A 242,748-nucleotide genomic window follows, 5' to 3' on the forward strand; every position below is an offset into this window, starting at 1 on the left:
CTTTATCATTTGTTTATCCATATTGCATCTGTTTTTTATTTGTTGAACCTCAATTAAATTGTTAATCTTAACTTGGTTTGGACATTTTTTGTATTTTCTAGTTCGGGGAACAGACACAGTCTCTATAGTGAGATATCTAGGTGAAAGAGTCTCTATGTGCTGAGAATTAACTGACCTCTGTGACGGGAGGCAGCTAGCAGACGGTCGGTTTAGCCAGTCTGTCTGCTTCATGACCTGGGCCCCAGTTAGTCAAGTATAAACTCTAAGACTATTTGCCATATATCTAGAGAGAAGAGTGGCGCAACCCCAGGAGGGATGAAGACCATCTCTTTTCAACAGGTCAGGTCTGCCCCAAAAGCTCGTCCAATTGTCTATGAAACCTATGTTATTCTGTGGGCACCACTTAGACATCCAGCCATTGAGTGATGACAATCTGCTATGCATCTCATCACCACGGTAAGCAGGGAGGGGACCAGAGCATATTACAGTGTCTGACATCGTGCTTGCAAGTTCACACACCTCTTTAATGTTATTTTTAGTGATCTCCGACTGGCGAAGTCGAACATCATTAGCGCCGGCATGAATAACAATCTTACTGTATTTACGTTTAGCATTAGCCAGCACTTTTAAATTTGCCAAGATGTCAGGCGCTCTGGCTCCCAGTAAACATTTGACTATGGTGGCTGGTGTCTCTATAGTCACGTTCCGTACAATAGAATCACCAATAACTAGAGCACTTTCATCATGTTTCTCAGTGGGTGCATCACTGAGTGGGGAGAACCTGTTTAATGTTTTGATCAGAACAGAAGAGCGGCGTTTTGACCCACGACTACGCTGCCTCACCGTCACCCAGTTGCCCTGCTGCAGGGGCTCTGTTGCCGGAACCGAACAATGTACAGGAATCCCTGAGCTAGACGCATCCAAAGCCGTATCTAGAGCCCTAACATTATTACTGTCCTCAATTAAGGTTTGGATGCGTGTCTCTAATTCTGAAATCTTCTCTGTCAGCCTAACTATTTCCCTGCATTTATCACATGTGAATCCCTCATCTGCGACAGAGATAGATAAACTGTACATGTGGCAAGAGGTGCAAATAACAATAGCAGGAGAAGCCATTACTCACCGTGCTTGATGAAATATTCTTACTGCGGTTGTTTGATGAACTTGTGAAAAACTGGAGCGAGAGAGAGGAGAGGAGAAAAGAAAACAGTGATAGGTTCGAATGAAAATGCTAATCACGTTGGCTATTTCCCCTTCATGGTTGTCAATAAAAATCCACCCTTCGGGGAACTCACCTTGATCCTCGTTTCGTGTACTTCTTCACACGCGAACTCCACTACCTGACCCCCGAGCCCAGGCTACCCAGTTCATCCCCAAAATTATGGTGCATGATGACGTCGAGACATTCCTTCAGATGTTCGAGGTGATCGCTGCCCGGGAGGCGTGGCCCAGGGACGAGTGGGCGCGAATCGTGGAGCCGTTGCTGATGGGAGAAGCGCAATGGGCATACTTTATGCTTACCCTCGAGCGGAGTCGTTCATAGGAAAAGCTGAAGAAGGAAATCTTGGGGCGGGTTGGACTGTCGCCCATTAGTGCCACCCAACTGTTCCCTGACTGGTCCTACAACCCACGGCGGCCCGCCCGTGCGCAAGTGACTGACCTCTCACGCCTCGCCCAACACTGGCTACTGGCCGGGGGTCCCACCGCACAACGGGTAGCGGAGCGCGTAGTAGTTGACCGCCTCCTACGGGCCCTTCCCCACCCTCTCCGGCAGGCAGCCGGTATGCGGAACCCCACCAACGTTGACGAGCTGGTGGAGGCCATCGAGCTGGCGGAGGCCACCCAACATCGGGAGGGAAATGGTTGCGTGGGCATGTGCCAACTCCATCACCACTCCTGTCTTGGTCCGTGGGACTACCATCAAGGTTTTTTCCTCCCCCTTTCGCTGTGCGACACAGTACAGCAGGCCGTTTTTGATCACGAAGTGTGGTGTTGGGTGGGGTGCCGGTTGGAGGTCCTTCTCATCGGCGACCCTCACTTGGGCCCAGCAGTGTTTGAGGCGGTCATCCTCGTGCTCCTCCTGGGCGAAGGCCCCAGCCCCAGTCACCTCCTGGAAGAGGTCATAATAGATGTTAGGGTTATGATGGGAAGACTCACCCTCTCTGGGGCTGTCCAAGGCCAGCAGCACGGGGCGCCGTCGGGGCTTCGTGGTCGTCCAAATGCTGGGGACGGTTTCCTGGAGGGGCTGACAGGCTGGCTAGCGGAGGCGAACAGGCGGTCAAATCCCCGCCAATCCCTGCCAAGGAGGACCGGAACTGGCAGATCCTTGACGATCCTGACTTCTACCGGCCAGGCGCCAGGGGGCACGGTGACAGTGATGTGCCGCGGCGGCACCTTCCTGGTATCGCCATGGACACAGGTGATGGGGAGTCTGGCTTTGGGTTCAGGCTGTGGAGGAAGGACAGTCGGCCGGACAAGAGTGACCGCGCTGCCAGAATCAAGGAGGGCGAGGACCGGTCGGCCATTTATCTTCACTTATTTTCACAGCCTGCCAGCCAAGCATGTCCAGGGGATTGGGGAGCTTCGGTAGGCATGGGCTCATCCTGTGGCCCGGGAACCGCCGGCCTGCCGATTGGTCGCTGGGTGCCCTCTGGCGTGCGTCGCTCCTGAACCACCCTTCGGGGAAAGGCCTGGAGGGCAGAAGTCAAACGCTTCTGTCAGGCCTGTCCTACCTGTCAACGGACGTCTCCACGCACCCCACCCCCCAGCCCGCTGATTCCACAGGAGCCCAGGAGCTCTTCCTGCTGAGTAGTCGGGTCGGCCAGCCATCCCAGATACTGACTGACCAAGGCACCCCCTTCATGTCCCCGGTGATGACTTACCTCTGCAAGCTACTCCAAATAAAACCGCTCCACACCACCGTATAGCACCCGCAAACAGATGGCCTGATCGAGCGCTTCAACCAAACGCTCAAGCAGATGCTGCGGCGAGTGGCTGCTGAGGACAAGCGCGACTGGGACAAGATGCTGCCCTATGTCCTGTTCGGCATCCGGGATGTACCCCAGGCTTCCACCGGATTTACCCCCTTCGAGCTCCTCTTCGGCCAGCAGCCCTGTGGCCTGCTTGACGTCGCCAGAGAAGCTTGGGAACAACAGCCGGCCGTCCATCGCTCTACGATCGAGCATGTCCGGGAGATGTGGGAGAGGATCGACAGGGTCATGCCCATCGTCCGGGAGCACCTTGCCAAAGCCCAGCAGGCCCAAAAACGACATTACAACAGGGCGGCCCAGCCATGGGAGTTTCAGCCTGGAGATCACGTCATGGTCATAGTCCCCACCGCCACCTGTAAATTCTTGGCCAGCTGGCAAGGTCCTTACACCGTCACGGAAAGGATAGGCCCTGTCACCTACCGAGTCCGGCAGCCCGGAAGACGCAGAGAGGACCAACTATACCATGTGAATCTTCTGAAGCTCTGGGTCGGGACCAGGCCCCAGCTTGCAGCCCTCGCTCATCTACCTCCCGTGGCTGTTGACATGGACCCCCACCTCTTGGCCGCCCAAAAGTCGGAGCTGCAACACCTGGTAAGTCAGTTCACCAATGTGTTCTCTCCCCAGCCAGGGTGGACCCACGTACTCAAGCACGATATCCGCACAGCACCCAGAGTGATCGTCCAGCAGCGGCCCTATCGTGTTCCGGAGGCTCGGCGACATGCCATCGAGGAGGAGGAACAGGAGATGTTGAGGTTAGGGACCATGGAGCCATCACGCAGCCCCTGGTCCAGCCTCATCATCATGGTTCTGAAGCCCGACGGCACCTTCAGCTTTTGCAATGACTTCCGCCGCCTAAACAAAGTCTCAGAGTTTGACAGCTACCCGATGCCATGGATCAATGAACTGTTGGACCGCCTGGGAAGGGCCCGGTACATTTCGACCCTCGACCTCACCAAGGGCTACTGGCAGGTCCCCCTAACCGAGCAGGCCAAGCTGAAGATGGCGTTCTCGACCCCTAGTGGCCGCTGGGCCAGGCCTATGCGGCCGCCTACCTGGACGATGTGGTCATTCATTCCGAGACTTGGGAGGATCATCTGAAGCGGCTGCAGAAGGTGCTGTCGGAACTCTGCCGGGCTGGGCTGACCACCAACCCCCGTAAGTGTCACCTGGACCTCACCGAAGCCAAGTACCTCGGCTACCAAGTGGGCCAAGGCCTCATTCGACCCCAGGAGAAGAAGGTGGTGGCGATCCTCTACGCGCCGCGGCCCTCGGAGGGATATTACCGCTGTTTCATCCCTAAGTTCTCCTCCTTAGCCTCTCCCTTGACAGACCTGACCAGGAAGGGGCAACCAGAGAAGGTCCCGTGGAACCCGGAGACGGAGAGCGCGTTCCAGTAGGTGAAGGCCGCCCTCACATCTGAGCCCATGCTCAAGGCCCCCGACTTCAATAGCCCCTTCCTGTTGCAAACGGATGCGTCCGATACCAAGTTGGAAGCCATCCTCTCCCAGGTCCTCGACGGTGAGGAACACCCAGTGATCTATATCAGCTGAAAGCTGACCTCAGCGGACTGACGGTATGTGACCGTCGAGAAGGAGGCACTGGCCGTCAAGTGGGCAGTCCTGGAGCTCCGTTATTACCTCCTTGGCCACCAGTTCACCCTGATTACAGACCACACCCCTCTACAGTGGATGGCCCAGGTGAAGGACACCAACGCCAGGGTGACTCGGTGGTTCCTCGCGCTCCAGGACTTCCGTGCAACACCGTACAACACCGGGCGGGGACGGCCAACGCGAACGCCGATGGTCTCTCGAGGATATGGTCAGCTTTCGCAGGTCTGTCAGGCTCTACTCCCCGCCCTCCCCCAATCTCCCCACTTCTCCATAGGTACACGTCCTGAGCTCTCATCAGCATCGCCCTGGAAACAGAGCAGGCACACCTGCACCTGCTCATTACGGGCTGAGAGGTCACACCTGCAGCCCATCGAAGACGGGCTTTATAAGCTGTGCCGACGAACACAGAGGTGAGAGATGTCTCCAAAAGACTCGGCAATATTCCTTCTCTATGTTTCCTCCAGACAGCAGCGTGTGACCGCCAGCCCTCACCAGACATGGACTTCACGGACCCACACAGCACTGTGCACCGAGAAGGAGAGAGAAGGAGAGAAGAAGCCCAGTACTGAGCACCGGAAACCCCTCACGTTGGCTATTTCCCCTTCACGGTTGTCAATAAAAATCCACCCTTCGGGGAACTCACCTTGATCCTCGTGTCGTGTACTTCTTCACCCCGTCACAATATTGATAGAATTTTTTAAATTATAACCTTTAAAAAAAAACAACAACAACAAAAAAATAACATACATGGTCTTGGAGATATTTAGAACTTGGTCCTTGTTACACTATTTTCTATTTTGTGTTTTACTTCTTTAAGTCTTTATTTATGTTCAGTGTCAATTGTCATTTATTAATATATACTGCTAATAACTGTTGTTAAGAGCCCTTTTATTTTTTATATTTTCTGTATGTTGTTGTTTTATGTAAACCATTAATATAGGCTATAATATATCGTAAGACCAGGCAGATAGAGGGGTAAGAAAAACAATATTAATGTATACAAATAATATTAATAATACTAATATTAATTATATAAATATACTAATATATTAATATTAATGAAAATAAACTATTATTAAAACGTTATTTATGACACCATTAGGGTCCAGTATAGCATGGTTCTTTATGGAACCCTATAAAGGGATTCTGTTTTTGCATCAAAAAGAGTAAAAAACATTTTCTGGTACTTTTTTTTTTTTTTTAGAACCATTTGTCTTGAGTGTGTCTTTCAGAAGTTTGGGAATGGTAAAAATAAAAATTAAAAAAAATTATATATATATATATATATATATATATATATATATATATATATATATATATATATATATATAAAATACAGTAAAAAATTGCAATACATTCTACACTCTTCAGTATCACATGGTCCTTCATGAATCATTCTAATATGCTGGTTTGTTGCTCAAGAAACATTACATTTTACAATAATAACATTATACTGTCACCTTTGACTTAATTCTTCCCTGCTGAATACAAAAATGTGTATTTCTTAATAAAAAATCATATTGACCCCAAACTTTTAAACAGTAAATAAATAAAGTGCATAATCTATGATTGTCAGCAGCCAATGGCACAGTTATTCATATATAACATACACACACAGTATAAAGGATTAAGTCTTGCTGTATACTAGTCATAGTTTTTAAGATTTCCATAAACCACAACGGTTTCTTACATTAAGGGGGCTACACAACTTACATGGTAAGTATTTATATAGTTTTTTTAAATGTTCCATTTCTGAAGCACTATAATTCATAATCACCACATACACATATTCTAATGTAGTAATGCAGACAACTCACAATTACTTCTGTAGACATTTGCTTTTATTCATATTTACTTCTGTTAAAATGCCAAGAGCTCTTGATTTGCAGTACTCTACAGTCACATTTCTGACACAAAATTAAAACTCATTGAAAATCTCTCTGTAGAAAAAAAACATTATCTGGTTAAAGCACAATGACAAGCTACATTCACCACATTCACATCTTAAATAGAGAAATAATACATAAAAGCGCGCGCAACCACACACACACACACACACACACATACACACATACATTCAAAGATACACCCTCCTGGTGGATAATACTTTATATTCTCCTGGAGAGGGACCTTATTCACATTTCAAAAGCCTTAGTTTGGTATGCTTCCATAGCGGTGAATGGAAAATACAACAAATACATATTTTTTGCATGTTCCCATTTGCTCCCACAGCAAAGGAAATAATCTATGGTAGAATTTCTATGACTTTCCTAAAGAGGAAATAATATTGAGATTGATTATGTTGGTCAGAAAAGGAAAAGGTCATTATACTAGAAACATCCTCACAGCAGTGTTACCTAGTCTACCAAGGTAATATAACACAAAGTAAAAGAAATGACAAAACAAACTTTACTAGATGACGTTAAAAACTGGAAATGCACTATTCTGGTCTGTGTAAAGGGTCCATTGTTTTTCTTCTGGGTTTTACAACTCCTGGCCACCAGGAGGCAGACCTACAATTATCTCTGTAATGGTGAGGGATTTTTGAAGAGGCACAGTCATGCATTAGCATTAAACTAAGCCCTTCCCATGTGCATATTCTGTTTAAATTTAGCAAATCAAGCAAAGCAGAGACATATCTTGAAGGAATGTATCTGTTCGAAATAGTAAACAATCCACTGAACAATCCAAGCATCATTTACACAGTTGACCTACATGGTCCCTCAGCACCTCTTGTTTAAATTAGTAGTAATTAGCTTGAAATTAAGTAAAACATTGAACTCATGTTAATAAAATTAAATAAGGGATGGGGAATGGGGATTGTTTGAGTCGTGGTGACTGTCTGTAGAGCCGGATGGCTACAGTTACACAGTGCATAGAGTCCTACAGTATCAGTCTGGAGACTGACTCCGCACACACACGCACGCACGCACGCACGCACGCACACACACACACACACACACACACACACACACACACACACACACACACACACACACACACACACACACACACACACACACACACACACACACACACACACACACACACACACACAGGTAGTAGAGGTAGTAGTTCATGTTTCTCTGTCTGTCTCAGTCCATTACAGTTTGTTAAATCCTTCCCCACAGCAGCAGCTTCTCTCAAGGGGAGTGATGGATGGAGAAACCCTTACTGTGAAGCTCAATCCGGGCTTGGATTAAACTTTCATCCCAGGCTTCATTCCAATTCGTAGGCCAAGACCATAATTCAGTTCCGGTGTGTGTTTGGCCTGGGATAAAGTCCCATGGTCCTCCAAGCATGTAGACTCTGACCAAGATTTAGTTCAACAGCAGCAAAAGGGTTGATTTAATCCTAGGCTTGTTCATTTCATTCTTAAATCACATGCGTGAAGAGGCCACAGATTCATAGAACAGCACATATGCGTCGCTGCTGCGCACCTGGCTGGATGACATGGGACTCACCCTGAAATACAGACATATATCAGATGCAAGCTAAACAATGGCTCAACATCAGCTTCTACAAACAAGTACATTAACAAGTAAGGAAAAAGAGCAAAGACTACTAAACAATGTATGCTAAAATATTGTAAATATTTTTTTTAAAGAAATTAACATAATACACTTTTATTTTGCAAGGATGCATTAAATTGATTAGTGACAGTAAATACATTTATAATGCTACAAAATAATTATCTTTCAAATAAAATCAGTTCTTTTGGAACTTTCTAGAATTTTGACAAAAATGTATCATGGTTTCCACAAAAATATCAAGCTGCACATCTGTTTTCAACATGACAAAAATTTAGCTTTGCATCTCAAGAATAAGTTCAATTTTAAAATACATTAAAATTGAAAAAAAAAAAAAAGTTATTTTAATTTGTTATTCACTTGTCAATTCACTATAGTACTTTTACTATAATTGTGATCAAATATATATTAATAAAACATGTTAAACAAAAATAAAATATTACAATTATATATATATATATATATATATATATATATATATATATATATATATATATATACACACACACACACACATATATACATATATATATATTCACATTGAACCAAAAGGCTGAAGACCCTAATCTAAGACTTCTAAGATACCTTAAATATCCAACTACTATTTGGAGACTATACATACTAACTACATTATAGCCATTGATGTTATAAAGTAAGAGGTAAACTGTAGTGCAAACACTTATTAGTGTTTTAATATTCTTCCAATATTAATATTTAATAACTATTTTTTTAATACTAATTGCCTATGTCTATTTACCTGGAGTCGTTGTATGTGTACCATTCTCCTATGCAGGGATTGCGGCAATACGCTGTGTAATGGCCACCCAAAGATGTACCAGTGTGATTGGACACAGCATACAGATTATAGACTGCATTTACTATGAGGAGAGAACAGAAAAGAGAGAAGAGAAACAACAGCAATTAAACCCAATTATCCTGGAGCTACAGTAAAAACCGCATTGCTCAAACTGTACAGAATAGAGATGTAATGAATGACGCAGCAGAACATACCACTGTTATCAGAGGCAAATTCCCTGAGGTCCAGCTCTTTGAGGGGGAAGTTTACAAAGGTGGAGAGTTTGTTGGTTCGGACTCGACACTCAGAGAAACGCTTCAGATCTGAGATAGTTAGAGAGTCAAGGGCAATCAAATACAAAGAGCAGTTTTTCCCAAATCCATAACTTATTTATGTAACATATTTAACTGATCGATACACAATGGTAAAGACTTAATTTCAATAAAAATGCAATTCGTTGGATGACAGATTTAAAAAGGATACGAAGCACCAAGATTTTCGGAAATTTCTGAATGATGAATTTTTTTGTGCATTTCCTTCTGGTTTTACATCTGTGGCATGTCTGCATGAAAAAGATAGGTGGTTAGGATATATCTTAACATTATTATTCATAGATAGATAGATAAATAAAATTATATGAATTATACTTTTCAACTTACTGGTCTCTCATTCCCATCTAGTACATCTTCCTTGGTGAAAAGTCGGAGGCAATCCATCAAACTTACTTCTCCTGAAGTCTGATGGGGAAAAAATTAAACATGCACATTAACACAATCATGCTGTTATGTCTGTAAGCATGTATTTGAGCATGTCATGCTTCATATTAACCTTAGCGATAGGCAGGGACAGATCCCAGAATGGATCAAACACAGTTGAGCAGAACCCACACTCACTGCAAGTCAGAGAACTTTTCAGCTGACCAACAAACAGATCTGTGAAAAAAACAAAAAACATTTTATAACCTGAAAAGGACACACACACACACACACACACACACACAGAACGATACTGTAGTGTTAAAACTGCAGGTCAACTCACCAACTACTTTGCTGTCCTCACTCTCCAGGTACTTGTTCCACATTCTCTTGCCTTTTTCGTCGTCCCTGTTGATAAAGATCGCAACAGTTCAACCACACACTACAGGTGATTCATCTGTCACATCAATCAACACATCATATTTTGGGCACTGAATGAAATATGCACGGCTTTTCAAAAGTTTGGGGTTGGTAAGATTTTGGAATATTTTTGAAGTCGCTTGCATTTTTGATTAAAAATACAGTAAAAACAGTAATATTGTGAAATGTTATTACAATTCAAAATAGGAGTTTTCCATTTGAATATATTTTAAAATGTAACTTATGCCTGTGATGGGAAAGAAATCATTCTAATATGTTGATTTGGTGCTAGAGAAACATTTCTTATTATTATCAGGGATCAAAAAACAATTGTTCCGCTTAATATTTTTGTAAAACCATGATACTTTTTTTCAGGGTTCTTTGAAAGTTCAAAAGAACAGCATTTGTTTGTTTTTTTAAGTGAACCTTATAAATGTCTTTAAAGTCACTTTTAATTAGCTTAATGCATCCTTGCTGAATTAAAGTAATAATCTCTTTTTTAAACTCCACATTTTTGAACAGCTTTATAGGTTTTAAGAACAAACCGGTGCATTTACTTACGAGAGGTGATCAAAGTCCTCCATGGGCGATCTGGGTTTCACTGTCACTCTGTTTACTTCATTATGAAGCCCATCCAGCAGAAACCGCAAGAACTCCTGAGCATCCTGCTGACTACAGGACAGAACCCAGAAGACGATTTTTAAGTGGGAGTTTAAGCTGGTTAAATATGAGTAAATTATGAGTCTGCATGATTCAAAAGTTTTTACTGTAGCTGTGACTTACTTGTAACCAACAAATCGAGGGGCATATTTCTGAATCTGCATTTTGAAGTCAGAAGGGCTGATGGCCTCACTGCTAGCTGATGTCCAAAGACTCTGAGTGAGCTTGGCAAACTCTGAAAGCAGAAAAACACACATTTGGAGGCATATGACTAAGACACAGGACCCAAAGGCGGTTTGATATGCCTGATAAAATGAATGCTCTACTATATGAACTGATAAACGTGTCTCTTACCTTCCATCAGTGCAGCTTTGGCCCTGCAGTTGTTGTTGAGGTCAGTGCGATGTGTGTTACGCAGACAGTAGTCCCTCAGGTCATGAGTGTTGCTCAGACACTGCAGAATGGAGTTCATGAAACACTGCAGAGACACATTCGAAAAAGGGAGAATGAGATGATTACTCAGAAAACATAGTCTGGAGTCCTCTGAGACAGGAGTAGCAACAGATAGTTCCTTCTGTATTGAAATGTATATCCGACTGTAACCAAATTTTTATTTTGTGAAACATTTAAATTTAAACAGGAAAGAAAATTATTTTCCCCTTCGTGCCGACTTTAAAGAAAAAAGTTCTTCCTAAAATGACAATGCTTACACAATTTCTTCAAAACAGACTGACAGAATTAAGTCTTCTTTGAAAAAAGCATGCATCAACATAAGGGCTAGTAAATACTGACCGAATTTTCATTTTTGTATGAACTATAAATAGAGCCATAGATTCTTTGCTTAGAAATACTTACAGTATTTCCTAGATTCCTGAGGCCCACCAGACCCTGGGCATTCTTTGAGTTCTATGAGAGAAAAACAACAAGGAGGGGAAGAAATGGAGTGAAAGAGCTTTCTAAGGTGACCTTTGAATCCAATGACACTTGAGGGTTATACCAGATTTTTTTGTAATAAATTTGAATATGACTAAAGCACATGACTCACTTAGACCACATAATTTGTTTGGCACCGATACTGACAGTAAAGTGAAAATGCATGCTTAAGAAGGGAGTTACTAATTGCATGCATGACACAAAACAGTTATAACTAATTATATAAAATTACATAAAAGCATACTGTACATGTCTGCATTGTATAAATGAGTGTGTACATTATTATGTTTAGAGGACAATGTGTGTGAGCTGACCAAAGCATTCTCTCTGGGCTATTAAATGGCATGTTAGCAGATTTAGACAGATATCCTGCTGTTGAAAACTTGACACAAACAAATGATGCCCATCTGCCACACCACAACAAAAACAACTATAAGCTATTTATTCAGCTAGCGATGGACCATCAGTGTTAGGTTAGTTTTTCCTCATTAGAGATATATGAAAATCTCGCATTTTCATCTCAAATTCAGACAGCTGGGAATGATGATGATTTCACATGTTTGATATTCTCACCATAAATGCTCAGCCTGTTGACCATGACATAACACGGATCGTTCCAGAGAACATGGACAATGTGTCAGGGGTTTCTCAGTATGAATCTCCCAAATGAAACTGACACACTCAGAATCAGTGATATCAAAGCCTGGAAGAGCAGCGTTCATTTTCATCTGCGTCATTCACTGATTGCAGTGTTAACTATGTGATTTTACAATGGTGTCAAGTGATGCTTGAAAGAACTCAACAAAGTTGCAAACATCCCCTTGGAGAGGTGATTTTAATGTCTGAATGTTTGAGAAAGCATGTGTGAAACCTCAAAAACAAAAGCACATAAAATTACTAGAGAGTAAACAAATTATAAAAACGGATTTACTTAATATCATTAATAAATGATATAACAGTATATGAAATAACTAAAATACTAAGATCTCTGCTTGAAATATGTCAAAAGCTACGAATTTTGGTGTTGGTATTCACTCTATAGATGAGTCACAGGACAGCATGTGATATTAGTGGTACAGCATGTTGAGTGTGTCACAGTTTGTACTCTAATGACTCTATTTATGGTGGTTTCATATTTAAATGGTCAATAACAATCCATACACACATTCACATGCAGGAGAGTGTCGTACATCTGCCAAACAGATATATATTTTTATTTATTTTTATATAGAATAAGTCATCTTCTCAGACACCAGTTACACCACATGTTGAGCAATGTTGTTTTCATGTTTTTCTGGATATATATATATATATATATCATGGTTATACTAAGGTATTCTTGAAGTAGTATCTTGAAGTAAGATGTAAATGCTATGTATAAAATATTCATTCGGTACCATGGTATATATCAAAGTACTATGATAGACCATTACTGTCAGAGTATTTTTTGTAAGGGACCAATCAGAATACACTTCAATTAAGAGAATTAAGTGCACTAATAAAACACCTTCAATTGGCACCTCTGAGACTAGATGCATCAGGTTCAGTTATGCAAGTTATCCCGGGAGTTCATCTGATATTCATATATTCATCCAAACATCTGATTTTTCTTCCCCAAAGAAGATGAGAGAGAGGGGAACAGATGGTCCAAGGCCTCACTCCGTTGCTGATCCAGTCTCTGACTTTCACACCCAGCAATTAAACCAAACAGACTGGTACGGCAACAGCCAGCACCCAGCAGCAGCCATGGGTACGGCAAGCGAAGGAGTTCTGCCTCGAAAGCGATTGGATAACAAGAGGACAGCAGGATCTCACACTGGCTGTCTCTTCAAAGATCTTCAGAGAGCCGTGAGCTAACTGGCTGGCGCGAGTTGAAAGCGAGCGAGTAAGAACAATCTGTCCTGACCTTAGTTTCTGGAAGCCATGGCTATCACCATCATAAGAACTCTGTGTGCTGTGCTGCCAAAAGGTTGGTCACATGCATATACTGAGACACAAGCATTTTATTCAAGAAGACTCTTTTGAAACTCTTTTATTCCTTAATTTGTTTTTATGTATCTATTCACCGTCCTTGATTATTTTAGACACATTTGTACACAGTTTATAACAGCTGGAATTTGTCCCATATTTCAGTACATCTACTGTTCTAAAATAAAGGACACATTTGGGAGAAATTGGGACACCTGAAAGGAACTATCTGATCAGAAATGGGACATCTGGTTGGCGTAACTCTAACTCAACCATTGATGATGATGATAAGCCAAGACAGTTCATTAAACTGTTATCTTGACAATGATTGACAATCTAGATGGGCGGGATACAAAGAGTTTGTGCAAGGTCATAAGCATGTGAAGAACAGGACCTTTAGTGATTCTTGGAATGTAATCGGTGAGATATGCTGACACGATACATTCCTTCAGAAATGCACTGCTTACTTACCATTTGTTCCTGGATATTACACAATGTGTCACTCTGATTGTTTCTTTGTTGCATAACAAACACTGGTTACACTGGAAAATGCGGTTATCAACCACTCCAATAATTGATGTTATGCCCCTTGAGCTGTGTTGCTGTAAACTATTACAAATAGGGGCAGCGTTCCCAGCAAGATGGATTCTTACTCTTATGGATTATTCATGTTGTAGAAATCTAGCTGCCACTAACTGTTTCTTTTCCTTATTCTGTATTTTTGTATATAGTCATTCTTTCTAGACTGGTCAAAAATTGTGAGAGCCATCATTATTATATTTACAGCCATAGTTTTAACACTATGAAATAAATTGCAAATAATTGCTGTGTATATAGTTTCCTTCCAACATGTTTTACGAGTATGCACATTGAAAGGATGCTTTGGAACAGTATTCATTTTGAAAATCCACAAATAACAAATTTATAGTACTATTTTACATCGAACGTCACTCTAATATTGGCTAAATCTCAATAAAATGTAATTATATAAGAAATAATAAAATATTTTTTTTACTCATAAAATAGGCTAGGCTACATAACCAAAAAATGGGTTGATCAACATATTTGGGGCTCCTAGGCATTAAAACATTTTCAACATTTTTAAAACATCTGCGTATACTAATGTATGAAATCCAAAGGTCATTTGAGTCTGAATCTGTACTCTAGCACAGATCTGTCAGAAAAACAGACGTCATCTTAACAATTTTGCTTTTCTAAGCTAAATATGGTCTCAAGGTGTGATTTAGAAAGATCAACCAGCGAACACTGCACAGAGAGGTGGTGACATGCCTCTAATTATCATTATGTAGCATGAACTACATCATAGACGATTCAGTATCGTTCTAAATAAGACTTCTTAATGGTACCCTGGCTTCTCAATGAGTAATGCGCTGCCTACTCAGTGCGACGCAACAGCTTGCGCAGGTAGCCAGCCAGAGGCTTTAAACGACGTCCAGTGTCACGTCACTATACCCTCACTAAGAACTTTTACATATTTGTATATATTGCCAAACATAAAGCCCCCACTATGAAGCAGCAGTTCGAGTTTGGAAACACTGAAGTAAAAGCTGATGCGAGATAGAAGGGTCACTTGGCAAGGTCAGAGATAGCAGCATCTGTACACGTGCTTCTGTTTGGAGATCTAGACTCATATAGAGAACAGGTTTACATAATTGCCACTTCAAATGCTACTACAGTTCTCTAAAGTGAGTGAGATTTTATCCCTGAAAGGTAAACCTTAGAAACACACAGGGTGCATAAATACCAATAAAGTAGAAATTCAAAATATATGTCTAAAGCCATCCAAGGGACTGATTTCACGGCACGCACATAACTTTTATTTTCAGAAGAAAATACTCTTCCTTTATTCCAGATGCAACTGTTGTCTACTGCAGCTATGTTTGTATCCCTTACCTAACCATTTCCTAACATAAATCATATGAAAAAACAAATCAATATTGTTCAAAAAGACCCAGCAACAGGCTATTTATTTTGTTTGTGGGGTATTGTTTTTCATGGGACAGAAAAGCAGCAAATCAGAGCTGGACCTTATTCACAATGTTAATTTGCTTTCAAACTGTTGAGAAAACAGTTGACGGGTTAAGCAATAGTGTGCATGCATGACTAAAGCAATGAAGCGTGAGCAGTACTGCGGTATACTATACTCAAGAGTTCATATTTCCAAATATTTCCTCTGGTGGCAACGAGTTTCACCTCTATTTTAAACGCAGTATGCACATACAGCTGTGAGTTAGGCTTACCTTAGCCTGGTTAATGAGAAGCCCCACAAATGTGGACACCAGCATAGAGCGAGACATCGTGGGACTTTTTCTGCGCATATCCTGCTTGATAAAAGGGAAAGCAGACGCCGGCGGTTCCTCCGGGACAGTGACCGTGTACGACTGTCGTATACTCGGCATTATGGCTGATGAAAATTAATAAACGTCGCAATGTAACTCGATAACACCAAAGCCACGGTATCCCTGTGTATCAGTGAAGATCGTCTTTAAATGCAGCACCTTGGTGTATTCCTCAGGTGATATTCTTTTCATACACTATGTCCTTGGGCTCACGAGAGCTTAACATTCACGAATAATGCAGAAAAATCGCGCTGGTTGCATACAATAAATAATTTAATAGATAAAGAAAGATGCACAATTGGACTCGTGTTTAAATGCTCCGTACAGCAGTTCGTTCGGTATTCAGCCGGCTGAAGCCCGGATCCGCGAGCGCGGAGCGTCTGATATCAGCAAAGGAATAATGGACAAGTCCGTGTGCAGTTTGCATTTTCAATCGCGCGAGCGCACGCCCCCTCGGCACGAGAGAGACGTCACAAACGCCTCATGCTCTCCTGACGTCACACAGCAGAGGACAAGACCTTCTCATTCATCTGAACACACAAGCATGTCCATGCAACGACGATTTTGGCATTTATATTTATGTAACATTTTGCCTGAAACTTGTATAGCCTATATATCGTTGTCTATATTCACTAGGTTTTAAAAAAGTGTGATACAATTTGTGTTCAGTGGCTGTGGGGGAAATTGGTGACTTGTCAGGCTTCTAAAAAGGGCAAAGCCCATTTAGCAGGAGCATCTGAAATCTTAACAGCCTAATTGACTGGTATTTTTAGATCAACAGTCTTTTTACAGTTATGACTGCGTACATGGCAAGACGTCATCAGTGATGAAGAACAGTGGTTGAAAACCAAAAGTGAATGATAGAGCACGCCAAGAAGTATTGTGCCCAAACAACACAGAACTACTGAGTGACAGCAAACTTCAGTATTCACTTTCAAAGCCCCGTTTCCACAAAAACAGGCCATAGAGAATTTCACCAACATGCACAGAAGGTGCTACAACTTCTAAAACTTCCATCACTGACACAATGCTATAACATGCAAAAAAAAAAAAAAAGAGATTATGATTATCATAAAACCTGGACAGAGCACAAAGATGAACTTCAAAATCTTCCCTGGCCAGACAAATTACCTGACTTATTAATTTATTGTTGCACAAACAGTTCAGTGAACTGTCCAAATGAATCAAACTAAATTGTGAAGAATTTCCAAGCTTTTTGCAAACCATTTTGAATGATTCGATAAAAACTGTAATTAATTTGTGAAATCTGGTATCACTGGTTCTGATTTAAAACAACTGATAGAAAACATATGGTAATCTCCAATCACACGAGTTCTCAGTAATATTTCATTAGGGTACAACAGTATAAAAGGATCTATCAATGCCACTAAACACAACATTAAATTACAATATTAAAACCCTGATTTGAATATATACATATTGGCTCTTTTTTCTGAAATATATGTTCTGGTTTTGTGTCATTTCTCACATATATTTCTACCAGTTTGTCAGATACTTGCCTTGGTGCATACTTCTGAATTAAATGTACATTTCCTTACACAAATTTTTTTTTTTTTTCAAGGTATTTATTCTTGTTTCATTTTTGTTTGTTGTAGCATTATTTGCTTTTGTGGAAATATATTATATTATATTTACATTTAAATATTTTGTTATATAAATAAGAACGACCATGAAATGTATTTTTAAACAAATAAAAGGGTATTTTCTATTTAAAATGTAATAGTAAATTCATTTTTGTTTTGCTTTTGCAGAAAAATATCAGTCAATTATATTATATTATTTTTTTATATGTTGTATTTATCAGTCTTAGCATTTCAATATTTTCTCATATAGAAAAAAAAAACACAAAATGCATTTCTAAGGGAATTTTCTACTTAATATGATGTGATAGGAAATTTTGTGTGATGTGGTTGGTAGCATCATGACTCAATACTAATGTTACATTACTCTAAATCTATCCTCCAGTGACCCTATTACCTCACCCTAAATTGCTCCACTCTAAAGGCCCAGCAGATCAGTGACCCAGAAGCAGCGGGGCTATTTGTGTGGGAACAATGGCAAAAGTCCTAGTAGTGTTTCTATAAAGCTCTCCTGTGTCTTTTCACCAGCCTATTATGTAAGCACCATCTAAAGCATGGCAGAGCAGGCCTATTCTGTGCAAATAATGGCATTCATCTTATGAAACACACTCTGAATCAAGCTTACATAAGAGCTGTTTGAAGCTGTGTGCTGAGCCTTATATTCATGCCAGCCACAATCCACATCATCAGTGATGGACATGCCAAAGCATCGCCATCTCGCTGCCACAACTAACAGATGTGCTTATGTGAGAGAGACACACTCAAAACGAATTAGAGGGGCTGTCTGTTTGGAAGAGATCTGAATAACAGGCCTCTGTATAAACAAACCAGAGCGGCACCATGAGCACAAAAGGAGAGTGTGCCATCAGAGAGCACACATAATCACAACAGAGGGCATCTACAAATACAGTAACTCCCGCTGACTATTACAGATTCAGATTTAAAGCAAATGTAAAGGATTTAAAAGCAAAAAAGAAGGCATGCTTAAAAAATCCAATTGATAAAAATGTTTTTGCATTAGTTTGCAGCAAAATGTTGGCTATTGCAGTGGATTCTAAGCCAGTGATAGGCTTATGTTTAATGAAATGGAACCAAAAAAAACTATATGATATTATGACTACATACTTTATTATATACTTATTTTGTAATGCTTATCTATTTACCCATACTTTTAATAAAATCTGACACAATAATATAGGAAATGTCATTTCAAATGAATTTAAGTCCTAAAATTGTTGAATTTTTAGTTTTAATAAACTTTACAACACATTCTGGTCTACAGAAACTAAAAAAGTAATGCTTCCTTTGATTCCTTATTAAAACATTAATAGGGGAGCAGAAGAGCAAAAAGCGCATATCTGGGATGGAATTAAAAAGCTTGCACAAGTTTTTATACTACAAAAGCAGAACACATGCCATGAATGACTGGTGTTTACATAACTGAGCTAATCAGCATGCAGAGCTGTTGCACAATAGGCCTCCAGTTAGACTGGCACAGAGGTCATTGCTCATTGGGAACCAACCAATGGAGCCTGGCATGCTGGAGAATTTAAGCCCAAAAAGAGTGAGAATAATTGGGTGTGAGCCTTAGTTCAACAGTGGTTTATTCTTGGTAAATGGCCTCTAATTTAATTATTAACTGCCAGAAGTCCTGAAAACAGTTTAAGCAAGTTAGTAGACAAAGTGTCAAATCAGCACAGAAGAGTGCTAATGTTGGTGGAAAGATACCAGAGGACAGTGAAAGAGAGAGAGAGAAAAAAAAGATAGAATCATATCCTCACGTTTCTGCCACTGTTCACAAATATCTGTGCACACAGGTGGATGACAGAAGAAGAGAAAAATAGAAATGCTGCATGTGTTCGAGTCTATAATAAGCAGCAGTCTTCAACGCAGACAGAGTGATGTCACCTGAACCACTGCGGTGACTCATTCTGAACCCGCCACTCAAAAATACGGAAACATCACACTGACCTCTAAACGCTTCCAATACACACCCACAACACACACAGACACATCACAACATGAAAACATCACAGTGACCTCTGAATTATTCAAAGAGTGCACTCTTCAAAGAGTGCAACAGAACTTATCAATTAACAGGATTAATGAGAACAAAGGAAAATAACTTTTAAAAATATGGATTAAAACACACGTGACAAGTTCTTCATTTTATCCATATGGTTTTGAAACCCTTTTATATCATTTTCAGAAAAAGTAAAATGTTATAGCAGGAATCCGTACCTTGAATACACGAGTTTAATATTATATAATATTATAATATGTATATTATTATATATTATATTATAAGCTATATGCTGAGCAACAATACACATTTTTAATTGCAATTAATCGCATTGCTATGCTCAAAACTAATAATGCATTCAAAAGTAGTGTATTGTGCACTTTTTCATTTAAAAGTAATGCTATATGAACAAAAATGCAATAACATTTGGTTATTTTAACACTTTAAACAAATAAGGTGCTTTTTTACAGCAGTATTCCTTTTACATATAGCAGTTCAAATATTTCTTGAAAATCTTGAAAACATGAATGTAATCAAATTAAATTTAAAACAAGCTATTTTTCACTGCCAGGACATTAACGTTTTTATAGAAAATATTTTATCGTTTTTAATAGAAAAACAAGTTATGAGTCCAGAGTCTGGATCATAACATTATAACAGGCACCTTCCTATCAGAGTGCGGTGCGGGTCAACACTTGGTGTGCGGGTAGATACTCTTGTGTGCGGGATGAGGGAGAATAATTAGGGTGTGCTCACACTAGAGGCAATCTAGGCCCCAAAGCATGGTTCATTTGACTTGTGTGATCACTCCGTTTAGCAGTCCCTGGCTCGGTTGGAAGAGCGCGGTTCAGTTATATAGATCAGTGAGTGTGAGCGTTAACCGCACTGGAGTGCAGATCTTCTGATACGTGCTGCATGATTGGGTGAATATTTCTGAGTGGCAAAAGAATATTAAATATAAAAAGAAAATAGATGTGTGAAGCAATATATTTTGAGAGGGCCGTGTGTTACTGTGTCCCATAAGACTCAAAATAATAAACCACAAAGTTAACAAAACAATGCACTCCACTGTGCTGAGCAAGCACTTCTCTGCTGTCTTCATGTGCTAGCAGAAACTTCCTATTTCCCATTTATGAAGTCATGATTACGAACTTGTTGCATTCTTTCCCTTTAAAAAATAGCAGTGGACAGTGGTTTGTGAATGCTGATGCTTAGCCTAAATAATTTGATCGGGAGGAGCATCGCCTCCGGTGACCCATGATTTGTCTGTATGTGTATTCAGAGCCAGTGAGCAACAGACTTTTTATAATAATAAAAACACACAATAAAAAAACTATCAGTGTTAATCAATTAATATGTTAACGAGATAATAACGGGTTAGGTTGGCCGGCCCTAATATATATAAATATTAGGGATGCACAATAAATATCGGCCAATAATTAATTCGCAGCTAGTCAGTAAAGCTGGTCTCTAATCAGTAAATTCCATCAGGTGTGTGATTTTGCAAATCAACGCTGATAATGAACGTGGATTTGCGCAGCTTGTCAGTTAACAACTTTACTGCTCATCAATTATCGGCCGATATTTATTGTGCACCCCTAATATATAAACTAATATATACAATTTTTTATCTTAATTAAATTATTCTAAATAAATTAATATATCAGTGTCACATCATTGACCTCACAAAATTTAACAGACCTTTAGGGGTAGACTTTTCTAACTTAGTTTAAGTTAGTTTTTTTAAGTTAGTTCTCAACCACAAGCAATGCCCTGGTTACCACTCACAACTCCTTAACATTGCAGCTGTGGTTTCTGCACCTGCATACGCCACCTACATTATCTTGAGAACATTTACAATCTAATTTGCAATCACAGCATCACTATTTGCTGTTGGACGTCATGACCTACAAAACCGTACTTTAATGACTTCCTGATACTTAAGAATATTGCACAGTTTCTTATGTTTTATTGACTTCCTTTTATATTCTATATAGTGAACAGTTAAATAGTGCTCTAAACATCTTGTTTTAAAAAAACCTTAAAGCTATGAAATAATTTTCACCAAAAAACTTCTCACAGTGTCATTTAGGTGAGAAACATTGCTGTGACCTCTGTGCACCAAGGCACTCACACAGCTGTGTTCCCTAAGCATGTTGTGTGTCATGGATTTTAAAATGTGCAGTATGCAAAATATTCATGCTTGTGTGCATTAGATTCCAACGACTACAAATAGGCTGAGCACCGAAGGACCCTTGGTATGCATGCCGCTAGTATGACAGCAGGTCACATTAGATATCACTATCAAGTTTCTCTTTGGCAATGCACAAACTCACATTTAGAGACACACACACACACACACACACACACGTTTGTTTTTTTGAAAAGTGGGGACATCCCATAGGCGTAATGGTTTTTATACAGTAGAAACTGTATATTCTGTCGCCCTTAACCAACCCTACACCTAAACCTAACCCTCACAGGAAACTTTGTGCATTTTTACTTTCTCAAAAAAACTCATTCTGTATAATTTATAATAGGGATGGGCGTTTTCCACAAATATCACATTCGAATATTTGAGCTCACAAAAAAACGAATATTCGAATATTCGTTTATTTAAATTAAGTTTAATGAGTCAGACGTTATTTTTCAGCAACATTTGTTTTCGTCATTTTGAACAAGCTTACAATAAGCTTGAACATTACACATCGTGTTTTGTAGCTGAAAACCTTTAACAATGCGTGCAAACAAACAAAAGTACAGATTAAAAGCAAAAAAAAAAAAAAGTGAACAAAGAAAAAACGTAAAGCAGCCTGCAGCAATTAGGCTATTGTACAGAATGTAGCTTACACTTAACTTTTAAACTGTCAGCAAATCTTTTTTGCTTTTTTTCTATTGTTTCAAATGTTCTTGTTAAGAAATACGGGCATGTAAACATGATTGGGGAAAGTCGGCTCCTTAGTCTGTTAACAATAAGGCCAGCCGTGGAGAAAATGCGCTCTGACGCACAGACGTTGGCGGGACTCACAGATAACGGTGTGCTAAGCGAATCAGTTTTGTGAAGCGCTTCGTGTTTTCGTTTACCACTGAATGGGATCCTCATCTGGTGGAATACATGGCTCCAGCAAGAACTGTTCCCACTCGTCTCGGCTGGACTCTCTGTAATCATCGCTGGAGAACTGGCTCAGCCTTTTCCGACGAGTGGGCATTGCATCCGCTTCATCGTGGCGACTGCATCCGCACCACTCGCATCAAGGAAAATGTTCTGATAATGTTCAAAAAAGTTTTTTTTTCTTACTTCTCTCATGTTTTCATCGAGAAACCTGAGATGTTTGTGCCGAGGGTCTAGGGCAGGGGTTTTCAAACTGTGGGTCGCGACCCACTTGTGGGTCACAGAATGGAACAAGGTGGGTCGCACAAAGTCACTTGGCTGCAGCTAAATTTGCGTTTCAATGACACACACACACACAGTTCAGTCTAGGGCTGCACGAAAGTGACGAGTGGGAACGGTGCGAGGCCGGTGGAGTGATTGGAATTGAGCGACACCTGCTCGACTCACCAGTCTCGAGAACCACGGAGGAGATCGGAAGGATACAAAAGAGGAGCGTCCGTCTCCCCGGCAACTCACTCCAGCCCACCGCCTCGAGCATCCTCCTTCGCCCTACTCGATGGCACTGCGGATTCACCTCAGTGCCGAGGGATCTTCGGCAGCGCGTCCCTCCTTCCTCCCAGGCTTCGGCACCAGTCTAACACATTAAAAACTTCTCAATCACGGGAAGGAGGAGGCGGGAACCGGGAACCCACTCGTCACAATGATATAGCCCACCAACATTAATAAGGACTGCAATATCCTTAGTGTGATTTTCGAATTGCAATTAAGTCCGCGTGCTTTGCGTGTTTTGAAGCGCGGGCGCGCACGAGTTGTAATAACAGTGAAGGTCTCAGAGCAATGTCATTAAAAGGTTCAATCGGTCCGCATTATTAAAAGAGAAAAACTTGCTCACTTCAATACACTATATTCCGCATGAGATTGCATACACCAGAAAACAAATGTTACGAAAACGGTTTCAGGTAGGCCATGTTCATTCATTTCTATCGTCCGTTTGAGCTCTGTGCACTTTTTTCGTTCGGGAAACGGTTTGTAAAAAGCATTTCACATGTACAGGGTGAGCAGTGCACAAACGCAGGGTTAATTGTAACACTACAAGATTTAAACATTTCCACATAACAAAATGCACAAAAAAATAATGCAATACTCCTTGACGTATCATCTCTTTTTAGAGAAAAATTTGCCAAAGTTCAGAAATCTTTTGAAGATATTGCTGAACATTAATTTAACCATTGCTAAAATAAATTTCTGCCTGAACTTAATGTCATCCAGTTTTTTTTTTTTTTGTTTATTTAAAACGAGACACATGTTTATTATTATTTTTTACCTATTTCACAATTATTTTAATCTCCAAACAGTTTTAGATAGTTCTGCTTTGCTTCTTATGCTTTTTCTAAAAAAAGTGTTGGATTGTGCTCCGTTCTCACCGACACACACGGAAGGATCGTGAATGCATTTTCTGCAACAAAACACAGCAGCGCAGATTACAGTTCACTGGAGTGAGCCTGTTTAACGTTTTTATGGACACTACATATTCTAAAGTCTGTAAACAAAAATTAAAACTTAAATATTAATAGTGATTTTTTTCAGGTGTAGGCCTACTCTAAAATAAAAAGTTTTTTTTTCTTAAATACTTCATTTCTGTCATCAAACTTTTAAGTAAGATTAGGCTTAAAGTAATATCAACCTTTTTTTTCCTCAAATATTGTGGTGGGTCATGAAATAGATTACACTTGTCTAGGTGGGTCGTGGAATGGAAAAGTTTGGGAACCACTGGTCTAGGGCAGACGCGAGAAGAGGAGTTTTCACTGCATTCTCCAAGTTAGCAGTGTTTATTCGTTGCTTGAGAGATGCTGCAACAATGTTCTTGGATCACTTTCTGTGATTCTCCACGGCATATTTGAAGTACTGTAGAAGACCGCAGTTCTTTTAGGGGGCGTTCACATATCGCGTCTTTTGCATGCTCAAGTTCGTTATTTCCAATGTAGGCGCGCGGTATGCGCGCTCATAATGGAAGCGACGCGGTCGCGATGCGCACGCGGTGCGACGCGGTCCCGTTTTTTTCCAGGCGCGTCCGCACAGCATCGAGTTAAAAACATCTCAACTTTCAGAATGCCGCAAACGCACCGCAGGTCATGTGACAAGAACTAAACATTCAGCTTCATCCTTTCCTGTAACAACGTTGAAAGCTCAGCCAAGATGAAGGAAAAGCTGATCATAGCTGTATATGGATTGCCATTTTGAAATAAATTTAGTAGCAGAGCTACTGAAAGCGATTTTTTTGTGCTGCAAAACCATTTATCCTTTGCTGAAATTTCCGTCTTCATGGAGAGAACGCGTCGCTTTAGGAGCGCTTCTGCCCGAGCACTTTGGAAAGGAGGAGAAAGCGGCGCGCATAGCCTTTTCCACGCGTTATTAGGCGCGATATGTGAATAGCCCCTTAATCATTCATTAATTATTTTTTGCTTGCATACACCTTCAAATATGCCGTGGAGAATCACAGAAAGTGACCAAATTAGGTTTTATTGTGAACTTTTTTTTTTTTTTTTTTTTTTTTGCGAAATTCGAATATCATTTTTATTTATCGAATAATTAGAGCAGAACGAATATTCGAATGTTCGACTATCCGTGCACATCCCTAATTTATAAGCGTTTTGAAAAATGGGGACATGGGTTATGTCCTCATAAGTCACCCTCTCTTTGTAATACCTGTGTCATACCCATGTCATTATACAGAGTTGAGTCCTGATATGTCACAAAAACAAGAGCACACACACACACACACACACACACACGCACATTCTTAGCTTCTTCTTCATTAGAAATGGATCCAATTTATCATGGAAATCTGACTTCTCAGAACTTCTACATACATAACCACACAGTTAAACTACAATCACTGCGGCTTCTGTGTAATGAGCAACATGCGCATTGGTGCTGCTGGTTAATGAATTCATAGTACCATGTAACACATTTGTGGCATCCAGGAAAGCCAAACCAGAACTGACCCTTCTCCCGTTCTCAGAATGCATGTAACCCTTAAAGCGTTCTCATTTCAAATCTGCATATTTTGCAAATGGCTCCTGGCCGAGAGTATAAGATCATGGCCAGCCTGTTTCTACTGAAATCCTTATTTGATTACTTACTCATGCACAAATAGTGCACTGTAAAACATGATTTGTTATTAACTCAGACAGCTGATGGAAAACTATTGCATTAACACTTTATATCCCATTTTCTACTTCATATGCATGGTTTAGTTTACACATAGTGCTTTATATCAAATACACTCATCTAGAACAAATAAAACCGTCATGGTGGTTATTTTGAATTAATTTACAGTATATAAGCAAAACTATAATTATATTAATAGAAGATTATCAGCTTTAAAAAGGTCAACAGAGATCAAGTGAGCTAAGGTAAGGTGTGCTGTATTCCAAACATTTTTCTGTTAGTTCTGAGCGTCTGTGACCTGACTGCCTCTATTTACAATACTCATAGCATTTCAGAGTCTCTGAACATTGACAGCACAGGAAAGGAAGAGCAGACAGACAGGAAACTGCTAGATATTTTGAGTTTGTCTATGCTTTGCTAGTGTGTTGTGGATGCTTTATTGGCTGTTTTATAAGGGCTGCAATATGAAAGCCATTCGTCATATTGGAACGGTCAAAGCCAGTCTGAGAACACTCAAGAACAAGTTGACTGTGTCTCTGCCGCTGTAGTTACACACATTTACGAATATCTATATCTGCAATAGACTTCAGCAGATGATTTTTTTGCTAAACTAACTCTACATTAAAGAGTTCTCAGTTTAAAAACCTGTAATATTGAGTTACCAGATACAAATACACAAAACCAACACATTCTCACCTTTGAAAGTTCATCCCATTTATTCGGGAATGTAAGTCTTGGGGGGGGAGGGGTGCAATGTTGTGGCATCTTGGACATATCATTTTTACTGTGAGTGATATATAGGGAGGACCTGTGAGGACCTATACATAACTATGGTTTTTAGCTTGTCGTTCTGCTGTTTGAAGGGTGTACTGGGTGGTTGCTTGTGCACTGCTAGGTTGTTGCTAAAGTGTTTCTAAGTGTTTTTTCTCTCTGGTCTCTCTTGAGTCTGAAATGGCTTCAATGTAAGTCTGTGGGATTTTCACCAATTTTATCATATGCTAGGTGAAAGTGCATGTCTGAAAAGTACTGGTCCACCTCTCCACAACCAGCCACAAAATTTGAGGTGTCAATCAGGTGCACAGCACAAACGGTGAGAGACGAGGTACAAGCTGAAGTGCAATACTTAAGTGTTTGCTCAATTCAGCATTAGCACACACCACTAACAAAGTCATAAGAGTCTGTTTGAGTTCCGTGAAACAAAGCCTAAGCCACCTAGCAGAGCAACATTCTTTCAGTGGCATGAAAACAACAGTGGGTATGGCCATTAAACTGCTATGCTACAGCCAGCCAAAATACCTTTTAGACTGACAACATGTTATATTCTAAGAAAACATTTACAGACAGAACATATTTTTCAAAGATTTTCAAACTTCAACTTGTCACGGCACCTTTAAAATGATGGAAAGATGACCAAAAAGGCCTAAAATGCCCATCTGACTCATATGTGACAGCAAGTAAAAAATAGAACAGAAATTCTGTGTATAAAACCACTGCACACAGAAAATTATGACATTCAAAGCTGTTAGGCAGTGAAGAATCATACAGTCGGCTGTACTCCAAACAGCTGCTCAAATGCAGCTGGGTTTACAAAGGATATCCCAGTTTCAGCCTCAATTACATGATATTAAAATCTGTTACTGTCAGCCTAAGGCGAGCAATTTCAGGGACATATGCTGGGCAAATGAGTAACTGCTAACGTTAAAATTGAACCAAACCAATGAATAAATGCATGAAAAGAGAGTGTGTTTGACAGAAAGAGTTTACTTAGTGCTAATGAAATGTTCACAGTCATGAGTGGAAAAACCCCTCGAGGGGGGGCTTGATCCAAGTAGACCGCGTGGAAGTCTAAGAACAGCAATCAAATTTAATTACTGCTGACTTTAAGGTACAATCTTATATATATAAAGATTATATATATGTACCCCCACACACATAAATAAAAGCCACAGAATTCTATATTTTCAATATTCCAAATAAACTAACATAAGCAATTACCTAATGCAAATAGTGCTCAGCATGGGAGTTTTGACTCCAAACATTTCAAGTTTGACGTTAGTATGCTGCTAAGCAATCTGTGTGATACTGTAAGTATAAATATACATGGGACACACATATTAGGTAAAATTATCAAATTTTAATTACACTCAAGTATTTCTAAGTATACTTTTCAGCGTTGAATAAAATATGTTTCATTATTTATTTATATTAAATTCACTTGCCTCTGCATCTGCAGTCTGAAATTTGTTTTTCACAAGCTAGTTACAATGTATTATGGCACAGCTTCTTTGCAACCTATAAATTGGGTTAATGTGCTTACATAAAGCATTTATCATAAATTCAGAAAATCACCAATAAATTCCCATTAATATTATATTTTTTGCATTTAAACTGGTTCAGCGTGTTTTGAAAAAAAAAAAGGCTCTACTGTCTTGTAAAATATAAACAGTATCATGAATATCTTGAATCTGATCAAGAAGTGTGTAATAGTCAGTCAGAGAATTTACTAGAATAGTTTTCAGTTTTAATCCGAAACTTTATTGTTATGCCTTTTTTGTTATATTTAGCCACAAAGCCGAGTTTCCTTATGTAAAGAGGCCGGGACACACGCCTGAGCAGAATCTGTGGACTTTTCTGTGAGGCATTTTCTCTGTTGATTTTCAGGAATGTTCGGCAGAATTTTCCAGAATAGAATGAAATATGACAAATGGAACTGGAGTGATCTAAATGGACTATTTGTAATTATTAAAAAGCTGATTCAAACTGTTTTTGTTTAGGTCTGTAAATAAGAATTGTCTGTTTTCCCAGTATGACTTAAATCACTGCAACTGGCTGATTCATATTTTAAAGCTATATTTATATATATTTGTATATGTAGAAAAGCCATACTTCCCCTTTAACTGAGATATGACTGTGCAAATGACTTTTCACATTGTGTGCAAACATTGTTTTCATAAGGATCAAAGGTTTTTCAGTGACAGCTGGAGTTATAAGAGGGATTACAGAGAACGGTGAGTATGTGGGACAGTGGACACTAAGGCAGGCAGAGACATTTTGTACCCTTGTATTTGATATAAGAACACAAATAGACTTGAAGCCCAAAAACTTAAAAAGACTCAAAGGCTCACATGCAAAAGAAGCACATGTGTGCACAACTGTTCTTAGGTAACTCTGGCAACAGCTCTTGTTGCTGCTTTTCTGTCCCATGTCTCTGATGTTTCCTCTAGTTCCCTCTGGATATTATATCATCACACTGCTAACCACAGTGTGTGCTGAGAGTGTGTTACACCATAATGTAAAAACACAGTCTGTCCGTATCCCACCCTTGTAATAATTGTTAAATCATGATTTCTAATTAATTACTTTTCCCTGAATCTGCCATACAGCCATGAGCAAGTTCCCAGTGAGGATTGAAAACAGGGGCAAATTACTCACATGCTTAATCCAAAATGACAACAGAGACACAGCTGCGTGGGACGGAGAAAACAGGTAAGTAACAGGTCATGGTTTTTATGTTATCACAGCAATCAGAGATGGCTTAGTTGGCAAGTTTATTGCATAACCAAGTCTAAGGTTCCTAGAAAAACTAGGTTTATATTCATTACAAATCAAGGAGGCGATCAGAACTTTTCCAATTTAAAAGCCATCATGTGCTAAGGCAATCATTACAAATATATTTGAATACTTTGTATACATATCAGCTGGTTTGTCATAAAAAAAATACATACTGACATACAAAATACTCTGTCAATCCTTAAGCCACTTGTGTGCTGACTCAACGGAAGTGTGTACTCAAGGGGGCTAATTAATACTGCGCCATTAGGTGTTTGTTACCTCTGGGGAGATAGAGCCCAATGTAGTGGCAAACTAAAGCGCCTCACTGTGCACTAAGTGTGGCCTGAGGTGGATATTTGCATACCTATCTTTCATGATATCATCAGCTTAGAGTCATATGTCAGGGGAGTTTCTACCATAAAATTATATGATAGTCTAAAGATAAAAGGTGACTTAAGAGCAGATAATGTGTGTAGTGAACCACCAAACTTCACACAGAATCTACACACCTTTCTATTTCTGTAGACTAGACTGTGGAAGAAAAAGTGTAGAATTCTGTTGAACATATTTAAAAACGGCATTGTAAAATGTGTTGAATTTATATATATATATATATATATATATATATATACAGTATATATATATACAGTATATATATATACAGTATATATATATATTCCTTTTTACACATTTCACATTTTCATTACAGGTTCATATTTAAAATTATTGAATAGACATATTTTCATATGGTTTTGTGCACAATATTGTTATGACCTCAAACACTTTTACTATAGTGCATGATTTGTGAATCATACACAGTTTTGTCAGTTGCATCACAAGCTTCATATGTATGGGTTTTCTCACATAGTACTTGCTCGATAGCTCACCTGGTAGAATGATATAATGAGATTGGGTTGGGAGAGTTTATATTTTCTTGAAATATGCTTACTCATGTGAAGCTCATGGTCAAGATGCTGGAGTGTTCTGGGTGGTTGCTAGGTGGTTACTTAATCACCTGAAGTCTGGAATACAATACATGATGTCCTGGATCACATTGGAGGATTATGTTTGTTCTGAACATTTCACTGCAGTTTTATAATCATTTGCAAAGAAACTTTACTGAATCTAATAGCAGCCATATCTCAAATCATAAAAAAAGCTATTTCACAACGCTTGGTCTACCATTTGATATTAATAAATTATTATTTAAAAACACTAACTCTTGTGCGATAGAGGGGGACACTGATGCTTTAGGCAGTGATGTTAGCCAATCATAATATAACACTGCCGTTTGCTGAAAAGTCATGAAGGGGATGCAACACTAAAATGTTTCTGAAAGAGAATCAAAATGTCGATTGAAAATCATAATTTTTAAATTAATATTTTTTATTCATAAGTCCATACATTCATAAATACATACACTTCTTTAATATCAAATACCATCTGATCTACAGTATATCCAGTATAAAAAATACTTATATAAAAAAAAAAAAAAAAAAAAAAAAAAAAAAATATATATATATATATATATATATATATATATATATATATATATATGCTAATAACTTAGTCCCAATATTTGGTGTATTCCTAAATGTTGTCCAGTGATTTTTTAAGATTCTATAGAAATGACAGTGAGTATTCTAACATAAAACTTTGAATCATATAAAGGTGCAATTCTAATCATGTCTTTATATTTTCAAGTATGACTGGCCAACAAGTGGAGATAGGTTACTGCTCAACACGTGCAACCAGATGATCAAATCACCAAAAATGCAGCGCCGTATGCACACATGCTCTTAACTAACATCATCCATGGCATGTCAGGAATCTGGCCTGTATGTTCTATAGTACAAGCCAGAGAGTATAGAGAGTTATAGGAATGTATGGAATGTGAATGAGTATGAACTCCTCATCACAGGATCTCAGCATCGCCAGATTGTCGCTTCACATCCCTTCAGCTAAGCCAATCAAAATTTAGACAGGAAACTTAATCTTGCATTGCATTTGTGTCTTTATTATATTATCGGATAATGACATGAATCTGACAGCATCATAGCAGTTATCAGTTTACATTTTACACTGAATGTGAAGCCTGATTATATAACCATCAAGTCATGTGGCAAAGAATTGTCAAGCATGGAGACACACATGATCTTCAAATCTAATTATAGGCACTTACTGTTGCGTTTTGTAGAACTTTATAAGGGGCTTCATCTGTAGGAAGCCTACGTGCCTGAAGCCATGGCTTCCCTCAGCTTGTGTAGCTTATATGAAGTCATATTGTCTCTGGAATTTATCAGGGGTAGTCTCATACTGTCACTTCAAATGGCTCATACCCAGCCAAGTAGACAGCTGGCCACAGACCTGCGATCACTGTGGGCCAAAATAAGCCAAATGGCCTTGACACTAATTTAGATGAAAGTACAAAGTTGATCTGTCTGACAATAAAGCATCTTATCTGGGCCATGAGTAATAAGCATGATCGTTACTGCTTTACAGTCCTTCAAATTGTAAATGTGCAAAGTAATAGTCATTTATAACTAAAATCCTTCTCATAAAGCCTTTTACTTATATTATGACCCCTGCTCTACTAATAATGTAACCAACTAAATTATTTCTAAGCCAGAGCAATTTACGTAAATCAATCAAATTATGTTGTAATACGCTTCCAGTTGTCAACAATTTGGAAAATAAGACTTGTAAGTGTAGTAAAATGTAGAGGAAGTAATGGGTCATTGACTTTCATTGACTTTTGTTCAACATGAGTTCTGTGCAACAAGCTTTCTGTGAAATTCAATACATTTCCATTAAACATCAAAGACAGTAAAATAGTCTAGTCTAGAGCCCTTCATTAATAGCAGAAAAATACCCAAAGGAAAATTTAATAGCTTTCCACAGAGCACAGGAGACATACAGTAATGGAACTCTTAGTAATATTTTAAGTATTAAGTCTGTCTTAAATGTTTCTCCTAAAATGAAAAAATAAAAATAAAATAGACCCAAATGAAACAGTTGGTCACATACAGAGCTATGGCAAAAACAAAATAAAACAAACAACCAAAAACAACAACAAAAGAATTGTGTAAATGAAAATGTTTGAGGTCATATTGATAAGATTTTTAAAAATATCTATGAATTAAGTCTCTTATCCTCACCAAGGCTGTATTTGTACAAATGCAGTTTAAAGAGTAATTTTGTTTAATAATATTACAATTTAAACTGTTTTCTATTTTAATATTTTAAAATGTAGTTGAGTCCTGTGATGTTGAAGCTGATTTTTCAGCAGTCATCAATCCATTCTTCAGTGTCACACGATCCTTCAGAATTCATTCTAATACGCTATTCTAATATGCTGATTTGCTGCTCAAGAAACATTTCTTATTATCCATTATTATCCATTTTAAAAACAGTTGTGCTGTATAATATTTTTGTGGAAACCATTATACTTTTTCAGCATTTTTGATACATTATTATTAAAATAATGAAAAGCTATATTTTTTGAATGAATATAAAAGTATTTACCATCACTTTTGATCAATTGAATGCATTCTTGCTGAATTAAAATAAAAATGTATTCACTGACCCCTTACTTTTGAACAGTAGTGTGTGTATATAAGCCAGGCCTATATCGGACAATTAGTATTGTTTACATTGTGACATCATTCTTGTGACAATTAAACACTTAATGGTCATTGTGATGGAGAGAATTTGAAAATGTCTACCATCACGGGTTTCACTGTTAATGTTGGTGCAAATGTTTTGGTATATTCGTTCTCTTTTTAATTGTATTATTAATTGTGTTTATTTAAAATCTTGTTTCTAAATGTATATAATAAGAGTCAAAAGGCAATAGTTTTTTTATTTAAAAAAAAGTATGTTCTAATTTGGGAAGAGCGGGAAAAATGTGTATTTAAGATGGCAGCCACTAGAAGTTGGGGGTGGACAGATAGAGAGATTGGACAAGATTGTTGTGCTGTGTAGCAAGGGAAACTCCAGCCTTGATGTTGTAGAGGGGAGTTAGTATTGTTTTTAGTACATGCAGTTCTAGTTTTAGACTGTTTTTATTACAATCTTTGTTTTAAGCTCTTATACCCATTTATTTGCATATTTTGCACACCTGCTTAAATAAACAACCCTTTGGACCCCAGCTTCACTATTGATCCTCCTTGTGACTGCTCGGGTCATTATCACAGTCATAAATACTTTATGTCCTATTTCTTTCTTTTGATATTGCATTGAAACATTGTCACAGACCAGAAAGGCTCTCCAGCCAGACAACCACAGTGCTCACTCTTACCAAAATACTAACACACACCTCACATAAGATCAGTGTCCGGTCTCATTTATATACATTGTGGACTTCTTACCTGAATCCTGCAATATTCTCCAGCTATATACTCCAGCGTCTATCTCCAACATTATTCCTCAGGCAAGTTTCTCCAATATCTGTCTCCCTCATGTCTCCAAATCCTTCATGTGTGTGTGTTCCTTACTTACCATCCAGCAAGGTGTGTGCTTCCACCATCTGTCTGCTTCAGCCCTCCGCAATCTCCAACCACTTTAAGGAAAAGACATTTCATTATCATGCACATATAACCTTATCCGGATATGCGAGGGGGACGAATGGAAGTCCGTGTTTGTGACCCCTACTGGCCACTACGAGTACCTTGTTATGCCATACGCCCTGGTCAACACACACTCCGTATTCCAGGACTTCATGAGGTGCTCCGGGAGTTCATCCATCGATTTGTGCTAGTCTACATAGATGACGTTCTTTTTTACTCCTGGAACATGGCCAAATATCGCCACCACATTGCAGAGGTCCTGAAACACCTGAGAAAGTTACAATTCTTCCTAAAATTGGAAAAGTGCTCTTTCTATCAGTTCTTAGTGCAGTTCCTTGGTTATCACATCAATAATCAGGGCATCCAGATGGACGAGGGGAAGGTGGCAGCTGTCCAGAACTGGCCCAAACCTACCACCGTTAAGAAAGCTCCAGCATTACCTTGGCTTTGCGAACCTCTACCAATGATTCATCAAGAACTACAGTTCCATTACCACTCCATTAACCAACCTGTTGAAAGGCAAGCCCAAGTCTCTGTCCTGGATTCCAGCTACTCAAAGATGCATTCCCTAGTGCACCGCTACTTGTTCATCAAGACCACAGTCAATCTTTCCTGGTGGAAGTGGATGCTTCAACCATCGGGGTAGGAGTGGTGCTGTCTCAGCAGCAGGGGAACCAAGCCAGACTCCATCCATGTCCCTTCTTCTCCAAGAACCTCACCCAGGGGTAGAAAAACTATGACATCGGCAACAAAGAAATCCTAGCCATCAAGTTAGACCTCGAGGAGTGGAGGCATTTGTTGGAGGGTACTCAACATACCTTCACAGTCCTGACTGACTGCAAGAACTTAGAATAACCACAAGAAACTAAAAGTTGAACACTCGTCAAGCCAGATGGGCTCTGTTCATCACAAGATTCAATTTCTCCACTTCCTATCATCCTGGTACTAAGAATGTAAAGGCAGATGCACTCTTTGGTCTCCGCGCTCCAGAGGAAACTCACGAAGAACCTGAGCCCATTCTTCCCTCAAGTCTGTTGGTGAGTCCATGCAATGGTCCCACGATCAGCCAATCTCCTACAACGTCTCTGAAGTTACTTTGCTGGGTTGTCCACCTGAGCTTCAATATGTACCCAAAACTCACCGCACTCCACTAATCCACTCTGTGCACACTTCTCGAGCACTCAAGGCCAATGTCACCCTCTCGATGCAAAAAAGATCACTTTTGGTGGCAAAACATGGCCAGGGATATGAGAAGGTTTGTCCAAAGTTGCTCTGATTGCAACATCTCCAAGAGCCCATGCCTTTTACCAACTGGCAAGCTCTTTCCCCTGCCCCTTCCTAACTGTCTGTGGTCACACCTAGAAGTGGAATTCATCCCTGATCTGCCTTCTTCAGATGGTTTTACTAGTATTCTGGTGATCATTGATCGTTTCTCAAAATCATTCCATCCGTTACCTCTCAAGGGTCTACCCACAGCCACTGAAACTGTTGAACTCCAATTCAATCATGCATTCAGATATTTCAGAATCCCAGAAAACAGTCAGACCGAGGGCCTTAATTCAACTCCAGAGTGTGGAAGGCTTTCTTCACCCACTTAGGTGTGACTGTTAGTCTCTTATCAGTACATCATTCCCGTTGAATGGGCAGGTGGAGAAAAAAATCCAGGACATGGGATGCTACCTACAAACCTTCTGCCATGGCCACCAGAACCCTTGGAACCAGTTCCTGGGCTGAGCCAAGGATGTGCAGAACTCCCTCCGTCAGCCTGCCACTGGACTCACTCCCTTCCAGTGCGTACCAGCCACCCTTTTTTATTTGGTGTGGAGAGCCATCTGATGTTCCATCAGTTGACCACTGGTTCAGAGAGAGCGAGAGGGTCTGCGAACAACCAGGACAGAAGGTTTGGTTATCTACAAGGAACATCAGGATACGCCTGCCTTGCAAGAAGCTCAGTTCTAGATTCATTGGTCCCTTCACCATCACCTATCAGATCAACCCGGTTACCTATAAACTCAAACTCCCCTCACACTACAGAATTCATCCTTTATTTCACGTTTCCCTACTTAAACCTTACCACTTTCCTGTTTCTGTCTCCACAAAGTTTGGACCAGCACAGAATTTCCCCCTTCCGTTAAACCTGAAGGATGGTACGACCTAAAGGGTAAAGGATATCTTTGACTCCTGGTGCCGTAGTGGCATTCTGGAATATCTTGTCCACTGGGAAGGTTATGGTCTGGAGGAAGCCTCATGGGTTCCCAGAAATATCATTCTCAATCTCACACTGTTAACCGCCTTCCAAAAGTCTCGCCCAGTCCTCACTGCTCCCCATGGAAGAGGATGGCCATCACAATGTTGTGGTCCTCGGCCCTCAGGAGCGGGCCCTGGGGAGGGCGGTGGTACTGTCACGGACCACCCAGGCTCTCCACCCAGAAAATCACAGCACTCACTCTCACCAGAATCCTAATTACACACGCCATCTCCCTGATCACCAGAACTGCTACTTAAGCACACACCTTGCATCAGTTCAGTGTCCAGTCTCATTTATAGACATTGTAAACTTATTACCTGAATCCTGTGATATTCTTCAGCGATATACTCCAGTGTCAACGTTATTCCTCCCGCAAGTTTCTCTAACATCTGTCTCACTCGTGTCTCCACGTCCTTTGTGTGTGCTTCATACTTACCATCGAGCGTGGCCTAATGGTTAGAGAGTCGGACTCCCAATCGAAAGGTTGTGAGTTTGAGTCCCGGGCCGGCAGGAATTGTGGGTGGGGGGAGTGCATGTACAGTTCTCTCTCCACCTTCAATACCATGACTTAGGTGCCCTTGAGCAAGGCATCGAACCCCCAACTGCTCCCCGGGCGCCGCAGCATAAATGACTGCCCACTGCTCCGGGTGTGTGCTCACAGTGTGTGTGTGTGTTCACTGCTCTGTGTGTGTGCACTTTGGATGGGTTAAACGCAGAGCACAAATTCCGAGTATGGGTCACCATACTTGGCTGAATGTCACTTCAATTATCTGTCTGCTTCAGTTATCCACAATCTCCAACAACTGTAAGGATCTCAAAATCTAATGTAACTATCATAGCCCAGTCTACTCACCTGTTTCCTGCCATAGTGCTCTGTACTGCAAAATAAAAAACTGTTAATTTCACTGTTTCTGCATTCTATAACAATCATGACCCAGGTATGAAATGTTCTTGACATGTTTCCAACTAGAGATCAGCTAGATGATATTAGAAAGGACAAAGGTCAATATTCTTGTCACGCAAGAAGCTGCAAAATTTATTCACATACCAGCACCCCTGCAACTTAATATTTTCTGGTATACTATTAAGAGCCCTTTCATTGAGCTCACAAGAAGAGTTGAGTCATTCTGGTGACTTGTACAGACATGTTTGGTTGTCATGGTGAGAGATCAGCACAGATTTGGAATGCAGGACAGATATGTTCTCATGCAATTTCAATCACAAACCACAAGTGTAATGTTGAGTGTTTCATAGTTTGTATAGGAGTGTATCTTCTGTCTGTGTATGTGTGTGTACAAATACGCATATCCTGAACCTACCACATGCTTTGACTTGACGTGGAAGAGTGAAAGGTGTGGCATCAGTATGAGACTCTCCCAATAGTTGAACTATGATGTTCTACTTAAGCACTCATTCCCTTTATCTCTTGCTCTCCATCTTTGTTTCACAATTGGAAATAGATCAGTGAAATGACTTTAAAGCCATACAATACAAATAGCTAAATAGCTTTATGTGGTAACATCTACATTGTACTGTATCTTTTACAGAAAAAAAGGCTACCATAAAAACTATTTAAATGGTAAACTGTAAGTCATATATATTATACATGGTGATTTTTTAAAAATGGTTTTATATCACATTATATTAAGTTTTACTGTAAAATACAGTCAGATTTATGGTTTTAGAAAGTAAAAATCATGAATTACCAAATAGTTTATCATAAAAAAGTAAAAGGGCATTCCCAGAAGCCCCTGTGTAAAACATAAAAAAATTATTATAATAACAATAGAAATGGTTTTGTTCTTTTTTCTTATTTTTGTTACCAGTAATCTACATGGGATGTTTTGCGTTACATTTGATGTTATTCAGTTAAAGGTGTATGGTATTATTTTGGTGTTATGTGTGTTTTGTGTGTCTTTGTTTGTATGATCATGTGCACCACCTGTGTACAAGTACTGACTATGCTTGATTTATTATAATGATTAATTTTTTTATTTTTTATTGTACCACCTGTATTATCATGCATGTTATCAGGGGCCAGTTGCATAAAAGGTTAAGACCAGTCTTATAAGTTAATCAGTTAATTCTTTCTTTAAGACTGGTCATATATATATATATATATATATATATATATATATATATATATATATATATATTTTTTTTTTTTTTTTTTTTTTTTTTTTTTTTAGTTACATAAAAGCGTAGATTAGTCTAAATTGAATCCAAAAATAAGACTGATTAACTTTTGGCTAACTGCTGGTCCAACTTGTACTTAAGACACTGACTTAACATAGAAGCTACTTTAAGCAACTACTTTTACCTTTTAAGGTAAAAAAATAAAAATTTGAGATTTTGATTTCAAGCCGAGTAAGTTAACAAATCACTCAATGAAAGTTATAAGTTGCTAAATTTACAGGTACCACTATAGTTTTTTAACTTTCACTCAAGTAAATTTATTTAATGTGACTAAATCTGACTAGTGACTAACCCAAATAATGTTACATCAATGAAAGTAATATGGATCACATCAGTCAGAAATAGGTAACTAACCACTTAAGATAACACTTTTTTTTAATATACTGTGCTTCCATATTCCCAGTGAAATCGGCAATAAACTGAGTAAGAAATAGAGCATGCAGAACTACATCTGTGTTCTTAGAATAATTCATAAAGTAATTTACAATCAAATGGTGCAGAAACCTGTAAAAAATGATGAAATAGAGACTATTAAAAATAATGCAAAATTATCCAGATTTATAAGGGATTTATATGATAAGAAAGCACTGAACCATATCTCTCTGTACAAGCACTTCAGCACTCTGCTTATCCTCACAATAACTTTAAACCTGATTGTATAGACTTTAAGTTATATATAACTTAAACACACACCCCAGGCAACAAACCTTTAATGTCAACCTATGAGGATATAAGCAGACCATAAAGACACCACATAATCTCTTTCACGGCCTCTCCCAACACCACAAGACCATGGGAGTGGAATGAAAGAGAAGAGAAAGAAAAACAAAAACATACATTCCGGCATAGTGATCTCTAGCGATGTTTTCATAATGCATAAAAAATGGTGAGATTAAATTTCAAAGCATCTAGTTCTTTCACACTGTTAGGACAGGAGGAGAACAGGAACACAAATGATCTTAAGTCAGAGTTCTAAGCAGTACTGCACCTGGTACTGCACATTTTTATAACCCCCTGATTTGGCTGACCATACACTATAGGCCTGACAATGACAAAGTCCAAGCTAACAACATAAAATTGTGCTGATATACAGGGTTGCTACCGTGAACAATTATATTCAGCAAAGTACAGACCTCTGGCCCATGATTAGCAATCACAATGTCAGCTGATAAATGAATGATCTCAGCCGAAACCAATTGTAATCTGAAGATGTTTATGGCAGGCCAGACTTTGTGAGAACCAATCAACGATCAGTTATTGCATGGGCTTGTTGTATGGCCCGGACAAGTCCAGCATAATACTTCAATAGTGGCCTATATATATATATATATATATCCACTGGTCCTTTTAAATCAGTGTGCTATAATGCAGATGTATAGATTTTCTTTGTTTTCTTGAATAATATTTCTGTACCATATTTCTCATCTTAACCTATCATCAAAGATAGCTGTGCCCCTCTAAATAGAGCTTTAAATACAGCAGCTTTATTTTAAAGAGGAAAGCAGCGCACTCTAGTGAGTAAATATGAGTTTTACAGGGCTAAGAGTGGTTTCAGTAATCAGAGCTAAGTCTCACTTTGTCAGACCAAACGTCTTTATTCAAGTGTCTTTACATTACTATGAGTAATAATAAAATAATAATAAGAATATTAAAGAATATATCATAAAATATATTAAATATTACACAGCTAAAATAAAAGTTAAGACATTCAATACCAAGAATAAACACAACAATCTTACATACAGACCTGATCAAAAACATACAAATACAATCTGAATCATCATGGTGGTGAGAACATTAAATAAACATTTTTGCATTTTTGGAGCTGTGTGCCAACCTTTCTTTTTTTCTTAAAGTAGGGCAGTTACAATGGGATTGATTGGGGCCGATTCATAAATGTTAAAACACTCGCTAGTTTCAATAGTATGGCCGTAATAACCTTTGCTTAATAAACCTCTTCAAGTTCTACATAATTTCACTATTTTGTCACCAAGACAATGCAACTCCATAATCTCGAGTTTAGCTCAATAACTAAACAAAAATGTTTGAAGACCTAATCTAACCACAGTCTTTAGGATTATTTTAAAATACATGTAAAATGTGTTTGATTTGAGATGGCCGTCCAGGACTGTCATAAACCTCGAAATTAGTGTTAAATTTAAACAGCTCTACAGTTATTTCATTTTACTGAAGCTTAACATTTATCCTAAATCCTAAAAATATTTACATCCAATTTGAGCACCTCTCCATAATTTGATTTTTTTTTTTTTTTTGTTATAATTTTGACAATACTTCCAATTAATCTCATGGCCACAGACCCAGAAAAATATTTGGTTTATCTGATTGATTGATTGATTGATTGATTGATTGATTGATTGATAGATAGATAGATAGATAGATAGATAGATAGATAGATAGATAGATAGATAGATAGATAGATAGATAGATAGATAGATAGATAGATAGATAGATAACCAACAATCGAACTCACCTCTGATCTCCAGTAGAGAGGCCCTGAGTAATCTGTCCGTCCCCTGATCATGCTCTCTTTGACTGTGTACACTCCTCTCTCCACTGCTCCTTGGTCACAGATCTCCAGGGTGGCCAGCTCCCGCATCAGGTCTGACTGACTGACCGACCTGCACTGCCTCGATTGGGGAGACGTGCAGGTATATCCAGTCCTTGAAGGCGAACGGCCCCTTGCCCCATTAATTCTGGGAAACTGACCTTTAACCTGCATCCTACTGTAGCTCTCACTCCGGCGGCCGATGTGTGGCTCTGAATGGGGGGCAGCTCGCCCACGTTCAGGCTCCTGGGGAAAGAACAGGATGCCTCGGGCGAGGCAAGGGCTAGGGTTCAGGTAGCGGGAAGTGGAAGGAGCATACCTGGAAAGCTGAGGTTGACCTCTGACAATATATCCCAGGGTGGGATCGCAGGGGTCATAGGAACTGTATGGACTTAAGAGGGTCGAGCCGGTGGTGTATTTGGGGGGTGAGTAGACTGGAGACATGCTTGAGATTTGAAGAGATATCAACCCCAAGGTGGAGAGAGCCAAACTGTCACAAAGACAAATAGAGTCTGCTAGAAACAAAGGTAAAGAAGAGTAACCCTAATGAGACTAATGCTTATTATATCAGGGATTGTGTTCAAAATGTTCAGCCTCAGCAAATAATCTATATTAGGTTATAACTTGGAACTTTGCATCTTGCTGATGCAAACACAAAGACAACATAATAAACGTGGCTTGTCTCACCTTACAGTATCAGTTGTGTGCAAGTAGGACAACAGTCAACCAAAGTTACTAGCAGCAGATAATATAAACTGACACTACAAAGGTTAATGATGCGTGTTATATTGCTTATGAAGTATGAAATATAAGCCTCAACATACAATAAAATTATATAATCAAATGCAGACCTATTGTATATCAGTTATAGCTACTAGGGCTGCACAATTATTCGAATTCATTAAGGATGCCACAATTAGGCTACGTAATCATTCAAAGGGACAATTAATAATTCAAAGTCAACTAATTTAACTTTATCCTAAATGGATAAATGTAAATGTAATGTAAACGTATGTTATTCTGCACTCTTAAGATGCGTTTTTTTTCTTTCTGCATTTTATCTTAAGGGTTTTGTTTTAGTGTAGTTTTATTTTTGATAAATGTAGTTTTAGTGTAACATTATATGAACATTTTTTATTATTATTATTATTATAATTTAAAGAAGAAACCAATCCGATGTATAGTTGACAATCTTAGGCCTTCCATAACATTGAAAATTACTGTAGAGTTTTATAAATATAATAGGCTACTTTAAAAACTAGGAAAAACAAACAGAATGAGTCTATGATTTATGGACAAAAAAGAATCGTATCAGATTGTAATGATGATATCAGATTGATACTTTATTACTGGATAAATTCCATATTCAGTTAAAATATGAGGAAAAAAATAATAATTTCAAGATGTCCAAAAACATATTAGTAAATTAGGAAATTATGAAAAAAGAACATGATGCTAACTGATGAAAGAAGTTAATAATGACACTGAAGATGAGGGTAAAGATTAAGTATAATGTGATGATGATGATGGTGATAATGATGACGAAGAGAAAGTGTATAGTGATGTAGATTTCACGAGAGGACTGACTGAATCACGACGAATGGAGGAATGCGCTTTGGCAAAAATCTGAGTAATTAAGTAATGCACTGCTGCCTATTAATGCAGTGGACGCAAGCTGACCATAAGTCAAACAGACTGTTACTGTAGGATACAGCAGTTACTATAAACACTGCATTTACTGGCCACTCATTAACGCTGAATGTGGAAAACTGCTGGGGGTCTCATTAAATTGCATGAACGCTAAAATCGTAGACAGTGTTTGTATAGTAAGCTTAGCTTATGTGGGTAAGTTATGTCATGTTTAATCTTGCGCAAGAGCCTCCCCCATAACACTTAAGATGCTTAACTTACCAGCGGAATTCCAGTTCATCCTCCCGAGTGACCAGCTGAATATTCCTTTATTTCTCTAAACACCACGCGCTACTTCAGGATTGAGGAGCAAATCACACGACACTGGCTCAGCATTACGCACTCGATCGGTTGGCTGGAGTGACAGCATACCAGCACAGAGTCCTGCTCGGATATTTGCGCTTTTCTCAAGTCGGGATTTAAGGAACCGCCTCCCAAGCGGTCGCCGAAGCAACGCGGATCGTTCTCTCTCTCTCTCTCTCTCTCTCTCTCTCTCTCTCTCTCTCTCTCTCTCTCTCTCTCTCTCTCTCTCTGCGCGCGCGCGCTCTCTATCCTTGGCTTGCTGCAGAAGCCATGACTAATGCACTATGAATAGAAGCAGAATCCATGTGAATTGCGCACTTTATTCTCAAATAAATCATATCGGATTAAAAACAAAACAAAACAAACAAACAAACCCCTAGAATAAGAAAACATTGTTACAGTAAGTATGGACATCAAGGATTTGGTCACCAATCAGCTGACTACATAAATTCCCACGGTGTTATGGCAGTCCCAAACCTACAGTTGTGTGGTGTCATGAGCAAAGTGATTAGAAACAGTCCTTGAATCCTCCATTAATATCATCACCATCATCAGGTATGAGTGATACTGCCAACTAAATTCCAAATGGAGTTGATGACTCTAAAAATTCACTTAATGTCAGTGATTCATACAGTACATTGAGTATTTATAGTACAGGGCAAAAGAGTTCACATCCATCAACCATGGCCTAGTATATACAGCTTAAATAAGTGATGCTTGAAAAGTTGGCCGCTCAAGAACATTTGTGTGTACCGAGCACTATTCATTCATTTGCATCCACAGGAATACAAAGCAATGCAAATGTTAATTGGCATTTTTATCTCAGCAATACTTTAGTATGGCAAAAAAATGGGTTTAAATAAGAAACAAAATGGCATATTGAGAAATAGATCAGGACAGGGTATGCATTCCTTAAGATCAACTAAATAAAAAGCAACAATATAACTGGTGTTGAGAATTATCATCCATTCTTGCAACACATGCTCTCACGTTTCAGTGATTTAAAAAAAAAAATTTTTTTAGGGAAATTCATCATCTAATATGTAAATCTTGCTAATATGTCATTAGTGGTTGCAAAACATTTAATGTTTGTCTTTTTATCACTACGTTTCAAAGTGACAGTTTGCTTTTTCTTTTTTTCCCCTTTTAGTTTCTGGTGTTTAGATGTTGTGCCAAAGAAAAGATTTGGGATTTTTCAGGGTCTGAAGGGTGTCAGGTTATTATGTTGGATGGAGCCATGTTGTTTGTGTTTGAGCTGTCCAGCTGGTGAAGGATCACTTGGTTGCATTTGATCACAGTTTTCACTTCGATGAAGGGAACTGCTCAGAGGTGGTCCTCACTGCAGGACTGCTGATGCATCACATGCATATCCCCTCACTGGTTCCGTTCTGCTTTTCTTTTCTCCTCCCTTTCGTCTGTATACACCTCTCTCTCCCTTGAACTTGCTTGGTGAATGTTAAGAGAAGAAAACTGAGGTGTGTGTTTGCAGTAAGATGTTGACGCTTACAACAACAGCTGCCAGAAGAAGCAGGGGTTGAAGGTCAGTACTCATACTGGTGACTGTTAAGAAATAGAAAAAGAGGAGAGATTCATGAGAATGGTGGGTCGAGGAGTTTACAAATTGTGTTGTGAGTAACGGGACGCCACAGTAAAGTCATGAATGATGCACATGACTCATGATGTCCACACTGACATTTATAATAAATGGAAAATGTGAAAGTTGTATAAATGGACATACAGCAGTATAATGACAAACATTACATATTATCAAATACATTTAATTAAATTCAGTTTTTTTATGCATGAAATGCTTTTAAGGCAGAATTGCTTTCAAATATTATATTATATAGAATAAAAGCAAGGAAAGGAAAGTTTAAGAAGAACAACACTATTAGAAAAAAAATGTGGCTATATTTTTATATAGTGCACTATTTGAGGGAACAGCTATTTGTAGTGGTTTCATCGAATGCATTCACTAAATCCCACAATGCACTTCAATAATAACAGTACAGCTAATGTACAATAAATGGCTATCTGCTAGAGAAAAAACCATGTACTGTGAGCATCCAGCCAAATCAATTCCTGTGTCTCACCAGAAGATGGCATCTGCAGAATTTCTGGTGCATTCAGTGTCCAAATTTGCTCTCTCATTTTCATTAACCTTTTTAGTGGACTATATTAGTGGAGTAATGTAATTAACGGTATTTTGGATATAGACAGTGATATCATGGGGGAGGGGCTCTGATGAAATTCCATGGTTTTTTATAGTAGGCATAACTCATACTACTGCGGGCCACAGTCGGATACATTTGGTTAACAGAGTGTTGCAGGGAAGATGTATTTTTGAAGGCCAAGACCTGGAAATGAGTTAACATTTTAGCACTTATGGTTTTAACTTACCATGGTTTTAACTTTACTTTTTTGCTTCTATGACCTTTGGGTTGGCTTACAAAAATACATAGGCACTCCGCTGCTCCATTCTTCTGTGATCTGTTTGTAACTATTTTCTTTAGTGGAGAACAATTTTTAAAGTAACTGGCAATATTGTGTTTAAAATGTAGTTTTAATTTAAGTTAATGTGACGATCCAGTATGAAACGCCCCGTTGATTTCCTGAGGGGTTCCACCTGGATGCTCTAATCAGTCTGTCCTTTAAAAGAAGCCCGTGCTTGTGCATCGGGGCTCCATGTTTATTTTGGTTTTGTTGTTGTGACTTCTGGAGACATACATCACGTTGGCTTACATTGCATTACGTCCCATGCCATTTCATGCATACATTGTACTTTACACTACTGATCTGACTGATGCCATTTTACACTTGTTTGGTTTAGTTTCGGTTCTTTTGGTTGTTAATAAATTTCGTGTTAAAAGTAACCGCTCTGTGTGTCCCTTTCCTTTGTTACGGCCTTTTGGAGCCACAGGTCGTAACAAATGGGGGCTCGTCCATTTGGTATTTGTTCGTGCTAGCGTCTTTCGGAATTTGGCGTAATCAATGGTTAGCGTTTGGGAGAGGAAATCTCATTTGAACTTGTGACGTCATTTTCGCGGAACGGGACACACGTGTGGAGAATTGTTTGGTTGTTGCGTGGAAGCTCATCGACTGGTAAGTTGACAGTGCAATATGGTTCTTCTAGTTTGGAGTTTTCCCCGGTGAGGTATAGCAGCATGTTTCCTTTGAGACATGTTGGTTATTTTTTGTTTTGGTAGTGTTGCGGAGAAAGCGGGTAGTAGCAGTTGACTCGGGAGCACATCCAGGGTGTTGAAGGTGTCGCTGGTCTGACCGGTAGCATTTTTCACCCACTGGGTTGAAGTGCATAAATACCCCCCGCCTGTAACCGCATGAAGACCAGGGATAAGGATAGATAGGTTTTTTTTTCCTCTCCTCTCTCTCTCGCGCTGAGGAAAGTTAGTGGGGAATACTCCGAGTATTTGATTGCACTTCTGGCTTTTTATTGGTCTGTTTGTTTTTCTGATGGCGGATATTAATGCATTTTTAGAATCTCCTTCGTATACATTGCTAGGAAAATGTACGAAGGAACAGCTGTTAAGAATTGCTGACCATTATGAAATAGATGTCATTGATAAAAAACGCAAGGAAAGTATTAAAGCTGAGTTGAAGTTAAAATTGTGTGAAAGGGACATTCTGAGTTTGGATAAAGATTTAGTTATGTCGGTAAAAATGCAGTCCGATTCACCATCTGTATTGACGTTTGAGCAGCAAAAAGAATTGTTGCTGTTGCAAATGGAACATGAAAGATTGAAACAACATTCTGAACATGATAGGTTGGAGTTAGAGAAGGCGAAAATTGAGGTTGAAGTTATGAAGTTAAGACTTCTGAAGGAAGGTAGGGAAGATCGAGTTACATTTGCAGTGAATTCAAATTTGAAACTTGTTCCTAAATTCAACGAGGAGGATCCTGATATATTTTTCACTCTCTTTGAGCGTATTGCTGAGCTACAGGACTGGTCAGAGGAAAATCGAGTGTTATTGTTGCAGTGTGTGTTGACCGGAAAAGCACAGTTAGTTTTTTCCGCATTGAGTAAGGAAGATTGTCAGGATTATGATCAAATTAAATCAGCGGTCTTAAAGGCGTATGAATGTGTGCCTGAAGCATATCGTCAGCAGTTCAGGACATGTAAGAGGGAACAAAAGCAGTCTCATTTGGAGTTTGTGCAGGATTTGAGAAAATACTTTACTCGTTGGTATACTGCGCTTGATATTACATCTTTTGATGAGTTGGTTCAACTGATGATATTGGAACAATTTAAAGTGTCTGTCCCGGATATGATCGCCACTTATATTAATGAGCGTAAAGTTAGTTCACCGGAGGAAGCGGCAGCGTTGGCTGACGATTATGTACTCTCTCACAGAAGTAGCTTTGTTGACGGGCGCTCGCGGGGGTAGACGGTAATATGCTTCGTTCTAGTACATCTCTAAATAGTTTTTCTCCTAGGTCTAGTTACCTTCCTACATGGAAATTTGACCCGCTTAGGACATGTAATTATTGTCGTGAAAAAGGGCATTGGAAAGCTGATTGCCCTTTACTGGAGGAGAAGGCTAAACGTGACGTTAAGGTTCCTAAACCAGCTGCTTTTGTGGCTTTAGCTTCTAATACCGTTGAGACGTGTGTAAAGGAAAAAGTGGATGCGGACTGTTTATCTGTATTTTCTCCTTTCCTTACAGAGGGTTATGTGTCTCTTGTGGGCAGTAATGAGGAAGTTCCGGTCAAGATCTTGCGGGACACGGGAGCTATGGATTCATTCATTTTAGAGTCTATTTTGCCTTTTTCTTCGCGGTCTGACACGGGTGACAGCATGTTAGTCCGGGGGATGGGTATGAGTATACTAACCGTTCCTCTTCATAGGGTGAAACTGTCATCGAGTTTGGTGAATGGTGATATTGTTTTGGGAGTGCGTCCTGCTTTGCCGGTCGAGGGCGTTCATCTTATTTTGGGGAATGAGTTAGCAGGGGGGCGTGTATGGCCGGATGCTCCTGTGTCACCAATAGTTTCATCCAATGATGTGTTTCCGCAGATCCCTTCACATGTAGATCCGGTGGGTGTAACAACTCGTGCAATGACTCGAAGCACGACGAAGGAAGTAGTGGATAGTCCAAGAATGATGTTGAATCAACTGGGTAGTTCTCTGTCTATGCCTGATTTATCTGCTGTGTCCTTTCCTGTGTCTGCAGAGGAGATGGGAGAAGAGCAACGTTCGGATTTATCCTTGGCTGAGCTGTTTAACAGTGCTGTTCGAGACGATCATGTGTCTAACATCGCTCGAGGTTATTTCGTACAAGATGGTATGTTATTGCGGAAGTGGGTTCCTCATGGGGACGATTTTGTTGGGGACCCTATTATTCAAGTAGTGGTTCCCACAAAATTTCGAAGGGCATTGTTGGAAGTTGCGCATGATTTGTCTGGTCATTCTGGAGTACGAAAGACCTATGATCGTGTGTTGAAGTATTTTTTTTGGCCTCGAGCAAAAAGCGACATTTCATCTTATATAAAACAGTGTCACACTTGCCAGTTGATCGGTAAACCTAATCAGAAACTAAAACTGGCTCCATTACACCCTATTCCGGCAGTGGGTGACCCTTTTGAGCATCTTATTGTGGACTGTGTGGGCCCGTTGCCATCTTCCAAGTCAGGTAGTAAATACTTGTTGACTATAATGTGTTTGAATACTCGTTTTCCTGCTGCTTACCCACTGCGTACGATCACTTCCCGCTCAATCGTAAAGGCGTTATCTCAGTTTATGTCTATCTTTGGTGTTCCTAGGGTTATCCAGAGTGATCAGGGAACTAATCTTACTTCCCATTTGTTCCAGCAGGTTTTAAAACAGCTGCATGTAAAACATCACCTTGCGACTGCATACCATGCTCAAAGCCAAGGCGCACTGGAGAGGTTCCATCAGACTTTAAAGTCTCTTCTTCGGTCGTATTGTGTGCAGCTGGATCGAGACTGGGAAGAGGGATTGCCCTGGTTGATGCTGGCGTCACGAGAGGTTGTACAGGAGAGCACTGGCTTTAGTCCCAATGACCTTGTGTTTGGTCATAAGGTTCGTGGACTTTTGGCAGTGCTCCAAAATCCGGTTAAGATATCCGATTCTCCAAAAAATCTAGAGGCTTATGTTTACGGGTTTAAACAACGATTGGTTCAAGCGTGAGAGTTGGCTAAAGTGAAATTGGAAAAACAACAAAAAATTATGAAACGCTTATTTGATCGTACCGTTGAGCGTCGTGTTTTTGAGCCTGGAGATCAAGTTTTGGTTCTGCGTCCTTTGGTGTGCTCTCCGTTTGAAGCCAAATTCGATGGTCCGTACGTGGTGCAGCGGAAAGTGAGTGAAGAGAATTATGTGATCGGTACCCCAGGGCGGAGGAAATCCACTAAATTGTGTCATGTTAATCTGTTGAAACCTTTTTATGAAAATCAAATTGGCGAGACTCATGTAGTGGATGTAGATCCGGTTCATTCCATTCTTTCAGTGGGATCAATTTTTCGTGGTAGCTCTAACTTGGTGGGTGGGGGTGAGGAGAATATTGAGCCTGATGAGGGTAGGTTGCGCGGTCGGTTAAATAACTCTGAGTCCTGGAAGAGACTAAGCTCCGGTCTTGCTCATTTACCTCCGGTTCAACGTGCAGAGTTGGTTTCAATATTGCAGAATTTTCCTGATTTGTTTGGAGATACCCCCTCACGTACAGATTGGATAGAGCATGATATTGACGTTGGGGAGGCGACACCCATTAAGCAACGTTTTTATCGGGTGTCTCCAGATAAACGAGAGCTTATGGAGGCAGAAATAAACTACATGCAGGAAAATGATATTGCGGTACAGTCGTTTTCAGATTGGGCATCCCCTTGTCTCCTTGTTAGGAAAGTTGATGGGTCAGTGAGGTTTTGCACGGATTTCCGGAAAGTCAATAGTTTGACTAAACCCGATTGTTTTCCACTTCCTCGGGTTGAGGACTGTGTGGATCAGGTGGGCTCGGCCAGATTTGTGAGCAAGTTTGACTTGCTTAAGGGTTACTGGCAGGTGCCTTTAAGTAAGCGGGCTCAGGATATTTCCTCATTCGTTACTCCCACGGGTTGATACTCCTACAAGGTTATGAGTTTTGGTTTAAGAAATGCCCCTGCGACGTTTCAGCGTCTTATGAACCGGGTAATTTCAGGACTGGAGGGTTGTGCAGTCTATTTGGACGATCTCGTTGTTTTTAGTGATAGCTGGGACACTCATATTAAACGAGTTTGTGCGGTGTTGAGGCGGTTGTCGGAGGCTAAGATCACTGTTAACCTGGCAAAATGTGAGTTTGCTCGGGCTACCGTGATCTACCTTGGGAAAGTGGTAGGAAATGGGGAGGTTCGACCTGTACAAGCAAAAGTTCAGGCCATTCAAAAGTTTCCTGTACCTGTCACTAAAAAAGAATTGATGAGGTTTTTGGGTTTAATGGGCTACTATCGCTCTTTTTGTCGTAATTTTTCTACCGTGGTAGCTCCCCTTACCAACCTATTGAAAGGGCCGGTAAAGTTTGTCTGGTCTTCCCATTGTGCTGCGGCATTTGAAAATGTAAAAGCTTTGCTATGTTCTTCACCTGTGCTGGCTGCACCTGGCTTTGACAAGCCGTTTTCCCTGCAGGTGGATGCTAGTCAGGTGGGGGCGGGAGCTGTTTTACAGCAGTCTGACTCGGTAGGTGTGGTACACCCTGTTAGTTATTTCTCGCGGAAATTTACCACTTACCAACTCAACTACTCTGTGGTGGAGAAGGAGGCCCTGGCACTTGTTTGGGCTTTGATCCATTTTGCTGTCTATCTGAATTCAAGCAGACCAATTGTTGTCTATACGGATCATAACCCGTTGACCTTTCTGAACTCCCTCCAGTGCCCGAATCAAAGGCTTATTCGGTGGTCGTTGTTTCTGCAGTCGTACAGTCTTGACATCCGGCATATCCGAGGGGTAGAAAATGTGGTGGCGGATGCTTTGTCCCGTGCCCCTGTTGGTGATTAATCGTTTTGCTCTTTGTTTACAGGGATCTTGACAGAATCCCTGTCTTAAGGGGAGGGGTGTGACGATCCAGTATGAAACGCCCAGTTGATTTCCTGAGGGGTTCCACCTGGATGCTCTAAACAGTCTGTCCTTTAAAAGAAGCCCGTGCTTGTGCATCGGGGCTCCATGTTTATTTTGGTTTTGTTGTTGTGACTTCTGGAGACATACATCACGTTGGCTTACATTGCATTACGTCCAATGCCATTTCATGCATACATTGTACTTTACACTACTGATCTGACTGATGCCATTTTACACTTGTTTGGTTTAGTTTCGGTTCTTTTGGTTGTTAATAAATTTCGTGTTAAAAGTAACCGCTCTGTGTGTCCCTTTCCTTTGTTACGGCCTTTTGGAGCCACAGGTCGTAACAGTTAAAGTTTTTTTTTTTTATTGTTGCATAAAGCAATGCCACACGTGCAGTAGTACTATGTTCCAAGAGTGCTGATAATTAGTATTACAGCGCTGGGATATTTTACTTTTTGTAGCATGCCACTTTAGGCAATGTTCACCTATTAAAAATCTGAAAAAACGTGTGTATTCGCAGTTTACCTCGGCAGCTCTTCCCATCTCTTTGCAGCATTCCTGTCACACAGCTGCAAACAGCGCCTGTTACTTGACTTGTGCAGATCTGCTCACAGCCACCATTATCCTCTTCACACCAGTCTGATTCTAAAACACAAACACACACACTTTTTCATTTACATTTAGTCATTTACACTTTTATAACTATAATCACCTCGCTAATACAAACACCCAATTACACACTCACATCCTATTGCCTACACTATTATACAACACACACACACAAACACACAGGTCATGCATTCATGCACAAATCTAAAATATACTCCGTACCTCTTCTTCTGATTGGCCCCACTGATAGGATCTGTTCTTTATGCTGACTGTAATCTGTATAACTTCGTTTGTTGTGAGGGCAGTTCTAAAAAAAGCAAAAAGACACTCTGAATCCAAAAGAAGCACCTCTCCAAGATGATTGATGGAGACATGAATAAGATGTAAAAACTTTAGCAAATCCACACTAAATCAGGTTTGTATTAGTCACCATTGTTGTAAATGGCAAAATGGCTAAAAATAACATTAAAAGGTGTTTGCCGATGTGCGTGTTTGTGTGTTTACAAGCTCTCACCACTTTGCAGGCATTGGTCTCTGAGTCACAAAGAGAGACGTCACAATGCAAATGCACCTCATCATAATCACCAATGAACTTAAAGACAGTGACGTGGAAGCGGCAGGTGAGGGATACGCCATTCTCAGCCATGCCTATAGTGTTATCCTTGATGTTAGGACACCTAAGAAATTACATTTGTGTTAGAGCTGTAAACTCATTGGTATGTCTTTGAGTGTGAGGTCCTCTTCTGAACTCCGTGCAGTATTTGAATATGTTATTATGTTAAATATGCATTGAAATATGTGTATTGCTCTTTTCCTAAGTTATTTGCTTACCCTCTCTCTATGATAATGTAACGAAGGCGATCGCTGCTGTAACGAGATGGTGTAGCCCAGCACATGTTCACAATGAGAATAAGCTGTTTATGATCTGCTCCTTCCACAAACACCCCCACAAACAGAATGTCCCGGGTGCTCAGCACCACTTCTCCCTCACGGTATGGATTTCGGTATGAGGCGTTCTTATAAAGGGCCATTTTTGTGATGAAGTTGCCCTCTTGGGTCGGTAGTGTGAGGTTTATTACACTGTGGACAATAGAAAATGGGAGTTTTTATCTTTATCATTATGTTATCTATAATAAATGAGGTTGTTCCATGATAAACAGATGAAAATACCATGGTAATACAGAGGTATTTTTTTTTTTTGTGAGGGGTGAATGTCTGACCTGAGCATTGGCTTCAATACTGTCTCCAGGGAGATCTTGATGTCCAGTTCATAAGCACAAGAAAACTCCACATTGATGGTCTTATCACGTGTCACTACATTCCCTGTGTTGTTCACGCTCTCAATCCACACCGTGTTCTTGTACATAATGTGTGTTCCATTCGACTAGACTCACAAATACACACACATGAACACACACATAAAGTTACTGTGAATTGAATGACCTTTTCCACAGAAAATAACATATTCAGCCAAGCGGACAGCACATTAAGTATGTACACAACGTAAATTAGATTATGAAAAGCAAAAACATAATGAGAAAAGTATCTTGTGCTGTATATCTGAAAGTCATGAATAGATGTAAAAGATTTCTCTTGAAAACACATTTGGAAAGTAGTTTCAAAATGTATTGTGTACCACCCTGAGTAATTTAGATCTAAATCAGCAAACATTTGATAATCCTATACAGTGAACCAGACTATTTTGTACTCAAAATGTGTAATATTTATCAAAGCATAACCTAATAAATTATGGATGGTTTAATGATTAAAAAAACATATATTTTTTTGTATTTAACCCCAAAAAGTCTACTTAACCCCTTAACTGTCACTCACATTTTTGAACATAGACTTTATAGTGCACGATTAAAACTTAAATTTGTATAATTCATGAATGAAAACATTTTGTAACATGATATTGATGTACCATTTTCATGGTAATGCAATGTCTGATTTTAAAATGGGTTTTGAAGGATGAATTTTGAGAATTTAAGTTTTCAGTTGATATATAATTTCTGATGATTTCTAAAATGTGATAGAGAAAAAGGCAACGAAGAAGTCTTTTTTTTAAACAAAGGTCAAAACTCCTGTTATAATGTAGATTTTTGAGGGTGCACTCTTGTCATAAATTGATCTATTACTTTTCCTACATAATTTTTAACAAAAAATATTGGTAAAATATATATTTGGCAGTCTTTGACCTTTCCAACGATATATAGTTTGTCAAGATTAGATTAGATTTAATTGTAATATAGTGAAGTAAATGAAGGCGTCCCATATACGGGACAGGATGAGAGTTAAAGGTTTTTTGGGATGCACTTGATAGGCAATCGCATTCGCACGACAGCGCTCTCCACATGACCTGCACAAGAGATTTGTTTTAACATTATAACATTTTTAGCATTATTGTCTTCAATTCCGTCTGCCATATTGGTAGAAAGTTCTTTGTTGAACTCATCGCAAGACAACAAAAGAACTGCATGAAAATGCCTCAATTTTTGACAGAAAAGAGGTTTCTCATTAGGTAAATTTTTTTATGTGCATTAAGAATGTGTATATGATTTAAAAAAAAATTATAAAAAAAAGTTTTAGGATGGCAGCTGACTAGGTTTAGAGAAAATACTGAAACAAATACTTATTAAACCTGCTTAAAGGGACAGTTCACCCAAAAATGAAAATAATGTTATTCATTACTTGCCCTCATATCATTCCAAACCTGTAAGACCTTTGTTCATCTTAGGAACACAGTTTTTTTATTAAATCCGAGAGCTTTCTGACGCTGCATAGACAGCAAAGCCACTACCAACAAGAAACCCAGAAAGGTAGTGAGGACATCATTAAAATAATCTACTTACATTGTTACTTACATTGTTAAAATGTGACATCAGTGGTTCATCCATAATTTCATAAAGCTAAGAGAATACTTTTTGTGCGCAAAACAAAATTAACATTCATGAAAGTACCATGCGTGTGCATTCGTTTGTTTGTAAACAAGGTGCCCTGCATAGAACGCCGTCTCCTGTGTCCGCAGCACCACAGATGTTGCATGGACTTTTTTAACAATGTCCTCAGTACCTGTCTATGGCGGGTCAGAAAGCTCTCGGATTTCATCAAAAATATCTTTATTTGTGTTCTGAAGATGAACAAAGGTCTCACGGGTTTGGAATAGCATAAGGGTGAGTAATTAATGACAAAATTGTAATTTTTGGGTGAACTAACCCTTTAAGCTGGTCCAAGCTGGTCTAAGCTATTGCTCAAGTGTCTTTTCACAACACAAATGTGCACCAAACCTGAACTTCTTTGCTTGTATTCGCATATGTGTAAATGTGAATGGAACAGTACATTTTCTTCAACAGGACAGGTACTTTCCCCTCTCTCAAGAGGCAGAGCTCTTAGTGTCTAAGCTGAAGCTGTCTGATCCTGAACGATTGTTAATGAGGCAAAAGAGGGATTTGTTTACCTGTACAATAGAGCCACAATGTCCCTTGGTATTGTTTATATGGAAGGAGATGAAATCCTCTCCCTCGATACCAGCACAGTGCTGGTCGTTAATTCGAACGTCCTCCCTCTCAAAGCCCAACTGGAACAAACGGCACTTAGAGATAGAAACCTCCATCTTAGCGTGTTTACAGGTCACCTCTGCCTGGATGATGTCATCCTCACCTACACCACAAGAACAAATCAAGACCAATTCATAATGTGACCTTTTAATTTAGCAGTTAACCCGCTGCTATAACAAAAAAAGTAACTAGTGCAGGATAATGTGAGTGGGTTTACTACTTAGGGTAAGGGGTTTAAGTATGAGCAATATTGATAAAAACAACTTCAAAGAGACCCTAGAAAGGATTAATGTTTATTTGGATTTATATATTTGTTTTACTCACTAAAGTCAGTGCTGGGCAGCTCAGGGCAGCCACACAAATCTCCTCCATTCTCCTGCTCACATGTGTTGTTAGAGCAGATCTCTCCTGTACAGGGGTCATAGATCCATTCTGCTAAAGACAGGTCCAGTTACAAAGTTAGCACAGAAAGTTTCCAATAAAATATGTCCGTTTTGTCAAAATTGTGAAAGTGACTTGCGATAGTCCTGGAGGCATAGACAGATAATAATAAAATAAATAATACATATAAAATGTACTTCTAAAAACGACAATTGAACTGTGCTGCCTTTCACTTTCAACACTTTTCCATCTTATCCTGTAGGTGGCAGCGTCCTCTTACAGCAGTTCTCCTGGGCGATCCACTTGGTGGTGAGTGTGCCGAAAGAGCGGCAGGCCTCAGCGTAGGCTGCCATGGAGCCGCACACCTGGGCCTTACGGTGGTTGTAACAGCCGTCCATGTAGCAGGACTGGTAGAAAGGGTGAGGGTCCAGTAGGCCGTGACAGGGCTGGAAGAAACCTTTCAAATCTGTGAGCTTCAGACAGTTTTCTTCTCCCTGGAGCTCTGATACTGCTGTATTATCACAGGATTGAGCCAGGGCCACATACTGCATCTCGTCACAACTACAGGCAGGGGTCAGGCAATGGAGGATAGAAAATGAGTGGCAACGAAATAAGGACAGGGTGAAACGAATGAGATGAATGATAAGTATAATGGCACACTTATTCTTGCTAACCTGTTCTGCATGCCATTGGTTTTCCAACTCTGAGCGAGCTCCAGTGCACTGACGGCAGGTTTTCCACGAGAGGTGATATAATCATCAGTGGGGTCTCCATTGAAGTTCCCACACAGTCCACACACCTTGTTCTGCAGCCGTGGGCCCATTGTAATGCTGAGGATGTTGAATCTGTTATAACGCACCTGGATGTCCTGGGGCGTGTCGATCACCAGGAATCCCTCTGATGTGGATACACGTGTCATGAGACCTGTGACAAAAGGTACGGACACGGGCGTACCATTTACCTGAAGTAAAAGAGGCAAACACTTAGCATTTAGCTAGGAGACATTTACTGTCTTAATCATTATAAAGTAATTTCATAGTTTACATATAAAAAGCAATCTCAACTCTGGATCTAATCTCCATTTTCCTGTAAAGTGAGGCTCCAACCCTGATCAAACTCAACTGCTTATTACATTTTCGTAATGTTGTAGACCTTTTTTAGCTTGTTCAGGTGTGTTTGAATAGGGTTGGAGCTCAACTTTGCAGGACAGTTGACCTTGAGGGCTTGAGAAGTTGAGACACTCCGCTCTAAATGTTCATTTTGAAATACCAGTTCCTCCTTTAAATTCTCCTAGGAAATTCGAGGCCACGTCACCTGAGTGATGTCCTGTCCCACATGTAATTTGCAGTACAAAATTCGTTGTTCCTACCTTGACTGTGTTTCCGGAGATGAGAATGTTCTCCTCGTTGATGTAGAGGTAAGCATGGGAGATGGTGGTTAGGTTGGGTGTACTCCACTTGTCAAAATTGGCAATGAGTTGAAAAGATAACTCAGGCAGCTTGTGACAGATTGTTGAAAGAACAAACGAGCATGAGGCAGGTAAACGAAGAGAGGCACCATCAAAAGTACGGAAGACACCACCGCCTGATGCCACACAGTGCTGATAACGTCGGGCAAAGCATCCTCGCACACCATGACGTAGAACACATTCCTCCTCTGCTTTGCATCGCCTTGGGTCGCACTGAATCAGATTCCGTCCAATACACTGACAGCGTTTAGTGCAGTCACTGTTCCAGAACAACTGCTTAGGCTGAGAGACAGAGAAAATAGAGTGAAAACAACAGCAACAACAACAACACATTTGCGTTTCAAGAAAAGGCAGAAGAGGAATGCTAGCTCTCTAAATTTTCTGGAAAGCATGAGTTGGGGTTGTTCACACATAAGTGTGTTGCTATGTGGCTTTTAGAGGGTTCAGGGGGTTGGTAATTGTTTGTACTTAAGTCAATGTATTTTACTTTTATCACTCTTAACTTTTAGGGAGTAAAAATGATTAAAATGTAATTATATCTTATTTATTATAGATACTTATTGTATTTGATGTATTGTCTAGTTTTGTGTCTTACCTCATAGTATTTACCATCCGTGTAACATCCACAGTTCTGACTGAGGATACAACTCTTGCCGTTGAGCACAAAGCCTTGGTCACACTGGCACCCCTCAACACAGTACTGGTTACAGTCTCTCTGTCCACGTGCAGGGGCACATTGCGGCTGGCACACCATCATACAGCTGGAATAGTGGCTGTTCACAGGGCACGACAGGACTGGGCACACATAGAGTTCATTGGATGGGTGAGTTTCTCCAGAAGTAAAGAGGAGGATGTATTGCATTTCACTTTAAAGGGCTTATATAAATGTGTGGCATTCACGGGACTTTGATTGTGACAAAGTGTCTTGTGGTTTTAAGTTGGCTAAACAGAACATTTGTAAATTAAGACATGGTTTGTGGTTAGCCAGCGTAACACCAAGCAGTTAGCCCTAGAAGTGCAAACAATATTTGCATTTAAATGCATAAAAATTACAATACTTTTCATAGCAGCCTCATAGTATATGTTTCAAATCTTCAAATTTCAAATCTTTCATTTACTGAAGAAAATTGTTAAGTGGCTGTTTACTGTTCAAGGTCAAAAGAAGCCACCCTCAAGAGTCTATGATATTCTAGTTTCTAAAAATGGATCCAGCTCCTCCTTCATTGCAAGTCTATGTTTTGGTTTGTTTTGTCATCAGCCAGGTGAAAATCATATCTCCTTAATAAGCCACACGATTTACTGTAGAACAAACCCCTAACCTCAAGTATGAGGAATTAAAATTGTGATGCTTGCTTTAGAAAGCACCAATAATTTTTATGCATAACAAGATTACTTGTGACATGAGTAAATGAACAAAAATTAAAATATTTCTCACCACAGGGTGTGGAACTTCTCCAGCCCATGACAGACACACCTAGTGTCTGACAGGTATTGGCATAAATCTGTAGCCAATTACAGATGGTCTCTCTCGCACCTTGATCCAAACATGTATCCTGCAGACAGCTCTGGTAGAAGTATGCTGGGGCCACTTTGCTGTGACAGCGCGCAAACACACCTCCACGGTCTATTATAAGTCCACATAATCTCACTGCCTCAGGTTCAACATACACATACAACCCTTCAGCAAAGTGGAAACGGTTTCCTGGGTTACCCTCATCCATGTCAGTGTTACCAACAGCATCTGTTACTTGGGCGGGAACCTCAGCAGCTAGGCCCCTCTCAGCCAATCCACAGCGAGGGCAAGAGTCCCCACAACCAACTTGGCAGAAGGTGTCACGTTCTGCCCATGCCATGCCCCATTCTGTGACACTCAGAGTGGGACCAGTAATAGGCATTCCTTGGCAGAGCCCACAGGTGGCGTTAAAGAGACTGCGAGGAAGAGTCAGAAGCAGTAGAGTATTCCAGTCAAAAGCCACCTGTAGAGATATTAATTGTGTATTAGCTTGTGTATTAGTGGATAATGTTGTAATCTCATGAGTTTAGCTTTTTTGCCCTGTGTACAGTATGTTTTACAAGCAAAGGGTAATTTGCAATATGTATTTTGATCTGTACTCCACCTTCAGACCAAAGTCTGTCTCCACAAGTAACTGCAGACCAAGGGTGTAGATGTTAACTTTCCCTGGACCAAGTTTTATAGGCAGATACAGACGCTCTGTATTCACCTAAAAGAGATAAATTAATAAAAAATTGACATTTGTTTCAATAATAGCAATTAAATCTGTTTGGTACATGATACATATCTCCTGGCTTTGCTTCTTATATCAACTCATTTTATCAAGCCCTTTCTAATGGAGCATACTGCACAACTTCTTTTCCAGGCCCTTGTCACTTCTAGGCTGGACTACTGCAATGCTTATCTGGCTGGACTTCCATTAAGCACAATCAAACCTCTACAAATGATTCAGAATGCAGCGGCATGACTGGTCTTCAACAAACCTAAAAGAGCCCATGTTACACCTCTCTTTATCTCCTTGCACTGGCTACCGGTCGCATCAATTTCAAGACATTTGATGCTTGAACATAGAACAGCCATAGACTCCGCACCCCTCTACTTCGACACACTATTATGAATCTACGTCCCCTCCAGAAGACTGAGATCCGCTAGTGAGCGACGCCTCATGGTACCATCACAAAGATGCTCAAAATCACTTTCAAGAACGTTCTCGTTCACCATTCCTGGCTGGTGGAATGATCTTCCCACCCCTATCCGGAATGCTGAATCCTTGACAGTTTTACAGTGGCAGCTGAAAACTCATCTCTTTCGAAACTACTTGGCTTCATCGTAAAAAAACTAAAACAAAAAAACACTTTATCTTTATTTATTCCTTCTTTTTCTAGCTTATACTTATTTGAACAATGTCAAAAACTTGGTATTACAAGCACTTCCTGTGTCTGTTTGCCTCTTTAAGAATATTCACTTTATTTATCCCCCAATTGTAAATCACTTTGGATAAAAGCGTCTGCAAAATGACTAAGTGTAAGTGTTTTATTAGTCTTGTTGTTAATTTTCTATCTATAATCTCTATATTTCTATCTATACAAAAGCCAGTTTCATTAAGATTCATCCGGTCTCTCAATTTCTAACTTCGTTTTCTTCTCCCTAAAAATCTTTATTTAATCTAAAGTTCCTCAGATCTTCCAGTGGTGTTGTGAACTCTCTCCAGACGTCACTCAGTTACAAGTTTCCTTTGTATCTGCTCCAGTATGCTAACAGATGCTGGCTGAAATATTATACACCTCACCTGAAAAGATTTACTGCTTTGTTTAGCTCTTCTGTCTGGGCTGATTAAAATAACTTTGTGTCATAAAAATAAGGAGTATGACCTTCAAAAGGTGATGTTCTAGAATTACAGAGGAATTCTTGTGATTATAAAATATCTGCCACTCATGTAAATGGCCAAAAACTGTATCAGTATCTGTCTTGTTTCAGGTGCAGGTGTAGAATTTTGTACTGATCCAAATCAGCTTTGGCTGCTGGATCACATCTGTACATGCAAATATGAACAAGCTATTTGTGACACTCTAATTGATTTAAGTTGTATGCTAATTAAAATTCTTGAACATGGCCCTGTTTAAAACAAGCATAAGATTCACATTAGTCACAATCAACAAATACAACACATAGCTCAGTAAAATCGTACCATGACTGTGTGTTTGAAACTTCGTGACACATCAATTTCATATCCATAGACCTCCAGAACAAATCCCCGCACCCATATAGCCTGGCCTGTGTCTCGCTCTTCATTCCGAGCTGAAAACTGGAAACTGGGCAGTCCTCCCAGAATGGTCTCTGCACTGTCTAGTCCACCAAAGCCATCCTCGTCCCCCTCTCCACACTCAGTAGTGGCCAGACGGAGAGTACAGCTGCTTTGCAGGTCAAATGGTACACCTCCAAATGGCAAAAAGTGTCCATAACCAGCAACAACACACATGGCCTCTGTCCTTGGCTGACAGAAAAACAGGCCTTCATTTTCCTGGCAGTACTCCTCTGGGTGACAGGGTGAGAAGGTGCAGTAGACACTGTTGTCTGTGCCATTGCAGTAGCAGCGCTCCTGGCACTCCCAGTCTGTCCAGAATGTCTCATTGGTGGCTAGCTGCTGGCCCAGGTAGAAGCAGCCACAATCACTACGTGCCACACATATGCCATCACGGAGGGCAAATCCCTCTTCACACTGGCAGCCCTCTGAACAGGGTAGAGGGCATGGCTCCTCAGGATCATCCAGGTTAGAGCAAGTGAGAGGGCATGCAGATGTACACTCATCGAAATGACTATTTTCTGGACAGGGAAGAGCTAAAGAAACAAAGAAAAAGGAAATTATGTGAGAGGGATAGAAGGTGCTAAAAATTGTAAAAGAGAGAAACAACCAACACTCTTACGGCAGTTGGTAGCACTCCTCCAGGCTCCCAAGTTGATCTGAGCATCCTGGCAAGCTGAAGCATATGCCTGGAGGGAGTTACACAGGGCAGAACGGTTTCCTTCCCGCACACACATGTTGTAGAGGCAGTTCCTGAAGAAAGGAGAGGGATTAACAGCTGTGTGGCAAGCCAGGAATGAGCTGTTTCCTAGGTCATTGATGTTTCCACACAGCCATGGGCTCTGGTACAGCCTTAAATCTGTACACATACGATACAAGTCCTCACAGTCGCCATTGCATGTCAGATCATCCGCAATGGCTTTCCAGCCTTCAATAAACTGTTCGGGTGTATCGGCCTGCCTTCCGCTGGGTAGACGGAGGTCATCAATTGGATCTCCATTGAAGAAACCACAAAGACCACAGGTGGTGTTGTAAAAGAGTGTGGAGAGAGTGATGTTTAGCAGGCCCTGACGGGAGTATCGAGTGCGGACAAAACCACTCCACTCAATCACTGTGGAATTACCAGAGGACCGGTATATTATTAAAGGCTCCACTGGATGGACATAAGGAAGAATCGCTGGTTCACCATTGACCTAAGTGGGGAGGAGAATTACAAAATCATTAGCATGTCATACAATCAGCTGAACAATATTTGAGAATATATTGAGGAATAATCAAAGCTACTGTACAAGAAATGATATTGCTATAGTGAGGTGCCCCAGGTAGGTATCTTTTTAAAAGCATCTTTTAGTTTCACAGATTTAAGAACTGACAACTTTTTTGCCGATTAGAGGATATGAAAGTCACCACAAACCTTTATCAAGTCAAAATCTGAGCCACCTATCTGTGCTTCCAAATATGCGACCCTAACGATCACTGGCCGGATCCACGTAGGGCCCTTATTCACCAGCTTCCTGCCAATCTTCACCTCCAATGATGTAACATTTGCAGGCAAGCGTCCCAAAGTCTTCACCAGGTAGAATGAGCTTTCATCAGGGAACATCATTGTGGACCCATCAAACGTAGCCAGTATTTGAGTCTGAGACAGCAAACAGATTGCTTCGCGTCGAGGGTAACATCCCAACAACCCAACTTCTGCTACACACACCTCGCCTTCACGACAAGAATCATTGAAGCATGTTACTTCACCTGCCGGGCCACAAACACAGCGCTGGGAGCATTCTTCACCCACCTCACCCCCTTCCCCTGCCCAGAAGGTCTCATTTAGGGCATAGTACAGGCCATCACGCTCACATCCACACTCAGAGTGGCGGACGCAGCGGCTACCACTCAGGACATAGCCCTGGTCACACTGGCAGCCCTCAGTGCATGGATGGGTACAGTAGAGGTGAGATGTCAGGTCGGAGCAGGAGGCAGGACATGCACTCGTGCAGACTTGGTAGTGGCTGTTCTCAGGGCATGACAATGCTAAGAGTCAGTGGCAAATGGGAAAATGCAAGGTCAGTGGAAAAGAAAACATAATGATGATAGAAAGTTATAAAAGTATTTAATAATGTATACTTGATTTTACCTATAAAAGAACTCTCTACAATGTCTGGACTTTATTGACACGGAATTAACCTTAATGTCACACCTGATATCACTCACCACAGAACGAGCGTGATCTCCAGGTTCGTATAGTGACTCCCAAGGCCTGGCATGCAAGTGCATATGCCTGTATAGCCTGGCACAAGGTGGTGATGTTATCACGATTGCTGCACATATCATAAACACAGCTGTACACAAATGCTGTGGGGTCTACCACAGCTCTGCAGTCTCTGAAAGGCCCATCAGTCTTATTGATCAGCCCACAGTAGTCTGAGCGAAAGTAGAACACTTCGGCTGCAGGTTCACACAAGCTACAGTTCTGGGCACAGCCGTCTGTACAACGAAAATCTGTGTCCTCAGCTCGCCAGCTACCACCCAGTTCCACGACGCTCTCTGCCAAAGAACCATCTGGCAACACGGGATCATCGGCGGGGTCATCGTTGTAGTTACCACATAGACCACAAGTGTTGTTGAAATAAGAGCTGGGGAGGGAGATGGAGGCGTAGTGCAATCCGTCATAGGTCACCAAAAGACCAAAGTCTGTTTCTAAAGCGACAGCAACGCCAGACTGGTATACCTTGACTGCACCTAGTTGAAGTTGAACAGGGAGAGTCTTTATCAGGCCATCCACCTGTAACAACAGAAACACAAAGTGAAAGACATTGAGAAAGGTTATACTGCCTGTGTCCTACAAGAACAATTTAATCTACTAGGCTGCTATTCATACTGATTGCACAGTTGGTCAGTTTAGTAACAGCTTCAAATTTAAAGGACTGAAACATGAAGAAAGCTGACCTGCACAGTTCCCAGAGTCCCTTTGGGTAGTGTGACACGGTGGTTGTACACCTCTACTGTGACATCCCGTAGCCAGGACACAGTGGTCACACCACGGTTCTCATTCTTGGCCTCCACACTGAAGAAGGGCAAACCAGGCATTTCCCAGCATGGACGAGCCAACAGGTATGAGCAAGTACCCTGTATGGGAGATCAAGGAAATCACATAGTTTTAGCCTACAGTTCGAGCAAAAAATCCCAAAAGTAAAATCAGCATGATACTTGGCTTTGTGATAGGATTAATTCATACAACCTTTTGCTTCTAGCATAATCTCTGATAATGGATATCTTATAAACTGAACGTGTGAAATATGATCCTTATTTATTTTGTATATTTTTTTTCTTGGTTTGGAAGTTTCATACTTTACTATTTCCAGAGGCATCATGCATATACAGTGAGCCTAGTGCACTTTGAGTACAGTTTTCAGGGGAGATAAAGTGACCCGTTTATCCATTATTATTGGAGTAAGTCAGGATTTTTTTTTCATTTCATAGGGCATAGAGTGAGCCAGGGCTACCAAAAGTGTTCCCCTAAAAACTATTATGGACCAGTTTTATGGAAATTGAACTTTAACCCTATACTACACCTGGAAATGATATAGAAATCCATCAAAAGTGTGGTAGTGGGGGTCTCCAAACACCACACAGGTGCTTGTACGGGTAGGCTGGCAGTAGTAAGCCCCTTCCACCTGTTCACAGGTCTCTAACTGACCACACGGAGTTTCTTGACAGATGACCTCATTATTCAGATCAAGACACCTACATCGCTGAGTGCATTGATCTGATAACCAAAAAACCTCCCCACGACGGTAAAACCGTCCTGAAAAAAAAACATTGCCCACAGAAAAAGAAAAGAGAGAAAGATAAGGCATGAGGGGAACATGTTTAGTAAAAAGTGTACATGGCAATAAAACAAGGACCACACATTTAAGATATGAGTAAAATATTAATTTAATGTGTTAAAATAATTGTTTTATGTAATGGTAAATAATGGTTAAAAAATAAATGTTTTTTTTTTTACCATTGAAGCTGCAGCCATTTGCTGGGTCTATCTGTTCGGCATCAATGCGGAAGAACCACCGTCCAGGCACGTTTACATTAGTGGTCTGTTCAATGTTGACCACTTCGTTCGAGCGTGATCCAGGAAGGTTGAAGAAATGGCTGACATCTCCACCATTGAAACCTGCCTAGAGAGGGCAATCATAGAGGAGAGTGACAAAGAGATTATGTTGTGAATTTTCAGAGGATGAAAACTTTTTCCAGGTAACTATCTGATGCAAAGAACCAGAAGAATATGATGTAGTACATAATATACAGCAGCCTCTGTAACAACAGTTATATCACAGATGGGATTTCCTAGCTTACCTGTGCTGTGGTTCCTCCCAGGCCCGTAAGAGGGTCTCCTCCACTAGCCGTGCCTGTGCTCCAATTGATCTCTCCATAGTTAAACATAGCAAAATAAGCCTGGCCATCAGAGATCAAAACTGCCTGAAATGTATTTACCTGAAAAAAAGAAAGAAACAAAGAATGATTATTTTCTTTTGTGTTGGTGGTGGTGATTATTGTGGTGATCACACAGTACATGCTGCTCATTAGCACAATTTTTATATTGGTCATGCAAGTTAAACCCTTTTTGCCTCACCGGCGTTGTCTGGCTGCCTCCATAAAAGGTGACCTGATTCCAGGTAGTAATGAAGACCCAGGTGGCAGTGAAGGACACCATATTCTTTAAATACTTTTTGACATCCTGAGTGGCCCTCTCCAGGATCTCTGGGTCTGTTGTCTCACGGTAGTACACATCCCCACGGATACCATTATGCACGTCAGCCCATAAAGGGGCAATGAAGGAACGGCTGTCACTGAGGGGAAAAGCCTCCGGAGTGAATTGACTCACCTGTACGTTGAAGGAGATCACTCCATTGTTGTTGATCTATTGGGAAATATAGGATGATGTGCTGTTACACGATTCACTGCTGAATCTAACACTTAAGACGTTGCATGGAGATTTTGGGTGATTTTTATCACAGTTCTCATTGATATTTTGGATACTTACATAAAGGGATCTATAGGGAATATTGAAGAATATGAATGGAATTAGTAGTGAAAACTCTGGAGAACTGCCATCATCCATCTTAGGGGATTCTAAATCCCTGTGAGCAGGTCCAAAGGGGTAGAGGATGTCCTGAGAAAAAGCTAAGCAGAGGAAAAGGATATTTTGACAAAGAAATAGTTTCCAAAGCAAAAACGCACTGATCAGTTGGCCCTGTGAGGGTGTTTTGGACAGATCAGAGGCATAGACCAAAATCAGCAAAGCTGATGGTAAAATGTGCGATCTATTAAAATTCTATTAAGAAAATGCCACTTTAAATTGCTATGGAGAGAGTCGCACATTATCTAAAAAAGGCACATAAATTACAAAGACTGAAAAAAAAAGGAGAAAGCAATCTTGCACCAGCACTAACATATATTAAAATCTTTTTAAACTACTCATGACCACCTTTAGGCTTATTTATTGTGGTAAATTATGTCTAACGTGTAGAATTTATAATAGATAATCTATTCATCTATTGTTTTTCATAACAAATGCTATATATATGAATAAAAGAGGCATTATTTATCTGGTTAATAATGATTAATAGGCTAGCTTTATTATAACAAATTCTACAGTTCAGAACTATGGTACATTTTCATAAGAGCAAGTACAAGACAGAATCGAGAGCCACGTGTAAAATGGGTTCTAGTGTTGAGTGATGGAAAAACCTGGCCTTCACATATTCCAAGAGATGGCATACTATAGATTAAATCATTAATAGCCTGTTGAACTGTTAAGGAGTAAGTAAGAAACAATATCGATATAAGAAAATGTTAAGTTAGATTTTAACATTGTCAAACGATAGCTATAAGTGCCTAAATATTATAAAATTCATTGTATAGCCTATGTAAATAAGTAATTGTTAACTTAGCTATTATTATTACTGGGCTATTTTATGTTATCAATCAACTTGGTCACATTATGACACCGTAACTTATTAACTGACTCTTTATGCCTGGGCTCTTTTTGTCCATCAGTCACTGTTACATCTAATCTAATGCTCAGGAGGGGCTGTGAAAGCAGAAGAGGACAAGAGGACATCACTCACCTCCTCTGGGAGCAAGGGTACTGAAGAGCTGGAGAAGAGAGACTAAAGTGCCTGTTCTGACCATCCTAAACACCTGAGAAACATTGAAATATTCATCACCAAAAACAAACAAACAAACAAATAAAAGCAATGTTGTAGTGCCCCCACACTTCCAAATATCAGTTATTTTAAGATTTAAAAGAAAAAAAAAACATTATGATAATAAACCTATTTGAAGAAAATAAACAACTAGGTCAAGACACATTTGTCTCCAATCTTCCCTGGTTTAAAGATCAGTCTCCCAAGTACCCCATGGGGGCATTCTGCCCCTTTCTCCCTCTCCATGGTGGGCCTGTTCGCCCTGAGCTAAAAAGGTTCTATTATGTGATGGAGAACAATGTGTTGGGATCACATTCTCTAGCACTACCGTGTGAGTGGGCTATGGTGATGCAGTTCCAGGCCTTCACAGTGCCAACGAGCCCGCGGCTGGGAGAACATGCCTTGCTCCTCTCCATCGTCTGAAGGGTCCATTACCAAGTTTTTATGTGCTATGACTTGTTGGCATCAGAGAAAGGGCTGTGAACAGTGAGGCTAATGGGTTTAATTTAGCAGGCTTGAGTTGCTGGGGTCTTTACGGCAACCCTGAGGGGCTGAAGTTTGTGTTTCACTCCCTTTAGATTCGCCCAGCCTTAGTGTGCCAAAATTAATGGACAACCTCTCAAATATCAGGTGATGGAAATGATAAGGATATATTCTGATGGTGAAACTGTCAATAGGGAATGTTTTAGACACACCTATATTTTGATGAGGAGGACTAAATGTCTTTTAGAAAGTGCAGCGGCAAAACAGACAGTAAGCAATAGTAAGCAACACTGGTTTAAACTGAAACATTCAGTCTAATTTAGTCTTAAGCGTGATTCCACAGAAAACTTGTCTTAAAATAAACTAATAGTTAAATGCATATCCAAAAGGAAACACTGCCGAAGTTCTAGTATTTTATTAAATAATTAGTATTTGACTCATATGTCATGTGTATCGCATGAAAATATATAATGCTATATAATTTTTTGGTATTTAGGAAAAAACACAATCACGTTGTGTTGCCTATTGTGGATTATATAAGCTCTTCATAGTATGACAATTATGTTGTCAGAGTTGACTCAGCAAACCAAACCAAAGCTCACAATGTCATTATGACTCAATTAATCAAGACATGGTTTCAAATGAAATTCTAAATTTCTCATATTCACACAATGTTGGAATCTTAGAACAGGAATTGGATGATCTGTGCCTTGTGATCTGTAGCAAATCAAATTTATCATTGAGCTGTCACATAAAATTATCGTACAGTAAAGAAAGTGTAATAACATAAAAATCTAAATATGAAGTGCATCTAAAAATGCAAGAAATTAACAAGAAAAAAAAGTTCAACTAGAGTTTTTATTCTTTAGAAATAATAGGAAATGTGTAATAAAACACAAACAAACAAACAACAACAACAACAAAAAAAACTTTTCAGTGCAAACTGTATCAGGATGTCACTAATTAAAACATTCCAAAACTGGTATGGAAACAACTGTAAATTTTAATTCAAGCTGCTTGAATAATGAATGGATCATTTAGTCACAGTCTTGAGTGAATCATTTCTTCCTATTGCCAAATGAGAAAGAACATCCACCTTCCAACATTAATGAAATCCGGTAACCTGAAGAAAGCTTATGTGTTTGGACAATGTCCTGTATAACATCTTCCATCATTAAACCACAGCACAGACGAAACTGGCATTTGATGGGATTCCCAAGTGAACCATGAGATACTGCGTGAGATGCCAACAGGCAAATCCATTGCTCTCCACTTCACATTACTGGCAGAGTTCATTTGGCTAACCTCTCAGAAACCGATATCTGACGACTGGCATTAATAGCAATGATAGATGTTATCAAAATTACTTAGTTACCGTTTGGAGGTTAAAACCTATCATTTACATTTTCACGCACAAAGTGTGTTTCCAAAACAAAAAGAGAGAGAAGGGAGGTGTAAAAGAGGTAGAGAGCACTTGATCATCACTTGTCAGAAACTGACAAGGAGTGTAAGACAGCAAATTTGTCATAAGAAAGCAAAACAAAACAAGAACAAAACACAATAGCTCCAGTTCTGAGACCACAAGTAAGAATTCAGCACTCACCTGCCTTCATAGGACGGAAGTTCAGCACGTCACCTGTGCATGAGCCTCTAAGTCACATCCAAGTGGTTACCATCAATGCAGTCTCAAGAGCGGAGGGGCCCTGCTCTTGGATGCAGAAAAGGGAGGGGGAGACTGCCCAGAAAAAAACCCTTCCAAATCCTCCACTCACACAGAGCGCTGTGCTGGTCCAATTCCACCTGACAACCGCCAAGGACAAGAATGGCAAACACGTCCCAAAACTGTGCCTCAGGGTACGCTTGATTTCAAAGAGCAAAAGTCTGGAGAAAGTGATCCCAGATTGAGAGGACAGAGGAGGAGTGAGTGTGTGGGTTCCCTGTACGGCTCTACTGGAGGGAGACGCATCAGAGGCAGGTGCTACCATTTGCACCAGGGATAGTGTTAATGTTAATCTGAGATCAGTTTTTGGGGAAGGGGGAGGATAGGAGAGGGAAACAGAGTGGTCGCGATGGAGAGAGGGGTTGAGACTTTCGAAAGAGGGAAAGATGAAGAACAGGAGTAGAATGGTAATGAGAGAGTGGATAAGAGAAGGGGGGTAGACCTGTGGATCAGTGAAGGGTGGCGTTTGGTAAGTAACTGAAGGGAAATATTGAAACTAGAGCTGAAGGCACAAAGAGGATTTCTGAAGAAAATGTCAGGCCTTTGGACTGAACCCTGATTCCCTAGATAGCAGCCCTCTCCATAGCTAGTGCACAGTCCACTGGATCTCTTTAAGGGGCTCTTCGGCCCACCCTAGGGGCATTTATTTACAAAAGGAAACACAGCAGAAAAACATTGCTTTATTTGATGGAAAAAGGGAGAAGAGCTTGGGTTACTGCATTAACATGAATCAACTTGGACACTCTATGTGTGTGCGCATGTGAGTGAATCAGTGCTCCCTCTCCTGTCTTACTGGACTCCCTGTACCAATTAATGACAGACTCATTTGCAACAGCTCACTCAACCCTGAGTTGATCTCCAAATGGGACTCATTTCCATAGATGCGGTGGTAAGATAACGACAGAATGAGGGGAAATCATTGGTGCATCCACAGTGATAGGGTCTGGGAAGGAGATGGGAGCGAGATCTGAGTCAGACTCAGTATTGTTTCTAGGAGGACAGTGGATGTAACTAAATACTGGTGGGGGCAGGATGTGTGAAAGCTGACTGGATGGACGCAGACCCCAGATTCCCTGTGACCAATATGGGGGTCCCAGTGGAGGGTTCCTTTACACCTTGTTGCTTTGTTGTGCAAATCCAGTCCATACTCTTAACTAAACTAGTGCACAAGAACAGAGGATTTGACAAAGAGTGCAATGTGGTCCCAGGCTGACTGTTGGGACAGTTGAATCATCTTGTGTTGGAATGACCAGATATAGAAAAAAGAAACAGTAAGTAAGGACAAGGAAGGAGACATCAATCCCTATCTTCTCACCATCGTCTCCCTTTGCCATTGTAATGAGCTTACTAATAGGGTTTATCATTTTTTTTTCTTGTCTTTATATTTGTCCCTTATTCTTTTCATGTTGACCCACAAAACACAAATGTTTTGGTTGTGGAATAGGTCAACTAAGCTGAGCTAATCCTGCATCTTTACAACCAGTTTCAGTCCCACCAAGAACAAGAGATGTCTATGAGCTTGACGATAAGCATTAACTCCACTGTCTGGGCACTGGAGTCAAGTGTCTGATAAAATGTAATCGCAAACTGTCAGCCGCATCAACCACCTGCCAAACAAACCTGGCAGATCTGAATCAGGCTGACCGAATTACCATAATGTCAGTGGGTACAACAAAGACTTTGGAGTCATCGAACCATTTCCATGGGAAAGGACTGAGGCATAGTTGAATGCACTAACGCTAGTTGCTTGCTGGTAGGTCCACCAGGCCTGACCTTGGAAGCTGGAAAAGGTCATGGACAAGAACCTGGCTGGGTCATCCAGTATCTTAATTTTCATCCAAACCTCTTTGATGTACCCAACGCCAAACAGTTGCTTTGCCCTCATTTTCTTTCCTTTCCTAAACAATGTCAAACCCCCTTAAGGTAACTCAAACCTTTCCAGAAAACATCTTCCCCTCTTGGCCACACAATGAGCCTCCTTCAGCCTTCCTTGCTCCATGATGTACAGGGTAGATCAGGCTACCAGCTGCCCAGCCAATTCTTTTTGCTCTACCTACAGAGTGAGGCGATTAAAAAAATTATACTTTCTTAAATCCCCCACACATCCAAAATGCACCAAATCCCTCAGCAGCTCCTGGTGTGACCTTGTCTTTGTTGCCTACCCCTGCTTTCAAGACTTGGTAACCCCTGGTCCTTCTTCGCTCAGATTGGCTGAACTCTCAGTGTTGCCAATCCATCAGTGAACTCTGGATCATGCTGCACTCTGGGAGGTTATGCTGCCCAACAGTAAGGCCACTAAGGAGATAGAAGTTTTAAGCCTTGGTTGGACAGAGCTGTGCGTGAGTCTGCGAGTGTGACAGCATTGCCAGATTTGGCACATGCAGCTTTCACCAGTAGGCGTGACAGGGTTAGGCTAGCACTTCTTAACGTGGTAAAACCAATTAGGCATGATACGTTTTATCAGCCAAACTGTTGCAGTGATCCAGGTGGCAGTCTTACATGTGGCTGTCTGGCTGGATAGATTCCAGTTGGATGCTAGCATTTGCCTAGGTTCTTGGTGAGGTCTCCGCAGTGGATAGTCCCTAGTGTGAGTTGGGTAAAATACAGAACTATGGCAAATAAAGAAGAAGAATTACAAGAAAGCACAGCAAAAAACAGAAAAGGCAATAGGCGAAGGTTAGGTGAAATAAACAGTTTACGAGGTTCGTTTTATAAGACAGACCATATTGGTTGTTATGCTATACCACTCAAATTATGGAGGTTCAACAGTTGGGACAAAATAATACAGGTGTATAATGGACTTTGGATTAAAACTAAATGAGGATATAACATGGGGGACCTCTGCTGTTAACATCATTAACATTAACATACCTCTGCTCATGTCAGATGAACCATGTAGTGTTGCGTCCAATAACAATAAAACAAATGTCATTAAGAGAAATTTAATTACCTTGGCAACTCGGGTACATCAAGACTCAATGAATTTCATGCAAAGCTTTGGCTGTTATTTTTTTTTTTTTAAACACATTTTCAGTATGGCATTCAACAGAATTTCACATAATGGTAAAATACCTTTACTCGTAACACAAATCACACACTTTTACAAAAATTTTCTATTTCCGTGTTCATATAACCATTAACACTGAATAAGTATCCATGTCAAGAGCCAATGGCCCTTTTTACACTCCGAAAACACCATTATACAGACCCAGCAATAGGTAAATATGTCAGCACCTGCTCTGTTAACAACATTTTGCCATTAGAGGCCATGTCCTTTGGGAGCAGAACAGAGAGGATCAAGTGTCATCACCACAAGCAGAACACAATAAGAACAAAATATGAGCAATGAGAAACTTGTAGTGACACAGGCACTGCTGAAAAACGAGAGAAAGGGGATGCTGGAAGCGAACACACTATGGTTCGCAGATGAGAAAGAAAGCAAACATTGTAGGATATTAGTAAGCATTATGGGGACTTACAATTATCACTGAAAAGTAAAATTTAATGGGGAGTGAGTACATGAATGTGGCAACAATATGGTATAATCAAAGGATTTGGACAAAAATATGACAGTCAAGCTCAATTTCCAGTGATAGGACACAACTGAAACAGTGATGGGATTTTAAGCATTACAGATTCAAATTAGAGAGCAAACAGAAACTGGACTCTGTGATAAGACAATAACAGATCATCAGTGTAACATATATACAATATATACAAACACATATATACAAACAACTTTAGCTTATCTGAACCTCTAATGGTTTCTGAGCTCCCTGTTAACACCCTCCACTGGGATAGGGTTGCATAGGGACAGCTTGGTAACTAGAGAGGGAGTCTATACTATATTAGTCACTCCAACATTAGAGCCATTCTGCTGAAAAATTGTATGGGAATAAACAGGACAAGCCCTTGTAATCCAATTCCTGAAATGTATAGACTGGTATGTGCTGACTGTGGTTAAAAAAACAAGTCTAAATGTTAAAATTAGTCCATAGCTGTGCAACACATTATAGTTGTCATTTAGTTTGATATTAAGAAAGGGCATGGTTTAAGTTAATCAAACAATTATCTTTGGTAAGGGAATAGGTACTTAACTAATGCACTGACAAGTCATTTGAAAGCTTTAAAGTAGGCACAATGAGGTTATTTTTGTATGGCTTCCCTTTATGTTTTATGCTCAACAAATGACAACAGCAATATCTTCAACTTCCTTTAAACTTGTAATATGTCAAGATTTAAAAGAAGAAGAAGAAGAAGAAAAAAAAGTTAAAAAATAAAAGACAAAGTCAAAATTAAATTTATCAGTGTGCACATTTGCTCTTTTAAAATAATAAGCCCACAAAAAGCATATATACTCAATAAAAATAAAATATGGCTTAATTCTCTTTATTATTGGTCCGCTTAGGTTCTCCTTTTCTGTAACATGTGTATGAAAATAATCAATTGCAAGTTCATAACCCAACAGCACACGATCTGTTTTAAACATCAATGAGAGTTTGGCACCTATATTCCAAGGACTCTTTCCACTAGTGAGAGAGGAGACTAGGGGATTGCAGTCGGTCTGTGGCCATAATAGGGGGAGCTGCATTTTTGAATGTAAAGTGTTTAAACCTTAGAGAGCTTCAGGGTTGCACGTGACCCTGTTGTAATTCAAGAACCAAAGAAGTGGCAGAGATAAGACCTAAAGTGTGTCTCCCCGTCTCTAAGCATTCACAATCTGCATCTAAATTTTTGCATTTCTGCATTTTGCCATTTTTTCGCTACATTCATATAATTCCTCTTTGGTGATGTCTGTAAATAAGGAGAACAATTTTGGGCTATTACAGTGCATGTATGATTCTGATAGCTCGTAGCCTTATCTACTGAGGAACATTATAAATACAATGGATCATTCAAAAATTAAACGATATGAGGGATCATATAAGCAATCACTTTCAACTACAGTGGAAGACTATTACCTGCTCAAAAGACATTATTAATGAATATTTGTCTTCTAACTTCTTCTTTCTTTTAGGAGGGGGTGAGTTTTGACATTACTAATGACGTTTGCTCTTACGAAAGGACTGCCCATATCCATAGTTACACTGATATACCTTAAACTATCATATTCATCCATAAGGAAGAGCTAAACCGAAGCCCATATCACATAATTACCAGAATAATGTTCCTTCACAAGTAACTTGAAATTTTACTCCTTAGTTGCTAGGGGGCCAAATATTCCATACTGCACCTTTGACAATTGGTCAAATATTCTTTAGAAAAGAGGCATGCATGCAGTAATTCTTGAGAATCAGTCTCATAAACACACAACAAGAAACAAAAGGTTAAGTTTACATTTTTTTTTCTTGTATACATACATCCACAGAGCAGTGAAAGTTAAAAGCGGTTTTTAAAATTCTGATCCAACATCTGTTAATAAGGATCATTTTTAAATAGGACTGAAGATTCTGGAAAACCAGACTGGCAGTTTTTCTCTGTCCTCTACATAAAGCATACTGATCTTTGCACTGTTCACAGCATTCACATTGCCTGTATTGGAAGATTGTTAAGGTAAGGTATTCCAATAATTCTGGAAACAACTACTTTTTCCAAAGAGTGCTCAGTTTTTCTCTTTTCTGTCACTTTGTCTTGGGCACCACCAAGATTTCATCTCCATCTCGTATACTGTAGGAATGAAGTGCTCGTGCTCCATATTTCATTTCCTGAGGCTCTAGTGCGTAGCCAAGCTGCCGGTCGATATAGTACACACGTATCTTTTTGGGGGGTAGCTGGACCACGGCTCTCAAGTGCTTCTTTAGGTCTGCCACGGTCTGATCCAATCTGAGCTCTAGGGGCTCTGTCTGGTCCCCAAAACGCACCTCGACCTGGACATGACAGAGAGGGCGCAAGTCCACCTCTGCAAGCGGGGCTAGGCGGCCATAGCGTGCTACCAAAGTGTGGTACCTGAAAAAAGTGGACAGCAGTGAGAAAAGAAGAACCATGTGAATTTAGCCAATGTATATGCTTGTTCGCTACTACACCCAGTGACCCATTTATGTTGAAACAAAATGTTGGAGTGGATTTTAGTTAAGACAGAAAGACTGTAAAGAAACCAAGAATAGAGAGAATATACAAAATCTCTGATCCAAAATCTGCCTACCTAGAAAGCATTTAGCTATTATTCCACAAAGTAGGCAGCAATATTTTGTTTCCAAGATAACTTGAAACTGTAACTAAAACTGAAAAAAAAAAACAATTATACTGAATACAAATTTAAGAAATGAGAGTATTTAATAGAGTGCTCCATTGATAACATAATTCTGTAGGCCAACCCAGAAGTTAGCATCACCCTGGCTCTCTCGACAAAAAGCTCAACCAGGAGTTAAAAAATGCTAACTTATTCCTGGGTTTCAGGAGTTCTTTCTACAGCACCCTACAGTAAGCTTCACAATATGCTTATCCTTTTGGAATCAATTCTGGGTCATACTTTTACATCCTGCAATCTTTGTGCAGAGTTGCTACTTATGTGGATTGCTGCAGTTGTTCCAGGTCAGTCTTAAGGGAGGTTTCATGTCTTAGAAGTCAACTGCTTATTTAGGCGCTGAACTAACAAGTCATCTACGATTTAGAACAGAGCTATTGATCTACAAATGCACATATAATGAAGGTAATACTCAGAAAGGTATGGGAGTCTCTTGACATCCACAAATTATATACAACATCCCAGAAATGTAGATAGTGGGAGAGAAAGCCTGTTTCCACCTGGTATTAAGATTTTTGGTGCTAAGCCACGTGGTCGGGGTACTGTGCCATCTCCCAGAAATGATTTTTTGCATGGTGGGATGTCTGCATATGTCTGTTTTCATCAAAAATTTCCATCACTCTCAAACATTTAAAAAAAGACAACACCTCTAAACAATATTAATATCAGTGCACCATGGAAGTGACCAGAGTTGTGTGTGTTTGTGAGAAAATGCGGTTGTGTATTTGTGTACCTATTTGTGTGTTTGTGAAGCACACTGAGTTTTTAAACCGTGAGAAAGTTCTCACCACTACCCTGTTTACCCTCCCTTCTTTCCCATCTTGCTGAAGGATTGTGGGAAAGATAAGAGATCAGCAGGAACAATTAAATAAAATCTCCGCAAAAAAAGTCTTTTAGCTTTAGAGGGCTACAGTAACCGACACAGCCAATCAAAGTAATTTCCCTCGCCTGTCCAGAAAAGTCTCCCCACAAAGCAGAGCCTGAGCCTGGGTAGGTGCCTGTGGCTCCCTGCCTTCGCCATGGGAATACTGCCCCCTCTATACAAAGTGCCACTCTGTCTGAGAGAAAGAACAGTCTCACTCAAGGGTCTCATTTAGTGTGGCTAAGCTCCTTAATTGAAGGCGAATGGGTGTTCGCTTTGATAACATAGCTGCCTTGGATTCCTTGAACAGTGCTTAGATCAGTCTCAGAGATGGGACCGGACATTCGCCACCATGCAGTGCACCAAGTTGATAGTAGAGCCATACAGTGAGTCTACTGTAGATACTGCAGTTGTTGATGGCTTCAAAAACAACATGATCCGTTTTCAGGTAGATAACATGCACACAATCACCATTAGTTCAACATTTAGATATCTACAACATAACATGAGAAACATCCCCTTGAGACCCAGGTAAATTCACTTGTGATTTACCTTTCGGCAGTTTGACTTTTTATGCAAAGCAAGTTTAGTACAAATATTACAGTGGCAGTCACCCTGAATGAACTTGAGGGTGGGGAACCTGTCTATTTGAAAGTACAGTGGAGATACAGTTAAGCTTAGGCTTTGTTCACACTCCACACAGCTGCCGTTTGTGCTTTCCAAACTTTAGGACTCACAGTCATTTTGCATCAGTTGAAATCAGATCTGTTTCTTGACACAGTGTAGGTAATGACTAGTATATCTACATTGGTTGCTATAGTAATGATGTAGGTGGTTGCATGAGACCAAGAGCATCTTCTTTTCCAACAACTGAGTCAAGACAAAATAACAGTCACGATATTTCTGTATTTTACGTATATGTTAGTGTCCAAAATATTCACTATGGATGGGACCCAATGAGTTAGCTTTATTATTGAAGATATTAATGGATCCAAGACAATGTTGCCAGTGGTCCCCTCTGACAACAACTCCAATTTACTATTAAAAACAAATCATTAAAATGAATTCAGACATAGATGTAGACACTACCCCACATCCTGTATGATGTTATGTGTCCTGATTGACAATAAAAAGTACTAGGAATTTGATCTGATTGCTTAGACTGAAATAAATTTAAGTCTGATTTCATTTGTGTTTCAGTCCTGTTCATACTACAAAAAAAGAAATGTTTGAGTTAGATAAAGTTGCTGCATGTTTGAAGAAAATGTTATTAACAAGTTACTGCACCTTAAGCTATCATCACAACCTCAATGTAGTCGCCACTTTACCCTTAAATTGATTAAAACTGCAGTAAATGCTTTAATGGGGACTTGTCTACATGTTGTCTATGAATGCTTCTATCATGACATCTTTAGGATCAACATCCCCCATTGATGGATGCTAAAGAGCCTGGTTATGCAATCCACTTATCTTCTAAAATTTCTCATTGTCTGTAAAGAGTGATGCACTTTGATTTTCCCTATACATTTATCTTCTTACATTGTTGTTCTCCTCTATGCCCCTATGTTGTCTTTCACCATCAAAATGTCGACAAGGTCCCAGGCTATAGTTACTCAAAGACAGTAAGACTAATAGCCCCATTCATTTTCTTCATACTCTCCTCATGTCATCATTGTCTTTGCATCCCTCCCCTCTCACATTCCTGTGTTTCCCATTCCTCCCAGGGAGAATCAACGTACCCATGGCCACGACTCAGGTTTTAGTTACTCAAAGGCTGATGAATGTATAAGACTCCTTCACCTATTTAACTGTCTCCTTCCTACCCATATAAGCTACGTAACAAATGTACCTCACAACTGACCAGTGGATGGTGATTGGGACCAATTTGTTTGCAGCCTTGGTACAACTTAACTAAAGCTAAAATACTTATCACTTCTTAACTTTTTTTTTTTTTACAGGACAGTATGGAAGGATATTGCTGATTATTTTCAATGCTATTTTAGTAGTTTTAGAAGGATTTGTATAGGTATATGCTAAACAATGTATATAGGCCTGATCTGGGAAATCATTGTGAGCAATCAAGCAGTGAAAGTTTTGAATTACACTAGCCTTCACTCAAATCTCTACATCTTCTCAGCTTTATAAAGATAACAGTCCCATGCCTACTTATACCTAAAGTTTATGTGTAAGCAACCGTAAATGAGACTAAGGTTACTGTGGAATCACTGTGAAAGTCTCTCAAATGGTTCTATCCATTACTTTATGCAACTAAAGTTTGAGTGTCATAAATTAGGCTGAATGGGTCTCTTTACTAGTTATGTCTCATGCATTTAAACATGGCCCGGTCCAAAGGTGTGTTTGAGGTAAGGCAAGCATCATTTATTTCTGTCCATCTCTTTCTCTGTTTCTCAGATCTTTTCCCTCTTTCAGAGTTCTATCACAGAGTCGGTAACAGAGCTGCACCCAAAGGGTGGGGGAAAGAGCAGCCTGGGTTCAAAAAGGGGGCAACCTTAACCCATATCTAGAGTTTACCATCTACTTCTACACCTGCCCTGTCACCCTCAAGTGCCGACTCTCATCTCAAAGTCTTCCCTCTGGGAAATGGCTTTTCTTCCAGAAAGAGACAGAGAAAAAAAGAAATCAAGGTAGTAGATGGAGTGAGGAGGTCAGAAATGTGGTGCAGTGGACCCTGTTTTTGGTTTACATAGGTGTTGAAAAGAAAGACTGTAAAGAAGTGGTCCCAGTGGGCACAAGAAGAAATAAATGAAAAAGTGAGTTGTTAAAAAATGGTTCACCCAGTCATGAAAACTTTCTTATGTCTTTGAAACACATTTGATTTTCTTTCTTCTTTCAAACAATGAAAGTGAATGGTGACCACAGCTGTCAATCAAAATTTTAGTCAGATTTGCAATAAATAACTGCATAGATTTCAGTGTGTTCCTCACTTTTATGATGTTTGTACATTGATAGACAACCCCTGATCCTTATCCACTTTCGTATTATGGCAGAGAGGAGCTCAGTCTGCTAAACTTCTCCTTAAAAAACAAGGTAAGTAAATAATGACAGAATTTTAATTTTTAGGTAAACTATTCCATTTGTATGCAGCCCTGCACATAATATAAAAAATGATGGGGGAAAAAAATCCTGTGGTTTAAGGCCCAATCCCAATTCTATTTTATTCCCCTTCCCCTACCCTTCCGCCTACCCCTTCCCCTTGTCCCTTAAAACAGAGTGTCAAGGGGTAGGGGAGAAAATATTAATAAGGATTGGGACACCACTACCATGATGTCACACGTCATCATTCGTCGTCTAGCTCTTACAATACACACATATACTGGTGTGCTGGTGTGCATTAGAGCCTTTAATTATCGTTCTGTATTAATGAGCTGCTTACTGACACATACAGTATGACATGACACATAGATCAGAAATCGCGCAGCTCACACATCCAGGAGAAAATAAACTTGTCAACGCTGCCCCACGACTTTTATTAAATACAGTTTAAATACTGAATCGCTACATTATATTTTCCAGCGACGAGAGGATTCAATCGCTGTTTTTAAGTAAACTCACTCTAAAAAGATAAACGCACAGACGCGAATACACGCAACTTCCATTTCTCTCTCTCTCTCTCTCTCTCTCTCGAATAGGCAAAATTTGAGAAAATAGTTTAGCGATTTCTAATTATTGGGGGGATTAGCCCCCATCAATGTCTATGGTGGTTATCGCCCTGATCAGACATATGCCGTGGCACTATCATGCAGTCTGTAATGATATGATGTTAGCAAATATTAGCGATTTTTTGCAAACATTTCTTTGAGTAACATGACCATTAATATGAACTCACAATTGAAAGTAACATAAAAAAAATCATTACTTTTCATTAAAATCTTTATTTATGCCAAAAAAGCTTACATTTATGCATCTTTTTGTTCGCTGTAGCAGCCATGTTGCCGAGATAATTCATATCCCTTCGTTTGAAGTGTGGTCCCGAAAAATCTTCATTTGAAGGGCTATCTGGCCCTTCCCCTTACCCCTACCACTCCAACCAAAAGGGAATCAAGACACCCCTACCCCTTCACGTTTACGCGCGAAATGGAGGGGTAGGGTAAAGGGGAAGGGCTAAGGGGTACAATTGGAATTGGGCCTAAGAATGTGTTCCTGCGACTTATTAATTTTTGGCTTCATTGTACTAATTTGATCCCTTCTTTTAGCTGAGTTAAAATTAAATCAAGTTAAATTCATTTCTACAATTTAACAATTTAACTAAATCAGGGGAACAAATTAATGTCATGGGATCAATTCTTAATTTTTGGTTTATATGTATTTATGCTATGGTATTTAGTTTTCTCTATGTGTCACATGTGGGGCACCATGTTTTAGTTGTATTAAATTTCAAGTGATATCATGTTAAGGTTGTAAAAAAAACCTCACTTTAGTTTCTGATACTTTAGACAGATGATAAAAGGCCACTATTTCTGAGAAAGGCCCATTTCCACCTCATCTCTAGTTTCCCGACCTTCTATAGCTAGAGCGGGAACTGTGTCATAACTGTTTAGACAACTTGATCAATTCACTAGGTCTAAGAGCCATTCCAGAACAAAAGACAACACCGTCTCCATCTCCCGATGGAAAAAAACGGAGAGACTGAGTCAAGGACGTCATTCCTACCCCTTTTGAAAAAATTCTCCAGCTAACTCAACCCCCCTACCCCCCCCCCCCCCCCCCCCCCAAAAAAAAAAAAAAATGAAAAGGGGCAGGAGAGAAGAACAGGGAGAGAGAGGGGGATATAAGGAGGGGAAGAACGAATAAAGCTGCCACCTTGTGTATCGATTTTCTGATTGGAGTATTCCAGTACAAAGGCGTCTTTGAGGAGGCAGAGAGTGGACACATTGTCTCCCAAAGGTTAGAATCCCCTGCTGGAAGCTGGGGCTTGCCGCAGTCACTGAAACAGTCCTCCGAACACTCTGCCAGGTTAAATGGAATGGGGTGTGCTAAGAACGTGGGTGATCCGTTTTTTTGTGTCTTTGACCTAAGACTTCCCAAAACATCCCCCTGAAAGTCCACCAAAAAGGTATAAAGGAAGAGGGGAGACCGGATGACATGAGGGATGGGAGAGTTACCTGGATAACTGGAGATGCCAATCTTAAGAAAAAGAAGTGAAAGGAAAATAGGTTGGAATGTAGTGGATGGCCACCATGATACTTAAAACATGGCCAATGAGAGAGAGAGAGAGAGAGAGAGAGAAAGAGAGAGAGAGCGAGAGAGAGAGAGAGAGAGAGAGAGAGAGAGAGAGAGAGAGAGAGAGACAGAAAGGGAATTTGTGCTAAACCGGAAAGAGGTGGCTGGGTTCTCTCAAGATTTTATTACATAGCAGCAAAATTTTGTTCCATCCAGAGTAACCACATTCTATAGAAAGCTACTGAGAAATAAGCAATACTGAAAAAAAATAGAAACTGCAAGGGCTAAATTAACCTTTAATGTCAGTGGAATGACTCTTAAGAGGATATAACCTAAATTGTATACGAACAAGAAACCAGTGTTCATTAAAGTTAATTAAAGTCAGCATGAAATGAAAATTCATCTCTATTTTCTGAATGCATATTATTGATCTTATTCTGATCTCATTTGTGCATGCATTTTTTTGTCCTCATAATTCTTCATCCAAATCTCATAACTTGTTTGCGACGAGTGGGGCGGGGCCAAGAGCCGTGGGAACGGAGCGAGGCCAGTGGAGTCAGTGATAATGAGTCCCTCTGTATCTTTCTATATAGACTTATATTATGTATATATATATATATATATTAGGGGTGTCACAATACGCGTATTCGTATTGAACCGTTCGGTACGAGGCTTTCAGTTCGGTACGCGGTACGCATTATGGACCGAACGGTTCGTTGGACTAATTAATTATATTTGGAAAATAAAAAAAATTGTTAAATATAATGATATGCGTTCAACAAGGTAGCCCAATAACCCAAACGATGTAACAGGCAACGCCCCTGACACCCCCGAAGAAGAAAAAAACACCAACTTATATGTTTATGTTAGGCTACTCAGTCAGGCGCTCGCTCACTCAGCAATACAGGCTGAAGGCGCGTTGCAAAATGGCCAATGCGTTTAACAGGGAATCCAAAGTGCACCCAAACACCAGACCTGTTGGTTATTGGAGGATCTTTGATTTCTGGTCTGTTAAACGCATAAGCCTTCAGCGCGTACTAAGTGAGCGAGCGCCTTACTCTGTAGTGTAGTGGAAAACGTAGGTTTTAAGAACATGCTTAATGTAATTGAGCCCCGTTACAATATTCCTTCACGAGCTCATTTCAGACAGACCGTAATTCCTGCTTTGTTCCAAAAAAGCCCTATAGAGAACCAATTGAGTAAAAACACACTCAATATAAAGAGTTATAGAGTTCCATATAAAAAGTTACATCTTTGTATTTGTTCATAACTAATATAACATTTTCATTTTTTTTTTATAAGGAGCTGTTTTTGTTTTATACAGTATGCTGCTAAGAAAACACCATAGAAGATGGGTAAAGAATAGCTCCATCATTGTTCAATGTAAAAAAAAAAACATACTTTGTTAGTTTTAATAAATAAAACATTTTTATAAAAATCAAGGAAATTTATCTGCTAATTTTTTCTTTTTGCTGTATCTAAAACGTACCGAACCGAACCGTGACACCAGTGTATTGTATCGAACCGAACCATGAATTTTGTGAACCGTTACACCCCTAATATATATATATATAAGATATTATAGGCTGATTCAATTGAATATTTTAATAACAGACACCAATAATTTTCTGTACTGCATAGTTATCTAAAGAGAAAAGATTGAGAGAGTTGTGTATATGGAGAGTGGTGGCGTGAGGGGCGCAGGTGGGTCACCTCTGTGGTAGCTCATCCTCGGGGCAGTCCAGGTGGTAGCGGATGAAAAAGCGTTCTGCATCTTCTCTTTCTCCATCAGTGACAACACTGCCGTTCAATACAGTCACACGAGGCAACCTTACAAAACACAGAAGAAGGACAGCTGTGTGTGAGGGAGGGAAACAGAAAGACATGGAATGCATGGCATGTACATTCCATATCGGTGGCCACATTGACAAGTCTTTAGAAATGGCAAATTCCAAAAGTGGCTCCTTTTGTGTATGATTACTCACTGTGCTACCATAAGATAACGTCTCTCCTGATCAGTGTAGGGCTGCAGTAAAGGAATACCCATCAATCTAACCTCTTGGAGGTTTGGGAAGAAATTCAATTTCTCAATGTCCTCCCAGCAGCATAGACCTAAAATAACACAACACATACATATTAGCTAATAAGCCATTAAAGGAGTAGTTCACCCAGAAATTAATTCTGTCAATTTTCAATTACTTACCCACATTATGTTCCAAACACATTAGACTTTGCTTCATCTTCGAAACACAAATAAAGACATTTGAATGAATTTTTGTTCACAACACATCAAGCAAGCACATTTGGGCTTCCCTTTACCATATTAGATGTGTGTTGATCAGTGTTTAAATGAGAATAAAAGTCAAATTAAATCTGTTCATCACTTAAAGCAACTGTGTCTCTACAGAAACTTGGATAAAAACATTCAATTGGATTCATATGGATTAAGTGGAATAAACCTTGAATGGAGGGACAGATTTCTTTCAAACTTCATTAAAAATATAATTTGTGTTTCCAAGATGAACAAATATCTTATGGTTTAGACATGAGGGTGAGAAATGTATTTTTTTGGTGAAATAACCCATGATTGTTCAGCAGATGTACTTAATTTACAACTCAAAACCACAGAAAGGAGATGACCTACTGAATAATAGAAAAGGAATATTTGAAAGCTGCAGTGGAAGGGAAGATTCTCAATGAAGAACTGCTACAATTTTGGTCTGATCTTCATACAAAACTAATGCTGCAACTTCATAGACAAGTGTGTGTGTGCTGATATTCTGTCTACAGAGATGATGTTCATGCAATCCAGCACCTGAGTTGTGTAAGTTGATGCTGCGCAAGTTGGGGAAGAGTCTCTGTAGAGAGTCCTCGGGCTCGTGGATAGATGAGATGGAGTTGTTTGCCAGAATAAGAGACACCAGGCCTGGATATATAAGGCCCAACTTACGAACCTCCGCCCAGTCCTGCAGGTGGTTATCTGTGATATGCAGCAGGCGCAGGGACGGGCACGGTATAGATGATACACTCACGCTCTCGTACTCATTTAGACACAAAAACAATTGCTCCAGCCTACATATATAGAAACACACGAAAACAGCAAGCTTTAGTGCATGACAAAACCACAACTATAGGGTCATGCGACAGGCTACTTAAATGCTATAAAACACACACACTTACTCTAGGATCTCTCGTGTGAGTGTGTGCACCACGTCCCAGGTGACATGCGTGTTATTGAGCACAAGGCAACGGAGGCCTGAGAACGACTCAGCAGCTCCAGGCTCAAGGCTCAACCCTCTCAGTGGATTCATACTCAGATTGAGAAAGTCTAGGTTAGGGATGTTAGACAGGATCTTACTTATCTACAAAGAGAAGAGGAAAGGAGAGAAAAGAATGAAAAACTGACCAAACCCAACCAGTTTGTTTAGTCAAGCTTGTTTTAGGTAGCTGACTTCGATTTAATTGTACTTTTGAAAGTTGCTGACAGAGAAACTGGCAATAAAATGTCCAGAGACAGAAGTCAGTTTTAAATGAAACAGCATTCTGTCTGTCAGCACACTGAATATGTGTGGGAAAACGGTGCAAAGTCTTTGTGGACAAATGATTTGTCCTTATTCAAAAGTAATGACTGGATTTAATTTAGACCATTGAAATTTTGGCAAAAATGATATAAGATCACCCAAAATTGAAAATTTGCAGAAAATTTACTTCAGGCCATCAAAGATGTAGATGATTTAGTTTTTTCATTTTCACAACAGATTTTGAGAAATGTATTGATGGACAATTGATTTACTGGAGTCATGTGGATTACTGTGATATTTGTGACAGCTGTTTGAACTCATTCTTATGGCACCCATTTACTGCATTGGTGAGCAAGTAATGTAATGCTACATTTGTAATGCAAATCTGATCTGATGAAGAAACAAATTCATCTACATCTTGGATAGCCTAAGGGTGACAAAATAAAAATTTTTGGGTGAACTATTCCTTTAAAACTATATATACATTACTACAAAAATACATTTACAGCATTTATTAACCTTGCTAAATTAATTTGAATTCTTACAAATACTAACACTTTTTTTTAAGTTGCATAAATTAACATTACATTTGTTGTTCACTGTTAGCTTATGATACCTTATGCATTAATCACTGTTAATGAACTGAATATTTCTGAATCGTTCAGTAAACATTACCTAAATATCTTAATGTGAAATTACTTTTTAGTGTTAAATACACAAATGTAAATACACCAAGGCAAAACCTTTGAGTCATACACATTTTCCTCACCTCTCCCCAATCTTTTAACTGGTTGTGAGAGAGGTCTAACTCAACCACGTGAGCACAGAAAGTGGCCACCTCCTCTTCATCTCCAGCCTCTGTGATTCCACAACTATCCAGAACCAGGATGCTGGGCAGATTCAGACGATCTAATACACAAATACACGGAGACATAAACTGATAATAACATGTGTTCTTCAACAGACAGAGCAAAATAGTGTTAAATGATAATAACCAGTGTGTCAGGATCCAGATCCTATCTAACACAATCTTATCTTTAACTAGCAGGCTCAGCATTTCACCTAATGCCAAAAATAAAACTGACCTTTGACAGGTGAACCCTGGGGACTCGACCGGATCACCACTCCAACTCCTGGCCCACGGCAGTATGGGAAGTTTTCTGGGCTGTACTTCTCACTGATCACCTGCACTAAAGTGCGTCCTTCTGTCTCCTCTGACTCCATCTCACCTCTCCTCACTCTCTCACACCTTCAGCTGAGCAAACACAAACAGTATTGAGTGTGTTAAGGTGAATGCAGCATCAGATTCAGTGAAACAAACAGGTTTATCAGTTATGTGGACCAAGTGGACAGGCATGCACTTGAAAGAAATGATTTGCTAACATTAGAAGATAGTTGTCTGGAATTTTTGGCAGTACAACAAGTTTCAAAGAAGTGATGTTTTTGGGACATTGACATTTATGACTGTCCAGGATTAAAAAAGAAAAATGGGACAAATCCTTTAAAAATCTGGTTTAAAACATGTCCAGAGTTGTTGAAATGTGTTATATAGTTTAAAATCAACAGCTTTATTACTATTCACAAGAACAGTTTACATTTAATGACTCTTAAAATGTAATCTGGTGAAAAATTAAGGTTTTTAATATATATTTTTCAAGGTAAAAAGTTTTTTTTTATTAAGATCTTTGACAGTGTTCTCTATGATTTTTTTTCTGCCTGTTAATATAAGATGACTTTAATTTTGTGAACTAAAGTGTTTATATTTAATACAACTAAGCAGTGAAACCATTTTGTTTATATATATTTTTTTTTTCTTCTAAGAAATAATAATAATAAATGATTGTGCAAAACTACTTGAATAAGTTCATTGATAGGACAAAAACTGAGTGTCATGTCTCTGACCCTTTTATCACATTCAACCAGTGTTCAAATAAACCAAACAATAATACTCAGTAATACACAATAAATATAATAATACGCGCTAAAAAGCAACTGATTTCTGTAATAAGAAACAATGCTACGATGTTACAGCCGAAAAAGTTAAATCTCTAGTTGACTCACTTTTGATCTGGAGGTCAAATAGGAGCACATTGATGGTGGGCCTCCTGTCAGGTTTTGATCCTAGTCCCCCGATGGCAGGAATGGATCTCTTAACCTGCAGCCTCGTGGGTCAGGGTCGGGGGTGTCCCACAGCCCTGACTCCAAAATACTAACAGAGTGGAAGAATAGACAGAAATGGATAAACAAGATGATGCACGTGTGTCACATGGAAAGCTTGTGGTCACACAACAATTATTCTATCCCTTTATGATGCCTAGACAAATGAGGTAACAACAGCACTGGTATGGAAAGGTCTGTCCTTGAAATCAGATCCAATAACGCTTTGTCCGACTCCCATATGCTGCTGTTTTACACAGAAACACAATGGGAAAAGTCCAGTGGTGTGAACGGATGGGGCGCTCTGAGCATATGTATGAGCCTCTTTTGTCTTGACAGATGAATCTGTAAGTGTAAAGAGATCTTCATTGCTAAAAGATTGGCCTGCTGATATATTCTGTCTATGGGTGCTTTTCCATGAGCAGAAGAGTGATCTACATCTAATCTAATCCTCAGAATGAAACCGGCACAGACAGATATCTGTCACAACCTTCTGTGAAGTCCACTCAAAGTACATCTCACAAACTACACTTCAAAGCAAGATTGATCTTGCTCCAAAACCTTGTCTTTCCAGAAGAGATGAGGTTATTTTCTTTCTTTTTAGAGTGAGTGAGAGAGAAAGAGACTATAAAACACAAATAGTGGGAGGATGGGACTATTAGAGGCCAAACATTTTTGTTTATGCGACTAACCAGTTTGTATTAATAACCAGTTTGTTTAACTTAAAAAATTAATTCTCATTAATAATGAGAAATGCATTTGTATTAATCAATCTTTTGTTTACTGTTGATTAATTAAATATTAGGTCCATTTATAAATATTACCAGACACAACTTTTAATTTGGAGAAATTTTAAACATTTTATATAAATAAAAAGAAATTTAGAAAAATGTTTCATTGTCAGTTCATGGTAACTAATTTAGTAAACTAATTACATTATTAACATTACTGTAAAGTGATACAAAAAAGTTGGACACTTCTGGACTTTAAAATCCACAAAATATTTAAATTGGCATGAAATGAAAATTCAGATGGCCTTACTTTTCTATTGTGACGAATATGCAAGTGAAACCACTTCTTGAATAAGAAAAAAATAAGATAAATCAATCAAAAGAAAACACGTTGTTACCTATTTGCTATTATTTGTTAACCTGCATGTCATCTGAACATTAAACCATGTCAGAGAACCATGAATATGCAAATGTGATACTTAATTATTAAAACGAATTATTACTAATTAAAATGATTATTATTATTCATCAGGGGGACTTCAAGTAAATATATTAGGTGATAGAGGCTCAGATGACCAGAAAAGTCTGGGAATGCCAACATCATGTGTAAATAAGAACAAAATAATAATAATTTGTGCATTTTAATGTGTTTTTTAATGACAAAAGCCTGGCAAAGACATAGTAATACATGGGTAAATAACTTACTGAGTTATAATTCTAATTAAAATGAATATGTTCATTAATAGTTGATGGAATGTTGAAGCACTCTTTAAAACCTGAAATGATTTTTGTTAATCCAGTGGTCAAATGCTGTGAAGCCACCTGACTAATGACTCTAAAACCTTGATGTTCACAAAACTGTAAGACTTTCTGAATGGATATAAGCGCTATAATGTAGGCTAGGCTATGTAAAAGAGGAAACATAGGAATTAGGGAGAATAAATTAATTATGAATAATATATACCCATCTCTGATATTTGGTTACTTCTGCGTCGTCGCTAAATTAGACCTAATATTGATAGAAACGTATTGAATATCAAAAACAATAAGGAAACGAGTATTAACGTTAAATCTCCCAAAACAACAGCTGTTTCACATAAAATGTTTAAAGATAAAATTGTCGATGTGCTGTCCTGGCGTGAAAGCAGTTAACGTGACTCGACTAGTCCTAAAATAAGCCTTAGTTCAGGGGCACAGACTGGTCAGAGTTAGACGCTCATTTTATGTCAACAGCCGCGCGCTGCGCACGGACGAGTTGTTGAATTTCAAATGCACGGCTGCCATGACGACGCGTTTGTTTTGGATTAGCGCTGTTCGACAAGATTCTGCAGCTCTGCTTTTTTTCGACGTTAACGTTACCTTTACACAGTCTGTGGCACAGCGTTTCTGTTTTAGAGTTTCGTGAGTTTTTACTGTTTTAAAACAATAACGGATCATAATACCGTTCATGTTCTTTTTAACTCACTGTATGACTTCATGATCCGCTAAATATAGTCAAACAGGCGTAATGTACGTTACACTTAAGTAACGCGCAGACATAACTTACAGGAAGGTGACGACAGCAGCAGCCAGTAAGCGGGTGGTTTTTATTTATTTAATTATCACAAAAACAACATTAGGCTGCACCGAATCGTAGTTAAGCGTTTTAAACGAGATAAAGCATGTTTATAAACGGCGAATGTCACACGCTGACAAATGGAGAGAATATTTACGACGCTGGATGTTTGGAAAAAATAAATAAAAATATAAAATCAAATGACTATTTATCATCGTCCGTCTCGTCATCTACAGGCACAATAAATAAAAGGCGCAATGCATGTGTGGTGTTTTACTCGAGTAGTTTGATACGCTTACCGATGACAAGGCTCAGCACATCGCGCTGCTTGTTTTTGTTGTTGATCCGTTGACAGTGTTTTGAACACGAACACGAAGCTCTACTGTAGTTACTTCCTACTGGCGAAGCTGGTTTGTTTTGGTGCTTCCGCTCCAGTGCAGAGGGCGGCAGCATCACATCACAGACTTCTTGTAAAAGAACAAGTTTTATTCACGAAGTTACGATGAAAAACTTTATTATTCTAAATAAATATTAGACTACTTAAATATTATATTAACAAATGTTGGTGGTCAAAAGGGAAACCTTCATATATCAGTATACTGAGATGAGATAAAACTGCCCAGTTCATTTTAATTTTGTTTTCTTTATTTGTTTTCATTTTTTGTACACCTATCTTTTGCTTCGGTTTCTTTTGCATTTTAGTTTTCAGTGCACAAAATTAACCGCTGTTTAAAAAGGTCAAATCAAAGCAAATTCTTAGTCTTATTGGTATAAAATGTTATACTATAATTATGAAAACATAAAACATAGTTTGCCTTTACGTTATAATAATGTCACATTTATTCTATAGCCTAGTGAATGGGGGAAATATTTTATAACAACTGTGGTTTTATTATCACAAAATGCTTGTTTTCAATTCTACGCATATGTGTTATGAATTATTAAGGGCACTTTTATAGTCAGTTCGTGTTTAAACCGACAAAATGTTACACACACAGCAGCAAGCTACATATATTCAATTTATTAGTTATTATTCACTGGCTGAATTTGGAATAGCATATTATCTATATTATCTTCTGTTGTAATGGCAGATATAGTAAGAATGTATCTGCCATATATATATATATATATATATATATATATATATATATATATATATATATATATATATATATATATATATATATATACTTTATGGCAGATATATTCTTACTATATCTGTATGTAAACACATCGTGTTTTTATGTGCGCTACTGTATTTGTAATATGTTTGTAATGATTCTCCTGTCTGACAGGTGGTGCTATGGTTGTTGTATAACTTAGAGATGAGCTTCTTATTGGTGATGAAGATGTAGAAGTAGACAGAACCCGCGTGGAAAACAACTCGGTACAAGTAATCCCAGGTATAGGAAACAGCTATATACGTATATATTGCTAAACAAAATTTCTATTTTTTCCCTTCTTAATTCTTTTGATGTGATTCAGAAATCACAATATGCGAAGATGACGTGATATTCTAACGACACGCGAGCAAGGCTAACGATTTCGTGTTTGTTGGTTAAAGGCACGTTGTGCTGTGTTTTCTTTTTCGTCATCATTTTTGCTTTTTAAAGAATTTTAGATGAAATGCAGTCAGATTCGCGTAATGAGATAATGGGCCGTGTTAATGGAGAAAAGTCGAAGAAGAAGAAGAGAAAGAAGAGTGAAACTCCAGAGCAGCATGAACTCACTCAGAGTCCAAAGTTGCAGACTGAGGAGCAAAGTGAAAATGTGCATAAAAAGAAGAAGAAGAAGAAAAACAAGGAATTGGAGATTGTAAGTCTACAGACACCTACAGAGAAAAAGAAAAAAAGAAAACTGAATGAAGGTGCGGAGGTTGCCACAAGCCTGCATAAAGAAAAAGACAAGACAGCAGAGTCACCAAAGCCGCAGGGGTCAAGGGAACAGAAGCCTGCTAAGAAAAAGAAAAAGAGAGCAGATGTGACACAGACAGACTGTGATGACAGGACACAAGGAGAACAGCCTGTCCTGATGATAGAACAACAGGAAGTCCTTAACGATCAGGATATTGGCTTGCCTGATGTACTCATTGGTACTAGAAAGCGCAAAAGAAAGCGAGCGTTGGAGGATGAACCAGAAGTTGACCCCAATCTCTTAAATGAACTGAAAGAATTCTTTCCTAAAATAGAGTCCAGAAGCTCACATGAAATCAATAAAATGATCATGTATGATCTTCCAAGGTTCAAGGAATTCAGAAAGCAAGGTAGGCTGTTTATATCTACTAATATCTACTTTTTTTTCAAACCAGCCTATATAATTAATTTATACACAAAGATTAATGTTATAAATGTATAGTGTGCATTCAAACTGAACATTTTTTGCCTTTGACTTTTCACATTTATGTCCACAGGCATCATGTTGAGGCATGGAAGATACTCTAACGCAGAAAATGACAGGTTAAGACAGAACGTTAGAGATTTTCTTGCTCTCACAGGAGTGAAGGATGCTATCAAGCTCTTTCATCCAAAGCGATTCCCAGAAGAAAGACAGGAATTGACCAAGCTGAAAAAGGTCTACAAGTTTTTTGAAAGGATCGGTGGGTCACAACGAACAAATTGGTTTTACTAAATTTGTTAACTTTGTTATTGAAAGGTTTAAGGTCACATTATCTTTCTGCACTATTTAAAATTTGTACGAGGCAAAGTACGAGACGTGCTAGTCCTGCATCCTAGATATTCATTTTCACACATGTAAATTGTAGGAATAGTCCATCCAAAATTGAAAATGATCTCATCATTTACTCACTTTTTTTTCTTATCTAAATCTGGGATGGCATGAGGGTGAGTAAATCATGAGAGTATTTTCATTTTTGGGTCAAAGTTTTTCTTGGAGTGTAAAGAATTTACATTTTTGAATACATCTTGAACATTGTAATAAGCTATACTGAAAATGTACAATTTTTGTTGCTTAATCTGTTGTCCTCTTTTTTTCAAATCAAATTTGAACAGCTGAAGGAATTCCCAGGCCTTGTCATGATGTTTTTAACCGTGGAAGGAAAGTTTTTGATGGTGAAAACTATAAGGGAAGGTAAATAACAGTTTCATAAGATCTTACCAAATTGATCTTCTCTGCCTTATATTTTTGCGCTTTAATAAACCTCTGTGCTTCCTTTCCCCTAAAGGTTTACAGAAGAAGAAGTCAAGTCATTGCTTAAGTATCATTCGCTACATGGCAATAACTGGCAAAAGATTTCTGAGCTGACTGGGCGAAGTGGTTACTCTCTTGAGAAACGTTTTACCCAGCTTAATACGGGTAAATCTAATTAAACAAGCTTCATTTCAACCAATATTGAAAATTCCAGGTTTAATGATGGTTTTTCATTTTGTATCTCTTCAATTTGCATCACACAGCTAGAAAAACTGGGCCGTGGACTGCGAAAGAGGTGCAGAGACTTTTGAGGGCTGTGCGAGACCATATTGTAACTGTGCTGAAATCTGAGTCCCCTAATAAAACAACGCCAAAAAGAGTCAGTAGAGAAATACTGTACCAGAAATTGCCCTGGTTCAATATTTCTCTGAAGGTGAAAACTCGATGTTGGAGCAAATGCAGAGAGAAATGGTGAGCGAGTCACTGAAAACTCTTTTGTATTACATGGTGATAGATTTTTAGTGATTCTCTTTTTTTTTTATTATTCAACATTTCTCCTTCACCCCTAAGGATGTCCATCCTTGCTGTGCGGATGTCTTCAGGGACTTGTAGAGGAAGGAAATCTCAGGAGGCCAAAATCAGACTCATTAAAGCGTGAGAGATCTAGTTTTTACACGCTTACTTGGCTTTTGTTATCCTGACATGTTTTTCCCTAAATGGCTTCTTTATCATGTATTCACACAGAATGTATCAAATGCAAGTGGAGGATGTTACGGATGTCAACTGGGATGATCTTACTGCTGTTTTCGGGTGAGGATTGTTTGGGGTGGGCGATGTGGCAAATATTATTATTTTATATATATATATATATATATATATATATATATATATATATATATATATATAATATAAGATTTATGATCTTATCATGATTCTTTTTCATTTAGTTTAAGACCATTTTCCATGTTACTAAACCATACAACCAAACAAACTTCTCTATTTAAAAATATAAGCCTACAAGGAAATAAAACATAAAAGAAAGTGGTTTAGAGAGGATTTAGAGTTTATGGTGGGTGACATGACCAAAATCTTATTTGAATTTATTTTATTTTAATTTATTTTGTCTTTGTAAAAAAAAATAAGAAATGAGCAAAGATGCAAATTATAAAATAATAGAACATACATAAGGAATATAGAAATTAAATAGACTGCTTTAAAATTTCAGGTATAGTAAATACATTTTTACAGCAGCAATCAAATAAGAATTAAAAAAATAAAACACTGCATAATCTTCACTATATAAATGATGTATACATTATTAAAGCTACATTAATATTCTTTAGCCAAGAGTGATGAGCAATTTTCTTTTTCTGTTGTTGTTCAACATTAAACATTAAATGACATGGACACAGTGTTAATTTCGTTGACGAAGACTATGACGAAAAATATTCGTCAACTAACCTTTTTCACGGACGAAAACTAAATAAAAAGTCAGATATGATGACGATGAACGTGACGAAATATAACTGACACTTTAGTCAACGAATAAAAATGAGACGAACATATATGGGCGGGACGAATGGAGAAGAGATCCAATCATAAGTACTCTTTTTGTGGGCTGTGTTGGGAAGAAATCCAATCAGAGCGAATCCTTGAGGGTAGGTTGATCTATGCAGAAGCAGCCGAGCCATTTTAAAAAGCTGCGGCAAATGCAAGCGCAACAGCTAAACAAACGCAGCAGCAGTTACACAGAAAAGAGAACAAAGATGAGTTTGCAGAAATTCCCACAGTTTCGAGGACGTTTTCATAACAATTAAGTTGTTTACATTATATTTAGTTGTGGTTGCACAGTCTTAGTTACACAGCTTTGGGTGATTTCAGTTGACTTTGTTCGTTAGTAACACACTAACGTTTTGCCGTGCACCTGGTCCAAGGGCAATGACAGAACAGAAATGTCAGAGCTAACGTTAGGTCTAGGACGAAAACGAAGAATTGACATCTGGTCACATTTCACATATGACAACAAGACCGCCTGTAAACCGTGTGGAGCAAAAATCGCTGGGACACACAATGCACAGAGTAATAGATGATAAAGAAGATGATGATGCTTACAGAGTTGTGTGCTTTTTAGTTTAATTTGATATTTACCTGTGTGTGTAATGGCATTACAGCCAATACATCTTTTATTCTACATTTGAGAATTGCACTAATCTGGTTTGTTCAAATCTTGTTGATTTTGCACAGAGTAGAAAGGCATTATCATTTTTGAGAATTGCACTTTATTTTTCTTAATGTTTTTGATTTTGCACAGACAGTAGAAGACAGTAAGTTTAGAGTTAGGTGGTTATTTAAATAATACTGTACTTCATCTTGAAAGAATGTCATATGCATTGCTTATCATTCAGGGAGAATGCATATCTTTTTCAGAGAGCATGTATATTTTTCATGGAGAGCAGGCCTTATGTTTATTTTATGTGAGATTATCTTTTGTGAAAAAAGTTACGGTCAGTGTTTTTGACATTAAGAATAAAATAAAATACATGTTTTGTATTACAGCCATTAAATCTGTGTATGTATTGCATATTCAAACCTTAATACCATTCCATAACAGACTGATGGAAACATTTAGTCAAGTCAACTAAGTCGACTTTGTTCTACTAAAAAAAAAACTAGACTAAGACTAAAAGACTTAAGACTAGACTAAAACTCTTATGATATTTAGTCGACTAAAACTAGACTAAGACTAAAAGATTTCAGATGACTAAAATGTGACTAAAACTAAATGGTGTGTTATTCAAAAGACTAAGACTAAATCCGAATTTGCTGTCAAAATTAACACTGCATGGACAGCAGCTGGTTAACCTGCTGTCACTTGAAGACCTAATGCACAGATCCAATATACTGACACACATTTATCTCCCAACTGTTTCCCTTTACCCAAGACAAAACCAACTGTGTTTGTGAACCTTGTGTGTCCTTGACATAACCCATTTTAACTGTTCACAGCCCAATGTGACTAAATTAATGACTTGCACAACAAACATTATTTACATTTTGGCCTTGCACTAACTTACAAAAACATTGACTTGTGTGCAGTTGCCACAAAACTATTTCGATTACAAGGTTTTTATCTTTGAGATTGATTTTCAGAATTATGTCTGTAGAGTGTTTGTTTATGTCTTGGCTACATTCAGTTTAGTGTTTATTTTATTTTTATAAGTAACTATGATATATGACTAATTTAGTGAAACCTCATTAATTGGGTAACCTCTGTGTTGTTGAAAGTGTATGTAATGTAATGATCTGAGATATCCATAATCTCTAGAGATTACCATGGTGATATTTCTAGACCAAGAATAAAGAATATCCTCTATGGAGTTAATTAAGTAGTGTAAATGATATCTGAGCACAGTCACACAGGTTGCATTATTCAGGTTCCCAGTAAGTAATCAGAATAGTGCACCTGCTTGTTCAGGCATGATGATGATGCTGCTGGTGGTGTAAACAAGATTGGTGTCACGTCTTTGTCCCATAGGGATGTTCCTCCAGCCCATGTACAAGCAAAGTGGCACCAGCTTAAGGTTTGCTATGTGCCCAATTGGAAGACCAAGTGTTTTGGAGGTTAGTGTGTTAATTTATTTCACATTATTGCTGAATTTGGCTTTGTACCTTTTATAGATTTTAGTTGTAGATCCAGCATTGATTTCTTCTATTTTCCAAAGTGTACTGCAGCAATGTTAACTGAAGTTGCAAAAAATGGTTTCTTGAGCCTTGTAAACGATTCTAGTCTAAAAGGACTTCAGACTTGAGAACATGTTTGGTGTACATTCATTGTTGTATATCTATGGTGTTGTTTCTTTCAGACATTGTTGACTTCCTCTATGAGAAAGTCTTGCCAGGGATGATGAAAGACTGTGAAGACCTTGATGACAATGATCTGAAGGTTGACCAGAAGCAGAGCTTCCTTCTATCTGACATTTTTAAAGACATTAATGAGGATCACTGCAATGACAGTGACGAGGAGAGTGGCCAGAAAGAGGATGACAACTCCTCTTGAACTATTATCAATTGTCAATCAGACCCTAACAATGATTTCTGTAAAAATCACATTAAATATACCACAACTGAAGAGAAAAAGACAGTCAAGATGTACACGTAAAAGATGCATGATAATTTTGTTTTATTCTTGTTATTCCATTTATTTTTTTATGAAGAATTGAATAAACAGGATTTGTATTGTGCCTTTTGAAGGTCTTGTAAACAGTAGACATTTTTTTATTTTTCATATTAAGGTAAAACATAAATGAGTCAGGTACACAAAAGTTGGTCAATCAGATTAGAAAGGTAATATCACAAGTGTTTATAGTCATTTTTAAACAATCAAACAAATACAAACAGCTCTACGAGTCCTCAGATTACATTTTCAAACCAGCCATGGCCCGTTCCAGGGGATTAGAAATCCAGAAGTCATGGTCCCAACCCAGGAACCACCCTGTGAAGGTGGGGGGTTCAAAGCCCTGCTTCACTTTCACAATGGGAGTTCTCTTGTCCCTATTGGCAGGATCTGATTCAATATATTTGGCAGCTAAATTAGGAAAGACAAGGATAAAGATAAATTGTTAGCTAATGAAAACAATGGCAAAAAACTGCAGTTAAAAATGGGAAACTTTTTACCTGAAATCACAGCTTCACTTTTTTCATCTTCATTAGCTTCATTTCCGATCCAAACACAAACCTTGGAGACAATGATTTCAAGCATGTACAGTGTTTTTATTTCTTGAGTTCATTTTATTGCAAATGTCCCATATACATACAGGTGCTGGTCATATAATTAGAATATCATCAAAAAGTTGATTTATTTCACTAAATCCATTCAAAAAGTGAAACTTGTATATTAATCCATTACACACAGACTGATATATTTCAAATGTTTATTTCTTTTAATATTGATGACTATAACTGACAACTAAGGAAAATCCCAAATTCAGTATCTCAGAAAATTTGAATATTGTGAAAAGGTTCAATATTGAAGACACCTGGTGCCACACTCTAATCAGCTAATTAACTCAAAACACCTGCGAAGGCCTTTAAATGGTCTCTCAGTCTAGTTCTGTAGGCTAAACAATCATGGGGAAGACTGCTGACTTGACAGTTGTCCAAAAGATGACCAATGACACTTTGCACAAGGAGGGCAAGACACAAAAGGTCATTGCAAAAGAGGCTGGCTGTTCACAGAGCTCTATGTCCAAGCACATTAATAGAGAGGCAAAGGGAAGGAAAGGATGTGGTAGAAAAAAAAGTGTACAAGCAATAGGGATAACAGCATCCTGGAGAGGATTGTGAAACAAAACCCATTAAAAAATGCAGGGGAGATTAACAAAGAGTGGACTGCAGCTGGAGTCAGTGCTTCAAGAACCACTACACACAGACGTATGCAAGACATGGGTTTCAGCTGTCGCATTCCTTGTGTCAAGCCACTTTTGAACAACAGACAGCGTCAGAAGCATCTAAAGACAAAAAGGACTGGACTGCTGCTGAGTGGTCCAAAGTTATGTTCTCTGATGAAAGTAAAATTTGCATTTCCATTTCCAGCCATGTCATCTGCTGGTGTTGGTCCACTGTGTATTCTGAGGTCCAAGGTCAACGCAGCTGTATACCAGGAAGTTTAAGAGCACTTCATGCTTCCTGCTGCTAACCAACTTTATGGAGATGCAGATTTCATATACCAACAGGACTTGGCACCTGCACACAGTGCCAAAGCTACCAGTACCTGGTTTAAGGACCATGGTATCCCTGTTTTTAATTGGCCAGCAAACTCACCTGATCTTAACCCCATAGAAAATCTATGGGGTATTGTGAAGAGGAAGATGCGATATGCCAGACACAACAATGCAGAAGAGCTGAAGGCCACTATCGGAGCAACCTGGGCTCCCGTAACACCTGAGCAGTGCCACAGACTGATCGACTCCCTGCCACGCCACATTGCTGCAGTAATTCAAGTAAAAGGAGCCCCAACTAAGTATTGACTGCTGTACATGCTTATACTTTTCATGTTCATACTTTTCAGTTGGCCAAGATTTCTAAAAATCCTTTCTTTGTATTGGTCTTAAGTAATATTCAAATTTTCTGAGAGACTGAATTTGGGATTTTCCTTAGTTGTCAGTTATAATCATCAAAATGAAAATAAATAAACATTTGAAATATATCAGCCTGTGTGTAATGAATGAATATAATATACAAGTTTCACTTTTTGAATGGAATTAGTAAAATAAATCATTGTTTTGATAATATTCTAATTATATGACAAGCACCTGTACATACACACAAACACACACAAGTTTACCTGATCCCAAGTGTCCAGGATCATGACATCATCTGGAGCCAAGTCCTCTTGGGTCATCTCTCCTGGCACCTCTTCAATCTAGATTGGCACAGAACAAACATAAATTGTGAAATAATGAAAGATTCTATTCTGATTTCAGTTTATTTTCAATAGAGTATAATTTAGTTGAACCATTCAACATGGACACACACAAGGAATTGTCCTGTCTTGTTAGAGCAAGCAAAAAGCCTAGGAGGATGGGTGTCAATTTTGTTCTTTAGCCTTTCAGAGGTGCGATACTCTGCTTTTCCTCCAAGAGCGCTCCAGAAATCATCTACATGAAATTTGAGAAAGAACAAGTGTTGTTCAGTATGGGTTTATTTATATTCTGAATGCAACTTTTAAATAAGTACAGTAAAACACTCCTTTAACAATGACAAATACACCTACCTCCCTCTGCTCCTTCTGATATCTCTGAAAGGTCCACTCCTAAAATGCTGCCAAGCTTTTTGGCTCCAGTCTTTTCTGCATTACTTGTACCATGACCCAGCCAAAGCATAGAGCCTGAAGCAGTCACCAAAACAAAGGCATCGTTGGAGTTGAGGCTGGAGGCCACAGCATCAACCTATCTCAGGCAAAGTGAACAACAACCATCAAGGGAGAACCAATTTTGCATACATTTTCACATAAAGAACAATTTACAAAAGCAAAACTGCATCATACAATGATGCGTTACAAAGAACACTTTTGACTCACCTCAACAGCTCGTGTGTGCCCAGCGGGATTGGCACGCACTTGGAAAAGGCGGACTGCAGAAGCCTGTGATTGGCCACCCTTTCGTGAAGTCCCACCCATGTGCACCACCATTGGTTGCCCACCAAAGATACTCAGGAGGTGAGGGGGTTCTTTGCCTTGAATTACTCGTACCTTCATAAACATTCACATTCAAGTTGTAACTGATTTGTTTTGATGGTATACAGTGGTTATAAAAATAAATCACCCCACTTTAAAATAATTACATTTTGTTGCTTTGCAGCCTGAAATTAAAGCAAACACATTTTTTATCCAGCTATATTTACTCAGTGAACCTTATAACAACCAAGTGAACGATATAGCCTAACACAAACATGTCAGGAAGAAAAAAAAATGTTATCACTAGTTGGAAAAAGGATTACCCCCTCTTAAAATGTAAACTCAATCCGGTGTAGCTAATCACCTTCTCAATGGCACACAAAAACATTTGACTTTGAGCTGCAATCAATTGTGAGCATTTGGATGAGCTCAGCATGAAAAGAGTTTTCTGGAGCATTGTAGTCCTTGGTAGTGCAACTGAAGCAAACAATCAACTATGGGTGGTAAGGCACTAAGCTGTGGACTGGCTCAAGTCAGGAGACTTGGAAAAATTATTTCATAGACTTTATCAATGCCTAGAAGCACAATGAAGCCTACAAATAAAAAGTGAAAGGTATTTTGTACAACATAGTCCCTCCCTGAATCAGGATGTCACTGCAAACTGGATGAAAGAGCCAGGAGGAAACTGCTCAGAGAGGTGACGAAGACGTCTACAGCCACTCTGTTGCAGGAATTTGACAAAGTGTGGTCATTGTGTACAACACAATGTGACAACATTAACAATATCATAAATTCTCCACAAATGCTGCTTGTGTGGGAGTGTTGCAAGAAAAAAAAACACTCCTCAAAAAAGACCACATGCAGTCACGATTGAGCTTTGCCAAAACGCACCTTGAACATTCTGAGGCCACATGGAAAAAGGTGTAATGGTCATATGAGAAAATAACTGAATTAATTTTTATTTTTTCTAACATGTTGGTGACATCTTTCATTTAGATGTTATAACCTGTAGTAAATACAGCTGGATAAACCAAAACAGTCAGGCTACAGAACAACAAAATGTGATTAGTTAAAAAAGGCGGGGGGTGGGTGGGTGATTATTTTCTATACCCACTGTATATAAAGTTTCTCTAGCTTGGTGTACTGCAGTGCTACAATCCTGTTTATAAACACACCCAAACCTGCAAAACAAGGTCTTCAGGATTACTAGAAACCTCCAGGCAAGTGTTTTAGGGGAGGCTGGAGCTAAACTTTGCAGACACTCCTTGACACTCCTGGACTATATTTTAGTAGTAGGTGAATAATGTGCACCAAGCAAATGTCACCTGCACAGGACTCCCACCGAGCTCTGTATCAAGCTGTGCAGCCAGAAGGGCAGAAGCTCCTTTCTCATCTTGACTGGACTCTTCCCCCTGCCTGCGGGCATAACAAACAACTCAATTAATAAACCTCTGCAGTGATGACTCATCCTAATGACAAACACAAGCCTAGCCAGGTGGGGCTATGAGATACTAAAAGACCGTGTTCGGTTACCCGAGTGTTTTTGTGTAACAGAAGCAGACAAAGACCTTGGCTTATAACAAGGTTCAGACACTCATAAAAGATTGAAAGGGATTCCAGTAGGTCTGTAGCTCTTACCATATATAAATAATCTGCCCCTGACGTCCCCCATGCTTGTAGCTGTACAGAATGATGTAACTGTCTCCTCCAAAGAACTGCCCATGAATGGATGGGTCAACTGGAACCTTGTCTGATCCCTCAATGAGCCAGATCTTTCCAAAGCAACAAAACAAGTCAAATTGTCCATTATTTTGTCTACTTAAAAGAAACATGATAGATTGCAAAACAGTACACAGCACATTTACCTTTTTCTCCCCCTTCCCGTCATCTACCATTCCATACTGAGCAGCCATTGCCTCTGATTTGTGCAAAGAAGTTGCATCAAAGGGCACTTTCTTGATCTTGGCAATTTTGTTGGGCACATAGGCTTGTCCCATGGCCTTTGTCTGGTCTGTGTCACGCCAGAACTTGAAGAACTGTTTGAAAAGAGGAGTCTCTCCATTCTCAGGGATAATCTGGACCTCAGTGTGTTTAGGATAGCCCATCTTACTTATGAAGTCCTCGGCAGCTTTCATACCTGCACTTCGCTCTTCTTTATTAGCCTCTTTACCTGTTATATTTAAGAAACAAAAGGGCAAGATTTTCATACAGGCATGTCCCAAGTACAAATTTGTAATTCGTTTAAATGATGTGCTCAGCTGACCTTTCCAGACAAATATCTTGCCATTGGAACCATGGTCCAAGATGAAGCAGTCTGTGGACTCCAGTGCACTCTGGGAAAAGGGGTTTTCTTCTGCCACCAACGTGACAGACATACCCCCACTGGCATTTGAGACCTAGGTAATAATGAGCACCAGAATAAACCATTTTGTTAAGTTTTCAACATTTCTCAGGGAAAACCTAGAGAGCATGGCTTACTGTACCTTGTACAATTTTGCAGACTTCCTGTTGGATGCATCAGTCTTGGTGTCTTCAGTCTGTGCATCAGAAAGTTCAGGCTTTGCTCCAAGCATCTGACGAAGTATAATATGGCATTCACATTCAGAAAATAATATTGAATACTTAATAAAAGCTAGAATACACTACACAACATTTGCCCTGATTTTTGATTGATTTGCAGTCTGGAATAGTCAATTCTAGTTGAGTTAGTCAGAGAGTTTAGTTCAGTCAAATATTAAGCATGTTTGATATTTTACAAACGTTTACTTGTAGCAACGAGGGACATGACTCTGTGTGAGTTTATTGTGTCTGGAATGACTTGATGGTCTGATAGTGTGTGATCTTCAGTTGTCAGCAAGCATATGATGCATAACTTTTAAAAATTGTGTGGTGTATTCTAGCCTTAAGCACTAACCTATATTAAAAATGAATGAATGAAACATCTTTCTTTTATTATACTAACCGCTAGGATCTTCTCATTCTCTGATCCTTCTTCACACACAAGAAGTTTTGCTCTACCACAACGTTCATTATCACGAATATCTTTGGAAACACTGGTGGCTTTCAGTCTCTCAAATTGGTTACACTTGGACCCACACCACTGGTAAATCTCCTGAAGAAAGTATAAGAGAAACGGCATGAATACATGGGATGCCTTGATAAAATGCGAAAGAGAGAAAAGGCAATACAATTAATTCATATCATCTTTCACCTGTCCAAAGTCTAGGATGAAGCAATCACCCTTGTTAAAGCTGCCCCAACTCACAGGTACCTCAATGGCCCGGACCACACGTCTGCCACTCACATGGAGAACTCGCTTCACATTCACTTCACCAGAAGCTACATGTTTGAATCCAGAGGCAGCTCCACCTTGCTGAAGAAATGAAAACAAGTAAAAAATGATTTACTGTTTTGCTATTATGAACTGACAGAGTATCCAAATACATTTTATTTGCATCAAAGCATGGTACACGTATTAACTCTACCCACCATGTATTTAAGGCCTGATTTGAAGTAGCCTACAAAGGTTTTTGACTCATATCCCTGGACTTCTCTGTACTGGATTGGTTTTCCTCCAAGGAAATCGTCCATTTGGACGGTAAAGATAGCAGCTGCCCCACTCTCGTCAATTGAGCATGCATCACCTGGAGATGCAATTTAACAATGTTCATAAACATGGTTAGGGAGTTCCCTATGGTTGGTGACAAATTGACGTGACATACAGCCAAGTATGGTGACCCATACTCAGAATTTGTGCTCTGCATTTAACCCATCCAAGGTGGGAACACACCTGGAGCAATGGTCAGCCATTTAGGCCACGTCTTTCCCGTTAGAAGGTTAAGAGAACCATACATTTTCTGTTAACATCGACACCATTAACTGAGTGAGAGGACCTTACATTTTCACAAACCACATTCTCACCTATCCAGAAGTGGAGGTCATATTGTAGATTTCCAGAGTTTTGCTTTATGGTATTGAGAATGAGGTAGGTATCGCCGGCGTAGAAGCCACCATGAAGATTCTTAGGGACAGGCACCAGATCCATGTTTTCAATCCTCCATACCTGTAGGCCTGACTGCTTTCCTGCCTTCTCAAATTCGGGGTGGTTCACCATGGTGCTGTTTAAAAACAACATCTATTCTAACAGCCATACACAATAGCCATATTTTGCATGCGCGTCTGTTCCACATAGTCTATTGTTGAGAATAAGATTAAAACAGAGGAAGGACTGTGCATTGTTTTTAATTTCCCATTAAATATATCAAAAGAAAACAAAGGCAGTTCCTGTAGCTCGGTCTAGAACACTTTGTCTGCATCTTTAAAATTGTTCTAATGCTTCCGCAATCAAACTGCTCTCCTGGTATGAGGTGGATGTGCCTCATCATGGCCTCAGGCAGAGATCTCCAACCCCAAGGGAAAAAGGAAGAGTCAGAAAGGGCGGGTCTCTCTGGGCACTGCAGAGATGCAACGGCACAACAATTGGCTTGCTTCAACACTTACCTGTTCTCAACCACTGTATGTCATTTAGGAGTGGACAGCAAAAAAGGTTAAAAGTAACAGTTATCCTGCTTAGATAATGTGACATGAAATGTAGTTTATTGGTTACTATAGTAATAATAAAATTTGCAGTATTTATAGAGAAAAGAGATTTATAGAGATTTATACAGTATATAGTAGATCAGGGGCTGTTGCATGAACTGCTTAGATTAGTCTTAAAAACTTAGCCATCTAATTTGTTTTCTTCTAGACTGGTCATAACTGTTTAAAGTCAGTTACAAAAACATAGATTTTAATCAGAAAAGTGCGATTGCTTATCTCTTGGCTATCAACCGGTTTATGCAACCGGTCCGTTTAGTTTTTCGGTTATAATAATACATTAATAATAACACACACACAGATAAAAACATTATAATACATTACCTACCCTAAATGAGTGATGCCTGAGAAAAGTAACTAATTAATAGCATCATCAGCTGGTGACTTTGCATCAGGAAACAAATGAATGTTTTTCTATACTAAAGCCCCATCAAATAGAGAATGTTTTCAAAATATGCCTACCTGTGCGGTAAAGCTTCTATTAATGTATTATCAACCGTTGAGTCCGGGACGACCGCTGTAGGTTTGAGCACTGAGCTTCCTTAGGTATTGAGTAACATCTTCAATAGGTTTGTTTTATTTGCATATGAAACCCCTCCTCTCATTGGTCAGCTCTACGAACATGCACTTTCTTCCGAGAAAAATCATATACACACATACATACATATATATGCAGAGTTTAATACTGTAATATACAATACATTATTTAGTTTTTGCACAGTAGATGTTTACACTGATTCAGTTGTTGGTGATTCTCTGGTTTGATCGCATCATTCATTATAAAGGAGACACAGTGCGCCATTATGTGTCTAGAAATGTTTTGTTTTGTGCAGAATACAGCGGGTGTATATTATTTTGGCCATTCAATATAATGGTAACCGGGGTAAGACATTTAACGGAAGCGCTAAACTGACAACAAATATTTCAAATAAATAAATATTTATTTTTATTTTAAAACGTGTGGGGAAGATTGTCTGGACTTGGCCCCATACGATTATTAACCATGATTTTATTATAGTAAAATTTTAGTAAAAAAATAATAAAATGTAGATTATCGATTATAATTTCATCCGTTTTTGACACTACTGGTCCAGTAGAGGGCTGTGTGTGTGTGTGTGTGGTGCAGTGCTCTGTAGCCTATCTCCACCAGAGGTAAGTTTAGTGTAGTGTTGTGTAGTGTGCTGTGCTGTATCTCCAGTAGAGGTGAGTGTAGTGTAGTGTTGTGTAGTGTAGTGTGCTGAGGCTCCAGTAGAGGTGAGTGTAGTGTTGTGTAGTGTAGTGTGCTGAGGCTCCAGTAGAGGTGAGTGTAGGGTAGTGTAGTGTAGTGTAGTGTAGTGTAATGTAATGTAATGTAGTGTGCTGAGGCTCCAGTAGAGGTGAGTGTGCTGTATCTCCAGTAGAGGTGAGTGTAGTGTAGTGTGCTGAGGCTCAAGTAGAGGTGAGTGTAGTGTAGTGTGCTGAGGCTCCAGTAGAGGTTAGTGTAGTGTAGTGTTGTGTAGTGTAGTGTTGTGTAGTGTAGTGTAGTCTAGTGTAGTGTAATGTAGTGTAGTGTAGTGTAGTGTAGTGTGCTGAGGCTCCAGTAGAGGTGAGTGTAGTGTAGTGTAGTGTAGTGTAGTGTAATGTAATGTAATGTAGTGTAGTGTAGTGTGCTGAGGCTCCAGTAGAGGTGAACATAGTGTAGTGTAGTGTGCTGCATCTCCAGTAGAGGTGAGTGTAGTGTAGTGTGCTTAGGCTCCAGTAGAGGTGAGTGTAGTGTAGTGTTGTGTAGTGTAGTGTAGTCTAGTGTAGTGTAGTGTAGTGTAATGTAATGTAGTGTAGTGTAGTGTGCTGAGGATCCAGTAGAGGTGAGTGTAGTGTAGTGTAGTGTAATGTAATGTAGTGTAGTGTAGTGTAGTGTGCTGAGGCTTCAGTAGAGGTGAGTGTAGTGTAGTGTAGTGTAGTGTAGTGTAGTGTAGTCTAGTGTAGTTTAATGTAATGTAATGTAGTGTAGCGTGCTGAGGCTCCAGTAGAGGTGAGTGTAGTGTTGTGTAGTGTCGTGTAGTGTAATGTAATGTAATGTAGTGTAGTGTGCTGAGGATCCAGTAGAGGTGAGTGTAGTGTAGTGTAGTGTAATGTAATGTAGTGTAGTGTAGTGTAGTGTGCTGAGGCTTCAGTAGAGGTGAGTGTAGTGTAGTGTAGTGTAGTGTAGTGTAGTGTAGTCTAGTGTAGTCTAGTGTAGTGTAATGTAATGTAATGTAATGTAGTGTGCTGAGGCTCCAGTAGAGGTGAGTGTAGTGTAGTGTTGTGTTGTGTAGTGTAGTGTAGTCTAGTGTAGTGTAATGTAATGTAATGTAGTGTAGCGTGCTGAGGCTCCAGTAGAGGTGAGTGTAGTGTTGTGTAGTGTAGTGTAGTGTAATGTAATGTAATGTAATGTAGTGTAGTGTAGTGTGCTGAGGCTCCAGTAGAGGTGAGTGTAGTGTAGTGTAGTGAAGTGTGCTGAGGCTCCAGTAGAGGTGAGTGTAGTGTAGTGTAATGTAATGTAGTGTGCTGAGACTCCAGTAGAGGTGAGTGTAGTGTAGTGTTGTGTAGTGTAGTGTAGTCTAGTGTAGTGTAATGTAATGTAGTGTAGTGTAGTGTAGTGTAGTGTAGTGTAATGTAGTGTAGTGTACTGAGGCTCCAGTAGAGGTGAGTGTAGTGTAGTGTTGTGTAGTGTAGTGTGCTGAGGCTCCAGTAGAGGTGAGTGTAGTGTAGTGTTGTGTAGTGTAGTGTAGTGTAATGTAATGTAATGTAGTGTAGTGTAGTGTGCTGAGGCTTCAGTAGAGGTGAGTTTAGTGTAGTGTAGTGTAGTGTAGTGTGCTGAGGCTCCAGTAGAGGTGAGTGTAGTGTAATGTAGTGTAGTGTAGTGTAGTGTGCTGAGGCTCCAGTAGAGGTGAGTGTAGTGTAGTGTAATGTAATGTAATGTAGTGTAGTGTGCTGAGGCTCCAGTAGAGGTGAGTGTAGTGTAGTGTTGTGTAGTGTAGTGTAGTCTAGTGTAGTGTAATGTAGTGTAGTGTAGTGTGCTGAGGCTCCAGTAGAGGTGAACATAGTGTAGTGTAGTGTGCTGTATCTCCAGTAGAGGTGAGTGTAGTGTAGTGTGCTTAGGCTCCAGTAGAGGTGAGTGTAGTGTAGTGTTGTGTAGTGTAGTGTAGTCTAGTGTAGTGTAGTGTAATGTAATGTAGTGTAGTGTAGTGTGCTGAGGATCCAGTAGAGGTGAGTGTAGTGTAGTGTAGTGTAATGTAATATAGTGTAGTGTAGTGTGCTGAGGCTTCAGTAGAGGTGAGTGTAGTGTAGTGTAGTGTAGTGTGCTGAGGCTCCAGTAGAGGTGAGTGTAGTGTAGTGTAATGTAGTGTAGTGTAGTGTAGTGTGCTGAGGCTCCAGTAGAGGTGAGTGTAGTGTAGTGTAGTGTAGTGTAGTGTAATGTAATGTAATGTAATGTAGTGTGCTGAGGCTCCAGTAGAGGTGAGTGTAGTGTAGTGTTGTGTAGTGTAGTGTAGTCTAGTGTAGTGTAATGTAGTGTAGTGTAGTGTAGTGTGCTGAGGCTCCAGTAGAGGTGAGTGTAGTGTAGTGTAGTGTAGTGTAGTGTAATGTAATGTAATGTAGTGTAGTGTAGTGTAGTGTGCTGAGGCTCCAGTAGAGGTGAACATAGTGTAGTGTAGTGTGCTGCATCTCCAGTAGAGGTGAGTGTAGTGTAGTGTGCTTAGGCTCCAGTAGAGGTGAGTGTAGTGTAGTGTTGTGTTGTGTAGTGTAGTGTAGTCTAGTGTAGTGTAGTGTAATGTAATGTAGTGTAGTGTAGTGTGCTGAGGATCCAGTAGAGGTGAGTGTAGTGTAGTGTAGTGTAATGTAATGTAGTGTAGTGTAGTGTAGTGTGCTGAGGCTTCAGTAGAGGTGAGTGTAGTGTAGTGTAGTGTAGTCTAGTGTAGTCTAGTGTAGTGTAATGTAATGTAATGTAGTGTAGCGTGCTGAGGCTCCAGTAGAGGTGAGTGTAGTGTTGTGTAGTGTCGTGTAGTGTAATGTAATGTAATGTAATGTAGTGTAGTGTGCTGAGGATCCAGTAGAGGTGAGTGTAGTGTAGTGTAATGTAATGTAGTGTAGTGTAGTGTAGTGTGCTGAGGCTTCAGTAGAGGTGAGTGTAGTGTAGTGTAGTGTAGTGTAGTGTAGTGTAATGTAATGTAATGTAGTGTAGTGTGCTGAGGCTCCAGTAGAGGTGAACATAGTGTAGTGTAGTGTGCTGCATCTCCAGTAGAGGTGAGTGTAGTGTAGTGTGCTTAGGCTCCAGTAGAGGTGAGTGTAGTGTAGTGTTGTGTAGTGTAGTGTAGTCTAGTGTAGTGTAGTGTAATGTAATGTAGTGTAGTGTAGTGTGCTGAGGCTCCAGTAGAGGTGAGTGTAGTGTAGTGTAATGTAATGTAGTGTAGTGTGCTGAGACTCCAGTAGAGGTGAGTGTAGTGTAGTGTAGTGTAGTGTAGTGTAGTCTAGTGTAGTGTAGTGTAGTGTAGTGTAATGTAGTGTAGTGTAGTGTGCCGAGGCTTCAGTAGAGGTGAGTGTAGTGTAGTGTAGTGTGCTGAGGCTCCAGTAGAGGTGAGTGTAGTGTAATGTAGTGTAGTGTAGTGTAGTGTGCTGAGGCTCCAGTAGAGGTGAGTGTAGTGTAGTGTAGTGTAGTGTAATGTAATGTAATGTAGTGTAGTGTGCTGAGGCTCCAGTAGAGGTGAGTGTAGTGTAGTGTTGTGTAGTGTAGTGTAGTCTAGTGTAGTGTAATGTAGTGTAGTGTAGTGTGCTGAGGCTCCAGTAGAGGTGAACATAGTGTAGTGTAGTGTGCTGTATCTCCAGTAGAGGTGAGTGTAGTGTAGTGTGCTTAGGCTCCAGTAGAGGTGAGTGTAGTGTAGTGTTGTGTAGTGTAGTGTAGTCTAGTGTAGTGTAGTGTAGTGTAATGTAATGTAGTGTAGTGTAGTGTGCTGAGGATCCAGTAGAGGTGAGTGTAGTGTAGTGTAGTGTAATGTAATATAGTGTAGTGTAGTGTGCTGAGGCTTCAGTAGAGGTGAGTGTAGTGTAGTGTAGTGTAGTGTGCTGAGGCTCCAGTAGAGGTGAGTGTAGTGTAGTGTAATGTAGTGTAGTGTAGTGTAGTGTGCTGAGGCTCCAGTAGAGGTGAATGTAGTGTAGTGTAGTGTAGTGTAGTGTAGTGTAATGTAATGTAGTGTGCTGAGGCTCCAGTAGAGGTGAGTGTAGTGTAGTGTTGTGTAGTGTAGTGTAGTCTAGTGTAGTGTAATGTAGTGTAGTGTAGTGTAGTGTGCTGAGGCTCCAGTAGAGGTGAGTGTAGTGTAGTGTAGTGTAATGTAATGTAATGTAGTGTAGTGTAGTGTGCTGAGGCTCCAGTAGAGGTGAACATAGTGTAGTGTAGTGTGCTGCATCTCCAGTAGAGGTGAGTGTAGTGTAGTGTGCTTAGGCTCCAGTAGAGGTGAGTGTAGTGTAGTGTTGTGTAGTGTAGTGTAGTGTAGTGTAGTCTAGTGTAGTGTAGTGTAATGTAATGTAGTGTAGTGTAGTGTGCTGAGGATCCAGTAGAGGTGAGTGTAGTGTAGTGTAGTGTAATGTAATGTAGTGTAGTGTAGTGTGCTGAGGCTTCAGTAGAGGTGAGTGTAGTGTAATGTAATGTAATGTAGTGTAGCGTGCTGAGGCTCCAGTAGAGGTGAGTGTAGTGTTGTGTAGTGTCGTGTAGTGTAATGTAATGTAATGTAGTGTAGTGTGCTGAGGATCCAGTAGAGGTGAGTGTAGTGTAGTGTAGTGTAATGTAATGTAGTGTAGTGTAGTGTAGTGTGCTGAGGCTTCAGTAGAGGTGAGTGTAGTGTAGTGTAGTGTAGTCTAGTGTAGTCTAGTGTAGTGTAATGTAATGTAATGTAATGTAGTGTGCTGAGGCTCCAGTAGAGGTGAGTGTAGTGTAGTGTTGTGTAGTGTAGTGTAGTCTAGTGTAGTGTAATGTAATGTAATGTAGTGTAGCGTGCTGAGGCTCCAGTAGAGGTGAGTGTAGTGTTGTGTAGTGTAGTGTAGTGTAATGTAATGTAATGTAATGAAGTGTAGTGTAGTGTGCTGAGGCTCCAGTAGAGGTGAGTGTAGTGTAGTGTAGTGAAGTGTGCTGAGGCTCCAGTAGAGGTGAGTGTAGTGTAGTGTAATGTAATGTAGTGTAGTGTGCTGAGACTCCAGTAGAGGTGAGTGTAGTGTAGTGTTGTGTAGTGTAGTGTAGTCTAGTGTAGTGTAATGTAATGTAGTGTAGTGTAGTGTAGTGTAATGTAGTGTAGTGTACTGAGGCTCCAGTAGAGGTGAGTGTAGTGTAGTGTAGTGTTGTGTAGTGTAGTGTGCTGAGGCTCCAGTAGAGGTGAGTGTAGTGTAGTGTAGTTTGCTAAGGCTCCAGTAGAGGTGAGTGTAGTGTTGTGTAGTGTAGTGTAGTCCAGTGTAGTGTAATGTAATGTAGTGTAGTGTGCTGAGGCTCCAGTAGAGGTGAGCGTGGTGTAGTGTAGTGTCGTGTAGTGTAGTGTAGTGGGCTGTATCTCCAGTAGAGGTGAGTGTAGTGTAGTGTGCTGTAGTGTGCTGTGTCTCCAGTAGAGGTCGCTGCTTTCACTGTTTTCATCCTAGCAGCACTTTTTGAGGAAGAAAGCAGCCGGACGGCTTACACACGCCGAGACCAACCCAAACCTCCAAAAACCACTTGAATTTATATTTTAGGTAAAGGATAAACGAGACAAGATACATTTCACAATACTACATTTCTAAATCGTTGGATACTAACGACTGGCATTGTTTTTAACGCTTTAATGGTCTGATTTTAGGAGTAGCTGTTAGCTTTAGCATTTCTGGGTTTGGTTCAGCGCGAGGTCAGCTAACGCTAACTAGTCCTTTAATGTTCAACATTAGCTTTTGTATCGTCTGGATTGCGACACGGAAAGACAAGTGGTGTTGGCTCACGCTTTATAAAATACTTTGGAGTGATTTTTATTAGGTGTGGTCTAGCATGTAGCTGCGAGACCTTTGACAGGAGTGTGTGATTAGCTGATTAGTCAGTCATGGCGCTAGCTGATAGTAGTGCTGCAGTCAATGTTTATGCTCCTTTTGCTCAGTGTCACGTTACTCTGTACCTGTTTACATTTTACATCTACATAACTAACGTGTTTGCTTGTCGTTATTATCCTGATAATGTCCTGAGCGCTCTTTACTGAAGTGAGCTTGTGGAAGAAAAGGGAAACGTCTCAATAGACAATAGTAGGACAGTCGGTCAGCTGAGCTCTGCCGGTTTGCTGTCAGTGTGGTTTCATTTTGTTTCTATGAATTCGCAATATTTGTTTGGTTTCGACTGTTTATGGGTTAATGTGTAATTTTAAGCTTTGGATCGTTTTTCTTCTTTCCAGAGCAAAAATGACGACTGCACCATATAACTATTCCTATATTTTCAAATATATCATTATTGGTAAGTGAGTAGTCCGTTTTTTTACTACTTGTGCCTTATAGAAAATACAATGTTGTGTAGACGTTTCATAATATGATTTTTTTTTATTTTTTTTTACGTTTTGTTGTCTTTTTGTGGTGTTGTGTCACATGTATGAACATTTGGTTTCTTTCTAGGTGACATGGGGGTTGGAAAGTCATGTTTACTCCACCAGTTCACAGAAAAGAAATGTAAGTGCAAAGAGAATGGTATGAATTAGGCAAAGGCAAAAGCGCTTTTGAGATACAAGCTAATACCACATACTAGTTTTATCACTATGCTGGAATTAATCATTTTGATGCATCAATATTCGATCCAATACCATTTTTGATACCACAGGAAAAATTACCACAACATAAAATCTACTTTTGACTGTAATTATAATAAATAAGTATTTTTCTTATGAACTGTTGTCTTTAGAGCTATTATTTAATATTAATTATTATATATTATAAGGGGTGTAACGGTAAATTTATTATTTTATATTTTTTAAAATTAGTGATTTGCTGAAAAATAATGTCTCTTTCTTTAAATAAATTCAGTTATAAAAATCTTTTCTTGGGGATAAAAATCTACCTCAGCTTATGCTCTAACTATAAGGTTACAATTAACAACAGAGCCCAAACTTAAATTTAATTACTACTTATTTTTTAAATATAACAAGCAACACTCAACCAAAGAAAAAAAATCTATGCAGACATGTAAATTGTACATAATGCAGTTTTTAAATTAACTTCTAAAGTATAAAAATTCACTATTTTGCAATAATAATTATTTTACTTTACATTGCAGTCGTAAAATTATAATACTTTTCTCTTGCAATAGTTAAAGCCTTAAGCTTTTCTTTTTGTGGCAAACTGTTAGAGAAACACAAACTTGTCAAATAATACCAAATTAATTGCATATCTACAAATAATTGCAAATCTTGTAATAAAGCTGTCACGATTGTCCAGAAAAGTGGAGATTATGGAATGTGAAAACAAAGCGTAACTGCTGTATGTCACATTTTCAAATGCATGTTAAATTTGCTTGCACGGATGACGTTCACAGCATTTACTGTGAATCGAGCCACTATAAAATGCTAAAATAACCAGATCATGAGCTATTGTGGAAAAAGAGCATTGAAACAGTTTGAAGTATATAAGTATTTGTATAAAAAATAAATCGGTGTTATATGTTATCCATTTTATATATTTCAACATGAATACCTCTGTCTCTTTTTAGTCATGGCCGACTGTCCTCATACAATTGGCGTTGAGTTTGGCACACGGATAATTGAAGTGAGTGGGCAAAAGGTGAAGCTTCAGATTTGGGACACTGCAGGGCAGGAGAGATTCCGTGCGGTCACACGCAGCTACTACAGAGGAGCCGCAGGGGCCCTCATGGTGTATGACATCACCAGGTAGACCACTATTCTGCTCTGATTGCATTGACATTACTGCTTTTATGCTACCATTTGATATGCGCTTATCATTATTTTTAAAAGTCACACAAGGAACATGCCCGATTCGTGTTGTTTGCAGGCGAAGCACATACAACCACCTCAGCAGCTGGTTGACTGATGCCAGGAATCTCACCAACCCCAATACTGTAAGTTCATTTATTATTACCTTCAGCAATAGTCCAAACTTGGTAAATGATGACTTTACATTTCCATTCAAGTAAATGGTGTTGGAGCTTCATATGTATTTTTTTTAAACTGCAGATGTGGTTTGCACAAAGCCCAAACTTAAGCCTGTGTAAGACGATCTGAATCTTTCCTCAGGTGATCATTCTGATTGGTAACAAAGCAGACCTAGAAGCCCAGCGTGATGTCACGTATGAAGAGGCCAAGCAGTTTGCTGAAGAAAACGGTAAGGTGGTTGGTTAAGAAGAAAATGCAAGTTAGAATATTCAAGGTCTTTTATTAGGCAGGTGTTTTTTGTTAAAGGTATAGTTAACCCAAAAATCAAAATTAGCTTAAACATCTAAGATGTTGATGAGTTTGTTTCTTCATTACAACAGATTTGGGGAAATTAAGCATTACATCATTTGCTCACCATTGGACCCTCTACAGTGAATGGGTGCCATCAGAAATAGTTCAAACAGCTGATAAAAACACAATAAGTACTCCACACGACTCCATTTGATCAGTTAACATCTTGTGAAGCGGAAATCTGCATGTTTGTAAGAAACAAATCCATCATTAAGGCTTTTTAAAATGTCCAAAATACCAGTCCATAACCTTTCCCAGTTGTTCTCACGGCAAAATCCACAAAACGTATTTGTTTACAATTAGTTTTCGCTTGTAAACAGTAATTGATCTGTGCATATTTCTCTACTGATTAAGATGAGACGACTTCTATTGGAGGAAGCAATGTTATGAATAGAGGACTTGAAGCATTGGTTTAAAGTTAAGATGCCTTAATGATGGGTTATGTTTATTATAAACTCTCAGCGCTTTGCTTCATAAAATAATTATGGCTAAACTGGAGTCATTACATGTGGATTATGGCAATGTTTTTTTATCAGCTGTTTAAACTCTCATTCTGGCGGCACCCATTCACTGCAGAGCAAGTGAAGTATTACTAAATTTGTCCAAATTTGTTCCGATGGAAAAAAAAAACTAACTCGTCTACATCTTGGATAGACAGAGGTTGAGTAATTTTAAACAAATGTTCATTTTTGGGTTTACACTTCCTTTGAACTGCTTTTAGATCAGAACGATAAAGCGGTTCACTGTACATTGTAGGACACTCCGTGCTCACATTCACATCTCCAATCTTTTGAAACAGGTTTGTTATTCCTTGAGGCAAGCGCAAAAACGTAAGTGGCCTTTAGACCATCTGCCGGCACGTCAAACACTCTTTTTTTGTAAACTATATTTCATATTGCAGTCCTCTTTAGCATCTTTGCAAATGTCCATTCAACAGAGGCGAGAATGTGGAGGATGCATTCCTTGAAGCTGCAAAGAAGATCTACCAGAACATTCAGGACGGCAGCCTGGACCTGAACGCGGCTGAGTCAGGGGTCCAGCATAAGCCCACCGCTCCCCAGGGTGGCCGGCTCAGCAGTGACGCACAGCCCCAGAAGGAGGGCTGCAGCTGTTAATGACCATGAAGACTTCACTCTCTCTCTATTTCTCTATTCCTTCTTCTCCCACATCCCACCTTTGCCTCCCTCTGTGTCTGAAAGCCTCTCCCCTTCCGGTATGATTGCTCACGGAGTCTGGGGCCAGATGGCTCTGTGTGATGGAGGTATAACATAATTAATTCCCTCCTTACTGCTCTCTTCTTCCCTTCCTCCTCTGTCTTCCCTCAGTTGTTTTGCTTATTTCTCATACGCACACATCCCAGTGCTCCCAGCAAGCACTCGAGGGAGGACGGCTCCTCCGCTGAACACTAAACCTGAAGAGAGAAGATTATTGTCGATAAACTGAAGAAGCGTTGGGTTTATCCTTTACAGACGTGATGTGCATAACTAAAAACTAAAGATCTCATGTACAGGAGCTGTCTGAATACTAGAGTAATGTAAATGAAACGGAAATATCGGCAAACGTTATGCGTGCTGACGTGATGTAGTGAACAGGAGGATATGCATTCACATTGTATGTAACATTTTGTTAAAAATTCTAAAAGTTAAATATTGTATTCTGTTTTAAATTAGAGTTTTCGCAGTTTCACATCCAATCACCAAATATGTATCCCTGTTTGTACCTATTCAGGAAATAATATACATGTACTATACAGGATTAGTATTGTTTTGAGAAGAATCTCAATAGAAGGTCCATTGAAAAAAATAATAAATCAGTCAATTCAGTTATTGTAACTTAGTAACTGTAATAGTAATATATTGAAAAGGAAGGGACACATTTTAGGTCCTGAAGAATGTTTTCCGCACTTTGCAGTTTTGATTTGGTTTTGCGAGGGCCATTAGCTTGTTTTGATTTACTGAGGTCTACAGTCTTTCATAATACGAGGTTTCAGATCCCCTTCGGTCTGTTTTTGAGCATCTGTAAAAATGTCAACATCACAGGAGCTTAAGAAAAACAGAGCGACAGGAGAATCATGTACCGAATGTTCAGGCCCAGCAAACCCTCATCATATCAAGATATTCATATTGTTTTTACATTGATAATTTCAGTTGCCTTATGATATATGCTTTTGTTCCCTCTGATGTGCTGCCCGATTTATTCGAAACCCCCGTATAGCTTTTATCGACAGAATTCCAGCAGTTCACTTGTAATAGAGATTTTGCCTTTTCGAAAGCATTCCATTAAATTGAGTTCCAAACACTGATCATGTTTTTGCGCTGAGCTGAGTTTCTTAAAGGTTTCTTAAGCATGATGCATGATACAACTGCTTTTTTTACAGACATCATGGTTTCCCCTAATTCAAATGGAGGTACTATCTTAAAATCTATGAATATGTAACAAATAGGCATGAGAAACATCACTGTGGGGAAACTAGGCCCAGATTTGATTAGTACATAAAAAAAAAAAAAAAAAAGATATTAGGGCTGATGTGATAAACAGCATCATTTGCAAAAAACGAGCACTCGAAATATGATTTTCTATTAAATTTGTGTATTATGGTAGATTTTAGATGTTTTGTAAACTAAAAATCCATTTTTAATTTGCTCCTACTGTCTTGCTTTTTTCACTTCTTAATGACATCTGCAAAAAGTAATCTTCTGCTCAGTTCTGTTTCTGTAAGTGACTTTTGTTTGTAATTATGTTAATAAAGACAATACTGTTGACTGTGTTTTTGTCCACATACACGATTAGTTGCACTGTATTTGAGCAATAATGAGACATCTGGAGACGAGAAACTGGAAAAGAAAATGAAAAAGACCATTAACTGTATTGCACTCTTAATTTAACTTGTATTTGATTTGAAACAAACTATATAAAGAGAAGTGCTGTAATAAATATATCTTGGCTTTGAATACAAGGTCATCTTTGACAACAGTCGTAAAAATGAACATTCACTCCAGAGCACAGCCTGTTTTTCTTTTTTTTGCAACAAAATGAGTGCATCAATGACATCACATGATGAAACATGATTCTGTTTCACCTGTAAGCACTCAAAATATTCACAAGACATTTTCTTTTTTAACATGAGCAAACGTTGAGAAGGCACATATCAAGTTTGTGTTAAAAATAATTTCATAAAGCAACAAGAACAAATCAGAGGTAGAAAATAAACTTTCACCATCTTATTTTTACCTCAAGTTTCAGTTTCCTTATTTGTGTATGGAAAGTGCTGATGCCAGCTTATTTTTCTGGCATAAAGGTTGAAGCACATCCAGCCTCTGCTCTAACTGAAGCAGGAAGTCACTGAGGCGGTCCCGTGGATCTGGCTCAATGGTCTCTGTGCTTTCTGTTAGATGCAGATTTAATCTAACTGCTCCTCTGATAAGATCTTTACTCCTCTGTAACCACCTGCTTTCATAATCTGACAAATAATGGAAATTAGTTCCTTCTTTATATATCTTGCTTGGATACTTTTCTGCATATGCAAATATTTCCTCATGTCAGTGAGGCTCAGGGGAGTATTGTTTCTGATGTTTTGGCAGAGCTTCCTAGTCACTCAAATAATAGGAGTCTTTGGAAGAGTTGCTGAGGAGCTGGTCCAGTTTGTCAACATGTCTGCGCAGACCCTGAATGCTGCCTTCAGTCTGCAGTCTGCGTTGACTCAGAGCTTCCTGCTGGGAGAACATGCGTCTGCGCAGTTGAACCTGGATACCATGGACAGACACTTCTTAGACAAAATGGAATTCAATGTCTCAAAGTTTGTTAGCTTATCAAATGATCAAGTTTCGGCTGTACCTTCAAGTGGTCCTCCTGCTGCCTCAGTCTCTCCCTCAGTGCTTCGCCTCGCCACTGTTCATCCTGTTTGTAGCAAAAGATCAACATTAGCACTGTTGACTGCATCTCAACTCCTGATGCATTAACAACACATGGTTTGCAAAAGTGCCAGGTTTGAAAATACATAAGCAGAAATAAGATGTGAGCTGAAGAAATCTTCCAAACAAAGTCATATGAGCTACTTTTTGGTAATTTGTTATCTTATATTCAAACATTAAACATTACTTTAGAGCAGTGATTGCCAACTTGTTTTGACTCCAAAGGCCACTGCAGTCCACAACGATGTTCAAAAGCCTCCTAATATTGTTTTCAAAATTTAACATAATCTAAAGGCAGTAGATTTAGTTTCTGTAAATTCAAAATAATTATTTAATTTCAATTATAATTATTCTACTGTGATTCTACAGTCATTAACAATGCACTGGATAATGAATTAGGCTAAGGATGTAAAAATTTATTTTTACGCCACTGCTACCAGATAAAATTGCATGCCAAAACTAGTAAAATGTGTATTCGCTATATTAAAATAATGCCCATTGCATTTTAAGATTTGATTAATTTACCTGACTTTCACAGGTCTAGAAAACACACTTGTAAAATTAGGCTACGTCATACAGTATATCAAGGTATATCAGTATATCCATATCGTTCTGTGAAGAAAAATTAAATGAAAGCTGATTGTTCACCCAGAAATGAAAGAATGATGGTAATCAAACAGTTTCAGCTCCATCTGGTTTCCATTGTATTTTTTGTCCATACAATTTAAGTCAGTGACAACCGAAATGGTTTGGTTACCATCATTCTTCAAAATATCCCCAAAGTTTGGGTGAGAAAATCCTGACATAATATTTTGCCTCCTTATTTTTTTATCCTTTTAAGAAAGGTGAATTTAAATGAGAAATATTTAGATTTAGTTGTTTAAGTTAGTAGTTCTAACCTATTTTAGTGCTCGATTTGATTTACCTGAAATAATTTTTTGTGTATTTTCACACCCAGATCTCCCATACTAAAACACTTGGAGGTGCATATGGAAAGGCTCACCTTAGTGTTGTATGCTGGGTTCCCCACAGATAGTTTAACACCGAAATGGTTCTCTTTCATGCTGTCTGTGTCTGAGGAGGCACTAGAGGGCGACTCCAGCTCCTTCAGCTCACTGTCAAGCTCCACTTTCACCTGTGACCTCACAGAGCGCACACTGTCCTTGATCCAACACAGCCGAGTGTTGCCCTCCTCTTGGCTCTGCAGCTGAGAGAGGCACATGACAGCCATTCATCTTCCTCATATTTACTGATTAGCAAATGTACTTTAGAGATGAGCCCAAAACAAGCAGAACAAACATGTTTATCTGCAACAGATCTATTACAGCAAACAGATGTGGTGTTACAGTGCTATTTCCTGTTTGTACCTTGTCTTTAAGGCAGAGCAGCTCTTGGGAAATGGTTCTGAGCTGTTCCTGCAGCGTTCTGGCTTGTTTATGGGTTTCTTGAGCAGCTTTTTCCACAGTCAGCAGATCCCTTTGGAGCCGTACACGCTCCTGAAACAAGCTCAAGTTAGTCTGACGGCTATAAACCACATCAAAGCACACAGCCAGAGGCAACCACAGACTTTGTAAAATAAAGGAAAAGTCAGCACAATATCCCCAATGACAGTATCATACTTACAGTCTAATTCTGATTACTGCTTTATGAAATATGGCAGTGGCATTTCTCCTAGTCTTTCAAATATTTTACAACCACTTGGCCAAGCAAGCCAATGCTGGTAATCTTAAAATTAAACCAAATATCAGATAAATAAACTTTACAGTGTTCATATTATTAAGTAAATTTATATATCTAAAATAGGTTTTATAATTAAAACTAATTCAATGACAAAAGAACATAAAAATACTAAAATATTTACATTGAAGAACTAAAATTATATTAAAATTCTAATTGAAAAACATTACATTTTAATTAAATAAAAGCTAAATAGAAATATAATATAAATATAGAAATATAAAACAAAATTACTAAACCTTCAAACTGAAAAAAAAGAAAAAAAAAGAAAGAAAATAAACTCTAATTCAATATATTAATAAATACTACAATAGTATACAAATAATACTAAAGTAACACTGAAATAAACAGCATGAAGATATATCAGAAGGTATTTTGAAGAATGATTTGTGCATACATATAATGAGAGTACATGGGGTATAAAACTACTGAACCTGAGAAATTCTTTAAAATACCGTCCTTTATGTAGCACAAAAGAAATACATCATACAGGTTTGGAACAACATTTAATTTTGGGTGAACTATCACTTTAATACTGTTAATGCCCTTAATGCTATAGCACCTATGCAACACCTCTATGGGCCATTAGATTGGCAGTGTAAGTCTTATGAATCAGTGAGCCAATCACCTTTTCCACTCCCTGCAGTTTTTGCCTGTTTGTGCGGGTGTAGTTGCTTTGGGCTTCCTGACGTCCCTCAGCGCTGGTACTGCTAGACAGTAGAGCCTCCTGCAGGTGATGGGTCTCCTCTACAGCATGCTGGAGTCTGGAGTCCCGCTCACACACCTTCTGCTCTAAACACACACTCACACTTCAGAACAACAGAGGCAAGCCGATCTGCATTTATAAGGCTACATGTTAGGGAACACATGGTAAGGTTGCTCATGCATCTCACCTAGTTTATCCACCTGCTCTTGTAGTGCAGTGCACTGTTTGCGCTCCCTCTGCAGGTCCATTTCTGCAGCTGCGGCCTGCTCCATCTGCTCCAGCCTGTGGGCCAGAGCGCTCTCTACTGCCTGCAGCTGGGACTGCAACTTCTTCTGCTTCAGACTGTGCTGCAGCTCCAGATCAGTGCTCTGCTGCTGCTGCACCCTCACCAGCTACACACACATATGATGACCTCATTACTCTAAGACCCCCAGAAAATGACTCAAATTCGGGTTGCCCACATCATGTCTCGCATATAATGCTTTGACAAACTCAAAGTCTGCCCAGTTTTTCAGTTCTTCAAAAATAGATCAAATGGAGATGTTACTGGGAGGGATGATAGTTACCTAAAAAATGCAGCAAAATTAATTTGTTTGCTGCACTCCCTCAAAAGATCAACTACTGCTTTGGCCAATATAATCATAGTCTATCACATATATTACAGTATTTTTCTTCAAAATGGTAAAAGTAGCAAAAAAGGCCTGCACACTACGAGTATTAAAAAAGCAACCTTGAGATAAAAGCCACAGCTTTACTGTATGTATGTTAATTATTGTATGTAAACGCTATCATTCCAGTATTTTATAACTGAACATTTAGATTTTGTAAGAAATCCATAATGGACTTTTAATTAAAAAGGTTGAATAAATGATGACTTTTGGGTGAATTATGCCTTTAAGATCATTCATCATCCAGTTTCAAAGGATAAAGGATATGAAAAAAAATGTCTGTCAGATGACAGTGTCACTTCACCTTTTCATGTTCTTCAAGCTGGGTCTGTTTCATAACCACTTTTTCCTTGAGCTCCTGCAGCTGTTGACCCAGTCTGTCCAGCTTCTGTTGTCTCCTCCTGATCTTCTCCTCTTTCTCCTGCAGTTCGGCCTTTTGCTCCTTCTGTTGCTTCACAAGCTCTTCCCGGTGCCTCCTTGCAGCTGTCACCTCCTGTACGCAAAATAAAATAAACACTTTTCATGCTATAGGACAGTAACCTCCAGTAGATCAGCAGCGTCTTGCTGTAAACTCACCTCTCTGATCTCATCTAACTGAGTTTGGGATTCCACCAGCTGTTTCTTCAATCTGCTCGACTCCTCTGTGGGTAAAAACAAGCATCTCAGTGTGTGGTTTTAAAATAAACACATAAGAGCTGATGTTAAAGTGTGACTGTCGAGTGGATACCCTCATGATGCTGCTGCAAGGCTGCCGTGTCTCTACTGATCTCCTGATGCAGGTCTTGTGCGTGTTTCTGGTCCTGTTGTAGTTTGTCCCGCTCAGTCTGTAGTCTAAGCAGCTCTGTTTCTGCTGCCCTCACCCTCGCCTCTGTTGCTTCCAAACACCTGAAACCACAGCAATACATTCCATTAAAGCTACACCATAAACATGAATCCTATCAAGTCTAGATCATTTTTCTCTATCCATTTAGTGTACACTGGTCATACACTCAATGGCTACTTTGGTTCCTCAAAAAGTGCACTACATAAGAGTATTTCAACATGATGTCTAGTCAAGATTAACCAGATTTCTATCTGTATTTCTATGCATATTTATGAAAAAGACATCAATTGACAAGTGATTGACTCTTGATGCTTTATTGCCAAAGTTTTGCTAATCCAGGATGTTTCATTCTCCTAGGCCAAGACAAAATAATAATTGTATGTGGGAATGTATAGATGGATGATTTTTTGAGAAAATATACTTTCATTTATTTTTTTTTCCTTGTATGAAAACAAAGCTATTGTTGATTATTCCATCCAAGAACTGATCATTTAGACAAGAAGGACCTGTAAATGACTGATCAATCCAAAAATCAACCGGCCACAATAAGATATATATATTTTTTAATCATTTAGGAGCAGATTAATCTGAAATCATAATTGTCATAATAATGATAACAGAACCACTAAACAACAAAGTTGCAGCTCTATCGAATATTGACGTGGCAGTCTCGAAAGTCTCAACTGGTTGTTCAGGCAATGCCAAAAATCTTTGAAATGTTCCATCGTTACCTCTGAGCGTGTGTCCGTCTGGCCTCCAGGTTTCTGCACTGTTCCTGCAGACTGCTCCTCTCTTGGACTGCTGAGTCGGTTTGCTGCTGCATGTCGAGGCTCTTCTGTTGGATGGTGTGCAGCTCTGCTCTCTCTTTCTCCAGCAGGTTCATCTGACTCTCAGCCTCCGCACGCTGCTCCTGTAGCTCCTGCTGCACACACTGCAGTTCCACATGCACCTGAGCAGCAGACACTCCAATGTTAATGTCTCACATTACCGGATTTTCCGGATTATAAGTCACACTTTTTTTCATAGTTTGGCTGGTCCTGCGACTTATAGTCAGGTGTGACTTATTTATCAAAATTAATTTGACATGAACCGAGAGAAATGAACCAAGAGAAAACATTACCATCTACAGCCACGAGAGGGCGCTCTATGCTGCTCAGTGCTCCTGTAGTCTACACTGAAAACATAGAGCGCCCTCTCACGGCTGTAGATGGTAATGTTTTCTCTTGGTTCTTGGTTCTAAATAAATGCGACTTATAGTCCAGTGCGACTTACATATGTTTTTTCCCTCATCATGATGTATTTTTGGACTGATGCGACTTATACTTAGGTGCGACTTATAGTCCGAAAAATATGGTAATCAACAGCACAGACAGTACAGCTAAAGTGAAATGTTTAGGACTGACCTGCAGCAGAGTTTCCTGGCTCTTCTCTAGCTGGTCCAGTTTCTGATTACGCTGAAGCTTCACACTCTCTAATTCCCCACTCTCCAACTGGACCATTTCCAACACATGCTTCAGCTCTGAATACAAATTCCACACATCTGAACATTAATTAGGTGAACAACAATACTTCCCCAAACTGATACTATTTGCAGTTTTTTCCACTTCAAAAATGAGTTATATATATATATATATATATATAAAAAAACAGTTTGTTCAAAAAAGTCATTTCTGCACCACAAGCAGCATCTGTTTGCAATCTGTTCTGCAGTAACCTTTTTACTTTACATATTCACTGGATCCACCAAAAGATAATTTTATATTTGCTAGAAATATTTTTAGACTTCTTTACGTTTTCTTACAAAAATTATATAATTTAAAAAAACAATGAAAATCGTAAAATGTAACTATCAATTTTTATCTTAACTATACATTTATTTTGCTGGTGGTAAACAATTGCCTATGATGCAAAAAAATAAATAAAAACCCTGTCATTTTTAACACATCTTACTGGTACTTTCAAAACGGCAACATTATTTTTTTTTCAGTTTTGACATAACCTCTTTTCTATTATCCAGCTAGATAACTAGGTTTCTTTATTTCAGTAAGCCTGCTTACATTGTCACTAATGTAAAATATACCACAGAAAACCAGACCAAAAAGAGTGGCAACAAAGGATTGGCCCTCAGGGTATTGTGACAGAAACCATCTCATGCAGTCATTGCTAATTGTTTAGCACTGTAATGGAAGTGAAACAGTAAAAAGGTTTCCAATACACCCCTTGTCTCTTTACACCTTTCATCTGCCACTCACACAATTGTTTGAGCCAGATGTTGACATGCCACTCTACTGTAACAGACCTGCTTTATGTTTTTTGATGGCTGAATGGATGTTCTGCAGGCTTTCCTCCTCCTTCTGCTGCTCTTTCTTATACTGTGCCAGTCTGGTTATCCTCTCGGACAGCTGAGAGTCCAGCTCTCCCTTCTGTACGGCCAGAGACTGCACGTCCACATGGAGCTCCTACACATAACCAGACCGCTCATAAGTATCTATCAAAAGTACTTTCTACATATTTAACACTGGACATGATATTTTGTGCATGAGAAAAACCTGAATGCGCTGGTGCAAGAGTTGGGCATCCTCCTCTCCCTGTCTGAGCACATCCAACAGGCCCTGCCTGTGTTTCTCCACACTAATTCTCATCACTTCCTCTTCATTTGTCCACTGCTCCATCTTCCTGTCCAGCAAAGACAGCTCCTCCTTCTGCAGCACAACCTGTTCCCCCACACAAGAAACCCATAAAGTCTTTTTAGCTATACAACACCATTTAAAAATATGGGGTCTCTTTTTTTGTAATGTTTAAAATGGCTGCATTTATTTAATGATCACACATAAAACAGCAATATTGTGAAATATTACTGCTATTTAATATAAATAAATAACTGTTTTCTATTTAAGTATATTTTAAAATGTAATTTATTCCAGTGATGCTAAAGCTGAATTCTCAGCATCATTACTCCAGTCACATGATCCATGATCCTCCAGAAATAATTCTAATATGCTCATTTGGGGCTCAATAAACATTTGTTATGATTATTAATATAAACCGTTGTGGTGAATAATATTTTTATGGAAACTGTGATTGATAAAAAAATCTTAAGAACAACATTTATTTTAACCAATGTAATTTGTTGCATTATAAATGTTTTTTATAATCAATTTAATCTTAACTGTTACCTGAGCGTTGACTTTGTCCAGTTCTGTTTTGCGTTGTGTTAGACAGTCTTCTGTCTCTCTGCAGCTCTGCAAGAGCGTCACCTCCAGACTCTGGGTCTTTCTGAGCTCTTTCTCAGCAGTTTCCAGTCTATGTAGAAGAGAGCGACAGTTCAGCGGAGAGAACTTTCCTGCATTCAGTGATTTACTGTAATGACAGCTGTCGCACCTGACAGTTGCTCTTTCCAGCTTTCTGTTGAGTTCTCGAAACTTTGCATCTTGACATGCGAGGACCTCCTCTACTTCATATAGAGTGTGTTCTTGGTCCTCTTTTCTTTTCTGCAGCTCCTCGACCTCCTCTTGAAGATTCCTGTGCAGCAGCACATTTACAAGTCTGAACTTTTGCTAATAGCTCCAGCTCAAACAAAACTTGACACACTCTCACAGAACAGACTAAAATGCTGCGGTCATGCTTTATTTAAAAGTAGACCATTTGTAAGCCGATTTCAAAAAAAGTGTTTACACAGTGGTGCCTTCAACACTGCTCCACATTTTATCCTGAACAACGGCAGACGGAAAAATTTTTTGTTAAACCTTTTTCGAAATTCTCATTATTTTTGCTTGGATGATGTAATGTGTAAATTACATACAGCAGTGTTAAGGATTATGGAGAAATGTGTCGCAGTTGTGTTTACCTGAGCTGTTGATTGGTTTGCACTAGCTGTGTGGCACTCTCTTGAGCTCTCTGTTCAATCTCCACCAGCTCTCGTTCTGTCTCTTCCACTCGCCTCCTGGCCTCATTGTAGCGCTTCACGCTCTCTTTGGTCTGCAAACACACATGCATCACATCATTAGCACCTTCTTATAAGAAGTTGATGTATATATTTAAAAAGACCAGTGTTGGGAAAGCAAAAAGTTGTCATTAAGCCAAACTAAGATAAATATACACAAAAGAATTAAATGAGAACAAAACAAATAAAAGCCTTCATTGAAATAATTTATATACTAATGCAAAAACGCTGTGATAAACGATAAACGATCTCGGCATCAGTGCGGAAAGTGAGGAACTAACTGATCTCTGCTTCATTACAGTTTGCACATATTTTTTTGTCGCGAATGTTGATCTTCCTTCAAAACAGCCGGTAAGAGTTGCGCAATAACATGCGTCATCACTACGACACGGCATTAGATCTGGCTTTTTTTCACACAGCGCTCGTCCCGGGATTGAACCCGCCAATGTTACTAGGTCCCCAACCCGGGTTCAATGCCGGAATCAATCACAGGACGTGTTTGCTTTCACACAGAAGGCGACCCGGCAATGTTCTGGCAATTTGCCGGGTCCGACGTGCAGTGTGAAATGGGCTAGAAGAAATGACAGAAAAGCAATGAAGAGAGAAAGCGGGCATGAGCTACACTGTGCTTTTGTCATGGCACTGAAAAGCAGAGTCAAGTTAGTAGTGTGGCTCCCCAACACTAGGAACAGAAGTGTCAGACCTTGGCTCCAGTGTCTTTGAGCTCTGTCTCAGCCTCTAGATGCAGTCTGTCGGCCTCTCTGAGCTCTGCTCTGCGCTTCAGCAGGGTTTTCTCCACACACTCCACCTCTCCCAGGACACACTGCTCCTCCTCTGCATGTGATAAGGAGCTTTCCAGCCCACTCCTGATGAACCAAAAACAGAAAGGCACATGCTATTTTATACACATGTAGTGTACATTTCAGAGGCATAATGTGTTATTAAGTCTATACTGAGTAAGTTATATTGGTGTTGACATGCTGACTGACGTGTGGCGCTGCAGTGTGTGGACAGTCCTGCGCAGATGTTTGATTTCCTGCTGTAAGTCTGTTGTTTTGTCCTGAAGTGCTTGCTGTTCTTTCTCACTGTGAGCTCTATCAGCACACTCCTCTCTCAGCCTGCGCTCTGCCTTCTTCAGATTAAGCTCCTGAAACACAAACCAAGACCATTTATCTTGAAAATAATGGAAATAGTAGAACAGTTTGGGGTCGGTGAGATATTTTTATGTCTTTTATGCTCACCAAAGTTACATTTATTTGATCAAAATCACAGGAAAAACAGTAAAATTGTGATATGGTAATATAAAAATAAAATAAAAAGTGTTACACGATCCTTCAGAAATCATTTTAATATGCTGATTTGGGGCTCAAGTAACATTTCTTATTGTAAATTGTATGAATCTTTGATGAATTCAAAGTTCAACAGAATTCATTTGAAATAGAAATATTTTGCAACAATTATGTCTTTAATGTAACTTTTCATCGATCTAATGTGAATAAAATATAAATTTCTGAAAAACAAAAAAAGTTCTGATCACAAACTTTTGAAGTCTAGCTAACATAACTGGAATATGACCAAATTCTGATTAAGAGCAGAATGTCATTTTGTAACATTTATACAGTACATTAAAATCAATGTAACACTGCAGTGTAGTTCAACAGGAAATAATGTTCTTAATTAAGTTGAAATCTACATATCTCATACCAAGTCTTGATGTCCAGGAACGTTACAGTGCAGCATCCCACTGGGCACCAGAGGAATAGAAAGATTGCCGGGAGGAGGTCCATACACCAGCCTGGCTCCATCAGGGGCCGGCCCATAGAGGACTGTACTTGAGCCAATAGGAAGGCCAGGCACCGGGTGATTGTAGATAAATGATCCAGGAGGAAAAGCAGTACCATCAGGTAGAGTAAATCCAGCAGAGACTGATGGAGGCGTGAAGCGTGTTCCAGACACGCCCTCTACATCACTCTCTCTTCCACTGTCTCTGAACATCTGTGATTCTGAGGAGACATGAGGACAGATATTACAGAGCTGACATGATATTGACCATGATGACTCTGAATTGGGGTTCCATGGCACTTGCCTCTCTTTCCATGAGGGTTTGGATGGGGTGAATAGACCCAGTATCCTCTATTAACAGGAGGTCTTCTCTCTCTGTGTGCTCTGTGGCCGGACCGCTGGCCTCTCTCAGGGGACTGTGGGTGCACAGAGCCCAGTCCTGAGTCTTGTGTGCCCTGAGATCCAAAACTAGGGGCCTGAGGACAAATAACATGAGGATTACAAAAAAATAAATGGCATTTACATTTAGAAGTGCATTCCTTTTCTCATGCCAAAATAATGTTTCAAAACAGGATTTCTTACATTTTGATTGGATGGTACATAGTGCCAACACCCTGTGTTTGGTGGGGGATCTCCTAAACTGGACAGGAAGTTATTCTGCTGTAGGAGAGTCTCCCTCAGGGCTCCAATCTCTTCCAGCAGCTCTTCTAGATCTCCGTTGTTAGCTAAATAAACCACAATATATAAGAAATCTCATTTTTGCATTGAAGGAAACATGGCCAAGAAACATGCCACCATGATGCTAGGGTGTTTTGATGGGCTGCTATGTAAAGATGGCAAACAAACCTGCTTTGGCTTGTGCTAGTTGATCTCTGAGACGTTTGGTTTGGGCCTGTTGTCTTTTCAAGGTTTGGTTTAATCTGTCCAATTCTTGCTGTTGAATACTCGTTTCAACATACTGAATACTGTTTGTCTCATGAACCTACAGAAATCAGATAATGGGTTAACATAGAGGCGGGGACAGTACATTAGCTAAGTAAAGGTACCTTTTCATTTTATCCAACACTATCTCATATCTACAGTAGTTAACAGTTGAAGTGGATCAAAAAAAGTTAATAAAAGTTGTCCTAAGACAAGAATGGGTATTGTTACGGTTTTAGGACAAATGTTGACTACTGTACTTCACAACCAATCTGAAAGTTCAGTGTGATTGCTTGCCACTAGTGACCAGTGTTGGGGAAGGTTACTTTTAAAAGTAATGCATTACTGCATTTTCTCCCTAAAAAAGTAACTAATTAGATTACTTGGTTGCTTTTTATGCAAAGTAATTTGTTTAGTTACTTTTGCGTTTCTTTTGGTTACTTTTTAAATATGAGAAAGGCTTGATTCTATTTATAGCAAATGTAAAAGCCTTTTCAAGCCAAAAAGTGTAATGAATAAACCTCAGGTTGAAGGAAAAGTAAATTCACATCTGTACAGCAGAACACAGGAAAAGAATGTTCAGCATTCTTCAGCAATAAAAAAAACAGTGAAGCTCAATTGTTAGTTTATCTAAAGTCATTTTTGCTTAGTATGGTTGAACTGGATTATCAAAGGTAAGACATTAGTTAATAAAACGGGATTATACACATATGTGTTATTTAACATATTTTATTATTGCAGGTTTGCTTCATATTCATATGAGTTTGCATTTCACTGTTTTAATTCATTTTGATGAAAACTAAATCTTTTTTTGTTTTGATTTTTTCTCTCGATTGGGATGAATTAATGCACATTCACATTTAGTCTAGAACTACATCATGTTCACACAGCGCACACAATGCCTCTGTACTTTCGATTTCTCCAAATATGGGGACAGGAGACTTGTCAGTCAATAAATGGAAAAAAAGGTAACTGGCGTTACTTTTTGGAAAAAAGTAATGCATTACTTTACTAGTTACTTGAAAAAAGTAATCTGATATGTAACTCGCGTTACTTGTAATGCATTACCCCCAACACTGTTAGGGACATTCATATTCAGAATATTGAAGTGGAAAGGAGGATAAAACTGAAGACTGAAGTCTGAAGATTCTGAGCAGAAACATTACCCTGTCTCTCAAAAGCTTCTGGAGAACATCAATTTCTGCTTCAGCATTAGTCAAGTCCTGAATGGCCTGCGCAGCCTGAATCTTGGTGCTCTGTAACTCCTCTGATTTCTACATACATATAAACAGATTGTTATCAGTGAACTTCTCTCACAGAGATTTTGGTCCTGAAAGATCTCAAGTAGTTTGCCCTGTGTCTTACCGCTGCTCTCTCCTGATGTATTTTCTCTATGGTGCTATGAAGAGAGTGAAGTTTGTCCTTCGCTGCCATCAATTGTTGGGCAGCCATTCTGTCAGCAGAGGAAAATGATCTCCTGAGCGTCTGCAACTCCAGACTGAGAGATTCTAGCTGCTCCTGAGTCTGACTCTCCTCATCTTTCACCTAGAAAGACAACAAACTATTAAATACAAAGCTGCTGAAAGCAATATCCTAAATACAAGTTAAGCTCTATTGTGCAATAAATTAATCATGGCATTTCTTTAACGGAATTGGTAACTATAAACTCTGATGGAGTGTCCACAGGGTCCAAAAGTATTTTTTCCTTGCTAAGGTTCCCTAACTTTGCATTACATTTCAACCTCATAGCAGATCTAGACAGGTGGAGCTGGGGAGGAAGAAGACTGAAGAAAATTCAGCCTGGAATGACCAATCAGCCACTCCAAAAAACAGAAGAAAATCAAAAAGGTAGAAAAAAATATATATAATACATAATAAATAAAAATAACAATCACTCTCATTCTTTTACCTGTTTATCTTGTCCTTCTAATTCAGCAAAAAGACGGTCCCTGTCCATTTCGGTCTCCTCTAAACGCTGCAGCATCAAGTACTGCTGCTCTTGAGCATCTTCCAGCTCTTTCCTCAATCTATTGAGCTCCGCCTCCTCACCCTGTCTCTCTGCTGCCTGCTGGAATAAAACAAAGGGAAATCAGCATCTCTTCACACTAAGACATTATACTGCAATATGTGAGCATCTGAACTTTAGAAATGGCAATGTAACTGAAAAGTTTATTTCAAATAATGATTACTCGAATTAGCTCACCTGAGCCTGATATCTTTCTTGGCACTTCCTGAGTCTCTCTTTGAGCGAACTCATCTCTCCAGCAAGTCTGTCCTGACAGCGCTGGGCCTCGTCTCGATCTCTCCGAGCAGCAGATACCACACGATGCACCTCCTGTTGTAGCTCCATGAATTTCTTGTTCACTGGTTCCCCAAGGTCTTCAAAGCTGCAACAGGGCAGGATAACAAAGACATATCACCACCTGATAGACACATTTGTAGCCACAGTCCACTTATTATAATTACTTACTAAAATATCCAATAAGAATCTATAATACCTTAATTCCTCTTGTCCTGTAGCTATGCCTCTTCTCAGCTCTCCTACATGCTTAGTCACACTTTCTGGGCAAAGAAGCTCCTCCCTAACCTGTTCCAAATCATCCTGAAGAGCATCCACCTTCTCCTTAAGACTGTTTCTTTCCTCCTACAAAAGACATTTTTTCAGACAGGGATTCAAAGATGTGAGGTTGAATGATTCTCATACATCAACAAGCATCAGAATGTACAGTACACATTTTTACAGGCTTTGAGACGGGTTTGAATGAGCTAAGAGTAGTGCAACCTTTGGTCTTTCCAAGAATCCTCTTTTTCTAATAGAGGAAAAGGTCTGACTGGGCTTTTATTATTCTGGTATGAGGTCAGTTATGCAGTAACACACCTGAAGAATGTTGACCTGTTGCAAGAGCTCTGTGTTCTCAAGCTCTCTGTCGGCAGCCATCTGCATCTGTGCCAAAGCATTCTCTTTTGCCTGTCTTTCTTTCTGCAACTCTGCCTGCAGTGCAGAGTGCTCCATCTGTAAATGTGAAATTTTTCCAAAATAAATGCAAAACTGATTTTCTCATTATACACATGAAAGAATGTTCAAATGTAAGACTTGAATGGGCGGAAGCCAAGATTTTCATTGAATAGTGACTTCATTTCAGCTTGTTGTTGAAGGATATTTTAAGAAAAGATGGATGAGGACATATAAAGAACATCTGAGTCGTTCCGAGACTCCGAGAGCCTGACTGGCACTAGTCACAGTCTAATCTATTTTAACTGAAATGGCCAACGTGAATTTACAGCCTAACATTTTGTGAAATGTAAAAAAGTTTGGAGAAACATGAGTAGAATTTTTATTTTCCGGTGAACTATTCCTTTGCAAAAATGGCATTATCTTATGCACAAATATGAAAAGAAATCTATGAACACATTTCTTACTTGACTGAGTCGACGCAGTCTGCCCAGCTCCTCCTTCAGTTGTGTGGCCTCAGAATCTCTCTCCTGCAGCTGCGTCTCCAGCTCTGCCTCATATTCACTGACCTGCCCCTGAGCCTGCTTCAGCTCTTCATTCTCCTTTCTCAGATCCTCCAACACCTGCTGTTGACACTGAAGCTCCTATAACACAACAAACAATATGATAATGCTGATTTGACTTAGTGGCGTATTAAAACTGCTGCTTTACGTCAAAAACAGACTCCAACCTCCTTTGCGCTTTTAGCACTGAGAGCTTCTTTCTCCAGCTGTGTGCACTGCAGCTCCTTCTCACACAGGAAGCGTTGCAGAGCATCTTTCTCTCTCTGCAGACGCCTGCAATCTAACTGGGCTCTCCGTGCTTGGTCCTTCACGCCCTGCAGATACTCCTGGAGACCTGAGATGATGCCCTCCAGGTCACGCTTGAGTGCTTCATTAGCAGCGATCTGACCTGAAAGATTGGAGATTGTTTCTTTTAGATTATTTGATGATTTTTTCAATATTGTAATCATCAGATCAAATGCTATATAATGAAGGTTAAAAAACAACAACATTGTAAAAAAGTTCCTCACCATCAGTAAGTTGTTGCTCTAATTCTTTGATCTCTTGTGTCTCCTTGTGGATGCGTGTGATCATGTCATCCAGCCTGCTCTCCAGTTCCTGGTGCTTTCTGCTCATGATGGCCAGCAGCTGCGTCTTCTTGGACAACTGAGCATTGACATGGGCCTGCAGGAGTGATGGCAGAAAGAGTGCTAATACATGATCAATTACACTGGTTTTTGTCTCCAAGGCACCCCTTTGTCCAATACAATATTCTCCAAAACTAAGCTGATATGTATTTCTGTAACTTCTGCTGTAATAAAAGTAAATGAATTAAAAAATATAATGTCATTTTAATATTGTCTTTTATAATTCTAATATTGTTTAATATTATAATCTTTATTTTTAGTGGGTTTTATTTTTGAGAATATGTTATTATAACTAAATTTAAGATTTATTGCAGCCCAACTCAAAGGTTTCTAAGGCGATTTTCACTGAGAAATTGTTAGTAAATTTCACAATTAATTACAAAGAAACTGTAAGCAACACTGAATTTAAAGTGAAATTTTCAGTGGAAATAAATTTGGAAAGCATTTTCTTCTACAACAATCGCTTTGTTTTCTTTATACTATAGTCTTTTTGTGGTTGTTGTAATTTTACTTAAAACTTTGAAAAATTATTTTTTACAGTGTTCTATCCACCCAAAACAGTAAACAAAACAGTATGCGAACTGGATGTGAATTGGAATGCAGGGACAGTCTTGGATTCTGCATTTGTTGCTTCTCAACCTCTTCCCTCCCAATATACATATATTATCTCAAAGTGAAAATCAAACACTTTCATTAAACGTTATTTTAAACAATTCCTAGTTCGATTCCTTGTTAACCTTAAACTAACACTATCTATAAATAAAGAATGCAAATATACTTAGACTTATCTAGTGGTGTACTGATTTAATACTGTGCCTTGTTTTTGTCCACTGCTGTCATAAAATATGCAAGCCAGAAAACTCTGATGTCATAATGCCTTTGCAATTTCCTGTTATAAGCGCTGAAAATATACAACATTCATGAAACTTCATAATGTAATCATCAACTTATAACAATAACAATAATCACTTCTACAAACAACATTACAAGCCCCAAATTGCAACAGAATGACCACAACCTCCCATGAGCCCCTCCTAAACCCCAGTGGGGTACTTACTACAGTGGGGTGGCTGCCATCTCTTCTCTTTCTGTCTCTATATCTCAATTTTCCTCCTGTTGCTGCCCCACGAGGGGTAAAAGAGGCTCCTTGTGCAGAAAGAGAACATTTCCTGTCTCGTTTAGCTCTGTTACTCTAAACTTCAGAGCTTTTTTTCCCATGGACTCCAACTATTACTAAAAGCAGCGCTCTCCTCTAGACTTCATTCTCCCCCTCCTCCTTTATCCCTGCACTCTTTCCACCCTCCTCTCAAATCTCTTTGAATCAACACAGGAAACTTTCGGCAGCCTCAGCCAATCAGTGTCTGTGTCTGAGGCCGGGTGGGAGTAGGCTCCACCCACAGCATCAACAGATTTCCCAGGACAGAAGTGTTCTCTTCTTTCTTAAAGAGACAAGAGCCTCATTTTAAATGCCTGCAGCTCGTTGCTGAGCATCATGGGTTAGTGATGATTAATTCCGTAGAGAACCTAATCTTATTATACACCTTTCTTGTTAGTGAGGTTCCATAACACATCAGTTATTTTGCAAAAATGTGTCAATGTGAATGTATTTCAAAGCATTAACTGTACAATGTAATATTTGTTCTAAGCATATTTATCAATAAAATTTTACATTGGTGAAACAGCAAATATAGACAATCTGTAAATTGTACATTAGTGCAATTCTATTTTAATTCTTTAAAGTTGTATGGCAACCGTAAACAGCCTACACTTTAAAACTATTAGTAATTTGATCAGAAATAGTCTAAAAAATACTCCAGTAAAACCTGTTAATTGTGGCAACTAATTTTCCTCATCATATATTAGATTTATGTACATGCAATCTTTAACATGTCTTTTACAAGCGAAAAAGGATGAATTACATTAATAAAAAAATTCTATATTATAAATAGTCTTGACATATACAGTACCGTTTAAAAGCTTGGGGTTCTTAAGATTATATAATGTTTTTAAATGAACTCTCTTATGCATTTAAGCAAAAAAATAGTAACAACAATAATATTATGAAACGTATATAAAAAAAATATTTTGTGACAAGGTAAAAGTCTGTACCATCACTTTTGATCAATTTAATGCATCCTTGCTGATTAAAAATGATTAATGTCTGAATATATTTTATTTTGTTTAATTAATGTTTGTGTTGAGTGTCATGTATTATACCCTGGTGCTATTTGTCTTTGTCTAAGTTAATTAGCCATTGTTTTAAAAATAGTTATGAAAATAATTAAGGTGTTTTATCTAAACTGTTTACTGTACAAAGCAGATTGATGCAGTTTAAATACATTGGTGTATTAACATTATATCAGTTCATGAATCATGATACTGCACGTTGATGAACTATAAAATTAAATATTTTTTACAGTGAATTTCTTGCGACCACAGGATTTTATACTGTACATTTAACACAATGTTTAGCCATTGTGTTATGCAAATAATAATTAAAAAAAAAAAAAAAAAATGTCATGAGACTGTGCAGACATGAGTGCTACTGACATGTCTAGGGTCACTGGGATCCAAGCTGTGCAGTAGATTTTGTAGCTGGTCCATTTCATCCTGGGCTTGAATCCTCTCAGTATTCAGCCTGTCCAGCTGCCTCTCCATAGTCTCCACCTCTCCTCTCATCTCTCCCAGCCTCTGTATACTCCTCTCAAGCTCCTGCCTGAGCTGCTCCTTCTCAGCCTCACAGATCTAAACGCAAATCAACAAACTAAATAATTAAAAAGTAAATCTGAATATGAACTCTGCCATCAAATTGGATTTAGAACAGAGGAATTGCACAGACTCTCTCAAGGAGAACTGCTAGTGCCGTTTTCAAAAACAGAGCCATTCACAGAAGAGATTTAAAGGGGAACATCTCACCCGTCTCTCAGAAACTGTCTCCTCTAGCTGCCGGAGCTCTTCACTGGCTTTAAGGATCTGCTGTTCTTTTGTCTCGATTTCTTCATGTAACTGCTGTAATCGTGCCTCAGCTAAAAACCAAACATAAACAGTGGCTCTATAAAAAGGGAAAATGTCCTCCATTCCTCATTTGCAGATGCCATATGGATGGATTTATGTATTTCTGAGTGGGGCTACTGTACATAATCACGAAATCGCATCATTAACAGTCATTTCAGTTTTACTTGAAGGTATTATTGTATATACAGTATGCACAAGCAAGGTGATTCTATGCAACGTAGACCCAAACCTGAGCAGCAGGGCAGATAATAAGACATAAAACTAAAAATGGAATAGTATGTGTGTACCATTCAAATGTTTTTTACTTAACAATTTAGACCTTTTAATATAATGTGAGAACACATTTAATCATTTGTACCTCTAAGCTGAGCATGTCTGGACATGTCATGTTCTCCTGGGCCGTCTGTCTCAGTCAGGTTTGCTGAGGAGGCCTTATGCTGGTCTTGTGCACCCATGCTATCCGTCTCCAATGGGACCATGATGCTCCTTTTCTGATGAGACTTTCCTATGTATGGACTTTCCTTACTCTCACTAGAAAGGTTCTCTACCTCCACCTCCTGAGCAACAATGAGAATAATCTTCATGAAAAACAATATAATCTTTCCACACACAAATCAGCACTGTATGATATAGTTCTTTAATGGTCAGATAAATGTTTATTAATCCAGTAATATATATCAAATATATTGTTGTTGGGACATCAGACTGTAACACCAGTTAAAACCTCACAATGACCAATAATCCTATTAGTGTTGTCAAAAGACCCGGTACTTCGGTACCAAGTCAGTACTAAAAAGATTAAAATGTGACGGTACCAGGTTTCTTTAAAGGGTTAGTTCACCCAAAAATGATAATTATGTCATTAATGACTCACCCTGAGGTCGCTCCAAACCCGTGAGACCTCCATTCATCTTCGTAACACAGTTTAAGATATTTTAGATTTAGTCCGAGAGCTTTCTGTCCCTCCATTGATAACCTATGTACAGTATACTTTCCATGTCCAGAAAGGTAATGAAAACATCTTCAAAATAGTACATGTGACATCAGAGGGTCAGTTAGAATTTTTTAAAGCACTGAAAATACATTTTGGTCCAAAAATAGCAAAAACTACGACTTTATTCAGCATTGTCTTCTCTTCTGTGTCTGTTGTGAGCGAGTTCAAAATACAGCAATTTAGTGATAACCGGTTTGCGAACTAATCATTCGATGTAACCGGATCTTTTTGAACCAGTTCACCAAATCGAACTGAATTGTTTGAAACTGTTTGCGTCTCCAATAAGCATTTAAAAAGCTGTTAACTTTTTTAATGTGGCTGACACTCCCTCTGAGTTAAAACAAACCAATATCCCGGAGTTATTAATTTACTCAAACAGTAAACTGACTGAACTGCTGTGAAGAGATAATCTGAAGATGAACACCGAGCCGAGCCAGATAACGAACGAACGATTGACTCGTTCTCAAGTCAAGAACTGTTTCTGTCGGATGCATCTGGTTCAAGAACTGAGGAGCTGATGATAATTGCACATGCGTGACTGACACACAGCGCGTCTGAACCGAACTGATTCCTTTGATGATTGATTCTGAACTGATTCTGTGCTAATGTTATGAGTGCGGGTAAACCAAAGGCTTGAATGAAGGGCAATCATCGCCAATGATGTCATTACGTTGAGCACAAAAGAACCAGTGAACCGTTTTCTTCAACCGGTTTATTGAATCGAACTGTCCAAAAGAACTACTGGTGATCCGAAAACAGATGCTACCGGTTCTTGACTCGAGAATGAGTCAATCGTTCGTTCGTTATCTGGCTCGACTCGGTGGTCATCTTCAGTTCTCTCTTCACAGCAGTTCATTCAGTGTACTGTTTGAGTAAATGAATTACTCCGGGATATTGGTTTGTTTGAACTCAGAGGGAGTGTCAGCCACATTAAAAAAGTCAACAGCTTAAGTCATTTGTGGATTAATGCGTATTGGAGATGCGAACCGTTTAAAACGATTCAGTTCAATTTGGTGAACTGGTTCAAGAAGATCTGGTTACATCGAGTGATTCATTCGCAAAACGGATATCACTAAACTGCAGTGTTTTGAACTCTCTCACAACAGACACGGAAGAGAAGACAATGCTGAATAAAGTCGTAGTTTTTGCTATTTTTGGACCAAAATTTATTTTCGATGTTTAAAATTTTTTTAACTGACCCTCTGATGTCACATGGACTACTTTGATAAAGTTTTTCTCACCTTTCTGGACATGGACAGTACACCGTACACACAGCTTCAATGGAGAGACAGAGAGCTCTCGGACTAAATCTAAAATATCTTAAACTGTGTTCCGAAGATAAACGGAGGTCTTACGGGTTTGGAACGACATGAGAATGAGTCATTAATTACATCATTTTCATTTTTGGGTGAACTATCCCTTTAAGTATCGGTGGTACGGAGTGCCCGGTCAACCCAGTTCTTGACGCATACAGCGCTATGATTTCCTCGAAGCAGAAAACACGGACAGAATCTCAAAATCCAGTCATGAAAATGGAACTTACATTTTAATATGGACAGTCACGGAATTTGTCAAAGTTAGCATAAATTAATCAAATCAAATCTCCATATGGACAAGTATCTGCAAATGTAAAGCCGCAAAAGTTGGTTGAAATCTGAATTCTGCATGTTCTGCGTGTCTCTGTGTGAATGAATGAATGAATGCTTTGTTTACTACATAGACTGAAGTGCGTGACGCTTGCAGTTATAAGGACATAAATACATAAACAACATCAGAACTGTTCTGAGCCACTTAACAAGCATTTTACCGTTTCATTTGAGTAAAACCAATGTCAAAATAAAAGAAAATTTTTACATAAAGGCATTGTGCTAGAAATATTACTATTATTTAGTAGAATGTACGTGATACTGCTACTACTGTTGAAAAACTTAATAAAACTTCATTTTTTCAAGAAATAAATCACACAATATTTCTTCCATGTTTTAATTTTAATAGCAAATCCCCTTTATTTACCAAAAAAAATTTAATGTTTAAATTTCCTTAATTAAAAGACATATTAAATTTGGGTGAAACTTGTTTACCTGTTTAATTATATTACTTGTAGAAAAACTTTAAACACAATTGTAAATAAGTATAAAGAATGGCATTGGCTTTTTTTGTGATAAAAAAGTGATTTTTTTTTAATAAGCATATTTTTGTGTTTTGCTTTGGTACCGAGAACCGTGGATTTTCACTGGTATCGGTACCGAATACTGAAATTTTGGTACCGTGACAACACTAAATCCTATTATTATAAAATTTTTTATAAAATTATACAAATAAAATTTTCTTTGTGTAAAAGTTTAACTAAATTATTTAAAGCTTCATACACTACATTTTGAATGAAAAATGCATGAGACTTTAACCCTAAACTTTAATAGAAATTTAGACATAAAAAAGTTATATATATAGTGTCATGCTCTAGATATTAATAAATCAAAACAAATACATACAGGATCTGGATAAAATGGAAGAGGTTCAAACTTTGCATCAATTTTGTGAAAAGCCAACTCCTGCTCAAGCTCATAGTGTTTCTGACAGGCCCGGGTCAACTCCACTGTTGTCTGCTTCATCTGTGCAATGAGGAAGATCTCATTTAAACACAACACTTTACATACCACCAGAAAACACATCAGCCACACTTCACTACAAACTTTAAGTATACATGTTCTACAAAACTTTTACAATTATGGAAATACACAAAAGCAATGAATGATATTTCCATCAATATAGAATGCGTGCATGCAGAAACATGCTAAAGAACATAGTAGTACCATACCGGTAACATCGCTCTCTAAAGCGAACACCTGAGAGGACAGGAGAACACAACGTTGACATCATACAGTGATTGGTGGAGCACATGTGAATACCTGACAGAGAGAATCCAGCAAAAGAGCTTGATGTGGAGGCTGAGACTGAAGCAGGAATGAAGAGAAGAGGCATGCAAAGAGTTTACGTAAAAGCACAGGAGTGAAAGATACATCAAATCAAAAGGGAAAAGAAAAGTTTAAAGGACAGAAATTTTGCTTTGCCATCAAAGGAATTAATTACATTTTACAACATATTCAGACAGAACGTAGTTATTTTAAATTGTAATTATATTTCACATTAGTACTGTTTTACTGTTTTTAAAAAAAAAAATCAAATAAATTATGCCTTGATAAGAACAAGAGACTTTTTTTAAATCTTAATTATTCCAAACTTTTAGTATTTATGTCTAATTTTAAAATAGTACAACAAACAAACAAATATACTGTGCAGTGCAGTGAAGCAATTAGCATACAATTGCTGTTCTGATAGTTTAAACAGTTTCTGTTCTTTTTCCAAATGCAAACTCTCATTCATTTCAGTTAAACAGATGGCAACACACAAAAACAATTTTCAAAACTTTTCACAAAGTACCTTCAGAACAGGTGACAAAAGCATGGAATAAGAAGAGAGAGCTGAACAGGAAATTGTCTAGAAAAGACAGGAAAGGGAAATTTCGGATGAATCTCTGTGCTCACTATGAGTGCATTCTGAGTTTGCAATAAGGAAATTAAAGATTAAAGTCAACATGTCATTGTTTACACTAACATTATTTCCATCTTAAGTCAGGATGTTTCAGATATGGAGCAAGTTATTCAATTCTGATTAAGAATTAAGAGAATATTTAATTATTTGTCTTTGGAAATGCAGTGATGAACTGTGCATAACAGCATCAGGACAACGTAAAACAAGACATCACAAGTGGACAGGGCAAATATTTGAACTAATAGATATAACCATATTTCCTCAGTTGATTAATCACAGTATACTGTATTAAAACAACTGTGTTTGTTGTTGTTGTTTTTATTTTTTTTAACAAATTTTCTGGAATCTTATGTGAATATACAACCAAGGCATTATCTAATTAAATAAGCACATTATCTAACATATTAATTTGCATACATTTCCAGAACAGAAATCTACACTTTTGATAAAGACAAAATTCCGGTTTCATTTTGTTGACATATTATAGTTGAAGGTATTACAGAGGTTTTGGACACCTCTTCTCACTTTTTCATAAATGAAAATACAGTCAGAAATAAAAATCCATTTTTTCAAAAATATATAATCTGAGAAAACAGCCTTTAAAGAAATGTATTGTAAAAGAACTCATGTTATGGAGGCAAAAAAGCCCAAAAAATCTCAAAACTGACCAGTGTATTTAAAAAACAATGGTTCCCCTATAGTATCTTGCCTTAGGAAAATATATAATAAAAAATAAATAAAAGTACAACATCTCATTTTGAGGTTTTGTTAGTGGTGCTTCTTTAGGAAATGCTCTGAAATGAAACTTTTGTTTACATGTGATATTACAGTTGTGTGTAGGACAAATTGATTGACTCTATTCACGCTGGGCTTGATGACAGTGAAGACTCATCACTCACCAGATCAGATTTGGTGTCCAGTTCTCTCCGGAGTTCCTCACGGCTCCTCTGTTGCTCCTGATGCTGTTGCCTCAGGTTCTGATTGAGCGTTTCCTGCCGCTGTAGTTCTTCCAGTGCTGTGGTCCGCTCTCTCTGAAGCTGTGCAATCGCTTCAGCTCGCAACTCCAGCTCTTGCTCCAAACGCTCCACTTCCTCTATAAGGACAGCACAAAAGGGTTCAATGATAAAAGCACATATGAAGATAAAATAAATGTAGGAGATGAGATTGCGTACCCATGTGGAAGCGCTGATGTGCTTGCTCTCTTTCCTGTGGACTGATTGGTTGTCCATCCAATATTTCCAGTGACCTCAGATGGAAGATTAGGAAGAGGTGATAATGGGGCAGGCTGGAGATAGGGTTTTCTGCTAATGTCAGACAGGTCAGGTTCTTCAGGGGCTTCAGTTTAGTTATCTCATGAAGCTAGGTCACAAAGGTAGAGAATGTTGCAAGTAACATAAATGTGTATGAACAAAACTGAACATCAGTGATTTACTTTTAATGTGAAAACTATGACATTAAAGGAACAGTTCATCCAAAATCTAAAATTCTGTCATTATTTACTAAGGGTTGAACGACTAGTGATTTTTTAAAGTCGACTTTTATTTGATGAAAGTCCAGTCGAAGTCGACTAGTCGCTGATGACGTCATTAATGAACATAAGCTTAGAGCTGTAAAAAAAAAAAAAAAAAAAAAAAAAAAAAAAAAAAAAAAACCTTGTGAACGGCTATGGCATAAACCATTTTGGTGCCTCCACATTCATTAAATAAAAATATTGGGACTTTTTTTTCTTTTCAAAATATATTTTTGTATGTTCCACAGAAGGAAAAGGTTACACAGGTTTGCAACAATATGATGGTGAGAAAAACACATTTTCTTTTCTTTTTGATCCATTTGAGGACTTTTTTGTTGATTGGCTGTTTTAAACACATGATTAACAAATATAAGCAAATGCTGAGACAGACAAGCTCAGATAAATTGTACTCACTGAGAATATCTTGTTGCTCTGTAGATTTATAGTATGAAGAGTTCTGAGCTTCTTTGCCATCCAAACTGGAAGATGTTCAATGTTGTTGAAGGCCAAATTCATAACCTGAAGATTTCTCATGTGCTCTAAACCTTCAATTTTTCTGCAAATAAATTAAATATAAATTATATTAAAAAACTTGTATTGGCCTTTAGAACATTACACCATTCTATCTTTTATTCTACTATGGAAAATGTTATTAATTAATTCATTAAAAAAAAATGTATGTAGCATACTATCATAATTTGTTGTAAGTGAATGTTTCTTGTTAAGCAGACAAATGTAACGTTCTTACTGTATCCTGTTACTGGAAAGGTTTAGTTCCCGTAGTTGACACAGTTTCTCTAGTTTTTCAATTCGCTCAATCCTGTTGTTACTGAGGTTGAGAACCTGCAAGCGCTCACATTTATCCAAATTTTCAATATACTAAAACACACACACACATGCACCCAAATGAATGCACAAAAGTCAAATAAATGCAAAAGTGAAAGCAATTATATAAATTTGACCACTCACACTGAGCATTAATCAAATAATATCGAAATCTTACCCTAAATTGTTTGTCACTTGCCATTGATGTAGACAAATTCAGGGTCTGCACAAGGACTAAATTTTCACATTTAGTCAACCTCCTGATCAGGTCTTCTGTGATGTATCTTGTCCCCTTACATTGTCTTTTGTCTATGAGTAGATGTCAATGTAAATGTAAATGCATGACACACAAATGCTGGTGGCAGCCAAGTAATTAATAATCTGAAATGCTGAAACATTTTATTTTGTCTACTAACAACTTTAGGATTATTCTGTCAATTTCTAATTATTAAGCATATTTTCACCGCATCCTGGTGTTTAATAACATTCTTGACTGACTTTGTTTTGCCAAGGCAAATTTCATAGCTGAAGTACATTTTCTTTGTTTCACACATTACATGCCTCATGTTTGATCTCACGGTTTTTACAAACCGTGAGATCAAACCGCTTTGGCAAACAAGTAGACTAACTAACTATAAATAAAACTACATTAGGGCCAAAACGGTTTGACATGACAAAAAAATCATAATAATTGAACAAAAATAGGAAATTTTCACGCAATTACTTATCTCACTCTTCTTTTAAACAAGACATTTTTATGATAGAGATCCATAGTTTGAGATTTCAAAAAGTATGGGTCTGAGACAAGAGTAAAACAAAAAAATCTATACAGAAAAGTACCAGAAATAATGAAGGCATGGTGAAATCAATAAGTTTTGATAAAGATCAACCCATGGGATATAAAAGTACCCATGGAGAAATTACTTTAATACTTTAAAATGACCTGAAAAGGCAGATCAGATAAGAGTGGCTCGTGTACTGAACATCTAAGCAACCAAAGACTGGTTTACCTTCATCACTGGGATCTTCTCGACCTCCATCCTCAGTCTCCGAACATGAGATGATGGCGTTCGGGGACACCGGTTTGCTCTGGAGGCTCTTGGAACATTTGGATCCCGCTGTTGGTGACCGTTTGGACATATTACTCCCTCTTTTCATTTAGTCTCATGGGATATTAGGATTATCGGAGGCCAGCGAATATGATGCTCATCCTAAACCATCTCTACTGTTTAAACGTAACGTTAACTGCCAGTAACTTAGTGTATTTTACTTTTGTTGTTAAAATTACAATGCAGACCAAATTTGACAAAATGCAAAGAACTCAAGTCACCTATTAACTCAAATGCTTAATATATAGGCTAAAAAGCAGTTTTACATTAACAGCGTGTTCATTCAATGTTTCACAAAGACTGGACAAGTTTTGTTAGCCCAGTTTCCATAGCGACCGATTAGGCTCCCTTGCGATCATCCAGCGACCGTCAGATTCTTCCTCTTCTTTTTTGGAGAAACTATCAAAGCGGATACAGGCCTGTTGTGTTTATCTCGTGTCCCAGGTCTCATTATTTATAAAGGTTTAAACTGAGCTTTCCTTCTCTTGTTGTCTGATTCTCCAACATGAACTCAAAGGATTCGCGGTGGTGTTTGGGTCACGTGACGCAGTTGCAGTTTTTTCAAAATAAGAGTCCCATGCCCTCAAAACAGACTTCACTTGCAAACATTCATAACATGTTTTTATAGTGTTTAGAAAAGTAATATAACTGCATGTTCTTACATAAATAACAGCAAACACTTTCCTAAACGTCTGTTTGTCAGTAAGCAACACAAAATGTTTGTTTCATATTACAATATTTGATGCTTTGAGGCAAATTGCATGTAATGTTTTTTTTGTTGTTGTTCAGTGTTGCATATGTGGTTGAGAGTGGCAAAAATAATCACATATTTTGAGGTACTTTTGAAAATTTTTTATTTAAAAGTTACTGTTTATTCTTGAAATCTCAATTTTATTTTTCAGATTTTGTTGCCATAGAATAGAAGAACATGCATATGAATTATGATTCTTCTATTGACATGCAATTTAGCACTTAATCTTCACAGCCAAATAATAAGAAATCAGATTCAAATTCATCCAAAACACTGGTGTATTGTCTGCAGACAGCATCACTGCAGTCGGAGTCAAGTGGCCACCAGTCCACCCAAGCATGTGAGTCCAAAGGAAATTTATACCTAAAACATTGTATAAAGAAAATCAGTTTGGAGGCTTCTGTACATAACAGTAAATGAGAAACACACTTACTTTATAATTGACCCTGCAATGCAACCGAAAAAAAAACAAAAAAACTAGCAAAAAAAATATTACGACTCTTTGTGTCAAACAAAACTTTGTCTCGACACAAAACGTGAGCATAAGGTACTATATGATGTGGGTTTGAAAAAAATATCAATCAATCAATCAAATGAACAAACAAAGACTTACTTATAACCATGATTCCTTTTTATCTTAATACTCTCAGCAGTCATGATCAGATACTGCTTGCCAACTTCGAAATCTGTTGAACTGCAAGTTGCCTTCTTCACTAAGTCTATCACTGAATCTGTTTTTAGGTCGTCTGTTTGTCCTGTAGAAGATAAATTAAGAGGATGGATTGAAGCTGTCATGAAACTTGTTTCTTTAAATTGTTTATTCAAGCCTTTTTTGCTTTAAAACATTGCAGACAAATAATATTCCGTAAACTCTTGCCTTTCTTGAGCACTGCTTTAACTTTCGCTTTGTAGGTCACGAAATCTCCTCCTGCCTCAGATGATTCAATTAACACTTTAAATGCTAGGGAAAAAATACATTGTAAATTATATGTACCGATTTGCACATGTATACGCGACAATTATGTTTTATGGCTTAAAGCTTCATAAAGATTAGTATTTACCATAATTCATGCTTTCTTTGCACATGTCATTTTTACGCTGTACAGCCGTGATTTTGGGATCAATGGTGGATTTAAAGTTGCAGCATTCCGCTAATTTTGAAAAGGACATGAAAATACCAATGAGCAAACTGTTATTAACACAGACACGTTAACCTCACAGATGTAAATGATAACTACATGAGCAGCAGTGGTATTAATCCAGTGTTTTTTAATGGTCAAGATTGACAGAATTGCCCTGGGGCACCAGACTACCAGGAGCCCCAAGAAGTAAGACACAACAAAATGGTTCATTAATTTACTTATTTGGTAAATTGTTTTGTTTCTGTCATTTATGTGGCTTACCTGCCATGCACTGACATTGGTCTCCCTCACAGAGTCGTAACAGTTTGCGACTTTGTTTGTGGTAGAACTTTATACACTTATTTTCTATTAAAAAATAAGATGAGAATGCTTGCTTTATATATCTAAAATAAGTTCAGCCAGACATAACACAAACATTTGCATAAACGATATACCTGGATTACTAAATTGATAGACTTGGAATACAGAGGCTCTGGTCATGCCAGTTTCAAATTCCTCTTGAATACGGAAACCCACACAGTATAACTCCTCTGATGGTATCTGCATGATAAGTATTGTTTAGGTGAAATATTCTACAAAATCAAGTACACACCATATTTTAATACAAAAAGTCAAAAGGCAAAAAAATTGTTCTGCCTAGTGATACTCACCGAATCTATCTGAAGGATGACTTGGTCACCATTGACTTCATAGTTGGAAATCCGAGACTCAAGTCCATTCAGGTACTGTAAAAAATGGAGACATAATGTCACAAAAAGTTTCTGAAACAAGGGATGGCTTCAGTAAAAATGTATTTGCATTTTGACCCTCACCATATCTAGATCTTCCTGGACTGCAGTCACACCGGTCGGCAAATGAATTTCCATCACAATGATTCCTGATTCCGTTTCAAGTTCATTTTTAGGTGGCTTGTATCTTTACATATAAACAATGTTTTCATTTTAATTAAAATGTAGGCATTTGAATACAAATAAGAATTTTACTGAGACACTTAAAACCTGTAGCTACAAACCCGATTCCAAAAAAGTTGGGACACTGTACAAATTGTGAGTAAAAAAGGAATGGAATAATTTACAAATCTCATAAACTTATATTTTATTCTCAATAGAATATAGATAATATATCAAATGTTGAAAGTGAGACATTTTTAAATTTCATGCCAAATATTGGCTAATTTTGGATTTCATGAGGGCTACAAAAAATTTGGGACAGTTAGCAAGGAACAGCTAGAGGACCAATTTGCAACTTAGTAGGTCGATTGGCAACATGATTGGGTATCAAAAGAGCCTCTCAGTGTGGCAGTTTCTCTCAGAAGTGAAGATGGGCAGAGGATCACCAATTCCACTAATGCTGCGGCTGAAAATAGTGGAGCAATATCAGAAAGGAGTTTCTCAGAGAAAAATTGCAAAGAGTTTGAAGTTATCATCATCTACAGAGCATAATATCATCCAAAGATTCAGAGAATCTGGAACAATCTCTGTGTGTAAGGGTCATGGCCGGAAAACCATACTGAATGCCCGTGGTCTTCGGGGCCTTAGACGGCACTGCATCACATACAGTAATGATACTGTAATGGAAATCACAACATGGGCTTCGGAATACTTCCAAAAAACATTGTCAGTGAACACAATCCACCATGCCATTCGCCGTTGCCGGCTAAAACTCTTTTAGTCAAAAAAGAAGTCATATCTAAACATGATCCTGAAGCGCAGGCGTTTTCTCTGGGCCAAGGCTCATTTAAAATGGACTGTGGCAAAGTGGAAAACTGTTCTGTGGTCAGACTAATCAAAATTTGAAGTTATTTTTGGAAAACTGGGACACCATGTCATCGGGACTAAAGAGGACAAGGACAACCCAAGTTGTTATCAGAGCTCAGTTCAGAACCCTGCATCTCTGATGGTTTGGGGTTGCATGAGAGTGTGTGCCATGGGCAGCTTACACATCTGGAAAGGCACCATCAATGCTAAAAGGTATATCCAAGTTCTAGAACAACATATGCTCCCATCCAGACGTCGTCTCTTTCAGGGAAGACCTTGCATTTTCCAACATGACAATGCCAGACCACATACTGCATCAATTACAACATCATGGCTGCGTAGAAGAAGGATCCGGGTACTGAAATGGCCATCCTGCAGTCCAGATCTTTCACCCATAGAAAACATTTGGTGCATCATAAAGAGGAAGATGCGACAAAGAAGACCTAAGACAGTTGAGCAAAGTCAAAGTCAAAGTCAAAGTCACCTTTATTTATATAGCGCTTTAAACAAAATACATTGCGTCAAAGCAACTGAACAACATTCATTAGGAATTAGCAACTAGAAGCCTGTATTAGACAACAATGGGACAACATTCCTATTCCTAAACTTGAGCAACTTGTCTCTTCAGTCCCCAGACGTTTGCAGACTGTTATAAAAAGAAGAGGGGATGCCACACAGTGGTAAACATGGCCTTGTCCCAACTTTTTTGAGAAAGTCAACTTAACTTAATTTTAAAATTAACTTAATTTCCCCTTAAAATGATACATTTTCTCAATTTAAACATTTGATATGTCATCTATGTTGTATTCGGAATAAAATATTGAAACTTCCACATCATTGCATTCTCTTTTTATTCACAGTGTCCCAACTTTTTTGGAATCGGGTTTGTATTTATCAGGAGTTTCTACGGACTTACTTTGCACAGGCCACAATCCGCTGTGACAAAAGCATAGGATCTGCTCACAAAGAAATCAAATTAGCTGAACCAAGTTCATTTGAAAAGAAAACAAACGTAGACAAAAGTACCAAACTTACCATCTGAATCTGGGACACTTTCATGAATGTCAATTGACATATCAAAATAGCAATTTTCATTGTTTTCTGTCATCTCATAGAACACTGTTCTCAGCTGTAGAAAAATAGGTTAATCAATTAATGAATTTGGTTCAATGCAAAGGGTTTTTGAAAACAAGAAAAATCTGGATTGGTGTGGTGTTTAAAATACAGATGCATCTCAATAAATTAGAATGTCGTGGAGAAGTTTATTTATTTCAGTAATTCAACTCAAATTGTGAAACTCATGTATTAAATACATTCAATGCACACAGACTGAAATAGTTTAAGTCTTTGGTTATCTTAATTGTTATGATTTTGGCTCACATTTAACAAAAACCCACCAATTCACTATCTCAACAAATTAGAATATGGTGACATGCCAATCAGCTAATCAACTCAAAACATCTGCAAAGGTTTCCTGAGCCTTCAAAATGGTCTCCCAGTTTGGTTCACTAGGCTACACAATCATGGGCAAGACTACTGACCTGAAAGTTGTTCAGAAGACAATCATTGACACCCTTCACAAGGAGGGTAAGACACAAACATTCATTGCCAAAGAAGCTGGCTTTTCACAGAGTGCTGTATCCAAGCATGTTAACAAAGTTGAGTGGAAGGAAATAGTGTGGAATAAAAAGAGGCACCACCAACCGAGAGAACCGCAGCCTTAAGAGGATCGTCAAGCAAAATCGATTCAAGAATTTGAGTGAACTTCACAATGAATGGACTGAGGCTGGGGTCAAGGCATCAAGAGCCACCACACACAGATGTATCAAGGAATTTGCTTAACCACAGACAACGTCAGAGGCATCTTACCTGGGCTAAGGAGAAAAAGAACTGGCCTGTTGCCCAGTGGTCCAAAGTCCTTTTTTCACATGAGAGCAAGTTTTGTATTTCATTTGGAAACGAAGGTCCTAGAGTCTAAAGGAAGGGTGGAGAAGCTCATAGCCCAAGTTGCTTTAAGTCCAGTGTTAAGACTGTGATGATTTGGGCACTCAATGCTTTCTTCTGCTGACCAGCTTTTTAAAGATGCTGATTTCATTTTCCAGCAGGATTTGGCACCTGCCCACACTGCCAAAAGCACCAAAAGTTGGTTAAATGACCATGGTGTTGGTGTGCTTGACTGGCTAGCAAACTCACCAGACCTTTATCCCATAGAGTATCTGTGGGGTATTGTCAAGAGGAAAATGAGAAACAAGAGATCAAAAAATGCAGATGAGCTGAAGCCCACTGTCAAAGAAACTTGGGCTTCCATACCACCTCAGCAGTGCCTCAAACTGATCTCCTCCATGCCACGCCAAATTGAGGCATTAATTAAAGCAAATGGATCCCCTACCAAGTATTAAGTACATGTACAGTAAATAGACATACTTGCCAGAAGGCTGACAATTCACTTACAATTTTTTTTTTCTTATGAAGTATTCCAATTTGTTGAGATATTTGTTAAATGTGAGCCAAAATCATCACAATTAAGAGAACCAAAGACTTAAAGGGTTAGTTCACCCAGATAGCAAATTTATGTAATTAATAACTTACCCTCATGTTGTTTCAAACCCGTAAGACCTCCGTTTATCTTTGGAACACAGTTTAAGATATTTTAGATTTAGTCCGAGAGCTCTCAGTCCCTCCATTGAAGCTGTGTGTACGGTATACTGTCCATGTCCAGAAAGGTAAGAAAAACATCATCAAAGTAGTTCATGTGACATCAGAGGGTCGGTTAGAATTTTTTGAAGCATTGAAAATACATTTTGGTCCAAAAATAGCAAAAACGACGACTTTATTCAGCATTGTCTTCTCTTCCGTGTCTGTTGTGAGAGAGAGTTCAAATCAAAGCAGTCTGGATATCCGGTTCGCTAACGAATCATTCAGTTCACCAAATCGAACTGAATCGTTTTAAACGGTTCGCATCTCTAATACGCATTTATCCACAAATTACTTAAGCTGTTAATTTTTTTTAATGTGGCTGACACTCCCTCTGAGTTCAAACAAACCAATATCCCGGAGTAATTCATGTCCTCAAACAGTATATTGACTGAACTGCTGTGAAGAGAGAATTGAAGATGAACACCAAGCCGAGCCAGATAACGAACAAAACATTAACTCATTCACGAGTCAAGAACCGTTTCTGTCAGACGCATCCGATTCGTGAACCGAGGAGCTGATGATACTGCGCATGTGTGATTCAGCGTGAAGCAGACCGACACACAGGGCGTCTGAACTGAACTGATTCTTTTGGTGATTGATTCTGAACTGATTCTGTGCTAGTGTTATGAGCGCGGGTAAACCGAAGGCTTGAATCAAGGGCAATCATCGCAAATGACGCCATTATACGTCGAGCGCAAAAGAACTGGTGAACCGTTTTCTTCAACCGGTTTATTGAATCGAACTGTCTGAAAGAACTACTGGTGATCCGAAAACCGATGCAACCGGTTCTTCACTCGTAAACGAGTCAGTCTATTGTTCGCTATCTGGCTCGGCTCGGTGTTCATCTTCAGTTCTCTCTTCACAGCAGTTTAGTCAGTGTACTGTTTGAGTAAATGAATTACTCCGGGATATTGGTTTGTTTGAACTCAGAGGGAGTGCCAGCCACATAAAAAAAAAATTAACAGCTTAAGTCATTTGTGGATTAATGCGTATTAGAGATGCGAACCGTTTAAAACGATTCAGTTCGATTTGGTGAACTGAATTATTCGTTCGCGAACCGGATATCCAGCTGCTTTGTTTTGAACTCTCTCTCACAACAGACACGGAAGAGAAGACAATGCTGAATAAATTGCTATTTTTGGACCAAAATGTATTTTCGATGCTCAAAAAATTCTAACCGACCCTCTGATGTCACATGGACTACTTTGATGATGTTTTTCTTACCTTTCTGGACATGGACAGTATACCGTTCACACAGCTTCAATGGAGGGACTGAGAGCTCTCGGACTAAATCTAAAATATCTTAAACTGTGTTCCAAAGATAAACGGTTTTACGGGTTTGAAACAACATCAGGGTAAGTTATTAATTACATAAATTTGCTATCTGGGTGAACTAACCCTTTAAATTACTTCAGTCGGTGTGCTTTGAATTTATTTAATACACAAGTTTACAATTTGTGTTGAATTACTGAAATAAATTAACTTTTCCATGACATTCTAATTTATTAAGATGCACCTGTATACACTGAGAAAGCCCATCCTATAAATATGATTTATGACAAGGGTGGTATAATTAAAAAAGAAATCAACAAAAGCAAACTACCACAAAAATAACATTAATACTTTAAAATGATATGAGCAAATTTAGGTATTATAACATAATAAATGTACTCTAAGTATGAAAGACCGTTCCCGTTTTCCGTTTTAGATCCTAAATTAAGTGAGCACTAGAAGGTGGCAAAGTTTGTCTAAATGTAAAAATGGGTGTTAATGAGTGTGCAAATATATATCCAATATTGGTCAATAAATATTAGCAATATCAACCAGCATCACGTCGATATATTGTATATTCCTATGTTAAATAAAATGCTCACTTACACTGGCAAATGACACACCAGAGCTCATTGCAGTTTTGATGATTACATCATCATTTTTGGTCACCTTTTAAAAAGAAAACAGAAGACTGGAATTCAATTCATAAAGAATTTTAAATAATAAAATATCCCTCTCTTAATAATTCAGTAAAAATCACAAAAATTTGACATCTTACCTCGATTGGTTTATGCACAGGATTCTGCTGAGTTAGTCTGATTCTTTTGATGTCACCTTTAGTCTTGTATTCAATATCAACCACCATGTCTAAAGTGGCTCGACTAGCTAAGATGCTGTACTTGGTAAGTGCCTCCAAAGTGAGAATGCTGTCCTGAAAATTTGAGGAAAAACAGATCACAACTATGTACACAAAAACAGATCACAAGCTTACAAAAACAGAATATACAAGCCAGCTTGCACTGGAGTACCTGTGTTGAATGGACTCCCCCTCCATATCTCTGGTCTTGTGTTAACCAGTTCAGAATGGGTTTTGCATATGTGGAATCACCTCTGACTAAAGTGTTAAGTAGGACGTAAACGGTTGTTTCAACGGTCTTTGCCGTCACGTCACTGGGTTTTAATGAATCCTTGTGGAGTTTGGACTCCTGCCAGAAACGAACTGTGGCTGGGTTCCCTGAAAATGTACGGACAAATGGGTCATATTGTGTTAAAAATATGAGAGGGTCTAAACTGTGCTGATGTTTTGGTCAAAAGTGTGTGGAATATCCCAAATGTGATTTTACCATCAACTTGAGCCTGCTTTTTGAGCGTTTCATAAAAACCAACTGCAGACACACTATGGATGTCTACCAGTGTCAGAGCATAAGATGCAATGGCTCTTGCATATACACTTTCAGTTGTCTTTAATTTAGAGATGATGTACTGCACGGCACGATCTATAGCATTTTTAAAGACCTGGAGAGACAGGAGAAACACATGTGAACAAATTGTCTGACATTTAGGTTTCTGATTGGTAAGATTTTCCTGGTACTTGTACCTCCAAGTTAACATTTGGGACCTTCATGGCATTTTTAATTCCAATCATGACAAAAGATGTGAGGAAAATGCAGCATGTATCTTCCCCGGTACCCTTAAAGAAACCAGACAATCTTGAACAAAACACTGCAAAATACATAATACATATAGACTTTCCTTTTTCACATACCATGAGTTTAAGTGGATTAGTTTGTGATTTCTCAGAGAAGGAGCCATCATCATTCTGACTATTTTTAATCAGCCAGTGGATGGTGTTTATCAGCACTTCAGACTCCAAAGAGACGTATTCATGCATGTCAGCAAGAGTATTGACAATGAGAGCCGTCACCCTAAAAAGATTTTGTGAATGCTTAAAGCATGTGAATGGTACTTAATCTCTTTGTGCACTGTTATTTCTGTAGTATGTAAAAAACAAAACAAACAAAAAAAAACCCTTCCAGCTACCAATGAGGGAAAACTAAGAAACTGAGCAGTTGATTACCAGGTACTGGCAGATTTGTCCTTCTTCGACCACATGCTAAAGGCATGTTCATGCTTCAGCTTGAATGACATTATGCTGGTGATGCCTAGAAAGGAACAGTGAAGGAACTTAAAGGATTAGTTCACACAAAAATGAAAATTATTTCATTAATGACTCACCCTCACGTCGTTCCAAAACTGTAAGACCCCTGTTCATCTTCAGAGCACAGTTTAAGATATTTTAGATTTAGTCCGAGAGCTTTCTGTCTCTCCATTAATAATGTATGTACGGTATACTGTCCATGTCCAGAAAGGTAATAAAAACATCATCAAAGTAGTCCATGTGACATCATGGAGAGACAGAAAGCTCTCGGACTAAATCTAAAATATCTTAAACTGTGTTCCGAAGATGAACGGAGGTCTTACGGGTTTGGAACGACATGAGGGTGAGTCATTAATGACATAATTTTCATTTTTGGGTCAACTAACCCTTTAAGAAGCAAAATAACTAGAAGAATAAAAACTGCTTAAGGAGTCAACAAGATGTTTTTTTTTTTACCCCACTGGCAGATATTTTTCAAGCACTGATGCAATTTTGATGCATTTCTCAGAAAACAAAGACTTAATATCTTAAGAAAATGTATCTTTGCGTGGAATATGAAGTTTTAATTACACTGAAAATAAATAGCAATTACTGTTCAAAATTACTGATCAAAATGATCATTAAATTATTTTACTGTTATATAGAAATTGAGTGTACAGGAAATGCTGACAATAAATAATAATGAAAAAAAAAAAACTAACAAAAAAAAACCCTGATAGGCATTAAATGTAGAGAAAAGTCTTCAACAATTTTACAATACTTATCTCACCAGCTTGCATCTTCCTCTTTAGTTCCTTTTCACTCGCCGCAGCATCTTTCCCCAGAATGTCCCATTTCTCTGTTTTTTCTAGGTAGTGGTAGACATAATAGACTGGCAGGAGTCCCATGAGCTCCATCTCTGCATTTCCCCGTGGCAGGTTAGTCAACTGTTTTAAACCTTCTGGGTTATTTATTATTGACAGAAGCTCTCCCAGTACTTCACCTGAATATAAAGAAGGGGTTACTGGGCTTTTGGAACTTCCAGAATAGTAATTTTTAATCTACACAGTTTATAAAAGTAACATTATTGTTCAATATCTGATATACAAGTGTATATCATATAAAAGTGTCATTTAGCATTTGCACAAATATGCTCAAGCTTCACAGACATTATACCATTAACTGTAAGAATACGATCCACAGTTGACTTGGGCACAATGTTTGGAGGAATAACATTTTTAAACTCAAGCTTCCGCATGGATGTGCCTAAAAAAAGGAAAAAGAAATGGTGTGAGACTCCATCACGACATGAACAGAGAGCATGCTGTTACTTTTCAGACATCCTTACCAAAGACTCCATTTGGATCTATTCTTCCACCACTTTGTATTTCCTTTCTAATTCCTTCTGGCTGTGAATACCAGAACATTAGGCTATCAGATCATAATCTCAGGCATACTAAGTGATTTAGTTCACAATAAACATCATTTTAAAGAATATCATGAGAAATCATATTCAAAATGTTTGTACTGTATGTTTGTCATATAATAGTTAAAAAGTCTTCTAGCACTGACTGTGTATTGCATCTTACCACCACTTTCAATTTCTTGACCACACTCTCAGAGCCCCATTTAGTTGTTAAAGTGAAAGTGAGCGTATGAGTGCCTGCTTCCAGTGCCATGATGTAGAACGTGACCAAGGCCACTGAATGACCTGCTATTTGCCCCTTGTTTTCATGTGGCCTTCCATCTTTCCCCTGTTGTGCTCCACGAAACACACACACTCCCTCTGTTGCTGTCAGAGTCACACTGAACTATGTGTTTTTGTGTGAGATATAGAAAGATACAGAGAGAAAAAGAACTGTAATTAACTCATCATGTGGTAGTCACATAAATAAACAGATACACATATTGCTAGGTTTGGAGGTCAGTACGATTTTTTTTTATGTTTTTGAAGGAAGGTACTCTTATGCTCATCAAGGCTGCATTTATTTGATCAAAAATACAATAAAACAGTAATATTGTTAAATACTATTGCAGTTTAAAATAACTATTTTCTATTTGAATATTTTTTTAAATGTCATTTATTCCTGTGATGGCTATGCAAATTTCTCAGCATCATTACTCCAGTCTTCAGTGTCACATGATCCTTCAGAAAGCATTCTAATATACTGATTTGCTGCTCAAGAAACACAAGGTCACTGCCAAAGAAAACAGTTGAGCTGCTAAATATCCTTGTGGAAACTGAGATACATTTTTCATACATTCATCAATGTATCTCAGTTTAATGCATCCTTGAAAAATAAAATTATTAACTTCTTTAAAAAAAATGTACTGACCCCAAGTTTCTGAATGTTATTGTAGATCATAATGTATAATTTCTATTTAAAGTCATTCTTCTGATGAAGAACTGAACCTTATACCTGAGTGCTTGACGAACGCTGATTGTAGACTGAACCCCTGAGCTCAATCTGCTCTCCACGAACCATGGAATAAGGCAAGGGCACATCTACACTAATGTCCTGGATCACCTGAATATTTTCCTCTGAGACACAGATCCCTGGCCAAGTGAACAGGAGAGTCTGAGATTAGAACCAAAAACACCTTAAACAAAAGTCTGCATGCACAATACATGGTAATGTTTTCCAGAATACATTGTTGGTTATGAACACCGTCTTTGTGAGGCTCATTCATATGGTTGGAAATGCTACTTTATAAACAGTATTTTGTTGTCACATGACCTACTTATGTGGCATGTGGGTTGCATCCTGTTTTCATCTTGGAAACAGATTCAGTCAATTTGCATGTTAATTCAATTTGGTTTAAAGGATCTTAACTTCTGTCAGACTAGTCGAATAATGAGTAAAAGTAGAAAAAAATAAAAACTGGCTGTAATTACTTTCGGTTTGCAAATACTGGGATACAATGTTCTGTTCTGCCAGAGATACTTAATTACTAGTATGTACTTACTATAAACTTACCAGTTACTCACATTATATCCTTAAAGGGATAGTCCATGCAAAAATGAAAATTTTATCATCATTTACTCACCCTTACTCACCCTTCGTTCCAAACATGTATGACTTTCTTAAATATCTATCTATCTATCTATCTATCTATCTATCTATCTATCTATCTATCTATCTATCTATCTATCTGTATATATAATATGTATTTATGTATGTATATATATATATATATATATATATATATATATATATATATATATATATATATATATTAGTAGAATGTTGATATGAATGATGGGAACTAAATAGTTTTAGTTCTGTTTGACTCTTATTATATGGACAAGAAACAAGTTTTTTTGTTTGTTTGTGTGTTTCACTGAAGAAAGAAAGTCACACAAACTTGCAATGACATGAGGGTGACTAAATGATGACAGAGTTTACATTTGCGAATGGACTAACCATTTATAGGTTTAATGTGCTACTGTAATTTGTAGTTAATTAGTAGCTAGATAATTCACATAAAAAGTAGATCAGTCACAATAGTTAATGTTATTTCAGCCTATCTAGCAATTTCTACGGTGTCCGTAAGGGTGACTTGTTCGGTTTACTTAGTTTTGTCGTGGCCACGACATAATAACTCGTCAGAACATGATAATATGTCGTGTCCACGAGATATTAATTTGTGGGAACGTCATATGTCGTGGCCACGACATCATTTTGTCGAGGTAATGACATCCTCATGTCATGGCCTCGAGATGCTATGTTGAGGGAACAACATCCATTTCTCGTGGCCACGACTTCTTATGTTGAGGGAACTATTTTTATCCATCCTACAGTCTTGTAAGTCCATTAACCGATAGTCTTTCCCCATAATATGTGTACATTATTATTATTATTAGCCTATTATTATTGGTTATTTTTTTATTTAGTTTATATTCTTTTTTTTTTGCTTCAATTTTGATCTCTTTACTTAACATTTTGAATACCTTTATAAATAATAGTGTACTGTAAATGCTCAACATTAACATAAAATGTCATAATGTAAATGCATAAATTTTATATGTATAAATAATATAATAATTTCTTAATTCAAAATAAAATATAAATGAATCCATCTCTGATAATCCCGGGTTGCTATGGTCACGCAGGTTTGTTTACGCATTAAACTCGTGGCCACGAGAAAAACATGTCGTTCCCTCAACATAAGAAGTCGTGGCCACGAGAAATGGATGTTGTTCCCTCAACATAGCATCTCGAGGCCACGACATAAGAATGTCGTTACCTCGACAAAATGATGTCGTGGCCACGACATAATATGACGTTCCCACGAGTTAATATGACATTCCAACAAATTAATATCTCGTGGCCACAACATATTATCACGTTCCCACGAGTTATTATGTCGTGGCCACGACAAAACTAAGTAAACCGAACAAGTCACCCTTACGGGCACCGTAAATTTCAGCCAGCAATTTAGATGCATATAATTCCATTTTCAGCCACCAGGTGAAGCTAAAACAAATATTCTAGAATACAGCTTGTTAACTCACCCTCACTGAATACCCCAACTGCTTTGAGCTCCCATGTAGTCAGTGAGTCTGGAATAATTTTGGTAATGCTTACTGAGCCAGACCTTAAACAGATTAAATTAGTTTTCAGAGAGTCATTTTTATTTATTTATTATAAAATAAATTTATTATCCGTGAAATAAAGCAATAAAATAATAATGTTTATTATGGTTCAGTTCAAAGGTTTCTTACTTGCTGGTGTGTTCCTCCCATAACCAGCTCTCAGGGAAGTAGCTCCTAAGCTGAGATGGCATCGCATCCAGCAGAAAGTCCATTGCTGCATTTTGTAACAGAGAAATTTAGATCCCGCCTTTACAGGTGTTAGTCATCTAAAGTTGCTATAGAAAAAAAAAAGCATCCATACCTGTGCGACTTAGTATGATTTTATCCACCTCTTTACGGAGCTTCACAGCTTCGGTGCAACATTTCGAGAAAGCATACTTACACCGCCTCTTCTGAGTTGCATCAAAATTTCTAGATTTTTTTTAGAAAGATGAAATGAAATGTCAAATGAAATGATTCACTTGAATACTTTACACAGTATAAACAAACAGGTCTATAAGTATAATATATACAGGTGCTTCTCAATAAATTAGAATGTCATGGAAAAGTATTCGCACAAAGATTATTCTTGAAAGATGGAGCAGTTCTCTCTTTGTCTGGAGAAGGCGTTGTTTATGGACCAAAACCGGTAAGTGTATTTTATTATTTAAGTTGGTGCGTTTAACAGTTTCTGTAACTTATTACACAAAGGGCAACGCTGTTTAGCTTTGTTAACTAGATGTTAGGGCTGTGCAAAAAATCGAATGCGATTTTCATGCGCATCTCGTCAGTAAAAGCGCTCCTGTGATTATAAGTACATTTCCAGCATGTGCGTTCTTTTACTTTCTATGGTTCAGATCAGGATTGCCAGGTTTTCAAAACGAATCCTGCCCACTTGCTTCTCAAAACTAGCCCAATCGCGTTTCCAGGAGGGCAGCGTGCGCTCAGCTGGTGTCGAATCACAACACAGAAACCGCTGGCACAATCAGAACTCGTTACGTATTTCTGAAGGAGGGACTTTATAGAACAAGGAAGTCATCAGCCTGTTTTTATGACAGTGAAAACAGCGGTATACAGATAGGTGAATTGTGCACACTGTAAACACAATCAAAGCTTCAAAAAAGCACGAACAAATTAGAATATGGTAACATGCCAATCAGCTAATCAACTCAAAACACCGGCAAAGGTTTCCTGAGCCTTCAAAATGGTCTCTCAGCTTGGTTCACTAGGTTACGCAATCATAGGGAAGACTGCTGACCTGACAGTTGTCCACAAGACAATCATTAGGTGCATTTACATGGACACTTTTTGCTTCCACCGGAATGAATACATTCTGATTGACGAATCTGAACGTAGTGTTTACATGAACGCTGAATAAAGTGATTGAGTTGATATGCGCATTTATATGTCACAAGCTTCTGATCGGATTTACTCTTCTGACATGCGCAAACTGCATGAATATACAGAGTTTCCTGCTGCTACCGCATACTGTTTCAAAAAACACACATGATATTTATCTACTTCGGGTCCTAATTAGGCGATGACCAGCACATGAACTGTTGTGCTGCTTAACGTTACTGGAAAAAAAAGAAATGGTGTAAAAGTGCCCCTTCCCGCACACAAAACTAGTCATCTGTTGATGAGAGTCTTAAACAAGGACTGTTGGGAAGTGGTCCTGTTCCACTTCACATATGCTGGGTGAAAGGAGAGTTTAATAATGACGGGGCACTTATTTAGGACACTTTATTTGCCTGGAAGAACACCTCATTCTGCGTTGTCGTACGCATAGACTGTATAAAAACATGGATGTAGTGTCTGTGACGTCACCCGTAGACTCCTGAAGTGTGTTTTTGAAGCCTAAAGTGTGTAGAGCGGGCCGTCGCCATCTTGGCAGCGCGTCACCGCGCGACTCTCCCGGACAATCAAAAATGGGCAAAAAGGCGGGAGCTAGTTGCTGAAGCCACACCCACCTAGCACGACGGCAGTGTCAGCAGCGGCAATCCACCTGTCACTCAAGTAGCTACGCCCTTAATTATGCAGAACTTTAAGTCTTAATATAATTTAAACGATGAGTTATAAAAAAAATTCACCCCCCTCACAGTTGTCATGAAGGGCAAAATTAGCTATTTAGACCAAAATCATTTTTTGCACCAGGCTGTAAACATGTTTTTTCCTGCTGTAAATTTGGGCATTTTAACATGGGGAGTCTATGGGACTGACTCCCTTTTGCAGCCAGCCTCAAGCGGCCAGTCGATGAATTGCAGTTTTAGTCACTTCCTTATTGGCCTCACGAGAGAGAGCGGGAGGTTGGCGCTCGGTCGTACGTCATTATGCTATTTCTGCGTCACTGCGCATGCGCAGTACTTTCCAGTTTTGGTTTTCAATCCGATCAAGTGTTAACATATACTCTCACTTGGATTACAAAAGGAATAAACCACCCCTTACAATCCGATTGAAATTTTAGTCGGATCTGGCCAATTCAATCCGACTGACATGTTTACATGTGACTTTTTATTCTAATTCTGCTTCTAGTCCTATTACGATCGGATTAGTAGGGTCCATTTAAAAGCAGTCAGTGAAACCCTTCACAAGGAGGGTAAGCCACAAACATTCATTGCCAAAGAAGATGGCTGTTCACAGAGTGCTGTATCCAAGCATGCTAACAGAAAGTTGAGTGGAAGGAAAAAGTGTGGAAGAATAAAGATGCACAACCAACCAAGAGAACCGCAGCCTTAAGAGGAATGTCAAAGAAATCTGGGCTTCCATACTACCTCAACAGTGCCACAAAATGATCACCTCCATGTCATGCCGAATTGAAGTAGTAATTAAAGCAAAAGGAGCCCCTACCAAGTACTGAGTACATGTACAGTAAATTAACATACATTGCAGAAGGCCAACAGTTCACTAAAATATTTTTTTTATATTGGTCTTATGAAGTATTCAAATTTGTTGAGATAGCAAATTGGTGGGTTTTTGTTAAATGTGAGCCAAAATCATCACAATTAAAAGAACCAAAGACTTAAACTACTTCAGTCTGTGTGCATTGAATGTATTTAATACACAAGTTTCACAATTGGAGTTGAATTACTGGAATAAATGAACTTCTTCAAGACATTCTAATTGATTGAGAAGCAACCTGTAGTTTATTATCTTATTATTAAATTATCTTATCATGAAATTAATTACAGTACCAATATCTAATTATAGGCTCCAGAAAAAAATTGCATAGTAAATCGATATTTATAATTATGTTTATTAATTTATAACAAAAATGTTATTTATTATGAGTAATATAATGAATATTAAACTCAGAAAAGATCTTTAAAATATGTTCCCATTCAGGAACCTGAGCTGCGTCGAAATGCTATGGGAACCCCCCCTCAATCAATTTAAAAGATGCTCACTCCATCTTTCATTAAGCAGGAAAAAGGCCTACCAATACTGGTTCTTCCTTTGGCCTTGCATTCTCACCTCACACTTTCAAGACTCAACCACATCAGCAATTAGTTAATATTAGCTCAATCAGAGGAGATGGTGGTTCAACATTGAGATGTCGTTCTTGCTCACACAAAAGAGCTGGGGTTAAGACTTAACCCCAAGAAAAAGTGGGATTTTTACAGTACAGAGAACCAGTTATCTGGGCGTGGTGTAGGATTTGACCATGATGCAGACTGCTGGGGTTGATGGCAGCTTTGTCCAATGCGGTTACTTTTGGCCTGCTGTACATGAGACCCCTACAGTGGTGGCTCAAGACCAAGTGGTTTTCCTCGAGAGGAAACCCGCTTCACAGTTCATATCCCTGGGTATTTCAATCAGGGAGAAGACAACTTTCGAGAGAGGGGCGGAGGCCCAGGGAATGGAGGCTTCACCCAGAGGTGGTATGTCAGATTTGTTGAATGTTTGACAAGGCTCAGGTGGACTTGTTTGTGACTCAAGAGGCATCGCACTGTCCCCTCTGGTTCTCTCTGACTCATCCAGCTCCACTGGTGGCCGAGGCTTCATCTATACACCTTTCCCCTGATTGCTCTACTCCTGAGAGAGAGTGCATAGGGACGGGGTCCATCTACTGCTAGTAGCCCCATTCTGGTCGTGCTGAGTATGGTTCTTGGACCTGGTTTCCCTTTTCGACGGCTCTCCATGGGAGATTCCCGTCAGGAGGAATCTCCTCTCACAGGCGGAGGGCACGGTATTCCACCACCACCCAGCGCTGTGGAAGTTATGGGTGTGGCCTCTGAGGGGGCATAACTCGTAGTTCCTGGTCTCTCAGCCGAAGTTGTTGAGACCATCCTACAATCCAGATCTCCCTCCATGAGGAAAATCTATGCCTTGAAGTGAAAACTTTTTACTTCTTGGTGCGGAGCCCGCCAGCTCAACCCAGTCTACTGCCCAGCTGGTACAGTTCTGGAGTAGGGCTGACGTGATATTAGAATTTTTCATATCATGGTTAGTGTGGCCATAAGAAATCATGATCGATATATTGTAATATCTATGGAAACCTTGGGGGGGGGGGGGGGGGGGGGATATATAAGTCAAATTATTTTTTACTATTTTTATTCCCTCAACGAACATAAGGCTACTGATAAACGCAGGGCACAAGACTCTGGCTTTCTCTGTCTTCTTTGCAGTTCCTATGAAATAACAAGATCGAAAATACTGTCAAGTTCAACAGTATGATAAATAAATATTAATTGTAACACTTTAATTGGTTAATGTCATTGGTTAATGTATTAACTAACATGAATGAACAATGAACATTGCATTAAACAATTTATTAATCTTTGTTAATGTCAATAAAAATTTAGTCATTCATTGTTCATGTTAGTTCACAGTGCATAAATGTTTACAATTTTGATTTTAAAAATGCACAAGTAATTAGTAATAAGTAAATGCTGAAATGAACATGAACTAAGATTAATAAATGCTGTGGAAATATTGTTTATTATTATTTATGTTATTTATATATTTTAACTAATGTAATTAACTAATATTAACTAATGAAACTTACATGACGCAGATGAAGCATTAAGTTCATGGCACCGCTACCAACTTACCATTTTACAGAGTTTAATTTAGAAATGTGGTTGCTCAGTTTTTTAAGATCAGTTTTAATTATGTAACTGTTAATAGATGTGAAAAAAGAAATAAACTGTTATTACGCACAGGATGTATTTAGTAAAGTAAAAAAAATGCGGTACTTATAAAAATAATCACCCATTACTTAAATATATGAACACAGAAAACTGCTGTTAAAAGGTTAATATAACATTTCCCATTATATGACTAGTAAAATAATGGCAACTTACTCTGATGAACACGGCTCTGCTCTGAGTCACTGTGAGCACTGCATATTCTTCTTGTGTGACAGGTGTCAGCGTTAAGGCAAAATACTGTCACTTGGGAACTCAACCAGGTACTGGAGCTGGAGTATTTACATGTGGTGTTATTCTAAGAGAACTGTTCATTTTAAATATTGCGGTTATCGCTAATAACGGTGTATCGTCTCACACACGATACCGATATTTGTTGCATTGAATATCACGGTTGTCGTTTAAGACAGGTATATCGCAACACCCCTATTCTGGAGTTCCTGCAGGCCTATTTATCTGCATGGTTGACCCACTCCACCCTAGATGTCTCCATGGCAGCCATTATGGCCTACCACACCCCTCTTGGTAGCAATTCAGTGGGAAGACATCGTCTTCTTACATGTTTCCCCCGCAGTGCACTGAGGCCGAGGCCTCCTGCCAGAGAAGCTTATGCTAAATGGTGGATCAGGATGCTATTCTATAGCCTTGAGTCCTCTGATCTCCCCTCTCCTTGGGGGACAAGGCTAACTCGACCCGAGATATTTCAACCTCCAAGGCCTTAGCAGGTGTGTCTATGCAGGACATCTGCAAGTCTGGCAGCGTGGGCATTGTCAATCCCATAGCGTTTAGACGCAGCTCGAGTTCCTGAAGGGGAATGTCTCCAGGTTACGTATGTAACCCTAGTTCCCAGAGGGAATGAGATGCTCCATCTCAGGGCCATATTTCTTACATCCCTGCGAGTTCTTGCTTCATTCCTATAAGCTGACGCAGGTTCCACCTCATGTGCTTTTATAGCTTCCTGGTTGCTGCGTCATCGGCATATGTCGTCTCTTCCTTTGGACTGATTACACATATGATTCAGAGCGTGGTCATGCTGGGGTCAATCCCATAACGTTTAGACACAGCGTCTCATTCGCTCTGGGAACTAGGATTACATACGTAACCTGGAGAAAATTTAATGTAAGAATAAAATTAAATGGATTTAATTTAAAAGCACTTAAAAGTCCCTTACGTAGGATAAGACAATCTCTCTGAACGATGTTGACAGGTTTCGAGTATCGGGCTACTCTCTGTCCCAGAGGAGCAGCAACCCTTGTACAACCCAAAGGATTTGGCTATAGAACAAACATGTGGGCATAAATGTGTTTTGATGATGTCGCTATGATAAAAAAGGATTAGATTATACTGTTTTTCAGACATAAAATGCTTGTAAACAGACCCATTTGCTCAAACTTTTGTGCCAGGTCAACTGAACGCTTTGGCCTTACCAAATCGGAGCAAACCCCCTCTGCAAAAAACAAAAATGAGAGAATACAGAATGTCTGTTTCAGAAAATTATTATGTGCTGTAGTGAGATGCTTAAATGTAACAAATCACACATATTAACTTAAAAGTGAGCTTGTACCTGTGCTAGAGGTTTTGGCGTTTGCATTGGTGATGAACATAAGGCCGACACGGTCAAACACATCACCATTATTTTTGCCTCCTCCTCTTCCACAACCCAAGTCACTTCGCTCAACATGTTGTAACACCTGCGACAATGAGAAACATTTTCATCATGATATTAACTTGTAGTTCTCATCTTTAAAAGCACAATCCACATGATGTTACTGTCATTTCCTCAAAAACATAATATTTGACTGTATACAAGTTATTTTTGAACAAATCTTCTATTTCACCTTTTTTAGAGGGTCCTTGTCATTAGATTTTAGGTTGTACAGGGCTGTATCAACAGCAGAAAAGGCCACCAGTGACTCTTCTCTGCTTTTAGATGACACTCTTAATTGGAGTTTATCTTTGGGTTGGTAGACATACCGTAAGTCGGGAGTTGATATGTCTACCTGAAATATATTCAGATGAGTTATGATTTCACAATGCATCCATATTATGATGAAACACTTCAAAATTACAGATGGCAGAGAAAAAGGCATTACATTTAAATTGTTAACACATTTAGCCTTCACATCAATCCACGTGGAGTCTGCCACCAGCTCTGCTTTTTCTTCACCATACAGAACGTAGTACACCACTAGCCGGGCAGATGGCACCATGTCAGGGGTGATTTTAATGTTGAGGTTTTGAGTCTTTACACCACCCCACTTAACTGTGTCATACTGCACAACTTTTCCTCTGGAAATGATCTGAGAAAAAAAAAGATTGCATCATAGTAGATGATTCACTGGAACAAATATAGATTGAATTAAGTGCAGCCCCAAAAAAACTATAACATAACATATGTGCCATTCAGATGGACTGTGTCAGAGCAGATGTGGATTCAAAAGCTTGGATTTAGTAAACTTATTACTATTATTTTTTAAGAAATTACTACTTATATTAAAAGTCTCAAGAATGCATAACATTGATAAAAAAGAGACAGTAAAAAGATGCATAATGTTAGAAAAGATTCAAATAAATGCTGTTCTTTTAAACTTTCCACTCATTGAAGATTTCTGAAAAAAAATTATCATTGCTTCCACAAATGCCTTCAGCAGCATAACTGTTTTTAACATTGATAATAATAATAATAAAAATGTTTCTTGAGCAGCAAATCAGCATATTACAATGATTTCTAAAAGAACTGTGTGACACTGAAGAGTGGGGTAATGATGCTGAAAATTCAGCTTTGCCATCACAGAAATAAATTACATTTTGGCTCTCTGGAAATTTGATAATACCTAGAATATCAAAATCAGCTGCGGGCGGTAGATCGTTTTCCTATTTAGCCCCCAAACTCTGAAATAAACTCGCCAAGTCAAGGCAGGTTTATTTATATAGCACATTTCATTCACAATGGTAATTCAAAGTGCTTTACATAAAAGACAAGAAAAAAAAAAAAAGAATCACACCAATAAAATACGGAATTTAAAAACTTTGAAAATGATTTCAAATGGATTTAAAAGGTTTAAAATCAATTTAAAACAGTTAAGAATAGAAAATTATTATACATAAAATATAGTGCCATCAAGTCGGACCGTGCATATTGCTCAATCAATAAATGCAGAGCTAAAAGGATGAGTTTTGAGTCTACATTTAAATGACTAGTGTTTTAGCACATCTGATCTCTTCTGGAAGCTGATTCCAACTGCAGGCGGCATAATAACTAAAAGCAGATTCCCCTTGTTTTGTGTGAACCCTTGGTATTTCTACCTGACTCTATCCTAGTGATCTGAGTGGTCTGTTAGGTTTTTATATTCAGTGAGCATATCTGTGATGTATTTGGCCCTTGAGTGATTTATAAACGAGTAAAAGTACTTTAAGATCAATCCTAAATGTAACTGGATGCCAGTGTAAAGACCGGAGGACTGGTGTGATATGCTCAGATTTTCTGGTTCTAGTCAGAATCTTGGCAGCAGCGTTCTGGATGAGCTGCAGCTGTCTAATGGTCTTCTTGGGAAGGCTGGTGAGGAGCCCATTACAATAGTCCACCCTGCTGGTGATCTTGTCTTGACTGGAAACAAAACATCTAATTCTTGCAATGTATTTTAGATGATAGTATACAGATTTAGTTACTGCTTTGACATGACTACTGAAACTAATGTCTGACTCCAAACTCACACCTAGATTCCTGACTTGATTTTTAGTTGTTAGAGATGTTGTTTCCAAATGCAATGACTCAGTTGACAGGTTGTTTGTGGTTATTAAGTCATTGATTAGAAATGATTTATTTTTTAGTAAGTGAATGTTTAAAAATTCTAACTTGATGGCATTGTATTTTGTCTAAACAGCAATATTAGTTTGATGCATATCAGGCTGCAGATTAGATGAGTCAGTCGTAGGGCTTGAGAAGGCCTTAGACTTTCTATTACATGATGAAACAGAAACAGGGAAAACTATAGCCACACTGGGTTGCCACTTGTCCTGTAAACATTTATGAATATTTCTGCTATTGTAGCGGGGACTCGACACACATCACTGAGAGTTGTTATCAGTGTTTTTTTTGTTCACATACAGCAGATGCAGGGTCTGGGCACTGGCGTTGTGGCAGTGGCCAGAGAGCTCTCACAGGAGGAGGTGGACGACGGTTCCCACAGGTTTAAGTGGTTGTGGGGCCCACCATTTTTAAGTTTATCTGGGGGCTTGCAGAAAAAGAGTGGGAGAGTTTGGTCCCAGCATACACCAGTTCCTAAATTTTCTGTGGAAAGATGGATAATGTGTCTGGTGAGCAGGGCTGTGGCTTTGGTTTCTGGTGCCTGAAATATGTTGTCCTAGCTTTCCTGGCTGTTTTCCAGAAAGTCAGCCCTGGGTGCTGAGCCTTGGAGCTGTTCTGATGCGTAACAGTCTGTCTTTAATGAGCTCTGTGGGTTCCGACAGGATGGTGTCCATGAGCAGTGCTGGTTGTGGCTGCATGTTATTAGTGTTCTTGTGGGATGTGTCAAACACATGATGACTCGGAAGCTGATATGAAGTCCTGTCATCACTCATACGCTGTCCAGGTGTTTGTGTGCGATTCAGGTTGAGTGGTTTGGCACACACTACTGAAGCATGATGGAGGGAGAAATAGATATTGTCCTTTAGCACTCTTGCACCAAGTTTGTTTGGGTGGAGGCCATCTAGTTTAAACAGTTGTCTATGGCCCCAGAAAAGATTGAAGTTGTCAATGAAATTGACTCCTTTTACACAGCAGATTCTTTGTAGCCATGTGTTCAGTCCAAGCAAACGTGAAAACATATTAGTTCCCCTTGCTGGGAGTGGTCCACTGATGAACGACTGAAAGAGTTCACTTAAGGAGTTCTGACTGCTCTTTCCAAATATCATTCTTCCCCACATGGATGATGTTTCAATTTGCAGTCTTGTGCTTCATTAGAATTTTCTGAAGTTCCTTGTTCACATCAGAGACAGTTGCTTGAGGAAGACAGCATGTTGTTGTATTTCTGCTACTAATGTTTCTGATAATAGGTTGCGCTCTGAGCTGAATGCCGTTGTCTACTTGAGCTTGAGTGCCTGTTATTAGCAATTTTAGCTGCTGGCTGATCCAATCCATGTTTAATTACATTTGGGGATTCCTCACCCGCATTCATTAATGCTTAAAAACTGTTCTCAAGGTGTAAAGGCGGTGGTAGAATACCAGTATTCATACGCGTTGTCATAGCCAAATCTGGAGTAGAGGATGCTATGGCAGCAATCAAGAAACACGTTACAATCTGATGTCTCGTGTGCCTTTGGGTCTCGCTCCCTATTTGTGCCATCGATTGACAATAATTTTTTGCTTGTTCCTCTACACTTGGGATAAACTGTTGAGATTCAATAGATTCATGAGACTCACCGGCTGTATGCTGAGGGGTTTCATGACGACGGTCTGCTTTGTGCTCCGCCTGTTTTGGAAGTCCAGCAAGTAACTTTGTTTCAAGAACTGCAATCCTTTGTACAAGTTTGCAGCAGTTCATGCAGAAAGTAGATTCAACAGGAGGTGTTTTCTTTCTCTGTTTGAATGTGGGCAGCTGTGTTTTCCCTTCTCCGTAATGTAAGCTGCTGGCAATGGGAGGCATTTATTTTTCTTAGTATTATTTCAGTCCCAAAGAGTTTTTAGTTTTGGTGTTTGTGCCAAAAATGTGTTGTCTGAGCACTGTGCTGATCTACTGAAGTTAAAATCTTGGAAAAATCCAAAAGACCTACAGAAATATGGAGCAAAGCGCAGAGCAGTAAGCAAGAAAGTTGGAACGGTAGCGAAGTCGAAAACAGAAAAACCCACCTAATATTGTTCGGGAGGCAAACACACTCACCCATCTCTTTAACACGGCTTACACATAAAACGAACACATTTTTAATATTCTAATATTATCTGTCAAATCTTTAGGCTACAATAATTAGGAAAACCAGAACTGGGAACATATAACATAACACACAATGTACTTGCTACATCATTGGAAGAATGGCATCTACGCTAATATTAGTTTGTTTCTTTCTTATTCCAAGGTCACCATAGCCACCAGCTCCAGTCTGTCCTGATCAGATGGTTGCTGCAGTCACCCGGATTCAGTACGTATCCTGACCAGATGATAGATCAGCACCTAGAAAGGACCTATACCGCCCTGAATGTCAGCAGAGACCAGGACAACTAGATTAGCCCCAGAGACAGATCCACAGTCAAGACCTTGTCTCCTGCTGCAGTCCGGAATTTAGTGATGTTCTCGTTAACAAGCTTCGGGAGGAGCGCGTCAGATACTTAGCCTAACTAACAACGGTGGACCACAATCTAGTAATCAATCCCACAGTATAAATATCGCTGACTTACCTCTATCCATCGATGGTTAATCAGCATTCGATTCGCTCTGTCTGTCAACTTATCACAGACCCAATTTTCCTTCCAACGAAGAGATCTGTACTGGGGATTTTTCAGATCTGTCACTTTTTGTCGGACCCACGATCACTCCTACCTCGCCAAACACGGCCGCCTTACGGTCGTCAAGACTGTATTGCGTATTGAGTATTGAGCTCCCACCAGATGCCGGCGAGAGCCTCTCGGCTAGACAACCTTACATCTTCTATTTTATGGCCAGCCAGGCTTACTCATCTGATGCTGTGTGCTCCCATCGTACGTCAGCGAGAGCCTACCAGCTACAACCTTAACTTCCTCTTTTTTATGGTCATCGAGACCTACCTATCTGGTGCCGCGAGTATAAAGCTCCCACAAGCTTACCCATTCGATGCGTGTGCTCCCATCGGATGCCAGCGAGAGCCTCCTGGCCAGACTACCTTTCCTTTCTCCTTACAGCCGCAAGCTGTCAGTTCCACCATGCACTATCCAGATCCCACGGGAGGCCGGTGAGAACCTCCTTTTCCATTTCTACGGGCGTCGAGGCTTTCCCGTCCGATGCTGCGAGTACAAGCTTTCATCGGACGTCGGCGAGAGCCCCATGGCCACCCAAACTTACCTCTTCCATCCTACGGCCTGCGATGTTGACCCAGCCGATACAGTGAGCACGAAGTTCCTGTTGGATGCTGTTTAGAGCCTCGTGACAACACTATTTTACCTTTCCATCTTTCATCCGGAGAGGCTTACACGTTCGATGCCCCCGTCGGACATCGGCGAGAGTCTCCCGGCAGTGATGCGCGGGTTGATCCGAAATGAGCAGGTGCCTGCGGTCACCCGCAGTTACCCGCGGTTACGAGTCATCCCAAAATATTTTTAATGATATTCGGGTCGCGGTCGGTTGGGTCGTTTGAAATAAAGATGCCAATTAAACATTAATAATATAATTAATATAGTATTTATTTGTAATTAATATAGTACTAGACACAGCTTTGAAATACATAGGCCCACCCTTTATTGGCTAAAGAACTGGCGCGATGCTGTGAGTACAAGCTCCCATCAGACGTCGGACTGTCCCGCTTTTTCATTCAACTCTGCCTAATAAATACACGGATACGTCCATAGGCGTACTGTTAACTTATGTCCAATAGTTCAGAGGAGAGCAATAAAAGCTTTAGTCGATAGGCTGAGTCGTACGTCAATCAAACTGTTGACTGGTGGACGAACGCCTCCTCAACATTCAACAATCTCAAATTGGAGAGCACGCGCGCTGTTCGGTCTGTTTAGGGGCCGTTCACATATTGCGTCTTTTGCACGCTCAAGTTCGTTATTTCCAATGTAGGCATGCGGTATGCGCACTCATAATGGAAGCGACGCAGTTGCGAAGCGCACGCAGTGCGAAGCGCTCGCGGTGCGACGCGCTCGTTGTTTTTAGGCGCGTCTGCACCGCATCGAGTTAAAAACATCTCAACTTTTCAGAATGCCACAAGCGCACTGCGGGTCATGTGACAAGAACCAACCAATCAGCTTCATCCTTTCCCGTAAAAACTTTGAAAGCTCAGCCAAGATGAAGGAACAGCTGACCACAGCTATATATGGATTGCCATTTTGAAATAAATTTAGTAGCAGAGCTACTGCAAGTGATTTTTAGTGCTGCAAATCCATTTATCCTTTGCTGAAATTTCCGCGTCTTCATGGAGAGAGCAGGTCATGGTTGCTTAGTAACAGCAGACGCCTCTGGAGCGCAACTGTCCGAGCGCTTTGGAAAGAAGAGAAAGCAGCGCGCCTAGCATTTTCCACGCATTTTTAGATGCAATATGTGAACGGCCTCAGTATGGCTAGTGTGGCCGCGATAAAGAGAAGATGCACTTTTAATAGCGAATGGACCGCAACATACTCTTGGTTAAGACCTGTAGATGGCGAAGCAGAGAGAGATTTTTGCATTTTATGCAAAATAAGTTTTTCTGTGGGACATGGTGGAGAATATGACGTGAGCGACATGGTGCATGTGAAAAAAAGCACACCATCAAGAAACATGTAAATCAGTGCAATCGTTTTTCAATAAACCAAATGACCCGCAGGCTGACAAAGTTTCGGCAGCAGAAGTGACGAGCATTTATCATGCCGAAAAAAGCTGTAGAAACTTTGGGTGATATTTTGGGTCAGGTAGTGTCTTAATCTTTTAGTCGGTGGGTTTAAAAAGAAATATAGGCAATATATTACAGAAAGCTTGAAATGTCTACTTTTAAATGAAAATATTCAAACCAAAATAGGTTACTCTTTGATTATGTAATACATATGAAATGTGTATTTCTCTCTGGCGTTCATCGTGAGTCCGCATCGTCAACGACACAGAAAACACCCGTTTATTACTAAACAATTAAATTTCTCCTTGCTAATTTTGACACATTCATAATCATTAGCCTACTTTAACCGGTTCTCCCGGTCGGGTTCCATACTTGCTGGCCACAAGCGAGTATCATCCATCCGATGTCGTGAGTATCGACCTCCCGTCGGATGCCGTAAGAGTCTCCTTGTCGGTCAGCCCAAAAACCTTTTTATCTGCCAAACCGAGAGGGCCCAGACGTCCGTCGTCCAATGGGCTCTCTCGGTCAGCCATTTGCCCTTCGCCCTCTGAATAGCAGGGGCTTATCAGCCAGTAGGGCCCGTACGCCGACACTGTGACCTATTCCAGTAAAGGCAACTCGGGCCCTCCCAGTCGGGCTATACAACCACGCCGCTTCTCCTCATCAGCCGGTAGGACTCACCGTTCCAACGCTGTGAGCCCCCGTTGAGCATCGGCTCGAGCCCTACCGACCGGGTGCCTCTAACCACATAGTCCAGCACCTGCAGCTCCTCACTTCAAATTCACTTTATAATTAGAGGGGAAAGGGGGGGTACTCTAGGTTCGGGCCATTCCCGAGCTCGGAGCCCTTCCCCGGACAGCACACCAAATACACATACCATACCTCAGCTAATTATATGTAAGCGTGAACTCGTGAAACTGCTGGTTTCGTCTCGTCAGTGGAGAACTGGCCCTCCAACTGAGCCTGGTTTCTTCCAAGTTTTTTTTTCTCCATTCTGTCACTGATGGAGTTTTGGTTCTTTGCCTCTGTCACCTCTGGCTTGCTTGGTTGGCGATGATTTCCAGCGATATCGTCGACTTGATTGCAAATGATTGCACAGATACTATTTAAACTGAACTGAGCTAGATGATGACATCACTGAATTCAGTGATGAACTGCCTTTTTACTTTATTGTCACACTGTTTTCCTATTTAATGCTACACACAATATGCATTGTTAAAAGCACTATATAAATAAAGGTGAGTTGACATTAAAAAAAAATATGATAATAGAGGTCAATTATTTTAAACTGTGAAAACAATTCACAATATAACAATTTTTTCAGTATTATTTTTTTTCAAATAGTCCTAGCCTTGGTGCGACTTTTTTTAAAAACATTTAAAAAATCCTACCAACCCTGAACTTGTGGGTTTTCATAACATTGACAAATAAAAATGACTATTAATAATTGTAATGACTATGATGACAAAAAAATCTATTTCAAAATAAACATATAGGTTAGTCATGAAACTATATAATCGTAACTGATGATATACAGAGAGTTAAACAACTTACCACAAGCTGATTGGTTCATGCTGCATGTGCAGCCAATGAGCTCACTGCCTTGCATTTATATTAGTGGTCATATTGTTTTTTTGAAAGCCGATGCCTATATTTTGGAAAGCAGGGTGGCCGATGACTGATATAAAGCTGATATAGTTTAATTTTTTTTAATTAATATTTAAGAAAACTGAAATTTTTAAAAATGTATTCAAAAATTAATCTGTTAAATAAACATACTTATAATTAGAAGACAAAGTATTTTTCACAAAAAATAAATATTTAATAAAAATATAATTAAAAAGGATGTAAACACTGTAACCAACAGGGCACTCAGTATTTTGGGAAGTTTGTGTGCACACAGTGAAAATAAAAATGAAAATGTAATAATTTGAAATCATGCACATCTCTAGTCAAGCAGAACTGTCAGCAGCATTGAATAGACACGGACCAACTATCAGGCAGAGAACACGCGATCATGCAGGATGCACATGCACACTTCACAAGATCTCACAACAGGATCTTAAAGTTTTTTTTTTATTATTTGTTTATAAGAGATTAAAAGATTTGTTTAAATGATGTAAATGCATATTTGCTGAATGCTGACGGCTATCAAGAAAGTATTATAATGTTTGCCTTTCTATTACTAATAATATAAAAGCAATCATTATAATACTTTTTGTATACAGTTTAATTCCTTTGTTAAACCTTTCTAACTGATTATTAGACAGACTTCTATCCATATTTATAAAGAACTGTTAAGGACAACAGTGAACAAGAGGGAGAATGTGAGCACTGTGTGTTCTCAGCGACATCAAAATAAATGTCTGTTGCGATGTCAAAATAAAAGTATGCATCGAACACATATGCAAAACCAGAAAATGTACTGGCCGATGCAATATTTAAAAAATGCGAAGTATCCGCCGATATATCAGCCTTGGCGATATATCAGTCGACAACTAATTTATATGGCTGGCTGGCATTCACTAGAGATTCCCGTAGCGCACATTCAGAGTTTCTCTGAAACCCTCCACCTTCCGAAGCTCCACCTGTACAGATCTGCTATCAGTTATTTGTATGTTATTTGTGCAGCAGCATATCTTAAATATTTATGGCACAGTATAGCAATATGTATTGGCAGTAGCAAGTTCCTGTACTTGCTTGCAGCAGCTCCAATAATTTATAACTACAGCAATAACCAACAGCAGCAGCATTTCAGCCACAGTGTAGCAGATCTGTTCCGCCAAGACCAAATACATTCACATTGTCATATCTATCACAATGCAAAAAATCTTCCGAGAGTTGTCATGATTGAAATTGTTTTAGAGAAATATATAATGTGAGGCTCAAAATGATACTTTAAATGTCACATAAGAAAAATTTGAAAAGAGTTTAATAAATACAAAGCTTAACCAAATAACTTGAAACCTGTAGTGACTATAGAGTATAATTCAGATGGTAAAAATAATTGTTCATGTTTAGTTCCTCTTTTGTAAGCCAATTTTGATAAAAGTGCATATGCATAAAATGCATAAATGTAAACAAATTTTACCTGGTAGCTGAAGGTCTTCAGAGAAAGGTAGTCACGAAATTCAAAGTAAACGTCGATGGAAATGTACTGTCCAACTTCAAATACTGAGGATTCAGGCAAATTGATGTACAGGTAACGATGGTTGACAGACTCATATGATTCCGCCTTTAGTTTAACTGGATCCTGACTCCAAGAAGGATCTTCTGTCTCAAACTAAAACGAATACAATATAAATGAATATTTAGTATCTTGTTATCTTGCTTGATAAATAATTACCTGATTAGACTATGTATCTCCGTATTTTTAACCTACTCTTGTTTATATCACTCAGGACTTATGATTGACATATTCACTGATTGGGCCCTTCAGAAAAAAAAATTAGAATACTAAAAAAATGCCACAGTTTTACTCACAGTGAATTCAGCTTGTTTTACATTAGCTGGTATATTACAGGTGAAGTAAGCAATTCCATCCTTCTGACTTGTCACTGTCAATGTATCCTTGTACCCTGAGAATTTGAGGGTGTCATGTTCTTTGTCAGCTGTGGTTATTGTTGCCCTTGTCATGACTGACACACCTTGCACTGGTTTACCCAAAGGATCCTTCACCAAGACCTGGTTTCAAAATAACACCAAAATGTTAGGATGGATGAAACATTTATGTATATATACATCTTTTCTAATATAATAAAACTACTCGAGGAGGCAGGTTTCTTACTCTCACAGCGTATGGTAGACCCGGTTTGATGAAAGGAGGGGTTGAGATCAGATTCAGCGTAAATGGAGTTTCCACAAATTTCACATTTGAGAGCACTGCTTCCTGGGAGATACCACCTGACAATGAACAGGGGTTTCCAATGCTGTTAAGTGGTTGTCACATTTATTTGCTTGATGGTTTAAATCAGGATAACACACTCTTATGTCTGTGGAACTAACTGGACCTACCAGTTGATTCTTGTAACAAAACTCTCACTCGAAGAAAGCTGTTTTCTTTCATGGCTCTCAGACTTTGAGGCCCATCTGGCATTGTTGACAAAGCTGACTTGATGTCTAAGTTGACTTCTTCCCTTCCATTTCTCAGCTAAAACAAAAGCCAAAAAAAAAAATTATTCTCTGACTTCAGACATTACAAAATGTTTTGTTGAGTGCACACACTGACCGAGTATCTTGAAAAGGTTGCTGGTATCATGACAGTTTCATCTGGAGAACTGTATCCGAATGTCACGAAAATGTCTGCTGAACTAACTGGCGTTCCATGAACATACCTGCCAGCACATATACACAAATTAAAAAAAAAAAAAAAACAATGGGAAAACATAAAATATTATTACAATTTAAAATAGTTTTCTTAATACTTTCTAATTTTGAAAAGTTTAACATCATTTCAAATTTAATTTATTATTGTGATGAAAAGCTGAGTTTTCAGCATCATTACTCCATATGAGCATCATTACTCCATGTCATATGATCCTTCAGAAATCATTCTAATATGCTGATTTACTGCTCATAAATCATTTATTTTTATCAATGTTGAAAACAATTGTGCTGCTTAATATTTTTGTGTGAAAAAATGATTCGTTTTTACACTATTCTTTGATTATCAGATTGTTCAAAACAAATAGCATTTATTTTAAACAATAATTTCTTGTAACAACATAACACAAATAATACTGACCATAAATGTTTGAACGGTACTGTATTTACATGAGGTAAAACAGGAAAAACATACTTGGCTGAAATCTTCAATTGGAAAGATTCAAAGTTCTTCTCACTGACGTAGTTGGCCTCGGGCTGAATGTGGAGTGAAATACTAGGCAGCACTGAAAAACATAGCTTGATTTAAGATATAATGGAAACTGAATGTCTACATAAAATTGTCTACAATGTCTAAATTTTTTTTTTTAAAACAACCGTATTCTTACCATATTCTTTGACCTCAAACTCAGCCGTGGCAGTGGTTTCAAAAGTGTCTGCATAGGTGGCCAAAATCTTCCATATGCCATAACTAATGAAATTTACATTGTGAATAAAATGATACAGAGACAAAAAAGATTAATGAATAGACCTGCATTCAACATTCTTCTTTAATAGCCTTACCAGCAAGACTTTCATTTCTTTGCAAACTTCATCTGATTGACAAGAACTAACCAGTTTGATCCAGCTGGACCATAGAAATTCACTATTATTCCTAATATAATCATTTAAACAGCAGATCAACTAACAGACTGTGTGTCTTACATTGGCTTTAAAGGTATTTTGAAAGGTGGAAGAAGTGGCTTTGCTCCATTGATGTCTGTCATATCAATCATCTCTACTTTGATACCATTAGGATCCTAAAAGGAAGTTGAAACGTCAACAAGGTTATCACATATAGAAATCATAATTCATGTGAAGTATGAGGCTGTGAAGACAGACACTCACCACGAATGTAAGGGTGACGGTTCGTCTAGATTTCCTCAGCTCCTCGTTGAGGGAGTAAACACGCACTTGTACTAAGAAAACAAACAGATTGAAAGGATTGCTTTGAGTTGAATCTCTCTTTGCTTACTCACTCCATCTTTCTCTGTGGCAAGCCATTTCTCTTCATAAAACTCGCACTCTTACACACAATAGATTTTTATCATACTGACCCTCTTGTTCGGGTGTGTATATTGGCTTGTCAGTCTGGATAAAGAGAAAACCATTAACTGTAGTGATTGGGATTTTTTCATGTGCCGTGAAAGCAGAGGAAATCGCCTGAAGGTAGACATACTTGTCCTCTTTAGGGAAATCTGTAGGCATTATCTGGAAAACAGGAAAAAAAAGAAATAAATTCAAGACTCATGAATAACATCAAATGGGGCAACACTTTCCAAATGTTTTGTAACCATAAATAACAACAACAACAACAACAACAACTTTAAGATAAAAAAAAAAAAAAAAAATTCTGGGATCTTAAATTTTTTTTCCCACCCGTAAAGTAGCCGAAGCTTGATAGTTATTCGCAGTGTTGAGCTTCAGGGACTGAGATGCATATTGTTTATAACTTGGTGCTAGTGTGTTCTTTAGGTGAAGATCTACTGTAATTTCATTGTCAAAGCCAAACAACTGCACCACCACCTTTTCCGAAGCATCGAGTCGCAGCAGTTTAGGTGCAGTGATTAAGTATCTGTAAAACAAAACAGATATTTGTGGGTCGCTTTCAGAGCTTGGCAGATGCAAAATAAACGAACATTTTATAATATGTAAATGCCTATTTCAGACAAACATGATGGATTTTCTCGAGTGTACAGAAGGTTATGTTTAGTTAACTTTTCTTTTTTTGTTGTTTTGCAGTTCTGCTTTTGATAATACAGACCAGTATTTATGTTCAGTAGAAAATTTTAAATGATGAAAAATGCAACTTACACACTTTCCTGGACAGTGATGCAGATGAAAAGATGAAGTATACAGAGCAAAAATAAACGTGCCATCATAGACGGTTTGCTCCAGGCATTTGTTTTGTCAGCAAAATCAACAGCCTATCTGCTTTGCTTGCTTTAAGTTACTTATTAGCTCAGCTGTCTTGAAATAGGTCCCAAAAATGTTTTTGAGGTTTCGTTTTAGTAAGAATAGCTATAGTCTAAATATGATGACTGCGAAACACATCGGTCATAATGATTAGTTTAACTGTTCATGTGTAAAAGTTTAATGTTAGATTATGAAATTATTCTACCAACACTGTATAGTTTGCTTAATCATTTTTCAAGTCACAATGAAAATAAAGCTCAGATCCATTTTCAACTAAAAGGGGATTTCATGGAGATGTTTTTTTTTCATCCATGGGATGTTTTATTATTGTGAAATTCAAGTAACTTTTGGACATCGACCCGACTATTGATTTCTGTCATTGATTTACTGAATTTGAGTAAAATGTAAACATTTAAACAGAAACCCATGGAAAGATGTTGAAAAGTGCTCATTGCGGGTTCTCAGAGAAGACAACGTAGATATTCTGTATCATTAACTGTACAAAATAAGATAAATAATAAGTGATGGCAACATACATTACTTAAATCAAATAAACCAATTTCAACTGTAATGTTTAAGTTATTCAAGATTCAACAAGACAGAGTCTTAAAAAACGAGTTGAAATGACTTGTATAGCCAATATGATTATAGTTTCTAGGTTGAATTAGGTGGCATATTTTTCAGACATTTACATTTTTATTTCTGTTCACAGCCCTATTATCATGGCAAAGAAATGATTATAAAATATTATTTATTAATTATTTATTGAGCATACAAGTGAATAATTTTATATTAGCAAACATAGTATATACATAAAATAATGGAACCAAGTTTTGTAATAATACTATAAACTTTACATACATACACAAATAAAGTTATTATTCCATGTTTTTGGAAGTAAATCTTTAAATCAAATGTACATTCCTTTACACACTTCATACTGTTCATTCACAATAAACATGTTTTGTGACCAACTGCTCTGATTGGGCTGCAGTGACACAAATCAGTCATTAAGTGTTGCTTGATCCCAGTGGATCCTTCATATAGTAGATAAAGAGAATGAGGTGATGTGGCTTTATCCTTAGTGGAATGGGACAAAACAATAGTATTATATGCAAATATGAATAAAAGACAAACTGACTACTGATCAAAATGATAGTGTTTGATCAGATAATGTGGCAGATCTCCCCCAGAACAAAGAGGCATCAGAGCGTGAGCAGTAGTTCTGGCAATGAATTCAACATGAACATATGAAACAGCCCTTCCATTGCCATTGTTTTCTCTTCAGGGCTGTAATAACTGAGTTCTGCAGGTGTCGTTCATCATATGTGACCACTTTTAAACCTCTAAGGCAGTGGTTTTCAACCTGTGGGCCACGGCCCCCTAGTAGGTCGCGGTGGTATTGCAGGAGGGCCGCCAATTACTATTAAAGGAACACTCCACCGTTTTTTGAAATAGGGCTTATTCACATTATTTCCTACATTTAGATAGGTGGGCAAATGCATTTTTGTGTCAGTGCATGCATTGTTTTAGTTTGACTGGGTCGGCGTTAGCTTAGCTTAGCACAATGAATGGAATCCTTTGTTGCCAGCTAGCATGGCATGAGTAAAAGTGATCAAAATTTTTTTAAAAACCCACCTAATTACTTCTTGTGGCCTGCGTATTCACAACGAGTACAAATAGCGATCCAGATTAACACTAGGCGATTTCCTAGGCAGATATTGACTTGGGACTATATTATGGGGAAGCACAGGCGAAGCACTGCTGCTTAGGCGAAGCACTGCTACTTCGGCGCAGAGATATCACGCAACACATGAAATCCCACGAATTCCGTCAACATACCGGCGTGCAACGTGTCAAAAAAACAGAAGAAGAAGAACATACCGGCGTGACCGGCACCGAGTGTCTTCGCTTTTGGATGATTTATTTTGAGAAGTTACAGCAAACATGGTTATTTCCGTCGGCATAGATTGGCATATTCCCCCACATTCACACCACCAGTTCATGTTGGCTATCATCCTCACGTCCTCAGGCTGTTGAGCGATCGCAACCTCCTCCTCCTGTCGTTCTATTTCCAAAGCACGCAGCTCGTCTTCTGTAAACTCTGGTTCAAATAGGTATGGTTCTGGTTCTTGACTGTCTGAGAAGTCACCCTCTTCGTCTCTCTCAAAATCAGCCATGTTCATCGCCATTCGTGTACTGTAAGGAAAATAGCCAGGCAGCTACTGCTATTCACGCCGGTATGTTGACGGAAGTCGTGGGATTTCATGTGTTGCGTGATATCTCTGCGCCGAAGTAGCAGTGCTTCGCCTAAGCAGCAGTGCTTCGCCTGTGCTTCCCCATAATATAGTCCCAAGTCAATATCTGCCTAGGAAATCGCCTAGTGTTAATCTGGATCGCTATTTGTACTCGTTGTGAATACGCAGGCCACAAGAAGTAATTAGGTGGGTTTTTTTTTTTGATCACTTTTACTCAGGCCATGCTAGCTGGCAACAAAGGATTCCATTCATTGTGCTAAGCTAAGCTAACGCCGACCCAGTCAAACTAAAACAATGCATGCACTGACACAAAAATGCATTTGCCCACCTATCTAAATGTAGGAAATAATGTGAATAAGCCCTATTTCAAAAAACGGTGGAGTCTTCCTTTAAAAGAAATAATAATATTGTTAATATATGTAAAAAAAGTCATAACATAATAACATCATTTTATATATATATAATTAAATAACAAAAAATAAATATTTAACTGTAACTAAGGAACAAACCACCAATTTATATTTTTTGCTGAATATGCTACAGAACAACAAATTCAAACAAATGGCTGTCAACAGGGTCAACATAAATGGCTGTCAACATGTTCCCTCCTGACTGTTTGCTCCGCTGACTGTCTATTCGCTGCCGAGCTCTGGCTGGATCTGGTTTTCCCGTTTTGCTGAGCGGTGCCAGCCCGAGTTATTTTCTGTTCATTGCCAGTCCATTCTAGGGCTTTGTGATTAATCGAAATCGTCATAAAATCACGATTTGAGCGTACACGATTTCTAAATGGCTTTATTACATGATTTTCCGCGGCCCTGGCCCACACAGTATGCTATCAGATCCAATCAGAATGCCATGCGCCTAGCGCGAGAACAGAACAGACTGGGCATATGCCTAACTCCAGGTTCACATACTGTCTGTGATGTGCCTTTTTTCCAGAGATGTATAAAGTACTAGAGACCCAGACTTGAGTAAAAGTACAAGTGCTCTATCAAAAAAGTGACTTGAGTAGAAGTTGAAGTGCTCTTTAAGCACCACATTTAAGTAGAAGTACTAAAGTATTCAACATTTTTTGTACTTAAGTATTGCAAGTAGTCTATTTTAAAATTTACTACTCAAGTACTGAAAGTAAAAGTACAAGTATTGTGTTATGTAGTTATTAAAGAAAGTAGTCAAAAGTTTGAACATTGTTTTTATTATTTCAAATGATTAACCTAAAGGCAAGGCTGCCAACTCTCACGCATTCAGCGTGAGACTCACGCAATCGACCCAATTCTCACGCTCTCACGCCACACCCCCATATTCTCACGCAGACTCGTGCAGCAGTGAGGGAACAAAAATTGCGGGAGCGGGCAGTTTTACCTTTACCTTTGAGTCAACACAAGAAGTTGAGAAGAAAATTAAATCTGCTGTTTACTTGACAAAATCAAAGTAAGGCAAGTCAAACATCTGGAAACAAACAAAATGTGTTTTATTTTGAGCATTGCCAGAGCATGTGAGAGGAGCGGAGTGCTAAAATTTCCTGAAGAGCTCTGAGCGCCTCCTGGAGATTCCGCTCTGCTCGCTTAACCCAGTCAATAATCTATGCGTTCTTTAAATGCATTTTATCTTGTGTGTGCTTTTCACAGGCTTTATAATCTAGGTGTATTTTGTAAAGATCTATGCTCATTTCATCTCGTGTGTGTGTGTGTGATCCGGGGCTATAAAAAAACATCCGGGGCGCCCATGTCTAACGACGGCGCCTGATTTCAGCTGTGTGTCCATACTGTCCAAAACATCATCAAAGTAGTCCATGTGACATCAGAGGGTCAGTTAGAATTTTTAGAAGCATCGAAAATATATTTTGTACCAAAAATAGCAAAAACTACGACTTTATTCAGCATTGTCTTTTCTTCCGTGTCTGTTGTAAGACAGTTTAAAACAAAGCAGTTTGTGATATCCGGTTCGCTAACGAATCATTCGATGCAACCGGATCTTTTTGAAACAGTTCACCAAATCGAACTGAATCGTTTTAAACGGTTCGCGTCTCCAATACGCATTAATCCACAAATGACTTAAGCTGTTAACTTGTTTAATGTGTCTGACACTCCCTCTGAGTTCAAACAAACCAATATCCCGGAGTAATTCATTTACTCAAACAGTACACTGACTGAACTGCTGTGAAGAGAGAACTGAAGATGAACACCGAGCCGAGCCAGATAACGAACAACAGACTGACTCGTTCACGTGTCCGATTCGAGAACCGAGGAGCTGATGATACTGCGCATGTGTGATTCAGCGTGAAGAAGACTGACACAGAGCATCTGAACCAAACTGATTCTTTTGGTGATTGATTCTGAACTGATTCTGTGCTAATGTTATGAGCCCAGGTAAACCGAGGGCTTGCAGTCAACGCCAATGACGCCATTACGTCGAGCGCAAAAGAACCGGTGAACTGTTTTCTTCAACCGGTTTATTGAATCGAACTGTCAGAAAGAACTACTGGTGATTCGAAAACCGATGCAACCGGTTCTTGACTCGTGAATGAGTCATTATCTGGCTCGGCTCGGTGTTCATCTCTCTCTCTTCACAGCAGTTCAGTCAGCACGCGCAGTCTTCTTAATCGCTTGATTCGCTCATGATGTGCCAGCTTCATCAAACCTGCCATATACAGTTCTGGCAGTGGTAATGTGGGTTTGTAATGGAATGATTCGTAACATTTTTATAATTGTAACGAGTAACGATGCAGCACATAAAAAAATATCGGAGTAAAAGTATTAAACTCATCGAAAATATGTACTGAAGTAAAAGTGGAAGTAGGAGAAAAAAATAATACTCTAGTAAAGTACAGATACCGCCTTTTAGTACTTAAGTACAGTAGTGAAGTAGTTCTACTTCGTTACTATACATCTCTGCTTTTTTCCGAACCCATGTTAACGGATCAGAGCGTTCGCACTGCACGCGGTAAAAGGCTAGAGATAAAAACGTGCAAAAATAATTAATATTGTGAACATAGAGTGAGTTGTGATTGCAAATTAAGCAGTTTAAGTGAGAGGAGACACGTTTTAAGTGCGCACACTCTCTCTGGGCAAGCAGCATGTATCTGAGCAAGCACGTCTGGTTTTGTGACAAAGCAAAGGAAATATGTGTGGGAGAGGAGAGATTCGCGTTCGCGCATTATTTTAATGTGCTTTTGTGTTACAATAACGCACTCTCGCTGCTGCTTCTACACCGCTTACACATACTGTATACTCACTGCAAACGGAGTACGTGCGGACCTGTATAATTTATAACAAATCTATTTCAACACCTGAGGCACCGCTACAATTAATGAGCTCTATGAACAATGCATGGCAAAATAGAAAAAAAGTCCCTGGACACGGGATTTATTTATTTATATTTTGTTTGCCATAAGTCTACAAATTTTGTTACACTTTTACTATAGTGATTATTTTGACTTATGTCTGTTCTAGAGACGTCACAACTTTTTGATAAAGCTCTAATTGGTTTTCTTTTGGAAATATGTTTCAAAATAATCCTGAATGCATTTATGACTGTAAAGCATATCCGTGTGTGTCGAAATTGTGATTAAAATCGAAATCTCAAAATGTATCAAAGCGATAGGTTTTTTTTTTGTCCATATCGAACAGCCCGATATATGGTTAACAGTTAACAATCTAGCTTCTGAGTGCTAAGTTATTAACCCAACAATAGCGGGGTCAGTACATTTTTTTGCAGTGGGCTGAACAAACATATGTGTTTTGTTGTATGGGCCGCGAGTTGAAAAAGGTTGGGAACCATTGCTCTAAGGGACTGTTAAGCATCCGCTAAGGGTGAGAGTACTCAGGATGGGCTTGGCATAGACAGACATCTACACATGATCTGCAATCAGACACTTCATGCATTCTCATAGCACCATGGTGGGTAGGCCTATGTGATGCACCAGTGAGGCCGGGTGAGGAAACTGTACCAGCTGAGGTGGTGGAGGAGGGGGCGAGTGGGCCTGCAGCTCTACTAACAGTTCCTGTCCTGGTCGGCCGGTGCCTGGCACTCTTCTGGTGCGCCACGTTAAGCCTTGTCGGGGCCCTGGGCTAACGCAGCTGTGGCCAACCTGCATATAGTGTAGGCTGCTTTTTGGTGAATGAATTTGAGTTTCAATAATGAGGTCCAAGTTTAATAGCTTTCGTATGTAATCATATTATTACAAGTCATTTCAACTCACTTTTTAAAACTGTGTCTACATTTTACTCAAATTCAGTAAATCAATGACAAAAGTCAACAGTCAGGTTAATGTCCAAAAGTTACCAGAATTGCACAATAATAAAACAACAATAATGAAAAAAACCATCTCCCTGAAATCCCCTTTTAGTTGTAAATAGATCTGAGCTTTATTTTCATTGTGACTTGCAAAATGACTAAGCAAACTATACAGTGTTGATAGAACCATTTTATAATCTAACGTTAAACTTTTAAACATGAACAGTTAAACTAATAATTATGACTGATGTATTTTGCAGTCATCATATTTAGAGCCACAGCTGATCAAGTTTCTCATCCAAACGGTATACAATGTGCTTCCCAATCCATCAAACCTTCATATATGGGGCAAAGTGGAGTCTCTAGCATGCCCACTGTGCTCCAAGCGTGGAACCCTAGAGCACATTCTGAGTGGCTGCTCAAAGGCACTGGGAGAGGGAAGGTACAGGTGGAGGCATGACTAGGTACTGAAGGCCATAGCAGAAGCCATTGATACAAGAGTCGAGTGGGCCAAGGGCTCCCGACCCTCCAAGCAAGCCATCGCCCTTTGTCAGATCTGGAGAGCTGCCAAAACCAGCCGCAAAAACATCTGCAGGTATCTTGGCCACTACGAGGGACTGGCAACTGTTGGTGGACTTGGAGCAGCAACATCAAGTTCCCCAGCCACGTTGTGATCACCACTTTAAGACCAGATATCGTTCTCTTGTCAGAGTCCACCAAACAAGTAGTTCTGTTGGAGCTTACAGTCCCCTGGGAAGACCGCTTGGTAGAGGTCTTTGAGAGGAAGCTCGCCAAGTACGAGGGACTGGTCAGCGAGTGTAGACAAGCTGGATGGAGAGCTAGGTGTCTCCCAATAGAGGTAGGATACAGGGGATTTATAGCGCGATCCCTGTCCAGAGCCTTCAGTTTGTTAGGTATAGATGGGTTGAGGAGGAGAAGAGCCATCGGCAACACCAGTGAAGCAGCAGAGAAAACCTCAAGATGGCTATGGCTAAAGAGAGGAGATCCATGGGGGAAGGGTAGCTAGATTTGCCAACTAGACACAAGTTGTGGTCTGATCAGCCACAGCTGGGTCGCCTGGATGAGGGTGTATGATGTTGAAAGACCCAAAACACTCAATGAGTCCAGGAACATCACTGAAGATGTGTCCAGTAGCATCAGTAGATGTATTTGTCCAACAGACGATAGCTATTCTTACTAAAACTAAACCTCAAAAACATTTTTGGGACCTATTTCAAGACAGCTGAGCTAATAAGTAACTTAAAGCAAGCAAAGCAGATAGGCTGTTGATTTTGCTGACAAAACAAATGCCTGAAGCAAACCGTCTATGATGGCACGTTTATTTTTGCTCTGTATACTTCATCTTTTCATCTGCATCACTGTCCAGGAAAGTGTGTAAGTTGCATTTTACATAATTTAAAATGTTCTACTGAACATAAATACTGGTCTGTATTATCAAAAACAAAAACAAAAAAAGAGAAGTTAACTAAAGTAACCTTCTGTACACTCGTGATCCCTCATGTTTGTTTGAAATATTCATTTATATATTAAATAGTTTTTTTTTTTTTTTCATCTGCCAAGCTCTGAAAGCGACCCACAGACACAAATATCTGTTTTGTTTTACAGATACTTAATCACTGCACCTAAACTGCTGCGACTCGATGCTTCGGAAAAGGTGGTGGTGCAGTTGTTTGGCTATGACAATGAAATTACAGTAGATCTACACCTAAAGAACACACTAGCAGCAAGTTATAAACAATATGCATCTCAGTCCCTAAAACTCAACGCTTCGAATAACTATCAAGCTTCGGCTACTTTACGGGTGGGAATAAAAATTTAAGATCCCAGAATTTTTTTGTTTAAAGTTGTTGTTGTTATTTATGGTTAAAAAACATTTGGAAAGTGTTGCCCTATTTGATGTAAATCATGAGTTGTGAAATTTTCTTTTTCCTGTTTTCCAGATAATGCCTACAGATTTCCCTAAAGAGGACAATTATGTCTACCTTCAGGCGATTTCTTCTGCTTTCACGGCACATGAAAAAATCCCAGTCACTACAGTTAACGGTTTTCTCTTTATCCAGACTGACAAGCCAATATACACACCCGAACAAGAGGGTCAGTATGATAAAAATCTACTGTGTGTAAGAGTGCAAGTTTTATGAAGAGAAATGGCTTGCCACAGAGAAAGACGGACGGAGTGAGTAAGCAAAGAGAGATTCAACTCAAAGCAATCCTTTCAATCTGTTTGTTTTCTTAGTACAAGTGCGTGTTTACTCCCTCAACGAGGAGCTGAGGAAATCTAGACGAACCGTCACCCTTACATTTGCGGTGAGTGTCTGTTTTCACAGCCTCATACCTCACATGAATTATGATTTCTATATGTGATAACCTTGTGGACATTTCAACTTCCTTTTAGGATCCTAATGGTATCAAAGTAGAGATGATCGAAATGACAGACATCAATGGAGCAAAGCCACTTCTTCCACCTTTCAAAATACCTTTAAAGCCAATGTAAGACACACAGTCTGTTAGTTGATCTGCTATTTAAATGATTATATTAGGAATAATATTGAATTTCTATGGTCCAGCTGGATCAAACTGGTTAGTTCTTGTCAATCAGATGAAGTTTGCTAACAAATGAAAGTCTTGCTGGTAAGGCTATTAAAGAAGAATGTTGAATGCAGGTCTATTCATAAATTTTTTTTGTCTCTATCATTTTATTCACAATGTAAATTTCATTAGTTATGGCATATGGAAGATTTTAGGCACCTATGCAGACACTTTTGAAACCACTGCCACGGCTGAGTTTGAGGTCAAAGAATATGGTAAGAATATGGTTGTTGTTTTTTAAAAAAAAAAAGAAAGTGTTATGTAGACATTCAATTTCCATTATATCTTAAATCAAGCTATGTTTTTCAGTGCTGCCTAATATTTCACTCCACATTCAGCCCGAGGCCAACTACGTCAGTGAGAAGAACTTTGAATCTTTCCAATTGATGATTTCAGCCAAGTATGTTTTATCTCATGTAAATACAGTACCGTTCAAACATTTGTGGTCAGTATTATTTGTGTTATGTTGTTACAAGATATTATTGTTTAAAATAAATGCTCAGCTTTGCATCACAAGAATAAATTACATTTGAAATTATGTTAAACTGTTAAAAATTTGAAAGTTTTAAGAAAACTATTTTAAATTGTAATATTTTATATATTGCCATTGTTGAAAATTATTTAAATTTGTGTATTTGTGCTGGCAGATATGTTCATGGAACGCCAGTTAGTTCAGCAGACATTTTCGTGACATTCGGATACAGTTCTCCAGATGAAACTGTCATGATACCAGCAACCTTTTCAAGATACTTAGTCAGTGTGTGCACTCAACAAAACATTTTTTAATGTCTAAAGTCAGAGAATACATTTGTTTTTGGCTTTTGTTTTAGCTGAGAGATGGAACGAAAGAAGTCAACTTAGACATCAAGTCAGCTTTGTCAACCATGCAAGATGGGCCTCAAAGTCTGAGAGCCATGAAAGAAAACAGCTTTCTTCAAGTGAGAGTTTTGTTACAAGAATCAACTGGTAGGTCCAGTTAGTTCCACAGACATAAGAGTGTGTTATCCAGATTTAAACCATCAAGCAAATAAATGTGACAACCACTTAACAGCATTGGAAACCCCTGTTCATTGTCAGGTGGTATCTCCCAGGAAGCAGTGCTCTCAAATGTAAAATTTGTGGAAACTCCATTTACGCTGAATCTGATCTCAACCCCTCCTTTCATCAAACCGGGTCTACCATACGCTATGAGAGTAAGAAACCTGTCTTCTCAATCAAGTAGTTCTCTTACGAGAGTTCTCTCGTACTGCGTCTTAGCTAAGACGCTACGGGAAAAGTCTCTTTTCACGAAATACTGAAGCAAAAAATTATCCTTAATTTTGAATTTTTGTAAAGCGCATTTGCAGCAGTACACAGCCATAGGCGAGACGGCTCGCTCGCTCATTGGCTGCTCTGCAGCAAGTGCACAGCCTATCGAGCACAGGCTGATGCAATATCAGACCAATTAGGACGCTTCGCGCCCATCACGCCACTTCCCGCCGAAACGGGTGTGGCCCAACCCTATAAAAGGAGCTCGAAAAGGCTGACTCACCTGATTTTTCATCTCTTCAGCGAAGCTCACGCATCGCTGGATCACGGAGGAAGCAAGCGCCGTCTGAGAGGCATATCAGCGGGACAAGCCATTCGGAAGCTGCTGGCCTCGCCGCCTTCTACTGCCATTCCTGCTGCGCTGTCCGGCACCTATATCCTTTAATATCCTTATATCCTTGTGTGAGTTCGCTCTGCGACATACATTCTAAAAGAGCTGCGTCTTTTTAAAAAAGATGCCCTCGTGCGGCTCGTGCAGAGCCCCGCTCAGCGAAGGAGATCGTCACGCCATCTGCGTCTCCTGCCTGGGTGAGGACCATGCAGCGATCGCGCTCGCTGACGGCGGATGCCCTCATTGCGAGCTAATGCCTATGGTGACTCTGAGGACTCGCCGGGCGTTCTTCTGGAAGCCTGCATCATCCGCTGCGCCGCAGCGCCGTAAAAAGCACCGCTCGCAGCGCCTTCCCTCCGCTTCACCGGCCTCCCCTGCATCGCTTCCCGATGGTCAGCGTCCGCTGTCTGCCGCCGCGTCATCGGAGGAAGTGGATCTCAGGGCCGCGTCGGAGGAAGAGGACACATGCTTTCTGCTTGCTTCGGGCAGTGAGGGTTGGGCGAGCTCTGTGGATCTCGCACCCTCTGCTCAGAGGCCCAGCAGACGGGCGGATATCGATAAGGAGCTGATGCGAGTGCTCACGTTGGCCGCGGCGAGCCTCGGCCTCGAGTGGTCTGCTCCAGCGCCCCCTTCTCGTTCCCGGCTGGATGGTAGCTTTCTTCCGGATGAGCGTTTTTCTCCCAGCTCAAAGCACGCCCCCTTTCTTCCTGAGCTTCACGAAGAAGTGGCAAGCTTGGAACGCTCCATTCTCGGCGAGAGTTCGTTCATCTGTTTCGCCAGCATTCTCCACACTGGAAGATGCTAAGAACAGAGGCTACCTGTCACTTCCGCCGGTGGAACAGGCTATTGCAGCGCACCTTTGCCCGCCCTCTGCTGGACAGCGGAATAAGGCGGCGTTGCCATCCAAAGCCTGCCGCATGACATCATCGCTGCTCGCACGGATCTTCTCTGCTGCTGGGCAGGCTGCGTCTGCGCTGCACACCATGGCCACTCTGCAGATCTTCCAGGGCGATCTCCTCCGCAAGCTGGATGAGATGGGGCCTGAAGCGATCTGTCTCGCGGATCTGAGGAGTGCTTCGGATCTCTCCCTCCGCGCTACTAAGTCCGCTGCACAGGCCATGAGAGGCATTTGTGGCTGACGCTCTCTGACATCAAGGAGTCTGAGCGCGCTGCGTTCCTCGACGCGCCGCTGACTCCTGCTGGCCTCTTCGGATCATCTGTCAGCGAGTTTGTGGAGAGATTCGTCGAGGACCAGAAAGCATTGCAGGCATTCAAGCACTTCCTGCAGCTGGCCGCGATAGACCGGCCCCACAGAGCTCTCTGTCACGCCCACCGCCAACTGCGTCATCGCGACAGCGTCAGCGACGCAGCACGGGACCCCGTTCTCGCTCTTCCAGCCATCGCCCCACACCGCGGGAGCCGCGGCAGAGGATTGCGGTGAAGCCAGAAGCCCCGAAAGCATCCTAGCACCGCTAGGAAAGCGCCGGTGTATGAGTTCCGCTGCGGCCGAGCTCTCACCCAAGCGCGCCGCTGTTGCAGTTCCAAGAATTGTGACTGTCTCAGCGTCTTCTGCAATGCGCAAGCCTGCACGAGTGCCCGCTTGCCTGCACACAAAAGCCGTTATCATGGCTACCCAGATATTTCCCGAAAAGAGTTTTATTTCTGGTGTTCCGGCCACGGCCGATGGTGCTATAAATGTTGTGACGATGCCCACTCCTCAGTGCCCATCTCCGCATATAAGCACAGCCCTGCACACAGGGCTCGCGCCTATAAGATCGACTCAGATCGGTCACGCGCACCACATAGTAAACGTGCCCACTCCTCAGTGCCCACAAACACTATGTCACACACGGCGCGTGGTTTCTGTAAAAACGAAGCCCGTGCTCGTACGATCTGCCCAGGCAGACAGCGAGTCAAAAGCAGTAAATGTGCACATTTGCAGCCCACAGTTACTCGCAGACATCATGAGTCCCATGGGACCCGCTCAGCCCTCCCTCGATCGGTTAAGCGCCGAAACGGGGTCGAGGAGGAGCGATCTGCCCGCTGTGATCAGCGTGCTCCCCGCCTTAAATGCCACAGGGGCGACGCCCATGTTGCAGCACACCGAAGCGCCGCCGTTGCCCAGGCAACAGAGCGCGCTTCGCATCCAGCCCTTAGCCATTCATGCGGATGCATGGTCAGCGCTTACAGGGGTTTCGGATTGGATGCTAGGCATTATAAAGAGAGGCTACTCGCTACAGTTTTCTCGACGCCCTCCGCGCTTTTTAGCGCGCGTCGAAACCACGGTAAAAACAGAAGTAGCACACCTACTTCGGGCCGAAATATCAAAACTGTTGAGCAAAGGGGCTATAGAGCCTGTGTCTCAAGCTCAAAGCGAGTGGGGGCTGTACAGCAGATATTTTCTGGTGCCCAAGAGAGACGGGGGTCTCAGGCCCATACTGGATCTAAGACAGCTGAACAGGGCATTGATGAAACGCAGTTTCAGAATGCTTACGACCAGGAAGCTCCTCGCGCATATTCGCAGAGGAGACTGGTTCATGTCAATAGATCTGAATGACGCGTATTTTCAAATACAGATAGCGTCAAATCACAGGCGATATTTGAGATTCGCCTTCTAGGGGGAAGGCATACCAGACTCAGAGGCATGCGAGTGCTGAACTATTTGGACGACTGGCTAATTTTGGCTCAATCACGGGCGGAGCTCGTGGAGCACAGGGCCGTTCTACTCGATCACCTCGAGAGACTCAGTCTCAGTGTCAACTGGGCGAAGAGTTCGCCGAACCCCACTCAGACGATACTGTTCTTGGGTTTAGCTCTGGACTCGCGTTCCATGACGGCGCGGCTGTCACCACAGCGCGCGTTGAGCATGCAGCGCGCGGCGAATTCTCTCCGCTGCGGCGTGACTGTTTCGCTCAGAGAATGTCAGAGGATGCTGGGTCTCATGGCCTCAGCATCTCCGGTTCTGCAGCTGGGCCTGCTCCGCATGCGCCCTCTACAGTTCTGGCTGAAAGCGCAGGTACTGCGCGGAGCGTGGATATCTGGTCGACTGCGTCTCAATGTCAATCAAGGCTGCATTACAGCCCTGAAACCCTGGACAGAGATCGACTGGTACCAATCAGGTGTAAGCCTGGGGACTTCCTCGACAGTGAAGATGGTGTCGATGGACGCCTCCACGTCGGGATGGGGAGCGCTGCTCGAGGGCAGACCGTCCTTTGGCCTGTGGAAAAGCTCCAACATATCAACTGTCTGGAAATGTTGGCAGTGGAGAACGCGCTGACGAGCACTCGACGAGTTTTTGTCCCCAAATCAAAGGCCACCACATCTTAGTCTGTTCGGACAACATGTCTGTGGTGTCCTACATAAATCGCCAGGGCGGTCTCGGGTCCCGAAACCTGTACAGGCTGACGGAACGCCTCCTGGTTTGGGCTCAGTGCAACTTGTGCTCGCCGAGAGCAGTGCATGTGCCTGGGCTACAGAATCTGGGGCCAGACGGGCTGTCCAGAAACAACATTCCCACGGGCGAATGGTCTCTACACCCACAAACAGTCCGGCTGTTGTGGGAGAGATTTGGCAGGGCGGAGGTGGACCTCTTCGCGTCTCACGAAAACACTCACTGCCCCGCGTTCTTTTCCAAGAACGAAAGCGCGCTGTCACGGAGATGGCCGTGCTGCCCGCTTTATGCTTTCCCTCCCGTCTCCCTCCTTACGCAGGTGATAGAACGGGTGAGAGAAGCAAGATGTTCCATACTGCTTGTAGCACCTTTTTGGAAGAACCAACCATGGTTCCCAGATTTGATGCGGTTAGCAGATATCGCCCCGTGGCCAGTGCCTTGGAGGAGGGACCTCCTATCGCAGCGGGAGTTGTGGTCCCTCCATGTGTGGGCGCTCAACGGTTACCAGCTGATCTCTCAGTGGGAGTGCTAAATACTATCACTCAGGCAAGGGCTCCGTCGACGCGACGGCTCTATGCCTCGAAGTGGTCGGTGTTCTCCAACTGGTGTACAGCTCGGGGATGTTCACCCCTTAGTTGTGAGGTGACGGAGGTTCTCTCCTTCCTGCAGGAGCTGTTGGATAAGGGCAGAGCCCCATCCACGCTCAAAGTCTATGTGGCGGCCATCGCAGCATTTTCTGAAACGGCGCTGGGTCAGTCAATAGGAAGGAACGATTTGGTCATCCGCTTCCTTAGAGGAGCTAGGAGGCTGAAACCTCCCAGACCTCCGTCATTCCCTGTATGGGACCTCGCGACGGTTTTGGAGGCCATGAAGGGTTCCCCCTTTGAGCCTATCCAATCGATTAGCCTCCAGCATCTGTCGTTCAAGACGGTATTCTTGTTGGCTCTCGCTTCAGTGAAGCGTGTGGGTGACCTGCACGCGCTCTCGGTGAGCCAGTCGTGCTTGGAGTTTGGGCCTAATGACTCTAAGGTCATACTCAAACCTAGGCACGGTTATGTGCCAAAGTCCCTCAACACGCCGTTTCGGGCCCAGGTTATTGCCCTGTTTGCCCTGTCGGTGTCAGGAGAGGATGGAGAGTCGAGTCTTCTTTGCCCTGTTAGGGTTTTAAGAGCTTATGTGTCTCGCTCTGCTGTTTTTCGACAGATTGAGCAGCTGTTTGTCTCGTTCAGTGGACGTTCCAAGGGAATGGCTGTTTCGAGACAGACTATATCCAGATGGATAGTCGACGCCATAGCATTAGCTTACGCTTCCAAGGGCCTTCAGTGCCCACTGGGCGTCAGAGCACACTCCACAAGAGGCGTCGCCTCGTCGTGGGCGTGGTCTACTTGGGTCTCCTTGCAGGATATTTGTATGGCGGCAGGTTGGGCCTCGCCGTCTACATTTATCAGGTTTTATAACCTGGAGGTTCCCGCCTTGCAAGCAAGGCTGCTGTCGGTGTAGCCGAATCAGGGCCCTGATGGGAATTCTGAGTTTGTGAGCGTTATGCGCTACCGACTGTTATATGGGCAGTATTGTGTAAGACCCGTATTGCCACGGAAGGCTTTCCCCCCCTCTCCTGTCCTGGGCTCTCTGTGAGTCCCTCGGGTGACTGTGCAATGTAAATCCTGGGCGTTGCTTCAGGTTTATTGGTGTGTGATCCCTGCGCGCACGGCGTGTTACATGGGGTTCCCATAGCGTCTTAGCTAAGACGCAGTACGAGAGAACTCTCGTAAAAGAATGTACTCGGTTACTTACGTAACCTCGGTTCTCTCTAGAAGAGGGAACGAGTACTGCGTTCTCTGCCGTGCGTACGATTCACTCTGGTTCGCTTTGGCGATGAAATAAATCAGGTGAGTCAGCCTTTTCGAGCTCCTTTTATAGGGTTGGGCAACACCCGTTTCGGCGGGAAGTGGCGTGATGGGCGCGAAGCGTCCTAATTGGTCTGATATTGCATCAGCCTGTGCTCGATAGGCTGTGCACTTGCTGCAGAGCAGCCAATGAGCGAGCGAGCCGTCTCGCCTATGGCTGTGTACTGCTGCAAATGCGCTTTACAAAAATTCAAAATTAAGGATAATTTTTTGCTTCAGTATTTCGTGAAAAGAGACTTTTCCCGTAGCGTCTTAGCTAAGACGCAGTACTCGTTCCCTCTTCTAGAGAGAACCGAGGTTACGTAAGTAACCGAGTACGTTTTATTATATTAGAACAGATGTATATATAAATAAATGTTTCATCCATCCTAACATTTTGGTGTCATTTTGAAACCAGGTCTTGGTGAAGGATCCTTTGGGTGAACCAGTGCAAGGTGTGTCAGTCATGACAAGGGCAACAATAACCACAGCTGACAAAGAACATGACACCCCTAAAATTCTCAGGAGACAAGGATACATTGACAGTGACAAGTCGGAAGGATGGAATTGCTTACTTCACCTGTAATATACCAGCTAATGTAAAACAAGCTGAATTCACTGTGAGTAAAACTGTGGCCCTTTTCTTTTCTTTTTTTTCTTGAGGGCCCATTCAGTGAATATTTCAGTCAATCATAAGTCCTGAGTGATATAAACAAGAGTAGGTTAAAAATACAGAGATACATAGTCTAATCAGGTAATTATTTATCAAGCAAGATAATATGATATGCTAAATATTCATTTATATTGCACTCATTTTAGTTTGAGACAGAAGATCCTTCTTGGAGTCAGGATCCAGTTAAACTTAAGGCGGAATCATATGAGTCTGTCAACCATCGTTACCTGTACATCAATTTGCCTGAATCCTCAGTATTTGAAGTCGGACAGAACATTTCCATCGACGTTTACTTTGAATTTTGTGACTACCTTTCTCTGAAGACCTTCGGCTACCAGGTAAAATATGTTTACATGTATGCATTTATCAGACACTTTTATCAAAATTGGCTTACAAAAAAGGAACTAAACATAAACATTTATTTTTACCATCTGAATTATACTCTATAGTCACTACAGGTTTCAAGTTATTTGGTTAAGCTTTGTATTTATTAAACTCTTTTTAAATTTCTCTTATGTGTTATTTCAAGTATCATTTGGAGCCTCACATTATATATTTCTCTAAAACAATTTAAATCATGACAACTCTCGGAAGATTTTTACTATTGTGATAGATATGACAATGTGAATGTATTTGGTCTTGGCGAAACAGATCTGCTACACTGTGGCTGAAATGCTGCTGCTGTTGGTTATTGCTGTAGTTGTAAATTATTGGAGCTGCTGCAAGCAGGAACTTGCTACTGCCAATACATATTGCTATACTGTTCCATAAATATTTAAGATATACTGCTGCTGCACAAATAACATACAAATAATTGATAGCAGATCTGTACAGCCAGGTGGAGCTTCGGAAGGTGGAGGGTTTCAGAGAAACTCTGAAAGTGAGCTACAGTGAATGCCAGCCAGCCATATAAATTAGTTGTCGACTGATATATCGCCAAGGCTGATATACCGGCGGATATTTAGCATTTTTTAAATATCGCATCGGCCAATAAGTTTTCTGGTTTGGCCGATGCATTCGATGCATACTTTTATTTTGACATCGCTGAGAATGGCAAAGTCTGAGCACACAGTGCTCACATTCTCCCTCTTGTTCACTGTTGTCCTTAACAGTTCTGTATAAATATGGATAGAAGTCTGTCTAATAATCAGTTAGAAAGGTTACCAAGGGAATTAAAATGTATGCAAAAAGTCTTATAACTATTGGTTTTATATTATTAGTAATAGAAAGGAAAACATTATAATACTTTATTGATTGCATTTATATCATTTAAACAAATCTTTGAATCTCTAATAAACAAAACATTTCAAAAACCTTTTGAACCAAACTAAGTTGGATCCATTTGTGATCCAGCTGTGATCAGGTCGGTCTGTGTGTATTGAATGCTGCTGACAGGAGTATAGTTCTGCTTGATTCACACAAACTTCCCAAAATAATGAGTGCCCTGTTGGTTACAGTGTTTACTTCCTTTTTAATTATGTTTTTATTAAATATTTATTTATTTGTGAAAAATAATTTGTCTTCTAAAGTATAAGTATGTTTATTTAACGCATTTATTTTTTTAATACATTTTCAAATGATTTCAGATTTCTTAAATATTAATTCAAATAAATACAATTATATCGGCTTTATATCTGCCATCGGCCACCCTGCTTTCCAAAATATCGGCATCGGCTGTCAAAAAACAAAAAAACAACTATATCGGTTGACCATTAATATAAATGCAAGACAGTAAGCTCATTGGCTGCACGCGCAGCATGAACCAATCAGCTTGTGGAAAGTCGTTTCACTATCTGAATATCATCAGTTACGTTAACAAACCGTCAGCTTGCGCCATCTAGTTTCATGACTGAACTATATATTTATTTTTAAATTGTATTTTTTGTCATCATAGTCATTATAATTCTTAATAGTCATTTGTCTTTGTACTGTCAATGTTATGAAAACCGACTACCATTCAAAAGTTCAGGGTTGGTAGGATTTTTGGCTAAGTCGCACCATGGCTAAGATTATTTGAGAAATAAATACAGTAAAAACTGTTCTATTATGAATTGTTTTTACAATTTAAAGGAGCATTGCGTAGGTTCTGAAATTTCTAACCGTTACTGACACCAGTGGGCGTTAGAGGAACTGCAGCCAGTCTCATGCTCGTTTCTCAGTGCGCACGCTCTTTTTTTTTTAACTTACGAGGAGTGTCCGTGGGTGTCTGAATTATGCTGGAGGCTGGTCGCTTCTTTCCATCCGCAGAGTCCATTTGAAAACACTATTGCCGCTGCTTACTATAATGGCTGGCGTGCCGTACGGTTGTAAGCCCAAGTAGACGAGAACGCGCATGATGTCACATTTTGTGAATTCGGGCCCGACTCCTCCACACACAATTTAGCCTACAGCCTGATAGAGGCAACCGTGGTGGACAGTCGAGATGTCATTCTTTTTTTTACATCATGGTTGGCTCATACATGTGCAAATGAAAACTCTATCTTAAAGATTTATTTTAAGTAAAAACCTCCACATAGCTCCTTTAACATAATTGACCTCTATTATCATAATTTTTTAAATGTCAAGTCACCTTTATTTATATAGCGCTTTTAACAATGCATATTGTGACATAGCATCTGAACAGCATTAAATAGGAAAACAGTGTGACAATAAAGCAAAAAGGCAGTCCATCATTGAATTCAGTGATGTCATCATCCAGCTCAGTTTAGTATAAATAGTATCTGTGCAATCAAGTCGATGATTTCACTGGGAATTAAGTGTCCCCAACCAAGCAAGCCAGAGGTGACAGTGGCAAAGAACCAAAACTCCATCAGTGACAGAATAGAGAAAAAAAACTTGGGAGAAACCAGGCTCAGTCGGGGCCAGTTCTCCTCTGACCAGACGAAAAAAGCAGTTAAATTCCAGACTGCAGCAGAGTCAGACTGGGCAGAAGAATCATCTGTTTCCTCTGGTCTTGTCCTGGTGGCCGTCTAGGAGACAAGGTCTTGACTATGGATCTGTCTAATCTAGTTGTCCTGGTCTCTGCTGACATTCGGGGCAGTATAGGTCCTTTCTAGGTGTTGATCTATCATCTGGGTTGGATACGTACTGGATCCACTTGACTGCAGCGACCATCTGATCTGGATACAGACTGGATTTGGTGGCTATGGTGACTTCGGAATAAGAGAGAAACATACTAATATTAGCATAGATGCCATTCTTCCAACGATGTAGCAAGTACATTGTGTGTTATGGGAAGTGTTCCCAATTCTGGTTTTCCTAATTAATGCAGCCTAAAAATCCTTTGACAGATTTGAATATTAGATAGGTGTTAGTGTTATGTGTAAGCCATGTTAAAGAGATGGGTCTTTAATCTATATTTAAACTGACAGTGTGTCTCCCTCCCGAACAATATTAGGTGGGTTTTTCTGTTTTCCTGTTTTCGGCTTCACTACCATTCGGACGTTCTTGCTTACAGATTTTCCCAAGATTTTTACTTCAGTAGTTCAGCACATTGCTCAATCAACACATTTTTGGCACAAAAACAAAAACTAAAAACTCTTTGGGACTGAAATAATACCACAAAAAATAAGACTTTGCAGCAGCTTACATTCCGGAGAAGGGAAAACACAGCTGCCCACATTCAAACAGAAGAGAAAGAAAACGCCTCCTGTTGAATCTACTTGCTGCATGAACTGCTGCAAACTTGTACAAAGGACTGCGGTTCTTGAAAAAGTTACTTGCTGGACTTCCAAAACAGGCGGAGCACAAAGCAGACCATCGTCATGAAACCCCTCTGCCTACAGCCGATGAGTCTCATGAGATTCAAAGGCACACGAGACATCAGATTGTCACGTGTTTCTCATATTGCTGCCATAGTGTCCTCTTCCCAGATTCGGCTATGACAAGGCTTATGAATACTGGTATATTTTACCACCCCCTATACACCTTGAGAACAGTTTTGAAGCATTAATGAATGTGGGTGATGAATGTAATTAAACATGGAATAGGATAAGCCAGCAGCTAACATCGCACTCAAGGTCGAGTAGACAACGGCATTAAGCTCAGAGCGAAACCAAGCCCAGGACTCTGATAGTGGGAAACTCTATTATCAGAAACATCAGTAGCAGAAATACAACAACATGCTGCCTTCCTCAAGCAACCATCTCTGATGTGAACAAGGAACTTCAGAAAATTCTAATGAAGCACAAGACTGCAAATTGAATCATCATCCACGTGGGGAAGAGTGATATTCGGAAAGAGCAGTCAGAACTCCTTACGTGAACTCTTTCATTTTCATCAGTGGACCACTCCCAGCAAGGGGAACTAATATGTTTTCACGTCTGCTTGGACTGAACACATGGCTACAAAGAATCTGCTGTGTAAAAGGAGTCAATTTCATCGACAACTTAAATCTTTTCTGGGGCCATAGACAACTGTTTAAACTAGATGGCCTCCACCCAAACAAACTTGGTTCAAGAGTGCTAAAGGACAATATCTACTCCTCCCTCCATCATCCTTCAGTAGTGTGTGCCGATTTTAGTCTCCCATTCATTTTGGAAACTGATGCAAGCCATGAAAGCCTAGGGGCAATACTGTATCAGCAGCAGGGTGGTTGTAAGAGGGCATTGCATTTGCAAGTAGAAGGCTTCGGAAAGCAGAAAGGAATGACCGTTACTATAGCAGCATGAACCTTGAGTTGCTGGCTCTCAAATGGGCAATCTCTGAAAAGTTTTGTGGTTATCTTCTAGGTTCTAAGTTCATGGTTATCACAGATAACAACCCTCTGTGCCATCTTAAAACAGGCTCCTAAAACTTGGTGCGGTTGAGCAAAGGTGGGTTGCTCAATTATCTGTGTTTGACTTTGAAGTTAAATACCGCCCAGGCCGACATAATAATGCTGCTGATGCCCTCTCTAGGCAGCCTCTAGCAGGGGAACCTACCAATCCGGACAAGTATGATGACTGTGTTGCCATCTGTAACATAATCAGTAAAGAGAGAGTCCTGGAAACTGACTTAGTAATTGCTGGTGAAAGGTGTTACAGAGTCCGACAGATTCGTGCCTTGGAATCTGGTGGAGAGGCAGACAATGATAATCAGGGAAGCATACCTACTCTGCCAGGCTACACGACCATCACGACTTTGTTAAGATGCACCTCTGACACTTTTTGATCCATTGGTCTACATCATTATACATGCCAACCCAGAAACAACGTTTCCTCAAGCCGATTGTGTCCTCTATCCCTTGATGTCCCATATTTTCATTCACACTTTCAAGGACAGATTCTTTTAGACATGTGGGTAAGAGCAGCTGTTGACATTCACCATGACACTGATCGTTCACAACACGATAAAGCCAGTGGTGGACAGTAACGAAGTAGCTTTACTTCGTTACTGTACTTAAGTAAATTTTTCAAGTATCTGTACTTTACTGGAGTAGTTTTATTTTGAGTAACTTTTACTTTTACTTCACTACATTCCAAAGCATAAAATCGTACTTTTAACTTCACTACATTTCATAAAACATATCGTTACTCCCTATAATATATCACGTGCTCCGACACGCAGAAGCGGTGTTTGATTCATCATGAACGAACTGAGTCTTTTCAAAATAAACTTAAATCGGATCGCAAATCGCACCAAACGTTTCGTTTATGAATTAGAATGATCCGATTGCAGCCTACTGTCTATGGATTGCAGCTGTTCTGGAGTCGACCACTCACTGATTCAAATGAACCGTTTAGTGCGAGTCTACAGAAGTAAGAACTGGGAGATCTTGTGAGCGCGCGTGCGTCTGATGTTGCTAAAAGTAAGTTACTAATGTCAAAATTTTGGATTAATTATTGTAACTGAAAATCATATTTAGGTCAAAATTGTCAGTTGTTTGGGAACTAAATCCGTTGTAAAGAGTGATCTATTTAAGCCCACTGAAATACTCGAGTGCAGACAATGCAGACACATCAATTTTAGGTAAAAAAAAAAATAAAATAAAATAAAAAATAAAAAAACAAACATTAAAATTACACAGATTAAATACAATAACTCATGCACGTTCAAATTCCCCGCTGCCGTAATGTTAACAGTTTTATTAAAATGCTAACATCCCTATGTGACGTCTGTTTTTATATTGTTTATCAACAGTAACGTTTGGATTTACTAGACGAGTAGACAGACATGAATGTTTATTCATAACTGTACTGAAAATAAGTAAATATTGTTAGCTGATGCTAACTGTCTAGCTAACAAGCTTGCTGGTGCTAAGTTGAGGTAATTTTTATAAATAATGTCCAAATTTTTTTATTCAACCACTTTTATATATATATATATATATATATAGATTACATCTGGGGAGAAAAGAAAGGATGTGATGTTCAGAACATGGTAACTACAGTAATTATCAAAGTGGGAAGAGATGCACCCTGTTTGGCCAGGGGTGTTTTTACACCACAGACAAGGTTTGAAAAAAAAAAAATCCAGGGGCGTAGCCATCTTTTCAGAAGTGAGGGGGACAGAAATTATATATATATATATATATATATATATATATATATATATATATATATATATATATATATAGGCTATATATGTAGGCTATATAACATTTATTTAGTCTATATAGCTTACCAATCAACAGTTTTTGAACAGTAATATTTTTTATGTTTTTAAAGAAGTATCTTCTGCTCACCAAGCCTGCATTTATTTGATCCAAAGTACAGCAAAAAACAGTAATATTGTGAAATATTTTATATTTAAAATAACTTTTTTTCCTATTTGAATGTATTTTAAATTGTAATTTATTCCTGTGATCAAAGCTGTATTTTCAGCATCATTACTCCAGTCTTTAGTGTCACATCCTTCAGAAATCATTCTAATATGCTGATTTGCTGATTATCAATATTTAAAACATGAGTATTTTTTTCAGTATTCTTTGATGAATATAAGGATCCAAAAATTAGCATTTATGTGAAATAAAAAGCTTTTGCAACATTGTACACTATATATCATTCAAAAGCTTACAGTCAATATAATTTTTGTTTTTTGGAAAATAAATTATAGAAATGAACACTTCTACTTAGCAAGGACTCTTTTGTGGGTTCGAGTCTCAGGCCGGCAACACCATGACTAAGGTTCTCTTGAGCAAGACACCGAACCCCCAACTGCTCCCCGGGCGCCGCAGCATAAATGATGCCCACTGCTCCGGGTGTGTGTTCTCGGTGTGTGTGTGTTCACTGCTGTGTGTGTGCACTTTGGATGGGTTAAATACAGTGCACGAATTCTGAGTATGGGTCACCATACTTGGCTGTATGTCACGTCACTTCACTTTAAATTGATCAAAAGTGATGATCTGTCAGTCTGTCTTTAATGAGCTCTGTGGGTTCCGACAGGATGGTGTCCATGAGCAGTGCTGGTTGTGGCTGCATGTTATTAGTGTTCTTGTGGGATGTGTCAAACACATGATGACTCGGAAGCTGATATGAAGTCCTGTCATCACTCATACGCTGTCCAGGTGTTTGTGTGCGATTCAGGTTGAGTGGTTTGGCACACACTACTGAAGCATGATGGAGGGAGAAATAGATATTGTCCTTTAGCACTCTTGCACCAAGTTTGTTTGGGTGGAGGCCATCTAGTTTAAACAGTTGTCTATGGCCCCAGAAAAGATTGAAGTTGTCAATGAAATTGACTCCTTTTACACAGCAGATTCTTTGTAGCCATGTGTTCAGTCCAAGCAAACGTGAAAACATATTAGTTCCCCTTGCTGGGAGTGGTCCACTGATGAACGACTGAAAGAGTTCACTTAAGGAGTTGTTGTATTTCTGCTACTAATGTTTCTGATAATAGGTTGCGCTCTGAGCTGAATGCCGTTGTCTACTTGAGCTTGAGTGCCTGTTATTAGCAATTTTAGCTGCTGGCTGATCCAATCCATGTTTAATTACATTTGGGGATTCCTCACCCGCATTCATTAATGCTTAAAAACTGTTCTCAAGGTGTAAAGGCGGTGGTAGAATACCAGTATTCATACGCGTTGTCATAGCCAAATCTGGAGTAGAGGATGCTATGGCAGCAATCAAGAAACACGTTACAATCTGATGTCTCGTGTGCCTTTGGGTCTCGCTCCCTATTTGTGCCATCGATTGACAATAATTTTTTGCTTGTTCCTCTACACTTGGGATAAACTGTTGAGATTCAATAGATTCATGAGACTCACCGGCTGTATGCTGAGGGGTTTCATGACGACGGTCTGCTTTGTGCTCCGCCTGTTTTGGAAGTCCAGCAAGTAACTTTGTTTCAAGAACTGCAATCCTTTGTACAAGTTTGCAGCAGTTCATGCAGAAAGTAGATTCAACAGGAGGTGTTTTCTTTCTCTGTTTGAATGTGGGCAGCTGTGTTTTCCCTTCTCTGTAATGTAAGCTGCTGGCAATGGGAGGCATTTATTTTTCTTAGTATTATTTCAGTCCCAAAGAGTTTTTAGTTTTGGTGTTTGTGCCAAAAATGTGTTGTCTGAGCACTGTGCTGATCTACTGAAGTTAAAATCTTGGAAAAATCCAAAAGACCTACAGAAATATGGAGCAAAGCGCAGAGCAGTAAGCAAGAAAGTTGGAACGGTAGCGAAGTCGAAAACAGAAAAACCCACCTAATATTGTTCGGGAGGCAAACACACTCACCCATCTCTTTAACACGGCTTACACATAAAACGAACACATTTTTAATATTCTAATATTATCTGTCAAATCTTTAGGCTACAATAATTAGGAAAACCAGAACTGGGAACATATAACATAACACACAATGTACTTGCTACATCATTGGAAGAATGGCATCTACGCTAATATTAGTTTGTTTCTTTCTTATTCCAAGGTCACCATAGCCACCAGCTCCAGCCTGTCCTGATCAGATGGTTGCTGCAGTCACCCGGATTCAGTACGTATCCTGACCAGATGATAGATCAGCACCTAGAAAGGACCTATACCGCCCTGAATGTCAGCAGAGACCAGGACAACTAGATTAGCCCCAGAGACAGATCCACAGTCAAGACCTTGTCTCCTGCTGCAGTCCGGAATTTAGTGATGTTCTCGTTAACAAGCTTCGGGAGGAGCGCGTCAGATACTTAGCCTAACTAACAACGGTGGACCACAATCTAGTAATCAATCCCACAGTATAAATATCGCTGACTTACCTCTATCCATCGATGGTTAATCAGCATTCGATTCGCTCTGTCTGTCAACTTATCACAGACCCAATTTTCCTTCCAACGAAGAGATCTGTACTGGGGATTTTTCAGATCTGTCACTTTTTGTCGGACCCACGATCACTCCTACCTCGCCAAACACGGCCGCCTTACGGTCGTCAAGACTGTATTGCGTATTGAGTATTGAGCTCCCACCAGATGCCGGCGAGAGCCTCTCGGCTAGACAACCTTACATCTTCTATTTTATGGCCAGCCAGGCTTACTCATCTGATGCTGTGTGCTCCCATCGTACGTCAACGAGAGCCTACCAGCTACAACCTTAACTTCCTCTTTTTTATGGTCATCGAGACCTACCTATCTGGTGCCGCGAGTATAAAGCTCCCACAAGCTTACCCATTCGATGCGTGTGCTCCCATCGGATGCCAGCGAGAGCCTCCTGGCCAGACTACCTTTCCTTTCTCCTTACAGCCGCAAGCTGTCAGTTCCACCATGCACTATCCAGATCCCACGGGAGGCCGGTGAGAACCTCCTTTTCCATTTCTACGGGCGTCGAGGCTTTCCCGTCCGATGCTGCGAGTACAAGCTTTCATCGGACGTCGGCGAGAGCCCCATGGCCACCCAAACTTACCTCTTCCATCCTACGGCCTGCGATGTTGACCCAGCCGATACAGTGAGCACGAAGTTCCTGTTGGATGCTGTTTAGAGCCTCGTGACAACACTATTTTACCTTTCCATCTTTCATCCGGAGAGGCTTACACGTTCGATGCCCCCGTCGGACATCGGCGAGAGTCTCCCGGCAGTGATGCGCGGGTTGATCCGAAATGAGCAGGTGCCTGCGGTCACCCGCAGTTACCCGCGGTTACGAGTCATCCCAAAATATTTTTAATGATATTCGGGTCGCGGTCGGTTGGGTCGTTTGAAATAAAGATGCCAATTAAACATTAATAATATAATTAATATAGTATTTATTTGTAATTAATATAGTACTAGACACAACTTTGAAATACATAGGCCCACCCTTTATTGGCTAAAGAACTGGCGCGATGCTGTGAGTACAAGCTCCCATCAGACGTCGGACTGTCCCGCTTTTTCATTCAACCCTGCCTAATAAATACACGGATACGTCCATAGGCGTACTGTTAACTTATGTCCAATAGTTCAGAGGAGAGCAATAAAAGCTTTAGTCGATAGGCTGAGTCGTACGTCAATCAAACTGTTGACTGGTGGACGAACGCCTCCTCAACATTCAACAATCTCAAATTGGAGAGCACGCGCGCTGTACGGTCTGTTTAGGGGCCGTTCACATATTGCGTCTTTTGCACGCTCAAGTTCGTTATTTCCAATGTAGGCATGCGGTATGCGCACTCATAATGGAAGCGACGCAGTTGCGAAGCGCACGCAGTGCGAAGCGCTCGCGGTGCGACGCGCTCGTTGTTTTTAGGCGCGTCTGCACCGCATCGAGTTAAAAACATCTCAACTTTTCAGAATGCCACAAGCGCACTGCGGGTCATGTGACAAGAACCAACCAATCAGCTTCATCCTTTCCCGTAAAAACTTTGAAAGCTCAGCCAAGATGAAGGAACAGCTGACCACAGCTATATATGGATTGCCATTTTGAAATAAATTTAGTAGCAGAGCTACTGCAAGCGATTTTTAGTGCTGCAAATCCATTTATCCTTTGCTGAAATTTCCGCGTCTTCATGGAGAGAGCAGGTCATGGTTGCTTAGTAACAGCAGACGCCTCTGGAGCGCAACTGTCCGAGCGCTTTGGAAAGAAGAGAAAGCAGCGCGCCTAGCATTTTCCACGCATTTTTAGATGCAATATGTGAACGGCCTCAGTATGGCTAGTGTGGCCGCGAAAAAGAGAAGATGCAGTTTTAATAGCGAATGGACCGCAACATACTCTTGGTTAAGACCTGTAGATGGCGAAGCAGAGAGAGATTTTTGCATTTTATGCAAAATAAGTTTTTCTGTGGGACATGGTGGAGAATATGACGTGAGCGACATGGTGCATGTGAAAAAAAGCACACCATCAAGAAACATGTAAATCAGTGCAATCGTTTTTCAATAAACCAAATGACCCGCAGGCTGACAAAGTTTCGGCAGCAGAAGTGACGAGCATTTATCATGCCGAAAAAAGCTGTAGAAACTTTGGGTGATATTTTGGGTCAGGTAGTGTCTTAATCTTTTAGTCAGTGGGTTTAAAAAGAAATATAGGCAATATATTACAGAAAGCTTGAAATGTCTACTTTTAAATGAAAATATTCAAACCAAAATAGGTTACTCTTTGATTATGTAATACATATGAAATGTGTATTTCTCTCTGGCGTTCATCGTGAGTCCGCATTGTCAACGACACAGAAAACACCCGTTTATTACTAAACAATTAAATTTCTCCTTGCTAATTTTGAAACATTCATAATCATTAGCCTACTTTAACCGGTTCTCCCGGTCGGGTTCCATACTTGCTGGCCACAAGCGAGTATCATCCATCCGATGTCGTGAGTATCGACCTCCCGTCGGATGCCGTAATCCGCCCATCAATGTGGATTAGTTGAGCACTCCTCTACGCTACCGATTGTAAATTATTTGGCACAATTTGTTGTGAAGAGTTATTTTGCGACCCAATTAATGTTTTTGTGACAAAATGGTGTGCACTTGCATAGTACCGGGATGTTGTTCAAGAACAAGGAAAAGTATTCACAGATTCCCGAAAGATACGGACTTGTGCAAAAAGTGGCTACAGGCTAACGTTATCAATAACCCTAAGTTCGGTGAGGACATAACACTTGAAGCACTAAAAAATCAGACGGTGTGCAGTTTACATTTCAAGCCCGAAGATTATGCACCTAACCCCCTAGGATTGAAGAGACCCGCGCTTTAAAAAAAAAAACGCAATTCCTTTAGTATTTTCCTTGCCAGACGATGACGACGAAAAGCCAGGAACGTCGGGAACCACCAGCACTAGCAGCACTAAACGCATTTGCCTGGAGGTAATGTTATTTCTGACTAGACTCTATTAGCAGCTAGTGGCTACTGAGAACACACACTGACATAGTCGTCTGCTGTAAAGAAACACATCTCCTATGATTTTTCTGTTTACGAACTAAATATCTTGTATGTTTTGCTCGCTTGTTGTTTTAATGTGTCTGCCTCAGTAACTAACGTTACACTTGTCAAGAAATGAGTAAGTAAAGTTAGTATGTAACGTAATAATGTAACGTTAGACACTTAGCTAAAAGTTATATATAAGTTTGCTATTATCGATGTAAATCAACCATGTTTTACTGTGTTAGTTTGACGCTTTTCATGTTTTTTTAGCTGCTCGTCGCTGTACTGTGGCTCATAAAGGTAACCACGAACATCCGTTTCTAACATAACTTCGTCTAAATCAAAATCCTCCCCAATGCATCCATCTGAAAAATCTGTATTTTCCTCCAAGTTTCTCCCGGTGAAATCAAACGCACGGGCACTGATCTGTGATAGGTCTGTTAGCGCATTAGGTACAACCCCCTATGGGCAGACTACTTGTGCTTGTAGTCTTTACAGAAATCCACCCTTTTTACACTTCCTCCTACAATGACGTCAAATGACGATTTTTGCGTCAATGTAGGAGGAAGTGAAAAAGGTAAATAGTGGATTTCTCCCGTCTCAGGGGAAAATGAGAGAATGTTGCACAACCATTCAATAGTATGACTGGTTTTCTAACAATGGACCTCTTAATGCAAATGGGTGGAGTGACCCTTTAAAATTCAGCTTTGAAATTTCAACAAATTACATTTTGAAATATATCCAAATAAAAACAGTTAATATAAATAGGTAAGTAAAAATATTTCACAATTTTTCTGTTTTGCTGTACTTTAAATCAAATAAATGCAGACTTGGTGAACAGAAGAGACTTCTTTAAAAAATATTAACAAGCTTACTGTTCAAAAACTGTTGACTGGTAGTGGATACAATAGGCAACTTAAATTTTTCTCAAATTTCTAACTTTTAATTGGCTTAGAAATCTATAACTGCTGGACAATAACAAATAATAATGATTTGTTTATATACTACAAAATGTTTTTGTCAATTAGCACTGCATTGTTCATACTTTATTTATCACCTGCTGAAGATGACTTCAAAAACCATATATTATTGCAATCGTATGTTTAATGTCTTCGTGTTTCCAAAAGTTTCTGGCCTTTTTTTCTGTGTAAAAACAGCTTTCATACAGCGATAGTTGGACGCTTTTGCCCATATTAGGAATTTCCTGATATGACTTTCTGCCCGAGAGCGCCCTCAGGCTTCGAGTATGAATGAAACACACACTGCAGGAGAGTTCAGCGCTCTGTGATGTTCATCTCGCTGTATTCTGGGTCCGAATAAAATATCAAATCATGTGCAGACTATCCCGTCTCTTTGAGCTTAAATCTATATTTATTCACACCAGCTCTTGAAAACCTCTATGTGAGGGGGGCCTGATTATGAATTATGATTATTTTCCTTTAAAATGTTCTTCCTAACTTCAGGCCTTATTATCATGTCATATATAGTCCTAACTGTGATGTTTTGTAAAACAACAAACTTTAAAATACTTTGTTCTTACTGGTGAAAATCAGATGGTCATCTCTGTTTTCTCTCATGTACATCACAGTGTAAGCTTTCACAGTTAACATCACTCTCATCAGCGTAGTCCATATCAACAACAAAAATATATCTTGACTCCATATAGTTGTTATTTTGGAAAAAATCCCAGGTATTTTGAGCAGTAGGATTATTAAAAATATGTGCGAATATAAAATTTAATTAAGTAGCCTATATAAAATTTCAGTACTTTTTTACTTAAGTACATAAAAAATCAAGTACTTTTGTACTTTCACTTGAGTAAAATTGAAAAAGGAGTACTTTTACTCTTACTGGAGTAATATTTTATTATATGTATCTGTACTTTTACTCAAGTACTTGATTTGTGTACTTCGTCCACCACTGATAAAGCAAACCATCTCGTTCACAGATACTTTTCCACTGCTTTATCAATGATAATGTAGACTTTGATAGATGAGATCTTTCACAATGGTCGTGAAAATGTATTAATCGTAACCGATGTTTTTACCAAATTCACACAGGCGTTTCCAACTAGGGATCAGAGAGCTGACACTACAGCCAAAATCTTGTTTAAGGAATGGTCCATGAAATACGGTGTACCTGAAAGATTGCTGTAGTAAGTTCGTAGGAGGAAAGGAAGAGGACAAGGGGTTGGATGGACTGCTGACAAGTTTTCAATAAACGAAAAGTAATCTTTACAAACACCAATGGTGACTTTTATTCTGACACTAGCACACACTATCGCCAAACGCTTCCAGGTAACTCCTTCCGGTTCCAGTCAGCAGTCCGTCTCTCTCTCGACAGTTTCTTTCTCTCCTGGTGTTTTATACTCTCTCCACACCAATTACTGAAACAAGAAACATGTGTTGATCGTTTCCGCCCAAACCACTCGCTTACCATTCGTCTCCTGATTCTCTCTCCCGCTGCAGACTTCGCTAAACAACGCCCCCCCTGCCACATACCCCCACCGCCTGACTCAGGCCGGGGAGCCATCCGGCCTGCAGCCCCCCCCCCCCCCCATTTCTGGAGAGGAAGTCGGCCACAGCTATCTGAACACCCGGCCTGTGGACCACCTTGAACTTAAAAGGCTGTAGAGCCAGATACCAACAAGTGATCCGCGCATTGGTATCCATCATGCGGTGGAGCCACTGCAGCGGAGCGTGGTCTGAACAGAGGGTGAATTCCCGTTCCAGGAGATAATAGCGGAGGGTGAGGATGGCCCATCTGATGGCAAGGCACTCTTTCTCTATGGTGCTGTACTTAGTCTCTCTCTTCGAGAGCTTCCGGCTAATGTGCAGCACCGGCCGTTCTTCCCCCTTTATCTCCTGTGACAGGACTGCACCCAGCCCCCTGTCCGACTCATCTGTCTGGAACAGAAAAGGGAGAGAAAAATCAGGAGAGTGTAACAACGGCCCACCACACAGGGCAGCCTTTACCTGGGTAAAGGCCTGCTGACACGGCTCCGTCCACTGGACCGTATCTGGCACCTCCTTTTTGTAAGGTCAGTCAAAGGACTGGTGAGGTCCGAATAATTAGGAATAAACTGTCTATAATATCCCGCCAGCCCCAAGAACTGCCTTACCTCCTTTTTGGTCTTGGGATGTGGACAGGTCGCAATAGCGGCTGTCTTGTCAATTTGGGGACGCACCTGTCCATGCCCCAAGTGGAAGCCCAGATACCTTACTTCCACACGCCCAATCGCACACTTCTTTGGGTTGGCCGAGAGTACAGCCCCCCTCAGCGATCTCAGTACAGCCCTCAGATGCTGCATATGCCGCTGCCAATCATTACTAAATATAATGATATCACCTAGGTAGGCAGCCGCATATGCAGCATGGGGCCGCAGAATCTTATCCATGAGGCGCTGAAAGGTAGCCGGTGCCCCGAACAACCCAAATGGAAGGGTAACAAACTGGTGTAATCCAAACGGTATCATGAAAGCAGTCTTTTCTTTGGATAATGGAGACAAGGGGATCTGCCAATAACCCTTCGTTAAGTCCAATGTCGAATAAAAATGAGCCGAGCCTAGCCGATCAAGCAACTCGTCAAATTTTGGATATGCGTCGAATTTCCACACAGCATTCACCTTGCGGTAATCCACACAGAACCGCACTGCGCCGTCCGTTTTCGGAACTAAAACTATCGGGCTCGCCCAGTTACTATTGGATTCTTCTATTACCCCCATGTCGAGAATTGCGCCTATTTCAGCCTGAACTACCTTTTTCTTGTGCTCAGGTAAGCGATACGGCCGGCTGCGAATTACCACGCCCGACTCCGTCTCGATATGGTGCTGAATCAGGTTTGTACGGCCCGGTAGGGGCGAGAAGACGTCGGCAAATTCTGCCTGTAATTTCGTTAGATCAGTGAGTTGAGACGACGAGAGGTGATCTCCCCCTGGGGCCAGGGCGAGGGATTGTGGATTGACATTCGCCTCTGGTCTGAGATCATCCTCCCCGCCCATCACCGTTGCCAACATCACTGATTCCGCCTCATTCCATTTTTTTAAGAGGTCGAGGTGATAGATCTGACGCGCCCCGTCGCACAGCGAATAACAAGGGCTCTAGCCACTTATCCCAATTCTTGGCGTCTTCTTGAACGAATTTACGGATCATGGATTTAAGCATGCGATTAAATCGTTCGACCAGGCCGTCGGTCTGTGGGTGATAGACGCTAGTTCGAATCGATTTAATGGCCAATAATCCGTACAGTTCGCGTAGCGTACGTAACATAAATGTTGTGCCCTGATCGGTGAGGATCTCTTTCGGAACCCCCACCCAGGAGATTAGATGAAACAGGGCGTCCACAATACTCTTAGCGGAAAGGCTGCAGAGGGCCACTGCTTCAGGATATCATGTTGCATAGTCAACTATGACTAATGCAGATCGCTCTAATGGCCCGATGAGGTCCATACCAATTCTCTCAAAGGGGACCTGCTTTAAGGGAAGGGGCACAAAGGGGCTTTTGGGGCGGCCAGTGGATTCACCAACTGACATTCCGGACAAGACGCGCACCACCTGCGCACATTGTCGTGAATGCCCGGCCAAAAGAAACGGGTCATGAGGCGATTTAGTGTTGCTGCCTGTCCCATAATGGCCCGCCATAGGATTAGAATGAGCGGCATGGAAAAGCATTTCCCTGTGGCTCTTTTGAATCAACAACTGGGCTGTATTTACTTTTGTCCAAGTGTCTTGGGTCACTCGATACAACCGATCTCTTAAAATGGCAAAATACGGATAGGTGAGCGGGTGGGCAGGTTGGAGAGGCTGGCCATCGATGGAGCGGACCTGTTTAAAAGCATGTTTTAATGTCTCGTCCTGAGACTGCTCTAGAGGAAAGTCATCACGCTCCGAGAGAATAAGTCTCCTGATTTCGCTCGGTTCCCCTGAAGCAGAACCCAGCAGTCCTGGCTCAGTTTCTCCCACCTGCACCCGTGCGGACCCCTTCTGTGCCTTATTTCCCCAAGAGGCATCAGCACATAACAACCCCAATAAAACAGTAAATGCGGGCCAATTTGTTCCCAAAATTATCGGATGCCGGAGGTGGGGACTAACCGCCACCTCCACACTATGATTTTGACCCTTGAATTGAATAGTAATCGGGACCACCGGATACTCTAGGTGAGGAGGGCCGGGTGGACGGGAGGGAGAGGGACAGGTCGAGAGAGAGAAGGAGGGGGGAGAGAGGGAGAGAGAGAGACTGATGTTAAGGGTTCGCCGACCCCTGGGCACGCCACCATGTGTTCCTCCGCAAGCTGGATGGCCGAGTCCAGTGACGTGGGATGGTGGCACTGGACCCACTCGGCTGTTTTCTTAGGAAGCCACACGATGAACTGCTCCAGCACCACGAGGTCGATGAGGTGTTCCACGTCACTTCCCTCAGCCAGTTGCCACTTGCGGCAGGAGTCCAGGTGCTGCTGGGCCATCGCGAAGGGCCGACCGGATTCCCCCAGGTCCAGGGAATGGAATGGCTGGCGATGCTGCTCTGGGGTCTGGCCAACCTGCTGAATGATGGCCCTCTTCAGGTCGTCGAAGACCAGGAGGTTCGCCACCGGTAGCTGTTGTGCGGCCACCTGGTACTCGCCCGAGAGCAGGGGGATCAGTCGGACTGGCCATTGGTTGCGGGGTCAGCCGCACGCTTCCACTGACTTCGGGGTCGTCTTGCGGTCCAATCTTGTGGAGGGGTAAGTGCGCGGGCACCGTGGGTGGTCCCGTGGCCTCGGCGCGAACCTCCCGGTCGATCCAACTCCGGAACCTCTCGCGGTCCTCCTGCTGGGCTTGTAGGATGGCATGAAACCGCCGCTCCTGATCAGTTCTCAAGTCCAGCAGGGCCTGATGTTGCTCTTGGTGCAGGGCCGTGAGGGATGAGATGATGTCCGCAAATGGCGTGGAGGACGGGCTCTGCATGGGGGCTGTACTCCTTCTTCCTTTCCCAGGTTTCGGCACCAGCGTAACAATACAAACTTCATAATCATCGGGAAGAAGGAGGCGGGAACCAGCAGACAATCAAAATGACTTAATCAAAATAAACACAAAACAGTGTGGCAGCCCTTCACGGACGACTGCCGCGCACAAACAAAATCAAAACATAAAATAAAACCCAGGCCTGGTCCTCTCTCGTCCTTCACTGTCGTCGCTCCTGTTTTATATCCTTCCATCTCCTCCGTGGGACTTGAGCTGGTGTCGCTCATTTCCAATCACTCCACCGGCCTGGCTCCATTCCCACGGCTCTCGGCCACGCCGAGCATTTGGGCATGGGTAAGAGGTGACAAGTCTTAGAAAATCTATCTACCACCACCAGAATTACTGTGTTCCCCTGAGACAGGGGGCAAGCCTGTGACGAAATCCAGGGAGATGTGAGACCATGGACGTCTCGGGATAGGCAGTGGGTGCAGTAAAGCATGAGGGTGAGTTCTTGAGGCGGCACTCGTTAGCTTGTCATTAGCGTTTTCATTCGAACCTATCGCTGTTTTCTTTTCTCCTCTCCTCTCTCTCGCTCCAGTTTGTCACAAGTTCATCAAACAACTGCAGAAAGAATATTTCATCAAGCACGGTGAGTAATGGCTTCTCCTGCTATTGTTATTTGCACCTCTTGCCACATGTACAGTTTATCTATCTCTGTCGCTGATGAGGGATTCACATGTGATTAATGCAGGGAAATAGTTAGGCTGACAGAGAAGATTTCAGAATTAGAGACACGCATCCAAACTTTAATTGAGGACAGTAAGAATGTTAGGGCTCTAGATACGGCTTTGGATGCGTCTAGCTCAGGGATTCCTATACATTGTTCGGTTCCGGAAACAGAGCCCCAGCTGCAGGGCAACTGGGTGACGGTGAGGCAGCATAGTCGTGGGTCAAAACATTGCTCTTCTGTTCCGATCAAAACATTAAACAGGTTCTCCCCACTCAGTGATGCACCCACTGAGAAACCTGATGAATGTGCTCTAGTTATTGGTGATTCTATTGTACGGAACGTGAATATAGAGACACCAGCCACCATAGTCAAATGTTTACCGGGAGCCAGAGCGCCTGACATCTTGGCAAATTTAAAAGTGCTGGCTAATGCTAAACGTAAATACAGTAAGATTGTTATTCATGTCGGCACTAATGATGTACGACTTCGCCAGTCGGAAATCACTAAAAATAACATTAAAGAGGTGTGTGAACTTGCAAGCACGATGTCAGACACTGTAATATGCTCTGGTCCCCTCCCTGCTTACCGTGGTGATGAGATGCATAGCAGATTGTCATCACTCAATGGCTGGATGTCTAAGTGGTGCCCACAGAATAACATAGGTTTCATAGACAATTGGACGAGCTTTTGGGGCAGACCTGACCTGTTGAAAAGAGATGGTCCTCATCCCTCCTGGGGCGGCGCCACTTTTCTCTCTAGAAATATGGCAAATAGTCTTAGTGTTTATACTTGAATAACTGGGGCCCAGGTCAGGAAGCAGACAGACTGGCTAAACCGACCGTCTGCTAGCTGCCTCCCGTCACAGAGGTCAGTTAATTCTCAGCACATAGAGACATTTTCACCTAGATATCACACTATAGAGACTGTGTCTGTTCCCCGAACTAGAAAATACAAAAAGCGTCCAAACCAAGTTAAGATTAACAATTTAATTGAGGTTCAACAAATAAAAAACAGAAGCAATATGGATAAACAAATGATAAAGCTTGGCTTATTGAATATCAGATCCCTTTCTACGAAAACACTTTTTGTAAATAATATGATCACTGATCATAATATAGATGTACTCTGTTTGACAGAAACCTGGCTAAAACCTGATGATTACATTATTTTAAATGAGTCCACCCCCCAAGATTACTGTTATAAACATGAGCCGCATCTAAAAGGCAAAGGGGGAGGTGTTGCTTCAATTTATAACAACGTTTTCAGGATTTCTCAGAGGGCAGGCTTCAAGTATAACTCGTTTGAAGTAATGGTGCTTCATATAACATTATCCAGAGAAACAAATGTTAATGATAAATCCCCTGTTATGTTTGTACTGGCTACTGTATACAGGCCACCAGGGCACCATACAGACTTTATTAAAGAGTTTGGTGATTTTACATCCGAGTTAGTTCTGGCTGCAGATAAAGTTTTAATAGTTGGTGATTTTAATATCCACATTGATAATGAAAAAGATGCATTGGGATCAGCATTTATAGACATTCTGAACTCTATTGGTGTTAGACAACACGTTTCAGGACCTACTCATTGTTGAAATCATACTCTAGATTTAATACTGTCACATGGAATTGATGTTGATAGTGTTGAAATTATTCAGCCAAATGATGATATCTCAGATCATTATTTAGTTCTGTGCAAACTTCATATAGCCAAAATTGTAAATTCTACTTCTTGTTACAAGTATGGAAGAACCATCACTTCTACCATAAAAGACTGCTTTTTAAGTTATCTTCCTGATGTATCCAAATTCCTTAGCATATCCAAAACCTCAGAAAAACTTGATGATGTAACAGAAACTATGGACTCTCTCTTTTTTAGCACTTTAAATAAAGTTGCTCCTTTACGCTTAAGGAAGGTTAAGGAAAACAGTTTGACACCATGGTATAATGAGCATACTTGCACCCTAAAGAGAGCAGCCCGAAAAATGGAGCGCAGCTGGAGGAAAACCAAACTATAGGTATTTCGTATTGCTTGGCGGGAAAGTAACCTATCCTACAGAAAAGAATTAAAAACTGCTAGATCCGATTACTTTTCTTCTCTTTTAGAAGAAAACAAACATAACCCCAGGTATTTATTCAATACAGTGGCTAAACTAACGAAAAATAAAGCCTCAACAAGTTTTGAGTTTTCCCAACACCACAGCAATGACTTTATGAACTACTTTACTTCTAAAATTGATACTATTAGAGATAAAATTGCAACCATTCAGCTGTCAGCTACAGTATCACATCAGACAGTGCACTATAGACCCCCTGAGGAACAGTTCCACTCATTCTCTACTATAGGAGAGGCAGATTTATTTAAACTTGTTAAATCATCTAAACCAACAACATGTATGTTAGACCCTATACCATCTAAGCTCCTAAAAGAGGTGCTTCCAGAAGTCATAGATCGTCTTCTCATAGATCGACTATTATTAATTCCTCATTGTCATTAGGATATGTCCCCAAAACCTTTAAACTGGCTGTTATTGAGCCTCTCATCAAAAAACCACAACTTGACCCCAAAGAACTAGTTAATTATAGACCCATCTCGAATCTCCCTTTTCTGTCCAAGATACTAGAATAGGTGGTATCCTCACAATTATATTCCTTCTTAGAGAAAAATGGTATATGTGAGGATTTCCAGTCAGGATTTAGACAGTATCATAGTACTGAGACTGCTCTCCTTAGAGTTACAAATGATCTGCTCTTATCATCTGATCATGGGGGTATCCCCCTATTAGTTTTATTGGATCTTAGTGCTGCGTTTGACACAATTGACTACAACATTCTTTTGCATAGACTTGAACACTTTGTTGGCATCAGTGGAAGTGCATTAGCATGGTTTAAATCGTATTTATTTGACCGCCATCAGTTCGTAGCAGTGAATGAAGATGTATCATATCGATCACAAGTGCAGTATAGAGTACCTCAAGGCTCAGTACTAGGGCCGCTACTCTTCACGCTTTATATGTTACCCTTGGGAGATATCATCAGGAAACATGGTGTTAGCTTTCACTGTTATGCTGATGATACTCAGCTCTATATTTCTTCGCGGCCCGGTGAAACACACCAATGTGAAACATAACTAATGGAATGCATTGTCGATTTAAAAAACTGGATGACGAGTAATTTCTAACTGCTAAATTCTGAAAAAACAGGTGTGTTAATTATAGGACCTAAAAACTCCGCTTGTAATAACCTAGAACACTGTCTAAGACTTGATGGTTCCTCTGTCAATTCTTCGTCATCAGTTAGGAACCTAGGTGTGCTATTTGATCGCAATCTTTCCTTAGAAAGCCACGTTTCTAGCATTTGTAAAACTGAGGAGAACTGGCCCCCCAACTGAGCCTGGTTTCTCCCAAGGTTTTTTCTCCATTCTGTCACTGATGGAGTTTCGGTTCCTTGCCGCTGTCGCCTCTGGCTTGCTTAGTTGGGGTCACTTCATCTACAGCGATATCGTTGACTTGATTGCAAATAAATGCACAGACACTATTTAACTGAACAGAGATTACATCACTGAATTCAATGATGAACTGCCTTTAACTATCATTTTGCATTATTGACACACTGTTTTCCTAATGAATGTTGTTCAGTTGCTTTGACGCAATGTATTTTGTTTAAAGAGCTATATAAAAAAAGGTGACTTGACTTGACTTGACTCCTTGTACTGGGCACACACTGGACAGGCAGAGACAAAGGCCCTAACGTCTCTCTGTAATTGGGGCCACCAAAACTTCCTCTGAACCAGCTTGCAGGTTCTAGTGGTTCCCGGGTGTCCGGATGGGAGGGATGCATGTGCCCACTGCAGGACCTCAGAGCGCATACAATTTGGGACAAAGAGATGCCCTACAGGGCCATTACCTGGACCAGGCTGTTGCTGTTGGGCTCTCGTGACTGCGGTCTCAATGTCCCACTGGATGGGGGCTATCACCCTGGATGTGGGGAGGATGGTTTCTGGGCGTAACTCCCTCTCAGGTTGTTCAAACTGCCTTGAGAGTGCATCTGGCTTGAGATTCTTGGAACCTGGGCGATAAGAGAGAATGAAGTTGAACCGATTAAAAAAAAGGGCCCAAAGGGCTTATCGTGAGTTTAACCTCTTGGCATCTCGAATGTAGGTGAGATTTTGATGGTCCGTCCAGATGAGGAATGGGTGTTTGGCACCCTCAAGCCAGTGCCTCCACTCCTCCAATGCCATCTTAATGGCCAACAGCTCCCTCCCCAATGTCATAATTTCTCTGTGTTGGAGTAAGACGGCGGGAGAAAAAGGCACATGGGTGAAGCTTATAATCACTCTTACACTTCTGTGACAAGACCGCTCCTACCCCCACATCTGAGGCATCCACCTCCAGGACAAAGGGCAGCTCTGGGTCTTGGAGAGTTAGAATGGGGGCAGATGTGAAGCGTTGTTTCAGTGTATAGAAGGCATGGTCAGCATCGCTGGTCCATATGAATGGCCTGTTAGACTTCTTTGTGAGTGAGGAGAGAGGTTCTGCAACAGAACTAAAATTTCTTATGAATCTCCTGTAGAAATTAGAGAACCCCAGAAAGCGCTGTACCTGCTTGACTGAAGTTGGTCAGGGCCAGTCCAAGACTGCTCAGATCTTGCCAGGATCCATCTGGAGTCTGCCCTTGGACACATGGAAGCCGAGAAATGAGACAGCTAGGATATGGAACTCACTCTTCTCCAGCTTAACAAAGAGCTTGTGCTTCAACAGCTGGGTCAGGACCTGTCTGACATGCTGAATGTGTTCTTGGAGGTTGCGGGAGAATATCAAAATATCATCCAAGTAAGCAAACACAAATATATTCAGCATCTCTCTAAGAACATCATGAATAAAGGCCTGAAAGACAACAGGAGCATTAACCAGCCCGAATGGCATTACCTGGTACTCGTAGTGGCCTGACGGGGTATTAAATGCAGTCTTCCATTCGTCCTCCTCCCGGATCCTGACAAGATGGTATGCATTTCAGAGGTCCAGTTTGGTAAAGATGGTGGCCCCCTGCAGGATCTCAAAGGCTGTGGTCATAAGTGGGAGGGGGTAACGATTCTTGATTGTGATGTTATTTAAGCCTTGATAATCAATACAAGGTCTGAGACTACCATCCTTTTTTCAACAAAGAAGAAACCGGCTCCTGCCGGTGATGTGGTAGGACGGATGAATCCATTATCTAGAGCTTCCTTCAGATACTTGTCCATAGCTAATCTCTCAGGGCCAGAGAGGGAAAAGAGCCTTCCACGGGGTGGGCAAGTTCCTGGCATAAGCTCAATAGCACAGTTGTATGATCTGTGGGGGGGGGGGGCAGTTTGGCAGCTTGGACTTTACTGAAGACTTCGAGGAGGTCCATGTATTCTGGGGGAACTCGGAATGGCTCGGGAGGGTAAAGAGGGGGCCTGATAGTGACTGGTTCGATCCTGGGAATAGCCATGACTTTCTACGGACGGGGCTTTGAGCCTAAAGATGGAATTGCTCTTGGGATTGCCGGACATTGATTCTTGGACAGACTTCAGCTCAGGTGGAAAGCAGAAACAGTATTTGAGAGTTGGCAGTGTGTTCCCCACTCTGTGACGACTCCTCCGGACCAGTCAATATTGGGGTTATGAGCAGTCAACCATGGGAAGCCGAGGATTATAGGGAGTTTAGAAGTATGAATGAATAAAAACTGAATCAATTACTGGTGGTTCCCTACTTTTAACTGAAGAGGTGGAGTGCACTGACTGACATGACCCGATCCCAGCGGGCTGCCATCAACTGCAGTAATGTTAAGGGGTTCTTGGAGAGTCACAGGATGAATTTCAAGACTTTGGGCCATCTTAAAGTCCATAAAACTGCCGGCGGCCCCAGAGTCTACAAAGGCACATACTTGATGGTGTTGCTGGCCCATGGTGATTGTGGCCTGGATCTTCAAACCTAAGGTTGCTTAACCTAAGAGGAGGAGATAATTTAACAGGACTGGTGGCCTCAAATAAGCTGGTCTCCTCCGCTCTAGCTGGCGTTCTCTGAGGCGATGGTCAACCCTGATAGCTACATCAATGAGGGAGTCAAGGTCAGGGGCAGGGTCTCAGAATGCCAACTCGTCTTTGAGCTCTGATGACAAAGCATGGTGGAAGGTCGCTCTTAGGGCTCTTTGATCCCATCTACTCTCAGCCGCCAGAGTGCGAAACTCTATGGCGAACTCAGCTGCGCTATGGGTACCTTGAGAGAGATTCAGCAGGCGACGATCGACATCACCTCCACTGGCTGGATGTTGGAAAACCCTCTTCATCTCCATGATGAACTGTTTATTGTTTGTGGTTAGTGGAGATTTCTGGTCCCACAAAGCTGAGGCCCATTCAAGCGCCTTACCGGTGAGGAGAGTAATGATGTAGGCCACCTTACTGCTCTCAGTAGGAAAACTACTTGGTTGTAGTTGAAAGGCCGGAGTACACTGGGTAATAAATCCTCTGCATCTCTCAGGGCTTCCATCAAACCTTTCTGGGGCTGGTAATCTTGGCTCAGAAGGAAGTGTCACCATGGACCTAGGTTGAGGATCAGTGGACTGTTGGAGTTCTTGGGGTGAAGAGGCCTGGGACTGAAGGCTCAAAATTTGGACAATCTGAGACAGAGTTTGATCATGTCGTTGAATGGTAGTGGCTTGCTCAGAGAGTGCAGCTAGGATCCGTTCCACATTGGAGGGTGGTGAAGACTCTTCCGCTGGGTTTGCTTCCATGGTTCAGTCTTGCTGTAACGAGGCTACTTTAAGCAGGGATTGAACCCGGGTCTCTGGTGCTTTAAGAGTGTGAATTTGCTCACTGAGCTACTCCCAGACTGTTAAACCCAAGAGCGGAAGAGCAAAAGAGCAAAAGAGCAAAAAAGGCCAAGGGGCTTGAATCTTCAAAAAGTAACAATAATCTTTAGTAGAGAAAACAAAGTACAAAATAAACGTAGCAAACTTAGCTACCATTAAACAAAAAAGACACGAGGGTCCAAAAATACAAGCACAATCAAACTTAGCAACTGGATACACAGGAAGCATAGGCTCAAGACTGAACACAATAGCAGGGAACAAACAGACTTATAAAGGGTCAAACACAGGTGTGAGGAATCAAAGCTGATGAGCAGAGCACTGAACATGGTACGGGGCAATGACGCCCTCTGGAGGAGCGGAGAGACCATAGGGCTAGAGTTCATAGTGCAAGAGCCATCTGCAGTTCTGGAGGGAACATGACACAGTACTCATTGAGAGTGACCCCTGCCGGCCAGGATGAATACAGCAATGCAGATACGAGCCCATTACAATACTGAACCCAAGCAATTTTGCCTGACACCAGTGCCGCTCTCAGAGTAGAGGAAACCCTGCTGAAGAAGCCTGTACCGACCCCTAGGAGAACAAAAAGAGCCAATGCGCGTGTGCACTCAAACCCTTTCAATGAACCAAAGTCTGCATGTAATACAGTCTCACTCAGTCCAGAAGTCTTTTCACAAGTGTTGACAAACTTAGGGAGTGTGTTCTTTAGGGAGGCTGTGAAAGTAATAAAAAATGTATTTGATCATTGAGGACATTGAGGTTTAGCAGGGGAGAATGTAGTCAAGTGAAGAAATTTAACAAAACTTAACGTTGAGCATAAATTGGTTGTGGGTCCTTTAAGAAACTTTGTTTGCAACACTTGCTTTGCGGCATGTATCCGCATGTATCGCATGTGCACATTTTTCAGTGTGAGCAGAGCAACATAAGCAAACTAGTGCTCGGGGTTTGGTGCCTGATTCTGGCAAGGTAAATGTACATTCTTGCAGTAGTTGTGAAAAAATTACATAAAGTGTGTATATGAGCATAGTATGCTACTCATGAATGTTTCATGGATCACATTTAAGGACGTTTATGGATGTGCATGTGTGAGCTGGATCGGGTTTGATCACGTTTTGGGACACGTGCAAAGACTGGGTATGTACAGTGAATGTTAATGAAGCTTAATTTTCCTTATTTAAAGCCAGTGTATTTTCCTGGTTGTAGTTGAATCTGTTTACATGGGAATGTTGGAATTCATGTTAGCAACAATTATGAGTGTACTTAAAACATATCATACTTTGATAAAATTATTAGAATGTATTAAAATATTGTGTTTTTTTTTGGTACTCAACATGTGTTTCATGACAACTATGGAGTTTACTGGTAGGCTAATGTGCTGTTTTCATTCTATTCAAATATTAGGCTCTACCGTATTTCATTTTCTTTTATTTTACTCCATTTAATTTCACTCAAGGGTGATTCAGAAATACTAAAATTTCCTATATCTCTACCCTGAACTTTTTGAAGTTTGAGACTATTTCTGGACTGTATTTCTCACATTTTGAAATCAGTGCTTGATCTCTTGTTTTTGTCAAACAAGCACAACAGAGACCTAAGATTTACTTTATTTTATTAATTGTTTTTCATCAGTACTTAATCCCATTGATCGCTGTCCTTCTGAGAGACAGCTGTCAGAATAAAACCCCTAAAATATATATATTTTTTGTATTGTGTGCCGTTTCCTTACAATCCATAGGCCATATTCATATCAGATAAACATAGTGTAAGTAACTAAAAAGTTCACTCTATTCTTAACCCACATGCCACTTATTAGTTGTATTTCAGGAAAGATTTGATAAATTCAAGTCCTGTAAATCTGACTGACAGGACTCTCTGAACTGCAGCGCGAACAAACCCATCTCATATTACAGATCACGATCAAGATCATTTAGAAAGGTTTTTAAATTACAAAACACTAATTTACACATATTTATGAATTGGAATATCAGATTGTTCATGACATGGTATGCAAGTTTGTGAATATAAAAAAAGGAAAAGGAAAATAAAAGCAATCCATATGTCATGCAGTGTTACTGTGGCTGCGGTGTGTCACGTGACAAGCCTGATGATTCGCCATGGAAACAGTAAGGGGAAACATTATAAAATAATGGACAACTTAAAAAAACTCACTCTGGGGGGACCACTAGAATATTTTAAACTCACCACTGAAAAGGTTAATAATCACAAACAAGCTGGATTTTATGTTTCTAAATAAAACATGGCTTGAAAACTGCAGTTGAACAGTCCTCAGTGAAACAGCCCCTCCTAACTTTACTTTCATGGAGGTGTAGCTGCTCTATTTAAAAATGTCTATCAATTCAAGCAAGTGTCATTTGGTCAGTACTTGTCTTTTGAATATATAGGGATTGTATTGAAAGGTGCTCTACACATTCTGTTTATCATTTTTTACAGGCCTCCAAAATACTCTCCAGCCTTTGTTGAAGAGTTCACTGAAAAATGCTATTGATAATTTCCTCAGAGTTTGACTGTTTTGTTATCGCAGGGGATTTTAATATTCACATAGATAATGCAGAAAACAAAACTACAAAATAAATGATTACTGCTTTAAAAACTTTTGATCTGATTTCAGCATGTGCATGAACCCACACACACAAACATGGACATATTGTAGATTTAATCATCAGTAGAGGTCTAAATGACTACAGCCCCATTGACTCCCTCTGCCAATGCATTGATGAAATTAACAGTTGGATGTGGCATTTCTTCAGTAAAACAAGGAGAAAACTGGAGTCATTGCATTTGGAAACAAAGATGAAGTTCTCAAAGTGAATACATACCTTGACTCTAGGGGTCAAACAACTAAAAATCAAGTCAGGAATCTAGGTTTGATTCTCGAGACAGACCTTAGTTTCAGTAGTCATGTCAAAGCAGTAACTAAATCAGCATACTATCATCTAAAAAACATTGCAAGAATTAGATGTTTGTTTTCAGTCAAGACAAGATCACCAGCAGGGTGGACTATTGTAATTGGCTCCTCACCGGCCTTCCCAAGAAGACCATTAGACAGCTGCAGCTCATCCAGAATGCTGCTGCCAGGATTTTGACTAGAACCAGAAAATCTGAGCACATCACATCAGTCCATCGGTCCTTACAATGGCATCCAGTTACATTTAGGATTGATTTTAAAGTACTTTTACTTGTTTATAAATCACTCAAGAGCCAAATACATCACAGATATGCTCACTGAATATAAACCTAAAAGACCAGTCAGATCACTAGGATAGAGTCAGGTAGAAATACCAAGGGTTCAGAAAAAACAAGGGGAATCTGCTTTTAGTTATTATGCCACCTGCAGTTAGAATCAGCTTCCAGAAGAAGAGATCAGGGGCCTCATGTACAAAGACTTGCGTTGAATTCATACTAAAACATTGCTTACGGTCAAAGCTGTAAATGTGCGTACGCACAAAGAAAATCAGATGTATTAATCTCTGCGTACGCAGCATTCCACATACATTTTCTTTGTACATCCCAATTAACGCGAAATTGAGCGCACATGCACGAGCACAACCCCACACCCTGTCTCCTCCCTCAATTAAATTAATTTAAATATGGTAATTAGTCTAATTTGGCAAAAGAAACCTGCTAGAACATGGCTAAAGCAAGCAAGAAACGAAATTTCACTGAAAATGAATTAGAGGTCCTACTAACAGAGGTAGAAACAAGAAAAAATATTTTATTTGGAACTTTGTCCTCTGGAATTAATAATAAAAGAAAGAAAAAAGAGTGGGAGAGTTTGTCTGATGCCGTCAACGTGGTGGGATCTGAGAGTCGCACCGTAAATGAACTGAAGAAGAAATGGTCTGACATAAAGGTGGAAGTTAAGCGGAGAACTGCTGCGCACCGACAAAGTGTGGGCAGAACAGGCGGTGGTACGGGGCAGATGAACTCGCACCCTTTGATCAGAGAGTTGCGTCTATTGTAGGAGACACGTTAATCTCTGGAATCGTATCCGTTGATGTGGGAGACTCGGATATACTACAGGACTGCCAGCAAGGTGACTAATTTAAAATTTATTTCCTTAACTTTGATACATAGCCTACCAGCCACCATTTAATTTTAAAATGCAATGTAGTAATGTACCCATTAATAAGGAACAGACTCAAATACAGTTAACATGTGCCTGTGTTTATTTGGACTTAGGAACCGCAGGAACAACAGCAGAAACGTCCACTGGCACGCACTCAGAGTCCGCACCACCCGAGCAGCCAGAGCCCATTCAGTCCAGCGTCTCCGGTGTCTCTAATGCTCCCCCCAGTGCTGAACCCCGTCCATCTGGTCGCGTCTTGACTCATGCTGTTCTGTAGTCACAGCAACAAATTGTTAGGGCCATTGAAGAAATGAACAGTCACTTAAAAAATGTCACTGACGCACTTACAGAAATAAGCCATTCATTAAAAGAATTGATAAAAAAATAAACTTTTTGTCTGAGTACCATTTATATTGTCGCAATTACACGTTGACGGGCCTGAATGGCTTGTTGATTGTGCTGCACATATACTGGTCCTGGGTCAGGGTCATCTAGCGGTGCCCCCACCTCACCAAGGTGTATGCCATGCCTGTGCGCAACATTGTGCAGCACTCCACAGGCCAGTATGATGCGGCAAACCTTGTCAGGGCGGTATAACAGCATCCCCCCGGTCCTGTCAAGGCAGCGCCACCGACTTTTCAGCTGCCCAATTGCCCGCTCCACAACTGACCGAGTGCGAGAATGGGCATCATTGTATCTGCGCTCTCGGTCAGTTTGTGGGTTGGTGAGGGGGGTTAACAGCCACGTCTTTAGTGGATAACCACTGTCTCCTGATGGGCAGTTGAATAATTACACACACAAACATTAAACTTTTAGATAGAACCATACATTTAAATGCATAACTTACCAAGTAGCCACCCATCGTGCACCCTGCCAGCTTGGAGTCTCATCCCAACCATGCTGTTTGTGAGGATAAATGAATCATGGGTTGACCCAGGCCACCTTGCCACAATATTTGTTAGGCGCATTTGTGCATCACATATAATCTGCACATTTATTGAATGAAAATGTTACCGAATCACATATGCAAATTCTTCAGATGGCGCCTTTATAGCAATATGTGTGCAGTCGATCGCTCCGATTACATTATGAAAACCGGCTATCGCTGCAAATTGCGCTTTAATGTTTGGCTGGTCACCTGCATCGTATGGGAACGTTATGTACCGGGTAGACAAGCGGATGATCCCGTCCCATACAGCTGGCATTGCACCGCTCAAACACGACTGGCTTATACCTGAGCGGTCTGCTAGTTCTCTTTGGAAAGAACCAGTTGCCAGGAAACCAAGTGTAGTAAGCACCTGTAAAGGAATGGGTAATGCGTGGCTCCTCACTGTCTCTCTTTCCAAATTCGGACCCAACTCGGCGCAGAGCTCCAAGAGTATAGCCCTTGGAAATCTGAAACGGCTGATAAGCCAGTCATCATCGTGGGCCAGAAAATCATTGTGGTCCCTAAAAACTCGTTCTCTCCGGATTCGTCCATTGAAAATGTCCTCTAATAAAGCCAACACTGCCATTGCTAGATGGGTTGTAGGCTATCAATTTGCACATGCTTTATATATGTTACTTAATTGCATAATTAATAGAATAATTTAATAAGACTCGTGTGACAATAATATGTCAAATAATTTATCAATTACAAATTATAAGCAATCTGACAGCTGGTGGTGCGATAGAACAATTCGTAGTGTAATGTTTGCCACTTCACTTTATTGCCTCTATGAGTCGCCAACGGACAAAAATCACGACAAATGTACATACGCCAGGCATGAAGTTTACGTGGAGGAACGCACATTCTTACGTTAATTTCACTGTTAGTACATCTGACTGTGAACGTGAAAGCTGGCGTACGCCGTGTTTTTGTGTGTACGCAGTGTTGATACATGAGGCCCCAGATGTGCTAAAACACTATTCACATTTAAATGCAGACTCAAAACTAATCTTTTTAGCTCTGCATTTATTGAATGAGCAATTTGTACTGTCTGACCTGATGACTCGATATTTTTTTTAATCATTTTCTATTCTTAACTGTTTAAAATTCATTTGAAACCTTTTCAAAGTTTTTAAATTCCTTGTTTTATTGTTGTGATTCTTTTTTGTCTTCTTGTTTTTTATGTAAAGCACTTTGAATTGCCATTGTGAACGAAATATGCTATATAAATAAACCTGCCTTGCCTTCCATTGCCTTGCCTAGATTATTTCAGAGTTTGGGGGCTAAATAGGAAAATTATCTGCCGCCCGCAGTTGATTTTGATATTCTAGGTATTATCAAATTGCCAGAGAACCAAAATGTAATTTATTTCTGTGATGGCAAAGCTGAATTTTCAGCATCATTACCCCACTCTTCAGTGTCACACAGTTCTTTTAGAATCATTCTAATACGCTGATATGCTGCTCAAGAAATATTTTTATTATTATTATTATCAATGTTAAAAACAGTTGTGGTGCTGAAGGCTTTTGTGGAAGCCATGATATATATATATATATTTTTTACAGTAATCTTCAATGAGTGGAAAGTTTAAAAGAACAGCATTTATTTGAATCTTTTCTAACATTTTTAGAAAACAGTCTTTTAACAGTCTCATTTTTTAAAATCAATTTAGTGCATCCTAGAGACTTTTAATATAAGTAGTAATTTCTTAAAAAAATTATAATAAGTTTACTAAATCCAAGCTTTTGAACCCACATCTGCTCTGCCACAGTCCATCTGAATGACACATATGTTATGTTATAGCTTAAGGGCTGCACTGAATTCAATCTATATTTGTTCCAGTGAATCATCTACTATAATGCAATAATTTTTTTCTCAGATCATTTCCAGAGGAAAAGTTGTGCAGTATAACACAGTTAAGTGGGGTGGTGTAAAGAGTCAGAACCTCAACATTAAAATACCCCTGACATGGTGCCATCTGCCCGGCTAGTGGTGTACTACATTCTGTATGGTGAAGAAAAAGCAGAGCTGGTGGCAGACTCCACGTGGATTGATGTGAAGGCTAAATGTGTTAACAATTTAAACGTAATGGCTTTTTTTCTCTGCCATCTGTAGTTTTGAAGTGTTTCATCAAGACATTGATGCATTGTGAAATCATGACTCATCTAAATATATTTCAGGTAGACATATCAACTCCCAACTCACAGTATGTCTACAAACCCAAAGATAAACTCCAATTAAGAGTGTCAACTAAAAGCAGAGAAGAGTCACTGGTGGCCTTTTCTGCTGTCGATACAGCCCTGTACAACCTAAAATCTAATGACAAGGATGCTCTAAAAAAGGTGCAATAGAAAATTTGTTCAAAAAGAAGTTCTATACAGTCAAATATTATAAGTTAATGATAAAAATGTTTCTCATTGTCGCAGGTGTTACAACATGTTGAGCGAAGTGACGGGTTGTGGAAGAGGCGGAGGCAAAAATAATGGTGATGTATTTGACCGTGTCGGCCTTATGTTCATCACCAATGCAAATGCCAAAACCTCTAGCACAGGTACAAGCTCTGTTTTAAGTTAATATGTGTGATTTGTTACATTTAAACATCTCACTACAGCACATATTATTTTTCTGAAACAGGCAAATGCATTCTCTCTATTTTCGTAATTAAATTATTATTTTTTTTTTGTAAAAGGGGTTTGCTCCGACTTGGTTAGGCCAAAGCGTTCAGTTGACCTGGCACAAAAGTTTGAGCAAATGGGTATGTTTGCAAGCATTTTATGTCTGAAAAACAGTATAATCTAAACCTTTTTTATCATAGCGACATCACTGAAATACAGTTATGCCCACATGTTTGTTCTATAGCCAAATCCTTTGGGGTGTACAAGGTTTGCTGCTTCTCTGGGACAAAGAGTAGCCCGCAATTCGAAACCTGTCAACATCTTTCAGAGAGATTGTCTTATCCTACGTAAGGAACATTTAAGTCCTTTTAAATTAAATCCATTTAATTTTATTCTTACATGAAATTGTCTCCAGGTTAAGTATGTAACCCTAGTTCCCTGAGGGAATGAGATAATGCTTCAAAACACTATGGAAAAGCCCCAGTGTGACCACGCTCTGAATCATATGTGTAATCAGTCCAATGGAAGAGACATCATATGCCGGTGACGTAGCAACCAGGAAGCTATAAAAGCACATGAGGTGGAACATGCATCAGCTTCTAGGAATGAAGCAAGCACTTGCAGGTATTTCCGAAATATGGCACTGAGAAGGAGCATCTCGTTCCACCTGGGAATTAGGGTTACAAACGTAACCTGGAGATGCTCCCCTTCAGGAACTCGAGCTGCGTCTAAACACTATGGGAATGAGAATGCCCATGCTGCCAGGCTTGCAAATTCTTGTCTACTGAGGAAGAGCACAGCTAGGACAAGAGAACAAATGAGCAAGGAGTGGATCGCATATCTAGTTCATAGAATCTGGCAAATGTGAGGATGGTGGATCATCTTGCAGTGTGGCAGATGTCTTCTATATGCACATCTGCTAAGGCCTTGGAAGCCATCATATCTTGGGTCGAGTTAGCCTTGTGGGGAGATCAGAGGACCCGAGGCGATAGAATAGCATCCTGATCCACTACTTAGCATAAGCTTCTCTGGCTGGAGGCCTCGGCCTCAGCGTACTGTGGAGGAAACATGTAAGAAGAGGGTAACTTCCCACTGAATGGCCACCAAGAAGGGCGTGGTAGGCTGCAATGGCTGCCACAGAGACATCTAGGGTGGAGTGGGTCAACCATACAGACAAATAGGCCTGCAGGAACTCCAGAATAGGGGTGTTGCGATATACCGGTTTTGACGATAACGGTAATATTCAAAGCAACAATTATCGATATCATGTTAATTTAGTGTGTGACAATATATTGGTATTAGCGATAATCGCAATATTTAAAATGATCAGTTCTCTTATGATAACACCACATGTAAATACTCCAGCTCCAGTACCTGGTTGAGCTCCCAGGTGGCAGTATTGCTCCTTAACGCTGACACCTGTCACACAAGAAGAAAACGCAGTACTCCAGCTACTCAGAGGAGAGCCGTTTTCATCAGAGTAAGTTGCCATTATTTTACTAGTCATATAATGGGAAATGTTATATTAACCTGTTAACAGCGGTTTTCTGTGTTCATATATTTTAGTAATGGGTGATTATTTTCATAAGTACTGCGTTTTCTTTACTCGTCTTGTTTTTGTATTTGCAATAAATACAGCCTGTGCGTAATAACACTTTATTTCTTTGTTCAAATTCATTAACAGTTACACGATTAAAACTGATCTTGAAAAACTGAGCGCAAATTAAAATGTTACTTATGCATTATTAAAATCACAAGTTGTGTTTGTAAATAGGGATGCACCGATACCAATTTTTTGGAGTACGAGTATGAGAACGAGTACGAGTACTTGCATTTCAGTACTCGCCGATACCGATACCGAGTACTTAATAAAAAAAACATGATTTCAATTTACAGGTAACAGCTTTAGTCATATAAATTTAACAAAAAACAAGGGACTAGTTTGGAATTAAGAACATTTATTTAAAATGAAAAGCATGTTGTATGCAAAATATTACAGAATAAATAATTATAAAAAAATATTAAACAGTGACAGTGCAACTCAAGTATTTTTTTCAGTTTGTTGTAAACTCTACCGCTTTGGACAACACAAGGGGCATTGATAAACATCTTTGCTATTTAGTGCACAATATTTGAATAAACTAACAACATCCACCAACATAGAACTGCGGCAGATAGTGCAACTGAGGTAGGTATTAACATCAAGTCTAAGACGACTCACTTAATGGAGCCTATTTAGAAAAAGTGAGTGGCAGGTTTTTTTTTAAGAAAAGTAGCTTTTCTGCATTATCAGCAGTCAGCCTGTTTCTGTTTTCATCTATAATGTGTGACACTGAGCTAAAAAGCCTTTCACTTTCCACACTGCTACATGGGGCTGAGAGGTATTTCTGGGCCATTTTAGCCAAAGTGGGGAACCTAATTTTGTTGACACCCCAGTACTTCAGAGGACTGTCTTCACAAGGGCTTGGAGCCTCTCCGAGGTATGTGTCGAGCTCAATGGCAGCACCTGCTGCCAGCGGCTGTGCTGCCTGGGGCTGCTCCTTAGCGATTTCTTCAAATACAGTGTCCAGACTGCTGCTAGTGCTGGCCTGGGCCTTGAGGAACAGTTTAGCAGGAGGTTCTGCAGCTTCTGCCCGACTCTCCTCTGCCTCAGCTCTGGACATCATCTGCAGCTCCTGCTTCAGGTGCAGCTTGGCCTCCGGAGCAGTGTTGTTGGAGAAGAAGCGATCTTTATACCTGAACAAAATTCATGGATGTATTAATATGTGGAAAAATAGGACAGTTTTTAGTTTAGCCTAAACCACTGTCATAAATGCCAGCCATTTGGCTTTCTGGTAGTAATAAGGGAAATATATTTCATATTATATATATAGCATACATTTGTATTTGTGTATTTTAGTTGTATTTTTTTATTGTGTATTTAGTACAAAAATATAATACAATATTTTAGATGGAAATTAATCTTACATTTAGTACTGTAGTTTATCATAATAGCACACAGACTTTACCTCGGGTCAAGTATGGTGGAGATGAAGTACAGTGGATTGGTCTCGATGTCACTGAAGCGCTTCTTGACAGCTTCCAGTAAGGTTGCTTTCATTGTCTTGACGCCGTGGTCCTCGTCTGTTTCTCTGTTTAGAAGTCTCACTAGCACAGTCACAGCTGGGATGACATCAGAGGCTAGTGCGTCGTAGCTGCTCACTTTTTTAGTTAGTTCCTCAAAGGGGGCGAGGATGGCAACAGTCTTCTCCATAAGAGCCCATTGGTGAGCGGTGAGATAGCCAGGGAGTTCATGCTCGGACACATACACCCCCAGCACTCGCTTTTGCTGAATGAGGGACTGGAGCATGTAATACGTGCTGTTCCAGCGTGTCTGTACGTCCTGCTGCAGTCTCTTTATTGGCTGGTTGAGCTGTCCCTGAATGTCCTCGAGGCGGGAGTAGGCTAAGGCGGAATGTTTAAAATGCCCAACTATTTTCCGCCCCACTGCTATAGCATCAGCTATGCTCCTCTGTGCTAATAAGCCCTCGTGAACAGCCAGTTGGAGCGTGTGCGCGACACACGGCAGACTTGGGAGCCCTGCGTCATTCATGGCTTTAATCATGTTTTTGGCATTGTCACGAAGCACAACATGTACTGATGTTTTAGGTATACCCCATGTCTGGAGCATTTCCTCAAACACATGCGCTATAGCCTGGCTGGTGTGCGAGCCGCGGAATTGTTTCGCATTTAATATGGCTTGTTGCGGCGTGAAACTCTCGTCTATCCACTGGGGGGTTAGGCTAATTAGCGACACGGGGCTAACACTGCTTGTCCAAATATCCGTGGGGAAAATAAACGCAGAGGAGGCTTGCAGTAGGCTGTGGATATGTTTTTATACGGAGTCGTGTAGTTTAGGCAGCTCTGTGTCAGTCATGTAGCGGCGGCTTGGGACATCATATCTGGGCTCCAAAACATGGAGGAGACGCAGGAATCCCACATTTTCTACCTCCGAGAGTGGCTGGTCACTCAATGCAATGTACTCGATAATTGCCTGTGTTATTTTCACAGCACGTGGATTGTCTCTGGACATTTTCTCTCGTCTTGCAAGAGTTTGCTGCAGCGTGTGTTGTTTTTGTTTAGAAGCGTGGGTAAACTCTTTGTACTCATTGTCATGTTGGGATTTTAGGTGCTTGATTAAATTACTTGTGTTAAATGCGCTACCTTTTGAGCCTCCTCTGGACAATTTCGCTGAGCACAATTTGCAGTCCGCCTTTGTTTTGTCGTCTTCATTCACTTTGAAATAGTTCCACACGGCTGACATGTTGTCTCGCCTCGCCTTCTCCCCGCTCAGAGCTGCAGCCGGGGCGGGGCCTGGGGGCGGGCACTCAGCGCCTTTGATTAACCCCTTACACGCCGCTCAAACATAGACATTTCTCAGACCGTGGTATCGGTCCCCGGTATCGGGGGACTTTTAACGAGTACGAGTACTTTAGAAAATGTGGTATCGAGGCCGATACCAGATACCGGTATCGGTATCGGTGCATCCCTATTTGTAAACATTAATGCACTGTGAACACATGAACAATGAATGACTCGATATTTATTAAAATTAAAAAAGATTAATAAATTGTGTAATAAATGTATTGTTCTTTCATGTTAGTTAATACATTAATGTTAACATTTGACATCCTATTGTAAAGTGTTACCATTAATATTTTATTCATCATACTGTTGAACTTGACAGTATTTTCTCTCTTGTTATTTCATAGGAGCTGCAAAGAAGACAGAGAAAGCCAGAGTCTTGTGCCCTGCATTTATCCCTCCTGATGGGAATCTCCCATGGAGAGCCATCAAGAAGGGAAATCAGGTCCAAGAACCATGCTCAGCCTGACCAGAATGGGGCTAATAGCAGCAGACAGACCCCGTCCCTACGCACTCTCTCCAGAACTCACGGGAGCAGAGCAATCAGTGGAAAGGCATATAGAGGAAGCCTTGTCCACCAGTGGAGCTGGATAATTCAGAGAGAACCAGAGGGGACAGTGCGATGCTTCTTGAGTCACAAACAAGTCCACCTGTGCCTGGCCAAACATTCTCCAAATCTGACATACCACCTCTGGGTAGAGCCTCCATTCCTTGGGCCTCGGCCCCTGTCTCGAAAGGTTGTCTTCTCCCTGATTGACTCCTTTCACCAAGAGCAGTTCATATCCCTTGGTGTTAAGTCTTAACCCCAGCTCTTTTGTGTGAGCAAGAACGACATCTTGATGTTGTACCACCATTTGCTCTGATTGAGCTAATATCAACTAATTGTCAATGTGGTTGAGTCTTGAAAGTGTGGGGTGAGAATGCAAGGCCAAAGGAAGAACCAGTATTGGTTTTCCCCAAAAGCCAGTTTCAGGAACTTCCTATCACAAGGAAGGATGGAGTGTGCATCTTTTAAATCGATTGTGACACAACAGTCCTCAGACTTGATGTGAGACACGACCTGTTTGAGTGCGAGCATGCTGATTTTCAGTCCTTTGACTGAGCGGTTCAAAAGATGCAGATCTAAGATAGGATGCAACCCTACAGTCTACTCTCCAGACTGACCTCTACTGCAGCGGTTTTCAACTCCAGTCCTCGTGCACCCCCCCCCCATCTGCATATTTTGTATGTTTCTATTTTCCCTCTCTTACACACCTGATTCAGATAACCAGCTTGTTACAAGAGAGCTACGTAAATTAACCGTGTTCTGATTGATATGATCCCTATACAGTGCTCACTGCTACCTATGCCCTGATCGGGGGAAATCCATTTAAGTTTACCTCTGTTTAGAACATTCATTCATGGATTTGCACTGCACAGCTGCCTGCAGCATCTTCACACACAGACGAAACTTACTAGAGAAGTGTGACATAATATACTTCTGTAAATAAAGACAATAGTCTTTAAAATAGTCAAATAGAACAATTGTCTGAAGTGATAAGAGACACATATAAAAAATGCAGAGCAGGGGGCGCGAAGACTGGAGTTGAAAACCACTGCTCTAGTGTTGTCAGAGTGGCTAGCTCTGTGCCCTGAAGTGGCGAACCAGCAGGGGACGGGCGTACTAGCTGCTCTAGAGACCTCCGTGGGGGTCGCGAGCCTCTTGGCACTTCTACGTTTCCGGGAGGTAAATAAGAGAAGCGCTCACTTGAAACCGCTGCGCCCTGGAACACTGGCAGGCTTGGCAGACCGATCTCCTGAGGGCACTGAGGAGAGGCAGGCACCGTGTAATGATCCTCAGAAGTCCTACAGGCCTTAGACATCAGAAAGTTTTAGACGAAGACTATCCAGTGAGAATAATGGTTCGCAGAACCCCCTTCCACTAGAAGCCTTCGGCCTGGGACTGCCTCTCTGACTCTAGAATCTGGGGAGTACGAGAAGTGACGCCACCGGAATAAGGAGCTGGAAAACAGTAGGTTGGGACTGTTCCCGCCCACCAGCCCCTGCTGACCCCCTCAACCTCTTCAGAGGAAGAGAGGTAAATGTGCTCTTACTTGAGAAATTCTTATCCCAACGCCCCCTGTAACTTTCCATCGTCAGATATATACTTTATTTCATTCCTCAGAATTAAATGCAATCAAACAACCGGACGAGTAAACATGGTCTGTGTAATAAGATTCATGTAAAAAATAAAAAATTGTATATCTAACTTCTCATAGTCAGGTAAATACCTAATTTAATTATTCAGAATTATATGCAACTAAACAACCAGATGAATAAACATGGTCTGGTGTTGTAAAATTCACATCAAAAACGGAAAATTGTATACTGTAATACACGCGTAGTCTCGGCAGCACGAGTCACTTGGTCACAAAAACAATATCAATCTCCTTGGAGAAAAATAGCTGCAGCAGGGAGCTATCACTCAGAGGGGGAAGAAACCACAGCGCGGGCTTCCGAACCTTGATATAGAGTGGTAGAAATAGGGAATGCGGGTTAAGATAGAAAGCCGTCTCCAACCCGATGGCCAGATCTTGGACTGATTGCACATATGATTCACAGCGTGGTCACCCTGGGGTGGGGGGGGGGGGGGGGTTCCTGAATGGGAACTTTATTTTAAAGGTCTTTTCTGAGTTTAATATTTATTATATTACTCATAATAAATGAATTTTTTTTTATAAATTAGTAAACAATTATAAATATCGACTTACTATGAAATTTTGTTCTGAAGCCTATAATTAGATATTGTTACTGTAATTAATTTAATGAGAAGATCATTTAATAACAATATAAGATAACCAACTACAGGTGCTTTTCAATAAATTAGAATGTCATGGAATTCATTTATGGAGTTCATTTATTTCAGTAATTCAACTCAAATTGTGAAACTTGTGTATTAAATAAATTCAATGCACACAGACTGAAGTAGTTTAAGCCTTTTGTTCTTTTAATTGTGATGATTTTGTCTAACATTTAACAAAAACCCACCAAATCACCCATCTCAACAAATTAGAATGCTTCTTAACAGCAATAAAATAAAATATTTTTTTTAGTACATATACTCAATACTTGGTAGTGGCTACTTTTGCTTTAATAACTGCTTCAATTCGGCATGGCATGGAGGTGACAATTTTGGCAGTGTTCGCAGGTGCTAAATCCTGCTGGAAAATGAAATCCACATCTTCAAAAAGCTGGTCAGCAGAAGTAAGCATGAAGTGCTCCAAAATTTCTTGGTAAACAGGTGCAGTGACTTTGGTTTAAAAAAACACAATGAACCAACACCAGCAGATGACATTGCACCCCAAATCATCACAGACTGTGGAAACTTAACACTGGACTTCAAGCAACTTGGGCTATGAGCTTCTCCACCCTTCCTCCAGACTCTAGGACCTTGGTTTCCAAATGAAATACAAAACTTACCATCATCTGAAAAGAGGACTTTGGACCACTTGGCAACAGTCCAGTTCTTCTTCTCCTTAGCCCAGGTGAAACTCCTCTGATGTTGTCTGTGATTCAGCAATTTTTTTGACACGTCTGTGTGCAGTAGCTCTTGATGCCTTGACCCCAGCCTCAGTCCATTCCTTGTGAAGTTCACTCAAATTCTTGAATCTATTTTGCTTGAGAGTCCTCTTAAAGCTGCGGTTCGCTTGGTTGATTGTGCATCTTTTTCATTCCCTTTTTCCTTCCACTCAACTTTCTGTTAACATGCTTGGATACAGCACTCTGTGTACAGCCAGCTTCGTCAATGAATGTTTGTGGCTTACCCTCCTTGTGAAAGGAGTCAATGATTGTCTTCTGGACTACTGTTGGGTCAGCAGTCTTCCCCATGATTTTATAGCATAGTGAACCAAACTGAGTTACCATTTTGAAGGCTCAGGAAATATTTTCAGGTGTTTTGCTTTGATTAGTTGATTGGCATGTCACCATATTCTAATTTGTTGCGATATTGAATTGGTGTTTTTCTTGTTAAATGTGATTCCAAATCATCACAATTAAAGGAACCAAAGACTTAAAATACATCAGTCTGTGTGCATTGAATTTATTTAATACATGAGTTTCACAATTTGTGCTGAATTACTGAAATGAACTTTTCCATGACATTCTAATTTATTGAGAAGCACCTGTATATATTATACTTATAGACCTGTTTGTTTACACTGTGTAAAGTTTTCCAGTGAATCATTTCATATGACATTTTATTTAATCTTTCTGAAAAAAATCTAGAACTTTTGATGCAACTCAGAAGATTCGGTGTAAGTATGTTTTCTCGAGATGTTGCATCGAAGCTGTGAAGCTCCGTAAAGAGTACATCGAAGCTGTGAAGCTCCGTAAATAGGAGGATAAAATCAAACTAAGTCGCAAAGGTATGGGTGTTTTTTTACATGCATCATTATCATAATGAACCTCTATAGTAACTTTAGATGACTAACACATGTAAAGGCAGGATCTAAATTTCTCCGCTACACAATGCAGCAATGGACTTTCTGCTGGATGCGATGCCATCTCAGCATAGGGGCTACTACTTCCCTGAGAGCTGGTTATGGGAGGAATACACAAGCAAGTAAGAAACCTTTGAACTGAACCATAATCCCTTCTGTTTCATCGATAATCTTTATATAAGAATTATGAAAAATATTCTTTACAAAATATACATTTTATTGCTTTATTTCATAGATATATCTATATACATATATTAAAAAAAACTCTGAAAACTAATTTAATCTGTTTAAGGTCTGGCTCAGTAAGCATTACCAAAATTATTCCAGACTCACTGACTACATGGGAGCTCAAAGCAGTTGGGGTATTCAGTGAGGGTGAGTTAACTAGATTATTTGTTAGCTTCACCTGGTGGCTGAAAACGGAATTATATGCATCTAAATTGATGGCTGAAATTGGTAGATAGGCTGAAATAACATGAACTATTGTGACTGATCTACTTTTTTATGAGAATTATCTACTAATTAACTACAAATTACAGTAGCGCATTAAACCTATAAATGGATAGTCCCTTCGAAAATGTAAATTCTATCATCATTTACTCAATCATTGCAAGTTTGTATGACTCCTTTCAATGAAACACACACACAGAAAACGTGTTTCTTATCCGTCACGGCATGGCGGAGGGCGCCGAGGAAAGAACAGGGTCTGGGTCCAAATGCAGGGAAGAAATACTTTTTAATAAACAGGAACAAAAAGGCCAACAAGGCAAAAACAAAACAGAACCAGATTAAACAAGGACAGAGCCATAGCAAAACACAATTAACATATAACACACCCAGAGACAGTGATGCGTGAGATGAGAATATATAGTCTGTGATAATGGGCAACAGCTGTGTGTGTGAGTGAGTGTGATTGAGTGACCAGGTGTGCGGAGTGTAGATAAATGAGTCCGGGAGCAGGGGAGAAACACAGGTGGAGCAACTAAACAATGATTAGGTAACAAGACAGGCGGGGTTAGAAAATAGAGAGGAGATAGAGCACATGGCACAAAACAAACACAACACTCACAGAAGCAGTGACAGAAAGACTGAAGACTGTGACATTATCCATATAATAAGAGTCAAACAGAACTAAAACTATTTAGTTTGAATCATTCGGGTTATCAACATTCTAATGTATATATACAGTACAGACCAAAAGTTAGGAAACATTACTATTTTTTAATGTTTTTGAAAAAAGTTTCTTTTGCTCATCAAGCCTGCATTAATTTGATCATGAATACAGAAAAAACAGTAATATTGTGAAATATTATTACAACTTAAAATAATAGTTTTCTATTTGAATATACTTAAAAAAAATAATTTATTCCTGTGATGCAAAGCTGAATTTTCAGCATCATTACAGTGTCACATCCAGTCTATCACATGATCATTTAGAAATCATTCTAATATTCTGATTTATTTTGAGTGTTGGAAACAGTTCTTCTGTCTAATATATTTGATGAATAAAAGGTTAAAAAGAACTGCATTTATTCAAAATAAAAATAAAATTCTAATAATATATTTTCATTAATATCACTTTTTATCATTTTAACACATCCTTGCTGAATAAAAGTATTGATTTTATTTTAAAAAAAGAAAGAAAAAAAATTACTGACCCCAAATTACTGACCAGTAGTGTATATTGTTATTACAAAATATTTATATTTTAAAAACATAGCTTCTTTTTTTTTTCTTTTTTTATAAAACTTTTTATTCATCAAAGTATCCTAAAAAAGTATCACATGTTCTGAAAAAATATTAAGCAGCAGAACTGTTTCCAACTTTGATAATGAATCATCATATTAAAATGATTTCTAAAGGATCATGTGATAATGATCCTAAAAATTCAGCTTTGCATCACAGGAATAAATAATAATTTAAAGTATAATAAATTTAAAAACAATTATTTTAAATTGTAATAATATATTACAATATTAAATTTTTTATGTATTTTTTATCAAATAAATGCAGGCTTGATGAGCAGAAGAAACTTCTTTCAAAAACATTAAAAATAGTAATGTTTCCAAACTTTTGGTCTGTACTGTATATACATATATATATATATATCCGTGCGTCGTGACCGCATCACCACCTCGGGTGTGCATTATTTTTCTAATAATTCAACGGCCCTTTGTCAACTATTCCACACACACACACACACACACACATATATATATATACAGTATATATATATATATATATATATACAGTATATATATATATAAATATATATTTATTTATTTTTTTCTCCACTGAAGAAAGAAAGTCATACAAGTTTAGAACAAGTGAAGAGTGAGTAAATGATGATAATCATTTTTTTAGCATGGACTATCCCTTTAAGGCTATGCTGTATCTGGTAAGTTTATAGTAAGTACATACTAGTTAAGTAAGTATCTATGACAGAACAGAATATTGTATCCCAATATTTGATCAATTGGACCTTACATTTTTACTGTGATTGAAGAACCGAAAGAATTTGAAGCCACATTTTAATTATTTCTACTTTTACTCATTATTCGACTGACAGAAGTTAAGATCCTTTAACCAAAATTGAATTAACATGCAAATTGACTTAATCTGTTTCCAAGATGTAAACAGGATGCAACCAACATGCCACATAAGTAGGTCATGTGACAACAAAATTCTGTTTATAAAGTAGCATTTCCAACTATGAATGAGCCAACTTAACCTACAATGTATTCTGGAAAACATTACCATGTATTGTGCATACAGACGTTTGTTTAAGGTGTTTTTGGTTAGAATCTAAGACTCTCCTGTTCATTTGGACAGGGATCTGTGTGTCAGAGGAGAAGATTCAGGTGTCCCAGGACATTAGTGTGGATGTGCCCTTGCCTTATTCCATGGATCGTCGAGAGCAGATTGAGCCCAGGGATTCAGTCTACAATTAGCATTTGTCAAGCAAGGTTATATACAATGTTAAATATCAACGATGGAATAATATTTTATAATGCATGTACAACGACATGAAAATTCAAAATATAAGTATTATATTTCAATGAATCTCAATGAATTAGAATGTCATGAAAAAGTTCATTTCAGTAATTCAACTCAAATTGTGAAACTTGTGTATTAAATAAATTCAGTGCATACAGACTGAAGTAGTTTAAGTCTTTGGTTCTTTTAATTGTGATCATTTTGGCTCACATTTAACAAAAACCCACCAAATCATCCACCTCAACAATTAGAATACTTCATAACAGCAATAAAATAAAAAGAATTTAGTGAACTGTTTTAGTTAACTGGCCTTCTGGAAAGTATGTTCATTTACTGTACATGTACTCAATACTTGGTAGGGGCTCCTTTTGCTTTAATAACTGCTTCAATTTGGCGTGCCATGGAGGTGACCTACACCATGGTCATTTGATCAACTTTTGGTGCTTTTGGCACTATGGGCAGGTGCCAAATCCTGCTGGAAAATGAAATCCACATCTTCAAAAAGCTGGTCAGCAGAAGGAAGCATGAAGTGCTCCAAAAAATTTTGGTAAATGAGTACAGTGACTGGTTTTCAAAAAAAAAATTTTTTCAAAATGGACCAACACCAGCAGATGACATTGCACCCCAAATCATCACAGACTGTGGAAACTTAACACTGGACTTCAAGCAACTTGGGCTAAGAGCTTCTCCACCCTTCCTCCAGACTCTAGGACTTTGGTTTCCAAATGAAATACAAAACTTGCTCTCATCAGAATGAGGACTTTGGACCACTGGGCAACAGCGCAGTTCTTCTTCTCCTTAGCCCAGGTAAGACACCTCTGATGTTGTCTGTGGTCTGGCAAATTCCTTGACACATCTGTGTGTAGTGGCTCTTGCTTGACAGTCCTCTTATGGCTGCGGTTCTCTCGGTTGTCTCAACAAATTAGAATATAGTGACATGCCAATCAGCTAATCAACTCAAAACACCTGTAAAGGTTTCCTAAGCCTTCAAAATGGTCTTTCAGTTTGGTCGCACCATCCCAGTTGCTCAAAAAACACACAAAAAAAACCTTTGGCTCTGTATTGATATTAACATATACATAAATACAAATCTAAGCATTAACACACACATTAGTTACCTTGACATTAGTAACGTGTGTTACATGATATAAATAACGTGTTTTAATGTCGGTAAAATTTTACCATACAACAACAACGCTTTTTACTTAAAATTCTGGTAACGATCGGGACACAGGAGACGAGAGATCCAAGAGCAGCGTGTGTTTATTGTGTAATCCAAAAATCTGAATCCAAACAAAAATCAGTCCACAAACAAACAAACAGGAACAAGAAACTCGAAACACAAGGAACGCGAGGAAACCAGGTGATGGAAAATAAGGACTCCATTACACAGAGAGAAAACAGTCAGGTTTAAATCATAGACAGTAAAAAAAATGGACACAGCGACCCTATTGGATTCAACGGAGACAAGTGAAGTCAATTAGAAGCATGCACTTCCTGGGGGTCGGGCGTAATGCGCAGACTCAAACTGAGCTTGATGACGTAGATGTCACGTGAGCAACATGTTAGTCTTCTAATCGCTGTGCCAAGAGAAATCTGAATCACCCACCAAATCTTGCAGAGAAGGCGAGCGTAAACAGGAGCAAATTTTGGTAAGTATTCTGATTAATTATCTACCTTGACTTTATGCCTCCACGTCCCCCCGATAGCCTCATAGACAGTAAAAGATTGCCTGCGAGCTTCTCCTCCTGTCCATACGGTAATTTCTCTACTGTGCGACAGAGAGTCGCTGGTTATGATGCAAAACTGCTTCTACGGGAACATAACGTAAGATACAAGGTAATGGAGCCTTTTATACATTTTCGTGTTTCTTTAGAATAATTAATGGACAAATGGAGTCTTTAAATGCCTCAGATGTAAAGTTATTCGCTGTCAAAGTGACGCCAAAATGAATGGGAGTCAATGGAATGCTAACAGCAGGTGGGGGTCCACTAGCCAATGGCGGCGCCCAGGGGTGCTTAAAAAAAATATGAAACCCTGCCCCCCTGGTTTAAATAGACAGGATAATGACGATGAAAGTGAAGACAGCTGAGTGCAATTAACAGGTGTGCAATTACCGTGATGAAGGGACAAGGCTTTGTGGGAAATGTAGTGCCTGCGGTGAGGTGCCTATGGGGAAGTGAGACCACTAGTGGACACCCAGGGAAACACAGACCAGACACCGTGACACAGCGGCCCTGCTTTTTAGTGTATTTACAGTAAACATCCTTATGTTAACCTACTTAAAATATATTTCATGTGAAGTTTGTGTAAGAACATATGCCAACAAGTTTACACTTTTAATGGGCTCTTAATGTACTTTGTAACCATGTGTAGGCCTACTGCAATATATTGTTTTTATGTTTTAAATATTTTATGTATTTATAATTGTAATGTTTGAAAAAGCATGATATTTTGATAAACATTTTTAACATTTACAATGTACAAACCTTTAACCAATACTTAAAATATGTTGTTTACTATGTTGTTTAGTTTTACTTTAAAGGTTATGCTACTATGGTTGATTATAGGCTGATGTCCATTAATGATACATTAATTGTAATAAGCTGCTGGTATTACGTACTCTTTGCTACTACTGAAATTCCAACAAGGATTTCAACATATCTAAAAAAAAAAAGAAAAAAGAAAAAGTTTACTTGTTTAAATTCAAACCACACACTGACTAAAGCTGATTGGTTCAAGA

At 39.8% G+C, this 242,748-nt stretch overlaps 8 protein-coding genes, 1 long non-coding RNA gene and 1 pseudogene across 13 annotated transcripts; 4 read left to right on the forward strand and 6 right to left on the reverse strand.

The window, feature by feature from the left end:
- Window positions 1-6,760: 6,760 nt before the first annotated feature.
- Window positions 6,761-43,100, reverse strand: LOC132136741 (ubiquitin carboxyl-terminal hydrolase 2-like). 3 transcript variants are annotated; one of them, XM_059547367.1, is made up of 13 exons: window positions 42,911-43,100; window positions 40,925-41,511; window positions 11,557-11,607; window positions 11,056-11,179; window positions 10,825-10,936; window positions 10,603-10,713; window positions 9,965-10,029; window positions 9,755-9,858; window positions 9,586-9,663; window positions 9,410-9,488; window positions 9,142-9,249; window positions 8,888-9,008; window positions 6,761-8,065 (listed from the first exon to the last, which is right to left on the reverse strand). In XM_059547367.1, exons 1-13 carry the CDS (start codon window positions 42,927-42,929, stop codon window positions 7,981-7,983), a joined length of 1,644 nt encoding a protein of 547 aa, XP_059403350.1. In that variant the 5' UTR covers window positions 42,930-43,100; the 3' UTR covers window positions 6,761-7,980. The 3 variants fall into 3 exon arrangements, with proteins under 3 accessions (XP_059403350.1, XP_059403357.1, XP_059403365.1); XM_059547374.1 differs by having other exon boundaries at window positions 40,925-41,489; window positions 42,911-43,098; XM_059547382.1 differs by lacking the exons at window positions 40,925-41,511; window positions 42,911-43,100 and adding an exon at window positions 15,864-16,396.
- Window positions 43,101-43,293: 193 nt separating this feature from the next.
- On the reverse strand, window positions 43,294-67,002 carry tecta (tectorin alpha). The gene is made up of 25 exons (XM_059547058.1): window positions 66,908-67,002; window positions 65,923-66,202; window positions 65,512-65,799; window positions 65,235-65,372; window positions 64,891-65,056; window positions 64,457-64,689; window positions 63,831-64,010; window positions 63,096-63,666; window positions 62,302-62,915; window positions 61,510-62,080; window positions 60,774-61,423; window positions 59,190-59,294; window positions 58,508-59,048; window positions 57,668-57,867; window positions 56,974-57,354; window positions 56,279-56,565; window positions 55,885-56,165; window positions 55,548-55,658; window positions 55,124-55,326; window positions 52,887-53,050; window positions 52,498-52,746; window positions 52,181-52,343; window positions 51,889-51,973; window positions 51,583-51,702; window positions 43,294-44,551 (listed from the first exon to the last, which is right to left on the reverse strand). Exons 1-25 carry the CDS (start codon window positions 67,000-67,002, stop codon window positions 44,448-44,450), a joined length of 6,780 nt encoding a protein of 2,259 aa, XP_059403041.1. The 3' UTR covers window positions 43,294-44,447.
- Window positions 67,003-73,665: 6,663 nt separating this feature from the next.
- tbcelb (tubulin folding cofactor E-like b) lies at window positions 73,666-89,981 on the reverse strand. The gene is made up of 9 exons (XM_059547430.1): window positions 89,841-89,981; window positions 87,160-87,307; window positions 86,184-86,353; window positions 85,868-86,007; window positions 84,758-84,939; window positions 84,393-84,649; window positions 83,563-83,689; window positions 83,291-83,407; window positions 73,666-75,236 (listed from the first exon to the last, which is right to left on the reverse strand). The coding sequence occupies exons 3-9, from the start codon at window positions 86,320-86,322 to the stop codon at window positions 74,912-74,914; spliced, it is 1,287 nt and encodes a 428-aa protein (XP_059403413.1). The 5' UTR covers window positions 86,323-86,353; window positions 87,160-87,307; window positions 89,841-89,981; the 3' UTR covers window positions 73,666-74,911.
- A 944-nt stretch (window positions 89,982-90,925) lies between these two features.
- ttf1.6 (transcription termination factor 1, tandem duplicate 6) lies at window positions 90,926-96,938 on the forward strand. The gene is made up of 9 exons (XM_059547429.1): window positions 90,926-91,804; window positions 91,952-92,137; window positions 92,550-92,628; window positions 92,723-92,853; window positions 92,952-93,159; window positions 93,259-93,342; window positions 93,433-93,498; window positions 96,224-96,309; window positions 96,552-96,938. The coding sequence occupies exons 1-9, from the start codon at window positions 91,168-91,170 to the stop codon at window positions 96,743-96,745; spliced, it is 1,671 nt and encodes a 556-aa protein (XP_059403412.1). The 5' UTR covers window positions 90,926-91,167; the 3' UTR covers window positions 96,746-96,938.
- Window positions 93,827-95,758, forward strand: LOC132136945 (uncharacterized). The gene is made up of 2 exons (XR_009431643.1): window positions 93,827-94,101; window positions 95,542-95,758. It is a non-coding gene; the product is annotated as an uncharacterized LOC132136945 (long non-coding RNA).
- Window positions 96,839-104,004, reverse strand: LOC132136884 (gelsolin-like). The gene is made up of 15 exons (XM_059547426.1): window positions 103,784-104,004; window positions 103,352-103,506; window positions 103,074-103,235; window positions 102,825-102,974; window positions 102,346-102,435; window positions 102,126-102,258; window positions 101,728-102,032; window positions 101,501-101,634; window positions 101,188-101,278; window positions 99,767-99,937; window positions 99,461-99,635; window positions 99,223-99,344; window positions 99,032-99,109; window positions 97,363-97,423; window positions 96,839-97,273 (listed from the first exon to the last, which is right to left on the reverse strand). The coding sequence occupies exons 1-15, from the start codon at window positions 103,995-103,997 to the stop codon at window positions 97,104-97,106; spliced, it is 2,211 nt and encodes a 736-aa protein (XP_059403409.1). The 5' UTR covers window positions 103,998-104,004; the 3' UTR covers window positions 96,839-97,103.
- Window positions 104,005-111,043: 7,039 nt separating this feature from the next.
- Window positions 111,044-116,218, forward strand: LOC132136929 (ras-related protein Rab-14-like). The gene is made up of 7 exons (XM_059547431.1): window positions 111,044-111,184; window positions 111,865-111,923; window positions 112,079-112,132; window positions 113,166-113,343; window positions 113,465-113,531; window positions 113,707-113,799; window positions 114,828-116,218. Exons 2-7 carry the CDS (start codon window positions 111,872-111,874, stop codon window positions 115,029-115,031), a joined length of 648 nt encoding a protein of 215 aa, XP_059403414.1. The 5' UTR covers window positions 111,044-111,184; window positions 111,865-111,871; the 3' UTR covers window positions 115,032-116,218.
- A 566-nt stretch (window positions 116,219-116,784) lies between these two features.
- Window positions 116,785-144,097, reverse strand: cntrl (centriolin). Of its 3 annotated transcripts, XM_059547406.1 has the most exons (43): window positions 143,456-144,097; window positions 142,624-142,754; window positions 142,369-142,499; window positions 142,035-142,176; window positions 141,283-141,469; window positions 141,010-141,203; window positions 140,000-140,056; window positions 139,468-139,512; window positions 139,051-139,170; window positions 135,923-136,121; window positions 135,466-135,575; window positions 135,100-135,294; window positions 132,433-132,586; window positions 132,091-132,311; window positions 131,828-132,004; window positions 131,286-131,420; window positions 130,906-131,051; window positions 130,611-130,794; window positions 130,317-130,472; window positions 129,773-129,952; window positions 129,574-129,681; window positions 128,333-128,468; window positions 128,069-128,211; window positions 127,791-127,962; window positions 127,409-127,707; window positions 126,694-126,851; window positions 126,408-126,570; window positions 125,609-125,739; window positions 125,143-125,283; window positions 124,938-125,064; window positions 124,311-124,475; window positions 124,061-124,220; window positions 123,165-123,280; window positions 122,493-122,710; window positions 121,666-121,823; window positions 121,515-121,579; window positions 121,243-121,431; window positions 120,458-120,662; window positions 120,193-120,356; window positions 119,195-119,323; window positions 118,831-119,034; window positions 117,751-117,813; window positions 116,785-117,659 (listed from the first exon to the last, which is right to left on the reverse strand). In XM_059547406.1, the coding sequence occupies exons 1-43, from the start codon at window positions 143,601-143,603 to the stop codon at window positions 117,504-117,506; spliced, it is 6,582 nt and encodes a 2,193-aa protein (XP_059403389.1). In that variant the 5' UTR covers window positions 143,604-144,097; the 3' UTR covers window positions 116,785-117,503. The 3 variants fall into 3 exon arrangements, with proteins under 3 accessions (XP_059403389.1, XP_059403396.1, XP_059403402.1); XM_059547413.1 differs by lacking the exons at window positions 139,468-139,512; window positions 140,000-140,056 and having other exon boundaries at window positions 130,317-130,475; XM_059547419.1 differs by lacking the exons at window positions 139,468-139,512; window positions 140,000-140,056; window positions 141,010-141,203; ... (3 more) ...; window positions 142,624-142,754; window positions 143,456-144,097 and adding an exon at window positions 139,377-139,400 and having other exon boundaries at window positions 130,317-130,475.
- A 306-nt stretch (window positions 144,098-144,403) lies between these two features.
- LOC132136973 (complement C5-like) lies at window positions 144,404-178,195 on the reverse strand. Its single transcript, XM_059547432.1, has 42 exons — window positions 177,986-178,195; window positions 177,551-177,746; window positions 177,229-177,382; window positions 177,020-177,090; window positions 176,837-176,931; window positions 176,521-176,603; window positions 176,328-176,418; window positions 175,758-175,863; window positions 175,544-175,679; window positions 175,317-175,432; window positions 175,013-175,213; window positions 174,621-174,812; window positions 165,127-165,333; window positions 164,872-165,033; window positions 164,598-164,724; window positions 164,412-164,480; window positions 164,205-164,307; window positions 158,209-158,318; window positions 158,037-158,121; window positions 157,827-157,909; window positions 155,731-155,867; window positions 154,900-155,121; window positions 154,659-154,719; window positions 154,487-154,576; window positions 154,101-154,313; window positions 153,251-153,335; window positions 152,939-153,098; window positions 152,771-152,863; window positions 152,517-152,688; window positions 152,202-152,407; window positions 151,952-152,104; window positions 151,780-151,842; window positions 148,240-148,333; window positions 148,121-148,160; window positions 146,260-146,362; window positions 146,098-146,172; window positions 145,882-145,987; window positions 145,709-145,792; window positions 145,367-145,456; window positions 145,183-145,266; window positions 144,919-145,060; window positions 144,404-144,668 (listed from the first exon to the last, which is right to left on the reverse strand). The coding sequence occupies exons 1-42, from the start codon at window positions 178,051-178,053 to the stop codon at window positions 144,527-144,529; spliced, it is 5,070 nt and encodes a 1,689-aa protein (XP_059403415.1). The 5' UTR covers window positions 178,054-178,195; the 3' UTR covers window positions 144,404-144,526.
- A 7,622-nt stretch (window positions 178,196-185,817) lies between these two features.
- On the forward strand, window positions 185,818-240,148 carry LOC132136956 (complement C5-like; annotated as a pseudogene).
- The last annotated feature ends 2,600 nt before the right edge of the window (window positions 240,149-242,748 follow it).

Source organism: Carassius carassius, chromosome 4, assembly GCF_963082965.1.
Source record: "Carassius carassius chromosome 4, fCarCar2.1, whole genome shotgun sequence".
NCBI lineage: Eukaryota > Metazoa > Chordata > Actinopteri > Cypriniformes > Cyprinidae > Carassius > Carassius carassius.

Coding starts and splice junctions, on each gene's coding strand:
- LOC132136741 (XM_059547367.1), bottom strand. Junction 10,030..10,602: donor GAGGACTTTGATCACCTCTC/GTAAGTAAATGC, acceptor CTTTATCAACAG/GGACGACGAAAAAGGCAAGA. Junction 9,489..9,585: donor TAGATGGGAATGAGAGACCA/GTAAGTTGAAAA, acceptor TTTTTCATGCAG/ACATGCCACAGATGTAAAAC.
- tecta (XM_059547058.1), bottom strand. CDS start 67,002: ATGTCCTCTTGTCCTCTTCTGCTTTCACAGCCCCTCCTGAGCATTAGA. Junction 56,566..56,973: donor TCTCCGGAAACACAGTCAAG/GTAGGAACAACG, acceptor CTTTTACTTCAG/GTAAATGGTACGCCCGTGTC. Junction 44,552..51,582: donor AGATGGGAAGAGCTGCCGAG/GTAAACTGCGAA, acceptor ATTTCTTAACAG/TCACCAGTATGAGTACTGAC.
- tbcelb (XM_059547430.1), bottom strand. CDS start 86,322: ATGGAGTCAGAGGAGACAGAAGGACGCACTTTAGTGCAGGTGATCAGT. Junction 86,008..86,183: donor CCAGGGTTCACCTGTCAAAG/GTCAGTTTTATT, acceptor TTTGTGTATTAG/ATCGTCTGAATCTGCCCAGC. Junction 84,940..85,867: donor AGTTAAAAGATTGGGGAGAG/GTGAGGAAAATG, acceptor TTCTCTTTGTAG/ATAAGTAAGATCCTGTCTAA.
- ttf1.6 (XM_059547429.1), top strand. CDS start 91,168: ATGCAGTCAGATTCGCGTAATGAGATAATGGGCCGTGTTAATGGAGAA. Junction 92,138..92,549: donor CAAGTTTTTTGAAAGGATCG/GTGGGTCACAAC, acceptor AAATTTGAACAG/CTGAAGGAATTCCCAGGCCT. Junction 93,343..93,432: donor AAAATCAGACTCATTAAAGC/GTGAGAGATCTA, acceptor GTATTCACACAG/AATGTATCAAATGCAAGTGG.
- LOC132136884 (XM_059547426.1), bottom strand. CDS start 103,997: ATGTTGTTTTTAAACAGCACCATGGTGAACCACCCCGAATTTGAGAAG. Junction 102,436..102,824: donor AGAATGAGAAGATCCTAGCG/GTTAGTATAATA, acceptor ATACTTCGTCAG/ATGCTTGGAGCAAAGCCTGA. Junction 97,274..97,362: donor AAGTGAAGCTGTGATTTCAG/GTAAAAAGTTTC, acceptor TTCCTAATTTAG/CTGCCAAATATATTGAATCA.
- LOC132136929 (XM_059547431.1), top strand. CDS start 111,872: ATGACGACTGCACCATATAACTATTCCTATATTTTCAAATATATCATT. Junction 112,133..113,165: donor CCAGTTCACAGAAAAGAAAT/GTAAGTGCAAAG, acceptor GTCTCTTTTTAG/TCATGGCCGACTGTCCTCAT. Junction 113,800..114,827: donor TTGCTGAAGAAAACGGTAAG/GTGGTTGGTTAA, acceptor AGTCCTCTTTAG/CATCTTTGCAAATGTCCATT.
- cntrl (XM_059547406.1), bottom strand. CDS start 143,603: ATGAAAAGAGGGAGTAATATGTCCAAACGGTCACCAACAGCGGGATCC. Junction 128,212..128,332: donor ACTAGCACAAGCCAAAGCAG/GTTTGTTTGCCA, acceptor TGGTTTATTTAG/CTAACAACGGAGATCTAGAA. Junction 117,660..117,750: donor AGCAGGAGGACCACTTGAAG/GTACAGCCGAAA, acceptor CATGGTATCCAG/GTTCAACTGCGCAGACGCAT.
- LOC132136973 (XM_059547432.1), bottom strand. CDS start 178,053: ATGATGGCACGTTTATTTTTGCTCTGTATACTTCATCTTTTCATCTGC. Junction 176,419..176,520: donor GTTTGAGGTCAAAGAATATG/GTAAGAATACGG, acceptor TATGTTTTTCAG/TGCTGCCTAGTATTTCACTC. Junction 158,122..158,208: donor AATCATACTAAGTCGCACAG/GTATGGATGCTT, acceptor TACAAAATGCAG/CAATGGACTTTCTGCTGGAT.